Consider the following 231,399-nt stretch of genomic DNA (forward strand, 5'->3'; position numbering starts at 1 on the left):
TAGGCCAATATCTTTAACAAGACATCGATGTACACACACACCCATCAGCCTTGCTGACATCTCCAGGTCCATCATTTGTTGATATTGTTGCAAGCATGTGGTGCAGCGGGTAGAGCTGCTGCCTCACAGCGCCAGAGAGTCGGTATGTCAAAGAGGATTCTCTTGAGCTTGTACAGGTGCACGGTAGAGAGTATACTGACCGGTTGCATCGTGGCCTGGTTTGGCAACTTGAACGCCCAGGAGCGAAAAAGACTACAAAAAGTTGTGACCACTGCCCCGTCCATCACCTGCTCTGACCTCCCCACCATCGAGGGGATCTATCCCAGTCGCTGCCTCAAAAAGGCAGCCAACATCATCAAGGACCCACACACCATCCTGGCCACACACTCATCTCACCACTGCTATCGGGAAGAAGGTACAGGAGCCTGAAAACTGTAACGGCCAGGTTCAGGAACAGACTCTTCCCCACAGCCATCAGATTATTAAACACGACATCCTCATAAGAAATGAACTACAATAGACTATTATTATGGCACTGTTAGGAATGTGTGGGGAAATCCAAAAAATTGGATGTTGATGTTACTTTTATGCAGAGATGGCCTGTTTCCGTGTGTAATTGCTTTTTTTAAAGTTTGGCTGCGATGTACAACACACGAGCCTTTGACATAGAAACATAGAAATTAGGCTGCTGCCTGCAGGAGTAGGCCATTGCGGCCCTTCGAGCCTGCACCGCCATTCAATATGATCATGGCTGATCATCCAACTCAGTATCCCGTACCTGCCTTCTCTTCATACCCCCTGATCCCCCCAGGAGCCACAAGGGCCACATCTAACTCCCTCTTAAATATAGCCAATGAACTGGCCCTCAACTACCCTCTGTGGCAGAGAGTTCCAGAGATTCTCCACTCTCTGTGTGAAAAAAGTTCTTCTCATCTCGGTTTTAAAGGATTTCCCCTTTATCCTTAAGCTGTGACCCCTTGTCCTGGACTTCCCTAACATCGGGAACAATCTTCCTGCATCCATAGCCTGTCCAACCCCTTAAGAATGTTGTAAGTTTCTATAAGATCCCCTCTCAATCTTCTAAATTCTAGAGAGTATAAACCAAGTCTATCTGCAGGTCTTTCGAGTTCACTGTACCTTCATTTGTACACGTGACAACAAACTGAAACCTTTATCCTGTATCTGTCCACTGTCAACGGCTCGATCCGAATCATGTGTTGTGGATTCTGGAAAAAATTCTGGAACGAAATATTTGAAATCTTCACAAAACTATTTAAAATAAAACTGATACCAAAAGCAGAATGGATTATTTTTGGAATAACGGAAGGTAGCCCCGAACTAAACGGGTTTCAAAAGAATTTACTTAATTATGGGCTAATAGTGGGAAAAAAAGCTTATACTCAAAGTCTGGAAAAACGCTCCAATACCAACAATAAAAATGTGGATTTCAAACATGTGCGAAACATTACACCTGGAAGAGATGAGACTCCTCCTAGCAGGCAAAGCAGACCACTTCCAAAAGACGTGGTCTGTATTTCTGGAACTATTACAAGCATAAGGTGCAATAGTCATTTAAAAAATAAATGGTGCCAGGATCTGGTATCGGGGGGTGAAAAATACGGTTAGTATATCCTTTTTTGCGGAATTTTTTTATTTTTTATAATAGAGCGATTGTTACTCTTTCTTTCTTTCTTTCTGGGATCTATTTCTTTACTTCCTTCTCTAACTTCTTCTCTAAGGGGCTTTCTTTTCCCAACACTTTCCTGCACCTTCACAACTCTTGCTCACTTTCCTCACTTCTTTTATTTCTACCTTTTTTAAAAAGTTCAAAAAATGAAGTGGTCCAACAAATGTAATGAGATATATGTGGTGTGTATTACTGCAACTTAATGTACTTCTAATAAAAATAAAAATAAAAAAAATAAATAAAAAAGGAATCATGTGTTGTCTTTCCGCTGACTGGTTAGCACGCAACAAAAAAGCTTTTCACTGTACCTCGGTACACGGGACAATAAACTAGACTGATCTATCTCTCTCTCCCGTCCCCTCACACTGCACAGCCTTATCTTAAAATTGATTACATTGAATTGACGTTAATTAAAAAAACGTCTCCTGCCCGATAAAACCATCTCCAGGGGAGGAGGAGGAATCTTCTCTGCACCCACAACTATCTTTAATAATAGTTTAAAAGCGTGAATGAATTGTGGCGGTGGAGATAGGCCAGGCCTGTTATCTCAGTGTGCGTGCGTTTTATTCCAGGCTGAGCAGACTCAGATAGGACAAGGGCTTCACTCAGAATACTAATGTCCGTGCAGCGTTGAGGTGCAGATCAAGCAGCATCTAAATTGGACAGTAGACAGGCTCCAGCAGCTTCTACTGTAGAGGGTGATAGATATTTACACAGCGTAGCACAGAGCACATGCATAATAATACTAGCACCCTGCCACTGGTTGTCAGAGTCACTTATGTATTTCCGCAGGCAATGGAATGGATACAGTGCAGGAAGTAACTGCAGATGCTGGTTTAAACCGAAGATAGACACAAAAATGCTGGAGCCTTCTTCTTCTTCTTCTTGCAAATGAAACATCAATAAACCAAAGGAATAATTAGATAGTTGAACAGCCAGGTTGTTGCCTCTGTTGGTGTCAATGTCTGCCAGGCCCTGACACAGCTCCATTTGGTGGGTGGTTGAGATGACACAGTTGGCTGTCTGCTGTTCACAGGCTGGGCTCTGGTGGAGGGAGCCCCCATCTCCACACGCTGGCATTGAAACTCCCAACTCCAGTACCAAGTCTGTTGAGCGTCACCCTTGGGGAGGTCAGACCCTGGACAGTTTATATCTGGTGAAGAGCTGTAGCTGTAGCTGTGTAAAGCTGGAGTAACTAACTCAGCGGGACAGGCAGCATCTCTGGAGAGATGGAATGGGTGACGTTTCGGGTCGAGACCCTTCTAGATTAGATTATTCCAGCCTTTGAGATAAAACTGTTCAGAATGGAGAAGTGGTTTATTTGTGTAATAAACTTTAACTGTGAACTAATGGCCCACACACACGATATTCCCACCAGAGAGGGAACTGAGTTTCAGAAGAATCATTCATCGTTAAAAATGAGGAGAAACTTCTTCACCCAGAGAGTTGTGAGTCTGTGGAATTCTCTGCCACAGACGGCAGTGGAGGCCGATTCACTGGATGTTTTCAAGAGAGAGTTAGATTTAGCTCTTGGGGCTAACGGAATCAAGGGATGTGGGGAAAAAGCAGGAACGGGGTACTGATTGTGGATGATCAGCCATGATCACATTGAATGGCGGTGCTGGCTGGAAGGGCCGAATGGCCTCTACTCCTGCACTTATTGTCTATATTTCTAACCTGTACTCCACCTGTACCCATGAAGGGGCTGATCATTCACAGGTCGGCACGGTGATGCAGCGGGTAGAGCTGCTGCCTCACAGCGCCAGAGACCCGGGTTCCATCCTGACCTCGGGTGCTGTCTGTACGGAGTTTGCACGTTCTCCCCGTGACCGCGTGGGTTTTCTCCAGGTGCTCCGGTTTCCTCCCACGCTCCATAGACATGTTGAGACCTCGTACACATTGGATCTGATGCGCTACAATGCTGAGAACTACATTCTGCACTCTGTACCTGGAGGCCAAACTTCAAGGCACTCTCTTATCAATGGTGATAATAAACACTGAAAAAAAGAGAGAGAGAGAGAGGGAGAGACAGAAGTAGGGAGAAAGAGAGGGAGGGAAGGGGAGACAGGGAGAGAGAGAGAGAGAGAGAGCCGGAGGGAGAGAGGGAGGGAGAGACAGAGAGAGGATACTATGTTGAACTTAGCTAATGAGATTATCACTGTGTTTTGCACAGAGTGCCGGTGTAACTGCCATCTGTGAATATCATATTAACCGCTCAGCAATTTGCATCTCCCATTGCAAATCCTTCTTGTCTTACAATAATTGTGTGGAGAAGAATAAAGCAATTTCTACTTGAATGAGCCCCCTGCTGTGTGAAGACACATCATCTCCTTGATGGCAACTCACATTGTCCCTTTGTGTCTCCATCACAAAGCTCAGCACACAGACAGACAGCTCCGCTGGTCTCAACATCAGGCCAGGCATGAAGGAGACCTCGTGTAGGAAGGAATTGCAGGTGCTGGTTTACACCAAAGGTAGACACAAAAAGCTGGAGCTGCCAAGTTATTCACTGGGTACAGTGACATTAATAAACCTCAACCTCAGTGTGAAAGATTTTAAATATTCCTATGAAGATAGTTCAAGTCCAAGTGAGTTTATTGTCATGTGTCCCTGTATAGGACAATAACATTCTTGCTTTGCTTCACCACACAGAACACAGACGGCATTGACCACAGAACAGATCAGTGTGTCCATAGACCATAATATCAATATATACACACATGAATAAATAAACTGGTAAGGTGCAAATAACAGAAAGTGGTTATTAATAATCAGAGTTTTGTCCGAGCCAGGTTTAATAGCCTGATGGCTGTGGGGAAGTAGCTATTCCTGAACCTGGTTGTTGCAGTCTTCAGGCTCCTGTACCTTCTACCTGAAGGTAGCGGGGAGATGAGTGTGTGGCCAGGATGGTGTGGGTCTTTGATGATACTGCCAGACACACAAAGCTGGAGTAACTCAGCAGGACAGGCAGCATCTCTGGAGAGAAGGAATGGGAGATGTTTCGGGTCGAGACCTTTCTTCAGACTGAGAGTCAGGGGAGAGGGAAACGAGAGAGATATGAACAGGTGCATAGAACAAATGAATGAAAGAAATGCAAATAGACAAATCAAAGCCAGCAACGATGACAACGGAACGGTGGAGCCCACAATGGTTTATTGTTGGCTGTGGGGAAGGTGACAATGAGTGATACAAACAGCGAAACCCAGCAGGATGTCAATGAAACGAATAGTCGGAAGAAGGGTCTCGGCCCGAAACGTCACCCATTCCTTCTCTCCAGAGATGCTGCCTGTCCCGCTGAGTTAGTTACTACAGTGTCTATTTTCAGTTTAAACCAGCTTCTGCAGTTCCTTCCTCCACATAAGACTTGTCCCTGTCCCACCCCGATCATTCCTTCTTCTCCCCGCTCCCGTCCGGCAGAAGGTGCAGAAGCTTGAAAGCGCGCACCACCAGACTTAGGAACAGCTTCTTCCCCTCTGTTATCAGGCTTCTGAACGGCCCTTCCACAAGCTAGGGTCCTGTCCGATTCACCTCTACCCCATTGTGGACATTGGACTTTTTTGCATATCTTTCATTCATTTCATCTCAAAGATTTCGGACATTGTTGTAGAAGGATCCCGACCCGAAACGTCACCTATCCATGTTCTCCACAGATGCTGCCTGACCCACTGAGTTACTCCAGCACTCTGTGAAACGTCACCTATCCATGTTCTCCACAGATGCTGCCTGACCCGCTGAGAGTTACTCCAGCACTCTGTGAAACGTCACCTATCCATGTTCTCCACAGATGCTGCCTGACCCGCTGAGTTACTCCAGCACTCTGTGAAACGTCACCTATCCATGTTCTCCACAGATGCTGCCTGACACTCTGAGTTATGGTGCAGCAGCATCTATGGAGCGAAGGAAATAGGCAACGTTTCGGGCCGAAACCCTTCTGGAAATAGGCAATGTTTCGGGCCGAAACCCGGAAGGGTTTCGGCCCGAAACGTTGCCTATTTCCTTAGCTCCATAGATGCTGCTGCACCCGCTGAGTTACTCCAGCACTGTGTGAAACGTCACCTATCCATGTTCTCCACAGATGCTGCCTGACCCGCTGAGTTACTCCAGCACTTTGTATCTTGCTTTGTAAACCAGCACCTGCAGTTCCATGTGTCTATTCTAAGATGGGCACAAAATGCTGGAGTACCTCAGTGGGACAGGCAGCATCTCTGGAGAGAAGGAATGGGTAACGTTTTGGGTGGAGACCCTTCTTCAGATACAATATTGAGTGCAGCTCGGTTCGGCTGGAATCTCAAGCAAGAGGTAAAGTGCTGGAGGAACTCGGCGAGCCAGGCAGCATCCGTTGGGGGATGTGGACAGGTGATGCTCCAGGTCAGGACTGTCGTAAAATGATCTGTTCCTTCTCGATTCTAACCTGCAGTTTCCCTTGTCAACAGCGGGTAGAGCTGCTGCCTCACAGCGCCGGAGACCCGGGTTCCATCCCGACTACGGGCGCTGTCTGTACGGAGTTTGCACGTTCTCCCCGTGACCTGCAAGGGTTTTTCTCCGAGATCTGCAGTTTCCTCCCACACTCCAGAGGCGTACAGTTTCTAGTGGGTGTAGGATAGTGTTAGGGTTACACAGAAAAGCTGGAGAAACTCAGCGGGTGCAGCAGCATCTATGGAGCGAAGGAAATAGGCAACGTTTCGGGCCGAAACCCTTCTTCAGACTGATCAGGGGTGGGGGTGGGTGGGGACAAGAAAGGGAAAAGGAGGAGTAGCCGGAAGGCTGGAGGGTGGGAGGAGACAGCAGGGGAGCTGAGGAAGGGGAGGAGACAGCAAGGACTAACAGAATTGGGAGAAGTCGATGTTCATGCCCCCGGGGTGCAGACTCCCCAAACGGAATATGAGGTGCTGTTCCTCCAATTTCCGGTGCTGCTCGCTGTGGCCATGGAGGAGACCCAGGACAGAGAGGTCAGAGGCGGAGTGGGAGGGGGAGTTGAAGTGCTGAGCCACCGGGAGGTCAGCTAGGTTATTGCGGACCGATAGTGTTAGTGTGCGGGGATCACTGGTCGGTACGGACCCGGTGGGCCGAAGGGCCAGTTTCCATGCTGTATCTCTAAACTAAACTCAACCTGCCCACTTCACCAGTCTGTTTATATCCCGCTGCAAACCTCATTTGTTTCAAACGCCAAATTTAGCAACTGCGTCTTGCCTTCTGGCCTCTGATACAATACCATATAACCATATAACAATTTCAGCACGGAAACAGGCCATCTTGGCCCTTCTAGTCCATGCCCAACATTTACAGTAGAACTTTATTAATCCCAGGAGGGAAAATCGATCTGCCAACAGTCATAGAAACACAACATACATGAACCAAGCAACGAGCTTCATGGAGACACCTATGGGTCAATGAGCAACCATGGTCAACAGCTTCCAGTGGCCACATACTAATGGCCCCGGCTACAACTTTGCTGATATAAGTCTGTAACATGGAACCTTTCCCACATCCCTCTGGAATTCCAAGCCACAGAATTCCAAGCCACAGAATTCCAAGACGCAGAATCAGCATGATTTTATGATTAGGAACTGTTTGGGACTCTTTTGAAATTGCCTCCCTGGAGGCTCAGTGGTTGGGTTTGTTCAGTTGTGGTCGCACTGCTGTGGGACGTGTGCGGAGAAGATTCACGAGGATGTTGCTGGGACTCGAGGGTCTGGGCTACAGGGAGAGGTTGAGTAGACTGGGACTCTACTCCTTGTAGCGCAGGAGACTAATGAACAGGAGGGGAATAGATCGGGCAGACGCACAGAGTCTTTTACCCAGAGTAGGGGAATCAAGAACCAGAGGACACGGGTTTAAGGTGAGAGGGGAAAGATTTAATATGAACCTGAGGGGCAACTTTTTCGCTCAGAGGGTGGTGGGTGTATGGAACGAGCTGAGCTGCCAGAGGAGATAGTTGCGGCAGGGACTTTAACAATGTTTACAAATAATTGAAGATAGACACAAAAAGCTGGAGTACCTCAGCGGGACAGGCAGCATCTCTGGAGAGAAGGAATGGGTGATGTTTCAGGTCGAGACCCTTCTTCAGACAAGGTTGAGGGATAGAAAAGGTTTCATAGAAACATAGAAACATAGAAATTAGGTGCAGGAGTAGGCCATTCGGCCCTTCGAGCCTGCACCGCCATTCAATATGATCATGGCTGATCATCCAACTCAGTATCCTATACCTGCCTTCTCTCCATAACCTCTGATCCCCTTAGGCCACAAGGGCCACATCTAACTCCCTCTTAAATATAGCCAATGAACTGTGGCCTCAACTACCCTCTGTGGCAGAGAGTTCCAGAGATTCACCACTCTCTGTGTGAAAAAAGTTCTTCTCATCTCGGTTTTAAAGGATTTCCCCCTTAACCTTAAGCTGTGACCCCTGGTCCTGGACTTCCCCAACATCGGGAACAATCGAGGGGTTGGGACCAAATGTGGGGAGGTGGGATGGGTCAGCATAGACGCGTTGGGCCGAAGGGCCTGTTCCCGAGCTCTCTGACTGTATGACCAAGGACTGATGGAGACTTGGACATTGAGGGTTGAGGGGGAAAGGTGCAAAGGTGTTAGGCTGCAGGAGAGGTTCTGGAGTCAAGCATATTTCACTGTCTTCACCAGAGACAAAATAATATTGTTTGCCGTAATCTTTGCATCAGACTAGAGGCAATTATCATTATGCTCGCTTCTCCACGCACATTAATGTACATTTGCTCAATGTATCGGACAAATATAATCTTGCATTAATGCTCTTTGCCTGAGGGTGACAGGACTCGGCATTTAATGGAATCACTTTGATTGTTGGCTAATAGATGATGAGGTTTTCACACTCACGGCTGGCTCCATGAGCACGACCTGCAGTGTGACTTTGCCTGAGCATTACAGAGTTATAGGTAGACAAAAATGCTGGAGACACTCAGCGGGCGAGGCAGCATCTATGATCAGTGACGTTTCGGGTCGAGACCACGAAGGATTAGGTGACGTTTCGGGTCGAGACCCGGAAGGGTCTCGACCCGAAACGTCACCTATTCCTTCGCTCCATAGATGCTGCCTCACCCGCTGAGTTTGTCTCTGTACTGTACACTGACAATGACAATTAAAATTGAATCTGAATCTGGTTTCTCCAGCATTTTTGTCATCAGTCTGAAGAAGGGTCTCGACCCGAAATGTCACCTATTCCTTCGCTCCATAGATGCTGCCTGTCCCGCTGAGTTTCTCCAGCATTTTGTGTCTACCATGTACTTGCTGGGGACAATTTACAGAGGCCAATTAACCTACAAAGCTCTTTGGAGTGCGGGAGGAAACCGGAGCACCCGGAGAAAACCCACGCGGTCACTGGGAGAACGTGTAAACTCCGTACAGACAGCACCCGTAATCAGGATCGAACCCGGGTCTCGGGCGCTGTGAGGCAGCAGCTCTACCCGCTGCACCATCTTCAGACTAAATGCTTGTTAGTTTATTAGCATTGGCAGTGAGCACTTCAATTAATTTGTCTTTTCCTCCTTTATATTTATTCCGGGTTGGACAATGTCCATTCTCTGAGTTTTACCCAGGGAGAAACATAGACAATAGGTGCAGTTCCTTGTGTCTACTCAAACTAATACTTGCCGATTGCAATTTTATGTAGAAATCGAAACATAGAAATTAGGTGCAGGATTAGAGGCCATTCGGCCCTTCGAGCCTGCACCATTCGCCATTCAATATGATCATGGCTGATCATCCAACTCAGTATCCCGTACCTGCCTTCTCTCCATACCCCCTGATCCCTTTAGCCACAAGGGCTACATCTAACTCCCTCTTAAATATAGCAAATGAACTGTGTGGCCTCAACTACCTTCTGTGGCAGAGAGTTCCAGAGATTCACCACTCTCTGTGTGTGAGTCAGCGCCTCCAGGAGTCATCATTAGGTGGCAGCAGAGAGCAGTGTTCCATCACCCACACTGACCACTCTGTCCTGAGTCTCCTCCATGGCCAGAGTGAGGCCCAGTGCAAATTGGAGGAGCAGCACCTCATATTCCGCTTGTGCAGCTTACACCCCAGCGGTATGAACATTGACTTCTCTAACTTCAGTTAGCCCTTGCTTTCCCCTCTCTCCATCCCCTCCCCACTTCTCCCACCAGTATTAGTCTCTGTCTACATTCTATATCTGTTTGCATTGCTGTTGTCACCTTCTCCCAGCCGACAATGATCCCCCTTGATCTCCATTCCCTTTGTCCTGTTTTCACACCTTACCCCTCCTCGTCTATCCATCTCATTCTTCCGTGACAACCAAAGATCTTATAGCGATAAGATCTTTGGTGACCACAGTCTGTAGAAGGGTCTCGACATGAAACGTCGCCCATTCCTTCTCTCCAGAGACGCTGCCTGCCCCGCTGAGTTAGTTACTCCAGCACTTTGTGTCTATCTTCGATTTAAACCAGCACCTGCAGTTCCTTCCTCCACTACTCTCTACGCACTGGGGCAGAGAGGGGGCAGGGATGGGGCAGGGATGGGGCAGGGAGAGGGGCAGGGATGGGGCAGAGAGGGGCAGGGATGGGGCAGGGATGGGGCAGAGAGAGGGCAGGGATGGGGCAGAGAGAGAGGGCAGGGATGGGGCAGAGAGAGGGCAGGGATGGGGCAGGGATGGGGGCAGGGATGGGGGCAGGGATGGGGCAGAGAGAGGGCAGGGATGGGGCAGGGATGGGGCAGGGATGGGGCAGGGATGGGGCAGAGAGAGGGCAGGGATGGGGCAGAGAGAGGGCAGGGATGGGGCAGCAGAGAGAGGGCAGGGATGGGGCAGGGATGGGGCAGAGAGGGGCAGGGATGGGGCAGAGAGAGGGCAGGGATGGGGCAGGGATGGGGCAGAGAGAGGGCAGGGATGGGGCAGAGAGGGAGGGCAGGGATGGGGAGAGGAGAGGGGCAGGGATGGGGCAGGATGGGGCAGGGATGGGGCAGGGATGGGGCAGGGATGGGGCAGGGAGGGGGGCAGGGATGGGGCAGGGATGGGGGCAGGGATGGGGCAGGGATGGGGCACAGAGAGGGGCAGGGATGGGGCAGGGATGGGGCAGGGATGGGGCAGGGATGGGGGCAGGGATGGGGGCAGGGATGGGGCAGGGATGGGGCAGAGCAGAGGGCAGGGATGGGGCAGGGATGGGGCAGAGAGAGAACAGGGATGGGCAGAGGGCAGAGAGGGCAGGGATGGGGCAGGGATGGGGAGAGAGGGGCACGGATGGGGCAGGGATGGGGCAAATTGGGCAGGAGCGAGCAAGAGGGATTGGGCAGCTTTTCGAGGGATGGGTTTATGGATGGGGCAGGGACTGGGGTAGGGATGGGGCAGGGATGTACCATTCCTGCAATGGGGCAGGGATGGGGCAGAGATGGGGCAGAGAGACATGGGGCAGAGAGACAGGGATGGGGCAGGGATGGGGCAGGGATGGGGCAGAGAGAGGGCCAGGGATGGGGCAGAGAGAGGGCAGGGATGGGGCAGGGACAGGGATGGGGTAGGGACTATGGGGCAGGGATGGGGTGGGATGGGGCAGGGATGGGGCAGGGATGGGGCAGGGATGGGCAGGGGATGGGGCAGGGATGGGGGCAGGGCCTGGGGGGGGCAGGGATGGGGGCAGGGGATGGGGCAGAGAGAGGGGCAGGGATGGGGGCAGAGAGAGGGCCAGGAGAGGGCAGGGATGGGGCAGGGATGGGGCAGGGATGGGGACACAGAGAGGGCAGGGATGGGGCAGGGATGGGGCAGGGATGGGGCAGGGATGGGGGGCACAGAGAGGGCAGGGATAGGGGCAAGAGAGCAGAAAGACAGCAATCTTCACATCAGTAGCAGACATCTTCAGCCACTATTTCAAGAGCAATAAAGATTTGAATAGTTCACAGACAAACACAATGGAACATTGTTGAAAATGTTGGGCAGAAACGATGTTTTGGTTTTGTTGATTTGGGAACGATGCCAGGGTCAAATTGACAGGAGCGAGCAAGCCGATTTGGGCAGCTTTTCGATTCAAGGTTTATGTAATTCCAATACTATTCAACTAACCCTTTCTTTGTACCATTCCTGTAAGCTGCACATGATATGGTACGAGTTAACATCAAACACAGACAGTTCAGCACAGGAACAGGCCCTTCGGCCCACAAGGTCCGTGCTGGACATGATGTCAAACTAATCCCCTCTGCCTGCACGTGACCCCTATCCCTCCATTCCCTGCATATCCATGTGCCTGTCTAAAAGCCTCTTAAACACCACGATCGTATCTGCCTCCACCCCCACCCCTGGCAGCGCGTTCCAGGCACCCACCACCCTCTGTGTAAAAAAAACCTGCTCCACACATCTCCTTTAAACCTTGCCCCTCTCACCTTAAAGCTGCGCCCTCTAGTCTTGGACACTCCCACCCTGGGGAAAGGTTCTGACTGTCTACCCCCTCTACGCCTCTCATCGTTTTATCAACCTGTAGGGTTATGCAAGGAATGGAGGGATATGGATCAGAGGAGAATAGCATCATTGTTCAGCATGGACATTGTGGGCCGAATGGCCTGTTCCTGTGCGGTACTCTTCTATATTCTAATCTTTGATAAACCTGCCTGAACACATTTGCATGGACTGGTTTTGCCCGGTTTTAATGGAATTGCACCTTAACAGATTAATTCCACTTAACAACTAGCAGGGTGAACAAATGCAGAGACATTGAAGCATTCATGAACTAATAAGCCCACAGTGAAGTTTCAAGCACTCTGTTGCAGAGTTAAATTAATAGCTAAGGATAGGATGACGGATGCATTGAACTGCAATGATCTTTTCCATTTTGCCGTACGTCAATGTTCCACAGTGTTGGCACGGTAACTCTGCTCAATGTATCTTCACGGCCATCCCCATTGTTTAAACAAAGATGTTTCAGAAGGAACTGCAGATGCTGGTTTGAACCGAAGTTAGACACAAAAAGCTGGAGTTATGGGGCTGTCCCACATGGGCTATTGTTTAGCGACTGTCAGCGACTGTAATAGTCGTAGCAGCTCGCCGTGAAACCGGCCCCTGGGCCCCCCCTGCAAACCGGCCACTGGGCCCCCCCTGCAAACCGGCCACTGGGCCCCCCCTGCAAACCGGCCACTGGGCCCCCCCTGCAAACCGGCCACTGGGTCCCCCTGCAACTTCAAATTAGAAATAGAATCATTACTTTAACAACAAAAAAAAACGGTCAGAACCGGCCACAACAACCAACGTCACCTGGTGACAACCAACGACACCTGGTGACAACCAACGTCACCTGGCCACAACCAACAACACCTGGCCACAACCAACAACACCTGGCCACAACCAACGACACCTGGCCACAACCAACGTCACCTGGTGACAAGCTACATTAACCTGGGTACAACCCACGACAGCACCTACATCAGGTGACGTCAAGCTACGCTCATTGGCGTCAAGCCAACCATCGCCGACTGTTGCTGAAAGGTTTTGAACATTTCAAAATCCAGCGGCGACCAGACAAACGCTACGATTCTTTGGGCGACGGAGGAGACGACTCACGACCGTACGGGCGACAGACACCCCGGCAACCGTGTGGCAACAGTCTAGTCGCCTGTAGTCACCTAAGTGGGACAGGGGCATAACTCAGCGGGACAGGCAGCATCTCTGGAGAGAAGGAATGGGTGACGTTTTGGGTCAAGACCCGACTTCAACATGCTGCCTGGGTTAGAGGGTATGATCTACAGGGAGAGTTCAAGTTATTGGAGCAGAATTAGGCCATTCGGCCCATCGTCCTCTCCATCATTCAATCATTGGTGATCTATCTCCGTAACCCCTGTCACCCGCACTAATCAAGAATCTATTTATCTCTGCCTTGAATATATCCACTGACTTGGCCTCCACCACCAGGTTGGGCAAACATGGATTGTTTTCTCTGGAACATTGGAGGTTGCGGGAGGACTTGTTAGAAGTATATCACATTTTGAGAGGCGTAGATAGGGTAGACAGTCTGAACCTTTTACCCCAGGGTGTTTTTTTTGTTTTTTTCAGTTTTAGAGATATAGCGCATCTGGAAGAGAACACCAGGAGGAATAGGTGACGTTTCGGGTCAGTCTGAGGAAGGGTCTCGAGCCGAAACGTCACCCATTCCTAGTGTGCAGAGATGCTGCCTGTCCCGCTGAGTTACTCCAGCGTTCTGTGTCTATCTGTGATGATGGTGTTTTTTTCTCGGTGTAGATGGAGTTTTCACAGCCATTCCATTGAGAGCTGACCCACACCTGCAGCAGTAGATCTGAGGCAACACTGACCCTGCCCATTGCCCTCATGAATACAATGTGACTGTGTGGGAAATCCGCTGGTGTTATTGCGAGGGCGATTATACAGTGTGTCTCTGGAGTGAAAGCAAATGAATTCTCTTGCCCGTGTAGTCACAAACACTTCATTTTCCCATCTGTGTTGTATTCAGCGCCACTTCCTTACACTACATTGTACTGCACGACGCATGTTTACCTTCAACCCTACACTCGTTTCTGAGTCACATTTTGCAGTCTTTATTCTGCTATTTATAACTGCTGCTGTATTTAGGATTACCTCGCGATTAAAACGAACATTTGCACAGGTATCAAAACCTTGTTACAATTGAAACCAATCACCATTCAAAAAATAACGTGTAACATAGAACAAGCACAGTGATGGAAGGAACTGCAGGTGTTGGTTGAAACCGAAAATGCTGGAGTAACTCAGCGGGACAGGCAGCATCTGTGGAGAGAAGCAATGGGTGATGTTTTGGGTCGAGACCCATCTTCAGACGGAAGATTGAAGATTGAAGAAGGGTCTCGACCCGAAACGCCACCCATTCCTTCTCTCCACAGATGCTGCCTGACCCGCTGAGTTACTCCAGCACTCTGTGAAACGTCACCTATCCATGTTCTCCACAGATACTGCCTGACCCGCTGAGTTACTCCAGCACTCTGTGAAACGTCACCTATCCATGTTCTCCACAGATGCAGCAGCATCTATGGAGCGAAGGAAATAGGCAACGTTTCGGGCAAAAACCCTTCTGGAAATAGGCAACGTTTCGGCCCGAAACGTTACCTATTTCCTTAGCTCCATAGATGCTGTTGCACCCGCTGAGTTAATCCAGCACTCTGTGAAACGTCACCTATCCATGTTCTCCACAGATGCTGCCTGGCCCGCTGAGTTATGGTGCAGCAGCATCTATGGAGCGAAGGAAATAGGCAACGTTTCGGGCCGAAATCCTTCTGGAAATAGGCAACGTTTCGGGCCGAAACCCAGAAGGGTTTCGACCCGAAACGTTGCCTATTTCCTTAGCTCCATAGATGCTGCTGCACCCGCGCTGAGTTACTCCAGCACTCTGTGAAACGTCACCTATCCATGTTCTCCACAGATGCTGCCTGACCCGCTGAGTTACTCCAGCACTCTGTGAAACGTCACCTATCCATGTTCTCCACAGATGCTGCCTGACCGCTGAGTTACTCCAGCACTCTGTGACACGTCACCTATCCATGTTCTCCACAGATGCTGCCTGACCCGCTGAGTTACTCCAGCACTCTGTGAAACGTCACCTATCCATGTTCTCCACAGATGCTGCCTGACCCACTGAGTTACTCCAGCACTCTGTGAAACGTCACCTATCCATGTTCTCCACAGATGCTGCCTGACCCGCTGAGTTACTCCAGCACTCTGTGAAACGTCACCTATCCATGTTCTCCACAGATGCTGCCTGACCCGCTGAGTTACTCCAGCACTCTGTGAAAACGTCACCTATCCATGTTCTCCACAGATGCTGCCTGACCCACTGAGTTACTCCAGCACTCTGGGTTCTCTTCCTTTAAAGTTTGCCCCGCTCACCTTAAAAGAGAGCAGACATTTCATCTAATTTCACAACCAGGGTGATTTCATCTGGAGAATTACTGAACAGCAATTAGACCTTTTGACATGCGGGAGCTGAGCTTGTAGTGAAAGGCAGAGGAATGAATGCCTTGTGTGTTGTGAGTGCATTTATAAGACAGAGAATCAGCTTGATTATCATGAGCCATGTGTCACAGGAAATCAACTCACAGAAAACAAATGGTTGCCTGCCAGTGTGTGATTCGAGGCATCATCGTGGAGCCCATCAATGTGGTTATAAATGATGCTGGCTTTTAGAAACCAACTAGACTGACACACAGTCCGTATATATCTCCTCTGTCATTGTGGCCCTGCTATTTCTACAGAAGCCGGAATGTTTACATAGGGTTTTATCAGCGCAGACGAGTATAGTAAATTGGTAATGTGGGGAGAAAAATGGCAGCAATTGTAAGACTTTTCCTCGGATAGCAGTTCGGTGCAAAACACAAAGTGCTGGAGGAACTCAGTGGGACAGGCAGCATCTCTGGAAACATAGACAATAGGTGCAGCAGTAGGCCATTCGCCCCTCGAGCCAGCACCGCCATTCAATGTGATCATGGCTGATCATCCACAATCAGTACCCCGATCCTGCTTTCTTCCCATATCCCTTGATTCCGTTAGCCCAAAGAGCTAAATCTAACTCTCTCTTGAAAATGTCTGGAGAGCAGGAATGGGTGAAGCTTCGGCTTCGGCTTGAGACCCTTCTGACTGACCTGAAGATGTGGTCAGAAAAAGGGTCTTGACACGAAACGTCACCCATTCCTTCTCTCCAGAGTTGCTGCCTGTCCCGCTGAGTTACTCCAGCATTTTGTGTCTATCCTTAGTGTAAACCGGCGGCATCTGCAGTTCCTCCCGGCTTCACACGGCATCTGTGGAGGGCCCCACAGTTGGGCAATTCTCCTTTCACACCAGTGCCTCGATGAATGATGTGAGGACAGAAAGTTTATGGGGCAAAGTTAACCACCGCAGCCTTTAGCTAAAGGGACACAGCTGTCCAATATTCACAACTAATTTCACAATTTAAAATGATTCATTTTCCTCGGCCGACAGCCACTTTATCAATTAGGTCTTGTGGGTTGGCAGTAGTTCCACACTCCATCCAAGTAATTACTGTTTAATTTGTTCACTGGATGTGACCAAGGGCAGCATTTGCCTGTCAGCCCTGAGTGCTGGTGTGGGTTGCTTGACCACTTCAGCAGACAGTTAAAGGGGCAAACACCATAACCCCACGCACACAACAACAGCCATTTCAGTTTCGGCTGAGTTTATTGTCACGTGTAGCAGGGTACAGTGGAAAGCTTCTGTTGTGTGTTGACCAGTCAATATCTCAGTCTGAAGAACGGTCCCGACCCGAAATGTCACCCATTCCTTCTCTCCACAGATGCTGCCTGACCCGCTGAGTAATGGTGCAGCAGCATCTATGGAGCGAAGGAAATAGGCAACGTTTCGGGCCGAAACCCCTCTGGAAATAGGCAATGTTTCGGGCCGAAACCCGGAAGGGTTTCGGCCCGAAACTTTACCTATTTCCTTAGCTCCACAGATGCTGCTGCACCCGCTGAGTTGCTCCAACACTCTGTGAAACGTCACCTATCGATGTTCTCCACAGATGCTGCCTGACCCGCTGAGTTACTCCAGCACTGTGTGAAACGTCACCTATCCATGTTCTCCGCAGATGCTGCCTGACCCGCTGAGTTACTGCAGCAATCTGCGTGTTGTATCTTTGCATCTACAGCCCTTTGATTACAATCCCCTGCTTGGCTCCATCTGCCCATCAACCTTCTCGGCTCTCGTCTCCCAGCCTCTACCTTTGACTCCATCATTCCCCCTGGTCAACAGACGCTGACAACACAGGAGGCAGTCCTCCAGCAACTGGGACCTTTGGCTCTACCTTGCATCTTGCCCGCCTGCCGGCCTTTGCCCAACCACAGCTGACTGAGCTACACATTGCCCCGTCAACATTCAGCGTTAGAGAATATAAACATGTAGGCTGCTGTGTCTGGTTACCTGCGGGTAGGACCAGAGGATTTTGTCACAGTTATATCTCTTGCTTCTAAGTATCCCTCGACAGAAAAGACTGCCCTCGTTGTCAGATTTTAAAGAAAGCGAATTTCTTTTGATCTTAGGACGACAAAAATGCTGGAGAAACTCAGCGGGTGAGGCAGCATCTATGGAGCGAAGGAATAGGCGATGTTTCGGGTCGAGACCCTTCCTCAGACTGTCTGGGGAAGGAAGAGTGTTTAAATCCCCCATATCCCCTGACTCCACTATCTATAAGAGCTCTATCTAAAGGGCCTGTCCCACTTTCATGATCTTTTTTACTTGTGGACATTTTTCATCAGACTAGAAAAACGCCCCGACCCATTTAATGCCACGACTAACATCACGACCTATCTACGACCTCCTACGACCTCGTGACGACCATGCTGCGTGTATGAGTCAAGGGCAAACTCAGCAGAGGTCGTGAATTAGGTCGTGAAAGTGGGACAGGCCCTTTTCTCCCTCTTGAAAACATTCAGACAATCGGCCTCCACTGCCTTCCGAGGCAGAGAATTCCACAGATTCACAACTCTCTGTGTGAAACAGAGAACAGGTCGTGGAGCAGAATGACCCAGAGTACCTGTCTCCTGCAGCAGGAAACATTCCCATCTGGGCTAAACACCCGGATTTTCCTTACAACGTGAAGGAATGACTGTCGCAGTGTGTGGTGGGGAGGAAATATCGAAAGAAAGTTCAGTCAAGCATTCAGTTTTAACTTTAGTTAAATTAATGAAAATTTCATTTCAGAATTCAATTTTAATTTGACTTAAGCTAATGAAAACGTTAAATTAACAGGAATAGATCACTTTTTTTCCATAATGAACTATGCAATCCCTGTGCATGCAATTTAAAAAAATTAACAAATAGCAAATTTTGAAAGCCATTCACCATAGAGTGCTTTCAAGTCACGCCCAGCTCGTTACATGATGAAAGGTTGCATCTCTCATGATGAAAGTCTTTCTGTTGATCACTGGGCAAGTTCAGAATGCTGCGATATTGGGTATAGTCCTGTGGATGTAGATACTGCTAAATGTTCTTGGTACTAATAAAAACATACAACAGTACAGGACAGATATCAGCGTTTGACGGCACTGGCACTGTCATAAGATCATAAGTGACAGGAGTAGAATTAGGCCATTCTGCCCATCAAGTCTATTCCACCATTCAATCATGGCTGATCTATCTCTCCCTCCTAACCCCATTCTCCTGCTTCCTCCCCATAACCCCTGACACCCGCACTCGCTGGAGTTTAGATGAGGGGGGAACCTCATTGAAATCTACAGAATAATAAAAGGCCTGGATAGAGTGGATGTGGAGAGGATGTTTCCACTAGTGGGAGGGTCTAGGACTAGAGGTCACAGCCTCAGAATTAAAGGACGTTCTTTTAGGAAGGAGATGAGGAGGAATTTCTTTAGTCAGAGAGTGGCGAATCTGTGGAATTCTTTGCCACAGACGGCTGTGGAGGCCACAAGTCAGTGGGTATATGTAAGGCAGAGATAGTTAGATTCTTGATTAGTGCGGGTGTCAGGGGTTATGGGGAGAAGCAGGAGGATAAGATATAACCATATAACAATTACAGCACGAAAACAGGCCATCTCGGCCCTATAAGTCCGTTTGACGGCAACTGGCACTGTCATAGATCCCACCTGCCTGCACTCATACCATAACCCTCCATTCCCTTCAATCTATTCCGCCATCCAATTTATTTTTAAATGATACCTCTGAACCTAACCCCCATTCTCCTGCTTCCTCCCCATAACCCCTGACACCCGTACTCGCTGGAGTTTAGAAGAATGAGGGGGGAACCTCATTGAAATCTACAGAATAATAAAAGGCCTGGATAGAGTGGATGTGGAGAGGATGTTTCCACTAGTGGGAGAGTCTAGGACTAGAGGTCACAGCCTCAGAATTAGAGGACGTTCTTTTAGGAAGGAGATGAGGAGGAATTTCTTTAGTCAGAGGGTGGTGAATCTGTGGAATTCTTTGCCACAGACGGCTTTAGAGGCCAAGTCAGTGGATATATGTAAGGCAGGGATAGTTAGATTCTTGATTAGTGCGGGTGTCAGGGGTTATGGGGAGAAGCAGGAGGATAAGATAAGATCTGCCATGATTGAACGGCAGAGTAGACTTGATGGGCCGAATGACCTAGTTCTGCTCCTATCATTTATGATCTTATGAAATGGGCCTTTCAGCCCATCATGCCCATGCCAACCACAATGTCCGTCTCACTCTGTTCCCTTGACGGTTCACATGTCAGTCTAAATGTTCCTCAAGCACCTCTATCCTACCTGCTTCTGCCACTTCCCCAGCCAGCACATTCCAGGCACTCACAACCTTCTGTAAATAAAGATTTTAGTTTAGTTCAGAGATACAGCACGGAAACAGGCCCTTCGGCCCACTGAGTCCGTGCCGACCAGTCATCGCCCCACACACTAACACTAACCCTACACACACTAGGCACAATTTACAATTTTACCAAAGCCAATTAACCTACAAACCTGCACGTCTTTGGAGTGTGGGAGGAAACCGGAGCGCCCAGAGAAAACCCACGCAGGTCACGGGGAGAACGTGCAAACTCCGTACAGACAGCGCCCGTGGTCAGGATTGAACCCAGGTCTCTGGCGCTGTGAGGCAGCAGCTCTACCCGCTGCACCACCGTGCCGCCCCACATTTACCCGGCACATCTCCTTTAAACATTCCCACCTCACCTTATACCTATGGTTGTGGTTCATTATAGTCATGTGTATATATACTGGAATATATAATTTCCAGACATAAATACAATCCGTTCCTATACACTCTCATTTCTGACACTGTATAATTGTGTACACTTACATCAGGTCTTTCCTCAAACTCTGACTCTCCAGAGTTTGTACAATTTCTTCAGATAGATAACAGCTACAGTTCTGTCCACCGCATGACCCTGTGAAAGAGATGGGGGAGAGGGTGGAGAATCATTGAAGGAGGAAAGTCTATCCTGGCCTGGATCTCACAGGGAGCCAATGAAGGGAGAGAGAAAAAATAGAGGCCTAATAGGGGCCTTGTGGGCCGAAATGAGTGGTTTCAGGTAGGTCAAAGGTGGGCTGGCTGCTCACTCACTCACGGCTGGTGGGCTGGCAGTTGATTGACTCATGGTTGGTGGGCTGGCAGTTCACTCACAGCTATTCCATTTCAAGCAGAGTGCAGGCCACAAATTCAAATGCAATTTCATACCATTTCAAGCGGTGGTGTTTAAGAGGCTTTTAGACAGGCACATGGATATGCAGGGAATGGAGGGATATGGATCATGTGCAGGCAGAGGGGATTAGTCTAAGTTGACATCATGTCCAGCATTGATTCCCTGGGCTGAAGGGCCTGTTCCCATGCTGTACTGATCTAATACTTACACAGGTAGATCTATAACTGAAGATATACTCCAACTAAACCAGCCACAGACCGACACAACCAGGCAGGTTATTAAAATGTTAACACATTCGATATCTGAAATATACAATCTAAATCCTTTGTCTGGATTTATTAGCTTCAAATCAATTAAAATCAATGCAATTATTTTTCCATTAATTTAATGTACAGGTTGTGCTTTCTTGCAGCCGGGTTTTAATTAACTTATTTTCTGTGTTGTCTGGGGTTTTTTTTTCATCCATGTAAATGTAATACAAATAATAATATTAAATAATATTTGTAATTGTGAATAGTTTCTAACAGATAATCACCATGACAAGTTAATGCAGAAAATAATATTATAGAGTTGATAAACCACATTTATTTTTTGCTGGATTGATGTCAAAGTTCTAATGAAAATGTTCTCTCCTGCTGCCCATTAATTGTCTGAACCAGAGGCTATTGACTCGGTCCTTGAGGAACTTCAAACATTCAGTCAATGTTCATGTTGGAAGCAGCAAGCAATTGTTAAGAACCACAGATTTGCTCCACAAATAACATTCTCACATGCTCCTGACTTCAATATGAATTAGGACATTGACTGTTAAGTACTTGCAAGCGGACCTGTTCAAAAACAGGCTATTAAACCATATAACCATATAACCATATAACAATTACAGCACGGAAACAGGCCATCTCGACCCTTCTAGTCCGTGCCGAACACATATTCTCCCCTAGTCCCATATACCTGCGCTCAGACCATAACCCTCCATTCCTTTCCCATCCATATAACTATCCAATTTATTTTTAAATGATAAAAACGAACCTGCCTCCACCACTTTCACTGGAAGCTCATTCCACACAGCTACCACTCTCTGAGTAAAGAAGTTCCCCCTCATGTTACCCCTAAACTTCAGTCCCTTAATTCTCAAGTCATGTCCCCTTGTTTGAATCTTCCCTACTCTCAGTGGGAAAAGCTTTTCCACGTCAACTCTGTCTATCCCTCTCATCATTTAAAAAAACCTCTATCAAGTCCCCCCTTAACCTTCTGCGCTCCAAAGAATAAAGACCTAACTTGTTCAACCTTTCTCTGTAACTTAGTTCTGATTTAATTTAAAAAGTTGGATCAGGGAATGTTATCACAGACTGCAACTTAAACCGAGACTTAGCACACAAGTGAAGCTTTCACTTTTCAGTTTTGAAACTCTCACTTCTACACTGGTTAGGGTATCTTCCCGCGAGGTTCTGAGTTAGGGGCGCAAGCATCCCTTTACCACCACGGATGCTGCCTGGCCCTCTGGCTTCCACCAGCAGTTTGGGTTTGTTTTTGCACAGATTCCAGCATCTGCAGATTCTTATGTCTCACCATTACCTGCCCTGTCCACTTCACCTTCGAAATATACCACCGGCTATGGGAATGAGATCGTCCCGTCAACGGTGGGCTCGAGGCCCCCGACCACTGGAGAACAAAGAATGGAAGGTATTGAACTCTGAATGTGGAGGAGACACTGTGGTGGATGCTTATGTTAAAACTGTATTATTTTATTAGTTATGACCGTATGGCAAATCAAATTCCTTCTATGTTGCAAAACTTGGCTCATATTTCCTCAGGGTAGTTTACACCCCAGCGGTATAAACATTGACTTCTCCAATTTCAGGTAGTCCCTGCTTTCTCCCTCCTTCCCCTCCCCTTCCCAGCTCTCCCACAGCCCACTGTCTCTGCCTCCTCCTTTCTTCTTCCCCCCAACATCAGTCTGAAGAAACGTCACCTATTTCCTTCGCTCCATAGACGCTGCCTCACCCGCTGAGTTTCTCCAGCATTTTTGTCTACCTTCTATTTTTCCAGCATCTGCAGTTCCTTCAACACTTGGCTAAGAAAGTATGATTAGGATTGTAATTAAGTTGCCAGCCTGTTCTCTGACACCTGACACCTGAGCAGCAGACATTTCACCCAGATGAATATCAGAAGGTCAAAACTAAGCCTTTAAACACGTTCCATGCTCAGTTCCTGGCTAGCCAACCTCACCATCTCCCTGGTAACCATCTGAATGTGAGTTGTTCTCACATCTACAGTAAATCAGTTCTCTTCGAGCCTGCACCGCCATTCAATGTGACCATGGCTGATCATCCCCGATCAGTACCCCGTTCCTGCCTTCTCCCCATATCCCCTGACTCCACTATTTTTAAGAGCCCTATCTAGCTCTCTCTTGAAAGTATCCAGAGAGCTGGCCTCCACCGCCCTCTGAGGCAGAGAATTCCATAGACTCACCACTCTCTGTGAGAAAAAGTGTTTCCTCGTCTCCGTTCTAAATGGCTTACTCCTTATTCTTAAACTGTGGCCCCTGGTTCTGGACTCCCCCAACATCGGGAACATGTTTCCTGCCTCTAACGTGTCCAAACCCTTAACAATCTCATATATGTTTCAATGAGATACCCTCTCATCCTTCTAAACTCCAGAGTGTACAAGCCCAGCCGCTCCATTCTCTCAGCATACGACAGTCCCGCCATCCCAGGAATTAACCTTGTAAACCTACGCTGGGCTCCCTCAATAGCAAGAATGTCCTTCCTCAAATTAGGGGACCAAAACTGCACACAATACTCCAGGTGTGGTCTCTCTAGGGCTCTGTACAACTGCAGAAGGACCTCCTTGCTCCTATATTCGATTCCTCTTGTTATAAAGGCCAACTTTGTACATATTTATTCTCATTGACAGACTGTGTTTGGTTCTGGTATACTGGTATCTGTGCATCATCAGTTGTTCATAAATAAGTGAAATAACATTGTCACGTGCTATTAAAGTTGCCAGGGGTAAACGGGACGAAAAAGGTTGGGGACCCCAGCTGTAGTGTGTGTAGGATTGTGTTAGTGTGCGGGGATCGCTGGTTAGCACGGACCCGGCGGGCCGAAGGGCCTGTTTCCGCGCTGTATCTCTAAACTAGCCTCGAAAGTAAAATTCTCACCCGTTTCCACCCCGTTGCATTGCCCTGTAATCTCCTACAGCCCAGCAACAGAGAGACACAAAACCTGGACTAACTCAGCGGGACAGACAGGCAGCATCTCTGGAGAGAAGGAATGGGTGACGTTTCGGGTCGAGGCCTTTCTTCCTGAAACATCACCCATTCCATCTCTCCAGAGATGCTGCCTGCCTGTCCCGCTGAGTTACTCCAGCATTTTGTATCTATCTTCGATTTAAACCAGCATCTGCAGTTCCTTCTTACACACAACTCTCTGAGCACAGTTAGCTCCTTCAGTTCTGCCTTCTTGGCCACGTGAATCTGCTCATTCCGCCAGTGGCAGCCGTGCCTTTAGCTGTGGGAGCACCCTACAACAGTACCCCTCTCAGAGAATGAGGGTTTAGTTTAGAGATATAGCGCGGAAACAGGCCCTTTGGCCCAGCGGGTCCGTGTGGACCAGCGACCCCCGCATATTAACACTATCCTACACACACCAGGGACAATTTTTACATTTACCAAGCCTACTGTACATACCTGCACGTCTTTGGAGTGTGGGAGGAAACCGAAGATCTCTGAGAAAACCCACGCGGTCACGGAGAGAACGTGCAAACTCCATACAGACAGCGCCCGCAGTCAGGTTCGAACCCGGGTCTCCGGTGCTGCAAGCGCTGTAAGGCAGCAACTCTACCGCTGCGCCACCGTGCCGCCCGTTTGATCCAGTGTTTAGTTGCCTTCTCCAATATCTTTCACATGCCTGAATATTCTGTTTGACAACATGCCTACAAACACAGCTGCTGGCTCTTTCCCCACTTTAGTGCTTATATAGACAGATTTATTTATTGTGGATCTGTTGTTACCACGAAGATCATGCTGTTAAGAGTTTGGCCCTGGCATGTCTGTAGTTAAACAACAGCAACAATATTTCAAAACCGACTGCATTGTGTGAAAAGTGCTTGAGACTTACTGAGGAGATGTACGTCAATATGGATGCATTAGATCACAGCTCCTCAAATCTATCATATCCAGGAATATATTGATCTTAGGTTTGAACACAATCAATAACTGAGTCTCCACAGCCTTCCAATGCAGAGTTACAAAGATTGACTGGTCCCTGAAGAAATCTCTCCCCATCTCAGTCCTAACTAGACTCTCACTTTTACTCAGTGATTAAGAGGGAACTGCAGATGCTGGAAAATCGAAGGTAGACAAAAATGCTGGAGAAACTCAGCGGGTGCAGCAGCATCTATGGAACGAAGGAAATAGGCGACGTTTCGGGTCGAGACCCTTCTTCAGACTCTCAGTGATCTCTGGTTCAGAGGAAGTTTTTTTTTTTTTTAATTATTATTTTTTTAAATTTCAAAGTAGACTTTATTCAGATATACAATACATGAACCGTGCGAAAAATCTATCCAACATTTTTGGAGTCTATACAAATTGTTCAATGCAGTCTATATACATTTCTCAAATTTCACAAATCTGTCCCCCACCCGTGCCACTCATATGGCCCCCTGGCGTGGGATACCTTCCCTTATTTTGAGGGGCGTCTCCGGAAGTGGCGGCGCTGGTGAACGGCTGCGGCTCGCCTGCAGTCCGTTTGTTTTTACTTTTTTGTGTTGTTTTTTTCGTTTTGTTTAGCTAAGTTTTTGTTTTTTAGGTTCTGTTTATGTAGGGGGGGGGTGGGGGGGGGGGGGGTTGAAACGGGGCTTGCTGTCTCTCCCTTCGGGGGAATGCGACTTTTTTGTCGTATCCCCCTTCTCTGCCTCCGTCTGCGCTGAGGCCTAATGGCGGAGCTGGCGGCCTCGAGACTCCGGAGGCAGAGCCAGTCAGGACTTGCCCAGGGCTCGCTCCCGTGAGGGGCTGTGGCGCTCCCGTGGGGGCGGCCTGGCGCGGCGCTGAGACGCTCACGTGAGGGTGCCCCGGCTCGGGGCTGGAACGGTGCTCCGGTGGCTGAGACGGCGTTCTGGTGGCGGCTATGACCTGAGTCCGGGGTTCAGCCGCGGGCCAGTGGACGACATCGTCAATAGCTGTGTCCGCTGGATTGGAGGGCGGCAGCTTCGACCACCCCGGGCCGCGGAGCTTGAACCGGCCCGTTCGCGGGGTTCGGTGAGCCGTGGGACTGATTTACCATCGCCCGATGGGGTATCGCCTCAGCGCAGAGGGAGAAGAGGAGGGAAGAGACTGCAGCCCTAAGATGTTTGCCTCCATCACAGTGAGGAGGTGCTTGGTGGACTCACTGTGGTGGATGTTAATTTGTGTTTACTGTCTGTTCTGTTGTTTATTATTGTATGTATGGCTGCAGGTAACGACATTTACGGTCTGAACGACAAATAAAGGATCGAATCTAATCATACCATGCCCCCCATGTCCAGCAGCGGTAGGACCCTAGACTGTGGCCCTCCCCCACCGAGCCTTGGCGTTGGCTGCGCCGAGCTTCAGTGCGTCCCTCAGCAGTCGTCACGTGAATCTTTGTAGCACTGAGTGTAAGTGTCAGGATGCCATGTTGCAGCTCTGTACAGCTTTGGTCAGGTCGCTTCTGGACTGCTCTGCCGCTGCGCCACCGTGCCACCCTTGTGCAGGTCGATTCAAGAGAGTCAAGAGTCAAAAGTCGAAAGTGTTTTATTGTCATGCCCCGAAACAGAAAGATGAGTTTCTTACTCGTAGCATCACAACAGAACGAACAGTAGCAGTGCAGAGACACAAATAATGGCCACAAGTCTATGTAGTTTGGAGCTTATTTGCAGTTAGTAGTGTTTGATAGCCTAATTGTTGCAGGGATGAAGCTCTTCCTGAACCTGGGCGTTACAGTTTTCAAGCTCCTGTACCTTCTTCCATGGCGTTTGGAGACTGTCTATCTCTGGAGACTCTCTGTTTCTTGTTTTTTAGCGTTGACCTATGACTTTGCGATGTGTCGCAGATTGATCTCTGGAGACTGTCGGTCAAGTTTCTCTCTGCGGCAACAGCTTTGCAGGCATGATCCTTTATCAAGGCTTTCTGCAGCTCAATAAAGGCACCTCAAAACTCATATATTGTCTAGCACCTCTCAATGAATGACCAGCAATCTAGACCTGAAACAATAAGACATATAGTCACGCTAACATTTCACTCAAGAATGCAACATCTGCAGTTCTTTGTGTTTCTTGCTTTTTGATTTAATATAGTCACTGAGTGACACTGCATGGAAACAGGCCCTTTGGCCCAACACCCATGCCAACCAACATGCCCCATCCACACTAGACCCACCTGCCCATGTTTCCCAGCTCTCATCTCCCTATACCCAGACACTCCTTGGCAGGAGTGAGATGGGAACCTTGTGTGGCCAGGGTGAACCTTGAGGTGGGACAGGGTGAACATGGAGGTGGGACAGGGTGAACATGGAGGTGGGACAGGGGGAACATGGAGGTGGAACATGGAGAAACTTGAGGTGGGACATCGGTCGCGAGCCCTATGAAGCTGTGAAGTAGCCCCATCACTTTGTATTCCAGTGCCGTTGGGGTAAAGGTCGTAGCTCCATTTGTTCTTTGTATTATTTTGCACCTGCTTTAAAAGGGCATCAATTATACCGGTGCCCAAGAAGAGTAAGGTGACGTGCCTCAATGACTATCGACCAGTGGCACTAACGCCTGTGGTGATGAAGTGCTTTGAGAGGTTGATCATGGAGCAAATCAACTACCTCGACAAAAACCTGGACCCACTGCAGTTCGCTTACCGCCACAACAGATCAACGGTGGATGTGATCTCGCTGGCCCTCCACTCCACACTGGACCACTTGGACAACAAAAACTCATATGTCAGGCTGTTATTCATCGATTACAGCTCGGCATTCAACACAATCATCCCCTCCAAACTGGTTACCAAACTCGCAGAACTGGGTCTCTGCGCATCCCTCTGCAACTGGATCCTCGACTTCCTCATCCACAGACCACAGTCTGTTCGTATTGGTGGAAATGTGTCGGCCTCAATAACAATCAGCACAGGAGCACCTCAAGGCTGCGTTCTCAGCCCCCTGCTGTACTCACTCTATACCCATGACTGCGTAGAGAACTACAGTGCGAACTCCATCATCAAGTTCGCTGACGACACCACTATTGTGGGACGTATCACTGATGGGGATGAGTCAGAATATAGAAGGGAGATCGAGCAACTGTCCATATGGTGCCAGCGCAATAACCTGGCCCTCAACACCAGCAAAACCAAGGAACTGATTGTGGACTTTGGAAGGAGTAGGAGGGGGACCCACAGCCCCATTTATATCAACGGGTCGATGGTTGAAAGGGTCAAGAACTTCAAATTCCTGGGCGTGCACATCTCTGAAGATCTCTCCTGGTCCGAGAACACTAATGCAATTATCAAAAAAGAGTCGGTTTGTCAAGGAAGACTCTCTCTAACTTCTACAGGTGCACAGTAGAGAGCACACTGAACGGTTGCATCGTGGCTTGGTTCGGCAACTTGAGCACCCTGGAGAGGAAAAAACTACAAAAAAGTAGTAAACACTGCCCAGTCCATCATCGGCTCTGACCTTCCTTCCATCGAGGGGATTTATCGCAGTCGCTGCCTCAAAAAGGCTGGCAGTATCATCAAAGACCCACACCATCCTGGCCACACACTCATCTCCCTGCTACCTTCAGGTAGAAGGTACAGGAGCCTGAAGACTGCAACAACCAGGTTCAGGAATAGCTACTTCCCCACAGCCATCAGGCTATTAAACCTGGCTCGGACAAAACTCGGATTATTAATAACCACTTTCTGTTATTTGCACTTTACCAGTTTATTTATTCATGTGTGTATATATTTATATCATGGTATATGGACACATTTATCTGTTTTGTAGTAAATGCCTACTATTTTCTGTGTGCTGAAGCAAAGCAAGAATGTCATTGTCCTATACAGGGACACATGACAATAAACTCACTTGAACTTGAACTTGGATTGGTTTTCCACGATCTCTGTAGTTGAACTGCGATGATATATGAATATCGGGGCCAATATGAGTGTGACTGCCACTCAAGGATGAGATTGTATAAGACTGACTCCTTGGTTCGTGTCACTGCTGCCTGATGTAGTAAGTGGGTTGAAGTTCCTTCAACCAATAAGAGGCAACACCCTCACAAAACGAATGCTTGATGGTCATCGTGCAACAATCCTTTCGAGAAATGACTGGTGTTACCATTAACCTTCTTGTGTCACCACAATCATTTATGCTGATGGATGTGTGCTAACAACAGTCTAACACTGGAATACAGCGCAATTAATGGGGAATAAACTGTCTGGCAGAAAACGCAATGGGATAAAAGCTCTTCTACACATCTTTGTTCAAAAACCATCAAATATTGTCGGCACACTGCCAGGTTTGAGGATGTGCACTCAGTATTAGGCACTGAATGGGATGTGCGTGATGCCTTTTTATTGTGGGGTCAGTAACACTGAACAGCCCAATATGATTTCAAAAGATAAATGGACTGTAAGCACCGGCTGAACACTCTAAGAGATAGATTGGAATTGAATTGCAGGACAACGTGTGGCATCAGGCTAAAAGCATTTAGGGTGCGGAGTTTGTCAAAATGATCTTGTTCATCACTATCATTCCTTGCTTCACGCACGGTTTAAGCTAAACCTGTGTCTTTGCAGATGGAGCAACAGCGTTAATATTCCAGGTCAATAACCTTCAGGTGAAAAGACACTCTCCTGAAATATTCACTGTGCTTCTCTCTCCGCAGACACTGCCAGACTTACAGAGAGTTTCACACATTTTCTGTTTTATCTCAGAATGTGGCAGAACACAAAATGTTGCTGCACAGGAACAACGATGTCCGTGCCGAACAAGATGCCAAGTGAACTACCTGTGTTAGAATATAGAACAGTACAGCACAGGTACAGGCCATTCGGCCCACAGTATCAATGCTGAACACGATGATCCTCTCTGCCTGCATGCAATCCATATCCCTCCATATCCATGTGCCTGTCTAAAAGCCTCCTACACACCACTATAATATCTGCCTCCACCACCACCCCTGGCAGCGCGTTCCAGGCACCCACCACCCTCTGTGTAAAAAAAATAGCTTGACTCACACCTCTTCTTTAAACTTTGCCCCTCTCACCTTAAATCTATGCCCTCTAGTCCTCGACATTCCCACCCTGGGGGAAAAGGGGTTCTGATTGTCCGTCCTATCCTCTCATCACTTTCAAGTCAAGTCAACTTTAGATGTCAAATACACATACAAGATGTGCAGTGAAATGAACGTGGCGATGCCTGCGGATTGTGCAAAAACTACAGAACAGAACAGAACCAGTGTTTACATTTCAGAAAAAAATAAAGAAGACACAACACAACAGTAAACGAGTCCCTGGTGAGATCTCGACCCAAAACGTCACCTATTCCTTTTCTCCAGAGATGCTGTCTGACTCGCTGACTTACTCCAGCTTTTTTGGTTCGATTGTAATGATGTATAGACTTTCCGCTGACTGGATAGCATGCAACAAAAAAAACTTTTCGCTGTACCTCGGTACACTTGACAATAAGAAAAAACGCAACTAAATAAACTAAAATAAAATAAACAAAATAAAACTAGTGAGAGCAATTAACCTCATATGAAGCGGGTGGAATTCCCAGATACCAGTAGCTTTGATTTCCGGAAAGAGATTATGAATTCAAAAGGACCATTAATATCTGTTTGAGAAAGAGAAATGGAATATTGACTAGGCAGACAACAGATAATAAAAAGATTTACCATCCATTTGTCCACAATCCTTTTGCAATTAATTATGTGTAGATATCAATCTTAGAATTGTCACTGATCTATTTTGCTTCTATTTATTGATGTTTCAGCTTTGATGTTTAGATTTGGCCATTAATTCACCTTCTTAAAAGAAGGAACTTAGTTTTCCTAGCGTCTTTTGTACATCGCAATGTTCTGAAGAACTTTTATAGTCAAGGAGGTGCGATCACAGCTGCACTGTGGCAGGAGCTGGGACAAATCCATGCACAAGAAGCTGCAATCAACATCAAGGACCAAACGCAGGCGGGTGGGACTAGTGTAGCTGGGACATGTTGGCCAGTGTGGGCAATTTGGGCCACAGAAATATAAAAAATAAGTGCAGGAGTAGGCCATTCAGCCGTTCGAGCCAGCACCGTCATTCAACATGATCATGGCTGATCATCCAGAATCAGTACCCAGTTCCTGCTTTCGTCCCATATCCCCTGATTCTGTTAGCCCGAAGAGCTAAATCTAAAGGGCCTGTCCCACTATGGCGACCTTATTGGCGAGTTTAGGAGAGTCTGCGCTCGACACAAGCTCTCAGCTTGGTCGATACGTGGTCGTAGGTGGTCACTGGTAAGTCTCCTTCATGGTGGAGAGGAGTTCCCGCATAGTGGTTACTACTCACGGCCCCAGTTTGGTCAAGGAACATTTTTAAACAAGCTGAACATTTTTCTGCGAATAAAAATTGGTTGGCATGGAGAAAATCGATACTTTTTTACTTGTAGGTTTAGTCGAAGTTGGTCGCAGTAGGTCACCATGTTATCGGAGGTAATCGAGATAGTCGTAGATAGTGTTAGAATAACGCCTCCTCCTTTCAAGTTTCCTCGTTTCAATGGCTCGTTTGAAAAAAAAAGGTAAGTAAACAGCAGCACGTGATGCGCTGTCATTCCAGGGCGCGGTCAATGCGAGAGTTTTCTGTAGGAGCCTCAGACGTGCTTAGACATGGCTCCAAAGAACTTCTGTCTCCCGGCTGTACGAGCAGAAGGGCTGCTGCAAGAAGCAGAGATGGTATTTTTTACTGCGAGCATTTTCCCCACGAGTTCCTCCCTTGCACACATGGCTCCGGATGATGTTAAACCATAAGCCATTTTATAGTGAAATAACATTGGAAACATGACGTCATTTTTCTAGGTGATCATGTGAGCTGTAGCCACTCGTAGCTTGTCGTGGTTTGTTCTCCGTGAAGTCGTCTGAAGTCGAAGGTGGTCATCTTCAGTCTTCACTACTGGGTGCCCAATTTTCCCGACAGCATCGGCGATTAAATCGTAGCTGGTCGAAGCTAGTCTTCCACATAGTCGAAGGAGGTCGAAGCTAGGTCGAAGGAGGTCGAAGCTAGTCCTCCACATAGTCGAAGGAGGTCGAAGCTAGTCTTCCACATAGTCGAAGGAGGTCGAAGCTAGTCTTCCACATAGTCGAAGGAGGTCGAAGCTAGTCTTCCACATAGTCGAAGGAGGTCGAAGCTAGTCTTCCACATAGTCGATGGAGGTCGAAGCTAGTCTTCCACATAGGAAGGAGGTCGAAGCTAGTCTTCCACATAGTCGAAGGAGGTCGAAGCTAGTCTTCCACATAGTCATAGGAGGTTCTCTACATAGTCGAGGGGTGCCAAATTTTCGACGATACAACAAGACCATGACACTCTCCTAAACTCGAAAATAAGATCGCCATAGTGGGACAGGCTCTTAACTCTCTCTAGCAAACATCCAGTGAATTGTCCTCCACTGCCTTCTGTGGCAGAGAATTCCACAGGTTCACAACTCTGGATGAAAATGTTTTTCATCATCTCAGTACTAAATGGCCGACCTCTTATTCTTAAACTGTGACCCCTGGTTCTGGACTCTCCCAACATCGGGAACATGTTTCCTGCCACTAGCGTGTCTAATCTCTTCATAATTTTATATGTTTCTATAAGATATCCTCTCATCCTTCTAAGTTTCAGTGAATATAAGCCCAGTCGACCCATTTGCTTCTCATATGTCAAGGGCCCTTTTCCACACTCTATCACCCTATGATGCTAAGACTCATTTAATTCTTATAGAATTATAGACTCCTTAATTTCTTATAGAAACTTACAAAATCCTTAAGGGGTTGGACAGGCTAGATGCAGGAAGATTGTTCCCGATGTTGGGGAAGTCCAGAACAAGTGGTCACAGTTTAAGGATAGGGGGGAAATCTTTTAGGACCGAGATGAGAAAAATGTTTTCACACAGAGAGTGGTGAATCGAATCTGTGGAATTCTCTGCAACAGAATGTAGTTGAGGCCAGTTCATTGGCTATATTTAAGAGGGAGTTAGATGTGGCTCTTGTGGCTAAAGGGAGAGATGGAGAGAAGGCAGGTACAGGATACCGAGTTGGATGATCAGCCATGATCATATTGAATGGCGAATGGTGCAGGCTCGAAGGGCCAAATGACCTTCTCCTGCACCTATTTTCTATGTTTCTAATTGTACAGGTGTCAGAGATTCTGGAGAAAGTTCCCGACCGGAAATGTCACCTGTCCTTTTTCCTTCAGGGATGCCGCACAACCCCCTGAGTTACTCCAGCATCTTGTGTCTATCTGTTGCACTAAGAGTCTTCACATCCTTGTGAAACTCGGGGCTGGCGAGATAGATCTCAGTTAAGTAGTTGGCAGTCGTTCAGATGGTAGCATCCTCGTTTCGAAGACTTTAGCAAGATTCCGAATGGAAAGCTGCTGAGGAAGGCTAGATTACATGGGGGTTCAGGGAGAGTTAGTCTATTGGACTTTGAATTGACTTCATGCAAGGAAGGTGAGGGTGATAGTGGGCGAGTGGACTGGAAACCTGTGAATAGGATCAGTGCTGGGCCCATCGCTGTTTGTGAGTTATATCAATGATATGGATGAGAATGTACAAAGCAGCATTAGTAAGTTTGCAGATGCAGATAAAATCATCAGGGGGATAGTTTGAGTCTCAGAGAGTCATAGAGCGATACAGGCCTTTCGAGCCAACTTGCCCACACCGGCAAACATGTCCCAGCTACACTAGTCCCACCTGCCCGCATTTGGTCCATATCCCTCCAAACCTGTCCTATCCATGTACCTGTCTAACTGTTTCTTAAACATTGGGAGAGTCCCAGCCTCCTCTGGCAGCTTGTTCCATACACCCACCACCCTGTGTGGAAAAATTACCCCTCAGATTCCTATTAAATCTTTTTCCCTTCACCTTAAACCTATGTCTTCTGGTCCTCGATTCACCTACTCTGGGCAAGAGACTATGTGCATGCGTTAAGTCATTTACCCAGAGTTGGGGAATCAAAAACCAGAGAACATAGGTTTAAAGTGAGGGGGGGGAAAGAGAGGTTCGGAATGTTAGACGACGTTTAAACACAAAGGGTGGTGAGCGTATGGAACGAACTGCCGGAGTTGTGGGTTTGGGAGAGAGGGGGGTATTTGAGCACACGGAGCAGAACTGTTAATTTTATCAACTGACTGCAGTGTGGTTCCCTTGAAACTCAAGTGGCCGTATCCAGGCTCTGAACGTGAAAGCCATCTTTACCAAGCGTGAGACTGATATAAAATAATGAAATCAGGACCAGGGATGTAATTACCACAATCAGCTCAGAACTGGACCACTGGGTAAATGCTATTAACGTCTGTCATCATTAACTGACACAGACCTCAAACAGATTTATCAGCAGCCATTAAAAATAAATTAAAAATTATGTCCATATCAACAATGAACGCAGTTAAAATTAACAACGGGGAGGGGAACAATTTATGATATAAAGGGAAAAATAGGCAGAATATAGTTCTCAGCATTGTCACGCACCTGTTCCAGAGACATTAGACAATAGGTGCAGGAGTAGGCCATTCGGCCCTTCGAGCCAGCACCGCCATTCAATGTGATCATGGCTGATTATCCCCAATCCGTACCCCGTTCCTGCCTTCTCCCCATATCCCCTGACTCCACTATCTTCAAGAGCCCTATCTAGCTCTCTCTTGAAAGTATCCAGAGAACCTGCCTCCACCACCCTCTGCGGCAGAGAATTCCACAGACTCACAACTCTCTGTGAGTAAAAGTGTTTCCTCGTCTCCGTTCTAAATGGCTTACTCCTTATTCTTAAACTGTGGCCCCTGGTTCTGGACTCCCCCAAAACATCGGGAACATGTTTCCTGCCTCTAGCGTGTCCAAACCCCTTCATAATCTTATATATTCCAATAAGATCCCCTCTCATCCTTCTAAACTCCAGAGTGTACAAGCCCAGCTGCTCCATTCTCTCAGCATATGACAGTCCCGCCATCCTGGGAATCAACCTGGTGAACCTACGCTGGGCTCCCTCAATAGCAAGAATGTCCTTCCACAAATTAGGGGACCAAAACTGCACACAATACTCCAGGTGTGGTCTCACTAGGGCCCTGTACAACTGCAGAAGGACCTCTTTGCTCCTATACTCAACTCCTCTTGTTACAAAGGCCAACATGCCATTGGCTTTCTTCACTGCCTGCTGCACCTGCATGCTTACTTTCATAGACTGATGAACAAAGACAAAGTCGAATGTCCGCAACGGACTCGATGGGCCGAATGGTTTAATTCTGCTCCTACGTCATGAAGTTCTGGGTACTGTGCGATTCACCTCTACCCCAATGTGGACATTGGACTTTGTCTGTGGAACTGGTGCGCTACAATGCTGAGAACTACATTCTGCACTCTGTATCTTCCCCTCTGCTCTATTGGTTCTACTTGAGTTTGACCTGATGGTATTCATGTATGTTATTATCTGATCTATTTGGACAACACGCAAAGCAAAACTTTTCACTGTGTCTCGGCACACGTGACAATATTAACCCTAAACCTTAAACTAAAGAGCATGAGCAAACCATATGGACTCATTCTAACAACAACGTGGATATTTCATAGTCACCAAAGCAAATGCCAGATTATCTAACTGTATTTAAATTCCTCACTTGTTTAGATGGCATAAATTCAGTTCAGTTTATTGTCACTGGTCCAGTGAAAAGCTTCTGTTGCCTGCTATCCAGCTGGCAGAAAGACAACACATGATTACAATCGAGCCATTTTACAGTGTATAGATGCATGATAAGGGAATAACGTTTAGTACAAACTAAAGTCTTCAAAGTCCGATCAAGGATAGTCCAAGGGTCACCAACGAGGTAGATTGTAGTTTGTAGATAGCTCTCTGGTTGTGGTAGGATGATTCAGTTGCCTGATAACAGCTGGGAAGAAACTGTCCCTGAATCTGGAGGTGTGCGTTTTCACACTTCTGTACCATATCTACAGTATCTATACATAATGTGTGAGAAGAAATTGCAGATGCTGGTCTCAACCCAAAACGTCACCCATTCCTTCTCTCCCGAGATGCTGCCTGTCCCGCTGAGTTACTCCAGCTTTTAGTGTCTATCTTCGATATAGCGATATAGTGTTTATCTATACATTTCTATCCATTGGGATGATTCATTTAGCTCCTTGGGCATGGGCCGTGTAACCAGGGGGGCTGGAGCCCCCCCCCACTTTTTTGGCGAGACATGCTTCATAACCCGAAATTATCCGGCCCGCAGTCGTATCAAGGCGTCCCGATTCGGCTCGAAGGGCCGAATGGCCTACTCCTGCACCTATTTTCTATGTTTCTATGTATATTTCTCTTCTTCTGAGGACCACTGACATCCAGAATCTCAGAACAAGCGGGCAGTGAGCGCGGCAAAATCATGACCAGCTGTGGCAGAAACCGACTGCCCCCCCCCCCCCGCTGAATCACCGCACGGTTCACAGTCGACATATGGGGCATTGGACGAAGCGCTGTGATTAGCCGCTGAGCGGAAGGGAGAAAGGGTGGGCCCGGAGAGAGGGAGAGAGAGAGTTGGCCCCGAGAGGCAGGGAGGGAGGGAGGGAGAGAGGTGGGGGATGGGGGATATATCCCCCCACTTTTTGAGTTGGGGTACGGCCCGTATTATCCCCCAGTTTTTGGAGGTCGAGCAACAACAAATAATAATAATTGTTCCACCCACTCACACCCTCCCTCCACCCCCGAGGCCGGTGATCAGTGATCGCTCAGCCCCCCCCCCCCCCCCCCCCCCCCCCCCCCCTTTCAAAAACGTTTGTCGGCCCTTGTTGGGTGTAGACTTCTTTACATTGGGTAACTGCCCTGCCCATGGTACCTGGCATTCACTGCCTCCTTCACAAGAGCCAAGAGTCAAGAGTGTTTAATTGTCATGTGTACCGGCAGATTCTGAGATGAAAGGGTTGAGGATAATGCAGGTTTCCACATTTCCTCAGAGCAGGCGGTGAATCTGTCTGCACATTTAAAAGATCTGTCGCCCTTCTTGTTCTTTCAAGTCTTGTCAAATTGATCTAACTTTCTGCTGTATTGTCATCAAACTCGGTCCCATGCTGTTCATTCTGATCTTCTAACGTGTGGAGCTCTTTCTTCCTTGTCCTCCATTATTCCACCTATTTCATGAGGTTTAAGATTCAAATTCAGGTTACTTTATTGTCAAATACACTATGCTGCAACCAACTTTCAGGTTTGCTTGAAGTTCATAATAGTATACATAGTATAGACAATAAACAATAGGTGCAGGAGTAGGCCATTCAGCCCTTCCAGCCAGCACCGCCATTCAATGTGATCATGGCCGATCATCCACAATCAGTACCCCGTTCCTGCCTTCTCCACATATCCCTTGACTCAACTATCTTTAAGAGCCCTATCTAGCTCTCTCTTGAAAGCATCCAGAGAATTTGCCTCCACTGACTTCTGAGGCAGAGAAGTCCACAGATTCACAACTCTCTGGGTGAAAAGGGTTTTCCTCATCTCCGTGCTAAATGGCCTACCCCTTCTTCTTAAACTGTGGCCCCTGGTTCTGGAATCCCCCAACATCGGGAACATGTTTCCTACCTCGAGCGTATCCAATCCCTTAATAATCTTATATGTTTCAATAAGATCCCCCCTCATCCTAAATTCCAGTGTATGCAAGCCCAGCTGCTCCATTCTATCCTCATGCGACAGTCCCACCATTCCGGGAATTAACCTCGTGAACCTACAGTGCACTCCATCAATAGCAAGAATGTCCTTCCTCAAATTTTCAGCTGAGATGCTGCCTGGCCCGCTGAGTTACTCCAGCACTCTGTGAAACATCACCTATCCATGTTCTCCACAGATGCTGTCTGACCCGCTGAGTTACTCCAGCACTCTGTGAAACGTCACCTATCCATGTTCTCCACAGATGCTGCCTGGCACGCTGAGTTACTCCAGCACTCTGTGAAAAGTCACCTATCCATGTTCTCCACAGATGCTGCCTGACCCGCTGAGTTACTCCAGCACTCTGTGAAACGTCACCTATCCATGTTCTCCACAGATGCTGCCTGGCCCGCTGAGTTACTCCAGCACTCTGTGAAACGTCACCTATCCATGTTCTCCACAGATGCTGCCTGACCCACTGAGTTACCCCAGCACTCACATGTGACAACAAATGCTGGTTATAATGGTATTACCCATATCCCAGGAATGAATATGTAAGTAAATCCACAGGCAAAGTAACATCTCATTGTATATAGTTTCAGAAATATTCAGAAGTTGTTCAGGAATAACCAATTGACTATTGAACACTATGAACTGCCTTGGTTCTTCCCAGGAGGATGAGGGGGGAATGTTATAGAGATGTATAAATCATGACAGGGATAGATCGGGTAGACACACAGAGTCTCTTGCCCAGAGTAGGGGAATCGAGGACCAGAGGACATAGGTTCAAGGTGAAGGGGAAAGGTTTCAATAGAAATCTGAGGGGTAACCTTTCCACACAAAGGGTGGTGTGTATATGGAGCAAGCTGCCTGAGGAGGTAGTTGAGGCTGGGACTATCCCAATGTTTAAGAAACAGTTAGACAGGTACATGGATAGGGCAGGTTTGGAGGGATATGGACCAAACGCAGGCAGGTGGGACTAGTGTAGCTGGGACATGTTGGGCTGTTCTATGCTGTATTACTCCATGACGAGGGACTTCAGGCTTTGTTTTGGAATTTTTGCGGTATATTGTTTTTTATTAATTGCTCATTTAAGTTTGTTTATTATATTATCTATGAGTGTTGTGCTGCTGTAAGTAATAATGAACAAAACTGTTCCGTTTTGGTACATACAGTATACAGTTAGCACTCTTGACTTCAAATTGGCTTGTTAAGTAATGTGTTTTTTCCGCTTCTTGTTATAAGGACACAACATTCATTTTTTAACTACCAAACTTTTGTGAGTATTCCAAATAGCTTTATTTTCCACTTGATATATCAGCGAAAGATAATTCTGCCACGTGGGACATCACTGAGCTGAAATCATTCTTGCTTGAGATTACAGTGCATATCTTAATGGTGCATGCATAATATATTTATTATATAAGCAACTATTAAAATCACAGTTCTGTAAAAATCACTGGAATTAATATTTGTATCAAGGGCAGCAGACTAATACTTAACTCATTAAAGATAGCGGAGCAGGGGGCAGGACCGGGGTACTGATTGTGGATAATCAGCCATGATTGGGTGGGAGATTGCAACCTTCACGTGGGTTGCCCTGTTTCGACGAATGCAATCAACCCGGCGTGCATAATCACACAAGATCAAATAGAACAAGTTGTCCTACAACTTTAGGCTGTGCCCGCCATAGGCAAGAAGAAGAAGAACTCAGCCATGATCACATTCAATGGCGCTGCTGGCTCCAAGGGCCGAATGGCCTACTCCTGCCCCTATTGTCTATTGCCTATTTGGCATAAACCGGCATCACAAAGTTGACATGAGTTACCACTCTGTGTTGGTTGAGGAATTAATTATCTGAAATGTGGCTCATCACATATCTACAACAATCTGCTTGCATTGCATTAACATTTACACTGTGAACTTTTCCCATCACAACCCACTTGAGTTGCTGAGTTAATCAATTAACTTTTTTTCTGGGCAAATATCAAAGATATCAAACAGAAACCTTGAACTTACAACCACTTTCCAGGACGATCAGCAGATGTTTAACCTGGAAGTAAGATACGTTTGGGAGAAATTAGCACAGAGGTTGGTTCAAACTGATATGCTGAGTTTAAAGTTAGCTGCCCTGCAACAGATAGACAATGATCAAGCTTTTTGAGGATGTGACAAAGGGAATCGAGGAGGGTCGGGCCTTGGATGTGGTCCACATGGACATTTGGTAGACTGATCCAGCAGATTCCCAGGAGATGGACACAAATGGCTGGAGTAACTCAGCGGAACAGACAGCATCTCTGGAGAGAAGGAATGGGTGACTTTTCAGGTCGAGACCATTCTTCGGTTTAACAGGCATGGGATTCCTGGTGACTTGGTTGTGCGGATTCAGAAGAAAAAGGATGGCGGTCTGTGACCAGCGGACCTCCGCATGGATCTGTTGTTGGTGATAATAATAATAATAATAAATTTTATTTATGGGCGCCTTTCAAGAGTCTCAAGGACACATTACAAAAATGGTGATGTATATAAATGACTTGGACGTGAATGAAGACAGGCTGAGTGAGTAAGTTTGTAATCAATTATCCAGATTGCTGGGGTCACGGATTAGGAGGACGGCAGTCAAAGAATGCAGCGCTATATAAATTAAGGACAGAAATGGGTGGAGAAATGGCAGATGTAGTTTAATCCAAGCAAGTGTGAGATGTCATGTAAGGGGAAGAAATGCAGTTGATGGCAAGACCATAAACAGTATTGGTGTACAGAGGGATCTTGGGATCCAAATCCATAACTCCCTGAAAGTGGCAACACATAGATAGAAGACATGATTGCTCAGCTTGATTGATCAAGGCATTGAGTATTAGAGTTAGGAAGTCATGATCCAGCACTTTAAAACTTTGGGTAGGCTGCATTTACAGTACAGAATGTAGTTTTGGTTGTCTCATTACAGGAACGATGTCAAGTCTTTGAGGAAGATGCACAAGCGGTTTACCAGAACGCTGCCTGGATTAGGAGGTATTAGTTATAAGGAGTTGGACACATTTGGATTATTTTCTCCAGGATGCTGGAGGCTGAGGGGAACCATGAGATAGATGTAAGATTATGAGAGGCAGAGGGGTCAAGGAAAGAGCGTTCACGTCGCGGCCCTGTTTCCACCACCACGCACAAGAAACGCAAGACGCCACTGTATGCAGATGCCGAGAAGTGTGTTCAGCTCCGGCTGAACAATTTCTAATCTTGTGATGTGGACTCGATAAGAAGATGAGAGGCAGAGATGGGGTAAACATTCAGAACCTTATTCTCCAGGGTGTAAATGGCAAAGGCCAGAAGGGCAGAAAGGTGAGAGGGGAAAAGTTTAAAGGAGATGTGCGGGGCAAGTTTTTTACACAGCGGGTGGTGGGGGCTGGGAACGCACTGCCAGGGGTGGGGGTGGAGGCGGATACGATAGTGGTGTTTAGGAGGCCTTTAGACAGGCACATGGAAATGCATGGAATGGTGGGATAGGTAGAGGAGAACAGTTTATCTTGTTCATCACATTCGGCATGGACCTTGTGGGCCGAAGGGCCTGTTCCTGTGCTGAACTGTCTGTGTTTGATGTTAACTCGTACCATATCATGTGCAGCTTACAGGAATGGTACAAAGAAAGGGTTAGTTGAACAGTATTGGAATTACATAAACCTTGAATCGAAAAGCTGCCCAAATCCGCTTGCTCGCTCCTGTCAATTTGACCCTGGCATCGTTCCCAAATCAACAAAACCAAAACATCGTTTCTGCCCAACATTTTCAACAATGTTCCATTGTGTTTGTCTGTGAACTATTCAAATCTTTATTGCTCTTGAAATAGTGGCTGAAGATGTCTGCTACTGATGTGAAGATTGCTGTCTTTCTGCTGAGAGGCAGTGATGTGGTAGACATTCAGAACCTTATTCCCCCAGGGTTGAAGTGTCAAAGACTAGAGGGCGCAGCTTTAAGGTGAGAGGGGCAAAATTTAAGGGAGATGTGCAGGGCAGGTCTTTTTTACACAGAGGGTGGTGGGTGCCTGGAACGCGCTGCCAGGGGTGGTGGTGGAGGCAATTAGGATAGTGGTATTTAAGAAGCTTTTATATAGGCACATGGATATGGATCTAGTGCAGGCGGGGGAGATTAGTTTAACTAGAACAGTGAAAGTCTTGGATAGAGTGGATGTGGAGAGGATGTTTCCACTAGTGGGAGAGTCTAGAATGAGGTCACAGCCTCAGAATTAAAGGATGTTCTTTTAGGAAGGGGATGAGGAGAAATGTATTTCGTCAGAGGGTGGTGAATCTGTGGAATTCAGCCACAGAAGCTGAGGAGGCCAAGTCAGTGGATATTTTTAAGGCATAGATAGATTCTTGATAAATACAAGTTTAGTTTAGTTTAGTTTAGAGATACAGCGCGGAAACAGGCCCTTCGGCCCACCTTGTCCGCGCCGACCAGCGATCCCCGCATATTAACACTATCCAACACACACCAGGGACAATTTTTTTAAACATTTACCAAGCCAATTAACCTACATACCTGTACGTCTTTGGAGTGTGGGAGGAAACTGAAAATCTCGGGGGAAACCCTACGCGGTCACAGGGAGAATGTACAAACTCTAGCGTTGTTACAATTCCTGCCATCAGTGGCGCTCGGGACTCAAGAGGTTGTTCGGGGGGGGGTGAGTAAACTGCAGGTTTTTCAATGTTGTCAGGGAGGCATTTCCTCGTACAACAAGCTAATGACATAGAGGAAATCCCGTTCTGTCACCCGCTCGCGTTTTATTTTCAACACGTTCCTGGTTTATTGAATCGCTGGATTTGAAAGTCAGGGCTCAAATGCAAGGCCTTTAAAATCAGGGATCACGTTCTCGCTATAACAAAAGGTATATAGGACGTTTATTTAACATCTGATCTAGTTTTTAGTGTAATTTAATTTTAATCTGATGATGCGAAATAAGTTAATTAGGCCCCGATATTGGCAACATGATCATTATCCGTATTGTGTAATTGTCTATTCATGATCACTATTTTTATGCTATATATCTGACTAAAAACTTCCGCTGTACATACAGATCGGATTGTGGCTGCCCCTATGGTGGTAACACATACAGACATCTGTATGTGTGTCTGTGTAAAACGCCCCTTGTGACAAGGCTTGTCCTTGATCACAGCTTTTGAGTTAAGTCAATAGAAAAACTATAGGGAACAAGATGCTAATTTCTTGGTATGAAAATAACCATACCTTTATTAATACTGAAGATATGAAAGTGAATTAGGTAAATAATAAAGGTTTATTTTATGCTCCATCTGATGGGATAAATTACAGGTTTGATTTTTTAAATCTCAAAATTTTGTAACATTCCTACAAACTCCGCACAGACAGCACCTGCAGTCGGGATCGAACCTGGGTCTGCAGCGCTGTGAGGCAGTGATTTTCCCCCCGCACCATCCATATGTCAGAGGTTATGGGGAGAAGGCAGGAGAATGGGGTTATGAGGGGAGAGATAGATCAGCCATGATTGAATGGCGGAATAGACTCAATGGGCTGAATGGCCTAATTCTACTCCGATTTCTATGACCTTATAACGGCATCATGTTCAGCATGGACATTGTGGGCCGAACGGCCTGTCCCTGTTCTATCCTATGTCCCAACCACCCTGGAGGTGCTGCCATGTACTCTCTTGCTGAACTCTACCTCACCTGGTTGTTCAGTTCTTTAGTCAGAGGCCGGTGAATCTGTGTGGAATTCTTTGCTACAGAGGCCAATGTCAGTGGATATATTTGTTTAAGGCCGAGACTGATGGACAGTGAATGATGCAACTCTCTTCTGCTCGGCCGCTCTGCCCGTCGGACGCCTGCTGGCCCGCTCCCGCCCGCAGATTCGTCAGTCTGTGTGTGAAGGCGGGAGGCGCGAATGAGAGACGGGAATGAGAATGTTTTAAAATAGTGCGTGTAATAAAATGTGATGAAACGAGCCGTGTGTGAGGGTGTGTGTGTGTGGGTCTGTGTGAGGGTGTGTGTCTGTCTGTGGTGGGTCTGTGTGGAAAGTGCGGTGCGGGGTGAGCGCGGGAGGGAGGGAGGGAGGGTGGCGCCGCCGCCATTTTGTCGGCCGCGGGCCTACGGGAGGAGGAGGAGCGGCGGCGGCACCGGACAACAGGGCGGGCGGGCAGGCAGGCCCACAGCACAGGCCCAGGCTCCGGTCCACAGCACAGGCCCAGCGGCGGCACGGTCCACAGCACAGGCCCAGCGGCGGCACCAGACAACAGGGCGGGCGGGCCCACAGCACAGGCCCAGGCTCCGGTCCACAGCACAGGCCCAGCGCGGCACCGGCTCAGGCCCGGGAGGAGAAGGAGCGGCAGTGGTCCCGCCTCACACACAGCACCGGACTAGGCCCAGGCCCAGGCCCAGCGGGGCCGGGAGTAGTAGCGGACAGTCCAAGGAGCTCAGGCCCAGGCTCCGACACTGGCTCAGGTGGAGCCGCGGCACCGGCACCGGACAACAGGGCGGGCCCACAGCACAGACTCAGGCCCAGGCGGGGCCGGGAGTAGCGGCGGACAGTCCAAGGAGCTCAGGCCCAGGCGGAGCGGCGGCACCGGCGGCACCGGCGGCAGCAGCGGACCATGGCCCAGGCCCGGGCCTACCCGAGTCACCGGCAGCGGAAGCAGGAGGACGGGGCAGCGACGGCGGCGGCGGCGGGGGGTCCCGGGGCCGGCGCGGAGCTGCTGGTTTTCGGCTACGCCTGCAAGCTGTTCCGTGAGGACGAGCGGGCGCGCTTCATGGAGCAGGGCCGCCATCTCATCCCCTGGATGGGAGACCAGGAGCTGCTAATCGACAGGTCGGTGCCCACCCGCCGCACCGCGCCGCTCCCTCCCTCCCTTCCTCACTCCCTACCCGGCCTCAGTCAGCCCGGCAGCCGGCCACCCCCGCACTACCGCGGCCCCGGGTCAGGCCCCACTCCAGCCCGCACACAGTCCACGCTGAGTGAGGGGGAGAACTCCACGCTGAGTGAGGGGGAGAACTCCACGCTGAGTGAGGAGGAGAACTCCACTCTGAGTGAGGGAACTCTCCACGCTGAGTGAGGGAACTCCACGCTGAGTGAACTCCACTCTGAGTGAGGGAGAGAACTCCACGCTGAGTGAGGGGGAGAACTCCACGCTGAGGGGGAACTATCCACGCTGAGTGAGGAGGAGAACTCCACTCTGAGTGAGGGAGAGAACTCCACGCTGAGGGGGAACTATCCACGCTGAGTGAGGAGGAGAACTCCACTCTGATTGAGGGAGAGAACTCCACTCTGAGTGAAGGAACTCCACGCTGAGTGAGGGAGCTCTCCACGCTGAGTGAGGGGGAGAACTCCACGCTGAGTGAGGGAGCTCTCCACGCAGAGAGAGGGAGTTCTCCCCGCAGAGTGAGGGGGAGAACTCCACGCTGAGTGAGGGAGAGAACTCCACTCTGAGTGAGGGAGAGAACTCCACTCTGAGGGAGGGAGAGACCTCCACTCTGAAGGAACTCCACGCAGAGTGAGGGGGAGAACTCCACTCTGAGTGAGGGAGAGAACTCCACTCTGAGTGAAGGAACTCCACGCAGAGTGAGGGGGAGAACTCCACTCTGAGTGAGGGAGAGAACTCCACTCTGAGTGAAGGAACTCCACGCTGAGTGAGGGGGAGCTCTCCACGCTGAGTGAGGGGGAGAACTCCACGCTGAGTGAGGGAGAGAACTCCACGCTGAGAGGGAACTATCCACGCTGAGTGAGGAGGAGAACTCTCCTCTGAGTGAGGGAACTCTCCACGCTGAGTGAGGGAACTCTCCACGCTGAGTGAGGGAGGGAACTCCACGCTGAGTGAGGGAGAGAACTCCACGCTGAGTGAGGGAGAGAACTCCACGCTGAGTGAGGGAGAGAACTCCACGCCGAGTGAGGGAACTCCACGCTGAGAACTCCACGTTGAGTGAGGGAGAGAACTCCACGTTGAGTGAGGGAGAGAACTCCACGTTGAGTGAGGGAGCACCATAGAGTTGAGGGACATTGCCTTGTAGCGTTGAGACAGCACTGCAGTGCTGAGGGCATAGCTTGGAGGGAACGCCATGCTCTCTGAGGGAGCATGTAGGAAGGAACTGCAGATGCTGCTTTAAAACAAAGATAGACACAGAATGCTGGAGTAACTCAGCAGGCGGGACAGGCAGCATCTCTGGGTAGAATGGGTGATATTCCGGGATCAGGGTCTGAAGAAGGGTCTTGACCCGAAACATCACCCATTCCTTCTATCCAGAGATGCTGCCTGTCCCGCTGAGTTACTCCAGCATTTTGTGTGTGTGTGTCTCTCTCTCTCTCTCTCTCTCTGAGGGAGAGTGGGGAGGGGTGCTGAACACACCATGTTGTTACTGGATGGAGTGTGGACCCTTCTCCCAATCAGATGGACACGGAGTAGATGCCCACCACCCTTGGTTGAGCTAGGCTGATAGTTCGGGGTTGCTCATATGGACCTTCATTGGATTGTGGAAGTCCTGAACTTCCAGAGAACATCTTTGCCACTGTCACACATCACAACACTGGGCTCCAGGTCTAGTGTTGACCTGAAACTATCTGGAGTCTACCAGGTGAACATCGGAAGATGTTGCCACTGAATGTGTTCCTGGTAATTCCAGGGGTCGTTCAGTGAGTCCATTCATTTCAGTGGCAAGGAACACCTGAAAGGGGGCATGTGTACCTTCCAGGTATCTTACTTTAAAAAAAAATAATAATAATCGAATTCATTGAATTACCCATAAAATGTTCAACTGTGAATTTAAATCCGTTTAATTCTTTGTCCAAAAGTCTTAATTACTTTTATATAATTCATTTAATATTCAACACTTCTTGCAATTATTTTTTTAAACTTTATAAATATCAGACTTTCACAGACTTAATAATAGTATAATAAAAGGAAATGTATATATAGGGTGATTTCACCAAAGGTCAAATGAGCGTAGATCCCCCCTCACGTGACCGAAAATTTTAACTGGAGGACATCTCTCAGTTTGGTACATGTAAGTGAATGGGGAAACACGCACTTTCCCACCCGTTAAAAACATGGAAAACGGCCGATTTTTGAGCTGAAATTTCTGTGCTAGTCGGGGTGACCGTGAAGCACAGCGACCTAAATTTTCAGGCAAAAAAAAAGATAGAAAGTGAGGTAATTACAAGAGGGAACTGAAGGTAGAAAGCGGCGGAAGTGAACAGCTGACATTTGCCGTGGTGATTTTAAGATCCAAAATATCGGGAATTATCGCGTTTGCTCGCTGAATTTCATCAAAAGTAAGGCATTATTAACTTACTTTTGATGAAATTCAGCGAGCAAACGCGATAATTCCCGATATTTTGGATCTTAAAATCACCACGGCAAATGTCAGCTGTTCACTTCTGCCGCTTTCTACCTTCAGTTCCCTCTTGTAATTACCTCACTTTCTATCTTTTTTTTTGCCTGAAAATTTAGGTCGCTGTGCTTCACGGTCACCCTGACTAGCACAGAAATTTTCAGTTCAGAAATCGGCCGTTTTCCATGTTTTTAACGGGTGAGAAAGTGCGTGTTTCCCCATTCACTTACATGTACCAAACTGAGAGATGTCCTCCAGTTAAAATTTCCGGTCACGTGAGGGGGGATCTATGCTCATTTGACCTTTGGTGAAATCACCCTATAGGTTTACACCAAAAACAGAGACAAAATGCTGGAGTAACTCAGCAGGTCAGGCAGAATCTCTGGAGAAATTGGATAGGTGACTTTTCAGTCTGAAGAAGGGTCCCGATCTGAAAAGTCACCTATTCATTTTCTTCAGAGATGTTTACCTATGTTGCTGAGTTACTCCAGCATTTTGGTTCCTTCTTTCACAGTTTTTTGAATATCGTGACATTGGGAACATGGCTTAACTTGCCACCTGAGCTTTTGTAGGAATAGGCCTTGAATTTTCATGCAGGTAGTGGAATCTGTGAACCAACGGTGTCTTTGTGCTGCTTGTGGAACTGTCCAGGGAGCTGTATGTTGTGCAGGATGTATCCTATAACACTGAAGAAGAGCAGCAAATTTCACCCAACGCGCTGCTTGATATCCCTCAATCCACATCAGTGAAATGACATTCAATGATCTCAATTATTTATGAGTGTTTCTGTGTGCAAATTGTCTGCTGCTTTTGCCATCCTATTACAGTGACTGCACTTCATAGTCCACCAAGGCCTACTGGATCTCCCATTTTAACTCCCTTTCCCATTCCCACATTGATCTTTTTGTATTGGGCCTCCCCCCATTGTCATAGTGAGACCACATGCAAGCTGGAGGTACATCACTTCATATTCTGCTTGGGTAAACATAGAAACATAGAAATTAGGTGCAGGAGTAGGCCATTCGGCCCTTCGAGCCTGCACCGCCATTCAATATGATCATGGCTGATCATCCAACTCAGTATCCCTTACCTGCCTTCTCTCCATACCCTCTGATCCCCTTAGCCACAAGGGCCACATCTAACTCCCTCTTAAATATAGAGGGAGATTATTTATGTCTTCCTTAGTGAAGACGGAACCAAAGTAGTTAGTCAGTCTGCTGAATCTCAACCCAAAATGTCTCAACCCAAAATGTCATCAATCCATTCCCTCCACAGATGGTATTTATCGTCTGCCAAATGGTTTGGGATGACTTTAAATGAAATGACCTGTAGGAGCTCCAAGTATTTTTTTCAGTTTTTTGAATAACTTTCAATGAATCTATGGAGATGAAATAATAGTTCTAAAGTGCCATTTAATTCATTCCATATTTTGTTCTTTTCTCTGTTGTCCATCTTCTGATTTGAAATATAAAACGTCAAACTTGTGTAATATCCCCCATCACCATCCCCAGATGTCTTTCACTGTAGAAAAGGATTAGCATTTCAGGACTGTGTTCTTTAGCCAATGAAGTATTTTTCAAGTTTCAATGTAATGTTGGCAATGTGGCAAGAAGTGTGCACATGGCAAGCTTCCACAAAAGTGATCATTATCGGGCATTCTATTTTATTTACTGAAGATAGACACAAAATGCCAGAGTAACTCAGCGGGACAAGCAGCATCTCTGGAGAGAAGGAATGGGTGACGTTTTGGGTCGAGACCCTTGTTTTGTATATTGTTGTTCGAGGGTTAAATAAAGGCCTAGGCACCGCGGAGAAATATTCTGGTTTGTGTAATAATTCCAAAGGATTGTTTTAGCTACCTGAAAGTGCAGATGAAATATTGGTATATTAGCCCCTTGAGTGTAGCAGCACTGCACCCTCTCAGCACTTTATTGGGTACGTCAGCCTGAACTGTGTGCACAAGTCCCTGGAGTGTGGCATGAACTCGCAGCCTTCCGAAACAAAAACAGAAATGATGTCTCGGGTCAGTGATCTTTCATCAGAACTGGATTTCCGTTCCCTTCTTCTCACCTCCAACTTTATCCAGTTCTTTAGAAAAATCACAGCTCTGGAGTGTATTTCCCTTCTCTGCCAGACCTGCCCTTTTCCAGCATTTTCTGTTTTTATTTCAGATATTTAACTTGCATTTTAAAAACAATGTATTAAATTATTGTGAATGTTCAGTCATTTACCTGCTTGACAAATGTAAACATGCATGCGGTGTTTTATTTATTTATTTCCCCCCATCACTGTATGTATGATATTTGTGTGTGTATGATATATATTTGTGTGTGTGTGTGTGTATATGTGTGTGTGTGTCTTTCTCTGTCACATAATCCAAAGCTTTATTCCCCAGTGAATTTGACAGGTAGTAGAATGGCTAGGATAAAAACAGGCCTAGTCATGATTTTGCCTCCAAAGGACAGACTGTCTTCGGATGAAGAGCCCTCACCTGCTGCTCGTCCTCCAGGAAAACTCGGAGCATTGTGAAGCAAGGACATTTTCGGCCCATTTGGTTCTTGCTGATAGGTATTTATGTCCTCAGGTTTGTGCGTCTGTTAAAACTGGTTTTTGCAGATGAAATGTTTTCAAGCAAGCGTGTCATTGACAGATAGCAGAACGGGTGCTGCTTGACTGAAACGTGAACGGTAAGATTCTTTTTTCTTCAGTGTTGGCAAACGGGCGTTTGTTTACAATTTGTTAACCATGCAGTATTATGGTGAAGATCCCAGTTAACTTTTCTCAAAGTACTTGCTACATATGCAAAGAGAAACGTTTAAATTTTAAATATATACTACGTTAAGATATCTTTCATAATTTTATGTCATTGATAATGTTTACTTTTATAAATATCACTTTCAGGTTGCCTAGTGTGGTAAGTATGCTATTTTTGTAATTGGTTCTATTTCTGTACCATTGACCAGTGTCTTCACCTTGCAGGTACGATTGCCGGGGTCATTTACACGACCTCTCAGAATGTGATGCTGAGTACACCTGGAACAGAGATTACCAGTTGTCAGAAGAAGAAGCGAGGATCGATGCTCTTTGCGATGAAGAGAGGTATTTAGCCTTGCATACGGACTTGCTTGAGGAAGAGGCAAGGCAAGGTACTTTTTGTCAAACAACTTTATCTTTTTAACCAAATTTATGTGAATTTCTGCAAATTTTACAACTGTCTGCAATTTGACCATGCACTCATTTTTTTGATATTCCTTATTTGACAGTACCCTGGGGATTGGAAAAGGAATCCTTCCTTATCAAAAAGGATCTCAGGAGTAGTTAAATTAGCCTGCAAAAGAAAATTGTTCGCAACTTGTAGGGCAGAGTGGAAACTAAGAATTCTTTTTTTTTTTCTCTCTTCAATGGGAAAACTGATATATCTTATAATATATATTGAGGCATTTATCCAAGTTCACATTAAATCTGATTGTAGATGATTTTTCAAATCTCGTCAGTAATTTAGTATGTAAAGCAGGTATTGAATATCAGAATTTAATTATTAGCTTTAAGTTCACGTCCGATTTTTTAAAGTGGTGTTTGGTGCCATATGAGTCTAATGCATTGCTTTCCTCTCCATAATCACCTGCTTTTAAGAGGAGGAATATAGACGTCTGAGTGAGGCACTGGCAGAGGATGGCATCTACAATGCAGTCGGGTTTGCTTACAAAAGTGATTACTATGACCCATCTCAGCCCACAGAGGAAGAGGAGCTTGCTAAATCAGAAGGTAAGTTTTGAATGAATTAGAAGATAGGCACAAAATGCTGGAGTAACTCAGCGGGACAGGCAGCATCTCGGGAGAGAAGGAATGAGGGACGTTTCAGGTCGAGACCCTTCTTCAGACTGAGAGTCGAGAGGGGGAGATACAGAGATAAGGAAATGTAAGGTGTGAGACCGAGACATTTGGAGATGAAGGAAAATGTAGAATAGATTATAGTTACCTTCTTCTAGCTAACAATGATCTATTCTACACTTTCCTTCATCTCCACCCCCTTTGATGTCTCGTTTTCACACCTTACACTTCCTTATCTCTGCATCTTCCACTCCCAACTCTTTCTGAAGAAGGGTCTCGACCCGAAACGTCGCCCATTCCTTCTCTCCAGAGATGCTGCCTGTCCCGCTGAGTTACTCCAGCGTTTTGTCTATCTTCTGCAGTTCCTTCCTACAATTATTGAATTACTTACTTTGCTTATTTTTCATAGATATTCTACATTCATAGTAATTAACCCACACATTTTAAACACACACTTGATTTGCAAAATACACGTCCAAAATTAAACCATTTAATGTTAAAATATAGAATATTCAGTACATGAATTACAAAAAAACGAAAGTGTTTGTAATGCTAAATTCATCAAGCAACATCTGCTCAGAGATACCGATTTAACAAATATTTCAACATTTTAAAAAACATTTCTAGTAACCAGGCTGACTGCTTGTTTAACTAAAATGTCGACTATTGATTAGTCACAGGCGATTTTTACTTAATGTTACATTTTGGTTATATACATATTGATTTATGTCAATGACAGTATATTCTTTTGATCTTCTTTGTAGCAGCTGCGATGGAAGACAATGCGGAAGAGAATGAGGAGCCATACACTGCTCCCAGTGGGCTGCTTGTGCCTTCTGATGTCGAAGTTGTAAGTGTCTAAAGTTTCCTTCAATTATGTCATGTAGCGTGACATTGATCATAGTACAGAAATGTGTTTAATTCTCACCTGAAAATGTGATCTGAAGTTGAATCTATCAATTTAAAGAGTCCTGTCACATGATTATGGTGTACATTTTGCTGTAATTTTTAGACAAATGATAAAATCATGGAATGATAATGAAGAGAGTTTATTTCATGTAAAAGCAATGCAGCTCACTCCCCATGCTCTGTGAATCCTTTACTTCACATCCTTGAGTGCTACAATGAATCTGGCTGAATGAGCCCTGCAGCAGCACATTCTAGATCCCAATCACAGGCTGTGTGTGTGTGTGTGAGGAAAATCCTGGGTCTTCTACCAACAACTGGTTCTCCTCTGGTTACAGTGATGATTCATTCCTGTCAACAATTAATAACCTGGATAGTTTGCACGCTGGAAATGCGGCTGCAAACTTGAGTTCCCAGACAGCGGGGGATGGCTGCAGTCAGCAAATCCAACCCACTGGCCTTCCAAATGCTTGTTTGTGTGTACGAGCTGCACACAAGTTGGGTATTTGTAAACTGGGGGGACTGCCTCTTCATTCTATATCAGCTAAATAAAATATTTTGTTCACATCTTTTAATTATTCTTTCATCTTGCTCAATGTTAGTAAGTATTTTCTCATCTTGTATTGAATGTTGCTGGATAACAGGTGGGCTGCTAGCTAGTAGAAACTGTCATTTTCATTGTCCTTTATATGAGATCCACTTGGTGGCACAGTGGTGCAGCTAGTAGAGCAGGTGCTTCACAGAGCTAGAGATCCAAGTTGGATCCTGACCTCGGGTGCCGTCTGTAGAGTTTGCACGTTCTCCTTGTGATTGACTGGGTTTCCTCCCACATCCCAAGGATGGGTGGATTCATAGTTTAATTGGCTTCCGTAAATTGCTCCTGGTGTGTAGGGAAATGGATGAGAAAGTGGGATATCATAGAACTAGTGAATGGGTGGTCGAAGTGGGCTGAAGGGCCTGTATCTTTATACATACACATTACCCATCATTGAGGAAGTTGAAACCTGTGCATATCACTAATGTTGTCAACTCTTGTGCCAGGTCGACTGGGCTTGCATTCACTGGAATTTAGAAGGATGGGAGGGCATCTTATAGAAGCATATACAATTCCTAAAGGCTAGATGCAGGAAAAATGTTCTGGCTAGATGCAGGAAAAATGTTCCCCATGTTGGGAGAATCCAGAACCAGAGGTCACAGTTTAAGAATATGGGGTAGACCATTTAGGACTGAGATGAGGAAAAACTTCTTCAGCCAGAATTGTGAATCTGTGGAATTCAGGTCGAGACTCTACTTCAGACAGGGTTCAAACCACTGGGTTGTAAGCTGCCCAAGTGAAATATGAGTTGGAGTGGATCTGGGAAAGTGTTTTTGTTAGAGCATGAAGTCAGGCTGTGTGTCTGTTCCCCTTGTGAATGAATGTTCTCTATTGGTCTCGGCTACATATTACTCTGTTTATCCCAATTTATGAATGCAACATGTTTTTATGCCTTGCCACAGGATTGATTATAAGAATGTAAGATTTAGGGGTAGGAGTGACTCTTTGGCCTCTCGAGCTTGTTTAACCATTTGTCAAAATCATTGCTGGTGGATCTCAATTCCGTTGCCTTGCGCTATCCCTATTCCATTAATATCCGTCAATTATCAATCTATGTTTTGAATGAACGATGACTGAACCTCCACAAGCCTACGGGATAGAGAATTACGAAGATTCTCTAACTTCTTGAAGACAAACTTTCCTTATCACAGTGTAGCTGGTATTTGCAATCAGTTGCCAGTGGAGGCGATGGAGGCACATGGACAATATGTGAATGAGCAAGGCATAGAGGGATATGGTATTAATGCACGAGACATGATTGTTGCCATAGACACCGTGGGCTGAAGGTCCTGATCCTATGCTGTACAACTCCTGCCCTTTATACTGAGTTCTAAACTCCTCAACCAGGAGATCAATCCATGCAAATGCCCTGAATTGCCCTCTGTTAAGTCATCTGGCAGTGTTGGCCAAACTGATGTGATGATAGATCTTTAAGAAGGAACTGCAGATATTGGAAAATCAAAGGTAGACAAAAATTCTGGAGAAATTCAGCGGGTGAGGCAGCGTCTATAGAGCGAAGGCAATAGGCGACGTTTCGGGTCGAGAACCTTCCGGGTCTTGGCCCGAAACGTCACCTATTCCTTCAGGGTTGAGACCCGAAACGTCACCTATTCTTTCGGGGTCGAGACCCGAAATGTCACAACTTCCTTCGCTCCATAGATGCTGCCTCACCTGATGATAGATATTGACCTGTGGCAGCAACAAGGGACAGGGGATTGACCAGGAGATGGGGGGTACTCAGCGCGTACATTAGTGAAACGTGAAACTATAGAGCTGCAGCAGACAACTACTGATGATGTAATTATTTTTCATTTGGTCTCTGACAGAGAGCTCTTGCAGATGTGTACTGAATAATTCATTTTTTTGTAAAATCTGTTTCCCTGTGAGGGCAAGTGATAAAAGCATCCAATAAATAATTTTTAGCAGTGGTTTCTTTTCATGTTGAAAAAAAAAACATTGTATTTTACATTTTACTACAGGATACTACACAAATGTCAAGTGAAAAAGCAAGTGAAACTTTTACCATGGGAGTGTATTTTTGGCCTATTGTGCATACAATATTTCTTGATTTTAAAACAAAACTGAAGGCTGGTAATATCCTTCCATGACTAAACCATAATTGTCTACACAACTAATAGACAATAGGTGCAGGAGTAGGCCATTCGGCCCTTTGAGCCAGCACCGCCATTCAATGTGATCATGGCTGATCATCCCCAATCAGTAACCCGTTCCTGCCTTCTCCCCATACCCCCTGACTCTGCTATCTTTTAAGAGCCCTATCTAGCTCTCTCTTGAAAGTATCCAGAGAACTGGCCTCCACCGCCCTCTGAGGCAGAGAATTCCACAGACTCACAATTCTCTGTGTGCAAAAGTGTTTCATCACCTCTGTTCTAAATGGCTTTACCCTTATTCTTAATCAGTGACCCCTGGTTCTGGACTCCCCCAACATCTGGGAACATGTTTCCTGCCTCTGGCGTGTACAAGCCCTTAATAATCTGATGTGTTTCAATAAGATATCCTCTCATCCTTCTAAACTTCAGAGTACACAAGCCCAGCCACTGTTTTCTCTCAGCAATGGACACTATCCTCATTTAAAAGCTACTTTATATATTGTCAAAATAAAGGAATTGCAGAATGAGGAAAACTCTGGCCAAATACAGAAAAACTGCAGATGGACCGTACACCCATTGGAAAATTTGCTTGAAAATTAGGTTGCCTTTCACGCTCATCACTATCACAGTAATCTGTGCACATACGCCATCTGCAAACCAGCAGATATTTCATTGTTTATCAATCTCCAAGTATTGATTGTAATGTGTGAATTAAATCTCAAATGAACCAATTACATTATAATGCAACTTTATATTGGGTGGGCATGGTGGCGCAGCGGTAGAGTGGCTGTCTTACAGCGGTTGCAGCACCAGAGACCTGGGTTTGACCCCGACTACAGGTGCTGTCGGTACAGAGTTTGTACATCGTACCAAGGCATTGGTGAGGCCAAATCTGGAGTATGGTGTACAATTTTGGTCGCCAAATTATAGGAAGGATGTCAACAAAATAGAGAGAGTACAGAGGAGATTTACTAGAATGTTGCCTGGGTTTCAGCAACTAAGTTACAGAGAAAGGTTGAACAAGTTAGGGCTTTATTCTTTGGAGCGCAGAAGGTTAAGGGGGGACTGATAGAGGTCTTTAAAATGATGAGAGGGATAGACAGAGTTGATGTGGACAAGCTTTTCCCTTTGAGTATAGGGAAGATTCAAACAAGAGGACATGACTTCAGAATTAAGGGACAGAAGTTTAGGGGTAATATGAGGGGGAAACTTCTTTACGCAGAGAGTGGTCCTCCCAATGACTCCAGTGGAAGTGGTGGAGGCAGGTTCATTGGTATCATTTAAAAATAAATTGGATAGGCATATGGATGAGAAGGGAATGGAGGGTTTATGGTACGAGTGCAGGCAGGTTGACTAAGGGTAAAAAAGTTGTTCGGCATGGACCAAATTGTCCCGTGTCCCCGTGACCGTGTAGGTATTCTCCGTGTGTTGTTTGGGATAATGTTCATGTTCGGAGATCGCTGGTCGGTGCGGACCCGCTGGGCGGAAGAGCCTGTTTTTGCATTGTATCTCCAAACGAAACTCACCTAAACTCTAGACTGCTGTGGATAGAATATTTAACTCAACACAATCAGTTTTGAGGCTGCTATTCCATGATGCAAGTTGTTGTGACGTTGCCACAACTTTTATGTTCTCATTTTCTCTCTACAGCCCGCAACATCCAAAATGCACGCCATCATTGAACGCACAGCAAAATTTGTCTGTAAGCAGGGAACACCATTTGAGATCATGCTTAAGGCTAAGCAAGCCCGGAATTCTCAATTTGACTTTCTGTGCTTTGATCACTACCTGAATCCATATTATAAGCACATTCTCAAGACCATGAAAGAAGGAAAATATATCGCTCAAACGGAAAAGAAAATAGATGAGAAAAGGAGTAAGTTATTTCTGACTGATTTCCATTACAGAATCTATTGTGATCCTGCGTTTTGATAAATGCTGCTTTCTGTGAAGTTGCAAAATGTTGGTGTGTAGTTTTCAGTAGCAAAGTTGAAGAGGGAAGTGATATGCCATTTACAGGGCCTGTCCCACTAGGCGCTTTTTATTTCGGCGATTGTCGGCATCATTGACTGACGTATAAGGTCACAGAAAAAGTCGTGGAGCGGCGTGACGACGTATTGATGCCCGGTGTCTCCTCAAGTGTCGCAACATTTTTTTTGTTGCCGCTGGATTTTGAAATGTTCAAAATCTTTCGGCGACCCTGACACGTTAGTCAATGACGCCGGCAGTCGCCGAAAAAATCGCCAAGTGGGACAGGCTCTTATGTTTGTGAACTAGAGAACCAAATGAGACTGAAAGGTAGAGGGACACTAGGAAGTGTAGATGCTGGAATCTTGAATAAAACACACAAGAGTGCTGGAGTAACTCAGCGGGTCAGGCAACATCTGTGGAGGAGATGGACAGGTGATATTTTGGGTTGGAACTCTGGAGTGACTGGAAACTCACTGGTTTGCTCACCAAATTGCACCTCTGGAAAACTAATATGGGATATAAAGCATTATTTCTAATATTATTTTACAAAATTGATTTTCTTCAACAAATCGGTCAATGTTATGTCTTTCATTTTAAACAAAAGTGAGGAAGATAAACAGCTAAGATAGACAGAAATGCTGGAGAAACTCAGCGGGTGAGATAGCATCTATGGAGCGAAGGCATAGGTGACATTTCGGGTCGAGACCCTTCTTCAGACTCTTCTTCAGCCTCACCCGCTGAGTTTCTCCAGCATTTTTGTCTACCTTCGATTTTCCAGCATCTGCAGTTCTTTCTTAAAGAGAAACAGCTAGATGAGTTTCCTTCCTGCTGATAAAGACTGAGAGGCAACATCCTTACTTGGAGGATAGTGTAAGGGTATATTTAGAAAGGCTTGGCAGAATTAGACTTGGATAGCAAGGATTGCTGAAGGGCAGGCTGCACTTGCCTGTAGAAGAGTAAAGTAATAACGTTGGCCTGCAATATTTGCGTAAAAAATGTTTTCACTAAATCCCACATAACATTTAGTTAAAAGAAAACATGGTAGTGATTGTCATGACTACTCAATGGTTGAAGAATAGTAAACATAAAATTTAAAAAAAAAGATTCTTGGACTGCCAGGGTGTATGGGATTGTTGATGCCCTAGGTTTCTTTGTATCTACATGACTTGGGCTTTCGGTTAGTGTTAATAATCCCTGCCAGTGTTTGTAGGGCAGGACACAACTTATTACCGATGGCACACACAAAGTTAGAAAGTAATGTCACAACATGGGGAGTAGAGTATTTGTCTCTTCATGCCTATTCTGCCTGGTAAAATCATAGCTGATCTTTTATGTTCCTGCATTCATTGTGTGTCCTCTAATTTGCAACATTGAAAATGTTTGATCTTTATTTTAAATTGATTATCTGAGCCTCTCCAGACACTTGAACAGAGAATTCCAAAGATTCAGTTGCCTCTGGGTGAAATAATTTTTTCCCCATCCCATACGTGCATAGTGCGCCCTTTATTTTGAGATTGTTACCCCCCGTTTCTAGATACTCCTGCGCAGAGAAACACCATTCCTGCATTTACCCCATGAGCATGATATAGTATCACTACTCTCATGTACAGGCCCAGCCAACAAAATCTTGCCTTGTCCAAACCAGGAATGGGATATCAAGGTGGATTTTTACAGAGCATTAATTTTTCAAAGCTCACAGGTGAAGTGGAAGAGCTGATGTTAGAAACAGTGAAAGTTATGAAAGAAGAATGAATGATATTCAGTGGCTGCCTCCACAGATGCTGCCCGACCCACTGAGTTCCCCCAGCAGTTTGTTTGTTTTTGCTCCAAATCCATAGGATTCAAGACCGAGAAAGAAAGATAGACAATACGTGCAGGAGGAGGCCATTCGGCCCTTCGAGCCAGCCTCGCCATTCAATGTGATCATGGCTGATCATCCCCAATCAGTACCGTGTTCCTGCCTTCTCCCCATATCCCCTGACTCCGTTATCTTTAAGAGCCCTATCTAGCTCTCCCTTGAAAATATCCAGAGAACCGGCCTCCACTGCCCTCTGAGGCAGAGAGTTCCACAGACTCACCACTATCTGTGTGAAAGATTTTTGGACCAAGGCAGTTGATGGTGATGGGAATATACAGGAAAGTTGAGTTGCAGTCAAAATCAGATCAGCCATAATCTTGTATTAATGGAGCAGGCTCAACAGATTATATGGCATCCTCCTGCTATTGCATTCTTAGTATCTGTGCTGAAGCTTCATTTAATCACTACATTCATCAAGATGTTAACCACTGTCTGGGGATTTGAGTTATGAGATTACATAAAGGGGACTTGTTTCTCCTCAGAATAAATAAGGAGTAATTTAAGAGATTTTTGGAAGCGGCAGGGGATTTTGCCCAGGGGTGCCGTCCAGTTCCCCTCGAGGAACGTTCACTGGATAGCTCAATTACTGACCATATTTGTTATTAAATCAAAGGATATATCGTTAAACTGGGTCTTTGGAGCTGAGGTCGAATCTACAGGGCCTCGTTGAATAGAAGAAGGGCATAAAGGGATGAATAGCTTTGAGCTGTGGCTCCATTCCATTTTTCATCAAACATATTAAGAAACAAGTGGGATAATAAAACCACCAAGTGGTGGGAGAACTCAATGGGTCATGCTGCACCTGTGGTGGGAATGGGCTGATGATGTTTCGGGTCAGGACCCTTCTTCAGACTAAATATTGTAGGAAGGAACAGTTGATGCTGGTTTAAACCGAAGATAGACACAAAGTGCTGGAGTAACTCAGTGGGACAGGCAGCATCTCTGGAGCGAAGGAATCGGTGACATTTCGGGTCAAGACCCTTCAGACTGACGGAGTAGGGAGGCAAAGCTGGAAACTAGAATTGGCGTTACGGCACAGCCTACCTATCACTTGCCAGGCTTTGTCCCATCACCACCGCCTCTTTTCCTGCTATCTCCCCCTGCTCCATCTATAGACAATAGACATTAGGTGCAGGAGTAGGCCATTTGGCCCTTCGAGCCAGCACCGCCATTCAATGTGATTATGGCTGATCATCCCCAATCATCACCCCGTTCCTGCCTTCTCCCCATATCCCCCGTCTCCGCTATTTTTAAGAGCCCTATCTAGCTCTCTCTTGAAAGCATCCAGAGAACCTGCCTCCACCGCCCTCTGAGGCAGATAATTCCACAGACTCTCTGTGAGAAAAAGTGTTTCCTCGTCTCTGTTCGAAATGGCTTACTCCTTATTCTTAAACTGTGGCCCCTCGTTCTGGACTCCCCCAACATTGGGAACATGTTTCCTGCCTCTAGTGTGTCCAAGTCCTTAATAATCTTATATGTTTCAATGAGATGCCCTCTCATCCTTCTAAACTCCAGAGTGTACAAGCCCTGCTGCTCCATTCTCTCAGCATATGACAGTCCCGCCATCCCGGGAATTAACCTTGTAAACCTGCGCTGCACTCCCTCAATAACAAGAATGTCCTTCCTCAAATTAGGGGAGCAAAACTGCACACAATACTCCAGGTGTGGTCTCACTAGGGCTCTGTACAACTGCAGAAGGACCTCTTTGCTCCCATTTTCGATTCCCCTTGTTATAAAGGCCAACATGCCATTCGCTTTCTTCACTGTAAGCTGTACCTGCATGCTTTCTTTCATGGACTGATGTGCAAGGACCCCCCAGATCCCGTTGTACTTTTCCTTTTCCCAACTTGATGCCATTTAGATAGTAACATCAGTCTAAAGAAGGATCCCAACCCAAAACGTCGCCTATCCATTGCCTCCACAGATGCTGGCTGAACCACTAAGTTGTGGCAGCACTTTGCAGAAGCTGTGATCTTGAGCAGAACACAATCTCCTATCTCCAAGAAATATGTGGAGCTAATCTATGATGTCATGGAATTGTCCAGTGCAGAAGTCCTTTAACCCTGGTCGACACAGCAGGTAGACTCACTGCCACCTGGCACCAGAGAACCACGTTTGATCCTGACCTCTGTGCTGTGGTTTGCACGTAGTCCCTGTGACCGCATGTGTTTCCCCCCTCATCCCAAAAATGTGTGGATCTGTAGGTTAATTGGCCTCTGTAAATTGCCCCAAGTATGTTGGGAGTGGACAAAATATGCAGAAAGATATGGTGTACACCAAAGATAGACAAAAAATGCTGGAGTAACTCGGTGTGCCAGGCAGCATCTCTGGAGAGAAAGATAATACAATAACATAGAACTAATGTGATGGAATGATTGATGGACAACATGAACTTGGTGGGCCGAAGAGCTGTATCTTTGAATCAATCAACTCGCTATTCATTTGAGAATTAGCAATTGTCGCTCTTGTGGATCATTAAGATTGATTACTCCAGCAAAATATTGTATCAATGTTGCCTACCTTGTCTATCTGGGGAATAATAATTGTCTTGGCTCGGTGATTACTGTTTACTGAAACATTTTATAATTTTAACAGAATCCGTAACCGAGTCTGGTGAAGAAGATGATGATGACAACGATGGTTCTTACCTCCATCCGAGTCTTTTTGCTACTAAAAGTAACTCCAGATTGGAAGAGCTAACAAGGGTGAGTCCCCGAAGATCAGATTTTACAGTTTCAAATCCTTCCAGATTAAACCAACTACAAATCTGTTTCCTGGAGTGACAGTACTCCATCTCGAGTTTCTCCCAAGTTTTGATTTCGAGTATAATTCTAGATAATTATCAGATAATGCAAGTGAGGCTTGGACTTGAGTTTGTTCTACGACAAGGGTTCCCAGCCTGGGATAAATTTGCCCCCAGGGGGTAAACGTCACCTACGCAGAGGGTAAATTGTTGATTCTGGATTTGTACATATTTGTTCTCATTGACTGACACTGTATGGTTCTGGTATACCGGTATCTGTTCATTAGTTGTCCGTAAATAAGTGAAATAACATTGTTATGTGCTATTGAAGTTGCCATAGGTAAACAGGATGAAAAAGGTTGGGAACCCCTGTTCTGTGAAATAGCCAATACCTCTAATAACAACTCGCAAATTAAATAGGTGTAACTTTAGCGTCGCTGGTTAGCAGGAGAATCGGGATTACTGAAAGATGTAATTGTGTGTTTAGCCTCTGAAAGTGATGGATCCAGACCATCCGCTCGCTGCTTTATGTCGGAAGGTACAAGCAGAAGCCAAAAAGGAGCAAATGCTGCGAGAAGCCAACAACGCGGAAGCTGTAGTAACAACAACAACAACAGCAGCAGCAACAACAGCAGCAACAGCAGCAGCAGCAGCAGCAGCAGCAGCAACAGCAGCAGCAGCAGCAGCAGCAGCAACAGCAGCAGCAGCAGCAGCAGCAGCAACAACTGGAGAATGCACTGCAGATTGTAAGTATGCAGACCTACGCTTGCTGCTCAACTCAATATGTGCCTACTACACTTGATGTGGCCTTCAAGGCATGTCATGCATTAGCTCGATCCTCGTGTGATGCTTGGTGATTTTGTTTTTCTTTAAGAATGTTAATTCTCAGATGTATGGTTGTTGCTGTGCTCATAAGTGGTAGGAGCAGAATTAGGCCATTCGGCCCATCAAATCAACTCCACCATTCAATCATGGCTAATCTATCTCTCCCTCCTAACCCCATTCTCCTGCCTTCTCCCCATAGTCTCTGGCACCTGTACTAATCAAGAATCTATCCATCTCTGCCTTAAAAATATCCACTGACTTGGCCTCCACAGCCGTCTGTGGCAAAGAATTCCACAGATTCACCACCCTCTGACTAAAGAAATTGCTCATCTCCTCCCTTAAAAAAACGTCCTTTAATTCTGAGGCTGTGACCTCTAGTCCTAGTCTCTCCCACCCTGCTGTGCTCTAATGTTTGTTACTCTGTAAGCAGCAGGTGTTGTACAATCTTTCTTTGTGATGTGAAGTGAAGGAACCATTCACATTTTCTATTGGAACAGGAAGCCACTTGTGCCTGTTCCTTTGTTAAATAAGATCGTATATCCAGACACGGGGAATTGCAGATGCTGCTTTACAAAATAAACACAGCGCTGAATTAAATGATAGGGTCAGGCAGCGTCTCCCTCCGAAAGACATGGATGGGTGACATTTCAGTTCAGGACTATTCTTTAGATTGCTTGAATAGGGGGAAGAAAGCTGGAAAAGTGGCAGGAGAAGGCTTGGCAAGAGAAAAGTGGATACATGTGAGGGGAGTTTTGCTTGGCAGATATGTAGACAATGGTGAGAGATGAAAAGAAGACAAAAAGCCTGGGGGAGAAGAGGAGTGAAATGTGAAGCCAGAGGAAGCAATGTAGATTGATGGGATGGGGGGGGGGGGGGGAGGGGGTAGCGTGAGAAATGGTTAAGTATCCTGTATGCTACGCTGATGGTGGTAGATGTGGATATTTCACTGAGTGGATGGGGCAGAGATGCACTCGAGTGCATGGCAGCTGCACTCATTCAGGCAAGCGGTGAAGAGGCTGTGGCTAGTTGGATAAGCCACTCAAAGCAGAACATCCAGCTTTTGAAATGGCTGGGTAAACACTCGCTTGATCCAGTTGAGCTTTAATATAGAAACAGGACATCAACGAGGATTCTTCAATGCTATTGCTGTGAAGGGTCATTGCCTTGCACTTGTGTGGCATAATTGTCTGCTTAATGGTTCATCCCTTTTGATCATGTTTTGCTCGCTCAGATGGTGGAATGAGCTGCCAGAGAAAGCTATCGAAGCAGATAAACAATGATTTTTAAAGGATATTTGGATAGGATGGGTTTAAAGAGACATGGGCCAAATGCAGGCAAATGGGTCTAGCCCAGTATTCCAACTTGACCGGCAGAGACAAGGTGGGATGAAATGGCTGTTTCTGTGCTGTATAGTTCCACGCCTCTAAATGGAGTGAAGGGCCTTTATCACCCAGACTGTGCATTGTGAAGAGGTGCATATTAAAACTTGCAGAGTGTATGATCCATAAAGAAGTTGCAAGCAGTTTCTTTGTGATCATAAATTGCATTGTCAAGTGGCATTTGGCCATCTCCAACATATCTGAGAACAAGCACAGGTCTACTCACACGTAGATTTCTTGCATTGTTCCTGAATTCGGCTTTCAATTGCTTCAAAAGGGGCATATTAAGGGCATGCCCCATATTAAGGGCATGCCCCACTTACGTGATTTTTTTGGTGACTTGCCGGCACACGTCCATAGTCGCAGCAGGTCTCCGAACATTTTCAACATGATGAAAATCCAGCGGCGACCAGAAAAAGGTACGACTTTGGGCGACAACTCATGACCATACAGGCGTCACGTGTCGACATGTCGCGGGGTGACGTTGAAAATTTTCGGAGACCTACTGCGACTACGGCGGGTGCTGGCAAGTCGCTGAAAAAATAGCGTAAGTGGGACAGGCCCTTAAGTATTTCTGTTAGCTGAGAGGACATTCCTCTTATCTGAAGAAAAGATCAGATGTTTGGAAGAGGGCATTAATAACATGTAGTTAAGATTTTGATCAGTGACGAGCAGACATGATGAATATCAGCCATCTTTTTATCGTGTATATCATGTGTATTGATTGATCTGACGAGACGGTTCAGAAACCACAGTAGATATTGTACTATATATGATTAATCAAGCAGGTAAGTCTAAACATATATTCTCAATATTGTTGCCTATGTTTGATCTGTGATTTGTAATAAAGATTATTATGGGCTGACATCTTGGATCAATATTTAATGTGTGAATTATTGTTGAATAACTGCTTTATCTTGTGTGAAAGCAAACATGGCAACATCAAGGCATGGTTTTCAAGGGTTATACACATTGTATTTGTGGAGAAGGGAGACAGTGAAGTCTTGAAAATCAAAAAAAAAATGCAGTTTTTGTAAAATTAAATAAATGCTGAAATATTCGAGTCAGGTCACATCTAAGTGAAGGGAAACAGTGTAATGTGTCAGGTCAAAGACTGTCCTCTTAAGTCTTGATAGGTAACGAACAAGAGTGAATGAGAAACACGAGAAACATGGTGAAAGTGATGCTGTGTCAAGTGGGAGAATAATAACTATATTGTACAATATTGTCTACCTACTATATTGTACAAAGTATTTTTGTAATGTACGAGATGTACGCTCCAACACGATCAGTAAGCACACAAAAAAAAAACGGGAATCTTGAACAATAAACAAAGTGCTGAAGGAACTCAGCAGATCAGTCGGCATCTGGAGAGGGAATGGACGGGCGATATTTGGAGTTGAGACCCTTCTTCTGACTTGTGGAGTGGGGGAGCAAGCTGGAAAAGAGAGGCGCGGGCGGGACAAAGCCCTGACAAGTGATAGGTGGATACAGGTGAGAGGGGTGACTGGTAGATGTATGTGACGAGTGATGGGTGGATACAGGCGAGGGGGTGACTGGTAGATGTGAGGAGTATGAGACAAGGCTGGAGGTGAAAAGGAGACAAAAGAGTGTTGGGTAATCAGTGAAGAGGAGCAGTCAAAGTTGGGTTTATGAGGGAGAGATAGATCACATGATTGAATGGCGGAGTAGACTTGATGGACAGTTGGCCTAATTCTACTCCTATTCCTTGACCATATGACTGTAAATGTAAAACTGGAGGAAGGGATGTTTGGGGAGGGGAGAGAAAAGAGAAATAGAAATCCATGACCCCCACTGACCCCTGGCAAGGTTTGCCAAGTGACGAATTGAAAAAGGAAATGTTATCTGAGTTTAGTTTAGTTAAGAGATATAGCGTGGAAACAGACCCTTCAGCCCATCAAGTCCGCGCCGTCCTGCGATCCCCATACCCTAACACCATATTACGTACTAAGGACAATTTATAGTCTTTACCGAAGCCAATTAATTAACCTACATCTTTGGAGTGTGGGAGGAAATAGGAACACCCAGGGAAAACCCACGCGGTCATGGGGAGAACGTACAAACTCCACACAGACAGCACCCGTAGTCTGGATCAAACCTGGGTGCCCCCCCCACCTCTCCGAATTGTTTCTTGGAAGCATAGTTTAGATAGACGGTGGGTTTAAAGTAACTCTTCAAGCTGTTAAAAGGTTGCATTTGTGTATGTACGAACAATGGGAGTGGAGAAAGCTGTGCTGAGATTTTAAATGTTCAGGCCATTTATGCTGCGATATGCAGAATGAAATCTGATCTATACAGCTCAGCAAATTAAGTTTCCCTTCCTTAGCAATGACCTGCTTTCGACCTCTTCCAATTAGCGATGCTTCAAATAGAATGATAGGACCTGTACTCAGTTTTGGATATTTTCCCATTTTTAAATTGGCTGTATAATAATTTACAGCTTTAATCCTGAGGACATACATTTAGTGCACAAGTTTATGTTGTAGAGATACAGTGTGGAAACAGGCCGTTTGGCCCACCCACTCCACGCTGACCAACATTCACCAGTACATGAGATCTATGCTATCCCACTTCCACATCCTACATACTTGGGGCAATTTAGAGAAACTAATTAACCTGCAAACCTACGCATCTTTAGAGTGTGGGAGGAAACTGGAGTTAACCCACGCGGTCAAATGGCATAGAGACGCCAGCCGCAGTCCAGATCGAATCTGGGTCTCTGGCACTGCTCTACCGCTGCTCCACTGTGCTGTCCACTAGGACAAAGGAATACTCTATTTAGTGTATGTTTGCCCAGAATACTGTTTTAGATACTGTTGTGGGGAATGAAGTAGCAATCAGAACAGTGACACAATGTCTGGCTCTGTTGTATAGTGGGATGGGGCAAAGTCTAGTCAAGCAGTAGTGAGTGGTAGGGGAGTCTTTAGACAAATGTTCCAGTGGCCGCATACTAGACTACTGGATGGTGTGTTGCCTACCAGGGGCCAGGGTCAAGGATGTCTAAGCAAACACTGGTCATTCAGAATTGGGGAGGGTTAGCAGCCAGCGTTCATATTGTGGTCCATATTGGTACCAATGACACAGGAAGGGAGAGAGAATTCAGGGAATTAGGTTGCGGGTTAAAAAACAAGAGCTCCACGGTGATAATCTCAGCATTACTGCCCGTGCCGTGCTGGCGAGGCAAGAACTAGAAAGATAGTGCAACTATCATAGCGAAGGAGCCGGTCGGTGCAGGAAGCAGATACGTGGATCATTGGGCCTCCAAGGCAGGTGGGAACTGTACTAAAGGGAGGGGTTGCATCTGAACCAACTTTCTTGCAGGGAGGTTCACTAGTGCTGTTTGGAAGGGTTTCAATTGGAGTGGTGGGGGGGGGAGGTGGGAACCAGAGCAGCTGGTCGGTGAGGGGAGGGACATCATGGGAAGGTAGTGGTTAGTCTGACCGGCAGGATGGACATGGTGAAACCGATAGGCCATGTGTTATTGGAGTCGGGGTCAGTGCATATCATAATGGCGCTGTGGTCATTACATGCACTTGGTTACAAGAGGGACAGGGCTGGCCTTTGCCGCTTACTTCCCCCCCCCATCTGCCAATCCCTATCAACTGGTCTCAACTACCTTCTGGAATTCTCTGCCACAGAAGGTAGTTGTGGCCAGTTCATTAGCTATATTTAAGAGGGAGTTAGATGTGGCCCTTGTGGCTAAAGGGATACTGAGTTGGATGATCAACCATGATCATATTGAATGGCGGTGCAGGCTTGAAGGGCTGAATGGCCTACTCCTGCACCTAGTTTCTATGTTTCTATCTGCATCCACCTATCATTAGCAGGCTTTGCCCCGCTCCCACGGCTCTCCCTCCTCCAGCTCCACCCGTCATGACTCGGAGCGTCCCCTGCCCATCCCCTCCACAGATGCTGCTTGACCCACGGAGTTCCTCATGAACTTTGTTGTTGGTGTTTTTTGCCCAGTATAATTGAATGGTACTTAAAAATGGAAGTGACAGAAATCCATGAACAAACAGGTTGTCTTATTACAGGGAACTGTGTGCGATTCATTTAAAACCAAAAAGACTAGTTGAATGAAGGTGCAATCAAGCGTTTTAGTATTTGTGGTTAATCAACATCAGATAATTAGCACCAATTGTTTCAAAAGCTATGTTGAATACTAATACATGCATACGTAGTTTGTCAAGTGCTTAGTAAGGGGTAGGAATTTTTATTTTATAAAGTTTGATGAGAATGACTCTAATAGAATATGCTGTCATTTAGCATTGCAATTTGAATAAACATGAAACCCATTTTCTACAAGAGTAGTTACATTTTTCAAGGTGTACTTTGCAGCTGTTCCAATGGGGGCTGGTATAAACAAACGTGAAAATTGACAGTTTTATTATAGCGGTTTTGAACGATTCTGTGAGCGTGATAGAAATAATAAGGCTTGATCTTAATTACATTCCTTCTCCATTACAGCATCGGTGACAACTATGTATTATGGATATTACATGATGCCTGATGGTACATACTGCCTCACGCCACCTCCTCCTGGGATGGAGGTTGCTGGTTATTACGGTAACGTGCCCTCAGAGGCAGCAACATCAACTACGACAGGGACTGTGGCCACGGCAGCATCTGACACCACACCTCCACCACCCCCGGAAGGGGACGGCAGCAATAGCCAGGGAGCCTCTACCACAACCACAGTCAGGTAAGGGACATGTTACACTCAACAATTAGCTTCCCCTAGATTTAAAAGTGCACGTATGAAAGGTATTACTTGCTTAAAACTATCTCGACACTTTTGGGAGGAATTGGGTATTGTAATAAAAGAAGCTACCTCGAAATGATCTCCCTTCTTTCAGTTTGGCAGCCCAGTGGCACAGCTGGTAGAGCCGCAGTTTGCATGTTTTCCTTGTGACCGTGTGGGTTTCTCCAGGTGCTCCAGTTTCCTCCCGCATTCCAAAAATGTGTAGGTTTGTTGGGCAATTGGCCTCTGTAAATTGCCCCAAGTGTATAGGGAGTGAATGTGTGCTAGAACTAGTGATTGATGGTTTGTGCAGAATGGGTGGGCTGACCAGCCTGTTTCCATTGTGTATCTTTCAATTCAATTCAATTAAAAAATATATTATTACTCCAAAAGTATAGCTCAGGGGGTATGGATATGACTGACAAGGCCGGCGGTTATTGCCCATCTCTTCATTTCCCCTGAACTGAGGGTCAACCACTTTATGACGTTTATCTGCAGGGCTTGGGGAAGCAGATGGAGTTTTAATGGTATTCTGAAGGTGGCTGAGTGGTGACACAGGTGAGATAGAAACATAGAAAATAGGTGCAGGAGTAGAGGCCATTCAGCCCTTCGAGTCTGCACCGCCATTCGATATGATCATGGCTGATCATCCAACTCCGTATCCTGTACCTGCCTTCCCTCCATACCCCCTGATCCCTTTAGCCACAAGGGCCACATCTAACTCCCTCTTAAATCTGATAGTTTATCTGTGGAGAACATGGATAGGTGACGTTTCACAGAGTGCTGGAGTGACTCAGCGGGTCACACAGCATCTGTGGAGAACATGGATAGGTGACGTTTCACAGAGTGCTGGAGTAACTCAGCGGGTCAGGCTGCATCTGTGGAGAACATGGATAGGTGGCGTTTCACAGAGTGCTGGAGTAACTCAGCAGGTCTGGCAGCATCTGTGGAGAACATGGATAGGTGATGTTTCGGTTTTAGACCTTACCTATCCGAGTTCTCTATGAGGGACATGTGTAAGGTAGGTAGTCGGAAATTTTTCCCCAAAGCAGAAATCTCTCAAATTGAAGGCAGTAGGTTTAAGATAAGAGGTTGGAGGAGATCTAAGGAAGAACCTTTTCACCCAGAGGGTGGTTGGGATCTGATGGCCTGCATGGGTGGTGGATGCACAACATTTAACAAGTAGCTCGGTGACCACTTGAATCACCATACATGGGAAGCTGCTGGGCAAGTGCTGGTAAATGGGATTGATGTTGGATGGTCAGCTTGTCCACAGTGGACTGAACGGCCTGTTTCTCTACTGTTTGACATGGACTATGGTACTGCTATCACTACTTCTCACACTTCTTTAAATCCACGTTTATTTAAATACATGGACTTACATTGCTGAATGCATGGTGGTATTCCAACTCGTGTGTCCCTTAAAAAATGGTGTGGATGCCTGGTACACTGAACCGCTACACTGCCATGGTCCATTATGCATCATCTACTTGGAGAGCATCCTTTCAATTCATGAAGGAACAATGACATTTTAAGATTTTAAATAAAAGCAGCCAGATCACAATATTAATCAAAATGAAGGTACTGGATGATGGCTAATGTTGTGCCTTTCTTTGGGTGTGCTCTGAGGATAAGTCAAGGAGCTTTATATCAATGGTGGGGTAAGTTACTGTAAGAGATTCTGAGAGACAAGATATATTTGCAATTGGATAGGCTTGGTCTAGTTGGAGAGAGTCAGCATGACTTTATCCATGGGAGATCATGTCTCACAAAAGTGATTGAGTTTTTTGAGGAGATGAGCAAGAGTACTGTCAGGGGCAGGGTGGTGGATGTTGTCTACATGTTTAGCTAGGGCCTTGGCAAGCTCCCGCACGATAGGCTGGTCCGAGGGCCAGAATACATGGGATTCAAACTAAAAGTGTGAATTCATTTAAGTCTGAGTAAAAGCCCAAACTATTTTATGGTAATCAGGTAATCTTAATTTATTGCTGATCCTGTTTGCACTCTCCTTCATCCCTTGCAAAAAGCATGAAGAGTTTGCAGACTGTGCTCTGACCTTTTCATGTGGCCCCAAAGCATATCTGATCCCCAGAATAGCCAACACATCCTCTGCCTGATGCCTCCAGCCCCATGTCCCACTCACTGAATGGGGAGCAAGAGGTGAAAACTAAGCTTCACAGTTTTTAACTTTTTTTTTGCTAGAGATAGGGGGTTAAAAGTGCCCCAAAGTAAAAGAATGATGGAGGGATAAAATGCATTGCTAGTTTAATCTCGGAAAGCTGCATATAAATGTTGACATTATGTTTACAGGCCGACTAAGCTGCAGCAAGTAAACGTCATTCTATTGTTGTCGGTACATACGACAATGAAACACTCTTGAATCTTCAGCTTAGCATTCATAACATCCCATTGCATTTTGTATTGCCTTGAAGAATGCCAAACACGTCACTCAGTCATTGCAAGCAATGCATTTGTTACAGCCATCCGTGATGTGCTGTCATTGGGCATTGACTTTGAAGCTTGCCCTTTATCAATGTGAAGGAAATACCAAATTTATTGGAGCAAAGCGTGATGTATTTTTGTTTTTTTAGGATGGCTTGAGGAGAGATTTGTAGCGTGCTGTACTGTCACTATTTTTTACACGTTTGTACAACTTAATTATCTTGTATTTTTCAGTGCTACAACTGTGGTTCCTGTTATCATTCCTCCTCCTCCCGATATCCAACCAGTTATTGACAAGCTGGCAGAATATGTAGCCAGAAATGGAACCAAATTTGAAACCAGTGTGAGAGACAAGAATGATACACGGTAAGAAAGTGAAATAATTAGTCAATTTGTTATCAGGTCATAGTTCTGAACCACATTCTTCTGAAAGGTACATGGCTTCTCATTGATGTATTCTTCTATGGCACACAGACATTTCTGGCAAGGCCAGCCCTTTATTGCCTATTGCTATGATTGTCATTGAGACGGTGTAATTAATTTTTCTGAACTGCTACAGTCCCTGTGATTGTAGATACTTATGGATAAGGAGTCTCAGGATTTTGACCCAATGGCAATGAAGGATAACAATTTGATTTCCAAGTCTGGATGGTGTAAGATGTTGGGGAGGTAGTGACATTCCTAGATGCTTGCTGTTTGTTGTGTTTCTCAGTGGCAGTAGTTGTGCTGTGGCAGGTGCTATTCATGAAGATTAAATATGCTTCAACTGCAATGCTTCTCTGATGGAGTGAGTGGGAATTCCTGATGGCTTTGAGTGTAAGGTGGCATTCATTCCTGTAACTGCACCATTGCCAATTGCTTTGATAGGTGGTGAAATGATTCTGGGGTGATGGCAGACATGCACCTGCAGAGTAGCCAGTCTCTGACATTCATTGTTCTTTATCTCTCGTTTCCCAAACCAGTCTGAAGAAGGGTCTCAACCTGAAACGTCATCCATTCCTTCTCTCCAGACCCACTGAGTTACTCCAGCATTTTTGTGTCTATCTTCACTCTGTGTGAATGGTCCAATGAAGTTATTGGTCAGTGATGTTCCTCAGAATGTTGACGGGAGAAGGGGGGGGCGTGAACTAGCGTTAGGGGTTGATCATTGTCCAAACAGCAAACAACATAAAATCTGTTAGCTTTTTGAAAGTTCATTGAAAATATTCCCTGAATATGAATGAATTGTTTGAGTTGAATCATGTGCTGGGATCAATCCCTGGGACATTTTGATTTCAAATCCATCCTTTAGAGGATGGATGAGATTTTGCCGAGCATTATTCTGGAGATGAGATGTGAAATGCTATGGCACCTTTACAGCCGCATATTAATAATGGATAAAACAAGTCTGTGACTTTTACCTGAATTGTGGGGATAGTCGCTGGAGGAAAGAGAAAAGGTCACGGTATTAGCTAAAGGAATGTTATTTGATTTAATGAGGTGTGGGATGTGGGCTAAGAGTGAAAGTAGGCTTTCAAACCTGGGGTGAATGTGAGGTGAGTCAGCAGATGCTCACATCAAGTATAATCTTAATGAGTTGTGTGCAAAACAAACAATTCACTGTGTCTAGATACAGGTGATGATAAAGTACCATTGAGGTAGTTGTGGGAGGTTAAAGATGGATTTAAACTTCCATCAGATTTGGTTCCAATGCACTATACTTGTGTTTCAAGGTCTGTTTATTGTCACGTTACCAATGAAGGTACAGTGAAATTCGAATTACCATACAGCCATACTTAAAAAAGCAACAAGACACACAACTACATAAAAGCTAACATAAACATCCAGCACAGCAGATTCCCCATGTTCCTCACTGTGATGGAAGGCAATAAAGTCCAATCATCTTCCTCGTTGCGCAGAATGATTATGTAGAAATAAATGACATTGTAAAACAGAGAGAATAAGTTTAGACCCAAATGATGAAACGAGAAAAAGTTATGGTATGTTCTATATCTAATCTTGATTCCTTGAGTGTGTTTTGGATGGAACTTGATCAAGATCGCCATTATTCATCGTATTTTTGTGTGGCCTTGCCCGTTATCTGGTTTGACTATCGTGAGTCAATCACAGGTTCCCCAGCAATGGCTAATTGTAATCCTTTGTAAGTCTTTGTTCAAGATGGCTGCCGTGAAGAGAGAGTGGCGCTTTGGCTGCCACTGCTCTCTCGTCACATTGTGTTTTTGATTTTCTGTTTTTGGACTGAATTCTGTTTTTAATTTGTGTATCTGATGTCTTTATTACTTATTTTATTACGATTATATGTTGTATTCCGATTAATCTATGTAAGGTGTCCTTGAGATGTCTGAAAGGCGCCCATTAAATAACATTTATTATTATTATTAAGCTCTTGCGATAAAGAAAGAAGTGAGTTTGATTCTCTTCTTGAATACAGACTAGTGACTACTGCCACATCATGCCTATTTAAGGCTGTAAAGTTAAGGCAGAATATGGGCACTTTGCAAGACCACAGATCAAAACTAAACACTGTAATGTTACTGTCATGTAGACACTGGTCTACAAAAACAAAGTAACTCAGTGGGTCAGGCAGCATCTCTGGAAAAAGTAGATAGGCCACGTTTTGGGGCAGGACCCTTCTTCAGTCTGCATGTTTCCATAATACAAATTGGATATAATGCAAGTGATGTCAGAGGTTATGGGGAGAAGGCAGGAGAATGGGGTGAGGAGGGAGAGATAGATCAGTCATGATTGAATGGTGGAGTAGACTTGATGGGCCGAATGGCCTAATCCTGCTCCTATCACCTATCACCTAATCACTTATGATGAATTGGGGGAACAGTATGTGTATAATTGAGGATGACTTGGTTATAATGCAATTGGACCGGGAATTAGAAAAGCATTTAAAAGTTACTTTGGAAAATGACAAGCATGAATAAAAGCTCATGCTGTTATTCATGTACCTTCCCTGCAGGAATCAGACATCATTGTCTCCCAAGAACACAGCAGCTACTTTAACAACAGGTGCTCACTGAAGCAATCGCTTCTATTGACACGTGTAATGATAACCAATAAACAATGTCGTATAAAGTCTTTAGTATTTTTAGCTGCAGTAATAAAAATAACCCTATTGCTATTTTTGAAAATGCTACAGGAATAATAACTTTGTTATTGCAAGTCTGATACTTGCTAGCCCCTAACATCTTATCGCCAATTAACACATTTGATTTTACAGTGCGATTATCTATAATGTGAGTTTTTTTAAGGAACACAACTATCGCATTATAGCAGAACTACCTGCATTTGAAAAGACCATAGCGGCAGTTCAAGTAATTAAGTTATCTGATCCCCGTATGATGCAATACCCTCAGGATGGAAGCGTAGGAAGGTTAGCAGTATGGAAACGATACAGTATAACCTTCACTGCCATCAGTATGCACAGCAGCTAGGCAGTTATTTGTAGTGCTTTAGATGATGGGATTTTGTAGAACATTATATATAAATTGGATTTGTATGAATTCTCTCAGTATTTGTAAGTTTCGGGTATTTGAAATGTACCAGAGAGAATTGTTAAAAGAAGCAGTGTTCACCACATGCATATACAAGCTTAGTATAAACCCACATGAATATTTTTAAAACTGTACAATCTCTCTGTTTCTCAAATTTATAATTTGCTCTTAATCGGAAGATAATTTTAGTCCTTGAAGATTACTTGTTGCAGAAAACTAATTTGTTATAGACTGACATGTTGTACGCGTATTAGTAATAAACACTAAACTGTCCATGGATTTATTCCAGATTGTCAAATATTGTATTCATTGGGCAGATATTTTGTAAGGGGAGAGATGACAAAATAAGGAACATGGAATAGGCTTTCCATAATTCTTGATTTCCTCAAAAAGAAAAGTTTAATTTTATTTCATGACATTCTAAGAGCACAATCTTGCTCGCGCCCCAGTGTAATGAGGGAAGGGGAGGGGGGCATTGAACACGAGAAAGTGATCGGGTTACAGGGGAGCAAGTGTACAGGAATACCACCGGAGCCTCCATGGGGTGCTGAATGGCCTCGTACGATGTAAGGAAATATGGGGAAAAAATGAAAGTGAAAATAATTGAGAAAAACAACGGTGAATTTAGACCGCCTCCTGTCTCTTTTCACTGCTTTTGGATCCATTTTTCAACAATTACCCCTGCTCCAGCAAACTGTGTTCCTGAAGAATGAGTGGACCTTTTTTAATACTTATTATTAACCTTGCATTCATTAAGATGTAGTTGAAGAATTAATTTCAACTGGCAAGTTCTGTTGGAAGTATCTACCACATACTGGAGGGGGGGGGGGGAAGAGAGGCTTCTGATTTATAGTTTTATGTAACCGTAAACCCATATCCTCTACTTCTATAAAATAAATTAATGGTGCAAATCTGTAATGAACACAGGAAATACTGGAAATAATGCTCAGCACTGGCAGCATGTGTGAAAGGAGAACCAGCCTTAATGTGTCGGTTGAAGGTTCCTCCAGAACAGTTTGGCTGTGGGATCTTTATTGACGTGAAAGATTAGCTCTGTTCCTCCTTCCACCTTTGCTGAGAGACCTCGGTGTTTCTGGCATTTTCTCTTTCTCTAACATTGTTCAATAAATATGCTCTGTCTACTCACTCTAAATAATGGCATTTCACCTTCATGGAGTAAGTCTATAATAGTTTTATTTTAGAGATACAACATGGAAACAGGCCCTTTAGTTCTATGATGCCCCACTTTCTCATCCTTGCCTTCCACGCTAGGGACAACGTACACCGCTACTATGCCGCTTGCAGTAGGCTAGCTCAGGTTAAAAAATAAATAAAAAAATCACTGAACGTATTTGACGATTTCCACACCTGCAATCATGCTCCCTCTCATTTTCCTGAAAGATTCTTTCCTCTTGCACACCCATCTAACTGCTTTTTGACTGCCACATTCCAAAACCTAACCACCTAATGTGTTTTTGAAAATCTTTTTACCATTAGTTCTTTGCCAATCATGCGTTGGAATTGGTTCATGTTTTACACCACTGCCCCCAACCTCTGACAGGTTTTGAAGTTATGATAAGAGTTAAAACCATCATTTCTCCCAACTTTAACTAAAATCTTGCATCAGCGATGGCAGAACAGCGGCATTTTCACTCCTGAAAAGAGGAGAAATATAAAATAATATGTTTTCTTTTGTTAAAATGTTTCCTTTAGTCAAATTTAGGATATTCCTTACATGAGTTAAAATGATTACAAAACTAAATTTGAAGTCATTTACAATTATATGTAGGATTAAATTAGTTGATCATATTCAAAATCATTTGAAGGAAGTTAGCTGAACTATTATTTAACTTGAACACATTTCATTTGAAAAAAAAAGATAATTAATGCAATTTGATTTGTGTACACAATCCTTTTTTAAATAATTGTGTGTGTGTGTGACATAGTAGTTAGAATCAACAAAAATGGTGCAGAAATATTAAACTTCACTCGGCAGGCTAGCACTGACCAAGCCTGATATCACAGGCAGTGATTATGGAGATTTTTGGAAATGAAGCTGAGCTGCTGCAAAGGACATTTTGATGCTAATGATCAATTGATTTACTTCTGAAAAGAGACAAAGGTAGAGTAAAAGCTCTCAATTGGGGTGAGATAATCTGGCAGAATTGTTTCAGGAGCAGCTACTTGAAGGTACATGACATTCATGCAAAACTACAAACGCTGGAAATGTGGTGAAAAAACAGCAAATGCTGGAACTCTTGGCAGGTCAGGCAACATCTACAGAGGGAGGGTCTGTTGAAGGGTCTCTGACCCGGTATATTGCTGCAGGAACCGACCCTTCGGCCCATTGAACCCGTGCTAGCCCTGAAACGCTCAATTACTATCTAAGCCATTTCTCAAGTCCTGCAGCTGACGATAGCGTAGATGTGACGCCGCCAGAGCTGTTATGAAAGAGATTAGTTCTGGAGAACTTTAGTTATGAGGAAAGATTAGCTAGGTTATGTTATTTATTGGAGCAGAGACAGCAGGCGAATGATTAATAGAGCTGTAAAATGCAATAGAAGTTGAATATAGGATGGCTTAATTCCTGTCACTAAATATGTTCATAATGAATGGGTTGCCTCCGGGTGGGGTTATGCAAGTGTGAGTGTGGGAGTTCTCCATTTCATTTTATACCAGAGTTATCATACCTTGCTATTTTGATACCTTGCTACCTGAGAGTCCAACGAAAGCTGAAAATGCTGATCAAATTGTAAATAGCAAGATATTGTATTCTGCAGTGCTGAGCAGTTTGATGTAGAAAGTGGTTTCTAACAGGATAGCTCCTGGGCTGGCATGGACACGATGGGCCGAAAGGTGGTTGTCTCTGCAGAGGTATTTGTCATGCTGCAGGTATGAAATAAGCATCAGTGTGTTACTGGATGGCATATTCGAAGTATAACTTGTTAGAGACAATACATTGAATTCTGGCTAATATAACGCCTCTGAAACTCGTAACTGACTGATACAAAGAAGAACCATGGAATTAACCATGGCTCTCCTCCAATCCCAAATGGAATTATATTTTGTCAGATGTAATTTATACGTCAATTTGAAGGATAAGCAAATACAAATGTTGTGATTCTAATATAATATTAAAATGCATGAGATAGCCCGGCTGTTGGCAGTTGTGCAGTAGCAAACTGAAGCAGAAAAATAAATCTTCATCTTTAATGAGGAGGAAATGTTAAAACCACAGGGTCTTGAAGACATATTAGGAATGTTGTGAGATGCAGCTTTAGTTATTTTCTGGAATTAGTAGCCAGCGGGTTCTTCAACCTGCAATAATAGCTCTTGATGTGTAGGAAGGAACTGCAGATGCTGGTTTAAACTGAAGATGGACACAAAGTGCTGGACTAACTCAGCAGGAAAGGCAGCATCTCTGGAGCGAAGGAATGGGTGACGTTTCGGGTGGAGACCCTACTTCATCTTATCTTTTCATTACTCTTGGTTATCTTTTCATTGCTACTCGTATGTTTCCAGTAGACTCTATTTTTATTTCAAATTGCCATTGTCTGTGGTTTTTATTTCCAGGCCTGGTTAATAATTCAGAGACGAGAATTAAAACCTCACTATGCATTTGCCAGCTAATAAAAAGCTGGTATTAATTTAAAAAAATGATTATGAAACTGTTGGTTCTCATACAAATCCTTGATTCATCCAAGTTCTCTCAGCAAATGATTTGCCTAATTTGATCTCTGATACTCCAATCCGACAGCACTGTGGTTGACTTTACACTGACCAGTGTATTAGGGCTGGACAATAAATACCAGTCTTACCAGGGTCTGTTGGGCTGCATCCCAGGGTACTTAAGGAAGTGGTTCTAGAAATCGTGGATGCATTGGTGATCATTTTCCAATGTTCTATAGATTCAGATTCAGTTCCTGTGGATTGGAGGGTAGCTAATGTTATCTCACTTTTTAAGAAAGGTGGGAGAGAGAAAACGGGAATTATAGACCAGTTAGCCTGACATCGGTGGTGGGGAAGATGCTGGAGTTAATCATAAAAGATGAAATAGCGGCACATTTGGATAGCAGTAACAGGATTGGTCCGAGTCAGCATGGATTTACGAAGGAGAAATTACGAAGCTTGACTATTCTGCTGCAATTTTTTGAGGATGTAACTAGGAAAATGGACAAGGGAGAGCCAGTGGATGTAGTGTACCTGGACTTTCAGAAAGCTTTTGATAAGATCCCACATAAAAGATTAGTGGGCAAAGTTAGGCCACATGGTATCGGGGGTAGAGTGCTGACTTGGGTAGAAAATTGGTTGGCAGACAGGAAACAAAGAGGAGGGATTAACGGGTCCCTTTCAGAATGGCAGGCAGTGACTAGTGGGGTACCGCAAGGCTCGGTGCTGGGACCGCAGCTATTTACAATATACATCAATGATTTGGATGAAGGGATTCAAAGTAACATTAGCAACTTTGCAGATGACACAAAGCTTGGTGGCAGTGTGAACTGTGAGGAGGATGCTATGAGAATGCAGGGTGACTTGGACAGGTTGGGTGAGTGGGCAAATGCAGGTTAATGTGGATAAATGTGAGGTTATCACTTTGGTAGCAAAAACAGGAAGGCAGATTATTATCTGAATGGCGTCAAGTTGGGAAAAGGGGAAGTACAGCGGGATCTGGGGGTTCTTGTTCATCAGTCAATGAAAGTAAGCATGCAGGTACAGCAGGTAGTGAAGAAAGCGAATGGCATGTTGGCCTTCATAACAAGAGGAGTTGAGTATAGGAGCAAAGAGGTCCTTATGCAGTTGTACAGAGCCCTAGTGAGACCACACCTGGAGTATTGTGTGCAGTTTTGGTCCCCTAATTTGAGGAAGGACATTCTTGCTATTGAGGGAGTGTGGCGTTGGTTTACAAGATTAATTCCCAGAATGGCGGGACTGTCATATGCTGAGAGAATGGAGCGGCTGGGCTTGTATACTCTGGAGTTTAGGAGGATGAGAGGAGATCTTATTGAAACATATAAGATTATTAAGGGTTTGGACACGCTAGAGGCAGGAAACATGTTTCCGATGTTGGGGGAGTCCAGAACCAGGGGCCATAGTTTAAGAATAAGGGGCAAGCCATTTAGAACGGAGATGAGAATACTTTTGTGTAAAAAACACTTTTGTGAAAAGGTTGTTAGGCCGGTCTGTGGAACTTTCTCTGCTCTTAAAGATAGGGAGTCAGGGTATAGGGAGAGGATCTCTGGATCATACTTTCACAGAGAGACTGCTAGATTTGGCTCCTGCCAAGTATCGCGCACAAACCCCCAACCTGGACACACTGCAGCAGAGCCACTGCTGTGCCGCTGCCGGTCGGAACGCCTGTTGAATGTTTAGTAGAGTGTTAAATTTGTTCATGATACATGTATTTTTTATTTCTATTTATTTTTCAGCCATGATGGACATTGGATGGAAACGTGCTTTTTTGACTCGTAGGCGAATACGAATGGATATACAAAACAATACTACAATACAACGATAATGGATGGCGGTGCTGATTGTCCGAATGGCCTACTCCTGCACCTATTGTCTATTATCAGCAATCCATGAATCCTGAGAATATTTAAAATTCTTCTACTAACTATTAAATAATTTTAGTACATATAGGTTTCTAACAATCCAACACTTCAAAAGGATTGATCTGAGAACGTTTTTAGAAAGCTTGAATGTGCTTCAGTTCACAATTTAAACTATTCAGATTGGTTTGGACTTTAAATTTTTCTCCATTAATAATTTAAACTTTTCATAATTAAAATGATATCCTTTGCAGGCAACGAGTACATTTTAACATCTTTGTTTGATTGTGGATTGTACACTGTGACAGATAGTTGAAATCTTTTCACTGTAGTTTAGTTTTTTATTGTCACGTGTACCGAGGTACAGTGAAATGCTTTTGTTTGCTTGCTCTCCAGTCAAAGAAAAGACTGCATGATTACAATCAAGCCCTGCCTAATGCACAGCTAAGGGGCACAGTTTGTTCACAACTACAGTTTCATGGACAAATATACAATCATTGACAAACTGCAGAAGTACATTTTTATGGTTTTGATCTTGTTTAGTTTTGAATACTTTATTAGGCGTTTAATTTTGTGTGTACATATATAGTTTGAAATGCATTTTTATATACTGTCTGAAGTTTGAATCTGTTACCTATCTTCTAGGTTTGAGTTTCTGCAGCCTTGGCACCAATACAATGCGTATTATGAGTTCAAGAAACAATACTTCTCTCAAAAAGAAGGTTACAGTATTCAACAGGTATGGAAAAAGGGGGAAAGTAATTGCATGCTCTGTGAAGCTGAAAATAAATAATGTTTGAATACAAACGGAAGAGAGCTTGGGGGTCAGACATTGATCAGTTCCATTATTGAAATCTGGAATTATATACGTACTGTACCATGGTGGTTAAATTAAATCAAAAAATATCTGCTGATCTGGTCATGGGTTTGGATCCCAGCGCAGGAATTCAGAAATATTCATTCAGATGATTAGATAAATATGGAATCAAAATGTTAGTTTCCGTAATGCTGAGCATGTAACTTCTGAATTGTCCTGAAAAAGCTTTCTCATTCACTAACTTCCTGATTAGAACGGGTGTCAAGGGTTATGGGGAGAAGGCAGGAAAATGGGATTAGGAGGCAGAGATCAGCCATGATTGAATGACGGAGTAGACTCGATGGGCTGAACGGCCTAATTCTACTCCTACAACTTGTGAACTTTGTAATGCCATTCAGGGAAGGGAATTGGGGAAAATAAGGTTATCTTTTAACTGTCCTCAGAAGCAGCCTTGTGAGCCATGTTGTTCAGAGTGAATACATTGATTGAAAGATGCAACATGGAAACAGGCCTACACTGGTCCACACTGAGCATTGATCACCCATTCACACTAGTTCTATGTTGTTACACTTTCTCATCCACTCCCTACCCACTCGGGACAGTTTATACAGGACAATTAACCTACAAACCTGCACATCTTTGGGATGTGGGCGAAAACTGGAGCATCCGGAGGAAACCCACGCAGTTGCAGGGAGAACGTACAAATGTTGGTTTTGTAAATAAATGAATAAATTAATGATAAGTTCATAAGTGATGGGAGAAAAATGAGGCCATTTGGCCCATCAAGTCTACTCCGTCACTCAATCATGGCCGATCTATCTCTACCTCTTTACTCCATTCACCTGCCCATAGCCCCTGACACCCGTACAAATCAACAATCTATCTATCTCTGCCTCAAATGTGCGGTCTTTTAAGTATCAAGTAATAACTAAATAGTTTTCAGTAGTCTGTAAATTCAAGATTCTGGGTTAAAGAAATGAATTATTAATGGTATGTGTAGTGGAATTTTTTTGAATAGAGTCAGAGTGATACAGTGTGGAAACAGGTTCTTCGGCCCAACTTGCCCACGCCGACCTACATGTCCCAGCTACACTAGTCCCACCTGCCTGTGTTTGGTCCATATCCAAACTTGTCCTATCCATGTACCTGTCTAATTGTTTCTTAAACGTTGGGATAGTCCCAGCTTCAACTACCTCCTCTGGCAGCTCGTTCCATACACCCATCACTCTTTGTGTGAAAACGTTACCCCTCAGATCCCTATTAAATCTTTTCCCCTTCACCTTGAACCTATGTCCTCTGGTCCTCAATTTACCTACTCTGGGCAAGAGATTCTGTGCATCTACCCGATCTATTCCTCTCATGATTTTATATATCTCTATAAGATCCCCCTCATCCTCCTGTGCTCAAAGGAATAGAGACCCAGCCTTCTCAACCACTCTCTATAGCTCACACCCTCTATTCCTGACAACATCCTCGTAAATCTCTGAACCCTTTCTAGCATGACAATATCTTTCCTATCACATGGTGCCCAGAACTGAACACAATACTCTAAAAGCGGTCTCATCAACGTGCGACTCGACCTTCAAGGAACCATGCACCTGCAATCCTAGATCCCTCTGCTCTACAACACTCCCCAGAGCCCTACCATTCACTGTGTAGGTCCTGCCATTGTTCGACGTCTCAAAATGCAACACCTCACATTTCTCTGTATTAAATTCCATCAACCATTCTTCAGCCCAACTGGCCAATCGATCAAGATCCTGCTGCAATCTTTCACAACCATCTTCACTACCTGCAAAACCACTCACTTTTGTATCATCAGCAAACTTGCTAATACTTTGATTCCTGAGAGGTCCCACTCTCTCTATAGTTACCCTTTTCCCCCTTATGTATTTGTAACATCTTTTGAGAATGTCCTTAATGCTACCCGCCAGAGCTATCTCCTGGCCCCTTTTTGCCCTTCTGAATTCCTTTTTTAGTTTACCCCTTGGTTCACAAAACTCCTCCAGGGATGCACTTGATTCCAGCTGCCTATACCTGTCCCATGCATCCTTCTTGTTTTTGACCAATGCCTCAATTTCCTTACGTTTGCCTGCTTTGCCCATCACTCTATAAGGAATGTACATATCCTGAGCTTTTGTCGGCACATAATTAAAAACATCCCACTTGGCTGATGTTCTTTTCGCCTCAAATAATCTGCTCCAGTCAACTTGAACGCAACCTTCTCTCATACCCTCAAACCATGACCTTACCCCAGTTGAGCATTTTAACACGTGGGCCCTATCCATAACTATCTTAAACCTACTCAAACTGTAGTCAGTGGTCCCAGAAGGCTCTATCCATAAACACTTCATTAACTTGCCCGTGCCAATTTCCCAATACGAGATCCAGTGTTGCCCTCTCACATGTGGGGGTCTCTACATACTGCTTGAGAAAACTCTCCGTTGCACCCCAATTAAACCCTTCACACTATGATTTTCCCAGTCTATATTGAGCAAGTTAAAATCCCCAACTACAACAACCTTATTTGACCTGCAGCTGTCTGCAATCTCCTGGCCTATTTGTTCTGCATCTTACAACTGTAAATTGAATCTTAAAATTGTAAAAACATCCCCAAGGAAACCGCAATATTTTGTGCAAACAGCACAGAACACAGATCATTTGCTTGTGGGGAAAATTCGAAACAAGTTTAAAAGCTGTGTGCTTACTGATTTTCAATTTCTTGCACAAGTTTAACTTGCACTTGGCTGCTCCTTATAGCAATTTGTTCCTTTTTACTGATTGAATTCATTAGATTTAGTTTAGTTTAGTGGAGTCAATCCAGAAATTTTCTGTGGTGTACCATAAATTAAAATTTAGATAGAAAACGGATTTTTAAAAGTACTATGTAATTGAAGAAAAAAAAAGACAAGGTGCTGGAGGATTTGGGTGGGTCAGGCAGCATTCCTGGAGAACATGTATAGGCAGAAGAACAGTCCCAACCCGAAACGTCGTTTACCCATGTTCTCCAGCGATGCTGCCTGACCCGCTGAGTTACTTTCTTCTTAAACCAGCACTTGCAGTTCCTTGTGTCTACATTTATTTAATTGAGAAGGCTTGTGAGATCTGTGGAAGTCTGGCTTTAAAATGGAGAGCAAGTTAGTCCTGTTTGGTTATGAATAGTGAGCTGAACATTTCTGATGATCAATTTGAGTTTGTGTTGCGATATACTCAGTAGGTTTAAGCTGCATGAATAATTAGATGTGCTGCCTATAATTTGTTTTTATAGTCAAACGGGAATCTAATTTGTGTGATATATATTAGCTCCCTAAATCAGATATGCATAAAGGATAGAAGTAATTACATTGTGCTGGTCGTTTATTTCAAATTTGCTTTTTAAATATGTTGTTACTATATCAGAACACTCTGCTTACCTTCATACCAGGAAGTATCTGTGCAAATAAACTATTGAAATTGTTATGTTGAAAAGGGCATAGAAGCAGTGGATATAAGATAGTTGCATGGATGGCCATGCCTTTAATTTCATGCTTGTTGACTATGAAACTTAGTTGACACAATAGAATATGATTTTGTTAGTACTGAGAGTTTTTCACAGATCGGTATGATTTCTAAGGTTGCAAATTACACTGACAGAAATATTTATAGCCTTGACATAATTTCACATTGATGACAAGAGTAATGATGTTGTAAATCCACTATTAGATGGGTATATATCCCTTGGATTAAATATGCAGCCATGTTTGTTAAGAATTTACATAGTATTACAGAAACCTCAGATTGTTGTAAATTTCTGATATGCTTTTCTTAATTGTTTCTGTGAGAGGTGATAAAATATTTGGTTTGCTGCATTTTTTAAATTGAAAATGTGCTTCTGGACCTTGGTAGAAATATTTTACAATGGAAAGGGAAGGATATTGTAACGCCTCCGATCAAAAGGAGCTGCCAAACCTATTCCTGTGCTGGGGCCCTGGTACTGCAGGTCACAGCTGGTCAAGTACACATCCAAGTGAGGTGCTGAAAGACCTTTCAGATGGGGCCTGTTCCGCTCAGTGTTTCAGGCATTTTCTGTTTATATATTAACGAGATTTGCAACTACAATAATAATTTTGTACGTAGTTGAGAGTAAATAGAAAGGTTTTTGATTGTGGGAAGATGTGAATGATGTGGTTGTTGGGTGAAAAGACATCAAATGAGAGGTCAATGAGTCGTACAGCAGGGAAACAGGCCCTTCAGCTTAACTTGCCCATGCTGACCAAGACGCCACATCCACACTAGTCCCATCTGTCCACGTTTGGCCCATATCCCTCTAAACCGCACGAAGGATCCAGAGTCTACGTGAAATTGGTCCTGACCTGAAATTCATCTATCCATGTTCTCTAGAGATGCTGCCTGGCCCCGCTGAGTTACTCCAGCATTTTGTTTCTCCATAAACCTTTCCTATACATGTATATGTCCAAATGTGTATTAAATGTTGTTATAGCGCCAATGGTAAAGGTAATCCAGAGAAATGTAGGGTCTTGCATTTGGGGACAGTAAAAAGGCAAGGCAACATACATTAGATTTTGCTGACTCTCCCTCGCCTTAACAAAACCCTTTCATATGCTCTGCCTCGTCTCTCCCACTCATTATTTTAAATCTGTGGCATCTATTAAGGGAAACAGTTTATCCTTGTTTTCTCCAGGCTTTCTCACAATTTGATCCTCCTCAGTTACGTGTGGGGGGGGGGGGGGAGAGGGGGGGGGGAGAGAGAGGGGAGAGAGTGGGAAGGGAGGGGTAGGGGGAGAGGTGGACGAGGGACAGAGGGTTAGGGGGCGGAGGGAGAGAGGGAAGAGGGTAGGGGGAGAGGGAGGGGTGGGAGGGGGAGGAGAGGGAGAGTGGGAGGAGAGGGGGGGAGAGAGGAGGGGGTGGGGGAGAGGAGGGGGAGGGGTGGGGGGAGAGGGGGAGAGGTGGGAAGGGGAGGGGTAGGGGGAGAGGTGGACGAGGGACAGAGGGTTAGGGGGAAGGGGGGGGAGGGAGAGAGAGGAAGAGGGGTGGGGGGAGGAGGGATGGGGTGGGGGGGAGGAGGGGGGAGAGAGGGAGAGTGGTGAGGAGAGGGGGAAGAGAGAGAGGGTGGGGGAGAGGGGGGGGAGAGGGGGACGAGAAGGGCAGAGAGGGTTAGAGGGAAGAGGGCGGAGGGAGAGAGAGGGGGGTGCGGGTGGGGGGGGGGAGAGGGAGAGGAGAGGGAGAGTGGTGAGGAGAGGGGGAGGGAAGGAGGGGGAGAGGAGGGGGAGGGGGGGGGGGAGGGGGGGAAGATGGGGTACCACCATGAGGTACCACCAGTTTAAATTCCATTTGGAATATTTTGGAGGACCAAGAAACCAAGAACTAAGACTGCCTTTCACATCCTCCTCCTCAAAGTGACACTAACTTATCCAATCTTTCCTTGTAGCTTCAATGTTCCACTCTTTAGTTCTCTGCACCCTTTGCTATGTGGCCCATCAATTCTACTCCAATTAATGTGCACAATTCTAGCATGATATCCTTGTTTTTTTATCTCTGAGACTCGGCTAATAAAGGAAAACATCCTCTATGTGTTTTTAATCACCTTGGTAATCTCTCCTACTGCTGCTAAGGGTCTGTAGATGTATACTCCAAATCCCTCTGTTCATCCACATCACTCAATATCCTCCAATTTATTGTACATTCCCCAAATGCATTACCTTGCACGCCTCCGAATTAAATCCCATTTGCCATTTTTCTACCCAACGGACCAGACCATTGATTCCCACAATCTAAAACTTTCCTAACTTTCCTTTTCTATATAGGTAATTATTGACATAGTTGTAGCTTTCCTTAATAAAAACTGCAAATGCCGGAAATATTAAGCAAGACAGACCACAAGGATGAGAGGATATCTTATAGAAACATATAAAATTATTAAGAGATGGACAAGCCAGATGCAGGAAACATGTACCCGATGTTGGGGGAGTCCAGAACCAGGGGCCACAGTTTAAGAATAAGGGGTAGGCCATTTAGAACTGGGATGAGGAAACACTTTTTCACATAGTGAGTTGTGAATTTGTGGAATTCTCTGCCTCAGAAGGCAGTTGAGGCTGATTCACTGGATTGATTCAAAATATTGTTAGATTTAACCCTTGGCTAGCGGAATCAAGGGATATGCGGAGAAAGCAGGAACATGGTACTGATTGGGGATAATCAGCCATGATCACATTGAATGACGGTGCTGGCTCGAAGGGCCAAATGGCCTACTACTGCACCTATTGTCTCTATATCTATGTATCTGAAGGGGCCTCTAGCTGAAATATTAACTGTTTCTGACCTGCTCTAAGTGTTTCCGGCATTTCCTGCGTTTAGTTTAGATTTCCTGTCATTTTTCTGCATGCTTCCTAATTTTATTTTCTGCACAATTCCAAATTATTAATACACACATTGCAAACAGGCAGGGACAGAGGAGTGAGCTGTGTGGAACCCTAATATTAATTACTTTCCAGTCACCAAATCCCTGTCAACTGTTGATCGATATATGCCTTCTGAAATTTGGTATCCAATTTGCTACCATTGGATTCTAACTCCTTTCAAGTCTTTGACTGATCTAACATGAACCCTAGACATCAAGAAATCATTAGTGTTAACTCATTAGTATAAATGAATCTGTTCAGGCAACTTCAATGTTTGAAAAAAACTTTTGCTCAGACTTACCCAAACCTTATGAGAAACATTGTCTGATGTTAAACTCAATGTTAAGCCAGTTGGTGGGAAGCTTATTTTTTCATCAGGAAGAGCTACAATTGCATTGGGAGAAACATTTCTGTTCATATGACCAGAAATTGAACAACTTGGTTTGCAGGAAATGTCTTTATATTGAGGGAAATGTCTTCACAAATTGTTAATAAATGGTGGTCTTTGCACTGAATGAATTAGTAATTTGCATTGTTGCTGGAGTTCTGCGGAAAGCCGACAGGGGAGGAGATGGGAAGATGTGGTCAGTGGTGGGATCCCGTTGGTAGACAAAATAGCTGGAGAAAATCGGCGTGTGAGGCAGCATCTATGAAGCGAAGGAATAGGTGACATTTCGGGTCGAGACCCTTCTTCAGACTGATGTCGGGGGGGGGGCGGGAAAAAGAAAGGAAGAGGCGGAGACAGTAGGCTGTGGGAGAGCTGGGAATGGGAGGGGAAGGAGGGAGAAAGCAAGGACTACCTGAAATTGGAGAAGTCAATGTTCATACCGCTGGGGTGTAAACTGCCCAAGCGAAATGTGAGGTGCTGTTCCTCCCATTTGCAGTGGGCCTCACTCTGGCCATGGAGAAGGTCCAGGACAGAAAGGTCAGATTCGGAATGGGAGGGGGAGTTGAAGTGCTGAGCCACCGGGAGATCAGGTTGGTTATTGCGAACTAAGTGGAGGTGTTGTGCGAAGCGATCGCCAAGCCTGCGCTTGGTCTCACCGAGGTTGATCATACGCTGAATAATCCAAACACATTTTTGTTTGGATGTGGAAAGAAATAATAGAAATTGCAACGTGTAAAAAGTTGAGATACTGAATTATAATTTCGCTGCATGTCATTGTGGTATATATCATGTCTTGATTGGTGAATATGTTTAGTTTATTACTTTATTTGAAGCAGAAATAATATGTGAATGCCTCATTGAGCATAATTCCGACTGGTAACTATGCACTTTGTCCGAGCACATTATCGCACACGTCATGCAAGCCGTCTTAAATGACCACTTAAACTGTCATTTGGCAACCTAAAAAGCTGCCAAGGTTGCCCAGCTGGAAACAGCTCTGCTTTATACTAATGAGTTGCCACTAATGATTGCATGGTGTCTTATGTTCATGATAGGTTAGTCAGAAGCCGACAAAGTGTTTAGATGCAATGGTGCCAAATTAGATACGAAGGTCAATAGTTGATGTGTATTCAACAGTATCCATGTGTTACAGGTGATTGAAAAGCAAGCAGGGTGAGATTTTGGACCATTCCATAGCTGTGTAAGCTTCTATTGGGACTTCAGTTGTCATAATTTATAGTGGTGTTGAGGATTTACTCGGCGGGCCCCACCCAGTACACTGTTCTCGGCTGCTCAAGCTGCACCTGTAGTGGGAGAAATTCAGTTCATTTTCTGATCAATTGCCTTTCTTCAGAAATGCGAAGAAGGGTCTCGACCTGAAACGTCACCCATTCCTTGTCTCCAGCGATGCTGCCTGTTCTGACTTAGTTACTCCAGCATTTTGTGCCTTTCTTCAGAATTTGGTTTCATAGCTGTGCCTTCAGCCAGCAAGGTCCCAAACTGTAATCCCTTTGAATGGTGTAGCAGAGGGGGCTACTAAATATTTGTGAGTGTGTTATAGAGTTGGAGGAGAGTACACATAAGTATTCAACAAAGATGAGGACTTCTGAGTTAGTATCTGAGTTAATGTTAAGATATCTGAGCAGGAAGCTGTGCTTTTGGGATGCAGGCAGCAGAAATATTGAAGCTATATAGATCTGGGAAGGTGGGTAGGATTTCCGCTTGGAAAGCTTTTGAATAGTCGAGTAACTGTTGCTGAATGATGAATGGGGTTTCTGCAGCAAATTACTTGAGTTTTTGGCGTGTGTGTGTCCGTGCCTGCGTGCGTCTGTCCGTTTATAAGCGCAAGGAACAACAACCTCTGCTTGGCGTTAACGTTTTTCATTTGTGAAAAGCTCCAAAGGCACATTGAAATCCTGAAGTTATACATGTGCATTTTTTTTCTTTAATTAAAGTATCTAGATTTTGGATGCATTTCCCAATCATTCAATTAAGAACGTGACTTGCACTTCCTGCCTTAAATTGCCACACTTTTTAAGGTTTCTTTTGTATCTTAATCAAATAACTCCATTTCAAATTGCTGAGCCAGGGATTGGGAAGTAATTATTTTTCACCCATTTCCAGCTCTGCCTATAGTCGGGGTAGACACAATATGCTGGACAGTGGGGACAGGCAGCGTCTGGAGAGAAGAAATGGGTCTGCCTATAATCATCTTGATTCTTTCCTTGCCATTATTTCAGCTTGTTGTATCACACATACAAAATCATCAAACATCGTCCTGCTTGAGAAAATTGATTTTCTTTTCCTCACTTTGCTATTTTACTTGCGAACGTTTTGTTGTTTGAAGCATTGGACAGGATTTTACTTATCGTCTGTTTGACATTTTCAACATTAATATCAGGTGTTAACAGGTTTTGAATTTTGAAAACCAGATCTTAGATTGTCCACACACCCAACATTTTGAATTGAACTGCATCATTATTTGCTCTCCTATTCCTTTGTTTTCAGGTTTCTTTGAGAGTAAACTGATAGAAATGTAAAAAATTACGTGTTGCATAGAAAGAGTAAATAGAACCCCCCCCTCTCCCCCTGGGTGAAAATATCAAAGACTAGAGGGCATAGCATTTAAGATCAGAGGGGGAAAGTTTGAAGGAAATTCAATGCTTTTTTTTCCACAGCATGTGGAGCTTGCAGCCTGGGGTGGTTGTGGAAGCAGATAAAATAGTGGCATTAGATAGGCACATGGTTATGTAGAGAATGGAAGGATATGGATCACATGCAGGTAGAGGAGATTGCTTTAACTTGGCGTAATGTTCAACACACACACACACACACACACACACACACACACACACACACACACACACACACACACACACACACACACACACACACACACACACACACACACACACACTGTACACACACACACACACACACACACACACACACACTATATCCTATCCCTATGCACTGTTCTTAGTACAGTCGTGGTAGTATATAATTTATTTCCAACATGTAAAACAAAAAAAGGTTAAAAACAAAGCAAAATGGCAATAAAATGAAATGAACAATAAACCTAGACACAACTCATTGAATAACCTAATAAGCGTCACAAATTAAATCTTACATGTTCGAAAAGGAGTAGGAGAAAGTTTACACTTATTTATTCCTACCCCTTCTCTGTTACTCATCAATTAATTCACAAACTTTATCGCGCGCGCGCGCACACACACACACACACGTGCGCGCGCGTGTGTGTGTGTGTGTATAAACAATGTACAGCATTATTGTCTACCTTCTGTGAACACATGTCTGTGAGCCGGCCATCTGCTCACAGACATGTGTCCCGGCCCCTATACAGAACAAGGTGTCCCACCCCTGACCTACATGGTATAGTAATGTTCTGTGTAACCACTCACAGTTGCTCTGTGAACCACTGATATATGAACGAGTTGAATAATCCTTTGCTGTCTTCCTATTTCCCAAGATTTTAGCAGCGGTTGTGAATACCTATTAATGTAATGTACCTTCTTTAATAGGACATGGCAGCATCAAGTACTGTCACTGTTTGTTCCGACACCAATACTTCAGATGCAATGCAATTTGAAGTACAGCAGGAGGTGACGAGCACAAGTTTATCCAATGCCATGATAACGCAAACAGACTGTGTCAGTTCTATAGATAAAGCCATGAACGATGGAAAACTTATAAAAGGTAAGTGTGGAAATATGTCGACATGTCTTGCAGAATGATATTTTGCAACAGATATTTCAAGGGAATGAGATCCTGGTGTAGGGTATTAGCGGGGCCCCCCCACCCCAACAGATGTTGCTCGACTTACTGAGTTCCTCCAAGCAATGCTGATTATTTGTTGCTCAAGTTGTAGAAAGTCTGAGGGCTGGCCAAATGATGTACACACAGTGTATCTGTTAGAATGTGTAAGGAAAAGTTCAGGCTAAATGCTGGCGTCTCCAAGCGAGACATTAATTTGTCTGCATTGGAGCACTGATGGATGTGCTGTACGTAACCAGCCTTTCCTATATTGCTCCATCAAGTCACGTTTATCACACCACACTCATAAGATGCTGAATGACAATGAATGAGTACATTGCCTAGAAATGGAATCCATCTGCATTTTATTCTAGCACGTGTACATTAAAACTGTTTCGCACGTTAGATCCTGCCAGCACAGTTTTCATGTACGTTGGGAAATGGATCTGGGAGAGATTCAGTGAAGCACGTCGGCATTTGCCTGGCTTCAGATACAATCATAGAGTGATTCAGCATGGAAACAGGCCCTTCAGCCCAACTTGCCCACACTGGCCAACACGTCCCAACTACACTAGTCCCACTTGCCAGCATTTGGTCCGTATCCCTCCAAACCTGTCCCTTCCATGTACCTGTCTAACTGCTTCTTAAATGTTGGGATAGTCCCGGCCTCAACTACCTCCTCTGGCAGCTTGTTCCATACACCCGCCAGCCTTGGCGTGAAAATCACCACCCTTGGTGTGATGTGGATCTTGTGGTGGCCATTGCCCATCTTTACCCTCATTATTTGTCTTTGAAGTTTTTTTTGTGTGGTATTCTGTTCATGGTTTAAAGGGGTGGTTTTATTTTCTATCGTCGGGTTGAAAGTCTTGGAACCCTCCACTTCCAAAGTTGAGTCTTTGACTATTTTTAAGGCAGAGGTGGATATATTCTTGATGACCAAGCAGGGTCTGGTAGGGGAGACCACACTTGAGGGTCGGCAAGAATGAGGAGTTGCATTTGGATCAGCCATGATCTTCCTGGGCGGTGAAGCAGACTCGAGGGGCATGATGACCTGCCACTATTCTTAATTCATAAATAGCTCATCTGATGCACTGGTAATTTGATTAGAGCGGTACAGTAGCTGGTAGAGCTGCTGCCTCACAGCGTCAGAGACCCGACCTTGATTGCACGCAGTCTGTAAGACGTTTGCACGTTCTCCCTGTGACCACGTGGGTTACCTCCGGGTGCTTCCATTTTCTCCGCCATCCCAAAGACATGTGGGTTTGTCGTACAATTGGCCTCCGTAAATTGTCCTCTACTGTTTAGGGAGTGGATGAAAAAGTGGGATAACATAGAACTAGTGTGCACGGACGATCAGTGATCAGGATGGACTCAGTGGGCTGAAGGGCCTCTATCTATGCTGTATCTCCAAACTAAGCTAAACACTGCATGTTATACCGAATATCCTGGATACTAAAGCAACACTCTTCTTAGAGTTGCATAGAACAGTAGATGATTAATAATGTATGCTCCATTTTAAAAGCTAATTTGTTTTGATTAAATGAAGAATTTTATGTTAAATATATGACTATGGAGAATTTTCATACATTCTGAACATTTCTTTCACAGCATCTTTTGCACCAATAAGCTTTGCAATTAAGGCGAAAGAAAACGACATGCTCCCTCTGGAGAAAAAGCGAGTAAAACTGGATGATGACAGTGATGAGGAGCAAGATGCACAGGACCCCACCAGCAGTGAAGCAAACAAAGACCCACCTACCCCCCTTCCTCCAGAGGAGAAGAAACCTCAGCTGACAGCAGAGGAAATTGAGGCTAAACACGGTATGCTAACAAGTGTGGCATTTGGAGAAAATATTCCAATAGTTTCACTGAGTGTATAACTCATTATCACCAACCTGACAGCCAACAATGGCCCATTGTGTGCTTCACCTCTCCTTGATCATCGTTGCTTGTTGCATAATATTTCATTCACTTGTTCTATTTAGCTTCTATATCTCTCGTTTCCCTTTCCCCTGACTCTCAGTCTGAAGAAGGGTCTCTTACTGAAGCGTCACCAATTCCTTTTCTCCAGAGATGCTACCTGACTCACTGAGTTACTCCAGATTTTTATGTCTATTAGCAGATGCTGCACTTTATTCTTGAAATGTTATGCCAAACTTAGATTTTGCAGCCTTATTTATTTATATATATAGGGAATTATACTTTTGGTTCATATTGTTGGTTTATTGACATGACAAAGAGCTTTAATTGCCTTTTATTGTTTTGTTCCAAATGTTAATGATAGTCGCTTGATCACATGCAGAAACATATTTTATCTTCATGGACTGCTGGGTATCTGCAGTTAAATCTGTTGGTCATCATAATAAATGTAAATTATGTTTTGTTAGTTTGTGTAAGCTTCAACACATCACGCCATCCTGACTCGGGAGTTAGCAACAATCAGGTGATAGTACTAATGCAGGCACCAGGAACTGTAGATGCTGGAATATTGCACAGTGTACAAAATGCTGGAGGAACATGGATGGGCGTCTTGAAGGGTCCAGACCCAAAACATTTCCTATCCATGACCTCCAGGGATGTTGCCTGACATGCTGAGTTTCTCTTGCACTTTGTGTGAGTGCTACGATTGTCCAAAATACTATAACTGGTGCAATGACGATATTTAAAAGACATTTGGAGAGGTCCATGGATAGGAAAGGTTGAGAGGAATATGAGACGAACGTGGGCAGGTTATTAAACCGGACTAAGGGAAAAAAAGTTGTTCGGCACGGACTTGTAGGGCCGAGATGGCCTGTTTCCGTGCTGTAATTGTTATATGGTTATTTCATTAGTCATAACTTACTTTTCTCTTGTGTTAATCTTATTCAACAACGGATAGTTAATACAAGTCAAACAGAATACAAGGGCATCTTGACATTATTCTATCTCACCTTTTAGGTGGACCATGCCACCATCCCCTCTCCGAGCCAATTATAAGCCCCCCACCTACAGTAACATTTCTATGCTATTAGTGGTCTACTGTACCTTTCCACAAAGGAAAACAAGCTTCCTTATCTCTTTCTACTATTTCATGTTTACGTTTACCATCCACCCTCCAACACATTCCCAGATGAGCTATTGCGTCTGATTCTTCTTTTGCCGATTCCCACGAACCTCTTCTGCACCTGGTTAGCGAGAGATCCACACATCCTTTCATTACCTTGTTCAATTCCAATCAAAATGTAGTAAGAAAGGATTGTAATATTTTCTTCCACACTTGGTGAAGGTTTAGTTAGTCACAAACAATACAAGAGGTCACTAACATAGAGCCATCCGTTCAGCACAAATTGTTAGTGCCACAATCTGTCATCTTTAGGGGGGAGATAATTACTGTCAGTTCTACCTATCCTGTACCTCAACTAATTTCCCTTGATCCTGTCCAATCTAGTTTTGTAAGCTGACAACGTTTCTGCCTCGGTCGCTCATTCTGATAGAAACAATTGTGCAGGCTCTCACCACTGTGTGACGAAGTCTCTCCTGCCCTCTGACATTTAATTTGGATCCAGGCTTTTTACTTTTGTAAGATGGGGAACCTGTCAGCATCTGGCATCATCACACAGTGGAGCTGACAGAAAGTACTGGAGCTCAGGCATGTGCTATTAAATGTGAAATTCCAGAAATTGTTCGTGATTCTCTGTTCATCCATAGGTTGCATCTGTGGCAACTTCCACTGTCTAGAACTATGTGAATTGGCATTTCAGCTGTTTTGTTACATAGAAGATATTGAAAATGTTGCAAATTGCATGAGATGCGAGCTTTTTTAATGATATACCAAGCCACTATTACTACTTAATAACCTCCCGTGGGTTTAATAAAACTATGTGAGATGAGTTTATTATCATATGCACACTACGATGAAGTACAGGTGCAATGAAAATCTTGCTAGCAGCTTTATCACAGGCACATTGACTTAGACAACTTACGAGATGTAAATTATACAAGGCAGTGAAGAAATAAACCATGCAGAAGCAGGACCTTGTTGCAAAAAGACAATTAGAAACCAAGTTGATAGTGTAAGAGCTGCTCTGTATTGCTCCTTAACCGAGGTTGGATTGTGGTTGTGCAAGCTAGTTCAAGAGTCTGATAGTATGGTAGTTGTTTCTGGGCCATGTGTGTGGCACTTCAGGTTTCTGTACCTCTAGTCTGATGGTAGCAGCAAGAAAATGCGCTCCGTCCAGATGGTGGGGATCCTTGATGGTAGATGCCGTCACCTTGAGGCAGAGCCTCATGTAGATGCTTTTGATGATGGACCAAGCTGAGTCCACCATTCTCTGCATTCGCACCAGAAATTGGAGGAACAGCACCTCATATTCCGTTTGGGGAGTCTGCATCCCGGGGGCATGAACATCGAATTCTCCCAATTTTGTTAGTCCTTGCTGTCTCCTCCCCCTCCTCAGCCCCCCTGCTGTCTCCTCCCATCCCCCAGCCTTCGGGCTCCTCCTCCTTTTCCCTTTCTTGTCCCCGCCCACCCCAGTCCCCGATCAGTCTGAAGAAGGGTTTCGGCCCGAAACGTTGCCTATTTCCTTCGCTCCATAGATGCTGCTGCACCCGCTGAGTTTCTCCAGCTTTTTTGTGTAACATTCTCTGCAGCCTCTTGTCTTGGACTAAACCAGGCCACGATGCAACTAGTCTAAATATTCCTACAGTGCATCTATTTTGTTTATGGATTTTGATTGATCAGATAAATACATCAGATTCTAAAATAGTATTTTTAATCATTTTTATCGTCACCCTTATTTGGCATTCTGTAGAATGTTTAAAATATTGGTTAAAGGCAAGGTTTTTACATTGTGAATTGATGCTCCTGCTCAATCACGTTGATTGTTGTCATTTAAATCATTCAAAGCTGCCCCCTGAATAGCAACCAACATTAAAATGGGGGAAGTGCTTCCAATCTAAGTTTACACCCCAAATCATTGATCAGCACTGATTGCAGAATACTGGACCTTGTCATTCAGCACTTTCATTGGTTTCCTATTAAATGAAGGCCAGAAATCTTTGGAAATGAATGATTTCCGACATGGGTATAGGAACGGGCCTGGTGGTTCCATGAACCTGTTTGATCATTCAATTACACCCATGTTGATATGAACCACAGTTTTGTTTACCCACCCTTGCTTGTTCCATGTGCCTTGAAAACCTTTTGCAAAAAAAAAACCGTTGACGCATCAGTTTACGCGTTTCCAATGTTCCCTACCTCTGCCTTTGGTCAGTGCATTGTTTGGTACTGTGCACTGGGGCAACTGATCTTTCCATCATGCTCCACCTTTTATTACAAGTAAGAATCCACTTGTTCCAGGCTATATTGAAGGTTGTTATCTACACAGTTCCATCATCATTTCCCCAGATGAGTCCGCAGCCAAGAACCACTGCATTACATAAATAAGAGTTCTATACCCTCTGGAAATTGGCCTCACGGCTAAGTGTTGAAAACATTTTTATTGGAGGTGACATGTAATTTAGTCTCTGCTTTTAAATCAGGTGTTACACTATTAATATTTGTAATAGTATTTTGAGAATTTAAGCATGTGTAGTTTTCTCCAAGTTTTACACCTTGAGCAGTATTGAGTGCAGTGCAGAAGTGGAACACTACATTGGCCCACCATGATGCCAATTTAACTAAATTCATTTGCCTGCATGTGGTCCCTATTTCTTTCCTGTTCATGTGTGCGTCTGAATGTCTCTTAAACTATTCTATGCGCATCTATCATCTCCCTCAGCACGAGTTCCATGCAACTACCGCTCTCTCTGTAAAGAAAAAAATTCATGTTGTGCTTTGCACATATCTTTTAAAAATTTCCCCCCCCCCCCCCCCCCCCCCCCCCCCCCCCGGGTGGAAATGTCAATTCTCTCCCTCTCTCTCTCTAGACTTCAATCTGGTCACCCCCTGATGCTCAAGAGAACTACTAACCAATTTGTTTTTATAGCCATTCCCTCAACCAGCAAACTTACTGACTTCCCAACCAATAGACCTCTATCCTCCTATAGATGAACCTAAGGAAGGCAACCAATGCATACTGTGTACCTTCTTTACTACCTATCCACCTGCCAATTTCAGGGAGTTACGAACCTGCACCCTATAAATACAGGTGTGCCAAGCTTGTAGCGTCATACCCAAGAAGACTTGAGGCTGTAATCGCTGCCAAAGGTGCCTCAACAAAGTACTGAGTAAAGGGTCTGAATACTTATGTAAATGTGATATTTCAGTTTGCAAAAATGTCTAGACCTGTTTTTGCTTTTTTATTATGGGGTATTGTGTGTCGATTGATGATAAAAAAAATGAAGTAAATCCATTTTAGAATAAGGCTATAACGTGACAGAATGTGGAAAAAGTGAAGGGGTGGAATACTTTCTGAATGCTCTGTACATTAAACTCCATCTGCAATTCCCTATGCTAATTTCTAACTCATCTCTACCCTGCTGTATCTTTTAACAACCTTCCTCACTATCCAAAACTCCATGAGTGTTATGCTATCAAAGATTTTCCAGTATTTTAGTTTATGTATCTCTGTGTAGCAGGCTGGAAGTTGCAACACAATTGTACTGAATCTTGATGTTTAGCTGTACTGATGTATTTTTGTTATGCCATCTGCTATAATCCTAAACATGTTTTGATAAGATGGAATTGCTTTTTTTTTTTCAGTTGCTCTATTCATCATGAGTTGAATAGTGGGACTGCCTTTTGACTAAGACCGGTGATTTATGACTTCCGCAGACAATTAATAGAATCATGGAACGTGGTCCCCAAAGCACAGCAGCTCTGTAATAATAATTGTCTTTGACTCTTTCACTAGAAAACCAGAGGGCCTCGTTCTTCCCTGGTGAAATTGTAGAATACAATCTGTAAAAGTGCTAGTAAAAATGTAAAGGAATCTTGCAAAGTAAAAAAGTGGTGGATTTATTAGTAAGATGTCAGGCTGGTAATGTATTAATTAAATCAACAGTGCAGTTTAGACTTCACATGATGGAACTGCTGTCGTGTGAATTGATTGAGTGTGTGCTTGTGGCAAAAGTGACTGACGTTTTAAGTAATGCCCTAAAACCACTATCTTTGAAATTTAAGTAATGACTGGGGTTCAGTTGAGTTATATGAATCCACAAAAATTGCAGTATTTGAATGTCTGCTTGTCATTTATACTCGAGGGGTTTGAAAGGACAACTTGAGGTGTATTTTCAAACCCAATATATTGGGCCAGAAAAGGGTTTTACGTTTGAACCTGTAAAGGGGATGTTAGTGATTGATTTCACATGTAATAAAAGGTGATTCTCGGCAAAATATATTTTAGTATCCCTCTGGCCCCCGTGCTCCCCAAGGTCCCTGGACTGCTCAAATTCTGTGCATCTCTGGTTTTCTTTATTCCACAATTGGTAGCAGTACTCTCTGACTGTGTTCTAAACTCTTCTATTCTTGCCCGAAGCCTTTTTTCTCTGTTATCATTTTAACGTGTGTAATACTATTCTCTTTGAAAGACCTATCTTACTAGTCTTGTGTGGTTCAGTCTGAAGTATTGTTCAAGCATGTTATTTATGCTAAAGGTGATGTGCAAAGGTAAATGTTGAAGTATTGCCTGGGTGCTAGATATACAGTGAAGGTAGAGAAGTCTATTATACTGGAACCTTCCCTCTGGATCAAAGACAACCATCCACTCCTGTCTGGGTTTGCCATGCCTAATGAGCAGCATAGACGGGCAGCAAGTGGCTGCTGGGGCAGGTAGGCAGGCAGGTGGGTGGGTGGGTGGTGCACTCCTTTTGTCCTTCTGTACTAAAGCAGTGCTAGCTTGCGCTCATACATGTGCTCCCATTGTACAGCTTCAAGATTCTTAGTTTAGTTTAGAGATGCAGCGTGGAAACGGTCCTTCAGCCCACTGAGTCTAGGCTGACCATCGATCACCTGTCCCCACTTGTTCTGTGTGAAACCACTTTCTCATCCACTCCCTACACACTAGGGTTGATTTACAAGGCGTGTACAATCTGATGCCAACTGGCATTGTGACGAGGAGTTGCTTGGGTTCTTATACTTGCAGTGGCTGATCATTGACCCCCCCCGTTCAATATGTAGATAGCAGATGAAAGATCATAGCATATAGAAAATGGCAGTACAGCAACAGGCCCTTCAGCCCACATTGTCCATGCTGAACATGTGATGCCAAGACAAACTAATCTCATCTGCCTGAGCATGATCCATGTCCCTCCATATCCCGCTATTCCCTGCACTTCCACCTCAGTCTGAAGAAGGGTTTCGGCCCGAAACGTTGCCTATTTCCTTCGCTCCATAGATGCTGCTGCACCCGCTGAGTTTCTCCAGCTTTTTTGTTTTACACATTTGCAGAGCTCGTGTCTGTTAAACTCCCCCCCCCCCCTAATGCTATTCCCCCTAGCCTTTGACATTTTCACCCTGGGGGGAAGAAATGTTCTGACTGTGTTCCCGATCTATGCCTCAACAAATTTCATAGACCTTTATCAGGACTAGATTCTAGTGTTCTAGAGAAAAAAAATTTGAAGTTTGTCCAGCCTCTCCTTGCAGCTAATCCCTTCTAAACTAGGCAGGATTAATTCAACGATGATGACTCAAAAGGTTCACTCCTAAATACTGGCCACTGGAGGGGGCCCACAGCCTGTAGAGGTGAATGGCTTTACCAAAGGTGGGCAGAGGACCAAGCTGGCTTCGGCTTTATGTAAAAGCATTGAAATACTACTTTGCCCTGAGAGTGGCTCACTAGAACAGGTAGCAGGCAAATGCATTATAATGCTGACATTGAAAACAAACCTTTAAAACTATCTGAATTTCTAAATATCGACCATGGTGAGCTTCATTTGTGAGTGCTGATGACTTGGATTTATATTGCACCTCTCCTAATTTCAGAGCAATCCAAAGTACTTCAGTGGTGAAGCAGTGATCCACTGTTATAATAAAATACCCATTTGTGCACAGCGAATCACACAGGGACGCAGAAATTTGTTTCTGCCATGCTGCTTTCTGAATAAGTCTAGGCCTGACTATAAACATTGGTCAGATTATCCCCCTCCTCTTCCCCCCCCCCCCCCCCCTCCCCCCCGCCACTTCATTTCTTTGAAGTAGTAGAGAGCAAGGAGTCTAGGAACACTCCAGAATGTTTCAGAATTCCATAGAAAAGTTCCCACAGATCAGAATTTGCAACAAGATAATTCCATTATGTTTAAAAAATAAAAATGTAGGGCGAGAGTAAATGTTAGCTCGAAACCAATTAGCGTGACAGCAGTAAAAAAAAAATGCTCCAGTCTGTCATTATGGAGATGGCAACGGAACGTTTAGGAAATAATAATAGGATTGTGCAGAGGTATTGTAGATTTATGAAAGGGAAATCACAAAACTGCATGAGCTTTTTGATGTTGTAACCAGCAGACTAGAAGTGGATGTGATGCATTTTTGGACCTTGAGAAAGCCTTTGATATAATGACTTAATTATTACACCACAGAGGCCATTCCATCCTCTGGTCCGTATAGAACAGCCAGTTAGGTGCCCCCACACACTTATTTTCCCTTTGATCCTGTAATTTATGCCTCCTCTTGTTCATCCACTTCCCTTTGATTCTTTGTGCTACTTTATACGCTCCCACCACAATCTTGGGATGTGAAAGTAAGACAGAGCACCCAGGGGAAACGCACACAATCCCAGGGACCAGAGTCACGATCCAGCCCTGGGAAAAGCAACAGCAGTATCTGGTGCATTGTGGTGCTGACCAGAAGCATTATCAAACAAAATTAGAGTACAGGTACTTGGAACTGGGAGAAAAATACATGTGAATTCAGGTTTGGTAAATGGACAGAAAACAGAATAGGAATAAATGGATTATCTTCAGGTGGTGAGGCTGTTCCAGGGAGGCTGCACAATGGCACAGCGGTAGAGTTGCTGCCTCACAGCACCCGAGACCCGGGTTTGATCATTACCACAGATGCTGTCTATACGGAGTTTGTACATTCTCCCGGTGAACATGTGGGTTTTCTCCAGTTTTCGTTTCCTCCCACACTACATAGGGTAAAATTGTCCCCGGTGTGTAGGATAGTGCTAGTGTACGGGGTGAGTGCTGGTCGGCACGGACCAAAGGGCCTGTTTCTGCTCTGTATCTCTACAGTCCAGAGAGAAGAGATTATGCAAGAGACTGCAGGTGCTGGATTTTGTGTAAAACACAAGGTGCTGGAGACAGTTTGTTGGTCAGGCAGCATCTAGTCAGTCTGAAGAAGAGTCCGGACCTGAAACATCACCTGTCCATACCCTCCACAGATGCTGCCTGACCAGCTGAGTTCCTCTAGCACCTTGTGCTTTAGGAGAGAGAGCTCGGGGCAGACTGGCCCTATTTATTCTCTCTTGGTTTTTGAAAACCTGTTGAAATAGAGTTGACTGAGGTAAATGCCAAGATGATGTTCTCCCAGCTAGGGTGCCTAGTACCAGGAGTCGTGGTCATAATACAGAGGTGGCCATTCAGCAAATGGCAGGGATAGTCCATGTTTTGGGTCGAGACCTTGCATCAGGACTTGGGCCTGAATAAGGGGAATCTTCCTCGAATCTTTAAATATTCTCTACCCAAGAGGTCTATGGAGACTCAGGGGCTGTTTATGAGACAGATTAATGGATTTTAAAGGAATCGAGGGTTTGAGTGATCTCCGCTTCATTACAAAAAGACACCAGATGACACAAGTTTATGGTGAAAGGAGAAAGATTTAATAGGAACCCGAGGGGCAACATTTTCACATCGGGTAAATGGAATGACTTGCCAGAGGATACAGTTGAAGCAGGTTTAGTTTAGTTTAAAGATACAGCGTGGAAACAAACCCTTCGGCCCACCGAGTCCATGCTGACCAGCGATCCCCATACACCAGCACCATCCTACACACTCGTTACAATTATACAGAAGCCAATTAACCAACAAACCTGTACGTCTCTGGAGTGTGGGAGGAAACCGGAGCACCCGGAGAAAACCCTCAGTCACGGGAGAACGTACAAACTCTGTAAAGACAGCACCCGTAGTCGGGATCGAACCCGGGTCTCTGGCGCTGTGAGGCAGCAACTCTACCGCTGTGCCGCCGGGTAGTGTTATATAAAAGACATTTTTTGCAGTGCTGTTAGTGAGGGCTGCTATGCACGCTGACTTTTCCAAACCAGTACAAGTTTTTCCTCGAGGATTTTGCACATTGAGGGGCGATGCACTGCAATGAGAACCATTGCATCACTAGCATGGGGTAAGTGTACTTATCTTATCAAGATGGCTGTGCTGTTATGCTGCAATTTCTGCAGACTCTGCTTCTGCATGGTATATATTTAAGTTTCAGGCTCGATGTTGGGAATCTAGTTCTTTGCTGAGAAATAATTGGCAATGCTCGAATTTTTTTCAATGATTTTGCCCAATTTGAAACTGTAATTGTCAGTAAACTCTGCAAATCGCTGCAGCTTTTTCCTGGAGTTTTCTAGCTTGCTATTTATAAGATTAATTGGACTGTTTTGTCCCAGTATGAATTTTACAATTCCTGAAGCAGAGGCAAGTTGATTGGTGCAGGATTGTAGATTTGGCATTCCATCTGTTCTCTCTGGGGCTTTTATGCTTTCCATTGGTTCTGAATTGCAGTAATCAGGGACAATTGTTACATGCAGCAGGCATTAACCTGTGCTATTCTCACAAGCCATGCAGAAAGTGACGATATTTTTGTTTTTGAGTCTGGTGAACTTTATCTATTTGATAGTCTAACCATGCTGAATAATCCAACCTTACCCTGTGGATGCAGTGAAGTGATTTTTCTTTCTCCCCCAGGATAATGTCAAGAACTGATTGCAATTCTTCAAAGTGACATTATTTGAAAAGTCTATGTTGCTTCTTTCCCCCCCCCCCCCCAGTTTTATTTTGCACTGTTTTCTTCAGTTTCCACAGATGCTCAGCATTACCTTATTGAATAAAATAAATTGCACGTTTAAAATATGAGATGGCATCGAGAACATAGAATTACACAGGAACGGGCCCCTTTGGCCAATGATGTCTGCGCTAAATAAGATGCCAAATTAAACTAATCCCCTCTGCCCGGACGTGATCCATATCCCTCCATTCCCTGCATATTCATGTGCCTGTCTAAAAGCCTCTTAAACGTCACTGTCACATCTGCTTCCACCACCACCCCTGCCTCCAGGCTCCCACTACTCTGTGCAAAAAAACACACAAACTTGTCCTGCACATCTCCTTTAATCTTTTCTCCTCTCATTAATGCTACGCGCTTTATTCCTTTACAGTTCCATCCTGTAGTAAAGGTTCTGTCTGGCCTATCTGTGGCTGGCATAAATTAACAAACTTTCATCAAGTCTCCACTCGACCTCTGATGCTACGGTGACAACAGTCTATCTAACTACTCTTCCCCAAAGTGGATCTACAATGCCTTATTTTGTACCGGAAATAGGAACATACATATAACAATTACCTATTTTTACCAATAGGTTCATTTTATGTGAATACATTTATGCATTAATTAAAACATTACAAAGATGGGCAGGATCATTACATTTTGAAATTAATTTCTATTGATATAAAAGCTCGTTGATTTCCTTGTATTCATATATTGCCGATGTTGGGGAAGTCCAGGACAAGGGGTCACAGCTCAAGGATAGGGGGGAAATCCTTTTAAGACCGAGATGAGAAAAACATTTTTCACACAGAGAGTGGTGAATCTCTGGAACTCTCTGCCACAGAGGGTAGTTGAGGCCAGTTCATTGGCTATATTTAAGAGGGAGTTAGATGTGGCCCTTGTGGCTAAAGGGTTCAGGGGGTATGGAGAGAAGGCAGGTACGGGATACTGAGTTGGATGATCAGCCACGATCATATTGAATGGCGGTGCAGGCTCGAAGGGCCGAATGGTCTACTCCTGCACCTATTTTCTATGTTTCTATGTATATTCCCCAGTGATTGTCTTCATAAGCAGACTACGTCCCTCATGGTTCCACATTCTTGTCCTCGGCTCCCTGCTTCACACTGATAGTGAAACACAACTTTTCCAAGTAATTTTGATTGATATGTGTTGTGCCCTGGTATTTACATAATATTGTTAGGGTGTCCCTGCAACATCTCACAGGGAAACCCTTAAACTGGTCACATCACTGGAGTAATATTTAACAATTTGGATCATATTCTCAATTCCAGCAAGTAAGGAGGGCTCGACTAAAACATCTGCTTCTCTAAACTCTTAATTATTTGAAGATAGGGCATTATTTGAACAAAGGAATAGTACAGCCTTGACATATTAATTGTACAAATTCTAACGATTTTTTTGCGTAACAGACTGCAATCTCCCAAAGTGATCCTCCCAGAGAATGTTAATAAAGTCAACCTGAAATCTTAATTGGATTTAGTTCTCTTATGGTCTGCAGCAGGGATTTCCGACACCTGCTAACAAATCCATAACTAATTCACAATAATTCAAATGTAGACAACCAAATTGCTATGTTGCGAATTCTGAAAAAAAGATATTGGAAATCTGAACAAATATAAAACCTACTAGATAATTGCTGCTTGTCGGCTTTGAATTCAATATTCAAATTAACGTACTTTTTTTCCATAAAAAAGATCTGGCAGTCTGTTTCCTTTATCTGGTGTAAGAAATACCTACTGATGTTCCCAACATGTTTGGACACAGAGTGCTGGAGTAACTCAGCGGGTCAGGCAGCATCTGTGGAGAACATGGATAGGTGACGTTTCACAGAGTGCTGGAGTAACTCAGTGGGTCAGGCAGTATCTGTAGAGAACATGGATAGGTGACATTTCACAGAGTGCTGGAGTAACTCAGCGGGTCAGGCAGCATCTGTGGAGAACATGGATAGGTGATGTTTCACAGAGTGCTGGAGTAACTCAGCGGGTCAGGCAGCATCTGTGGAGAACATGGATAGGGGACGTTTCACAGAGTGCTGGAGTAACTCAGCGGGTCAGGCAGCATCTGTGGAGAACATGGATAGGGGACGTTTCACAGAGTGCTGGAGTAACTCAGTGGGTCAGGCAGCATCTGTGGAGAACACATAGGAGCCTTTTCTGTCAGATGTGAAGAAGGATCCCGACCTAAAAGGTCACCTATTCATGTTCTCCAGAGATGCTCCAGCACTTTGTGTCCTTTGATGTAAACTAGCTTCTGAAGTTCCTCGTTTCTGCTCCCATACGTTTGCTACATTTCAGGAGATGTGATTTCTCGCAACAATAGATGTGGATTCGAAAACAACCCTTTCCTTTTTGCATGAATGGGCAACATTATTTCTGGTGCCAGCTACAATAGATTGGTTCTGAACTGAATATGGCACCATTGACCATAAAATAGACCAGCTCAAGAGTTTTATCCGTCTTGAACACTCCAGAGTTTTATTGTGTTTTGTGAAATGATCAGACCTGAGAAATGAGCAAAATATTTTTTTGCTTTCAATGTCAGGGCTGACGATGATGTCCATGGCAATTGGTCTATGCAAGCTCATCCACCCCCCACCCCCCTGTTTGTGGTAACGGCAAGTCGTCTTTACAGAATTCACAGAAAACTATGCAGAATAAAATTCACTCGGTGAATATTTGGCAAATAAAGTAAATGAACATAGCGTATTTTTTTCAAGGCACGCAGATATTTCCCCCACTTGCCTACTTCTAATGTCGTCATCTGCATTTGGTATCGTTACTTACATTTCAGATTCAAGTTGTGAAGAATGTTGGTAAATGATGGATATATTCGCACATCATTTATTAAATTGTAATGCTAAACAAGAGTAGTCTGTGAATATTGCTTTAAAGGTTACTCGTCTGTAGTTGAACAGCTGCCATCGTATGTGTGTGTATTTGTCCTGCTTTGGGAAGTAAGTGATAACGCAATCAAACTATGCTTGCAAAGCCAGATGGAAAGCCCAAAGCATGCTTTGTTCCATTGAGAATATATTCTGGCAATCTAATTGTCCCGTACAAATGTATGTAAATGTCTACAGCCACTGATGTAAATGAAAACAGTTTGAATTGCAAACTTGGATCAACCCGAAACCTGATTTATTTTTGTGATGTTTTATACCCCAAGAGTTCCGAATTTGAATGCTTTAGCTTCAGCTAAATGTAAAATGCTTGCAGGTCAGCACTTATCTAATAACAGAGTGAGAAGTGAAAGTATGTTTGCTGATGATATATTTATGGATAACATGATACATTCAATAAGTTGTGTTTTGATCGACTGATCTTGTCCTCTTGATGCCAGCAACTCAAGCGTTGAAGGTTTTGTACTTTCAGTTTCAGGAATAGCAGCCATTTGACCGTGCTCACATAAGCAATTGAATCCATGTTTCATTGGACTGGTATTCTTATTCAGCTAATGCAGAATCGACAGGCAAAATCTTGTTCCCTGAGGCTCTGATCAACCTGCTCAACTGTTGAGGAGGCTTTAGTTCTTGTAAAAAAGAACGCAGAGGCATGTTTTGTTGGATTAATGCCAAATACACAGCTAGTCACGTCAAGAGTGTTTTATTGTCATATGTCCTGGATGGGACAATGAAATTCTTACTTGCAGCACCACAGAATATGTGAATATGTAAACATAGTACATAACAGTGGAAGGGAAATAAAAGAAGAAAAAGTTCAATAAGTAACAAGTATAGTGCAATAATAATAGTATTTTGCAGTTCAGAGCTTATTAATTGGTGTGTTTAATAGCCTGATGGCTGTAGGGAAGAAGGTATCACTTAAGGCAGCCACAAAATGCTGGAGTAACTCAGCGGGACAGGCAGCAACTGTGGAGAGAAGGAATGGGTGACGTTTCTGGCCTCGATCCTTCTTCAGACTGATGTCGGGGGTGGGGGCGGAACTGAGATAGAATGTAGTCAGAGACAGTGGGACTAGTGGGAGAACTGGGAAGAGGGAGGGGATGGAGAGAGAAAGCAAGAGCTATCTGAAGTTAGAGAAGACAATGTTCATACATCACTTAAGGCATCTCCATTTGGAAGCCAGTGACTGCAGGCTCGAATGCTCTCCCATGGTTTATGGTCCGGCTGCTCTTTTAATTTACTTATGCCTTCCGTGCAGTAGAACATAAATTGCAGTTTTTACCAGCTTTGCGTGAACATACTCAACCCTATTGTGTTGTCGAATTATGGAGGAGCTGCATTAGTTTTCTGCAGCAAATTAGATTTTTATGCACTCAAATGATTATACTGATTGATCTGTGATGTTTACAAATTGAAAAATGAAATTTTCGAGACTAATTGTTTGAAAACATCAGCGTCCATTTAAGTTATTGAGCTGTAACCATTTCTCCCGTTGAACACAATTTATATTGTGAATTGGTACTAAGTGGTGCAGAAAGTAAAGATGGATATGGCAATCATTAATGATTTATTTTGCTGTAATATTCCTATATTCAATTTTAGAGAAGTTGCAAAAAAGATTTACCTGAATGCTTCCGAGGAAGGGTGATATTTGGCTGAAAGATTAAATTGGAAAAGCTGACGTTATTCTGTTTGGAACAGAAGGATGGGTGGACCTATCCATGTTCTCCACAGATGCTGCCTGACCTGCTGAGTTACTCCAGCACTCTGTGAAACGTCACCTATCCATGTTCTCCACAGATGCTGCATGCCCCGCTGAGTTACTCCAGCACTCTGTGAAACGTCACCTATCCATGTTCTCCACAGATGCTGCCTGACCTGCTGAGTTACTCCAGCCCTATGTGAAACGTCACCTATCCATGTTCTCCACAGATGCTGCCTGACCCGCTGAGTTACTCCAGCACTCTGTGAAACGTCACCTATCCATGTTCTCCACAGATGCTGCCTGACCCGCTGAGTTACTCCAGCACTCTGTGAAACGTCACCTATCCATGCTCTCCACAGATGCTGCCTGACCCGCTGAGTTACTCCAGCACTCTGTCATTTTTATGAAACGGCTCAACTGTGACATTAAGGTTGAGTGGACATTTGATAGGGGTATGCAAACTCATGACTACTTTACATAAGATAAATAGACTTACAGACACGTTAAGGATTAGTGTTTACAGAGGTGAAGCTTGGCACATGCGTACAAAGGAGATTTAAAGTGAAGAATGTTTCACTCATTGATCCGATGTGATTGATGACATGTAAGGATGATGAAAACATTTAAACAAGTTGCTCAAAAAGAGTTGGTCAGCTACTTGGGGGGGGGGACTGTTGAGACAGATTTGGGGAATAGAATATGGGACTGGTCTACGAGAAACCAGACCAGACCAGACAGGCTGAATATCAGCTCCCTGTGGATCATTGATAAGCTTTAATTCGTTTGGAAATGTATGTTCAATGGGTTTCTACAGATTTCAAGGTAATTGTCTATCGTCTGTACATTGCACCAGCAGGGATGAAAGAAAGCAGCCAATTTTGTATCTTGACCTCGAGAAATTGCTTTCACATTCATGCACTTAATGAGATAGGAGAATGCGAGTGCACAACAACTATTTATCAAACGTTTCTTGTTGTGTGTGGTGCATTAATTTATAATTAAAATAAATCTGTTGCTATTGAAAATGTGAAGTATTCCAAACACTGAATGGTAGACCTGTTCTGGTCACCACACTATAGAAAGAATGGGAATAAACTAGGGAGGGTACAGAAAAGATTTGCAAGGCTGTCCTCGAGGATTGTTATTAGCAGAGACTAGTTGGCTGGAACTGTTTCCCCTGGGGTGAAGGCGACTGAGGTTGACAAAATGATGAGGGATGTGGGTGGTGGTCATGATCCCAAGGATGAGGAGCGTTAACATGAGGAGCGTTTGATGGCTTTGAGCCTGTACTCGCTGGTGTTTAGAAGAATTGTGGGGAGGGGGGGAAGGGGCATCATTGAGTCTTACAGAACAATGAGGGCTGAGGGAGAGTGGGTGTGGAGAGGATGTTTCCAGTAGTAGGAGACTCCTGGACTGGAAGGGACAGCCTCAGAATACAAGTTTGTGCCTTTAGAATTGTGATGAGGAGGAATTTCTTTAGCCAGAGGGTGATGTAGCTGTGGAATTCATAGCCACAGACGGCTGTGGAGGCCAAGTCAATATGTATTTTTAAAGCAAAGATTGACAGGGTCCTTATTAATAAGAGCAACAAAGGTTACGGGGAGACGGTATGAGAATGGGTCTGTGAGCGAAAAATAGATCAGCCCGTGTACGTTTGGAATAAGGACCCAACAAAAGTACAGGCATAGCTGGGGCCTATGTGAGTGCCCATGTCTACACGAGGGGCATGTTTTTCACACGTCAAGTGGTTTATTGTCATATGTCCCAGATAGGACAATGAAATTCTCACTTGCTGCAGCACAACAGAATATGTAAACATAGTACATAACGGGAGAGAAAATGTCAGTGTGTGTGTATATACACATGCACACATACTCAATAAATAAACAAATATAGTGCAATAATATTCATTGTTTGTTGTAGTTCAGAGCTTATTTGTTGTCGTGTTTAATAGCCTGATGGCTGCAGGGTAGAAGCTGTTCCTGAACCTGGACGTTACAGTTTTCAGGCTCATTTACCTTCTTCCCGATGGCAATGGTGAAAATGAGTGTGTGGCCAGGATGGGGTGGATCTTTGATGATGTTGGCTGCCTTTTTGAGGCAGCGACTACGATAGATCCCTTCGATCAAAGGGTATATGGAGCCAACTGCCAGAAGAAGTATATTTGCATACAATTACAGCATTAAAAGACATTTGGGCAGGGAAGGTTTAGAAGGACATGATGTAAATGGCAGCGAATGGGATTAACTCAGATAGGCATCATTGTCAGCATGAATGAGTTGGGCCGAAGGACCAGTTTCTATGCTGTATATCTCTATGAATCAATGAATAGCTACGATTTATTTCATGCCTCTTATACAGCAATGTGCTGCAAGCCACTATCAAATAACAAAAGTGTCCTGATCTAATCTGGATTTCTCCTTGGTTGTAATTAATATTTATAGTTTTAGAAAATGCTGCTTGCTCGTAAACCCTATGTTTGTAACCTCTCTATAATTGGTAACAAGCCACTGCCTTGAACCTCTGCTACTTGAGTTCCTCTCTTGCCTGTGGGTGGGATCTTCCAGGCTTTTGACTCGGCCGTCTGAAGGAACAGTGATTTGTTTCCAAGTCAGAATAAGCTGAAGCCTGGAGCCAACTATGTGTGTTGGAATCCAACACGCCCATTTCCCAGGGGAGGGGAATGAAGAACTAGAGGGCGCAGATGATGGATGACAGATCTACAAGGAACCTGAGGGGCAAATATTTCCACACAGTGGGTGGTGGATGTATGGAACGAGCTGCTGGGGGAGGTAGCTGTGGCAGGTAGAATAACAACCTTTAAAAGTCATTTGGACAGGTAGACAACAGGTGCAGGAGTAGGCCATTTGGCCCTTCAAGCCAGCACCGCCATTCAATATGATCATGGCTGATCATCCACAATCAGTACCCCGTTCCTGCCTTCTCCCCATATCTCTTGACTCTGCTATCTTTAAGAGCCCTATCTAGCTCTCACTTGAAAGCATCCAGAGAATTGGCCTCCACTGCCTTCTGAGGCAGAGAATTCTACAGATTCACAACTCTCTGGGTAAAAAAGCTTTTCCTCATCTCCGTTCTAAATGGCCTACCCCTTATTCTTAAACTGTGGCCCCTGGTTCTGGACTCCTGCAACATCGGGAACACGTTTCCTGCCTCTAGCGTCCAATCCCTTAATAATTTTATATGTTACATGGATAGGAAAGATTTATGGGCTAAATGCTGGCAAATGGGAGTACCTTAGATGGGACATCTTGGGCCAGCGTGGACCATCTGGGCTGAAGGGCCAGTTTGACTCCATGATCATTGGGCAGCCAGTCCAGCAAATGTTGTTCTGGAGGAAGACATCTTTAGCGAATAGATTAATGAGATTAAATTGGTTTATTCCTCATTAATTCTCTCATCACTTGTCTCGGGATCATTCAGGCATCTTTCTCCATCTCTTCCTAGCCAGCTCAGTCAATTGTGTATTGCCACAATTTAATAGGAATTAAATTATCCCATCCAAAGTATCTTTAGTGACAGTGCTGCTCTACTGCTTCTGATTATTGCTTAACATGGGGAGCATTGCATCATGTACTGAGGGAGAACAATAGGTGATCATCAGGGGAAGGTTCCTTATCTGTGTTTGACCTGAACCCAAGGGCTCTGATATTAATGATGAAGACTTCCTTCTCTGTAAATATAATTATGCCAGCACTTCCGGTGGATCTGCTCTCCTAATGTTCCCAATCGTTGTAGTTGGTGAATGGGCCATAGTATCTTTATAACTACTATTGATACATCATTGTTTGATTACTTGATGGGACATCTTTTCAAATTCAGACATCAGTATCACAGCATTCATGTGGAGTGCTTTGTCTATCATTAGGGCTTGGCAACATTTTGGGCAAGATTGAATCCATTGCCTAAATCAATGCTGGGTAATCTGTTTCATTTCATTCTTGCTGTGTTGCATCAATATTGTTTTCATAGATCTGACTTGCTTGGTCATTTTGGATGCCAGTTGAGAGTCCAGCATGATAGTGTTTGCAGTCCCTCAGCCTGAGCTGGGCACAACATTGGACGTTCCAATCCGATCCGGGGACAAAATCAATAAAAGGAATATGTGAGACAACTGGACAATTTTGCCCAATGTCATTTTACTGTAGATCCTTGAATATTTAGTTTCTGGAACAGCTCTTGACAAAGCTCGGTCTTAAGTGGACACTTAACGTAGTGGTGAGGCACACTTGTGAGATGACCATGGGCTGAGTGCCGGAAAATGGAGATGGATGCCCAATGACAGGCATCAGATGGGTAGGCTGAAAGGCTGTTTCTCTGAAAAGGGTCCCGACCTGAAATATGAAAAAAAACCTCTCACCTGTAACCAGGCTTTATCCTGCCCCTTGTCTCTTCCAGCTTTCCTCTTCCCCTACCCGTTAAATGATCTGAAGACCAGAAATGTCTCCTATCCATATTCTCCACAGATACTGCCTGATCCACTGAGTTACTCCAGCACTTTGTATGTTTTTTGTAAACCAGCATCTGCAGTTCCTTATTTCTCCTGTTTCCCCACTATATGTGTAACACACGGGGGTTGGAAGGTTGACATTATTTATTTTAACTAGTTTGCACTGACCAAGAACCTGAGCAGTCTCATCAAATATGGATCTTCAAACTTGCAGATAAACAATATTCTCCATCACAGCATTGGAGATTGGTTTAAACCAGTGGTTCCCAACGTGGGGCGTACGCCCCACAGGGGGGCAATTTGATTTTTAAGGGGGGCAATTTCCACCTAATGTTTTTTTCTTTTTTTTTTTACAATTTTTTAGTAATTTCTTGCTCAGAACTTTAACTGTCTTTTGTTTATTTCATTTTTCTATTTCATGGATGCCGTGTTCTTTTGAAGCTTGTTTAAACCAAGGTATTGGCGTTTTAAGCTTCTTCAGCTGAAACGGAGTTCACTTTTTAAATGATAAGAATTATATATCACCACATTCTTTTCATGGAAACGGAGTTCACTTTTTTTTGAAGCTTGTTTATTATCAATGTATTGGCGTTTAGTTCAAAGCTTTTCAGCATGTGAAACGGAGTTCACTTTGCTTTTAAGCTGATAAGCTGAAACGGAGTTCACTTTTAAATGATAAGAATTATATATCACCACATGGGTGGGGGGGGGGCATCAGGATTTTAGAGGTGATTAGGTGGGGCATTGCCAAAAAAAGGTTGGGAACCACTGGTTTAAACCAAGCTCCCTGAAGTAATGGGGTATATTTCACAATGTTGTCTACTGGATAAGCTAACAAACATCCAGAATGAGTATTTTGTTTGTAGGTTTAAGGCTTGTGGAGACTGCTACTGGAGGACTACCCAATTGTCTTGCTGAGGGTTGTGTAGATTCTACCAAATTCCTCACTGTGACTAACTTGTTATTGCCTCATCTTCTCATTCATTCATCAGTTTCATGGCATTAATCCATCATGTTTTTTCCCCTGTAAACCAGCGCTTGCAGTTCCTTGTGTCTACTCAAACTAATACTTGCCAATTGCAATTTTATGTAGAAATAGAAATTAGAAATTAGGTGCAGGAGTAGGCCATTCGGCCCTTCGAGCCTGCACCGCCATTCAATATGATCATGGCTGATCATCCAACTCAGTATCCCCGTACCTGCCTTCGCTCCCTACCCTCTCATCCCCTTAGCCACAAGGGCCACCTCTACATCCCTCTTAAATATAGCCAATGGACTGGGCTCAACTACCCTCTGTGGCAGAGAGTTCCAGAGATTCACCATTGTGTGAAAAAAGTTTTTCTCATCTCGGTTTTAAAGGATTTCCCCCTTATCCTTAAGCTGTGACCCCTTGTCCTGGACTTCCCCAACATCGGGAACAATCTTCCTGCATCTAGCCTGTCCAACCCCTTAAGAATTTTGTAAGTTTCTATAAGATCCCCTCTCAATCTCCTAAATTCTAGAGAGTATAAACCAAGTCTATCCAGTCTTTCTTCATAAGACAGTCCTGACATCCCAGAAATCAGTCTGGTAAACCTTCTCAACACTCCCTCAATGGCAATAATGTCCTTCCTCAGATTTGGAGACCAAAACTGTACGCAATACTCCAGGTGTGGTCTCACCAAGACGATGTACAACTGCAGTAGAACCTCCCTGCTCCTATACTCAAATCCTTTTGCTATGAATGCTCACATACCATTCGCTTTCTTCACTGCCTGCTGCACCTGCATGCCTACTTTCAATGACTGGTGTACCATGACACCCAGGTCTCGCTGCATCTCCCCTTTTTCTAATCGGCCACCATTTAGATAATAGTCTGCTTTCCTGTTTTTGCCACCAAAATGGATAACCTCACATTTATCCACATTATACTGCATCTGCCACACATTTGCCCACTCACCCAGCCTATGTAGAAATCTGTTCTCTGGCAATAAGCCTGTTAATCAAATGATTACTAAAATGTTAGTAGTCTGTCTGTAATGAAATGCAAATGTACATAACTAGTTTAAGATACATATATTTGGCATGTAAAATTATGTTGATTAAGCTGCTGGCATACATAAATATTTGCTTTAAATTTAATTATAGTCCTATTATGTGGCAAAGAAGTTAAACTATACTAATATTTTGAACCTATAGCCAGCAATGCCAGTTCTTCTATTCAAAGTGGAGCCATGTATGCAAACTATGCTCAAGTGTTATATCAATATGTATTCTAATGAAGCCTAATGAATTCTTGGCTTCCTGCTAAATGTTCGAGTCGTCTACCTTTGTATGAGTGTGTGTAACATAATTAGTGTTTTGTGTTGCTCTCTGCAGCCAAGCAGAGGCTGGAGGACAGGCTGGCAGCAGCTGCACGGGAGAAGCTTGCACAGGCTTCAAAAGAATGCAAAGAAAGGCAACTGCAGGCAGAACGCAAGAAGAGAGCTGCCCTTTTCCTGCAGACCCTAAAAACTCCCATGCCTTGTGGAGAACTGGAAACTACAGTCACTGACGATACCTCCCACAACATGCAGGTCGGTGAAGATCAGAAAATACTACATGTATACAGAAAGAATTATTTTCAAGGGAAAAATTCCCACTTCATTGAAGCCTGTTGGTCCATCTCTCTAAAATGTTCTCAAGTCTTGGACCTGACTTGGCTTTTATGTCTTCACTAATGCAAACCAATAACGTGAGGTTTTCAACCTGTTCTCCATGAAATGCCTAAAACTATTATTGAATCATTGATAATTTTCTTAGTACAGGACTAGCTTTTGACTGCACAAGAATATTAATGACATAATATTTATAGTGTTACATAGGAATTCATAAGCACATGATGAGAACATAATATTTAGCCCAAGAAGCTTGTCATTCCAAAGGGCAGCTTGTCTCAACTGCATTTAATTTATGCGGGAGTATGTACACAGAAGTATTCTTGTCCCTAAAGTAATTAACCAGCACTCCAGGGCAATCTTCGATCTCCACATCACACTCCTCAACTGAAATTCTCTGCCTTTGGTTTTTCTCCAGTGATGCCCCTTTTCACGAAGAACAATCGCAGCCTAGAAAACAATTTCCACCTCTCAAAACTGATTCATTTTAAACTGGCGTTCCATGCATAATTTGATACTGTTTGACACCTTTTGCACAAGAATGTGATTTCCAAGATGTATGTGTTATTATCCTTGCAACCAGAAAAAAATGCATTAACTGGAAAAACTACCAGAGATGCTTGAAATCGGAAATAAAACTAGAGAAATAATAGATTCTGTGAGTATATCAGGACAATGCTTTTAGTTTTAGAGATACAGCACGGAAACAGGCCCTTCGGCCCACCGGGTCCGCGCCGACCAGCGATCCCCGCATATTAACACTATCCTACACACACTAGGGACAATTTTTACATTTACCAAGCCAATTAAGCTACAAACCTGCACGTATTTGGAGTGTGGGAGGAAACCAAAGATCTCGGAGATAACCCACGCAGGTCACGGGGAGAACGTGCAAACTCCGTACAGACAGCACCCGTAGTGGGGATGGAACCCGGGTCACCGGTGTTGCTAGTGCTGTAAAGCAGCAACTCTACTGCTGCGCCACCGTGCTGCCCCAATGCTGTGGGAAGAGAAATGGTGTTAAGGTTTTGGTTTGCTGTGCTTGCATCAAAACTGGGGATAGAATTACAGCTGAAATACACTTCAAAATGCCGAGACAGATAGGGATAAAATGAGAATATAGAACAGTACAGCTTCTGTGCAGATCAAGACAAGATCAACTAATCTCATCTGCTTTGCTCAGTTTAGCTGGGAAGTCTCTGCTTTTATTATATGTAATTCTACCTGAAGAATGTTTAATGTTTGACCCCTTCACAGCCTAGACTCAACATGAATGCATCCACCATCTTCACCATTTATCCTGTTGAAATTATAGCATGGTATAACTAATCCTCAGACCTGAATGTCTTGCCTCAATTATTCAGGAGATTGCTACCTTGTCTTCTCGGAAAAGACTGAGTTCTTAACTACAGTAAAACAGCTAATTTTGGACTCTTGTGGGTGGCTTCAAATAAAAGTGGGATCTTAAAAATGGAATTGATGGCACTATCAGTTAGTGACGTTGTTTTACTGCACAGCTTGGATAATAAGCTTGTGCTATCAAACTGAATGTGGAAGCTGTCCCAGAAACGTTACTGGGAGCCACCTGACTGACTGCTCCTCTCACGACAACACCTACAAGAGACCCAGGTTAGAACCTGACTACAGGTGCTGTCCTTATTCTGTGTATGATAGTGTGGTGTCAGAAGGAACCGCAGATGCTGGTTTAAAACGAAGATAGACCCAAAATGCTGGAGTAACTCAGCGGGACAGGCAGCATCCCTGGAGAAAAGGAATGTGTGATGTTTCTGGTTGAAGCCCTTCTTCAGACTGATAGTGTTAGTGTGCAGGGATCGCTTGTCAGTGGGCCAAAGGGCCTGTTTCCGTGCTGTATATCTAAACTAAACAAAAACTTAAAAGTTTGCACTCACGCTGCAGCTTTCTTGCAGAAAAGCATCCAGAGCCGTGCCCATGAAAACTAAATACCAAACCAAAAACTGCGAGATTGATGAATTACCAGAAACGTGGAGGATTTTTGTTGAGTAATGAGCAGTTCACACACACATAATCGCAGGTCTTAAATAATTTAGTACTTGGAAGAAAACTATCAACTGCTTCAATGGCACAGTAATATTTTTTTAAACTTCCGATCTTTGATTGTTCACGGAACATTGAAAAGTACAGAAGAGGAACAGGCCCATCAGCCCACATTGTCTGAGCTCAGCACGGTGCCAAAGGCTTTGGGTATAAAGTGAAATTCAGCCTGCTTCGGCATTAAATAGAAAGATTATACACACAAACTAATCTTCTCTTTTTCCATGTGATCCACATCCTTCCATTCCCCCTCTATCCTGGTGTCTATCTAAAAGCCTCTTAAATGCCACTATCGTATCTGTCTCCTAGTGTGACTTTTTTTTGCCAGAGATGGAACATTCACACTAAAAATGTTAACCCTGCTGATTAGCTTAGTGTGTGGACAAAAATGCTGGAGAAACTCAGCGGGTGAGGCAGCATCTATGGAGCGAAGGAATAGGTGACGTTTCGGGTCGAGGCCCCGAAGGAATAGGTGGCGTTTCGGGTCGAGACCCGGAAGGGTCTCGACCGAAACGTCACCTATTCCTTCGCTCCATAGATGCTGCCTCACCCGCTGAGTTTCTCCAGCATTTTTGTCATCAGTCTGAAGAAGGGTCTCGACCCGAAAAGTCACCTATTCCTTCGCTCCATAGATGCCACCTCACCCGCTGAGTTTCTCCAGCATTTTTGTCTACCTTTGATTTTTTTTTTCCACCATCTGCAGTTCTTTCTTAAAGCTTAGTGTGTGATTCTGTTTCCCGTCTTTCAGTATTCCTTCCTTTCATCGGCAGTTAGCACATTTGCATTTTTGCAGCAAACTTCCACAACAGATTTAGCATGTGGTCTGGAGAAGACAGGTTCTCATTATTTTAGAAACGAGCAGAGGACTGAATAGACCCTTTATTTTGCCTCAGACTGTGGTGCATTATTTAGCAGTTTTCTCCTCTTTAGAACTCTGTTCAAAAATCTGTTCAACCATTAAACCACCTCCCGCTTGACGGCCACTATTCTATTGTCTTTTTCCTATTGCTTTTTTCCTCCCACTGTTCTTTGCTTGTTTCTCCCCATTAGACTTTAAAAAAAATTATATGGCCTTTCCATTCAATGACGGAACAGGCCGAATTTCATTTGATACCCAAAACCTTTGGTTCCCTTTGTCCAAAATATCTTCACATCTTTGCATAAATTTACTTTTCAAAATAACTTTTAGCTCTTTCCTTGGCAGATAAAATTGTGCTTAACAATTCCTGTTTTACTTGCTATCTATGGCTTTAACTAATGAATGAATGTATGAATAAGTTTATGAATGAATAAGTTTATTGGCCAAGTATTCACATACAAGGAATTTGCCTTGGTGCTCCGCCCACAAGTGACCAGGTTTCATCGTTAGTCATAAAATCATATAGCTCCGAAGCAGACCCTTCAACAAAACTTGTCATGCCGACTAAGTTACACGAGATAGTGCCATTTGCTTGTGTTTGGTCCTTATCTCACTAAACCATTCCTAACCATACACTGTCCAACCAATGCATTAAACATTGCATTTATAGAAACATAGGTGCAGGAATAGACCATTCGGCCCTTCGAGCCAGCAACGTCATTCAATGTGATCATGGCTGATCATCTAAAATCATTACCCCGTTCCTGCTTTTTCCCCATATCCCTTGATTCCTTTAAACCTAAGAGCTAAATCTAACTCTTGAAAACATCCAGTGAATTGGCCTCCACTGCCTTCTGTGGCAGAGAATTCCACAGATTCACAACTGAATCTGAAGAGGTTTTTCCTCATCTCAGTCCTAAATGGCCTATCCCATATTCTTAAACTGTGACCCCTGGTTCTGGACTCCCCCAACAACGGGAACATTTTTCCTCCATCTAGCCTGTCCAATCCTTTAAGAACTTTATATGTTTCTATAAGATCCCCTCGCATCCTTCTAAATTCAAGTGAATTTCAAATATTCCAAATTCCAAGTGTTGTCTTTTGCCAGGTTCTCCGACGGCCCATTCCATATACCCACCATCCTCTGTGGATGAAGTTGCTCCTCTGGTTCCCTCTCATCTTAAACCTACGCCCTCCAGTTTTAGTTCTCCCTACCATGGGAGAAAGACTGTGACTGATTCCCATTATTTACAAAAAAACCTTAACAGATGCTTTGCATGAAAGCGCAGAATATTTTCCATAATTGTTGATATTGAAGGATTTGTGGTAAATTGCATCAAAGACTCGGCAGAGAGACGTACAGATGCCCATCGACCTTGTTATTTCTCGTAGAGCAGCTCCAGAGTTTAGGGTTGGGGAGAACTTACAAAGTCCGTACAGATAGTCAGGATTAGTGCTGTAAGCGCTGTAAGGCCTACCTTACCACTGCACCACCATGCAGGTGGGTAATCAAAGGTGATAAGCTGTTGAATTCTAATTAGCCTGCCTATATCCCTGTCAATTTGTAAAGTCTGGTTCACAGATATGTTCCATTGGACATAGTGCATTATGTCTTTGCCTACACTGGACACAAATTGCTGGAGTAACTCAGCGGGTGAGGCAGCATCTATGGAGAGAAGGAATGGGAGACCCTTCTTCAGACCGATGCGTAGTCTTTGCCTACGCTCTTCTCCTTGCCTCTGGTTTATTTACCGTTACATTGCCTCCTGGGGCCAGCAGGGATCATGCCCTGGGCGTTTTGACTTGTTCATCTATAAAACAAGCAGGCGCGTTGTATTAGTTAAGCAAAGCCCGTGACTGCTTTGGTTCCCTTGTGTTAATGAAAATGAGTTGATGCCATGGTTAATGGGTTGTACACTTAACAGAACTGAAGTCATCAACCTTCCATTTGGGACCCATTATCATGAAAGTAAATGGATCAAAGCTATACTCTCATTGCCTAACAATGTCTTATGTTGATTAATACTATAGATACCAATAAAAGCACACTGTGAGATAATTGACTTTGAAATAATATGTGAATTATATTAGTGATCATCACTTATAGGCTGGCACATTGCAAGCGAGTGTGTATGTCCCTGATGCTAAATGCCCATAGTTTAACTGATGAAGCTTGAGGCTGAACATTGACAGCTGTTGGAAGGTATTTAGTGGAGATGAGGCGTGGATGCATGACCACTCAGGGTTCAGTGCCTAACATTGGGCCAGATTGGACTGCAACCCCGAGAGGCAACTACAGCATAAACTCTTCACCCCTGACTTAAAGACTCGCATTTCCAAAATGTCTTTTCATAAATACAAATGTCCCAGAGCGCTTGAGAGCTGAGAGCTGATGGAAGCCAGTGCAACAGGCATTTTATGATAATAGAAACATAGAAAATAGGTGCAGGAGTAGAGGCCATTCGGCCCTTCGAGCCTGCACCGCCATTCAATATGATCATGGCTGATCATCCAGCTCAGTATCCTGTACCTGCCTTCTCTCCATACCCCCTGATCCCTTTAGCCACAAGGGCCACATCTAACTCCCTTTTAAGTATAGCCAATGAACTGGCCTCAACTACCTTCTGTGGCAGAGAATTCCAGAGATTCACCGCTCTCTGTGTGAAAAATGTTTTCCTCATCTCGGTCCTAAAAGATTTCCCCCTTATCCTTAAACTGGGACCCCTTGTTCTGGACTTCCCCAACATCGGGAACAATCTTCCTGCATCTAGCCTGTCCAACCCCTTAAGAATTTTGTAAGTTTCTATAAGATCCCCCCTCAATCTTCTAAATTCTAGCGAGTACAAACCGAGTCTATCCAGTCTTTCTTCATATGAAAGTCCTGCCATCCCAGGAATCAGTCTGGTGGACCTTCTCTGTACTCCCTGGTGATGGGAGAATATTCTGTTGACTTTGGAGGAAGGCTAAATATTAGATGGCATGCCAATGAAAGATTATGTTTGTTCCTCCTCGGAAGAATAAGCAGCGGCACAAACACGTTTGCGAGCGATGGTATTAGCAGCATACCCTTCAGGTTGCCTTTCTGCACAAAGAGGCAAGCGCCGGAAGGGCCAACAAGCATTAGCCTTTATTATTCAACTTGTGTTTTTCTTTAGCGAGACTCAATGCTTTGCACAGGAGTCGGACTTCTCTCGCAGTCGACCTTCATCAGACTGAAGTAAACGTGGTGAAATGTTTCTGCATTGTACCGTTAGCTAATCCAGCTTATTGCAACTGTCTCTGCAAAAATATATCTGTCAGTGAAGGAACTATCGTATCTTTTGTTGTAATATAGCTTTTATATTTGACTGCTTTAATATTGGTAAATTATTTACAGACTGCGTGGGTATTTTTGAAGCAAATCTCAACGGTTACATTTCAAATGCTGTTTCTATTCTTGTCAGTACAGTAGGCAGTAGTCCACTGGGCCAGATCTTATGCTGAGAAGGTGCTATCAAATGCAGGTTTTGAGCACGCAGAAATTCTGGAGTTATCAATGATTTATTCCTCATCTACGGGCTGTCCTGTCCTCATCCACACATAAGGGAAATCAGTAATCCAATAAACATTCCGGGTTTACATGCTAGCCTGCTGAAATACCGTGAAAAGCATAAGATGTGTGGCAAGAATTTTGTAATACCCTTGGATAAATATTTCTTTATTAATGTTATTGTTTTTATATTCAGCTTTGTTTGTGATTTCATATCTATCTTATTCTCATATATGTTCCAATATTAGTTTGTGCTCTGTGGGATGCTTATACGTTTTGCTAACATTTGCTCTCTGGGAAACCTTCAAAGTGGCTACACGACCACCCTTTGGTGAAATCACAGTTGGAGGCCACCAGTGATTAGTAACTGTGCTTCTTAAGCTGAGACCGAGGTCCCTGCCACACACACACATTCGCTCGCTAGCTCTAGTACACTGCAGTTCAGTGATGAGTGACTGCACTTTGCGGCTGACTGCAGCACCAGGCTCCCAATCCCAACTGAGTGGCAACAATTGCTTGTACGTTAATTATAATGATCCTGCAAAGAGCGTTATATACGTAAGAAGCCGTAGATTTTCTTGCTGTGGTTTGCCCAGATCGAAAGTACTACAGCAGTTGTTTCACAACGCCAGACACCCGGGTTTAATCCTGACCTCGGGTGCTGCCTGTGTGGAGTTTGCATGTTCTCCTGGTGCTCCGTTTTCCTCTCACATCCCAAAGACCTGCAGGTTTGCAGTTTAAAATGCATTTCGTTGTCTCTGTACTGTACACTGACAATGACAATTAAAATTGAATCTGAAAATTGAATCTGAATCTGAATTAATTTACCTCCCTAAATATCCCCCTAATATATATAAAGCGGGTGGGGAAGTGGGAGAACTTAAATCTAGTGTGAACGATGGTCGGCATAGACTTACCTAGTGGGCCAAAGGGCCTAATTGGGGGGGAAAAAACAATTCCTTGTCTTTGAAAAGCATGATAAAGTTCTTCCGTTTCTCTCCTTTAGGTCACTAGTGAGATTTCATACAACGTTCCAGCTATGGAAGTGAAGAAATTCCGTCGTGTCTCAATAAAAAATGCAAGGATTTCAAAAGAGAAAGAGAGGAAGGAAAAGGAAAAGGAGAAAGAGAAGGAAAAGGAGAAGGAGAAGGAGAAAGAGAAGGAAAAGGAGAAAGAGAAGGAGAAGGAGAAGGAGAAAGAAAAGGAGAAGGAAAGGGAGAAGGAGAAGGAGAAAGAAAAGAAGAAAGAGAAGAAGCACAGGAAGAAATCGCGGTCAAGGTCCCAGTCGCGGCCCAGATATCGCCTGAGGTCCAGATCCAGGTCGAGGTCACGGTCAAAAGCAAAACATTCTCTGCCGAGTGCCTACAGAAGCGTCAGACATTCAAGGTGTGTTCTTAAAGTTAATATGTGGTCTTCTCTCCAGAGATGCTGTCTGTCCCGCTGAGTTACTATAGAATTTTGTATCTATCTTCGGTGTAAACTAGTATCTGCAGTTCCTTCCTACACATTCCTGTACTAAACCCTGAAATCCTTGATTACTGGGTCATTCTTAAAGCTAACAATCCCAGACTGAGAATCCACAATATTTGCTACTCCCTCTGTTAAGACATTTCTTCTTGTCTATACTATATGGTGATCCTTATTTTGTGACTATGGACCCCCCCCCCCCCCCCCCCCCCCCCCCCCCCCCCCCCCCCCCCCCCCCCCCCCCCCCCCCCGTTCTAATCAGTACCTCCATATCTATGTGTAGGAAAGAACTGCAGATGCTGATTTATATCATAGGTTGACACAAAATGCTGGAGTGACTCAGCGGGACAGGCAGCATCAGACTGAAATGTCACCCATTCCTTCTCTCCAGAGATGCTGCCTGTACTGCTGAGTTACTCCAGCATCTTGTGTCTAATCAGTACCTCCATATCTACTCTGTCAAGCACCATAGGAATGTTATATGTTTCAAGCCGATGCCCGGATTATTTATTTGTTTATTTATTGTGCATCGGGTGGCTGGCTGTGTCACCTACTGTATGATTGGGCACTGCCTACTATGCCTTCAAACACACATGAGCTGTGATAGTTAAATGAAAATCTTCTGCTCTGTCTGGCCAGCTTGTCCTGGTGCAGTAGGCATGATATATATGCATTCAAGAAGGAACTGCAGATGCTGGAAAATCGAAGGTACACAAAAATGCTGGAGAAACTCAGCGGGTGCAGCAGCATCTATGGAGCGAAGGAAATAGGCAACGTTTCGGGGCGAAACCCAAAGGAAATAGGCAACGTTTCGGGTCGAAACCCAAAGGGTTTCGGGCCGAAACGTTGCCTATTTCCTTCGCTCCATAGATGCTGCTGCACCCGCCGAGTTTCTCCAGCATTTTTGTGTACCTATGATATAAATGCAACCTCTCTCCCACTCAGAATAGTGAGACCTACTTGGTTCAGTCAAATAGATAAAACTGCCTGTTTTGGAGTTATAAGAAATTTGTCATCTTCGTCTCTAATTGATCTGGAAGATAATTCTGACCTTGATAATTCTGTACAGTTCCGATCTACTCAACCAGAACTACTTTGCTCAAATTAAATTCTGCAGGGAGATGAGGTTATTCTAGACGTTCTGCAGTTCCGTGTGTGGTTGTCTTGAAGTTACCTACAGCCTCAGCATTGTAGTCAGAGTTACTCAGTGCAGAAAGCAAACCCATCATGCCTATGCTGTACATTGTACTTGCCTAAATTAACCCACTTACCCATCTTTTATTCATAGCTTTCTGTGGTTTGGTAATCCAATTACTTATTTGCTTGCTTCTTGAATGTTGCCTCGATACCTGCTTCCACCACCGTTCCAGGCCCCAGCGCATCCCAGATTCCAACCATGTTAGATGAAGTTTCATGGACTTCAAACGCCGGAGGTCCATAAATTTGTGTCTGTGACTGTAGCATAATTGCATTTTGTTTCAGCTCTTCCAAGTAAACCATGGGGATATGCACCACTAATTAAATTGTCATTATTTTCTCCTCCTGTGTTTGTTTAATCTCAAGTAGCTATTATTTTCTTCTGCGTTTGTTTAATACTTTTCTAGACACTTCATCAATTTTTACCTATTGCTTGGTTTTTTTGGATAGATATCGAGCATGCCATCAGACACAGTCATTTAGACAAATTATGTGGTGTGCTGTGCAGGCATTCATTTTTATTTGTACTTCAGCCATAGTATATTAAAAGTCTATTAGCTGTAGGCACATACAGGGATATAGAAAGGCCATTCAGCTCCTCAAGCCTTTCCCACCATTCAATTAGAACATTATTGATTTGCCTGCTTCACTTGTTCCTAGAGGCAACTGTAACCTTTACTGTACGTTCATATCAATGCCGCATTGATCTCAATTTAAATGTTTTCTATTTGATTTCTGGTTTCAACAGTTTATTGACGGAGAGCTTCCCAGGTTTCCTCAGTCTTTTGTGTGAAAGAAAGTCTGCTCGCTGAGGCCCCATTCTCGCTTTTTGCCCAATGTTAAAAGCTGCCAGGGCTCTTGTTTTGGCTGCTTAGATTGGGTGCTTTTTGTGTTGTTAATGTGTTGTGTAGTTATCTGAATCTTTGGCACTGTTACAGCTCGGATGGAGACTGCTCAGCTCATGGTGTTTCAGGATATGAATTCCACTTTATAATGACTTGCTGTCTGACAGACCTTTTCATTGGATCACGTTCAGTTCCTCACCAATTGTTTTTTTGAATCTGTGACCTCTGGTCCTCCTGTGAAAGCAGATCCTTTTATTCATTTCTGGTTAGACCTCTAACACGTTGAGCTCTTCTTGTACATCTCCTTTTCCCCCCCACCTTACAGTCACAAAACAGAAAACGGGCCCTTTGGCCCATCTCATCCATGCTGACCCAAGATGCCCCATCTAAACTACGTTTGGCCCATGTCCCTCTAACCCTTCCTGATGCTGCAAATGTTTTCACATTTTTATCCAGGTGCCACAAGTGAATCTGCTTCCATCATTCCCCACTCACTACTTGATACCTGATACTTTCAGCCCTTTTGCCTGTTATTGTTATTATATTTCTCTGGTTTCTTCCTCTTCTATCCTGGGGACACACGCACTCTCTATCCCAGCTAGACGCCTCATGATTTCAAAGCTGTGAATAAAGGCATCAATCCAGGCAGGTGCAGTGGTCAGGGAGGACATGATGGGCTTGCCTTCTGTGCTGAGCAACTCTGACTACAATGCTGAGGCTCCCTTTCTACCCTCAGTGTTGCAATGAAAAACAACAGCAGCTTCTCCAGTCTGTCCCCGGAGAGGGCTCAGAAAGCTGCAAGCCAAAGACGGAGATGCCATTAACTAAGCACCGCTTTACTGAATAAATCTTTGTTTTCTTTGGATGTAGATCAAGATCGCCTCATGGGCGAAGAGTTCAGTCATCAGAGAGGCGACGCGAGGAGAGGGACAGAGACCGAAACGTCCCTACAGCTTATCGAGTCGGTAACAGCTCAGATATAGGTGCCAGAAAGCGATCAAGGTACGTTTCCCACATGGCAGATCCGTCCATACTGTAATACTGCTGAGAATGTAAAGAGAACAATCTTGGAAGTTCTCTGTGGATCAGGCAGCATTCACGTTTGGGGAAGCAATTAACATTTCAGTTCAATGAAACGTCTTTCTGTTCTGATGAAGGGAAATGTATTGATGTTCTCTACATTGCTGGCCATGTCAGTATTTATGGCCTGTCCTTATTCCCCTGAGAGGGTGTTGTCTAGAGAGACCACTTTATCATTTTATCTGAGAGCATGTCTATTAATAGCATTAGTTGTATCGCCACAATTATGGCAATGCACTCCATTAAGCTACTTGCAAAAGCTTCTAATCTCATTCCCTTCAGATGAGTAAGCCTGCTGGTTGTGTTAGCAAGGCACGTTTGAATTTAGCTTGCAAGTGGGGCATGGTGGCACGCTGTATAGATGACTGAGTTGGCAGTTCCAAGCTCTGGTGATCAGAGATGCTGGTTTCAATCCAACCAGAGAAGCTGCGGAGATTCAATTTAATATCAGCGATGGCAACCATAAACTTGCAGGATTGTGTGAACTTGTGGGATTGTGTAGAGCTGAGGCTCTATAAGGCGCTGGTCAGGCTGCATTTGGAGTGCTGTGAGCAAACTTGGGCCCCATATCTGAGGAAGGATGTGCTGGCTTTGGAGAGGGTCCAGAGGAGGTTTACAAGAATGATCCCATGGAATGAGTGAGTTAACCTATGATGAGGGTTTGACAGCACTGGGCCTGTACTCACTGGAGTTTAGAAGGTTGAGGGGGGACTTCATTGAAACTTATAAAATAATGAAAGGCTTGGATAGAGTGGATGTGGAAAGGATGTTTACATTGGTGGGAGTCTTGGACCAGAGGTCACAGCCTCAGATTTAAATGGAGCTCTTTTAGAAAGGAGGTGAGGAGGAACTTTAGTCAGAGGATTAATTAATCTGTGGAACTCATTGCCACAGAGGGCTGTGGAAGCCAAGTCAGTGGATATTTTGATAGACACATTCTTGATTAGAACGTGTGTCAATGGTTATGATGAGAAGGCAGAAAAATGGGATTAGGAGGCAGCGATCAGCCATGATTGAATGGCAGCGTAGACTCAATGGGCCGAATGGCCGATTTCTACTCCTACAATTTGAGAACTTGTGAAACCAATTCACTAATATCCTTTGGAGATGGGGACCTGCCAGCCTTGCTCATCCTTGTATTTTGTGGGCCTCTTGATGTACAGTAACAGGGTGGGCTCAGAAATGGCCCTGCAAGCCACAGATCAATAACAGTTTGAGATTGACAATACATGATGGCCTTGCCAGTGACACCCACACTAATCAACATGTAATACAACGATAACCTTTGCTTTTTGCCTTTTAACAACACAGAATTTTTGGAATTAAATTGCAAGGTTTAGCTTAAAAAGCTGAACTTTGTTATAATTGGAGGCGAATAGGCATAATCAGAACTTAAAAGGGGTATTTGTATGCAGCTGGTTTATTGGAACGATAATCATTTACAGCTCAGTTGAATGCATAATACCCATATTTGTGGACATGACCTCTACAGCAACATAATTTAGTTTATTGTCACGTTTTTTTGTTTCATGCTTGTTTGTTGCCTGCTGGGCAGTGAGCAGAAAGACCACATGATTACAATCAAGCCGTCCACAGTGTTCAGATACAGGATAAAGGGAATAATGATTAGTGCAACACTGAAGATAAACACAAAACGCTGGAGTAACTCAGCGGGGCAGGCAGCATCTCTGGAGAGAAGGAATGGGTGACCTTTCGGGTCGAGACCCTTCTACAGACTGAAGAAGTGCAACTATGGAATCTGAGTGGGTACGGACCCGAAACGTCATCTGTTTATTTTCTCCACAGATGCTGCCTGACCCGCTGAGTTACTCCAGCATTTTGTGTCTATCATCATAATGAACCAGCATCGTATTGGGCCGAAACTCTTCTGGAAATAGGCAACGTTTCGGGCCGAAACCCGGAAGGGTTTCGGCCCGAAACGTTGCCTATTTCCTTAGCTCCATAGATGCTGCTGCACCCGCTGAGTTACTCCAGCACTCTGTGAAACGTAACCTATCCATGTTCTCCACAGATGCTGCCTGACCGGCTGAGTTACTCTAGCACTCTGTGAAACGTCACCTATCCATGTTCTCCACAGATGCTGCCTGACCCGCTGAGTTACTCCAGCACTCTGTGTTTGTGTAGAACCTGTCACATCTCCCTGGACTAACCTGTTCTATTGGGGTGGGAGATTGCAACCTTCATGTGGTCCGCCCTGTTTCGACGAATGCAATCAACCTGGCGTGCACAATCAAATCGGATCAAATAAAACAAGTTGTCCTACAACTTTAGGCTGTGCACACCATACGCAAGAAGAAGAAGACCAGTTCTATTCTTAAATCCTAATAGCCCACGCAATTATAGATAGACAATAAAGGCTGTTAATGCATGGTTTGTATGCCAACAAGCGAAAGGATATCGTTTCTTAGAGTTCTGCATGTGGCAATAAAACAGGCAACATAATTTTCCTGAAATGGAGTTGAAGCATCAATTTGGATGTTGACTTCAGTAAGGTGAATGAGAAATATAATGGAATTTTCGAGTCAGTACATGACTTGTACAGTGATCTGGTCAGGTAAAAACCTGTTAAATGTGAAACTTCTAAATCACAGAGACATTGACAAAAGTTGCCAGATTTAGTATATATTCAGCTTTGTGGAAAGAAAGTTGGCTGTGTTTTAATTTAATTTGTTTTAATTGGTAAATTGTGCAGTTATATCTGAACCATGTTTCCAACCAAAGACATCAGGCACAGAAAAATTGTGGGGAGATTAACAACCTGGTCATAGCTTGGAATGAGGCAGTGTGGTCGTGGGAAGAGTGGAAGAGTTCAGGAAACATTGGAGATGGGGGCTTCCTATTGGGAGTGATTCAGTTGCTCCTCTCTATAACACTGCATCTCCCGTGAAGGATGGCTTTACATGTTATTGATGTAGTAGCCCTCACTGACAAGACTACAGGGCTATGTTGCCTCCCTTCTTCAAGCCCATTGCCATTGTCTGCAATAAGTTCTAATTGTAACCACATATATTCATGTTATACATTTCATTGATACTGTTAATGACCCTGTCCCACTGTACGAGGTAATTCAAGAGCTCTCCCGAGTTTAAAAAAAAAAATCAAACTCGTGGTAAGCAAGTAGAATGTACGTAGCGGGTACGTCTGAGCTCAGGGACATCTCTTAGTGGCTCCTAACGCTAACGGCAGGTACTCGGGAAATGCGGTATGCTCGGGAAGACTTGTGAAGATTTTTCAACATGTTGAAAAATGTCCACGAGAGCGGCCATTACGGTAATTCTCCGAGTTCGAATCAGGGCAAACTCAGGAGAACTCTTGGAATGAACTCATACAGTGGGACAGGGCTTTAAGTTTATTCTTTAGTTCCCAAAGTAAAGCATTTCCTTGTGGAGTTTAACAACATGAATATCTGAATAATGCCTTTGCAACGATCATGTTTGATTCAGGAGATTATATAAATGATGGAGTATGAAACATAAAAACATAGACAATAGGTGCAGGAGGAGGCCATTCTGCCCTTCAAGCCAGCACTGCCATTCAATAGGATCATGGCTGATCATCCACAATTAGTACCCCATTCCTGCCTTCTCCCCATATTCTTTGTGCCAATGAAGCCAAATGTGGTTGTTCTATGAGATAATTAAGATATATCAGACCTCTTGAAATTTAAATGTAATATATTTTTCCTATTCTTCATGAGCTAATCTGCTTCGTGTATGAAAAGCCATTTTATTCATCATTTGTGTAAGAGCATAACATTTGTTGTTAAGCTGTCGAATATGGATACAAGTACAACTGCTGATCATCCATATAATCACTTTTCCACCTTGCCTATAATGAAGGCTTTGAAGGGATATCTGTAGTTATTTTGCTTTTATCAATTTAAATTCACATTTGTACTTCCATCACATTCTTTCCAGTTGCCCTCAGATTTATTTTGGAAAGAACTTTATATCTAACTGTCTCTCAATCGTTTCAGCTTAGTGCTTTATACCAGCAGTCTAAAAGAAAATCCTTGAACTACTTAGAGTAGCATTATCTTCGGTGCTCTGAATTGCAAAATCCGAATAGCAAATAATGTGACATTTAACACTTCAAAAAAACCTGACCACAAATATTTGTACAAAAGAACTGAGAAAAAAGCTGCACGGATATATTTATACACCAATGTTGTATTGAAACACAACACTGCTCACATTAAGCACTAAGTTGAGATCTGTATTTAAATGGCCCCTTGTAAATCATTTCACAGTTAACATGAGTTCATATGATTGAGATGGCCTTGATGCATTCAGCACTTTTAATCATTTTGGTTTAGAATTAATTCTGCATAAGGTGAGTGTGTTTGGTTATTCCAAAAGGAATGTTGCAGGGAATGAGCTGTGGAGAAAGAAAAGATTTTTAGTTTAGCTTAGAGTTACAGTGCAGAAACAGACTCTTCAAATCACCTGGAGCCATCCTATACACACACACACACACACACTAAGGACAATTTACATTTATACCAGACCAATTGGTCTACAAACCTGCACGTCTTTGGAGTGTGGGAGGAAACCGCAGCACCTGGAGAAAACCCACGCAGGTCACGGGAGAATGTACAAACTCCGTACAGACAGCGCCCGTAGTCAGGATCGAACCCGGGTCACTGGCGCTGGGAGGCAGCAACTCTACCCGCTGTGCCACCCTATGTAAAAATAGTGAAGTTTCAGGTTGAAGACCTCTCAAGAGAGTGGTAATTAATTAAAGATTCATGGGTGCAAATACTGAGACATGGAAGGAGGGAAGGAGGAGGAGCTAATGGCAGGAAGACCCGGCTTAAGGAGCGTGGTCTGTGAAAAGCATAGTTGGTAGAAATTAAATGGGGAAGAAAGTCCAATGATTGGTTGCTCTTCTGGATGGGTCATGGGCTCTTCTCTATTGCCCTGCTTGTTGATTTTCATGTTTCCACTGGGTCAGACGGTCACAGCTCAACTCCACTGTAAACATGTGGGTTAGTGGCTGGTGCTTTGTTGACTGCAGCCAGTGGGGTTTTAGATATGTTCTCTGGCACTTGCAAAACTCGGTGACACTGGCCAGGAATCTTCATTTAATGTGACTGGGACCATGAGAAAGAACAAGTGGCCAGGTGCTTCCAACAGCTATCGTACAAACAACCAGTCAAAGTGTGTAGGAAAGAACTGCAGATGCTGGTTTAAATCGAAGATAGACACAAACTGCTGGAGAAACTCAGCAGGACAAGCAGCATATCTGGAGAAAAGGAATGGGTGACGTTTTGGGTCGAGACCCTTCTTCAGACTGATGTCAGGGGAGTGGGCAGGACAGAGACAGTAAGACTGGGATAGAGAGGGAGAGCAAGGGCTACTTGAAGTTAGAGAAGTCAATATTCATACCACTGGGGTGTAAACTGCCCAAGCGAAATATGAGGCGCTGTTCCTCCAATTTGCGCTGGGCCTCACTCTGACAATGGAGGAGGCCCCGGACAGAAAGATCAGTGTGGGAATGGGAGGGGGAGTTAGTGTTGAGCAACCGGGAGATCAGGTCGGTTTAGGCGGACTTTGCGGAGGTGTTCAGCGAAACGATCGCCGAGCCTGCGCTTGGTCTCGCCGATATACAGGAGTGCACTGGGACCAGTCTGTGTGATTTTTGATTTTGCTGCACAAGTAACTATGCTCACATCCTCTTTAAGCAGCAAAATGATGTCTACCCAGGAGACACTGGAGCCTCAGTTATACCTCAAAAGTGGCACAGTGGGGAAGGTACCCATGATGAAGCTCTCTGCGCTGGGTCACAAACCCACAACTTGAACCATGGTTCACATCTAAATACCACTCGCTTCCTTCAAGCTAGAGAGCGCTGATACTAATTTAGTACTCTTCTTCATTACTAACATGATTCCTTGTAACAAACGTGGATGTGTAGAATATTAATGTAGTCTCCCAACAATGGCCTTTTGACAAGTATTCACTGAAACAGAGAAAGAAACTTTAGAATACAAAGCACTCTCTGAACATATTTTAACGATGGTGTGGAAAGTTTGAATGTTCGGGATAAACTTACCAATTAATTCAAAATTATAACTTTTTTATAAACTGTGCAGAAGACTTTATTTCAAAGATGCCTTACTCATGAATTTCTTTCCTAAAATATATCTTGAAAGGTCTCCATATGAGAAGAAGAAGAAAAAGAGTTCAAAATCTCATCCGAAGTTAAAAGAAAAACCTTTACGTTCGCGTTCGAGGTCTTTATCACCAAAAAAATCCAGCATGAAGTCTTCAACAAGAAGTTCTGCACATTCGACTAGTTTGTCACCAGCAGAAAGCAGAGATTCCAGTCAGGATCATTCAAGGTAATGTCCTTTCATAGTCTTGTTATGCATAAGCTACATATTCATTTCGCCATATTACTTAAGATATGTTTGTAAGTATCGCAGCTGATGAATGACAAACAATGTACAAAGTAAGCAGGCCTGATGTTGTTTCTGTCACTTGTTAAAGCTCCTGAGGTGGACAGGTAGACCTGTCAGCGCTTCACAGATGGGCTCCTCCTCGTGTTACACTGAAAGCTGACCCTATTCTTCCATCTGCTTGATTAGGATGAAAACTAATTCAGAATTGATTCCCCAATTAATCACGTCCACCATTTTAATCATTTCCATGAGATGGGTTTAAATTTTTTTTAATACTTTGAATATTCCTGAGTGATAACTCTCTGGGTGTAAAATAATAAATTATTTATTTAAAAAAAAGCAAAGGAAGAAAGCACAAGAATATGGGCCCTTGGAGTCTGGTACCATACGGGAGTCCTATTAATGATGTGGTCCATGTCTCTGTTGTACCTGGAGCCTTGCCGTGAAATTGTCTTTTTATCAGGCTGGAAATAGTTTCTATCTTTTTCTGACAAGCTAACATTTAATCTCCATTGTTTATTTAGTATTCTAGCCCTGCATGATTACAAAGTTAATAAAACTGGTGAAAGTTTAGAGGATTTTATAGTCAGATACTAAAACATGGTTATTCTGGTGTTTATGTGAATTTGGCATCCATTATCACAGTGCTTGGTTTATCCTTTGTTGGCAGTGTCGGCATCTGGTCTTGAATTATCTTGTTCGTGAGTCCTTCAAGGACTAATTCTTTGTAATATTATTTGTCTTGTATTATTGGAATGTTTCTAGCAATGCACAGACTGCTTCAAGGTTAAAGAACATGAGTTTTATTGAATCCAGAACCAGAGGCGGGGGGGTCACAGTTTAAGAATAAGGGTTAAGCCATTTAGATATTGATATGATATGCCATTTATTGTCACTATACATGTACAGTGAAATTGAAAGCTGCTCGTACTCAGTGCATACATATAATTTAGTACAAAAAACAAGAAACAGAAAAACAAAAAACAGAAGGGAGAAGGGGGGGGGGGGGGGGGGGGGGGGGGGGGGGGGGGGGGGGGGGGGGGGGGTGGGGGGGGGGGGGGGGGGGGGGGGGGGGGGGGTAGGTGCACAATTCTGCGGCGCTATATACATATATACAGATGGAAGTCCGGGTGTTGGGCTGTGAAGTCAGTGCATGTGTGAATTTGAATTAGGAGCAGTTATAATTTTCGGAAAGCAACTATTCCTGAGTCTATTTGTCCTGGATTTGATGCACCTATAGCGCCTTCCAGAGGGCAGCAGGTCGAACAGTCCAAACGCAGGATGGGAGCTGTCTTTGATGATATTCTTCATTTAGAACGATATGAGGAAAAGCTTTTTCACCCAGAGAGTTGTGAATCTGTGGAATTCTTTGCAGTGGGGGCCAATTCTCTGGATGCTTTCAAGAGAGATTTAGAGATAGCTCTTAAAGATAAAGGAGTCGAGGGATATGGGGAGAAGGTAGGAATGGGGTACTGATTGTAGATGATCACCGTGAATGGCAGTGCAGGCCCGAAGGGCCGAATGTCCAACTTCTGCACCTATTGTCTATTATACAAAAATAGTAAGCTCTCGAAATGTTGTTTTTCTCCACATGCCACACCTGGTGAGGGGGGGAAAGAAGATTAAAAAGGATGTGAGGGGCAACTTTTTCCACACAGGATGGTGGTGTGTGGATGAAGCTGCCAGAGGAGGTAGTTGAGTCAGGTACTGTAACAAGACATTTGGACAAGTACATGGATAGGAAAGGATTGGTGGGAAAAGCAATTGGGAGTAGCTTGTTGGGCAGGGAAGAGTTGGGCCGTTTCCATGCTGTTCTAACACTGATCTGATTGCACATTCCCATTCTACTCATCCCTCCAACTTTCTAAGTTTCCTTCTTTCTAGAATCTGCCAAATTTTAAATTAAAACAAACTCTATTTCAAAAAACATGTACTACCTGAGGAATGACTTTGGCTACTTCACTTGCCAACATTGTTCCTGTCTGGTGTTGTGGCCATTGTGCTAATGAATGATGTGTGAGATGTCGGAGCTTGCCAGGGATCAGCCATTGGACTGCTCTTTCACGCTCCCAGCTGCCATCCTTCCACCGCAGGTTGGCTCCCGTCTGATCCGAGGGGCCAGTGCATGTCCTTTCTGAGCCAGGTTAACATGTCCTACTTGCAAAATAGTTTGAAAGACCCTGCTCTGTGCTCCCTTCACTTAAAACAATGTTTTAAATTGGACATTTTCGAAAGTCACAGAGCCTGATGGATGGCCCTTTAGCTTGAGCCCACCAAGTCCATACCCCCAGTCAGGGGCGTATCTGTACTAATGCCAGTTCCTATCATATAGTCTGCAGCTTCAGTTCCATGGCACCTCAAGTGGTGGTCTGGGTAGTTCATGAATATTCTGTGAGTCCCTGCTTCCATCAGCCACTTACACAGTGAGTTCTGAAGCAGTCTGAAGAAGGATGTCGACCCGAAACATCCTCCAAACATGCTGTCAGACCTGCTGAGTTACTTCAGCTTTTTGTGTCTATGTCATTGTGTCTCCAGATCAAATCACCTGGGTGAAAGTAATCTTCAAATCCCTTTATCCCTCCCTGACCCGAAACCTATGCCCTCTGGTTTTGGATACTTCTGTTATCGAGAAAGGTTTCTTATTGTCTCCCCTAACAATGCTGCACTTAATTTCTGACCTTTCTCCAGTGTAATCAAGTCCTCCCTTTAGTGCAGTATAAAGACTACTGTGTACAATACTCTAGCAGTGAGCCAAACTCATTTATGTTTGAAGTTGCACCATAATCATTCCTCCTGCTCGTATATGCTGTGCTCTGACTAATGAAAGCGGCAGGTAAACTGTATGCTACTTACACCACCTTATCTACCTATTCCACCACTTGATCTACCTGTTCCACTACCTTATTTAGAGTTTAGAGACACAGCTCAGTAACAGGCCCTTCGGCCCACCGAGTCCACACTGACCAGCGATCCCTGCACATTAACACTATCCTACACTAGAGATAGTTTTAACATTGACTCCAAGCCAATTAACCTACAAACTTGTACGTCTTTGGGGTGTGGGAGGAAACCAAGGTTCTCGGAGAAAACCTACGCAGGTTACGGGGAGAATGTAAAAACTCCGTATAGCCACGCAGCAGTAGCCAGGGTGGGACCCAGGTCTCTGGCGCTGTAAGCAGCAGCGTCAGGCAGCAACTCTACCGCTGCACCACCGTGCAGCCCCATCTACCTGTTCTGCCAGCTAGAGAGAACCTTGGACTTGTTCAGCAAGATCCTCAACTCCCCGCGGCCATTAATTGGGTATGTGTCAGTGCTTCCAAACTGATCACCTGGCAGTTATTACAATTAAATTCAACCTGCCATTGCTCTGCCCATCTCATCATTTGATCGATCACAAAGCCTGTTAAAACAAAATTTGAAAAAAGGGCTTTTCGGGGCTAAAATATAAATCTAAGCACTTGGAAAAAAAATGTATACAATTCAGAACAATTCACTGTATTTGAATCGACTGAATGAATCAAATAAAGGAGAAAGTGACCCCAATTTACTGTGTGTGTTGAATGTTTCTTCCCATTGATTTGTTGGGCTCCTGAGAATTGTTCTTGGTGCTCCCCTATTAACAGAGTCCAGTGCAGGCATCCACTGACAGACATTTAACTGGAGTGGATGCAACCCATGCTCAGGAGACTCATGTTTCCACCCAGTTAATTGGGTTAAAGCTGGCACAGCTGAGCAGCTCTGCCTGTTCTGAAATAGCAGATTGGGTCCATAAAATACAAGTTGAATCTGCTGCTTTGTACTGTCAGAATCTTCATTCTTTGGTTCTCCCCAATCGGGTTCAGCTCTGTGTCATGCAGTGTGGCCCAGACAGTTCTTGTAAAGCCTCGAAATTTAGTTAAAATAGACGCACAATGTTGGGGTAACTCAGCGAGTCGGGAAGCTGCTGTGGGAAATGTGGATAGTGGCGTTCTGGGCTGGGACATATTGGGAAGGGTCGCCTATCCATAGAAACATAGAAACATAGAAATTAGGTGCAGGAGTAGGCCATTCGGCCCTTCGAGCCTGCACCGCCATTCAATATGATCATGGCTGATCATCCAACTCAGTATCCCGTACCTGCCTTCTCTCCATACCCTCTGATCCCCTTGGCCACAAGGGCCACATCTAACTCCCTCTTAAGACTGTATCTCTGCAGAAGATCTGAAGAAGGGTCACGACCAGAGATTCACCACTCCATGTTCTCCAGAGATGCTGTCTGACCTACTAAGTTACTCCAGCACTTTGTGTCTTTTATTTTTGTAAACCAGCATATTCAGTTCCTTGCCTCTATATTTTGGAATCAAGTTATTCTTTTTCCACTCACTGAAGTACATATTTGCTCCAAATGCTTGACTGCTTCATCAAATTTGTCCAACCTTGTTCAGTGTTGACTGTAAATGTGACCAACATGTAGTGCACACCCAAATTTAGGTTGCTTATGTAGATTAGAATTTCATAGAACGCCCATAATTCATGTTCAATACTTTGCTAAACGCATCCGTCCATCCTGGCAGAAAACTGAATTTAAAACACAAAAAGCCACTACACTCAGTGGGTTGGGCAAACTGTGCAGTGAGAAATGGAGTTAGCATTTCATATGGATTACCTTTCATCAAGACATTTTACTCTCCCAACTTGTACATATCCATCTCTAACATACTCCCACATCATCATTTGACCAGAATCATGAGTCAGGATGTTCATTGAAGAATATATGACATGTTTTCAGAAACACTGGGATCAAGGGGATTGGATAGACATCATCTCCTTTGTTGCCTGACATTCTCAGGCATACTTTATTTTTACAAAATATGTGGGCTTGTTTCCAGGTCATTGCAACTCCAACTATCAACTAAATTACAATGCGTGTATTTGATTCCTGATCTCACTCAGAGCTTGTGTACAGACATTTCTTGTAATTGAGTTTAACTGTAGAATAAGAGGCACTTTCACAGAGTGCTGGAGTAACTCAGCGGGTCAGGCAGCATCTGTGGAGAACATGGATAGGTGACGTTTCACAGAGTGCTGGAGTAACTCAGCGGGTCAGGCAGCATCTGTGGAGAACATGGATAGATGACGTTTCACAGAGTGCTGGAGTAACTCAGCAGGTCAGGCACAATCTATGGAGCTAAGGAAATAGGCAACGTTTCGGGCCGAAACCCGGAAGGGTTTCGTCCCGAAACGTTGCCTATTTCCAGAAGGATTTCGGCCCGAAACGTTGCCTATTTCCTTCACTCCATAGATGCTGCTGCAGCATAACTTAGCGGGTCAGGCAGCATCTGTGGAAAACATGGATAGGTGACGTTTCACAGAGTGCTGGAGTAACTCAGCGGGTCAGACAGCATCTGTGGAGAACATAGATAGGTGATGTTTCACAGAGTGCTGGAGTAACTCAGCGGGTCAGGCAGCATCTGGAAAACATGGATAGGACCCTTCTTTAGTCTGCTTAGCTGTGTGCCTTGAATAAACCATATAACAATTACAGCACTGAAACGGGCCATCTCGGCCCTTCTAGTCCGTGCCGAACACTTATTCTCCCCAAGTCCCATGTACCTGCACTCAGACCATAACCCTCCATTCTTTTCCTGTCCATATACCTTTCCAATTTATTTTTAAATGATAAAATCCAACCTGCCTCCACCACTTCCACTGGAAGCTCATTTCACACAGCTACCACTCTCTGAGTAAAGAAGTTCCCCCTCATGTTACCCCTAAACTTCTGTCCCTTAATTCTCAAATCAATGTGACCAACCTGTGTCTATTCCATTCTCACTTTCTGCCTGAGTACATCCTTAAACATTCTCAGTTTTCTCTCATACATACTTGCATTTTTTTTCCCAGTTGTTAATTTCAATATTAAATGTAACACTTTTAAGGCTACACTTAATTGGTCTTGGAATTGATTTTGCAGGAACATATTAACCAAGATCAAGTGGAATGTAATTATATTATTGCTGTTGCTCACAAGTGCCCTCATTTCCATGCCCAATCTGCTTTGTGAATAATTTACCAACACCAAGTCAAGTTAGCCTCACCTCAACGGATTTAAAGCCGTTTTGGGGTGTTTAAAAGCTACAAACTGAAGCTGGTGGAGTGGCTACAAATGACAACCATACAAGGCAGTGGTTCTTAACCTTTGTGGCATACCTACGCGCATACGTCAACAACATACAGTATGTGGATATGTTTTTCATGAGTCCCGGTAAAACCCCAAACAATTCCCTGATCCCCAGGTTAAGAACCATTGATATAAGGGATATATCTTTTTTAATACGATTAGATTGTTGAATCCTAATTTGTCACCAGAAGGATCCATGATCTACCAGTGATTGCTTTTTGTATTTGCGTGTGGAGTGGCCAATTTCACAACCAAAATTTTAACTTGCTCTTAAAATCATTCTGTGAATTTGATTTATCTGAAGAAATTGTAATGTCATTTTAACCAACTACAAGGTTCCTTGAGGAATAAAAAGGATTAATTTGATGCATTGCATAGCCAATGACATGTAGATAAAATCATATCTCCCAATCCATGTGGCTAATTTGCTTTTTGATAAAATAGTTTTTTGTGTTTCAAGTTACTCGCCAAATGCATTAAACCAGTCTAAAAGGACTAGTCATCATGCTTTGAACGGGAGCTGCTGTTGTAGCTGGATGGCCTTGCTTCAGAATTGTGACATGTTCGAGATGAGCAGATTGTAAGATTTGGGGGTGAGAGCACTAACGTATCTAAAGTGGAAACCAGAAGTGCTCAAAATTACCCCAAAACCCCCACGCACGGGCAAAATAGGAAGTCATGGAATGAATGAAGGAGAGGTACACATGCAGAGGCAGAACAGGAGATGGGGGAAAGAGCTGTGAACTTCAGTTGTTGACTGTACTGGGCCCAGTCAGAAGATAAGGTGGTGTGTGTGTGTGTGTGTTCCTAGTGATTGCATTCAGCTGTAGTAAAGGGACGGACGTTGGAAACTTGGGGCCGGCCTTGAGTCTGTCTCCTCAGCATTGTGTGTCCAGCTCTGTGTGCTGTGGTGTGGTCTCTCAGTTGGCTGAGTTTATCTGTATTCTCTACCACTATTGCATGGTTTGGTTTGGGTGTTGAGACTGTACAAACATGATATATCCAATATGGCTCCTGTATGGTACGTTATTAAAAGGAGAGCGGGCCAGCAGCGTGCTTCTTATTGTTGCCTTCGTTCCTCCCAACAGCAGACACCTAGCTGTTCCTCTCTGAAGTGGCATTGCTTCATCTGCTGCTGGGAAATGGGGGCTAATGTAGCATTATCTGTGTCAGCAGCATTTAGCTTTTAAAATCCCAAGCTTGCCACCAACCAGTGTTAAACATCAGAGCTCTTGCTTTCCACATGATGAAACATTGTCCCAGGGGTAAACAGCTTTACAGTGGGTACTACAAGATAACTGACACACAATATGTGTTGTTGGCAAGGCTGCTTTCCTGAATTAAAATATAAACATTGATAGCCCATATTGTCAAAAGTGTTTTACACTGGGAAATGAGAATAACTGAATAATAATAATAAGTTTATTTATTTTTAAATTGTATTTACACCACACAGGTTTTTTTAGAATTTTCATTACAAAAGAAAAAAAGCTGGAACGTATAGACATAATGTGAAAATCTTTGGGTGTTGGTTAATAGTTCTGACCGGTGGTCCTTGTTTCGTTTAGTTATGCAACATAGAGACGGGCCCTTCTGCCCATTGAGTCCCTGCTATCCATGAATCACCTATTCACGCTAGTTCTATGTTATCCTCCTCCTTCATACTAACCTGCAAACCCACACATCTTTGGGATGTGGGAGGAAACCAGAGCACCCACAGGATACCCACGCTGTCACAGGGAGAACATGCAAGACTGGATGCACATAGCTCTACTAGCTGTGTCACTGTGTGTATTGTGTACACTGTGCCGCCCCTAATGTGTATTGACATTGCTGTTGTAGTCCTACCCCTACCCATGACCAGGATCTCATACATCTCACGCTTGTGTTGGGAATGGGTGCGGTTTTACTGCCTCAGTTCACTTTGAGGTGTCCAACCCTTTGACACGAGTTTGTTCACTTGCTGGCTCCTGCATGATCGCTTGGAGCTGGACATCCCATATGGTAAAGTCGTTAACTGTGCCTTGCTGTTTAAATGTATGATGTACTTCTTGCTCTTGAGCTGCTGTCTGCAGATACAGGTTATGTCAGTGTCTGAGCACAGGAACAGTATTGTAAGAATAGGGAACTTTTATATTACAAAGATTGGAGCTTCTTTACTTCAACTGTTCAGTGTGATACAACTGTTTAAAAATAATAATATTCATGTGTGAAGTGTTTCCAAAAGTTGCACAGTCCAATAAAGAGGTTGTATCATTCTAAAACTGATGGGAAAGCAAGAAATGGCAAAATTCTACACAAGCCAAATTCACTGAGCCAGTCTCAGTACCACATTGGACATAGCCGGTATCCAGTCCGCCTCTACTGCTCACCTGGTGTCAACCAGTCCACTAGTATAACCATTGGATCTGGTGGCATCAAGACATTTTACACAGGGATTGAGCAATTGTAATTTCCTATGTAATGTTGTGACAATAGCCGTTATGTACATGTAGTGGGGACAAAGTGCGGCAGGGGGGCAGAAGATGTCTGTGATGTTCCGGTGACACACTACCCTTTATTCTCTTTATGTGGGAGTGCCATTGTTACAGTAGTTGACCTCTCGGTCATGACTGACCATGGGTGCTGCATCCTGGCAACACAGTAGTTGACCACATGTTCTATTATCCTTGGATACATAGATCAGTAGATCCATTGATTTTGGGGTCTTCCCTCTGCACCCTGATCTATTGCAAGACACTCAAGTCAGCTTGATGTGACTTAATGTGCTGTACGTGTCACTGGACCTTCCTGATTTCTGGCCACTATGACCGCTGTCCCGTCTGCTTTCTCACCGGACTCAACTTATCATCCTGTACCCACTGCCAACTTTTTAGGGGGGACCTAGAAAGAAAGACTGAGAACTTGGAAAGAAAATGTAGAAGATTGGATGTCAGACATCGACACAGAGATATTGAGGAATGCCAGCCTGTTCAGCACCAAACATAACATGCCATGAGTGAGCCCAGGGAGACCTCATCATTGTGGGACAAATATCTCGAAAAGCTCAAGAAGCACTCCCAGAAGTTTGACCGTGATGGGTCTTGGGAACAAAGCAGGTCTAGGGCTTGAGAAGTCCCCTGCGCCATTTCTGCCAACTACTATGGTACAGTGGACTGACTCTAAACCTACTGGTCCAACATCAACTATTTGGGCTCATCTTTCCCACACTGGTTGGTGAAGGAGCAGACTGCAGCCAATTTATGTTCACGTCGATTTTAATCAGCAGAGCCAAACCTGTGGTCAAATGAAGCATTTTTGGCATGGTGTAGCATCAAGATCTATTATCCCCCCCGCCCCCACAGTGAACATGGATGTGCATCATTACTAAACTGCCTTTTATATTATTTGCCTTGCACGGACAAAAAAAAAAGTTGTGTTAGCTGCAAATTTGCCCCTCGATGTTTTACTAGCCCTGGTAGTCCGACTGAAGGGAATTTTCCAAATAACTCCAATACCCACTAAATTAGGGTCTAAGGTCATGTAGCAATCTCTCTGAATGGCCGATATTAAAAATCCCAGCTCCACTGGCAAGTTTCAATGAAACCTGCCAGGTGAATTTAATTTTTTTTTCATGTTACAGACCAGTCTGGTCTAAAATACAATGTACAAGACTTGTTCATTTGTGTTATACTTTTGACCCCAGAGATTTGGAAAGGGATATTTGTGGTCTGTTCCTTCACAGTTTCAGCAGCATGTGTGAGATGTTTGCACTAGTGAGAGTGTAGTTTTGAGCTTAATGTGCTTGGGCAGCTTGCTACTCACAGAAGTGGTTCTCATTGCCAGCTTGGAGCATTCCCGTCTTAGGTTGGAAAATGTGAAGCAAATTAATGACACTGGGTTGTCTGTTTATACCACTAATTACATAGAGAAGTAATTCAGTCTAATTACTTATACTGTCTGCAATCCTTGGCACATTTCCAGGTATAGTGAAGTTGACAAAAGCAGCAAGACATAAAGAGAGCAAAACACAAAGCGCTGGCGGTACTCAGCGGGTCAAGCAGCTTCTGTGGAGGGGATAGTCACGTCTGAAGAAAGGACCCAACACAAAATGTCTGTCCCTCTCCCTCCACAGAAGCTGTCTGACCCGCTGGGTTTTGCTCAAGATTCCAACATTTGCAGTTCCTTGTGTCCACACAGAAGAAGAACCATGTTGCTTAGGTGCAGGGCAAGGTTTGACCAGATGGAAGAATGCAGTGTCTTCCCACAAGCTGAAGATAGACACAAAGCTGGAGTAACTCAGCGGGTCAGACTGCATCTCTGGAGACAAGGAATAGGTGCCCTCCCCACAGGCTCTTTGGTTAAGAATAGTTGGACACCATACATTACCTTAGTGTCAAAGTGATAGACACTTGATCAGAATGACACCCTGGAAGAATTCAGTTTATATAGTTGTGGAGTGTGAGGAATGGCGTTGTCTGAGCCAGCATGCACAGTTCCCAGTTGATAGTGGCGATGATGTGTTTTGGTGTCCTTCATCCACCCTGGTTCTTTCAGATATTTCACTGTATCATACCGTGATATTAACAGCAGCATTGTGTAGGAAAGTCACAGCAGATGTTGGTTTAAACCGAAGATAGACACTAAAAGCTGGAGTAACTCAGCGGGACAGGCAGCATCTCTGGAGAGAAGGAATGGGTGACGTTTTTGGGGACGAGATCCTTCTTACCCGAAACGTCACCCATTCCTTCTCTCCAGTGTCCCGCTGAGTTGATAGCGGCATTGTTTGATGTGCAATCCTGAAGCTAAATTTCAAGCTTGCTTTGCTCCTCAGATGATGCGTGCCTAGTAGCATTGAGCCTGGTGCTGCGGGTGACTAGTGTTTCCCAGTGCAGGCAGACTGTCACTGACAGCCAGGTGACTAGCACATGTTGCTGATTGGTGGTGGGCAACGGTGGAGAAGCTAATTGACCGTTTCCATATAGGCCTTTCTGTTAGAACACTTTTATTGGGTTGGGCTACCTTTCCCCATTTACCTTGGGCCAACGGAATCAAGGGATATGGGGAGAAAGCAGGAACGGGTAATGATTCTGGATAATCAACCATGATCATATCGAATGACAGTGCTGGCTCGAAGGGCAGAATGGCCTACTCCACCTATTTTCCATGTTTACCCGCCAATATCATCAAAAGATTGTGCAGAACTTAGTTTTCTCCAGCATTAATACAGTACTTGATTTGCATTAATACAGTATTTGTATTAATTAACAAGTATTGCTAATTAATACTTAGTTCAGCATGACTCCTGTTCAGCAACAATTCCCAAGTCTTCCCTTCCCTTTGAAGGAGAATGTTTTAAGAGCTTTGTTTACCCCGTACTATCCTTTACCAGCCGCCTGCCCCCACACTAGAAGGTGAGGGAAGAGAAAGCTGTATTGATTTCCCACCCATCACAAGGGTCAGATTCTAACTCTAGTTCAGTCCAAGAACAATGCTTGCATTTTACTTTCCCAATGACAAAGATCAGTTCCCTGAATTGAGATGACTTCTGCGTCCATTGCTGATGGTACATATATTAGAAAAGAGCAGCACAAAGCACCTCTCTTGACGTGGTGGAAGTTACAATGCCCTTCAGCTGAAAACGGTGACCCTCCACATACAATATTCCCATTATTCAGGGATGTTTGACTTTGCAGAATCAAAGCTGCCTCCATACCAGCGTAAACAGCTGCAGTGGAAAATTCTTTTTATCTTTCACCCATTCATTGAGTGACTATTCATTTAATTTACATTTTATGAAAAGATAATTAGTAGCCAGGCCACCTCACAGATCTATGTTTGTAGCTAGAGTCCCGGTTTGAGACTGGAAACTTTGTCGCACTCATGTTTTGAATCATCGAATTCATTACACTTGAGGAATGGCGATGTAGAACTCTAGTGAGGTTGACGGAGACCAGACCTTTCCTGAACTCTCTTCATGCTGCCCAAATGATTCAAGTTTATCCATTCCCTCATCCCAAATGAAGGGCAGCCTTTTACAGTCATTATCTATTCTGAGCGCTGCTGGATATTGTGCAAAAGCACTTTAAGTGTTGCTGCCTCAGTAATGGTGGGGAGTTTTGAAGAGATAAAGTGCACCTACCTACCAGATCTCAAGCCCAAAATCAAGCGTTGAAGATGGCACATTCAGCACCACATGGGACTCGCTTTGAAAGGTCACAATTTGTTTGTTCATGGAGGATAATGAATTAAATGAATAAGTTAGCCTACCTCTGGTAGAGTCTCAATTATTTTGTTAATTGCTTATCCTCTGGCTACACCTCGCCCCCTTCCTCCTTTGTCCCCCTGATCTGGGAGTATGGGCTTGTGCTTTTTCAAAATCAAAATTAAAACCAGTAATTAATGAGCTGATTTCAGCTGCATTGCCACCAGATCCTTAGTTTGCAAACAACTAAGGAATGTTGCAGGGCAGAATTGGGATGTAAAGGATGGGAGGGCCAGTTGGCCGTGATATCTGATTGTAAGGGGACATTGTCCCTGTGCTTTTGCTTCCCCCTCTATCCGACTGGGCTTGTTCATTGGTATGTGAAGGATAACTTCATTTGAAGAATGGAGAAGACCTTGCCAAAGGTACGTCACTAACTTTCCTGATAACAGATGTGATTAGTAATTAGTCGACTCAAAGTTAGTGGGGCTTGGAAAAAGCTGAGAGGGTGTCACGCAGGGTGTGCAGCAGCAGCAGCAGCAGAACTTTACCCTACAACAGCCTTGGATAATAAACGGTTCAAATGAAATAGTGTTGATTTAAAATTTAAACAGGCTTGACCAGCTAAATATGTGTGCTGTCCTTAATCCAAGTTGCATTCAAAAATAGATTGAATTATAATTGTCTCACAGTAAGATGAATATATTTAAAAATATTTTCACCATACTGAAAGAATGTTAGGCCACATGTTATGTGTTTTCCCCCATGTAGTAATGTAACTGTTTTTCTGTTACATCTTTTAGGCTGCTCAAACCTATCATTGCCTCTTATCATTGTGTTTCCGTATAGCAATTTAGTTTAGTTATGCAGCTAATGAATAGTTTAATTTTAGAGGTTTTGGTTCCATTTAGTTTTTTTCAATTAATGAACTAAAGAATTGATTCTAAAGTGGTTTTTTTTTTTTTGTTTTTTTTTTGTAATCAACTAATTACTTTACCCAAAGCTAGCAACATATAACTACCCAATTTGTCTTTTACTCCAGGCCAAGTAGTTTCAATTACAAGTATATAATCAGGCAAAGCCGCCATGCTTGGCTGGCACGTTAAAGTTGCCGATGTTCTAAAAGTGGTTTTGCTGACACTATCACAGCAGTACACTGTATAAGTGTGAATAGCAAGTAGCCAGCAAAATGACCCGTTGTAACAGCATGAGAACAATGCACAGATTGTCAACTCAACTCAAATTGACCTGTTCCCAACAGCTTTTATCTGTGATGCATTCCTGTGCTGCTTGTAACATTGATATTTTTAGTTTCCCTGCCATTACTTGGCTAACATGGGAGAGTTTATAGTTCATAGATATGTAAGAAATAACAAGATGGGATTAAAGATATCGAACAATGTTTGGATGTAACGGCAATGCAGAATTTATGTTGTAGATTCTTGCTCCAAATGCATTAAACATATTGCATGTAAGTGATAATAGTGCCAATAGACCATAATTTTGTCTCATCTGTAGGGGTGGCTCACAGGAAAAGGATGAAACAGTAGCGGCAGAACTTCTATCAACAGTGCAGAGTAAAATAACTCAGGTATGAAATGTAATAGTAACTATTGTGGCAGATATTTTTGGTATGAATTACTGCGAGCAAGCCTGCCCGGTATTGCTGATCTGTCACTGGTGTTGTGGACTGCACTCCTTATCCTCACCTTTGTCTAGGTTTGGGTGGATTACTCTCAGTGAAAGGCTTTCCAATCAGATCAGATATACTGCACAAAAATAAAATCAGTTCCAACTCCAGTACAATCCAGCAGAGCAAAGGGGAAGATACAGAGTATAGTTCTCGGCAGTCTTTATAAGGACTATTTATTTATATCTGGAAGTGTAAAGGTTAAAGGTGAGGTGTAGATTTAGTGGGAAGCACTGCAGTCCTTGCCTGATGATTATGATCACATTATGATACAAGTATCAGAAATATACAAGAAGGGATATTGAAATTCTGTTGAGCATTGTACCTGCAAACTACATTGTGGCTCCATCAGCCATGGAAGGATTGCATTTCCTACATGGCCACAGTGTCACTACCTCAAAAGTATTTCAATGTCTTTGGACGGTTTGCTTTAGGTATAGCTGCATTATTCTCACCTTTACCAAGGTCCAGTGAAAAGCTTTGTTTTACTTGTTATCCAGACAGATCAGACATAGATACAATCAGGTCAACTAGAACTGATTTCAAAGGCTAGAGCAAAGGGGAAGATACAGAGTGCAGAATATAGTTCTCAGCATTGTAGCGCATCAGTTCCACAGACAAAGTCCAATGTCTGCAATGGGTTAGAGGTGAATCGGACAGGACCCTAGCTTATAGAAGGATCGTTCAGAAGCCTGAAATCAGAGGAGTCTCTCAAGCTTCTGTACCTTCTGCCGGACAGGAGCAGGGAGAAGAAGGAATGACCGGGTGGGACAAGTCTTTGACTGAGGAAGTGTGAAGTGTAGATGGAGTCAATGATGGGGAGTGTGGTCAGTGTAATGAACTGGGCTACATCCACAAGTCTCTGTAATTTCTTGTGGTCTTGGGTAGAGCTGCTGCCAAGCCAAGCTGCGATGCATCGTGACACTATGGGCAATAAAGCAATGCACAACATTAATTGTTCTTCTTTCCCTGTCATGTAGGATCTCATGGCCAAAGTGAGAGCAATGTTGGCTGCGTCAAAAGATGTATAAATTGAAAAAGTTTGGAGGAAAAAAGTACCAGTGGGCACAGCATCAGCGCGAGGATCCTCAATGGCTTCACAAGAAACGCGAGCTGCCTTGTTGCAAGAACTAATTTATTTAGACAATTTGGGCAGCATTCCACTTTGGCATAAAGTTTTGTACAGCTCCTTTTGATAAGTACAGTTTGAACCAAGATCTTAAGTCTGTTCTGTTGGTGTTTTGCAATTTCCTCTCCTGTTCTTGAACACAACAAAATATGCTTCTAGGGTATCTGAGTACCACCACGTCTCTGAAAATTTGGGGCTGCCCTTTGAGCATTAAATCTCGCTGCCTATAATCACTTGTGACAACCAGACAGGAGCTTGGATTATCCTTCTGTGAAGGAGTTCTACTATTTGATTTCTCAAAGATGAGGTAACATCCCATTTTGTAAATTTAAGGAGTTCTCTTGACGGCGGTCTTGGATAACGGCTGGTTGGTTAGTGGGGTTTATCCTTGGAGCGCTGTGTGCATACGAGTCTAGGAAGATGCGTGGTTGTGCAGCAAAACACACCCTCAGCGTTGCACACCATGTCCTGCGTACCGCCCACTTGCAGAAGTGTTTGCATTGATTTAAATCGCTACTAACAAATTTACTTTGATTTCATACCCAGAAAAACTATGTGAGTGGACTGTGGTAACACTTTAAACTACAGATGCAAACTATTGAAATATTAAAGATAATTTATTTGTTTAGAATGGTTAAAGACTTTTGTTTGTGGGGAAAAATGGAGTGAAAATACTTGGGTATTTCATCAACTCTGGAGGTTCATTTACAAGTCGCGGTTCAGTTCATTCCCTGTGTTTGGGATTGGCTTTCCTGACAAATTCACACTTTATCTCATGGTCCTGCCATTTTGATGTCCCTGCAATGCGTGCGGTTGCAATGATGTCAGCTGACACTGTGGGTTTGGGGAGAACATTACGATTTCTGACTAACTGTGGTTAAAATGGTCGCTTATCTAAACAAGCCAAAGTAGGCTACTCACTCTCACTCTCACACAGAACCAATTATCACTCCAATAATACCAATAACCAGTCTGAAGAAGGGTGTCAACCCGAAATCACCCATTCCTTCTCTCCAGAGATCCTACCTGTCCCGCTGAGTTACTCCAGCATTTTGTGTCTATCTTCAATTATTACTCCAGCTTATTTTAACACTGCTGACTATTAGCGATTGTTTTAATACAAGTGTGGAGTAACTCTGTGTATCAGGCAGCATCTCTGTGGACGTGGATAGGTAGTGTTTCAGGTTGGTTCCCTTCTTCAACCTACTCTTAAATCCCAACCCGAAAAGTCCATGCCCATGTTCTCCACAGATGCTGCCTGACCCACTGAGTTATGGTGCAGCAGCATCTATGGAGCGAAGGAAATAGGCAACATTTCAGGCCGAAACCCTTCTGGAAATAGGCAATGTTTCGGGCCGAAACCCGGAAGGGTTTCGGCCCGAAACGTTGCCTATTTCCTTAGCTCCATAGATGCTGCCTGCACCCGCTGAGTTACTCCAGCACTCTGTGAAACGTCACCTATCCATGTTCCCCACAGATACTGCCTGACCCGCTGAGTTAGAACATGGATAGGTGACGTTTCACAGAGTGCTGGAGTAACTCAGCGGGTCAGGCAGCATGAGTGGAGAACATGGATAGGTGACGTTTCACAGAGTGCTGGAGTAACTGAGCGGGTCAGGCAGCATCTGTGGAGAACATGGATAGGTGACGTTTCACAGAGTGCTGGAGTAACTCAGCGGGTCAGGCAGCATCTGTGGAGCACATGGATAGGTGACGTTTCACACAGTGCTGGAGTAACTCAGCGGGTCAGGCAGCATCTGTGGAGAACATGGATAGGTGACGTTTCACACAGTGCTGGAGTAACTCAGCGGGTCAGGCAGCATCTGGAGAACATGGATAGGTGACGTTTTGGTTCGGGACCCTTCTTCATACTATGGCTTGGATTGTTGTGAGCCATGTCATTTAGCTGGAACTGGTTTAACATTCAACCAACCTCCACAAGAACACCTGATTGATCCAAGCTGGGTTTCTTTCCTCCTAATTCTAACAGCATTTACATAATGCTATTCAAATCTGGGAGGATAAATCTAGATTTTGTGAAACTTCTTTCTAATCTACTGTCATTAATCTGATTCTTACTCTAATCAAATTCATTGTTTAAAATCTCCCCAGGTTTCAGAAGTGCCTCTGCTATTACTAGCTACTTTCTAGAAATGGCTAGATGATTGCTATGTTGATGTTATGTTTTTGACAACTTGTCTGTGGAGCATTAGAGGACAAATTCCCATTTCAGTTGCAGCAGGTGATCAGGGACATGTGAAACCCAGAGGTAAGAGAAACTAACTTTTTATGCCTTTTTATACTTGTGTGTGGAAACCGTGACAAGAGCAGATCTTCAGTTGTTTTTGCTGCCAGTATTCCCTAGACAACCCTCTAGCGCATTATTAAACAAGCATCTCAAAGCAATGTTCTGACTGGCATCTCCACACATTGGTCTATGAGGTCCATGAGTAGACTACAGGCAGGCAGGTCCCCGCAGCAATACACTGACTGGTAGCTGGTCTAGTCGAGTTTTCATCCCCTTACCATGATGTAAATGAGTCGATCCCATTACAGTTTGATCACCACTCCTGCAGACGTCATGGTCGTGACAATTTGGGGAGGGGGGGGGAACCAGCTGTCCAAAGTAGGACATGTACTTCAAACAACAACCCTTTTCTGACTTGAGACTGTGCTAACTTACGCCTGTAGTCCACGAGTCCTGTTTGTTGAACGGTGGAGCAAGGCGAGCAGGGGCTGATTTGTCAGTAACTTGATAAATCGTTTACCGATGTTAGATTCCACACAGGTCCCATTGCTATATTTCAGTCTAATTTTTGTTGGGGTTATAATTCTGAATAAAGGGCATTTCATTATTCAGGAGAGAGGAGAACAAACCCGTTCAAGGTGATGACCTGGATTCAGGTGTTCCTGCTGCCCCGGCACAGTGACACAGCAATTCAGGCTGTTGTATCAACACTCAGGTGCTGTGGATTCAATCCTGACCCTGGAGTTCTCTGCGACCATGCCAACTTCCACCGGGTGCTCCAGTTTCCAAAGACCCAGCAGGTCAAGCAGTGTCCGTAAAGGAGACCGAATGGTTGACGTGAGAGGTTGAGGCACTGCGTGCGGCCTTTTGTCTCCACAGACCTGCAGAACTGATTTTTGTTTTGTACCTAATTCCAGCATCTGCAGTCTCAAAGTCTCCACAGAAATGCTGGTAGGGTAACTGGCAACTATAGATGACCCCTAGTGTAGTTGAAGGGCAGAGGGAGAAATTAATGGGCATGTGTGAGAGAGGCTAAAGGCCCTGTCCCACTTAGGAAACCTGAATGGAAACCTCTGGAGACTTTGCGCCCCACCCAAGGTTTCCGTGCGGTTCCCGGAGGTTTTTGTCAGTCTCCCTACCTGCTTCCACCACCTGCAACCTCCGGGAACTGCACGGAAACCTTGGGTGGGGCGCAAAGTCTCCAGAGGTTTCCGTTCAGGTTTCCTAAGTGGGACAGGGGCATAAAAAGGGCCTGTCCCATGTGGCGATCTTTTTCGGCGACTGCTGGCGTCATATCGGTATCCCCAAAAGATTTTGAACATTTCAAAATCCAGCGGCGACAAAAAAATGTTGCAACATTTGGAAAAACGCCCTGCGTCAATATGTCATCATGCCGCGAATGTTTTGGGGACCTGATACGTCAGTCAATGATGCTGGCAGTCGCCGAAAATATCGCCAAGTGGGACAGGCCCTTAAGTTTCAGGAAAACATGGAAGTGAGAACAAGACTTGCGGGATTGGTCTCTGGAGCTGGCGTGGACCCGATGGGCTGAACAGACTTCTTGTGCCATTGTAACATTTCAGCTAAATGTCAGGTATTGAATAAGGTTCCAAAGCAGAATCACTCTGCCAGGAACGCAGACAGCACACAAATGATCACAGTCTCTGGCTTTTTTAACTTGAGATAAAAGTGCCTTCCAATGATGAAGACTTGTACAAGAGGTGAGTTAACCAATCTTCAGTTCAAATTTCAATGCAATTTGAGCAAATACCAAGGCAATTCAATCTGCATGGGTGACAGCAATGGAAATGAGTTTCAGTAACAGATGAATCATCTTAAAAAGTAAAGGATTTAGTTTCTAAATCTGCAACCCAAGATGTGTACATTCATTTACATGATTGTTCCAGTAAAATTACATTTATGGTTATTAATTACTGAAATATTTCAATGCTATTTGTAGAAGTATATTGTTTGCTGCATCTACACTAGTATTGGGAACCAATACCTGTTGTCCATCATCATTAAACTCATGCAACCAGTGAAGTATAATTCCCTTCATCTGCTTCTATTTCTTATTTGAAAATAAAGTTCCTGTAAGTGAACATGTCTCTGTGGGGATGCTTATTCTTTCAGCCAGTTTAAGGTTCATGTACATTTCTTTTATATTGTGTAAGGAAAAATAGATAGCTATTTCCTATTAATGAGATACATTGTTTAGTTTAGAGATACAGGGAGGAAACAGGCCCTATGCCCACCAAAACCACACTGACCAGCTGACTACAGATGCCGTCTGTACGGAGTTTGTATGTTCTCCCTGTGACCGCGTGACGTGCAGCTTTTGTAGGTTAATTGGCTTCTGAAAAGGGCCTGTTTCCGGGCTGTATCTCTAAACTAAACTAAATGCCACACCTCTATTCCCGGACTGAAAGAGAGAAGATGGCATCTCTATTTAGTTTTTGGAAAATGCTGGAATTCTTTATTCAGGAAATGAAAGCATAGTTCCTAAAAAAGCATTAACATTGCAGGTCGAGTCAGAAGATAGACACAAAATGCTGGAGTAACTCAGCGGGACAGGCAGTGTCTCTGGAGAGAAGGAATGGGTGACGTTTCAGGTTGAGATCCTTCTTCAGTCTGAATCATAATCATATTTTATTAGCCAAGTATGTTTTGCAACATACGAGGAATTTGATTTGCCATCCAGTCACCCATTCCTTCTCCCCAGAGATGCAGCCCGGCCCGCTGAGTTACTCCAGCATTTTGTGTCTTCCTTCGATTTAAACCAGTATCTGCAGTTCTTTCCTATGCAGGCAGAGACAGCATTATTTAACAAAGTGGTGTTCAGCACACATTTGGAGTTCTTTAAGGACACCACAGGCAGAATGGGTAAGGGATGTTGTGTGCTTTGTTGGGTTATGGCTCATGATGAAGGTAAACAAAATGCTGGAGAAACTCAGCGGGTGAGGCAGCATCTATGGAGCAAAGGAATAGGTGACGTTCCGGGTCGAGACCCTTCTTCTTTATCTCCTTGATGTCTGTTGTGGGTCACTGTGCCTTCACGGTTTGTGTCACCAATGGTTTTGATGCCATTTTCGCCATAAAGGCCTCAGTCTGGACGGTCCCGCGAACTGTCCCCTCTCCACGCTGTCGTGAATCTACATCAGATGAAGGGACCTAGCTGAAATAAGTTGAAAGGTTATGAGGGATGTAATCTGCAAATGGATTTGAGCGGCTGAAACAAAATGCGCAGAAAGTTGGCAGGTGACAGCAAATAGGTCGACCACTGTGCTGGAACAGTAGAAAACATGGCATTCAACATGTGTGAAATGATAATATCCTGGTGTTTGGGAGATCTAGGTGTCCATGCAGTCAGAGTATGGAGTAGGTCAAGAAAATAGAAAGCTAGATCTCATAGCATGGAGACTAGAGTAGATGTGATCATGCTCTGGTGAGGGCACTCCTGGAGTCCAGGCCACAAGTTAAGGTCATAAACTCAGGTCGTTATTTAAAGATATCAGGCAGTGAAGTTTCACTCTTGTTTCTGAGCTGATATATTAGTGGATTTACACTTTCGAGATACAGCATGTTAACAGGCCCTTCGGCCCATTGAGTCCACGCTGACCAGCGTACGCCCCGTACACCAACACTATCACACACACACACACACACACACACTCACACACACACACACACACACACACACACACACACACACACACACACACACACACACACACACACACACACACACACACACACACACACACACACACACTAGGAACAATTTACAGAAGCCAATTAACCTTCAAAAGTTGCACGTCTGGAATGTGGGAGGAAACCCAAGTGGTCCCGGTGAGAACATACAAACTCCGTGCAGACAGCATCTGTAGTCAGGATTGAAACGAGTCTCTGGCGCTGTAAGGCAGCAACTACCACTGTGCATCATCTGAGGTCGTAAACTTACAGGCTTTGTTCTATTCGCTTGCTTTCAGATTTTGTCGAGCAAAAGATAAAAGTAGGAGTGAACGGCAGATGCTGGTTTATAGCGAAGTGCTGGAGCAACTCAGCAAGTCAGGCAGCATCTGTGGAGAGCAGGAACAGGTGAACCCTTCTGGTAGTTGGTAGTTTACACCTAGCAGTGGCAGGCTCCTTGGCTCACCGCAGAAGATTTACTTCAACTGAATTTAATCGAGTACCTGTTTAACTGCCTAAATATCATGGTTTTGTAGCTGCTAATCTGTAGATGTGTGTGTCTAGCTGAGCTGTTCTTGCAGGTTGATGCTGCTTCACTGACTAGTCTGAACCATGTGAGGTGGAAGGCAGCAGAGGGACTAACAAAGCTGAAACTCTATAAATTACTTCATCTTGTTGAACTGTGAATGTTGTTGAGGTCAGTGAATAAACTGGGTTATTAGATTTTGAAATGGTTTTTATTAATGGCTCAGTGCTTTGGTTTCTTTCCACTGATATATCAGATTAATGCCTCTAATCAAGTGGAGACATATTAGTGTCGAGGCAGGAAGTGCAGGCTCACCAGTGTGTAGAAGGGTCTCGACCCAAAATGTCACCCATTCCTTCTCTCCAGAGATGCTGCCTGTCCCGCTGAGTTACTCCAGCACTTTGTGTCTATCTTCAAAGACACACAAGCTCTGGTCATTGGTCAGTGGTCCTTGTGGAACAGGAGTTACCAGATTCTCCAACTTGCCTGCAGTAAGCAGGGAACCTGTCTTTAATAAAACAGAAGATGGACACAAGGTTTAAGAGGGAACTGGATGCTGGAGAATCGAGTCACAAAAAAGGGTCAGGCAGCATCTGTGGAGCACATCTATGGATAGGTGACGTTTCAACAGAGTGCTGGAGTAACTCAGACTGATCAGGGGCAGCATCTGGGTGGGGACAAGAAAGGATAGGTGACGTTTCACAGAGTGCTGGGGGATGGGACCCAGCAGCGGGGGCTGAGGCAGCATCATGGGATTCGATGATTCATGCCCCCGGGGTGCAGACTAAGGAAATACTGGGTCAACGTTTCGGCAGCCTGAAACCCATGGATAGGTGTTTCGGCCCGAAAGCGTTGCCTATTTCCAGATAGGATTTCGGTGCCAGCATCTGTGGAAACGTTGCCTATTTTCACAGAGTGCTGGAGCTCCATCTGTGGAGATGCTGCTGCACCATAACTCAGTGGGTCAGGCAGCATCTGTGGAGAACATGGATAGGTGACGTTTCAGAGAGTGCTGGAGTAACTCAGCGGGTCAGGCAGCATCTGTGGAGAACATGGATAGGCGACATCTTCAGACTGATCCGGTGAAGTCCACAAGTTATAGGGGCAGAATTAGGCCATTCGGCCCATTGAGTCTACTCTGCCATTCGATCATGGCTGATCTATCTCTCCCTCCTAGCCCCATTCTCCTGCCTTCTCCCCACAACCCTTGGCACTCGTTCTAATCAAGAATTTGTCTATCTCTGCCGTAGAAATATCCGGTGAGTTGGCTTGTTGTACAAAGCCATTTTAGACGCAGGACTGTATTCTTCTTCCATGTCATTAACCACAGTGTGGAATGGCTTCATTCCCATGTTATTTTACAGCATATTATAGCTGGGTGGATTAATGTTTTCTGAATTGCTACTTTTGTCCTTCAGATTGGTAGTAAATTTCCATCTTCTCCACAATGAGTAATTGACCTTGTATCAGCAGGAACTAGAACACTGTATAATCAAGCTGTCTTGCACAGCATTTCCATCTCTTAAAAACTGATACGGCTCTGCGATTACCTTCTGTGGTCCTCAGTCACCCAGCCCAGCGGCTGCCTGCAATACCGTACACTACTACAGTCACGGGCCAAGAGAGGACGGGCCAGCGGAGAAGCAGATGTTGGCAGTCACAGCTGGATGTTGGCATCAAAACTCCCAAGTCCCGACATTGGAATCTGTAGTTCTCCCACCACACAAGGGATGCTTGAGGCTCTTCATTCAATTCAACTTTAATGTCATTGCACAGATACAAGTATGGGTACAACGAAATGCAGTTCAGCGTCAGTCCGTGGTAATAGTGCAATATAGAAATAAAAATACAGAATAAGCAAACAATGTGGACGGAGAGACTGGAGAAATCTATCGGCGGGACTCCGAGTTCAGCAATGTGATAGTGTTGTTGTAGAAGCTGTTCCTCATCCTACTTGTACGAGACCTGAGGCTCCTGTACTGCCTCCCTGATGGGAGGAGGGCAAACAGTCCATGGTTCGGGTGGGAGGGGTCTTTAATGTTCTTCCCGGCCCGTCTCAGACACCGTTTTCGGTGGAGGGCATCCATGGCAGGGAGCGGGGCACCGATGATGTACTGCGCGGTTTTCACCACCCGTTGTAGTGCCTTCCTGTCCGCTACGGTGCAACTGCTGTACCATACCGTGAAGCAGGTGGTCAGGATGCTTTCGATGGTACAGCGGTAAAAGTTGGTCAGGATCTGGGGGGACAGGTGAGCTTTCTTGAGCCTCCTCAGGAAGTAAAGGCGCTGCTGCGCCTTTTTGATCAGTTTGGAGGTGTTGAGGGACCAGGACAGATCCTCCGAGATGTGTACCCCGAGGAATTTGTAGTTGGAGACGCGCTCCACCTCAGTCCCGTTTATATGGATGGGGGTATGTCTGCCCCCTCTGTTCTTCCTGAAGTCAACAATAAATTCCTTCGTCTTCTTGGAGTTGAGGACGAGGTTATTGTTGGCACACCAGGCTGCCAGGTGCTGGACCTCCTCCCTGTAGGCTGACTCGTCGTTGTCACTGATCAGCCCTACCACCGTGGTGTCGTCAGCAAATTTAATGATGGCGTTGGAGCCATTCTTAGGGATGCAGTCATGGGTGAAGAGGGAGTAGAGGAGAGGGCTGAGCACACAGCCCTGTGGCATGCCGGTGTTCAGTGTTATAGTGGAGGAGGTGAGGTTGTTGACCCTAACAGACTGCGGTCTGTTGGTGAGGAAATCCAGTGTCCAATTGTCCAGTGTCCATCTCCATGTATATCCCAGTGGAGCCCTGGAGCAAGTGGGCACTTGTTGACTTTGCCCCGACTGAGGTTGCAGTTGGGGCACCAATGCTGACAAGAGCCCAGTTTGGCTCTAGGCCACGTTAGTTTGAAGATCCCATTTGGTCAGGCTGGAGTCCTAATTTGCTTGATTATACAGTGTTCTAGTTGCTACTGATACAAGGTCAATTACTCATTGTGGAGAAGATGGAAATTTACTACCAATCTGAAGGACAAAAGTAGCAATTCAGAAAGCATTAATCCACCCAGCTATAATATGCTGTAAAATAACATGGGAATGAAGCCATTCCCCACTGTGGTTAATGACATGGAAGAAGCATACAGTCCAGCGTCTAAAATGGCTTTGTACAACAAGCCAACTCACTGGATATTTCTACGGCAGAGATAGACAAATTCCTGATTAGAAAGAGTGCGGGAGAGATAGATCAGCCATGATTGAATGGCGGAGTAGACTCAATGGGCCGAATGGCCTAATTCTGCTCCTATAACTTGTGGACTTCACCAAATCAGTCTGAAGATGTCGCCTATCCATGTTCTCCACAGATGCTGCCTGACCCGCTGAGTTACTCCAGCACTCTGTATATTTTTGTAAACCAGCATCTGCAATTCTTTGTATCCAATGAATGAAAACAAATTCATTTACCATCCTTATGCCAGCTTTCTGCAGATTAATTGATGGACCTCTGGGAAACGGTTAATTATTTGCGTTTAAACCTTTGTAATCAACTGTGGATGAAAGATCAAAAGCAGCGGAATTCTGTACGTGTGGAATTTCTGCCCTCAATATCCCAGGGTAGCTTTCAAACCCATTAGAAACAATTATTCTTGGGCTGCATAATAGCGAATGCCTAATGTCGATATCAGCTTTGTTGAGGTCACGTTGCAAAATCCCAACACAATCGTGTCAGGACCTCTAATTGAAAAGGCGTTGTGGTCTGTTTATAAACTGTGGCAATCCCTCTGCACTTAATATTTAAGAAGGAACTGCAGATGCTGGAAAATCGAAAGTAGACAAAAACGCTGGAGAAACTCAGCGGGTGAGGCAGCATCTGTGGAGTGATGGAAATAGGCGACGTTTCCTTCGGGCTCCATAGATGCTGCCTCGCCCGCTGAGTTTCTCCAGCGTTTTTGTCTACCTCTGTACTTAATAGTGTGATTGTTAGTAACCAGGGCCCAGACAGTGTGTGTACACACACAGCAGTAATTGATCCAATGGATAAAAATAGATTTAGCTGCACTTAATTTATCTGTCCCTACAAAATACTTTCCTCTGTGTACGACAACCATCACTTTAAAATAAATGGGGGGAGAAATGTTGATCTTTCTGTTCTTAAGAACGTGAAGAAAAATGTTCACAGCAGGAGTGAACATTTGTGAACAATAACAATTTGCTACAATAAAAGAGACAGGGACATCGTTCTATCAATGATATATCCTTGTTTGCTTCACTGAAAAACACTGCAATGCAAGGCTGGGAACCAAGACTTACTGCAGCACCTTTAGTAGTTTGTGTAAGAAGCAACTGCAGATGCTGGTTTAAACCGAAGATAGACACAAAAAGCTGGAGTAACTCAGCGGGACAGGCAGCGTCTCCGGAGAGAAGGAATGGGTGACGTTTCGGGTCGAGACCCTTCTTCATACCCACCACCCCAAACGCCACCATTCCTTCTCTCCACAGATGCTGCCTGTCCCGCTGAGTTACTACAGCTTCTTGTGCCTGTCTTTGGCAGTTTATTTTCTTATGAATGACTATGGTGAGACACAGCTTCAATGGGGGAAAAATCTTACCTGTGCTTAAAGGTGCATGGACTCAAATCAACACAAAATAAAATTATACATGAATTCTAAAAGATAATACAAAGAAGCAAGATATTAGTGCAAAAATATAATTGGAAAAATAACCAAGTTGCACAGTTGACAAGGCTACAGAGTATTAGGGTCACATTCCCTTAATTGAAGAAGTAACCAAATAGGGCAAAGCCATGGACATAGTCTATATCATCAGTAAGGCATTTGATAAGGTTCCACATGGTACGCTGCTCTGGAAGGTGGGATAACTGACTGGAATGAGAATTGGCTTCATGGAAGGAGGCAAAGGTGATGGTGGATGGAAGGTTATGTTTTCAGACTGGAGGCCTGTGACTAGCGGTGTGTCTTGCAGATTGGAGCCGGGCCCATCGCATATCAATGGTTCATATCAATGATTTGAATGAGTATATAGAGAGCATGATTAGTAAGTTTGCAGATGACCATGAAGCAGGGGACCCCAACCTTGTTCGTCCCGTTTACCCCTGGCAACTTTAATAGCACGTGACAATGTTATTTCACATTGACGTACAACTAATGATGAACAGTTACCGGTGTACCAGAACCAAACACTGTCAGTCAATGAGAACTAGTATGTACAAATCCACAATCTACAAATTGACCCCCTGGGGATAAATTCACCCCCGGTTGGGAATCCTTGATCTAAAGTATCACGGGTAGGGAAGATGGTTGTGGATAATTGCAGCAGAATCTTGGGTCAGTTGGGCAAGTGGTTAATAGGGTTTAAATGCAGGTCCTGCAAGTGTGAGGTGTTGCATTTTGGAAGACACACTAGGGCAGGACCTTAAGTGAATGGCAGGGCCCTGGGGAGTGTTGTAGAGCAGAGGGATTTAGGAGTGCTGGTGCATAGTTCCTTGAAAGTGGCATCACAGGTTGGGTAGGTTGGTCACAATGGCCTTCATCTGGCGGGCTACAGAGTATATGGTGTGTTACAGTCGTACAATACATTGGTGAGACCACATGTGGAGTTTAGTTTTGTTCACCCTGCTCTAGGAAGGATGAGAAGATTTACAAGGATGTCGCCAGGACTGGAGGGCCTGAGCTACAGGGTGGTCAGCTGTTTCTGTGAGTTGTGTCAATATGACAATGACCAATCAAGATTGTAGATATATTGGAAATCATTAGCTGTGGACGCCGTGTCAGTGGATATTTTAAACGTAGAGATATGCACCGATGAATTGTTGTCTGGTGTCCCTGTCCCACTTAGGAAACCTGAACAGAAACCTCTGGAGACTTTGCGCCCCACCCAAGGTTTCCATGAGGTTCCCGGAGGTTTTTGTCAGTCTCCCTATCTGCTTCCACTACCTGCAACCTCCGGGAACCGCACGGAAACCTTGGGTGGAGCGCAAAGTCTCCAGAGGTTTCCTAAGTGGGACAGGGGCATAAGGTTGCTCATTATCAATGCTTGTGTGGACGTTGACTTGCGAGTAGTGTGCAGCTGATGTATTGTCCAGAACAGTTTTGTGAAGAGCTCAATCTGGTAACCATATTCTAAAGTGAAAAACATTATCCACAGAGAGCCAGGTACTTGGGTTTTGCACCAGGCCAAGCTGGAGCTAATAATCTGCAGGAACTAGGAGTTCTTGGGCCCGTAAAACACCATCAGGACTCAACGTGGAAAATAGCAGCTCCACGGGCAACTGACAGGTGATCCACAGGAAGAGCAGTTGGAATCGTATCCAACGCCCACTGTCAACTCTTCAATGAAGATCGCCCAGCTAGTTCACAACAAATATGACCAGAGATGTAACACTCAGGCTCTATAAGCTTCTGGTAAGGCTGACATTTGGAGTATTCAAGGATCCTGACCTGAACGTCACCTCTTCTCTCCTGACCAAGCATTTCGTGTCTGTCTTCGGTGTAAACCAGTGACTGAAGATCCTTCCTACCAATCTAGTTCAGGTCAACTTAGTGATACAGTGTGGAGAGGGGCCCTTCGGCCCACTGAGTCCGTGCCAATCAGCCATCAATCACCCTGTACACTAGCTCTATCCCACACACACTAGGGACAATTTACAGAAGCCAATTAACCTGCAAACCGGCACGACATTGGAGTGTGGGCGGAAACCGGAGCACCCGGAGAAAACCCACGCAGGTCACGGGGAGAACGTGCCAACTCCACATAGACAGCACCCGAGTCGAGATCAAACCTGGGTCTCTGGCGCTGTGAGGTAACGGACCTACCTGTTCACCAATGTCGCCACAAAGGTGAGGGAGGAAAGATTTAATAGGAACCTGAGGGGTAACTGTTTTACACAGAGGGTGGTGGGTGTATGGAACGAGCTGCTGGAGGAGGTAGTTGAGGAAGGGACTGTCATAACGTTCAAGAGATAATTGGACTGGTAATATGGAGTATTATTAATGTTTTATGTGTCATTCCTAACTGTCACTTGTCATGTCACATGCGGGCGGAGCACCAAGGCAAATTCCTTGTATGTGAATACTTGGCCAATAAACGATTTAATTCATTCATAGGACAGGTTTAGAGGGATATGGCCAAGTGTGAGCAGGTGGGACTAGTGTGGATGAGGCATGTTGGTCAGTGTGGACAAGTTGGGCTGAAGGGCCTGTTTCCACGCTGTATGACTACCTATGACCAATTAATTTCCCTGCACAGATGCTGCCTGACCCGCTGTGCATTGTGCTTTGTTCAAGTCCAGTAACATGTCTATTGCAGCAGATAGCTTGTTGGTTCCATCTGAAGCATCAGAGTGCAAGAACTAGTCGTCAATGTCCAGGAAAGGATCCTCTCTCTTCACTCCAATCCTTCAACTGTTCCACATTTTTCTTGCTGCAAGAGGCATTGACAAGTTCATCATCTCAACCAACATTTTGCCCAATTCTCAACTTTCCTTCTCAAATCAAACGTGTGATATTGAGCCTTTTTGAGGTTGACAGATGGAGTCTGTTAGTCACACGTGGGCCCAGCTCCCTGTTGTGTGTTTACCAAACCTGCCTTCACAGCTGAGAGATCGCTCCCATCCTCCATCACAAACTGTGAGTGAAGCCTACAGTGGGATATTACTCAATCTCAACAATTCAGTACCAATGTAGAGAAATGTTGATCTGTGTACACGCACACACATACACACACGCATGCACGCACACGCATACACACACACGCATGCACGCACACACACACTCAAACACACACACTCCAACACACACACTAACACACATACACATACGTAATGCATTTCGTTGTCTCTGTACTGCACACTGACGATGACAATTAAAATTGAATCTGAATCTGATACACACACACGTTCACACACATACACACACATGTTCACACACACACACACATACACACACACACATACACACACACACGTACACACACACACACACGTACACACACACGCGTACACACACATACACACACACTGGTTAATAATGGTAAATTTGATTCCAGTCTACAGACAGATTGTAATTGCATTGAAGTGAAATTAAATTCTGCAGAAACTGATTCAGCAAAAGGGCCGGGCTGGGCTGGGCTTCATGTAGCGGTGTTCCCTAGCTGAAGCCTTGATGAATGATATTGGGCTGGTCTATAATCATAACTAGCGGTGTTCCCCACCTGGGCTGGGCTGGGCCGTGCCTGCTTGTATTCATGTAGCGGTGTTCCCCAGCTGGGCTGGGCCTGCTTGTATTCATGTGTGTGAACAGCCTACTCTCCTCACACCTAACGTCAGCCGTTGTGGATATTTCTAGTTACATAGACGCTGGGACAGTGACAAGTTGTCAGCCTGAACCTGTGGATGATGTTGCTTTGCCCCAGTCGACATCACTCACTTGCCATCCCATTGAGAATGCAAATTGAAAGATGTGATGCCCGTTCTGTATCTGTGGCAGCTGTGACTGTGCTAACGTCCCTGTCATTTGAAACACAGCCATGTGAATTCTACAACTTAATTTTACTCTAAACTTCGCTGACTTGATCTAAGTCTGGTAAATATCTGCATTCCATCCAACCTTGCCCCAATACTGATCTCTCGGGCAGTTTACACCCCAGCGGTATGAACATTGACTTCTCTAACTTCAGATAGCCCTTGCTTTCCCACTCTCTCCATTCCTTCCCAGTTCTCCCACCAGTCTGACTGCCTCCGACCACATTGTATCTGTTTGTTTGTTGTCAACTTCTCCCAACTATCAACTATCTACTCTACACTTTCCTTGAACCTCGTCTCTTTTGATGTCTCGTTTTCACACCTTACTTATCTCTGTGTCTTCCCCTGCCCTGACTCTCAGTCTGAAGAAGGGTCTCGACCTGAAACACCACCCATTTCTTCTCTCCAGAGATGCTGCCTGTCCCGCTGAGTTACTCCAGCACTCTGTGAAACGTCACCTATCCATGTTCTCCACAGATGCTGCCTGACCCACTCAGTTACGGTGCAGCAGCATCTATGGAGCTAAGGAAAGAGGCAACTTTTCGGGCCGAAATCCTTCTGGAAATAAGCAACGTTTCGGGCCGAAACCCTTACGGGTTTCGGCCCGAAACGTTGCCTATTTCCTTAGCTCCATAGATGCTGCCTGACCCGCTGAGTTACTCCAGCACTCTGTGAAACGTCACCTATCCATGTTCTCCACAGATGCTGCCTGACCCACTGAGTTACTCCAGCACTCTGTGAAACGTCACCTATCCATGTTCTCCACAGATGCTGCCTGACCCGCTAACTAACCCAGTACCTTGTGTCCATCTTCTGTTTTATTAAAGACAGGTTCCCTGCTTACTGCAGGCAAGTTGGAGAATCTGGTAGCTCCTGTTCCTGAGTTACTCCGGCACTCTGTGTCTTTATTTGGAAACCAGCGTCTGCAGTTCCCTGTGTCTGCTACTTAAATGTATTACCGTTTACAATGAATGTCTCTACTTATTCTAATGCGGTATTCTGAACAAATGTTATTTGCATTTGAATGAGTCAAAGTGCGAGCCACTTTAACCCGCTCCCCAGCGAGTTTGTCTCATGCCTTTTACAATTCACAGTGGAACACTAAGCTGCTGAACCCATAGAGGTGGGAATAGAATGCGAGCACTGGGAGAGGCCGTTTGCCCTATTGTGCTGCTGACAGCTCTTTGTACGAGCTCTTCCATCTCTCCTCTCCTCTCTTCTCGTTACGCCGAGGTCTGTTTTGTTTTCAAGTATTCATCAATTCTCTCTGCATTTACATCAGAGCTTTCACTGCCTAGTTACGTGGACGTGCCTGACCTGGCCTCTGGTCCTTTTACTGAATATTATAAATCCACGTCCTCTGGTCGTTCAGCTCCCTGCCTGGAAATAGGCAACGTTTCGGGCCGAAACCCGGAAGGGTTTCGGCCCGAAACGTTACCTATTTCCTTAGCTCCATGGATGCTGCTGCACCCGCTGAGTTACTCCAGCACTCTGTGAAACGTCACCTATCCATGTTCTCCATAGATGCTGCCTGACCCGCTGAGTTACATCCAGCACTCTGTGAAACGTCACCTATCCATGTTCTCCACAGATGCTGCCTGACCCGCTGAGTTACTCCAGCACTCTGTGAAACATCACCTATCCATGTTCTCCACAGATGCTGCCTGTCCAATTTATTCACTGCAATTTCGAAGGATGAGAGGGTATCTTATTGAAACATATAAAATTCTTAAGGATTGCACAGGCTAAAAGCAGGGTGAAATGGCCCTATCCATGAAATGGCCCCCATGTTGGGGGAGTCCAGAACCAGGGGTCACAGTTTATGAATAAGGGGTCGGCCATTTAGGACTGAGATGAGGAAAAATGCTTTTTCACTCAGCCAGAGAGTTAGGTGCATCTGTGGAATTCTCTGCCCTTCGCCCAGAAGGCCAGTGGAGGCCAATTCAAATGGATGTTTTGCAAGTCTCTCTTATCCCTTGATTCAAGTCTTAGAGCTGAATCAGACTTGAATCTTAGAGGACTAACGTGAATCAAGGGCCTTCATGGGGAGAATTCCACAGCAGGAACAGGGTACTGAATTTTTTCCTGATCAGTCCTAAATGATCATACCCCTGATTGGCTGTGTGCTGGGTTCTGAAGGGCCCCAACATGGCCTCCTGCTTTTAGCCTGCACCTATTTTTTATATGATCCCTCTGATCCTTAAATCCAGCGAATTTGTAGTCTATCTGTGGAGAACTTGGATGGTGTAACATCTGCAAACACCTGACAGCAGCATCTTTGGATCTTAAATAGGTAACGTTTCGGGCCGAAACTCAGAAGGGTCAGGCCCGAAACGTTGCCTATTTCCAGAAGGTTTTTCTGGATAGGTGACGTTTCAGCAGAGATGCTGCTGCAGTAACTCAGCGGGTCCGGCAGCATCACTGTGGAGAACATGGATAGGTGACGTTTCACAGAGTGCTGGAGTAACTCAGCGGGTCAGGCAGCATCTGTGGAGAACATGGATAGGTGACGTTTTGGGTCTAAAGAAGGCTCCTGACTTTTCGATGATGCTGCCTGACCCGCTGAGTTACTCCAGCACTCTGTATCAGTTCATTACGCTGGTCACTATTGTACAGTCGGGTTGTTTATCGAGTTGCTACAGTAAAGCTACAGCAGGCATGATTGTAATAGTTCTGATCCCAGTACAGATGACAATGGAACACACTTGACTCGTGCATCAATCTCCCCACATCCTCTCCTAACCTCTCTCCCTCCCACCCACAGTTTACTGTGTATCCGAGTGGTGTATCATCGTCAAAGTCCACTGCAATCCGGGTCGGCAAATATTGATCGGGATGTCCAGAGTTCCTGATGTCTCATCCCTGGGGATCCCTCAAACCAGTCACTTCTCCATTCATTTAATTATCTTCCAACTCCTGTGAGGCTTCCTGCATTGGCTCCGATATATTTGTAGTATGATGGACTATGGCCACTAGCAGAATCATTGCTGTTGTGATGTTGTGCTGGCTCTCTAATTGTTCCTGCAATCTTCCTGTCTCCAGTCCTTGCACACAAATATAAAGACAGTGTCATTCTACAGCCAACATGTATACTCTCACATACAGAGCCACTTGTGTCTGCCCTACATGGGAACTAAATAAATGCAGTTCCTCCGACTGTTAATCTATTTATGGCACTTAACAAAATCTTCTTTAATTGGGGGCATCAGGTCATAAGGGATAGGAGCAGAGTTAGGCCATTCGGCCCATCAAGTCTACTCCACCATTCAATCATGGTTGATCTATCTCTCCCTCTTAACCCCATTCTCCTGCCTTCTCCCCATAACCCCTGACACCCGCACTAATCAAGAATCTATCCATCTCTGCCTTACATATATCCACTGACTTGTGGCCTCCACAGCCGTCTGTGGAAGTATTTGGGAACAGTAGGAATGAGATATTATTTAATAAATGCAATTTCAAAAGGAAATGCTGGTGTCTGTGTGAGCTTGCAGCTCTGAGTGTGATTAGAGTTAAGGGTTTTTAGTTTAGTTTAGAGATACAGTAGGCCCTTCGGCCCACCCAGTCTGTGCCGACCAGCGATCCCGGCACATTAACACTATCCTACACACACGAAGGATATTTTTTACATTTACACCAAGCCAATTAACAATTACAAACCTGCACGTCTTTGGAGTGCGGGATGAACCCCACATCTGGGAGAAAACCCATGCAGGTCACGGGGAGAACGTGCAAACTCCGTACAGACAGCGCCCGTAGTCGGGATCGAACCCGGGTCTCCGGCGCTGTGAGGCAGCAGCTCTACCCGCTGCGCCACCGTGATGGGTCAAAGTTAATCATCTCTGCTTCTTCTTATCGAGTCCACACATTAGACTAGAAGTTTTTAAGAAGGAACTGCAGATGCTGGAAAATCGAAGGTAGACAAAAATGCTGGAGTAACTCAGCGGGTGCAGCAGCATCTCTGGAGCGAAGGAAATAGGCAACGTTTCGGGCCGAAACCCTTCCGGGTTTCGGCCCGAAACGTTGCCTATTTCCAGAAGGTTTTCGGCCTGAAACGTTGCCTATTTCCTTAGCTCCATAGATGCTGCTGCACCATAACTCAGTGGGTCAGGCAGCATCTGTGGAGAACATGGATAGGTGACGTTTCACAGAGTGCTGGAGTAACTCAGCGGGTCAGGCAGCATCTGTGGAGCTAAGGAAATAGGCAACGTTTTGGGCCGAAACCCTTCTTCAGACTTTTCTTAGACTAGAAGTTGTTCAGACAGAGCTGAGCACAAGTCTCGACATCTGCACACAATGTTGTCTGTCTTGTCGCTTCTTGTGTGTGGTGGTGGTAGAAAGATGTGTGGAAACACAAACTGGGCCTCGATCAACGTGAACACTCTTTCCCTGACCCCAGCATCTGTGCTGAGACTAGACTCATCAGGGGCGGGAATCTGTGTCTGCTCCCTGTGTCATGAACCCTTCATGCTCTTGCAGAGTGCCATTGTATTGATGAATGTGCATTGGGTAAATGGAGAGGCTGTGTGTGTTGTCTTGTGCTTCTCTGCACCACATGTGAATCTATTTGGGAATACAGATGGGTCCTCATGCTGCCTCTGCCTTGTGATCAGGTATTCTGCTGTCAGGCTGCACGTGTGTGTGTGTGTGTGGGTGTGTGTGTGTGCGTGTGCGTGTGTGTGTGTGCGTGTGCGTGTGTGGTAAAACAGTTTAAAGTGGGGGCGGCACGGTGGTGCAGCGGGTAGAGCTGCTGCCTCACAGCGCCAGAGACCCAGGTTCGATCCTGACCACGGGTGCTGTCTGTACAGAGTTTGCACGTTCTCCCCGTGACCTGCGTGTGTTTTCTCCGGGTGCTCCGGTTTCCTCCCACACTCCAAAGACGTGCAGGTTTGTAGGTTAATAGGCTTCTGTAAATTGTAAATTATCCCTAGTGTGTGTAGGTTAGTGTTAGTGTGCGGGGGTCGCTGGTCAGCACGGACTCGATGGGCCGAAGAGCCTCTTACCACTCTAATTTTTAAAGTCTAAAGATAAATATTCTAATGTTTTCATTTCAGCGCGCAAACAGGCCCTTTGTCTCTCCAAATCCACACCGACTGACCAGCCATCACCCCGTGCTGTATACTAGTACCCGCGCACCCAGTGGATACCCAACCGGGGAGAACAGGCAAACTCCACACAGACAGCAGCCAAGGTCAGGATCGAACCCGGGTCTCTGGCACCGTGAGGCAGCAGCTCTACCCGCTGCGCCACTGTGCCGCCCCTAGTGTGCAGGGAGTGAATGGGGAAAAGGATTAAGTTAGATTTCGCTCTTCGGGCCAAGAACCAAGAGATCTGGGGAGAAAGCAGGAACAGGGTACTGATTCTGGATGATCATATTGAATGGCGGGGCTGGCTCAGAGGGCCGAATGGCCTCTACTCCTGCACCTATTGTCTATGTTTCTATAACATATTGTCTGTCCATTCCCTCCACAGATGCTGGCTGACCCCCTGAGTTCCTCCAGAGGTCAAGGTGGCAAATATCACATTCACCCCCCCCCTATATCGGCGAGGCCAAGTGCAGACTCGGCGACTGTATCGCTGAACACCTCCACTCCTAAACCTCCCTGATCTCCCGGTTGCTCAACACTTCAACTCCCCCTCCCATTCCCACACCGGAAATTGGAGGAACAGCACCTCATATTCCGCCTGGGCTGCTTGCATCCGGATGGCATGAACATTGAATTCTCCCAGTTTTGCTAGCCCTTGCTGTCTCCTCCCCTTCCTCCCAGTTTACACCCCAGCGGTATGAACATTGACTTCTCTAACATCAAGTAGCCCTTGCTCTCCCTCTCTCTCCCCATTCCCAGTTCTCCCACCAATCTGACCGTCCCCTGATTACATTCTATCTTTGTCCCCTGACATCAGTCTGAAATGTCACCCATTCCTTCTCCCCAGAGATGCTGCCTGTCTCGCTGAGTTACTCCAGCATCTTGTGTCTACCTATGTATAACGTGTTGGCTTGCCTCTAATGAGGAACTTGTGCAGAACCACGTTGCATTTACATCGCAGTCGCTGATAAATGAATTGCATTAAGATGCAAGGTACCTGACAGCAACAAATGATCCAGATGAAGTCATTTAATCAATGTTTACCACCGGCACGGAAGTGGTTGAATAAGCAAGGTAAACGGAGTCAAAGTTGCAACAGATGGAATAAAAACAGATATAAGAGGTCCACCTAGCATAGAGGAAGGAACTGCAGATGCTGGTTTAGCCTGAAGATAGACGCAAAGTGCTGGAGTAAGTCAGCGGGACGGGCAGCATCTCTGGAGAGGTGGGGTGGGTGACGTTTCGGGTCGAGACACTTCTTCAGTCTCTCGTTTTGGGTCGATTCAAATCGTTCCCCGTTCCTTCTCTCCAGAGATGCTGCCGGTCCCGCTGAGTTACTCCAGCATGTTGTATCTACCTTCACCTAACATTGGAGGTGCCCGACCAATACACAGGAGCTTGGAGCAGAGTCAATGGCAAGTGTGGACAGCACTTGGAATCTGGACAAAATGGGAGAGTCTAGGACTAGAGGGCACAGCCTCAGAATTAAAGGACGTTCCTTTAGGAAGGAGATGAGGAGGAATTTCTTTAGCCAGAGGGTGGTGAATCTGTGGAATTCTTTGCCACAGACGGCTGTGGAGGCCACAAGTCAGTGAATATGTTTAAGGCAGAGATAGATAGGTTCTTGATTAGTGCGGGTGTCAGGGGTTATGGGGAGAAGGCAGGAACGGGGTACTGATTGGGGATGATCAGCCATGATCACATTCAATGGCGGTGCTGACTCGAAGGGCCAAATGGCCTACTCCTGCACCTATTGTCTAAGGCAGGAGAATGGGGTTAGGAGGGAGAGATAGATCAGCCATGATTGAATGGCGGAGTAGACTCGATGGGCCAAATGGCCTAATTCTGCTCCTATCTCTTAGGACCTTAAAATATCCTTAAAAACGGGAAAGAAACCGCGAATCTTGGCCCCGGCTCCACTCTGTGTTTTGTTTTAGAATCTGTAGGAAGAACAGCCACAACGCGGCCAACATTACTGGCCAGCGGTGGGACATGAGTTGGGACTTCCACAGACCACTGGAGATGCCAATACTTGTAGTTCCGCTCCAACATCCAGTGGCGACTGACACAGGAGTGTAATGACTCGGTACACAGGCAAAGCTGGATGCCTTGTGTCTCCATGGATGTGTCGAATGGCATCTGCTTTTTCACTTGATGCCTTGGACGGGAACCTTCCAGTACAGCATCAAATAACCGCAGAGTTCCAGCGCTTCCTGCTCCGTTCCACACGTCCTGCAGATGTAGCAAGCATCTTGTGTTATTGTTCATTTAGAGTCACACAGTGTGGAAACAGGCCCTTCAGCCCAACACCTCCATACTGCCCCATCTGGCCAACTGCAGCAATGTTGGTTTACACCAAAGATAGACAAAAATGTTGTGAGAACGGAGAGGTTGAGAAGGAGTTTCTTCCCTAGGCCAGTCGGACTGTAAACTCCCATCTCACCAGGGACTAACTTTACTCAACCACTCTACTGCTTTTTATAAAAATTGCTGTTTTTTTTCCCTTTTTCCTTCCGCCCACAATATTTAATATGTTAAAGAATTATGTGAATCTGTTCCATCCTGTTTGTAGTTTGGTTGTTTGTTTGTTTGTCTTTTTGCACAAAGTCCGCGAGCATTGACACTTTTCATTTCACTGCACATCTCGTATGTGTTTGTGACCAATTGACTTGACTTGAGATAGAAGCAGTGGGTCATGTCTCGGGTCGAGACCCTTCTTCAGGGGAAGAACTGCAGATGCTGGAATCTTGAGCAAAACACAAAGTGTTGGAGGAACTCAATGGGTCAGGCAGCATCTGTGGAGGGAAAGGGCAGATGACGTTTCGAGTCTGGGCCTTCTTCAGTCTGGGAGCGGGGAGATATTTGTGTATCCATGTCGGCCCGAAACGTTGCCTATTTCACTTAGCTCCACAGATGCTGCCTGACCCGCTGAGTTACTCCTGAACTCTGTGAAATTACACCTATCCATGTTCTCCACAGATGCTGCCTGACCCACTGAGTTACTCCAGCAGCATCTATGTGAAACGTCAAATCCTATCCCGAAACCCTGTTTCTCCCCAGATGCTGCCTGACCTGATCTGCTGAGTTACTCCAGAAGGGAGACATGTTTGTGGCCCAGTGCAGTTTCATGCATTAACTGCAGTGTTGCAGGGGCTGCAACTGCCTGAGCTGTGTCCAGTGTGATACCTCTCCAAATCATTGAATATCAATTTTGGAATACCTAGTTCTCCATGACACCAGGAAAAAAAATACAGTTACAAATCCAGCAACTTGTGGTCCGGCGCTTCCTTTAAACCTAACCAAATTACGAGAGCGCACTTGAAATCCTTCACAACTTTGCTGCCTCGGCGGATCGTTCCGGTAACCTTGTATTGTACTCTCTAGAATTTAGAAGATTGAGAGGGGATCTTATAGAAACTTACAAAATTCTTGGGGGGTTGGACAGGCTAGATGCAGGAAGATTGTTCCCGATGTTGGGGAAGTCCAGAACAAGGGGTCACAGTTTAAGGATAAGGGGGAAATCCTTTAGGACTGAGATGAGGAAAACTTTTTTTACACAGAGAGTGGTGAATCTGTGGAATTCTCTGCCGCAGAAGGTAGTTGAGGCCACACAGTTCATTGGCTATATTTAAGAGGGAGTTAGATGTGGCCCTTGTGGCTAAATGGATCAGGGGGTATGGAGAGAAGGCAGGTACGGGATACTGAGTTGGATGATCAGCCATGATCATATTGAATGGCGAATGGTGCAGGCTCGAAGGGCCGAATGGCCTCCTCCTGCACCTATTTTCTATGTTTCTATGTGTAAAACTCACTGGCCGGCTCCAGATGTGCTGAGGTCAGGCCAAGCATCACGGACTGAGGTCTTATGATCTTATCATCTCATTCCAGCTGCAAGGAACAACCAGATGTTACTCACGTTGCCGGTCACAAGTCCATAAGGTCATGGGGGCAGAATTAGGCCATTCGGCCCATCAAGTCTACTCCACCATTCAATCATGGCTGATCTATCTCTCCCTCCTAACCCAATTCTCCTGCCCTCTCCCCATAACCCCTGACACCCGCACTAATCAAGATCTTGACAATCTCCGCTTGAAGATGTTTATCACGGGGGAACAAGGACAACTTTCTGCGGCAGCAAATGAAAAACTGGGTCAAATCAAATGCTGGAAATCGGAAATAAAACTGAAAATGCCGGGAATTCAGCAGCTTGTGACGGGATCTGTACCTGTGGGGTCTGGATGGTGATTCGCTGTTTAAATGCAGAATTTGTCAGGAGACTGGGAACAATGTTGTCCATTTATACCGAACCTACAAACCTGCACGTCTTTGGAGTGTGGGAGGAAACCGGAGCACCCGGAGAAAACCCACGCAGGTCACGGGGAGAACGTGCAAACTCCTTACAGACAGCGCCCGTAGTCAGGATCGAACCCGGGTCCCTGGCGCTGCGCCACCGTGCTGGCCATGATCGCGTGCAGTGTTCAGCCTGGTTGATAGTCTGTGAGTCTGAAGAAGGGCCTCGACCTGAAATGTCACCCATTCCTTCTCTCCAGAGACGCTGCCTGTCCCGCTGAGTTACTCCAGCACTTTGTGTCTACCTTCGGTTTAAACCAGCGCCTGCAGTTCCTTCCTGCACTAGTCGACAGTTTGTTGGCCCTGAAGCTTTTGCAGATTAAATGAGGATGTCTCTCACACATCTTCAGAGCCCGGAGGCTGGGAACAAGGTTGGAATAACCAGCAGGTACACGGTTAAATGAAGGAGGAATGTTGCTGGGATTCAACAATTAAAACATCATTAGGCTAAATAAACTGTTGCAGATGTGCTGGCGATGAATGCGTTGTTCAGCTGCTGCCAAACCAGATTGGCTCAGTGTAGGGCCTCTGCAGCTCACGGTCTCCACAGACACAGAGTCACACAGAACAAAAACTGGCCATTCGGCCCCATTTATCTATGCTGACCAACATGCCCCATCTACACTACATAGATAATAGGCCAGTCGGCCCTTTGAGCCAGCACCGCCATTCAATATGACCTGCCTCGGCCAGCTCGTTCCATATGCTCACCACCCTCTGTGTGAAAAAGTTGCCCCTCAAGTTCCTATTGAATCTTCCCCCCCTCACCTTAAACACCTGTGTCTGTGTGGAAGAGCTGCCAGAGGAGGTCGTTGAGGCAGGAACATGGATAGGAAAGGTGTGGAGGAATATGGGCCAGACCCACGCAGGTGGGACAAGCTTGTATTCACTGGGATTTAGAAGGATGAGACCGGAACATATAGAAGCATTTAAAATTCTTCTGGAATTGGGCAGGCTAGATGCAGGAAAACTGTTCCCCATGTTGGGGGAGTCCAGAACCAGGGGTCACACAGTTTAAGAATAAGGGGTCGACCATTTAGAACTGAGATGAGGGAAAACTTTTTCACCCAGAGAGTTGTGAGTCTGTGGAATTCTCTGCCACAGAGGGCAGTGGAGGCCAATTCACTGGATGTTTTCAAGAGAGAGTTGGATTTAGCTCCTAGGGCTAACGGAATCAAGGGATGTGGGGAGAAGGCAGGAACAGGGTACTGATTGGGGATGATCAGCCATGATCGCATTGAATAGCGGGGCTGGCTCGAAGGGCTGAATGGCCTCCTCCTGCACCTATTGCCTATGTTTCAAACTACTCACGCAGACAGCACCGGAGCTCAGGATCGAACCCGGGTCTCTGGCGCCGCGAGTAGCGGCTCTACCCACTGCAGACCCCGCTGTATGAGTATGAGCAGGTTTGTTTGTTCAGGAGGTGACTCCACCGTGGCTGAGGGGTGGGGTGGGGGTGGGGGGGGGGGGGGGGGGGGGGGGGTCTCTGTTCCCTCCTCCACACCTGAGACCTGGTCCGCCAGGTAATCCTCGCTCACCTCCACAGCACGGATGGAAGAGGCTCATTGATGGGAAGTGTTTGACCTCCAGCTGGTTGTGTGAGATTTCCAATTTCCAGCTGTTTGCGGGGAAGTCGCGTTTGTACAGGAGTGCGTTAGAGAGAGGGAGAGGGAGAGCGAGAGAGAGAGAGAGGGAGAGAGAGAGACAGAGGGAGAGAGAGAGAGAGAGACAGAGAGAGAGAGAGAGAGAGAGAGAGAGAGAGAGAGAGAGAGAGAGAGAGAGAGAGAGAGAGAGAGAGAGAGAGAGAGAGAGAGAGAGAGAGAGAGACAGAGAGAGAGAGAGAGAGAGAGAGAGAGAGAGAGAGAGAGAGAGGGAGAGAGAGAGAGAGAGAGAGAGGGAGAGAGAGAGAGAGAGAGGTTCCGTGAATCAGATCGAAAATATCACCATCATGTCCCAGAGACATCCATCAATAAACGGCAGCAGGTGCTGGTGTGAAACACCGCTCGGCATGAATGCTGATACAGAGGGGAGGGGGAGGCCGGGGAGAGGGGGTTAGTTACTGAGACAGCTCCGGGCTGCATGGGCAGTTTTATTGCCAGTTCAACGGAGCAGGCGATTTCAATTGGAGAGGAAAGCGTGCAGGAGGGAACTGCAGATGCTGGCTGTAGCCGAAGAGGCACAGAGTGCTGGAGTAACTCAGCGGGACAGGCAGCAGCTTCTCTGTAGTCAGAGGGTGGTGAATCTGTGGAATTCTTTGCCACAGAAGCCTGTGGAGGCCACAAGTCGTGGATATTTTTAAAGTCGAGATAGATAGATTGTATCATCGGCCGCCTCGCCAACAGTCTGTCTTGTCCTTTGTTGTTTTACTGGATGTGTTAAATGTATGTTTTAGTGTTGGGGGGTGGGGGTGGGGGGGGAAGGAGGATTGGGGGAGACTTTTTTTAATCTCTTACCTCGACGGAGATGCAATATTTTTTCTGTATCGTATCTCCGTCCGCACTGCGGCCTAACATCGTGGAGCTGGCGGCCTCTTGCTGGAGATCAACTTCGGGAGCTCCAACCGCGGGTGCCTGCAGACTTAACATCGTGGAGATGGCGGTCCCTGGTTAGCGAACGACTTCGGGAGCTCCAGGCCGCCCGCAGGAGCTTCTACCGCCCCGATCACGGGAGCTTCGATCGTTCCGACTACGGATGGTTCGACTGCCCCGAAAGCAGGAGAATAAAGAGGAAGTTAAAACTTTATTGCCTTCCATCACTGTGGGGAATGTGGGCAATCCACTGTGGTGGATACTTATGTTAACTTTTATGTAGTTGTGTGTCTTGTTCCTATTTTTTAGTATGGCTGCATGGTAAATCGAGTTTCACTGTACCTTAATTGGGATGTCTGTTTATTGTGACAATAAACAGACATTTGAACCTTTCACACAGAGAGTGGTGAATCTGTGGAACTCTCTGCCACAGAGGGTAGTTGAGGCCACACAGTTCATTGGCTATATTTAAGAGGGAGTTAAATGTGGCCCTTGTGGCTAAAGGGATCAGGGGGTATGGAGAGAAGGCAGGTACAGGATACTGAGTTGGATGATCAGCCATGATCATATTGAATGGCAGTGCAGGCTCGAAGGGCCGAATGGCCTCTACTCCTGCACCTATTTTCTATGACAGGTGTTATGGGGAGACGGCAGGAGTATGGGGTGAGGAGTGAGATAGAATGTCAGAGTATACTTGATGGGCCGAATGGCCTAATTCTACTATTACACGACCTTATGAAAGGAACAGATGACATTTTCAGGTCTGAAGAAGAATCTTGACCCAAAACGTCACCTATTACAAAAATAAACCAAGTACTTAGTGTTAAGCTGCTTCTAAATCTCTGCTCAATTGTGTAATAAATGTCACCAAGACATCTGCCACCGCCCAGCTGAGAATGTATGAAGATGCTACAACAGGCCTCTGCTCCTATAACAGATCCTTCCAAATCTCTAGTTTCCCTGCCCCCTGACCCTCAGTCTAAAGATGGATCTGGAGCCAAAACGTCACCTATCCATGTTCTCCACAGATGCTGCCTGACCCGCTGAGTTATGGTGCAGCAGCATCTATGGAGCTAAGGAAATAGGCAACGTTTCGGGCCAAAATCCTTCTGGAAATAGGCAACGTTTCGGGCCGAAACCCAGAAGGGTTTCGGCCCAAAACGTTGCCTATTTCCTTAGCTCCATAGATGCTGCTGCACCCGCTGAGTTACTTCAGCACTCTGTGAAACGTCACCTATCCATGTTCTCCACAGATGCTGCCTGAGGTGTGAGGTGTTGCATTTTGAGGAAGTCTAACAAGGGCAGGACCTACACAGTGAATGGTCGACCTCTGGGGAGTGTTGTGGAGCAGAGGGATCTAGGACTACAGGTGCATGGTTCCTTGAAGTTTGAGTCGCAGGTAGATAAGGTGGTCAAAAAGACATTCGGCACATTGGCCTTCATCAGAGTATTGAGTATAGAAGTTGGGAGGTCATGTTGCAGTTGTATAAGACGTTGGTGAGACCGCATTTAGAATATTGTGTTTAGTTCTGGGCACCGTGTTATAGGAAAGATGTTGTCAAGCTTGAAAGGGTCAGAGAAGATTTACAAGGATGTTGCCAGGACTAGAGGGTGTGAGCTACAGGGAGAGGTTGACTCGGCTGGGTCTTTATTCCTTGGAGCGCAGGAGGATGAGGGGAGATCTTATAGAGGTGTACAACACCATGAGAGGAATAGATCGGGTAGATGCACAGAATCTCTTGCCCAGAGTAGGGGAATCATGGGTTTAAGGTGAAGGGGAAAAGATTTAATAGGAATCCGAGGGGTCACTTTTTCACACAGTGGGTGGTGGGTGTATGGAACGAGCTGCCACAGGAGGTAGTTGAGGCTGGGACTATCCCAACGCTTAAGAAACAGTTAGACAAGTACATGGATAGGACAGGTTTGGAGGGATATGGACCAAACACAGGCAGGTGGGACATGTTGGTGGGTGACAATAGACAATAGGTGCAGGAGTAGGCCATTCGGCCCTTCGAGCCAGCGCTGCCATTCAATGTGATCATGGCTGCTCATACACAATCAGTACCCCGTTCCTACCTTCTCCCCATATCCCCTGACTCCACTATCTTTAAGAGCCCTATCTAGCTCTCTCTCAAAAGCATCCAGAGAACCTGCCTCCACCGCCCTCTGAGGCAGAGAATTCCACAGACTTACAACTCTCTGTGAGAAAAAGTGTTTCCTCGTCTCTGTTCTAAATGGCTTACCCCTTATTCTTAAACTGTGGCCCCTGGTTCTGGACTCCCCCAACATCGGGAACATGTTTCCTGCCTCTAGCGTGTCCAAACCCTTAATAATCTTATATGTTTCAATAAGATGCCCTCTCATCCTTCTAAACTTCAGAGTGTACAAGCCCAGTTGCTCCATTCTCTCAGCATGTGACAATCCCGCCATCCCGGGAATTAACCTTGTAAACCTACGCTGCACTCCCTCAATAACAAGAATGTCCTTCCTCAAATTAGGGGACCAAAACTGCACACAATACTCCAGGTGTGGTCTCACTAGGGCTCTGTACAACTGCAGAAGGACCTCTTTGCTCCTATATTCGATTCCTCTTGTTATAAAGGCCAGCATGCCATTTGCTTTCTTCACTGCCTGCTGTACCTGCATGCTTACTTTCATAGACTGATGAATAAGGACCCCCAGATCCCGTTGTACTTCCCCTTTTCCCAACTTGACGCCATTTAGATAGTAATCTGCCTTCATGTTTTTGCTACCAAAGTGGATAACCTCACATTTATCCACATTAAACTGCATCTGCCATGCATCTGCCCACTCCCACAACCTGTCCAAGTCACCCTGCATTCTCATAGCATCCTCCTCACAGTTCACACTGCCACCCACCTTTGTGTCATCTGCAAATTTGCTAATGTTACTTTGAATCCCTTCATCCAAATCATTGATGTATATTGTAAGTAGCTGCGGTCCCTGCGCCGAGCCTTGCGGTACCCCACTAGTCACTGCCTGCCATTCTGAAAGGAACGCGTTAATCTCTACTCTTTGTTTCCTGTCTGCCAACCACTTCTCTATCCATGTCAACACTCTATCCCCAATACCATGTGCCCTAATTTTGCCCACTAATCTCCTATGTGGGACCTTATCAAATGCTTTCTGAAAGTCCGGGTACACTACATCCACTGGCTCTCCCTTGTCCATTTTCCTCGTTACATCTTCAAAAAATTCCAGAAGATTAGTCAAGCATAATCTCCCCTTCGTAAATCCATGCTGACTCGGGCCGATCCTGTTACTGCTATCCAAATGTGCTGCTATCTCATCTTTTATAATTGACTCCAGCATCTTCCCCACCACCGATGTCAGGCTAACTGGTCTATAATTCCCTGTTTTCTCTCTCCCCCCTTTCTTTAAAAAGTGGGATAACATTAGCTACCGTCCAATCCACAGGAACTGATCCTGAATCTATAGAACATTGGAAAATTATCACCAATGCATCCACGATTTGTAGAGCCACTTCCTTAAGTACCCTGGGATGCAGACCATCAGGCCCTGAGGATTCATCAGCCTTCAGTCCCATCAGTCTATCCAACACCATTTCCTGCCTAATGTGGATTTCCTTCAGTTCCCTCCATCACCCCAGATCCTCTGGCCACTACTAGCCTGGGTGTGGGCAAGTTGGGCTGAAGGGCCTGTTTCCACACTCTATCACTCATACATTTATATATTTAGAAACATAGAAATTAGGTGCAGGAATAGAGGCCATTCGGCCCTTCGAGCCTGCACCGCCATTCAATATGATCATGGCTGATCATCCAACTCAGTATCCTGTACCTGCCTTCTCTCCATACCCCCTGATCCCCTTTAGCCACAAGGGCCACATCTAACTCCCTCTTAAATATAGCCAATGAACTGGCCTCAACTACCCTCTGTGGCAGAGAGTTCCAGATTTATTGTATCACACGTTCACATGTTATAAGAGTAGAATCGGGCCATTCGGCCCATCTAGTCGACTGCACCATTCAGTCATAGCTGATCTCTGCCTCCTAATCCCATTCTCCTGCCTTCTCCCCGTCACCCTCCACCCTCAAACCTCTGCTGCTCCACAGTCAATCAGTTCAATGTGTCCTCATTAGCGAATTCCCTCTCTCTAATGCAGGCAGCATCTGTGGAGAACATGGATAGGTGACGTTTCACAGAGTGCTGGAGTAACTCAGCGGGTCAGGCAGCATCTGTGGAGAACATGGATAGGTGACGTTTCGGGTCGGGACTGTTCTTCAGACTCTACCAGACGGTAACAGACAGAACCTTTCCCCAGGGTGGGAGTGTCCAAGACTAGAGGGCGCAGCTTTAAGGTGAGAGGGGCAAAGTTTAAAGGAGATGTGTGGGGCAGGTTTTTTTTACACAGAGGGTGGTGGGTGCCTGGAACGCGCTGCCAGGGGTGGGGGTGGAGGCAGATACGATCGTGGTGTTTAAGAGGCTTTTAGACAGGCACATGGATATGCAGGGAATGGAGGGATAGGGGTCACGTGCAGGCAGAGGGGATTAGTTTAACTTGGTGTCGTGTCCAGCACGGACCTTGTGGGCCGAAGGGCCTGTTCCTGTGCTGGACTGTCTGCGTGACCCCCTCACCGCCCCCCCCCCCCCCACTCTCTCTCCCCCGCTCTCTCTCCTCCCCCCCCCCCCCCCTTCTCTCTCTCTCTCTCTCTCTCTCCCTCCCCCCCTCCCCCCCCCCCCCTCCCCCTCTCCCCCCCCCTCTCTCTCTCTCTCTCTCTCTCTCTCTCTCTCTCTCTCTCCCTCTCCCTCCCTCTCTCTCTATCTCTATCCCAGTGTCCGGTTGCCGGGGGGTGTGTGTGTGTGTGGGGTGGTGGGCGTGTGTCCCGGGGGGAGGGCCGGGCTGGGCGGGGCCGGGGCTACTCGGGGCGGGCGGGCGGGGATGTGACGGGCGGGAGCGGGACCTGTTGTGGACGATGTTGCTGCTGATCTTGTTGCCGCTTCTCTCCCGGTCTGGAGCCGCCGCACCGCCGGCCTGGGACCCCCACAAGCCCGCGGCCACGGTGAGTCCTCCTCACCCCCCCCCCCCATCCCAAACCCACCCCCCCCCCCCCCCCCACCCGGCGCGCCGTGGTGCAGGGACCCAGGGGGTGGGGGTGTTGTGTGTGTGGGGGGGATATTGTGTGTGTTTGCGGCGCCAGGACTCGCAACCTGTAGCAGCGCCGGCCCCCGACTCACAGCGGCCCGTCTCCCCCCTCCTATCCCCCCCCCCCCCCCTGCTCCCCCCCCCCCCCCCCTCTACCCACCCCCCTCCCCCCCCCCCCCCCCCCCCCCCCCCCCCCATCAGTTCAGTGCAGGGTGCGGGCTGTGACTGGGATCTTGTGTCCGAACTACCAAACGCATCGCTCTGTCTGTGGGCAGTTTGTGTCACTGGGTGAGGTGACTGTGGACACACTCGCTCATTCCTTGTCCGACCCGTCGCTGAGTGTGAGTGTGAGAGAGAGAGAGAGAGTGCGTGTGCAAGGGGAGAATGGTGGAGTGCATGTGAGGGTGAGAGGGAGAGTGTGTGAAAGTGTGTGTGTCTGCGTGTGGACATGTCTGTGTGAGTGTGTGTATGAGTGTGTGAAAATGTGTGCGTGAGTGTGAGTGAGTGTGAGTGTGTGTGAGTGTGTGCGTGTGTGAGTGTGTGTGAGTGTGTGAGTGTGCGTGCGTGTGCGTGTGGATGTGTGTGTGAGTGTGTGTGAGTGTGTGTGATGTGGCGAGAGGCTGCACACTGCCTGAACCCAGCAGTTATTCACCGTCCGTCCGAGATGATTGTGTAACCGTGTCTCTGATCAAGAAATATGCACGAAGGGAGGAACTGCAGGTGCTGGTTTAAACCGAAGATAGACACAAAATGCTGGAGTAACTCAGCACGCGGGACAGGCAGCATCTCCGGAGAGAAGGAATGGGTGACGTTTTGGGCCGAGACCCTTCTTCAGACTCGACCCTTCTCTCCCCAGATGCTGCCAGTCCCATGCGCTGAGTTACTTTAGCATTCTGTGTCTGTCTCAGAACAAGAGCCTGGATTATTGAATTAATTATTATGTAGAAATTACTGACTTGCAACCAGAGTAGATATATTTACATGTGAATCTGAATGAGCTTTCCCCTGATTAATGCTCAGGCTCTGTGTTACATGGTTTCAATTCCCAGTTTAAATTGTTGTCAAGTCAGTCTCACCCGATCTACTTGGTAAATGGAGTAGCGGGAACTAGCCAACAATGTTTCTCCAGAGTTGCTGCCTGACCCGCTGAGTTCCTCCAGCAACCTTGCGCTTTTTGCTCAAGATCCCAGCACTTGCGACTCCTTGTGTCTGTGACACCGACAGGATACACGACACTTGAACAAGAAGGAACTGCAGATGCTGGAAAAATCGAAGGTAGACAAAAATGCTGGAGGAACTCAGCGGGTGAGGCAGCATCTGTGGAGCGAAGGAAATAGGTGACGTTTCGGGTCGAGACCCTCTAACACTTGCTGCTTTGGAAGAGGGAGAGAGACAAGGAACTGGCTCTGGAGAGGGTCCAGAGAAGGTTGACAAGAATGATCCCAGGAATGAGTGGGTTAACCTATGATGAGCGTTTGTCGGCACTGGGCCTGTACTCGCTGGAGTTTAGAAGAATGAGGGGGGAACCTCATTGAAACGTACAGAATAGTGAAAGGCCCGGATAGAGTGGATGTGGAGAGGATATTTCCACTAGTGGGAGAGTCTAGGACCAGAGGGCACAGCCTCAGAATTAAAGGACGTTCCTTTAGGAAGGAGATGAGGAGGAATTTCTTTAGCCAGAGGGCGGTGAATCTGTGGAATTCTTTGCCACAGGCGGCTGTGGAGGCCACAAGTCAGTGGATATTTTTAAGGCAGAGATAGATAGATTGTTGATTAGTGCGGGTGTCAGGGGTTATGGGGAGAAGGCAGGAGAATGGGGTTAGGAGGGAGAGATAGATCAGCCATGATTGAATGGCCGAGTAGACAATGGGCCGAATGGCCTAATTCTGCTCCTATCCCCTATGACCTTATGAACTGCAGATGCTGGATTCTTGAGCAGAACAAAGTGCAGGAGGAACTCGGGGTCAGGCAGCGTCTGGTGAGGTGGCGATTTGTGCCGGGATTCCTCTACAGAGGGATGTGTTCAGGATGATTTGTTACGCCCTGGCCAGGTGTCGGGTGGATGTGAAGATCCCTCCACAGTATTTGGCCTGAGGGCGGAGAGTTGTGTTTGCAGTTGTGGCCAATGTGGGACAAGCCCGAACAGCGAATGGACATTCATCTCATTTGTCACACCTTGCTCTGCATACATTGGTGGTTTGTTCTTTATAGTCTGCAGCGCAGTCTGCGCCAAGGTGAGCCCCCCATACAGGTGAGCCACTCCGTACAGGTGAGCCCCCCCGTACAGGTGAGCCCCCCGTACAGGTGAGCCCCCCGTACAGGTGAGCCCCCGTACAGGTGAGCCCCCCCGTACAGGTGAGCCCCCGTACAGGTGAGCCCCCCCGTACAGGTGAGCCACTCCGTACAGGTGAGGCGTCCCCTACAGGTGAGCCCCGTACAGGTGAGCCCCTCGTACAGGTGAGCCCCCCGTACAGGTGAGCCCCCCGTACAGGTGAGCCACTCCGTACACAGGTGAGGCGTCCCCCTACAGGTGAGCCCCCCCGTACAGGTGAGCCCCCCCCCGTACAGGTGAGCACTCCATTCAGGTGTGCCACTCCGTGCAGGTGATGGCCCCCCGTACAGGTGAGCCCCCCCCCACAGGTGAGCCCCCCCCGTACAGGTGAGCCCCCCCCCGTACAGGTGAGCCCCCCCATACAGGTGAGCCCCCCCCCCGTACAGGTGAGCCCCCCCCGTACAGGTGAGCCCCCCCATACAGGTGAGCCCCCCCCGTACAGGTGAGCCCCCCCCATACAGGTGAGCCCCCCCCGTACAGGTGAGCCCCCCCATACAGGTGAGCCCCCCCGTACAGGTGAGCCCCCCCCCGTACAGGTGAGCCCCCCCCCGTACAAGTGAGCCCCCCCCGTACAGGTGAGGCGTTCCCTACAAGTGAGCCCCCCCCCCGTACAGGTGTTGCACTCCGTATAGGTGTTCCGCTCCATACAGGTGTGCCACTCCGTACAGGTGAGCCCCCCGTACAGATGAGATGCACCATATGCTGCGCAGTTCCTGCATGTGTGTTGTGCAGAGAATTGTGGACACAGCCCAGACCATCACACACACAAACCAACCTCCCTTCCATCGACTCCATCTACACCTCACGCTGCCTCGGCAAGGCCAGCAGCATCATCAAGGACCAGTCTCACCCCGGCCACTCCCCGTTTCCCCCCTCTCTCTAAGGCAAGATGTACAGAAGTGTGAAAACACACGCACACCTCCAGATTGGGTAGGTGACGTTTTGGGTCAGGATTCTTCTTCAGCGAACGTCACCTATCCATGTTCTCCACAGATGCTGCCTGACCCGCTGAGTTACTCTGAGTGCCTTTTTTTTAAACAAATTCCAGCTCCGTTTCAACTTTGTGATTCAATTGCGCCGTCTAGTGGCCTCTGTCTGAACAGATAAATGATGTTGGGACATTCCCTCTGGTCCATTAATGCCAACCCTGTCCTGAACTCCAGCATTGAGTCTGTCCCCTGCACCACTCCACGTCCAGAGACAGCATTGACCACTATAAACTGCAGAGGATAGACACAAAAAGCTGGAGGAACTCAGCGGGTCTGGCAGTGTCTCTGGGGAGAAGGAATGGGTGACGTTTTGGGTCGAGATCCTTCTTCAGACCCGAAGATGTAGTCTTGACACTAAATATCACCCATTCCTTCTCTCCACAGATGCTGCCTGACCCGCTGAGTTACACCAGCTTTTTGTGTCTATCTTATAGAAACTTACAAAATTCTTAAGGGGGTGGACAGGCTAGATGCAGGAAGATTGTTCCCGATGTTGGGGAAGTCCAGAACAAGGGGTCACACAGTTTAAGGATAAGGGGGAAATCCTTTAGGACCGAGATGAGAAGAACATTTTTCACACAGAGAGTGGTGAATCTCTGGAATTCTCTGCCACAGAAGGTAGTTGAGGCCACACAGTTCATTGGCTATATTTAAGAGGGAGTTAGATGTGGCCCTTGTGGTTAAAGGGATCAGGGGGTATGGAGAGAAGGCAGGTACAGGATACTGAGTTGGATGATCAGCCATGATCATATTGAATGGCGGTGCTGGCTCGAAGGGCCGAATGGCCTACTGCTGCATCTATTGTCTATGTTTACCTGTTGTACTCCAGTTTATACGTGAATGTATCTCTGTCTAGTGTGATCTGATTTGAACATGAAAAACAAAACCTACCACTGTACACGTGGCAACAACAGACATGAACTGGAGTCCAGGTTCAATGTGAGATACTTACTGTTTGCCTTCAACCAATGTGGTGCGTGCAGGAAGGAACTGCAGGCACTGGTTTAAACCCAAGATAGACACAGAGTGCTGGAGTAACTCAGCAGGACAGGCAGCATCTCTGGAGAGAAGGAATGGGTGACGTTTCGGGTCAAGGCCTTCTGCAGACTGGTGTTGGTGTTGGTGTATTGAGATGTCACGTGAAACTGTTTATTCTATGTGTCACCCTGGCAACGTTCGGTGTTTTATGGTGACGTGTACATAGGTACAGAAGGGTTTCGGCCTGAAACGTTGCCTATTTCCTTCGCTCCATAGATGCTGCTGCACCCGCTGAGTTACTCCAGCACTCTGTGAAACGTCACCTATCCATGTTCTCCACAGATGCTGCCTGACCCACTGAGTTATGGTGCAGCAGCATCTATGGAGCTAAGGAAATAGGCAACGTTTAGGGCCAAAACCTTTCTGGAAATAGGCAACGTTTCGGGCCGAAACCCGGAAGGGTTTCGGCCCGAAACGTTGCCTATTTCCTTCGCTCCATAGATGCTGCTGCACCCGCTGAGTTCCTCCAGCAATTTTGTCTACCTTAGGTACAGGACAAGCTTGGTTTGATCGTCATATTACGGTATACGTGTGTACAATCAGGCCGTTCTCAAGTACAACAGGTAGAGCTAAGAGTGTTGTAGTGCAGAGCTCAGTTTAGTATAGAGACACAGCACGGAAACAGCCCTTCGGCACACTGAGTCCACGCCGACCAGCGATCACCCCGTACGCTAACACTATCCTACACACACTAGGGACAACTTTTTACCGAAGCCAATTAACCTACAAACCTGTACCTCTGTGGAGTGTGGGAGGAAACCAGAGCACCCGGAGAAAACCCACGCAGGTCACGGGGAGAACGTACAAACTCTGTGCTGGAGTAACTCAGCGGGTCAGGCAGCATCTGTGGAGAACATGGATAGGTGACGTTTCACAGAGTGCTGGAGTAACTCAGCGGGTGCAGCAGCATTTATGGAGCTAAGGAAATAGGTAACGTTTCGGGCCGAAACCCTTCCGGGTTTCGGCCCGAAACGTTGCCTATTTCCAGAAGGGTTTTTGCCCGAAACTTTGCCTATTTCCTTCGCTCCATAGATGCTGCTGCACCATAACTCAGCGAGTCAGGCAGCATCTGTGGAGAACATGGATAGGTGACGTTTCAGGTTGAGACCCTTGTTCAGACTGGTGGTGGTGGTGGTGGGGGGGGGGGGGGGGGCAGGAGACAGGACAGGACAGAGCGTGCCAGGTACCAGGTGCACACAGACGTGCAGGTTTGCAGGTTACCCGGCCGTCTGTAAATTGCCCCCTAGTGTGTATGGAGTGGATGAGAAAATGGCATAGGGTGAATGGATGATGGAGAGTCAGTGTGGACTTGATGGGCCGAAAGGTCTGTTTCCATGATGTATTTCCAAACTAAACTGGGTGGGGGGGGGTTAACGTTGGTGGGTGCAGGGTCACATTCACGGCACCAGGGGGGGGGGGGGGGGGTGCAGGTATCCTGTGCTGAAGAACATTCACATTCTGGACGGGAGTGGAAGGTGAAGTTGAGCTGATGCGATGATTGATGGCCTTGCCTGAGTTCAGAATAACTCATCATCTATTTCCCATCTTTCAACTGTTACCGACTGCTCTGGCATTTATTTACACAGTGGGTTAGTTGAGTTTATTATCCCAGGTACGGTCCAACACCTTGTGCTGCGTGCGATCCAGCCGGCAGGAAGACTATCCACCATTACGGTTAAGGCAGAGATAGATAGATTGTTGATTAGTGCGGGTGTCAGGGGCTACAGGGAGAAGGCAGGAGAATGGGGTTAGGAGGGAGAGATAGATCAGCCATGATCAAATGTCGGAGTGGACTTGATGGGCCGAACGGCCTAATTCTGCTCCTATCACCAGACTGTTTCCTGGGATGTCAGGACTTTCATATAAAGAAAGACTGGATAGACTCGGCTTGTACTCGCTAGAATTTAGAAGATTGAGGGGGGATCTTATAGAAACTTACAAAATTCTTAAGGGGTTGGACAGGCTAGATGCAGGAAGATTGTTCCCGATGTTGGGGAAGTCCAGAACAAGGGGCACGCACACAGTTTAAGGATAAGGGGGAATCTTTTAGGACCGAGATGAGAAAAACATTTTTTTTCACACACAGAGAGTGGTGAATCTCTGGAACTCGCTGCCACAGAAGGTAGTTGAGGCCAGTTCATTGGCTATATTTAAGAGGGAGTTAGATGTGGCCCTTGTGGCTAAAGGGATCAGGGGGTATGGTGAGAAGGCAGGGATGGGATACTGAGTTGGATGATCAGCCATGATCATATTGAATGGCGGTGCTGGTTCAAAGGGCCGAATGGCCTCCTCCTGCACCTATTGTCTATGTTTCTATCACTTATGACCTTATGAACTAATCAAGTCATCCACAGGATAAAGGGAATAACGTTTAGTGCCAGGTCAGGCCCTGATTAAAGATAGTCCAAGGTGTTTGAAGGAGTTAGATGGGAGATCAGATCTGATCTCTCGTTGGTGAGTGGGCGGTTCAGTTGCCTGGTAACCACTGTTACACAAAACTAGGATGAAACTTGAAAGTAAAAGGTTCTGAACTGTGTGAATAAATGAAGGTTTACCAGAATGATGGCGGGACTCGAGGGTTTCAGCTACAAGGGGAGACTTGGATCATTTACTCGGGAGCCTCAGAGGCTGAGGGGAGACCTGATACAGGTTTATTAAATGATGGGAGACGTAGAGAGGGTAGACAGTCACAACCTTTTACCCCAGGGTGGGAATGTCAAAGACTGGAGCAGTTGTGAGTCTGTGGAATTCTCTGCCACAGAAGGCAGTGGAGGCCGATTCACTGGATGTTTTCAAGAGAGAGTTGGATTTAGTTCTTGGGGCTAACGGAATCAAGGGATATGGGGAGAAAGCCCATGGGGAGAACTTTTTTCACACAGATAGTGGTGAATCTCTGGAACTCTCTGCCACAGAGGGTAGTTGAGGCCACAGTTCATTGGCTATATTTAAGAGGGAGTTAGATGTGGCCCTTGTGGCTAAAGGGATCAGAGGGTATGGAGAGAAGGCAGGGATGGGATACTGAGTTGGATGATCAGCCATGATTATATTGAATGGCAGTGCTGTGTGGAAGGGCCGAATGGCCTACTCCAGCACCTATTTTCCATGTTACTTTAATCTAGTGACTGCCCAGCGGGTCAGGCAGACATATCTGTAATATGGGGACCATCTGGCCTGATGATTGAAGCTCAGAATCCTCCCCTTGCCATTCCGACCATTACACCCTCTCCCTTGGAAAGTCCGGAGTGATCTGTGAGGAGAATGTGTATGGGGGCCAGCAACAGCAAGCAGGGTTCGGAGAGAAGATCGACACAAGATGCTGCAGTAACTCAGCCGGGACAGGCAGCATCTCTGGAGAGAAGGAACGGGTGACCCTTCTTCAGAGGAGAGGGGCAGACACAGAGATAAGGAAGTGTAAGGTGTGAGAAGGAGACATCAACGGGGATGGATATCAAGGAAAATGTCGTTGTTAGCTGGGAGAATGTAACAGGTCAAATGTCATCAGGGGACAGTCAGACTGGTGGGAGAACTGGGAAGGGGGAGGAGATGGAGAGAGAGGGAAAGCATGGATTTACTTGAAGTTAGAGAAGTCAATGTTCATACCACTGGGGTGTAAGCTGCTCAAGTGAAATATCAGGTGCTGTTCCTCCAATTTGTGCTGGGCCTCACTCTGACAATGGAGGGGATATGGATCACCTGCAGCCAGGGATCAGTTTAACGCAACATTGAGTCTGACATGGACATTGTGGCCGAAGGGCCTGTTCCAATAGTTCGATCATTCCTTCTCTCCCCTCCCCTCCCCCCCTACTATCCCCTCCCATCCCCCCTTACTATCCCCTCCACTCGCGTATCGGGGTCTGTGGCTCTGTGAGGCAGCAACTGGAGTAACTCAGCGGGTGCAGCAGCATCTGTGGAGCTAAGGAAATAGGCAACGTTTCGGGCCGAAACCCGGAAGGGTTTCGGCCCGAAACGTTGCCTATTTCCAGAAGGGTTTCGGCCCTAAACGTTGCCTATTTCCTTAGCTCCATAGATGCTGCTGCACCATAACTCAGTGGGTCAGGCAGCATCTGTGGAGAACATGGATAGGTGACGTTTCACAGAGTGCTGGAGTAACTCAGCGGGTCAGGCAGCATCTGTGGAGAACATGGATAGGTGACGTGTCGGGTGGGGCCCGTTCTTCAGACAGGTCTGTACGAGGCAGGACGGTGCAGCGGGTGGAGCCGCTGCCTCACCACGCCAGACACCGGGTTCGATCCTGACCTCGGGTGCTGTCGTCAGTCCGATAGTATTTTGCCCGCTCTCTCCGTGACCGCGTTGGTTTCCTCCCACTCCCCAACGTCCTGCAGAACAGCGGGTCCTGGCGTGTGGGGGAGGGGGGGGGTAGTATATGGGGGAGGTGGGTGAGGGGTGGTATCTGGGGGGGGGGGGGTGAGGGGTGGTATCTGGGGGGGAGGGGTGGTATCTGGGGGGGAGGTGGGTGAGGGGTGTATCTGGGGGGGGGGGGGGGTGAGATCCTCACAGCCGTGACATTCCCTCATCTACCCCGCGCTCTCTCTCACTGACTGACGTGTCAATGCCACAAGTTATTTTTCTTTACAATAATTCCAAGCCGTCACTAGACCATAATCTCCCATCGTGGGGATTAAAGGGCTTTGTTTATTCATCTCCCAGTGTGTTTTAATCTGTAAACACATCAAACTGATTAACGACAGTCGTTTTTAGATCATTTTGAACAGATCCTCTCATTCTGGCAGTTTAATGTTTGTGTACGTGTGTGGGTGTGTACGTGTGTGTGTGTGTGTGTGTGTGTGTATGTGTGTACGTGTGTGTGTGTATGTGTGTACGTGTGTGTGTGTGTGTATGTGTGTGTATGTGTGTACGTGTGTGTATGTGTGTACGTGTGTGTATGTGTGTATGTGTGTACGTGTGTGCGCGTGTGTGTGTGTGCAGATTATGCAGGAGGAATTTCTTTAGCCAGAGGGTGGTGAATCTGTGGAATTCTTTGCCACAGACGGCTGTGGAGGCCACAAGTCAGTGGATATTTTTAAGGCAGAGATAGATAGATTCTTGATGGGCCGAATGGCCTAATTCTACTCCTATAACTTGTGAACTAGCTCTGGGTCGTGCACCAGTCGCGTTGATCTGGACTGAGATAACAACGATGAAATCCAGGATATTTTAAAATCCATTTTAGAGGTTCTTTGAATGACGACTTGTTTTCACTGTCAGAATGTAAGAGGGCGGTGCAGCGGGTAGAGCTGCTGCCTCCCAGCGCCGGAGACCCAGGTTCGATCCTGACCTCTGGAGCTGCCTGTGTGGAGTTTGCACGTTCTCCCCGTGACCTGCGTGGGTTTTCCACGGTGCTCCGGTTTCCTCCCACACTCCAAAGACGTGCGGGTTTGTGGGTTAATTGGTTTGGTGTAAGTGTAAATTATCTCTTGTGTGTGTGTGTGTGTGTGTGTATGATAGTGTTAGTGTGCGGGGATCGCTGGTCGGCACGGACTCGCTGGGCCGAAGGGCCTGTTTCCACGCTGTATCTCTAAACTGAACCTGCGGTAAACTGTCCTCTGTAAATTATCCCCAGTGCATGGGGAGCGGATGAGACTGCGGAACAACATAGAACTAGTGTGTGTGCGGGGATCGCTGGCCGGCACGGACTCAATGGGCCGAAGGGCCAGTTTCTGTGCTGGATCTTTCACTGTAAACCTCAAGGGGAATGATCAGCGGGAGTGTGTGGCTTACTGAGGGTCCCGTGGGCTGCTCAGCTCTGAGTCAGCGGTTGTGAGTTGGACGCTGTCTACCTGATATTACCCTGGTAATTACTGAGTACATTATCCCGCTGACAGTTCAAATATTCTGAAACGTAATTACCCACTTAACTTAATTAACAACTCTTGGTAATTGGGCAAATTGCAGAGTTCACTCCTGGCTTCTCTCCTTCACTCACTTAGATTCTCAGTCACACGGCACAGAAACAGGCCCTTCGGCCCAACTTGTCCATTCTGACCAATCTACACGAGTCCCACCTGCCCCTATCCTACACACACACTAGGGACAATTTTACAATTATACCAAGCCAATTAAGCTACAAAGCTGTACGTCTGTAGTGTGGGATTGGGGGTTTCAGTGAGGTGCCTGCTGCCCCTAGTAAGGTGATGTTAGTCTTGAAGGAGTAGACCTTTGGCCGACTATGTGTGTTCATGTCGGCTTGCAGGTTTTATCAAGTGAGTTTACTGGACAGTAAAGCTGTTCCTCCCTCAAACTCTGCCTCCATCACAGTGTCTTGCCCGCCCACACATGACTGGGGTCACAACTGTGAGTTTATTCCCCAAACCTGGCAGTGCATCTGATGTATCACTGGTTATAACAGTCTGAAGAAGGGTTTCGGCCCGAAACGTCACCGATTTCCTTAGCTCCATAGATGCTGCTGCACCCGCTGAGTTTCTCCAGCATTTTTGTCTATCACTGGTTATAATAGGATTTGCCTTTTCAATGCAAGTTTAAATTAATCCATTTGTTCCCAAGAATAAAGTTCACAGGCGCGCCTTAACGCCTTCATTATGGGGGCTCACAAGACGTTTAGTTTAGGGATACAGCGAGGAAGCAGGCCCTTCGGCCCACCGAGTCCATGCTGACCAGCGATCATCCCGTACACCAGCACTATCCTACACACACACACACGGGACAAATTCCCAATTAACTTGCAAACACGCATGTCTTTGGAGTGTGGGAGGAAACCGGAGCACCCGGAGAAAACCCATGCGATCACGGGGAGAACGTGCAAACTCCACACGGACAGCACCCATAGTCAGGATGGAACCCGGGCCTCTGGCGCTGTGAGGTGGCAGCTCTACCCGCTGCGCCCGCCGCTGCCCGCGTGTGTATTCGCTCGTGTTCCTGCTCGAATAACCTCGTTCCATCTGCGATTTTGTTGGTATCTAATTCTGGTTTCATCGCACCTTTACAGTTGATTGGAGGATGTGTCTGTCTTCCTGTGACGTTGACCAGAGCTGGGTTTATCAATCCATTAATCACACATCTGTTATCCCAGTTCCCTGAAGCCAACTGATCTTGCGATCGCATCCGGTTTACAATGTACCCTTCAGGAGGGGACGAGAATTGAGTTATAACCTGTATCCTGTAGCATTGGATCCTGAATCAGTTCCAGACCAGTGCTCTCCTGCACGCTAACATCAGTCATAGACGCCGTTGCAACAGGGGTGGAGATAGGTGGACAGTACTGGCTTATAATGGTTCCATTAATGAATAATAACTCTGCTCTAATGTCCCACAAGGCGGTTCTGAAGTGTCCATGCGATGCATCTATCAAATAATGAAAGGCTTGGATACAGTGGATGTGGAGAGGATGTTTTCACTAGTGGGAGAGTCTAGGACCAGAGGGCACAGCCTCAGAATTAAAGGATGTTCCTTTAGGAAGGGGATGAGGAGGAATTTCTTTAGCCAGAGGGTGGTGAATCTGTGGAATTCTTTGCCACAGACGGCTGTGGAGGCCACAAGTCAGTGGATATATTTACTAGGGAGGTTGATGGGCTGATGATTAGTGTGGGTGTCAGGGGTAATGGGGAGAAGGCAGGAGAATGGGATTAGAGATATACAGCATGGAAACTGGCAATTCGGTCCAACTTGCCCACACAGACCAACGTGCCCCATCTACATGAGTCCCACCTGCCTGAGTTTGGCCCGTGTCTCTCTAAACCTGTCCCATCCATGAGACTGACAAGTAGAACTGCCATGATTGAATGGCGGGGTAGACTTGATGGGCTGAATGGCCTAATTACGCTCCTGTATCTTATGAACGTTTGCCAGTGTTAATCTCAGCTGGCCTTCCCATGTTCCCAATGTTGGGGGAGTCCAGAACCAGGGGCCACACAGTTTAAGAATAAGGGATCGGCCATTTAAGACTGAGACGAGGAAAGATCTTTTCATCCAGTTGTGGAATTCTCTGCCACAGAAGGCAGTGGAGGCCGATTCACTGGATGTTTTCAATAGAAAGTTAGATTTAGCTGTTAGGGCTAACGGAATCAAGGGATACGGGGAGAAAGCAGGAACGGGGTACTGATTGTGGATGATCATATTGAATGGCGGTGCAGGCTCGAAGGGCCGAATGGCCTACTACTCCTGCACCTATTGTCGATGTTTCTACGTTTCACTGTGTAATACGTTGTGGTTTTAGGGTGACCGGAGCCTGTGGGCAGGAATAGTAGACACTCACTGCGATCTGTCGACAGTCTGAGTAGCGGCCAGCCTCTCGCTCGCCCCAGTGTCCCTGTCCGTCGCCCGGCTGTCTGGCTCTCCCCCCCCCGTCTGCCGTTGTGCTCTTAAGGAGATCAATAATTTAATAACTGAACCTGGAAATAAATCACTTTCATATCTGGCCTCAAAATCCCTTTAGCTGAATGATTTAAAAGGGGTAATGATTGAATTAATTTCAGCAGAATAATATTGTAACGAGCAGACCTTTCCCCTGGTGAATTTTATCCGCAGCATTTGTGCAAGTGAGCTGTCTGGAGCTGGAGATGTGTCGACCTACCTCAGCACCCATTCCTCTCTCTCTCTCACCAACCCGACTACCTTGCCGCAGATAGACCTCCAACCTGTGTAGGAAACAACTACAGATGCTGGTTTAACTCGAAGGTAGATGGAATAACTCAGCGGGACAGGCAGCATCTGTGGAGAGAAGGAATGGGTGACGTTTCGGGTCGAGACCCTTCATCAGACTGGTTAGGGAAAGGGCAGAACTCTCATCGGAGAGAGGAGGAGAGCTTCTCCAACGATAGATACATAGATGAGTGAATGAATAAGTTTATTGGCCAAGTATTCACATACAAGGAATTTGCCTTGGTGCTCCACCCGCAAGTGACAACATGACATAGTGGCAGTTAGGAATGACTCATAAAACATAAAACATTAATAATAAAACATTATCGATTAAACATGTGAATTAAATAAAATACCAGAGCAAACGGAGGCTACAGATATTTGGTTATTGAGTAGAGCTACTACTCGTGGAACAAAGCTGTTTATGTCTGGCTGTGGCAGCTTTGACAGTCCGGAGTCGCCTTCCAGAGGGAAGTGATTCAAAGAGTTTGTGGCCAGTGGGGGTGTGGGTGTGGACATGGGTGTAGATGTGGGTGGGGGTCTGGGTGGGGTGGGGGTGAGGATGTGGTGAGGGTGTGGGTGGTGGTGTAGATGTGGGTGGGGGTCTGTGTGGGTGGGTGGGTGTAGGTGTGTGTGTGTGGTGTGGGGGTAAAGATGTGGGTGGGGGGTCTGGGTGGGTGTAGATGTGTAGATGTGTGTGTCGGTGTGGGTGGGGGTCTGGGTGTGGGTGGGTGTGTGTAGGTGTGTGTGTGTGTCTGGGTGTAGATGTGTGTGTCGGTGTGTGTGTCGGTGTGTGTGTGTGGGTGTCTGTGTGGGGGTGAGTGTGGGTGGGTCTAGGTGTGTCTGTGGGGGTGTAGATGTGGGTGGGGGTGGGGTCTGGGTGGGGGTGGGTGTAGATGTGTGTGTGTGTGGACGTGTTACTGTGGGGGGGCTTGTCGTGTCTGGGGCGGCCAGTCCCTGCCGTGTTACAATAACGTCCTGTAACACACACCGCACACATCTACACCCCCACACACACACACCGACACCCACATCTACACCCACACCCCCACCCCACCCACAATAACGTCCTGGTTTCTTCCCACAGGACTGGCTGACCAGGTTTGGCTACCTGCCGCCCCCCGATGCCGCCAGCGGCCAGCTCCAGGTGCAAGAGGCTTTAACTGAGGCCATCAAAGCCATGCAGAGATTTGCAGGACTCGAGATCAACGGCCTGATAGGTAGGGAGGGGCCTGGAACACAAACTCCCACTGGGGGTCATTGATTGATTCAGCCCATCAAGTCTACTCCCGCCATTCAATCATGGCTGATCTATCTCTCCCTCCTAACCCCATTCTCCTGCCTTCTCCCCGTAACCCCTGACACCCGCACTAATCAACAATCTATCTATCTCTGCCTTAAAAATATCCACTGACTTGTGGCCTCCACAGCCGTCTGCGGCAAAGAATTCCACAGATTCACCACCCTCTGACCAAAGAAATTCCTCCTCATCTCCTTCCTAAAGGAACGTCCTTTAATTCTGAGGCTGTGCCCTCTAGTCCTAGACTCTCCCATCCTCTCCACATCCACTCTATCCAGGCCTTTCACTAATTCGCTGGTCAGGCAGCAACTATGGAGAGGGAGTGACTGGAAGCTGCAGACTGCCCGTGGAACTGACTAGAGATTATTTTTCATACACAGGGACAAATGTTATGAGCAAACTATTTTACAAAGATCCCAACATCACATTCACTTGTGTACACTCACAGGTCAAATATCCGTTGTCATTCTACAGCAAGAGAGTTGAACTGTACGGCAACAGGCCCTTCAGCCCACAAGGCCCATGCTGAACATACCAAGTTAAACTGATCTCCGCAGATAGACACAAAAAGCTTCTTCAGATTGAAGAAGGGTCTTGACCCGAAACGGCACCTATCCATGTTGTGGGGGGCGTGTGGGGGGGGGGTGAGGGTGTGTTGGTGGGGGTGAGGGTGAGGGTGGGAGTGAGGGTGAGGGTGAGTGTGGGGGGGGGGGTGGGGGTGAGGGTGGGGGTGAGGGGTTAGGCTGTGGGTGGGGGTGGGGGTGGGGGCGAGGGTGGGGGTGAGGGTGAGGGTGAGGGTGAGGGGGTGGGGGTGGGGGGGTGAGGGGGGGGGTGAGGGTGGGGGGGGGGGGGTGGGGGTGGGTGGGGGGGGGGGGGGGGGTGTGGGTGGGGGGGGGGGGGGGGGTGGGGGTGGGGTGAGGGGGGGGTGGGGGTGGGTGGGGGGTGTGTGGTTGGGTGAGGGTGAGGGTGGGGGTGGGGTGTGGGGTGTTAGGGGTGGGGGGTGGGTGGGGGGGGGTGGGGTGTGGGGGTGGGGTGGGGGTGAGGGGGTGAGTGTGGGGTGGGGGTGGGGGTGGGGTGGGGGTGAGGGGGGGTGGGGGGGGGGGGGAGGGGGGGGGTGGGGGTGGGGGTGGGGGGACACAGAAGGTGACCCTGTGTGAGGGACCCAGCCACTATTGACCTGTCCCCACCCCTGCACCCGTTGACATTGGAGTGAAGCTGCTGACCTGTTTGAGTTCTAGATGAGGCAACGCTATCATTGATGAAGACCCCGCGCTGCTCTCTGCCCGACGTGGCCGACTCTGACACGGGCAGCCGCAAGAGAGAGGTCCATCCCGGCACTAAGTGGAACAAGAGGAACCTGTCATGGAGGTAAATGTCCAGCCCTGTGTGTGTGTGGGTGTGTGTGTGAGTGTGTGTGTGTGTGTGTGTGTGTGTGTGTGTGTGTGTGTGTGTGTGTGTGTGGGTGTGTGTGTGTGTGCCTGTGTGTGTGTGTGTGTGTGGGTGTCTGTGTGTGCGTGATCTTTGATTCCACCCTCTCCCTTGAGCCTCACATCCGCCATGTCATTAAAACCTCTTCTTTCATCTCCGCAACATCGCCAAACTCAGACCCTCTCTCACACCTCCCGCTGCTGAAAGACTCATCCATGCCTTCATCTCCTCCCGACTGGACTATTGCAACTCACTTCTCCTTGGCATCAGCTCCACCTACATCACCCGACTCCAACTGGTCCAGAACGCAGCCGCCCGACTCATCACCCACACCAAATCCTGGCATCACATCACTCCAGTCCTCAAACAACTTCACTGGCTTCCCATCTCCCACCGGATCACCTACAAAATCCTGGTCCTCACCTACAAAGCCCTCCACCATCTGGCCCCCCCATATCTCACTGACCTCCTCTCCCCCTACCAACCCTCATGGTCCCTCAGATCCACATCAGCCGGTCTCCTCTCCATCCACAAGTCCAACCTCCGCAGTTTTGGGGGACAGAGCCTTCTCCAGGGCAGCTCCCAGGCTCTGGAACTCCCTCCCCCAACTGATCCACAATTCCGTGTCCCTCACCATCTTCCAGTCCCGCCTCAAGACCCATCTCTTCACCTCTGCCTATCCTTAGCCCCACATCCCCCTCCCTTTTCATCTGTGCTTGAATTGCCTCATATTGTGTTTTGTATTGAATTCTGTCTTTACTTTGTGTACTAGTCATGTCTCTATTATTTATTTCATTCCCTACATGTTTTTCCTCTACTTGCTAAATTTTTGTAAGGTGTCCTTGAGACTCTTGAAAGGCGCCGATAAATAAAATGTTTTATTGTTATTATTATTATTGTCATGTGTACCTTGAGCCCTGGTCTCAGCTTACAGTACAAAACAATACAATACAATAAATATTTATTGTGATTTCAGCTTCAGTGAGGCTCAAACGAAGTTCCGTTTTGCCTTGCGGTAAAGGCAAACGTTGCATTTGTATCACTAATTATCTGCAGCACCTGCAAGCTGTGATTCATGGTCAAGGATAAACAGCACCATGTGTACAGCGCACTGCTCTCCTCTGTCCAATTAAACTATGTTCTACTTCCCTCTTCCCTTTGCCAAAGTGAATCATATTCCATATCGTTCCCCCATCTGTCTCTGGAACTAATAAGCTGCGTTGCCTAGAACTCACAGTCACGCTGCAGAAATCCTCCTTCAATCTGGGCCACGGAACATCTTCAAACGGGTGTATAAAATCATGAGAGGAATAGATCGGGTAGATGCACAGAGTCTCTTGCCCAGAGTAGGGGAATCGAGGACCAGAGGACAAGGTTCAAGGTGAAGGGAGAAGATCTGAGGGGCAACTTTTTCACACAGTATGGGTGTATGGACAGAGCTGCTGGAGGAGGTAGTTGAGGCTGGGACTATCCCAATGTTTCAGAAACAGTTAGACAGGTACATGGATAGGACAGGTTTGGAGGGATATGGACCAAACGCTGGCAGGTGGGACTGATGTACATGTTGTGTACTGTACCTGTGGTATACCTATGATGTACCTGTGATGTACCTGTGATGTACCTGTGATGTACCTGTGGTGTACCTGTGATGTACCTGTGATGTACCTGTGATGTACCTGTGGTGTACCTGTGCTGTGGTGTACCTGGGATGTACCTGGGATGTACCTGTGGTGTACCTGTGATGTACCTGTGGTGTACCTGTGCCATACCTGTGCTGTGCTCTCTGTGCAGGGTGCGTACGTTCCCGCGGGACCCCCACCTTGGGCACGACACTATCCGGGCCCTCATGTACTACGGGCTGAAGGTGTGGAGCGACGTGGCACCGCTCAACTTCCACGAGGTTGCCGGGGACAACGCGGACATCCTGATCGACTTCTCCACGGCCCAGCACCAGGACGCGTACCCCTTCGACGGGCCCGGGGGCGCTGTAGCTCACGCCTTCTTCCCCGGAGACGGCCCAGCCGCGGGGAAGGTGCACTTTGATGACGATGAGGCCTGGTCATTCAGGTCCGCAGGTGAGGGGTCAAGGTCACGGGTACGACCGGGTCAGGGGTCAGAGGGCGAGGGAGGCACTCAATGTCCAGCGGGGGGTGGGAGACACCAGGAACTAACTGCAGATGCCAGAATCTAGAGCAGAAAATATAAAGTGCTGGAGGAACTCAGCAGGTTTTAAAGTTTCGAGTTACAGTGCAGGAACAGGCCCTTCGGCCCACCGATCAACAATCACCCGTTCACACATGCTATCCCATTTTCTCATCCACTCCACACACACACACACACACACACACACACTAGGGGAGCAATTTACAGAAGCCAATTAACCTACAAACCTGCACGAGATTGGAGTGTGGGAGTGAAACCGGAGCGCCCGGAGAAAACCCACGCAGGTCACGGGGAGAACGTGCAAACTCCGTACAGACAGCACCCGTGGTCAGGATGTAATGGGGGTCTCTGGCGCTGTGAGGCAGCAGCTCTACCCGCTGCGCCACCGTGCCAACACCAAGCCCAGGAACCACTCACACTAACTCCCTAGAGAGAGGTTCTCCTCACCTCAGTGCTGAGTTAGAACGAAGAACTGGTTTTGGATCCATTATTCACGCAGTTCTTCACGTTGAACCTTTAGCCGTTTGTAATTTCCTGCAACACATCGATGTCAGAAACAGATTGATGTCTTTGTTCCGAAACCTTCAGCTGAACTTCAGTGGAGTTCTGCACAAACCGCATCTCTCTCCTTGGAAGGATGTTGCTCGCAAGATAATAAAATAACGTTATAGGCAGATAAAACCTTTCATTAAAAACTGAGAATATAGACAATAGGTGCAGGAGGAGGCCATTCGGCCCTTCGAGCCAGCACCGCCATTCAATATGATCATGGCTGATCATCCACAGTCAGTACCCCGTTCCTGCCTTCTCCCCATATCCCCTGACTCCACTATCTTCAAGAGCCCTATCTAGCTCTCTCTTGAAAGCATCCAGAGAACCGGCCTCCACCGCCCTCTGAGGCAGAGAATTACATCGGGAACAATCTTCCTGCATCTAGCCTGTCCAACCCCTTAAGAATTTTGTAAGTTTCTATAAGATCCCCCCTCAATCTTCTAAATTCTAGCGAGTACAAGCCGAGTCTATCTAGTCTTTCTTCATAAGACAGTCCTGCCATCCCAGACAGTTGTGACATGAGGGTTGTGGGTTTAAACCATGGTCTGTGACTACAGTGTGGATCTTCCTTTACAGATATTCAGGTGATGGACCTGTTTGCGGTGGGGGTCCATGAGTTTGGCCACGCCATTGGACTTCCACACTCTTCATCCAATGTGTCTATAATGAGACCCTACTACCAGGGCCCAGTGGGAGACCCCCTGCAGTATCGACTGCCCCGTCACGACCAGCTGAGCGTCTGGCAAATGTACGGTACGTACACGTAACCTCCCCACCGCTCCACACGTACAACGCACGGGACGGGCCGGGACGGGACGGGACGGGACGCAGCTTCAGTTCCAGTCTACTTTTCACACCTCGCCCTTCCCTATCTCTACATTCCCTCTCCCCCGACTCTCAGTGTGAAGAAGGGTCTCGACCAGTTCCATCTCCCCAGAGACGGGGCCCCAACCCTGGCGATTATGTTGCGTGCTGGCCACAGAAGCAGAACTACAAACGCACATCACAATGGTCCCACACTCTGACACATCTACTCCTACAGCAACAGGCCCTTCGGCCCATCGAGCCCTTGCCGACCATCGATCACACTCTCCACTAGCTCTCTCCTACACACTAGGGACAATTTACAGAAGCCAATTAACCTACAAACCCGCACATCTTAGTCAGTGGGAAACTATTTCCCCAGGGTGGGAGTGTCAAAGACTAGAGGGCGCAGCTTTATGGTGAGAGGGGCAAAGTTTCAAGGAGATGTGTGGGGCAGGGTTTTCTCACACACAGGGTGGTGGGTGCCTGGAACGCGCTGCCAGGGGTGGGGGTGGAGGCAGATACGATCGTGGTGTTTTGATCAGCATGGAAAATAAGTTAAAATGAAATAGGGGCATTTAAGAGACTATTGCCCCGTGTACCGAGGTACAGTGAAAAGCTTCTGTTGCGTGCTAACCAGTCAGCGGGAAGACAACACATGATCACAATCGAGCCGTCCACAGTGTACAGATACAGGGTAAGGGACTGCGAGGAGCTTAAGAAGATCGTAGTTGAAGTCAGAGACGTTCCTGTCTTTGGAGGAGAGATGTTGGAGTGTGGGGCCGGTCGTGATGTGAGTTTGTAGATCTAATTCCGTGGCCAGCACGCACACAGTCGCACACAGTCGCACATAGCCGGAAACATTTTCTTCGTCACCTTAAACCGATGTTTTGTTCATTCACGGTGACTCTGAGATTCTTGTGTTGTCGGCTTGGTCTTTGGCCAAGTCTTTAGCCCGAGGACGTATGCGCTGCGTCTGCTGATCAGTCACTGCGAGGGTTTTATAATAATCAATCTGTCTGCAGGGATGTGTTTGACTTGCAGCAACACTGCAGGTCACCAGCGCCTACATTCACATGTGTCTAATAGCAATATATTACCCTGACTACCCAGGATATTACAATGTTAGATTTAGAGCACTCTTTATCATCTGCTTGCCAGGGTAGGACAGGCAGCAATGTGTAATGGGATTAGTGTGTGCGTGTGTGTGCGTGTGTGCGTGCGTGCGTGTGTGTGTGTGCGTGTGTGTGTGTGTGCGTGCGTGTGTGCGTGTGTGCGTGCGTGCGTGTGTGTGTGTGTGTGCGGGTGTGGGTGGGTGTGTGTGTGTGTGCGAGTGTGTGTGTGTGCATGTGCGTGTGTGTGTGCGTGTGTGTGCGTGTGTGTGCGTGTGTGTCTGCGTGTGTGTGTGCGTGCGTGTGCATGTGTGTGTGCGTGTCTGTGTGTGTGCATGTGCGTGTGTGTGTATGTGACTGTGTGCGTGTGCGCGTGAGTGTATGTGCAAGTGTGTGTGCGTGAGTGTGTGTGTGCATGTGTGTGAACATGTGTCTGTATGAGCGTGTGTGCATGTGTATGCGTGTATGTGCTGCCGTACATATATGTGCATGCTGTGTACATACGTGTGCGTGTTTTCACAGCTGTGTTTCTCTCTCCACACACAGGGGTCAGGGAGCTGCTGTTCCCCACCAGCCAGCCGCAGACAGAGAGCTCCTCGGACCACCCTGTACTACCCGCTGCCTCGCCAGGACCACGGCCTACCGCCCCGTGAGTGTGGCCCCCCCCCCCCACAGTGCAGCTCTGTACAACCATGGTCAGGTCACACGGACATTACAGGACGTTCCTTTAGGAAGGAGATGAGGAGGAATTTCTTTAGCCAGAGGGTGGTGAATCTGTGGAATTCTTTGCCACAGACGGCTGTGGAGGCCACAAGTCAGTGGATATTTTTAAGGCAGAGATAGATAGATTCTTGATTAGTGCGGGTGTCGGGGGTTATGGGGAGAAGGCAGGAGAATGGGGTTGGGAGGGAGAGATAGATCAGCCATGATTGAATGGCAGAGTAGACTATGTGGGCCGAATGGCCTAATTCTACTATCACGTGTGACCTTCTGACCCGGGTGGGGCACAGAGTGGGGTACACACTGGGGTACAGAGTGGGGTACAGAGTGGGGTACAGAGTGGGGGTACAGAGTGGGGGTACAGTGGGGTACACACTGGGGTACAGAGTGGGGGTACAGTGGGGTACAGAGTGGGGTACAGAGTGGGGTACAGAGTGGGGTACAGAGTGGGGGTACAGAGGGGGGTACAGTGGGGGTACACAGACTGGGGGTACAGAGTGGGGTACAGTGGGGTACACAGTGGGGTACAGAGTGGGGTACAGGCAGTGGGGGTACAGAGTGGGGTACAGAGTGGGGTACAGAGTGGGGGTACAGAGTGGGGTACACACTGGGGTACAGAGTGGGGGTACAGAGGGTACAGAGGGGGTACAGAGGTGGGGGTACAGAGTGGGGGTACAGAGTGGGGTACAGAGTGGGGTACAGAGTGGGGTACAGAGTGGGGGTACAGAGTGGGGTACAGAGTGGGGTACAGAGTGGGGGTACAGAGTGGGGTACAGAGTGGGGGTACAGAGTGGGGTACAGAGTGGGGTACAGAGTGGGGGTACAGAGTGGGGGTACAGAGTGGGGTACAGAGTGGGGGGTACAGAGTGGGGGTACAGAGTGGGGTACAGAGTGGGGTACAGAGTGGGGGTACAGAGTGGGGGTACAGTGGGGTACAGAGTGGGGTACAGAGTGGGGTACAGAGTGGGGTACAGAGTGGGGGTACAGAGTGGGGGTACAGAGTGGGGGTACAGAGTGGGGGTACAGAGTGGGGGGTACAGAGTGGGGGTACAGAGTGGGGTACAGAGTGGGGGTACAGAGTGGGGGTACAGAGTGGGGGTACAGAGTGGGGTACAGAGTGGGGTACAGAGTGGGGGGTGGGGTACAGAGGGGGGTACAGAGTGGGGGTACAGTGGGGTACAGAGTGGGGGTACAGAGTGGGGGTACAGTGGGGTACAGAGTGGGTACAGAGTGGGGGTACAGAGTGGGGGTACAGAGTGGGGGTACAGAGTGGGGGTACAGAGTGGGGTACAGTGGGGTACAGAGTGGGGTACAGAGTGGGGTACAGAGTGGGGTACAGAGTGGGGTACAGAGTGGGGGTACAGAGTGGGGGCACAGAGTGGGGGTACAGTGGGGTACAGAGTGGGGGTACAGTGGGGTACAGAGTGGGGTACAGAGTGGGGTACAGAGTGGGGTACAGACTGGGGCACGTGTGTGAACACATGAACTGTTTCTCCTGCAGGGTGAGGGGGGGTCTCCCGGACAGATGTAACACCGACTTTGATGCCGTGGCTCAGATCCGTGGCGAGGCGTTCTTCTTCAAAGGTACGCACGGTAATCCCACACGCGTGTACAGAGACTGCCTTCCCGCACACGCGTGTGGCCTGTTCGAGGCCACCTTCCCCCACACGCGTGTGACCTGTTCGAGGCCACCTTCCCCCACACACAGGTCCGGCTGCACTGCCCTTCCACACGCATGTGTGCGCCAACACGCGTGCGTCTCCGATCTTTCGTCCAAACGGCCAGGACGCCTGGCGGACACTCGGTGACCGTTTGCGCTGGGACCGCCAGGACCCGCTGCATCTCCCGGTTGCTTCAACTCCCCCTCCCCTCCCACACTGACCGCTCTGTCCTGGGCCCCCCCCCCCACTGTCAGAGTGAGGACCAGCGCACATTGGAGGAACAGCCCCTCATATATCACTTGTGCAGCTTACACCCCAGCGGTATGAAGAGTGGTCTCGACCCGAAACGTCACCTATCCATGTTCTCCACAGATGCTGCCTGACCCGCTGAGTTACTCCAGCACTCTGTGAAACGTCACCTATCCACGTTCTCCACAGATGCTGCCTGACCCACTGAGTTATGGTGCAGCAGCATCTATGGAGCGAAGGAAATAGGCAACGTTTCGGGCCGAAACCCTTCTGGAAATAGGCAACGTTTCGGGCCGAAACCCGGAAGGGTTTCGGCCTGAAACGTTACCTATTTCCTTAGCTCCATAGATGCTGCTGCACCTGCTGAGTTACTCCAGCACTCTGTGAAACGTCACCTATCCATGTTCTCCACAGATGCTGCCTGACCCGCTGAGTTACTCCAGCACTCTGTGAAACGTCACCTATCCATGTTCTCCACAGATGCTGCCTGACCCGCTGAGTTATGGTGCAGCAGCATCTATGGAGCGAAGGAAATAGGCAACGTTTCGGGCCGAAACCCTTCTGGAAATATGGACTTGAAGTTTAGGGGTAACATGAGGGGGAACTTCTTTACTCAGAGAGTGGTAGCTGTGTGGAATGAGCTTCCAGTGAAGGTGGTGGAGGCAGGTTCGTTTTTATCATTTAAAAATAAATTGGATAGTTATATGGATGGGAAGGGAATGGAGGGTTATGGTCTAGCGCAGGTATATACAACTACAAGATTATGTGTCATTTGAGCCCTAGTGAGGCTCGAACGATGGCCTGTTTCCGTGCTGTAAAACAAAGTTTTCCTAGTTATACACACAATAGGCAACCATCCATCCATCTGCAGTTCCTTCCAAGGTTCTCCATGTCTCCCACTAGAGTGGTGCGAATAAGCTCCACCATCACAGGGGGTGCGCAGGAATGCAGGACCCGTTTGTGTCTAGACACACAAAGTTGGGTAGAGGCTGGAATGCCTCACAGCGCCACGAAGCCGTGCCCGGGCGATGTCCCGACCTCGCTCCTCGATTCAACCCCATGACTCCGGCAAGAGACGCGTGCGGGAGCTCCGGGACCCGGTCTCTTCCTCTCATGATTTTTATACCGCTAAGATCCCGATATATAAGATTTTACCAGACCTGTGGCTGCGTTGTGGAGCCTCCATTTTGGTGGCAAAAACGTTGAAAGCAGACTATTATCTAAACCGCTGGCCGATTGGGGCCAGCCCCACGGAGATGCAGCGAGACCTGGGTGTCATGGTGCCCCGGTCGTTGAGGGAGGCCGCTGCAGGTGCAGCAGGCAACGAAAGAAGACCCGACGGGAAAAGGTATGTTCCCGGACAGGCAAGAGGATTTTAAACGGTATAGGAGCTCCCCCCCGTTCTACTGCAGTTGTACACATTTAAAACTGGTGAAAAAACACATCTGGAGTATTGCGTACAGTTTTGGTCTCCAAGACAGAGACAGGCTGCAGGGGCCGCTGCATAGAACTGGGAGTGCGCCGACGGTTTGGTCCAGACTGAGGTCCTGGGATGTCAGGACTGTCTTCGGAAGGAAGAGGGTGGATAGACTGTTTCCGTGCTGTAATTGTTATATCTCTATGGAAATAGGAACGTTTGAAAGGGGATCTTTTCGAAACGTTACCTATTTCTTAGCTCCATAGTGCTGCCTGACAGGCTAGTTACTGCAGGAAACGATTGTTATCCGATGTTAGGGAGATGCCAGCCAAGGGAGTTACAGCTTAAGGATAAAACGGAAAATCCTTGTACAACACAGATGAGAAGAACTTTTTTTACTCCACAGAGAGTGGTTTATCTCGGTGGAACTCTCTGCCACAGTTCCTTCCAAGTTGAGGCCAGTTCATTGGCTATATTTAACAGCTCCACTTAGATGGGGCCCTTGAACTGCTAAGGGGATCAGAGGGTATGCCAGAAGGCAGGTACGGGTAGAGCTGAGTTGGATGATCAGCCATGATCATATTTCAATCCCGACCTGGTCCAGGCTTCCCCTACTCGGGAAAGAGGACTCTGTGCCTCTACTCAACCTAATTTCTCATGTTTCTATGTACCTCTTACAAAGATCTCCCCTCATCCTCCTCCGCTCCATGGAATAGAGACCCAGCCTGGTCAACCTCTCCCTATAGCTCACACCCACTAGTCCTGGCAACATCCTCGTAAATGTTCTGTGAACTCTTTCAAGCTTGACAATATCTTTCCTGTAACACGGTGCCCAGAACTGAACACAAAACTCTAAATGCCAGTCTCACCAACGCCTTATACAACTGCAACAGGACCTCCCAACTTCTCTACTCAATACTCTGACTGATGAAGGCCAAAGTGCCAAAAGCCTTGTTGACCACCTTGTCCACCTGCGACTCGATCTTCAAGGAACCATGCACCTGTACTCCTAGATCCCTCTGCTCCACAACACTCCTCAGAGGTCGACCATTCACTGTGTAGGTCCTGCCCATGTTAGACTTCCTCAAAACGCAACACCTCGCCCTTCTCTGCATTAAATTCCATCAACCATTCCTCCGCCCAACTGGCCAATCGATCCAGATCCTGCTGCAATCTTTCACGACCATCTTCACTATCGACAATACCACTCACTTTTGTATCATCAGCAAACTTGCTAATCTTGCCCTGTATGTTCTCATCCAAATCATTGATGTAGATCTCAGTCTCAGTCCCGAATGGACAACCCCTTATTCTTAAACTGTGACCCCTGGTTCTGGACTCCCTCAACATGGGGAATATTTTTCCTGCATCTCGCCTGTTTGATATGTTGATGTGAATGTTCTAAGTTGCGTTGTGTTTGCGCCAACAGGGAAGTACTTTTGGCGACTGACCCGAGACCGGCACCTGGTGTCCTTGCAGCCGGCAGAGATCCAGCGGTTCTGGCGAGGACTGCCGGCCAACATGGGGGGCGTGGACTCGGCATACGAGAGAACCACTGACCACAAAATAGTCTTCTTCAAAGGTAACGGCTCCACCTGCGGCCAACCGCCCGTCCACCAGGGCTTGGACTACACAACTCAGGAAGTCATAGAGTGATACAGTGCGGACACAGGCCCTTTGGTCCATCTTGCCCATACCGCCCAACATGTCCCAGCTACAAAGATAGACACAAAATGCTGGAGTAACTCAGCGGGACGGGCAGCATCTCTGGGTTTATTTTCTTTGTCTCAGATCCCAGCCTTTCATCCAGATCCCCCCAAACCTGTCCTAGCCATGTACCCGTCTAACTGTTTCTTAAACATTGGGGTAGTCCCAGCATCAACTACCTCCTCTGGCAGCTCGTTCCATACACCCACCACCCTCTGTGTGGAAAAAGTTACCCCTCAGATTCCTATTAAATCTTCTCCCCTTCACCTTGAACCCATGTCCTCTGGTCCTCGATTCCCCTACTCTGGGCAAGAGACTCTGTGCATCTACCCGATCTATTCCTCTCATTATTTTATACCCCACTATAAGATCAACCCCTCATCCTCCTGCGCTCCAGGGAATAGAGACCCAGCCTACTCAACCTCTCCCTATAGCTCACACCCTCTAGTCCTGGCAACATCCTTGTGAATCTTCACTGAACCCTCTCCAGTTTGACAATATCTTTTCTATAACATGGTGCCCAGAACTGAACACAATTCTCTGCTGCACCACCTTGTGTTTCATTACATGAAGTTTCATTGGGGTCCACTTGACAATTAAACACTCGTGTGGCACGCTGGTGCAGCGGGTAGAGCTGCTGCCTCACAGCGCCAGAGACCCGGGTTCAATCCCGACTACGGGTGCTGTCTGTACGGAGTTTGCACGTTCTCCCCGTGACCTGCGTGGGTTTACCCCGGGATCTTCGGTTTCCTCCGACACTCCACAGACGTGTAGGTTTGTAGGTTAATCGTGTAAGTGTAGATTGTCCCCAGTGTGTGTAGGATAGTGTTAGTGTGCGGGGATCGCTGGCCGGCACGGACTCGGTGGGCCGAAGGGCCTGTTTGGTTGCTGTATCTCTGCAGTAAACCCTTGACTGTTGGCTGTTAACTCTTTATCTCAGGAGAACGCTACTGGGTTTTCAAAGACAACAATGTAGAGGAGGGCTACCCGCGATTCATCGCTGACTTTGGCCTCACGGTGAAGAGCGTAGACGTGGCCTTTGTCTCGCCCCACAACGACACCACCTACCTGTTCAAGGGCAATCAGTACTGGAGGTACGATGACCATTGGAGGAAGATGGACCCAGCTTACCCAAAGCCAACAACACTGTGGAAGGGTTTGCCCAGTGGAGTAGATGATGCCATGCGTTGGTCTGATGGTACGTATGTGGCACTGGTGGACAACCCTGGTCGCTCTGCAATTGGAAATATGTCGTTAAGCACGAGGGCGGCACGCTGGTGCAGCGGGTAGAGCTGCTGCCTCACAGCACCAGAGACCCCAGTTCCATCCTGACTACGGGTGCTGTCTGTACGGAGTTTGCACGTTCTCCCCGTGACCTGCGTGGGTTTTCTCTGGGTGCTCCAGTTTCCTCCCACACTCCAAAGACGTGCCGGTTTGTAGGTTAATTGGCTCGGTCTAATTCTAAATTTTCCCCAGTGTGTGTAGGATAGTGATAATGTGCGTGGATCGCTTGTTGGCGCCGACTCGGTGGGCCGAAGGGCCTGTTTCCGTGGGCCGTATCTCTAAACTAAACTGTTGCCGTGCTGAGGTGGGGGGATATCTCTTCAGGTAAACAGCTTAGATGGGAGATGAGAGGCTGGGGGGGGTCAGGCTCTGGAGTTTTCACAGAGTGGGAGTAACTCAGTTAGGTCATGCATCTGGGAGAACATGATAGACGTTTCACAGAGTGCTGGAGTAACTCAGTGGGTCAGGCAGCATCTGTGGAGAACATGGATAGGTGACGTTTCGTGTTGGGATGATTTTTTTTTGTGTGTGTGGACCGTTTTTCAGAGTGACCTATCCATGTTCTCCACAGATGCTGCCTGACCCACTGAGTTACTCCAGCACTCTGTGAAACGTCACCTATCCATGTTCTCCACAGATGCTGCCTGACCCACTGAGTTACTCCAGCACTCTGTGAAACGTCACCTATCCATGTTCTCCACAGATGCTGCCTGACCCACTGAGTTACTCTAGCACTCTGTGCAACGTCACCTAGCCATGTTCTACCCCGATGCTGCCTGACCCGCTGAGTTATGGTGCAGCAGCATCTATGGTGCGAAGGAAATAGGCAACGTTTCGGGCTGAAACCCTTCCGGGTTTCGGCCCGAAACGTTACCTATTTCCTTAGCTCCATAGATGCTGCTGCACCCGCTGAGTTACTCCAGAACTCTGTGTACAGTTAGGAGGTATTAGCTATCAGGAGAGGTTGTATAAACATGGAATGTTTTCTCTGGAAGCTGGGAGATTGTGGAGGGATAAAGGTGTACAAGATACAAGATACAAGATACATTTAATTGTCATTGTGTGTAGAATGATGCTGTGGTTATTTGCTTTGTGCCTCCAGGAGCAACGTACTTCTTCAAGGGCAAGCAGTACTGGAAGGTGTCGGGCAACAACATGGAGGTTGACCGATCGTCACCACAGCCAGTGGGCAGGGACTGGCTGTCGTGCAGTGGGATGCAAGCGGACTCGTCTATAGGGGAGCGGGCCGAGTCGCGCCCGCGGTCAGCCCCGCAACCCGGGCACGAGACGGGCGGCGAGAGAAGGAACTGCACGTGTGGGTCGGGGGCGGTGACCCCACGACCTGCCATCCCACTGAGACACGAGGCGTTCCTCCCTCTCCTCCTTGCCCTGCCCCTCTGCCTGGGCACCGTGTAACGGGCAACGCCGGGGTTACGCCAACACCAGCGGCTGCTCCACCGGCCCGGTGACAGTTCACCGCCCGCCAGCCCACACGCCCGCCGTGGGTCAGTCTCGCCGACAAGTCCAGGGAGCATCAGAGGAAGGAGCGAAGACGCCAACACTGGCTCCATGTGGCACTGTATCCCCGACACTGTCTCTCCAACACAACTACCCACTGCAAGACAGCCCGACCTCTCGCCTGCCCCGCCACAGAAACACTGGGGCTTCATATCCCTACGGGCAAGGCTGGAACAGAGTCCAAGATCCCATGGTGGCGACCAACACATGTTCTCAGCTCCTGGCCACAGATTATTTATATATATATATATATATTATTATTGTTTTTCACTCAGTGGCCAGCGGGAAACTTGTTCATTAGTTCCCTGGCTGGGTTTGGTGTCGGTCCTGATGCTGGGACAGCTACCTCCAGTGGTAGATACCTCTAGATGGAGAGATACCAACATTGGGAGAGAGGTGGGGAGTCTTCTGTGTAGGGGAGGGGGGTGGAGGGGAGTGGGGTATCTTTGCAGGGGGTAATATCTGTAGAGGGAGAGATACTTCCAGAGGGAGGAAGGTCTCTGGAGAGGGAGATATCTCCGGGAAGTCCCATGGTCAGACAGATGCGGAGAGGTTTGGAACTCTTGGTGATTGTTTTGTGTGCCCGTGGCCTCTGGTTCTCTCAGTTTCCCCCCCCCCCCCCCCCCCCCCCCCCCCCCCCCCCCCCCCCTCCCCCCCCGGAAATCTTAGCATTGATCCACATAATGTAATCGGTTAATTTATTTATTCCTGGTCACTGCTGTTAATTGCTGATCTGGGTGAAAAACTGTATATTTAACAGGGGGACGTCAGGCAGTGAATATATTTCTGTTTAAATCAGTTTTCAGCTGGGATCTGACATTTCCTGTTCATTCAGCAGGTCGGGCAGCATCTGTGGAGGCATTGGTTTAGCATCTTGAACCTTCACCAAGGCAGGAGGCGAGGGTGAATGAGTTAGTTTGAAGTGGCTTGGATCGAGTGGATGTGGAGAGGATGTTTCCACTAGTGGGAGAGTCTAGGACTAGAGGGCACAGCCTCAGAATTAAAGGACATTCCTTTAGGAAGGAGATGAGGAGGAATTTCTTTAGCCAGAGGGTGGTGAATCTGTGGGATTCTTTGCCACACAGACGGCTGTGGAGGCCACAAGTCAGTGGATATATTTTAGGCAGAGATAGATAGATTGTTGATTAGTGCGGGGGTCAGGGGTTATGGGGAGAAGGCAGGAGAATAGGGTTAGGAGGGAGAGATAGATCAGCCACGATTGAATGGCGGAGTAGACTAGATGGGCCGAATGGTCTAATTCTGCTCCTATCACTAATGCATCATGGATCCCTGCATCCTGGGCTCCACAACCACCATTGAGTGACTTGTTGTGTGAAGTTCTCAGGAGATGAAATTAAAGTGTTAGAGGATTGCAGAGTTGTATTTCGAGTGTCTCTTCTCGTGACTTCATTCTCCAAACCACCCAATCACCCCGCCTGCGGCCACGAGTGTCCAGGGACAAGGAACTGCAGATGCTAGTTTATACCAAAGATAGACACAAAGTGCTGGAGTAACTTAGTGTGATGAAGAGCCCTGGCCCAAAACCTTATGGGCGGCATGATGGTGCAGCGGGTAGAGCTGCTGCCTCACAGCGCCAGAGACCCGGGTTCGATCCCGACTACAGGTGCTGTCTTTACGGAGTTTGCACGTTCTCCCTGTGACCTGCGTGGGTCATTTCCTGTGGCTCCAGTTTCCTCCCACACACCAAAGACGTACAGGTTGTGTAGGTTAATTGGCTTGATATAAGTGTAAATTGTCCCCTAGTGTGTGTAGGGATAGTGCTAGTGTGCTGGGCTCGCTGGTCGGCACGGACTCGGTGGGCCGAAGGGCCTGTTTCTGTGTTGTATCTCTAAACTAAACGAAACGTCACCTATCCATGTTCTCCACAGATGCTGCCTGACCCGCTGAGTTATGGTGCAGCAGCATCTATGGGGCGAAGGAAATAGGCAGCGTTTCGGGCCGAAACCCTTCTGGAAATAGGCAATGTTGCCTATTTCCTTAGCTCCATAAATGCTGCTATGGGTTTCGGCCCGAAACGTTGCCTAATTCCTTAGCTCCATAGATGCTGCTGCACCTGCTGAGTTACTCCAGCACTCTGTGAAACGTCACCTATCCATGTTCTCCACAGATGCTGCCTGACCCGCTGAGTTACTCCAGCACTCTGTGAAACGTCACCTATCCATGTTCTCCACAGATGCTGCCTGACCCGCTGAGTTACTCCAGCACTCTGTGAAACGTCACCTATCCATGTTCTCCACAGATGCTGCCTGACCCACTGAGTTACTCCAACACAGCAGGTTTCTTACTGGACCTTGCGGGGGGTGGGAGATTGCAACCTTTACCAGAGCCAGAGGGACAGGGACACGGGGGGATAGGGACCATGTACAGGCAGAGGGGGGGAGGAGGATAGCCTATTTGTCTACAAATAACTGTACATGCCCCCTCACACAGGGTCTTGCTTTGTGACACATTTAGAGACAGCGCTGGGCATGGAAGTTGGAAGCTCATGTTGCAGCTGTATAAGTCATTAGTGAAGCCACATTCAGAGTATTGTGTTCACTATTGGTCAGCATGTTATAGGAACAGATCATGCCAAGCTGGAAATGGTTGAGAGGAGATTTACGAGGATGTTGCCAGGACACGAGGGCCTGAGCTACAGGGAGCGGTTGGGCAGGCTAGGACTCTACTCCCTGGAGCGCAGGAGGATGAGGAATGATCTTATAGAGGTGTATAAAATCATGAGAGGAATAGATCGGGTAGATGCCCAGAGTCTCTTGCCCAGAGTAGGGGAATCGAGGACCAGAGGACACAGGTTGAAGTTGAGGGGGGAAAATTTAACAGGAACATGAGGGGTACGTTTTCCACACAGAGGGTGGTGGGTGTATGGAACGAGCTGCCAGAGGAGGTAGTTGAGGCTGGGACTATCCCAACGTTTAAGAAACAGTTAGACAGGTTCATGGATAGGACAGGTTTGGAGGGATATGGGCCGGTGGGACTAGTGTAGATGGGGCATGTTGGCCAGTGTGGGCAAGATGGGCATAAGGGCCTGTTTCCATGCTGTATCACTCTATGATACTATCTCACTTTATGTCTCTATGGCACATAGTTTTGAGTGATACAGCACGGAAACAGGCCCTTCGGCCCACCTAGTCTGCACCAACCAGCGATCCCTGCACAATAACACGACCCTACACACACACACTGGGGACAATTTACATTTACACCAAGCCAATTAATCTACAAACCTGCACGTCTTTGGAGTGCGGGAGGAAACCGAAGATCTCGGAGAAAACCCACGCAGGTCACGGGGAGAACGTGCAAACTCCGTACAGACAGCGCCCGTAGTCGGGATAGAACCCGAGTCTCTGGCGCTGTGAGGCAGCAGCTCTACCCGCTGCGCCACCGTGCTGATATCAAATATGTTTAATATCGCCCCCATGGGGCACTTTGGGGAATTTAATGCATTAAATGCGAGTTCTAGTCTCACCAATGAAACATTGAATAAATGATTCCATAACACCTCTGACCAGACAACCGTGGGGAGAGGGGGTGTCGTGTGTGTGTGAGTGTGTGTGGTGATACATGTGTGCGTGTGCGTGTGTGTGTGTGTGTGTGTGTGTTTGGGTGTGTATATGTGTGTGTGCGTGTGTGTGTGTGTGTGTATGTACGTGTGTGTGTGTGTGTGTGTGTGTGTGTGTGTGTGTATGTGTGTGTGCGTGCGTGTGTGCGTGTGTGTGTACGTGTGTGTGTGTGCGTGTGTGTGTGTGTGGGTGTGTGTGTGTGTGTGTCAATATATGTGTGTGCGTGTGTGTGTGCGTGTGTGTGTGTGTGTGTGTGTGTGTGTGTGTGTGTGTGTGTGTGTGTGTGTGTGTGTGTGTGTGTGTGTGTGCGTGTGTGTGTGTGTGGTCAATATATATGTGTGCGTGTGGTCAATATATATGTGTGCGTGCGTGTGCGTGTGTGCGTGTGCGTGTGTGCATGTGTGTGTGCGTGTATGTGCGTTAGTGTTACAGGAGTTAATCTCCAGCCTGGAGTGAACTGCTGGACTGACAAATATAGTGATATGTGTAGGAAGGAACTGCAGGTGCTGGTTTAAACCGAAGATAGACACAAAGTGCTGGAGTAACTCAACGGGACAGGCAGCATCTCTGGAGAAAAGAAATGGGTGACGTTTCGGGTCGAGGCTGAAGAATCACCTTGATCTGATCTTTCTACCCATTCATAGAAACATAGAAATTAGGTGCAGGAGTAGGCCATTTGGCCCTTCGAGCCAGCACCGCCATTCAATGTGATCACGGCTGATCATCCACAATCAGTGCCCCGTTCCTGCTTTCTCCCCATATCCCCTGATTCCGTTAGCCCTAAGAGCTAAATCTAACTCTTTTTGAAAACATCCAGTGAATCAGCCTCCACTGCCTTCTGTGGCAGAGAATTCCACAGATTCACAACTCTCTGGGTGAAAAAGTTTTTTATCACCTCAGTCCTAAATGGCCGACCCCTTATTCTCAAAGTGTGACCCCTGGTTCTGGACTCCCCATATTCCTACTTTCCAGAGATGCCATAGAGGGAGTGCAGAGAAGGTTCACCAGACTGATTCCTGGGATGGCAGGACTGTCTTATGAAGAAAGACTGGATAGACTTGGTTTATACTCTCTAGAATTTAGGAGACTGAGAGGGGGATCTTATAGAAACTTACAAAATTCTTAAGGGGTTGGACAGGCTAGATGCAGGAAGATTGCTCCTGATGTTGGGGAAGTCCAGGACAAGGGGTCACAGCTTAAGGATAAGGGGGAAATCCTTTAAAACTGAGATGAGAAGAACTTTTTTTTTCACACAGAGAGTGGTGAATCTCTGGAACTCTCTGCCACAGAGGGTAGTTGAGGCCAGTTCATTGGCTATATTTAAGAGGGAGTTAGATGTGGCCCTTGTGGCTAAGGGGATCAGAGGGTATGGAGAGAAGGCAGGTACAGGATACTGAGTTGGATGATCAGCCATGATCATATTGAATGGCGGTGCAGGCTCGAAGGGCCGAATGGCCTCTACTCCTGCACCTATTGTCTATGTTTTCTATGCTGCCTGTCTCGCTGAGTTACTCCAGCTTCTCGTATCTATTTACAGTGAAAGGGGTCCTGTATGCGTGGGGAGGGAGGGAGGGTGCAGGCAGGGTCAGCGCCTCTACGCTGTACGTCCAGCTAACTCCGGCTGTGGCCACGCACACAGCACTGGCCGGGGTCCGGTGTAACTGCAGCAGAATAAATAACGCTGAGTAGGACTGGCAGCCAACAAACACAAACTCTGGCACAGAAACTGCTGACATCGACACTGCTGGTCTCAGACACAGTATCTGTGTGCAGCTCACACCAGGGTCATTAGGTCAGAAGTGATAGAAGCAGCATTAGGCCATTCGGCCCATCAAGACTACTACACCATTCAATCATGGCTGATCTATCTCTCAGTCCTAACCCCATTCTCCTGCCTTCTCCCCATAACCCCTGACACCCGCACTAATCAAGAATCTATCTATCTCTGCCCTAAAAATATCCACTGACTTGTGGCCTCCACAGCCGTCTGTGTGGCAAAGAATTCCACAGATTCACCACCCTCTGGCTAAAGAAATTCCTCCTCATCTCCTTCCTAAAGGAACGTCCTTTAATTGTGTGTGTGTTTCTGTGTGTGGGTGTGTGTTTCTGTGTGTGTGTTTCTGTGTGCGGGTGTGTGTGTGTGTGTGTGTGTGTGTGTGTGTGTGTGTTTCTGTGTGTGTGGTGTGTGTTTCTGTGTGTGTGTGGCTGTGTGATGGGGGGTGGGTGTGTGTGTGTGTGTGTGTGGGTGTGTGTGTGTGTTTCTGTGTGTGTGTGTGTGTGTGTGTGTGTTTCTGTGTGTGTGTGTGTGTGTGTGTGTGTGTGTGTGTGTGTGTGTGTGTGTCCTGTGTGTGGGTGTGTGTGTGTGTGTTTCTGTGTGTGTGTGTGTGTGTGTTTCTGTGTGCGTGTGTGTGTGTGTGTGTGTTGAGTGTATGTTTTTGATGTGCGTGTGTGTGTGGGTCATGTATGTGTATTTGTGTGTATGTCTGTGTGTATATGGGCATGTGTTGTGTGCGTGTGCACATGTGCGTGTGCGCCTTCATGCGTGTATGGATTGGGGTCATCAATGATGGAGTGTGTAGGAAGGAACTGCAGATGCTGGTTTAAGATAAGACACAAAATGCTGGAGTAACTCAGCGGGACAGGCAGCATCTCTGGAGAGAAGGAATGGGTGACGTTTCGGGTCAAGAAGGGTCTGAAGAAGGGCTTGACCTGAAACATCACCCATTCCTTCTCTCCAGAGACGTTGCATGTCCCGCTGAGTTACTCCAGCTTTTTGTACCTTCATGTATCTGTACACTGTGGACGGCTCGATTGTAATCATGTGTTGTCTTTCCGTTGACTGGATAGCACGCAACAGAAGCTTTTCACTGTACCTCGGTACACGGGACAATAAACTAGACTGAACTGTTGCACCAGAGTGCTCCTGGTCACCGTGACCTGCCAGTGTACACAGTCTCAGTACTGGGCAAACACCAGCCAGGATTTGCCGAGCTCAGCAACAACTCAGCTCCGACACAAATCAGATGTGACTTCACTTTAGTTTAGTTTAGAGATACAGCACGAAAACAGGCCCTTCGGCCCACCGAGTCCACACCCACCAGCGATCCCCACACACTAACACGACCCTACACACACACTAGGGGACAATTTACACTTACACCACAAACCTGTACGTCTTTGGGGTGTGGGAGGAAACCGATGATCTCGGAGAAAACCCATGCAGGTCACGGGGAGAGCGTGCAAACTCCGTACAGACAGCACCCGTAGCCAGGATGGAACCCGGGTCTGTGGCGCTGTGAGGCAGCAGCTCTACCCGCTGCACCACCGTGCTGCCCAACTTAATCTTCAGCATAACGTGAAGACCAGTCTAGGTTGAGGGGGAACCTCATTGAAACTTACCGAATAGTGAAAGGCCCGGATAGAGTGGATGTGGAGAGGATGTCTCCACTAGTGGGAGAGTCTAGGACTGGAGGTCACAGCCTCGGAATTAAAGGACATTCCTTTAGCCAGATGAATCTGTGGAGGCCATGAGTCAGCCTACAGGGAGGAGGTCCAGCACCTGGCAGCCTGGTGTGCCAACAATAACCTCGTCCTCAACTCCAAGAAGACTAAGGAAATTATTGTTGACTTCAGGAAGAACAGAGGGGACAGACATACCCCCATCCATATAAACGGGACTGAGGTGGAGCGCGTCTCCAACTACAAATTCCTCGGGGTACACATCTCGGAGGATCTGTCCTGGTCCCTCAATACCTCCAAACTGATCAAATACCAGCAGCGCCTTTACTTCCTGAGGACGCTCAAGAAAGCCCACCTGTCCCCCCCAGATCCTGACCAACTTTTACCGCTGTACCATCGAAAGCATCCTGACCACCTGCTTCACGGTATGGTACAGCAGTTGCACCATAGCGGACAGGAAGGCACTACAACGGGTGGTGAAAACCGCGCAGCACATCATCGGTGCCCCACTCCCTGCCATGGATGCCCTCCACCGAAAACGGTGTCTGAGACGGGCCGGGAAGATCATCAAGGACCCTTCCCACCCCAACCATGGACTGTTTGCCCTCCTCCCATCAGGGAGGCGGTACAGGAGCCTCAGGTCTCGTACAAGTAGGATGAGGTCTCGTAAAACTCGGAGTCCCGCCGATAGATTTGTCCAGTCTCTCCGTCCACATTGTTTGCTTATTCTGTATTTTTATTTCTATATTGCACTATTACTATGGACTGACTCTAAACTGCATTTTGTTGTACCCATACTTGTATCTGTGCAATGACAATAAAGTTGAATTGAATATTTTTAAGGCAGAGAGAGATAGATTGTTGATTAGTGCGGGTGTCAGGGGTTATGGGGAGAAGGCAGGAGAATGGGGTTAGGAGGAAGAGATAGATCAGCCATGATTGAATGGCAGAGTAGACTTGATGGGCCGAATGGCCTCATTCTGCTCCTATCACTTACGAAAAGGCTGACAAGCAAACTAGAGGAACAGGTTCAGATTCAGATTTATTGTCACCTGCAACATGAAGGTACAATGATATTTGAGTCACCGTGAGGCCCATACAATTAAAATAACACAACACAATTAAAAGAAGGATAGAAGGTGACATAAACATCCCCCACAGTGATGGAAGGTGATAGGTTCAGCCAATCTCCCTCCTTTGTCCACCCGTGTTTGGGGCCGTGACTGTCCGGAGTGGTCACTACAGGCCCTCTCGCCGGGCTCGAAGCTCCGACATTGGGATGGCAGCTTGTAGTTCCCCCGAAATGGCCACTTTCTTACCGGAGACTTACCGGGGCTTCTCGATGTTACAGGCCCCAAGGAGGCCGGCTGTCAGAGCTCTTCTCCGGCGATCCCCGACAAGGGACCCGTGGCTCCAGGATGGTAAAGTCCACTCCAAGCCCGCTGCTAGAAGCTCCACAGACCACTGCTACACGATGTTAAAGTCAGCAGGCCAGTGTCCGGAGCATTCCTTCTGGCCCAGCGCCCGCTGCTCAAGCGCTGCGCCGTGTCCGGGAAAGGCCGCACCAATCCAAATTGGTCGAGGCGAAAATGCAACTAGGGGAAAAGTTGCATCTACGCTGAGGTACGTGACTGGAAACGGTGTCCCCTCTCCTCCACCCCCCCCACATACAAACGTCTTTGGAGTGTGGGAGGAAACTGGAGCCCCTGGAGAAAACCCACGCGGTCACGGGGAGAACGTGCAAACTCCGTACAGACAGCACCTGTGGTCAGGATCGATCCCGGGTCTCTGGCGCTGTGAGGCAGCAACTCTACCACTGCGCCACCGTGCCGCCCCAGTGATAAAAGGTTAAAGGTTTCTCTCTCCACAGATGCTGCCTGACCTACTGAGTGTTTGAAATTTGTAAACACATGTTTATATTTAGCAGTCATCGTTTCATTGGCCATATGGGTCAATAACTCTTAAAGATGTTTCATGGGCCTGTGCCTGAAGGCGTGCACAGTTGTACAAACACATTGTGTCAAGGAATAACAGTGTGGGCACTCTGTATGTTCCCCTCGCACACCCCATCCTTGTCTAGACAGCCACATGTGGGGCCACATCTGCCTGCTGGTATCCACACATTCAGCAATCTACATCAATAAATGATTCTCCGTCCGTGTGTGTGTGTCTGTCTGTCTGTCAGTCTGTCTCTTTCTCCCCCTGTCTGTCTGTCTGTGTGTGTGTCTGTGTCTATCTCTTTCTCTCTCTGTCTCTCTGTCTGTCTGTCTCTCTCTGTCTCTCTCTCTGTCTCTGTCTGTCTGTCTGCCTCCCTCTGTCTCTCTCTCTCTCTCTGTCTGTCTGTCTCATCTCTCTGTCTCTCTCTCTCTGTCTCTCTGTCTGTCTGTCTGTCTCTCTCTGTCTGTCTGCCTGTCTGTCTGTCTCTCTCTCTGTCTGTCTTCTCTGTCTGTCTGTCTGTGTTATTAGCTGCAGTTTACGCTTCTCAGCACAAACTCGGCGCTTGCGTGATTTCAGCAGAGAGAGAGAGAGAGAAAGAGAGAGAGAGAGAGAAGGGGGAGGAGGAGAGAAGAGAGGGGAGGAGGGAGATAGAAAATAAACAAACAGGGAGAGAGACAGAGAGAGACAGACAGACAGCAGCAGCAGCAAGAGCCGCATCCTTTGTGTAGCCGCTGTGACCGGTCACTGTGTCTCTGGGCTAGAGCGCGGCTACATTGTAGCAACTGTCCGCTACTGTAACGTTATTGTGTCGCTACTGTATCCAGCGCCGGGAGATCGCTGCGGCTGCGGCCCCCTGTCCCACATACACGCACACACACACAGTGGCAGCCGGCGGCTGGGCCATGGCAGCCGGGCCGTGTGTGAGGGGACCATGAGCCGGGCGCACAGGCCCGGGGTGATGGCGAGAGGCGAGTGCAGCTGCAGCGGCCCCGACACCGGCACCGGCCGCCCGTGACACAGCAGCGGGGACCGGGGGAGCCGAGGCCGAGGCTGAGGCCGGGGCCCGGGGATGGAGACTCTGGGCAGGTTCGAGTTCAACAGGAAGGATCTGATCGGACACGGGGCGTTCGCCGTCGTCTTCAGAGGCCGCTGCACCGAGGTAGGTAGTGGCTGGGCACGGGCTGGCACTGCGGCATGGCGGGGCTGGGGCTGGGGCTGGGGCTGGGCAGGACGGCCCCTGCACCAGGGCAGGACGGCCCCCCCCGCTCATCTCCCCCCCCCCCCCCCCCTCTCCTCCCCCCTCCCCTTCCCTCCTCCCCCCCCCTCCTCCCCCCCCCCCCCCCCCCCCCTCCCCCCCCCCCCCCCCCCCCCCCCCCCCCCCCCCCCCCCCCCCCCCCCCCCCTCTCCCTCTCTCCCTCTCCCCCCCCCCTCTTCCCCCCTCCCTCCCCCTCCCCCCCCCCCCCCCCCAGTGAGACAAGTTGGGACATGTCTACCCGTGGTTTCCTGGTCCTCTAGTAATATTGCAAATGGAACTTGAGCTGGAGGTGGAACTTCATCCCCACTTCCAACACATCCCAATTATCATTGACAAATTCAAGCGAGAGAACCAGGTCAGGTCAGGGTGCTTCACTAAACACCCAGGAATCTAATATGTGCAGGAAGGAACTGCAGGTGCTGCTTTACACTGAATATAAGACACAGAGTGCTGGAGTAACTCAGCGGGTCAGGCAGCATCTCTGGAGAGAAGGAATGGGTGACGTTTCGGGTCGAGACCCTTCTTCAGACAGGTATATTAGAAAAATTAGTTATGTTAATATAATATGGTGTAAAAGCAAGAAAAATATGTTAGAAAACTGTTTATTTGGCCAGAAATATGTTTTCTTGCAAATAGAAGCTCAAGCAGTGATTACTCACCAGTGATTTCCCAAAGTAGACATTTATAATGTGACGTCTATAACGTCTGAAGAAGGGTTTCAGCCCGAAACGTTGCCTATTTCCTTCGCTCCATAGATGTTGCCTGCTGCACCCGCTGAGTTTCTCCAGCTTTTTTGTCTACCTTCGATTTTCCAGCATCTGCAGTTCCTTCTTAAATAGACATTTATAGAAACATAGAAACATAGAAATTAGGTGCAGGTGTAGGCCATTCGGCCCTTCGAGCCTGTACCGCCATTCAATATGATCATGGCTGATCATCCAACTCAGTATCCTGTACCTGCCTTCTCTCCATACCCTCTGATCCCTTTAGCCACAAGGGCCACATCTAACTCCCTTTTAAATATAGCCAATGAACTGGCCTCAACTACCCTCTGTGGCAGAGAGTTCCAGAGATTCACCACTCTCTGTGTGAAAAAAGTTCTTCTCATCTCGGTTTTAAAGGATTTCCCCCTTATCCTTAAGCTGTGACCCCTTGTCCTGGACTTCCCCAACATCGGGAACAATCTTCCTGCATCTAGACATTATAATGTTGTTTTAAGATATTGCAGAAGGTGTACGATCACCAGGGGAATAGACAGGGTGAATAGAAAGATGTAGGAAGAATGTCATCATTGTGTATAGATATACACGCTTATACAGGAGCTTGATACCTGGAACATCCAGGTTCAGGAACAGCTACTTCCCCACAGCCATCAGACTATTAAACACATCAAACAAACTCTGAACAATAACAGCCTATTGCACTTGATCTGTTTATTTATTGTGTGTATATATGGTCTATGGTATATAGACACAATGAACTTTGATCTCCTGTTCTGTATTGTGTCTACATACTGTGTTGTGCTGCAGCAAGCAAGAATGTCATTGTCTCTGATAAAACTCTTTCTTGACTATATGACTATTAAATACTTTTGAGTGCACAGCCTTTTACCCAGAGGGAGAGGACTTAACTTACTGGTGCCTTTCCCCACGGTGGAAAGTTTTGATTCTGCTGTGGGGGGACATTTGTGTTGAACTCTATAATGTCTTGTGTCCATTTTATTCATTTATTTTTAACCTTTTTTCTATGGTTTTGTAATGGAACTTATTATTTATTTTATGTAAAGCACTTTGGTGTCAATGCGAGTTGACTTAAAACGTGCTATATAAATATACAGAGTAGGGGAATCGAGAACCAGAGGACATAGGTTTATGGTGAGAGGGGGAGGATTTAATTAGGGACCCGAGGGGCAACGTTTTCACACAGTGGGTGGGTGCACGGAACGAGCTGCTGGACGGAGGAGGTAGTTGAGGCTGGGACGATCGCAACATTTAAAAGACATGTGGATAGGACAGGTTAGGAGGGATATATGGGCCAAATGGGACTAGTTTAGATGGGGCGAGTCGGTTAGCATGGACATGTTGGGCCGAAGGGCTTGTTTCCGTGCTCTGTGGCTCTAAGTATATGAAATATAATTGGGGTTTTTTTTTTTCCAGAAACATGACTGTGAAGTTGCCATTAAATGTATTAACAAGAAAAACTTAATCAAATCTCAAACCCTTCTGGGAAAGGAAATAAAGATATTGAAGGTAAGGTTGTGGCCAAGGGTTTGGATCTGTGGGATGTTGGGGCTTTGTTTTAAACCTGTGGTTTCACCAACAAGAGTTATTATTTGCTATTTTTTCAGGAACTGAAGCACGATAATATTGTGGCACTCTATGACTTCCAGGTAACCGCATGTTTACATTGGTTGAAAGGTTGGAGGCTTTAGATTTTACTTTCCGGGATAAGTGCAGAAGCAGGCCCTTCGGCCCATCGAGTCCTGTCTTATGAAGAAAGACTGGATAGACTTGGTTTATACTCTCTAGAATTTAGGAGATTGAGAGGGGATCTTATAGAAACTTACAAAATTCTTAAGGGGTTGGACAGGCTAGATGCAGGAAGATTGTTCCCGATGTTGGGGAAGTCCAGGACAAGGGGTCACAGCTTAAGGATAAGGGGGAAATCCTTTAAAAACCGAGATGAGAGGAACTTTTTTCACACACAGAGAGTGGTGAATCTCTGGAACTCTCTGCCACAGAGGGTAGTTGAGGTTAGTTCATTGGCTATATTTAAGAGGGAGTTAGATGTGGCCCTTGTGGCTAAGGGGATCAGGGGGTATGGAGAGAAGGCAGGTACGGGATACTGAGTTGGATGATCAGCCATGATCATATTGAATGGCGGTGCAGGCTCGAAGGGCCGAATGGCCTACTGCTGCACCTAATTTCCATGTTTCTATGTTTGTGACGGCCAGCGATCACACTAGCACAGTGGTTGTTAACCTGGGTGTGGTGACCACCTATGGGGGTCGTATGGGGCTTTGCCAGGGGTCACGAAGGGGACACAAATAACAATAGACAATAGGTACAGGAGTAGGCCATTTGGCCCTTCGAGCCAGCACTGCCATCCAATCCCCAATCTGTACCCTGTTCCTGCCTTCTCCCCATATCCCCTGACTGTGCTATTTTTAACATATCATTTGTTGAGCTCATGTTTGGGAACCTAACAAAGGTACATCCCATACACAGTATTTTGCTCATATATGTGCATACTGGTGCCAACAGCACTAGCACCATCCTACACACACTAGGGGACAATTTACAATTTCACCGAAGCCAATTAACCTACAAACCCGCACGTCTTTGGAATGTGGGGGGAAACCGGAGTGCCCGGAGAAAACCCACGCAGGTCACGGGGAGATCGTGCAAACTCCGTACAGACGGCACCCGTCGTCAGGATCGAACCAGGGTCTCTGGGGCTGTGAGGCAGCAGCTCTACCCGCTGCGCCACCGTGCCACACCGCAACTGTAAATCTGAAATAAAACAGAAAATGGGATATTTAGTGTGCTGAGACAGCCTCTGTGGGGAAACATTTGTCAGGTTTCAAATTTCACCAGAACCAGCTTTTTTGATTAGTGCAGGAGTCAGGGGTTACGGGGAGAAGGCAGGAGAATGGGGATGAGAGGGAGAGATAGACCAGCCATGATTGAATGGCGGAGTAGACTTGATGGGCCGAATGGCCTAATTCTGTTCCTAGAAGTTATGAATTAATTAAATTATTTCATGGTTTTAATCTGATATTGGTGTTGTCATCAACTTTGTGTGTGTTCCCTGGTTTAGTTTAAAGATTCAACGGCCTAGTCATTTAATCTGAAGAAGGGTTTCGGTCCGAAACGTTGCCTATTTCCTTCGCTCCATAGATGCTGCTGCACCCGCTGAGTTTCTCCAGCATTTTTGTGTACCATTGAATCAGCCTTGCTTGTTCATTATTGCTGGTGATTTAAACAATATTTTTAAACTGTATTATTAAAAGATATTTTATGTTTTGACTAGTGTAGCTGAGACAGTGTGGGCAAGTTGGGCCAAAGGGCCTGTTTCCACACTGTCACTCTGACAACCTAAGTCCCCCATATCTTGTAATATAGATTTGAAGTTATTCAGCAGAATGTTTTAACTATGTTGAGAAGTTAATGTATAAGGTGTGGTGTATTGTAACCTTTGAAGATTGGTGTCGGAAGGAACTGCAGGCTGGAGTAACTCAGCGGGACAGGCAGCATCTCTGGAGAGAAGGAATGGGTCGGGTTTCAAGCCGAGACCAGACTGAATCTCAGTCTGAAGAAGGGTCTCATACTGTATCATCACCTAGAGATGCTGCCTGTCCCGCTGAGTTACTCCAGCATTTTAACTATATAACTATATAACAATTACAGCACGGAAACAGGCCATCTCGACCCTTCTAGTCCGTGCCGAACACACAATCTCCCCTAGTCCCATACACCTGCGCTCAGACCATAACCCTCCATTCCCTTCCCATCCATATGCCTATCCAATTTATTTTTAAATGATAAAAACGAACCTGCCTCCACCACCTTCACTGGAAGCTCATTCCACACAGCTACCACTCTCTGAGTAAAGAAGTTCCCCCTCATGTTACCCCTAAACTTCTGTCCCTTAATTCTCATGTCATGTCCCCTTGTTTGAATCTTCCCTACTCTCAGTGGGAAAAGCTTTTCCACGTCAACTCTGTCTATCCCTCTCATCATTTTAAAAACCTCTATCAAGTCCCCCCTTAACCTTCTGCGCTCCAAAGAATAAAGACCTAACTTGTTCAACCTTTCTCTGTAACTTAGTTGCTGAAACCCAGGCAACATTCTAGTAAATCTCCTCTGTACTCTCTCTATTTTGTTGAGTCTTATCTTTTTATACCTGTCCTGTTGAACCTTCTTCAGGCTGGTGGGTGGAGACAGGTGTCGGGGGGGGGGGGGGGGGGGGGGGGGGGGGGGGGACTGCACTCTCTGACCAGGCTGAGTGGGAAGTAACGGGCCTGCTAGATGCTCCTAGTGTGTCTGGTGTCTTCACCAGTGTGTGGGGCCCAGGAACTGGCATCTTATGCAGGGATTTAATCCAATGTCACCTCCTAATCTCTGCACCTCTTTCTCTGTCTTTCACAGGAAATGGCAAATTCCGTCTACCTGGTGATGGAGGTGAGTTGCACCACACAGCAGGCCCTTCGGCCCGACTCGTCCGTGCCGACTAACATGTCCCATTCACACCAGTCCCACAAGCCAGCATTCCATCCCTCTCCGTCCAAACCTTGTCCTATCCATGTACCTGCTTCTTAAATGTTGGGATAGTCCCAGCCTCAACTACGTCCTCCGGCAGCTCGTTCCACACACTGTGTGAAAAAGCTGCCCCTCAGATTCCAATTAAATCTTTCCCCTCTCACCTTAAACTCATGTCCTCTGGTTTTAGATTCCCCAACCCTGGGGGGAAAACAAATGTGTGGCCTTCCACCTTGTATGTGTCCATTATGGGTTTATAAAACCCTACATGGTTCCCTCACAGCCTACCACACTCCAGAATAAACTAACCACCCAATCCTGCCTTACAGTTCAATCCCACCAACTCCAAAACTTCACACAGCCTTCCCACAGTTTGGTGCCCAGCCCTGTCCAAGTGTAACATGACATCACAACCTCTGTACTTAATGTGAACCAAGAAACTGCAGATGCTGGTTTACAAAAGAAGATACAGAGTGCTGGAGTAACTCAGCGGGTCAGGCAGCATCTGTGGAGAACATGGATAGGTGACGTTTCACAGAGTGCTGGAGTAACTCAGCGGGTCAGGCAGCATCTGTGGAGAACATGGATAGGTGACGTTTCACAGAGTGCTGGAGTAACTCAGCGGGTCAGGCAGCATCTGTGGAGAACATGGATAGGTGACGTTTCACAGAGTGCTGGAGTAACTCAGCGGGTGCAGCAGCATCTATGGAGCTAAGGAAATAGGCAACGTTTCGGGCCGAAACCCAGAAGGGTTTCGGCCCGAAACGTTGCCTATTTCCAGAAGGGTTTCGGCCCGAAATGTTGCCTATTTCCTTAGCTCCATAGATGCTGCTGCACCATAACTCAGCGGGTCAGGCAGCATCTGTGGAGAACATGGATAGGTGACGTTTTGGGTTTGGGGACCCTTCTTCAGACTGGTCCTAAGAAATTCCAAGAATCACCTATCCATGTTCTCCACAGATGCTGCCTGACCCGCTGAGTTACTCCAGCACTCTGTGAAACGTCACCTATCCATGTTCTCCACAGATGCTGCCTGACCCGCTGAGTTACTCCAGCACTCTGTGAAACGTCACCTATCCATGTTCTCCACAGATGCTGCCTGACCCACTGAGTTACTCCAGCACTCTGTGAAACGTCACCTATCCATGTTCTCCACAGATGCTGCCTGACCCACTGAGTTACTCCAGCACTCTGTGAAACGTCACCTATCCATGTTCTCCACAGATGCTGCCTGACCCACTGAGTTACTCCAGCACTCTGTGAAACGTCACCTATCCATGTTCTCCATAGATGCTGCCTGACCCACTGAGTTACTCCAGCACTCTGTGAAACGTCACCTATCCATGTTCTCCAGACCTCCACGAGTAATAAATGGAGGACATGTCACCCTGACCTCCACTTCCCCTGCCGAGGTCATAAAGTCATAAGGAATAGGGGTAGAATTAGGCCATTCGGCCCATCAAGTCTACTCCACCATTCAATCATGGCTGATCTATCTCTCCCTCCTAACCCCAATCTCCTGCCTTCTCCCCATAACCCCTGACACCCGCACTCATCAAGAATCTATCTATCTCTGCCTTAAAAATATCCACTGACTTGTGGCCTCCACAGCCGTCTGTGGCAAATAATTCCACAGATTCACCACCCTCTGGCTAAAGAAATTCATAGAAACATAGAAACATAGAAATTAGGTGCAGGAGTAGGCCATTCGGCCCTTTGAGCCTGCACCGCCATTCAATATGATCATGGCTGATCATCCAACTCAGTATCCCGTATCCCAGTATCATATGCCTTCTCTCCATACCCCCTGATCCCCTTTAGCCACAAGGGCCACATCTAACTCCCTCTTAAATATAGCCAATGAACTGGCCTCAACTACCCTCTGTGGCAGAGAGTTCCAGAGATTCACCACTCTCTGTGTGAAAAAAGGTCTTCTCATCTCGGTTTTAAAGGATTTCCCCCTTATCCTTAAGGTGTGACCCCTTGTCCTGGACTTCCCCAACATCGGGAACAATCTTCCTGCATCTAGCCTGTCCAACCCCTTAAGAATTTTGTAAGTTTCTATATTCCTCCTCATCTCCTTCCTAATCGAAAGTCTTTTAATTCTGAGGCTGTGCCCTCTAGTCCTAGACTCTCCCACTAGTGGAAACATCCTCTCCACATCCACTCTATCCAGGCCTTTCACTATTCTGTACGTTTCTGCTCCACAGGGTGAAGCTCCTGAGGGTGGGGTTTGTTGTCACCCTGCCTGCCATGCTGGCCAGCGGGTCTACGAGATTCCACCTCCTCTCTGGGTGTCACCTTTAGAAGGATGAGAGGGGATCTCATTGAAACATATAAGATTATTAAGGGCTTGGACACGCTAGAGGCAGGAACCATGTTCCCGATGTTGGGGGAGTCCAGAACCGGGGGCTACAGTTTAAGAATAAGGGGTAAGCCACTTAGAACGGAGACGAGGAAACACTTTTTCTCACAGAGAGTGGTGAGTCTGTGGAATTCTCTGCCTCAGAGGGCGGTGGAGGCCTGTTCTCTGGATACTTTCAAGAGAGAGCTAGATGGGGCTCTTAAAAATAGCGGAGTCAGGGGATATGGGGAGAAGGCAGGAATGGGGTACTGATTGGGGATGATCAGCCATGATCACATTGAATGGCGGTGCTGGCTCGTAGGGCCGAATGGCCTCTAATCCTGCACCTATTGTCTATTGTCTGGGACCGGGGGGGGGGTCTCTCTGCTCCCGTTGACGGGTTGAGTCTCGTGATGTTGGGGTACACTCACTGAACCGGCTGTGATTTGTTTTTCAGTATTGCAACGGGGGAGACCTAGCCGATTACCTGCAACGTAAGTCCACTCTTGTGATCCCAGCCAGACTGTCCATCCTGGGGTTAAAGGCTGCGACTGTCTACCCTATCTACCAGGCACGTGCCGTCAAGGTAGGCAAGGTAGGCAGTGCCCACCCTGACTAAAATTATTAAATGGCCATTATTTTATATACATAAAACATATATAAAATGGTCATAAATAGTAAAGTGGGAGAATTACGCTTCCCCAAGAGATCGTTCTCTGAGGGAGGCATAATTCTCTGGTGCCTTTCATCCTCAGTATATTTAAAACGTGGACGTATGTGCTACTCACGTGCCGGTGACGCTACTTCAAGCCGTCAGTAGCAACCGTCCGTAAAGCAGCTGAAATCCTGCCTTTACACCGTGGACCGCGTGCATGAGTTGCGCTGCTCGCTGTACATGGCCACCAGCCGACTGCGCAGGTTTGTTGGCGGGTTTTTCAAAGCTGGACAGTGACTACCTGGAGAGTTTCTCGAAGCAAACTTACGAGGGAAAAAAAACAAAATAATTTAACATGGTGGACCAACGCCGGAACTTAAAGAACGTGAGAGAGGAGATTTACTAGAATGAGATACAGAGGAGATTTACTAGAATGTTGCCTGGGTTTCAACAACTAAGTTACAGAGAAAGGTTGAATAAGTTAGGTCTTTATTCTTTGGAGCGCAGAAGGTTAAGGGGGGACTTGATAGAGGTTTTTAAAATGATGAGAGGGATAGACAGAGTTGATGTGGACAAGCTTTTTCCTTTGAGAATAGGGAAGATTCAAACAAGAGGACATGACTTCAGAATTAAGGGACAGAAGATTAGGGGGAATATGAGGGGGAACTTCTTTACTCAGAGAGTGGTAGCGGTGTGGAATGAGCTTCCAGTGGAAGTGGTGGAGGCAGGTTCGTTGGTATAATTTAAAAATAAATTGGATAGGCATATGGATGAGAAGGGAATGGAGGGTTATGGTATGAGTGCAGGCAGGTGGGACTAAGGGGGGAAAGAAAAATTGTTCGGCACGGACTTGTAGGGCCGAGATGGCCTGTTTCCGTGCTGTAATTGTTATATGGTTACATGGTTAACGTCAACAGCGCAAAGGAACAAAAATGATGAGAACATTTAAAACAGCTTGGTACAACAGGAAACACAGAGAGAAGAATGGGTTTTGTGTACAAATAATATGGGAAGGACATTTCTTTCAGCTGTATGTTTGTAAATACTTTATTAAGAGATAGGACCAATTGCTTGATAAAAGTCGAGAGAACATTCTGCGCATGCGCGGTTTCCAAGATTTTTAAAAGCCACTGCCCACCCAGACTAATTACTGAAGGCACGTGCCTGCCATCTACACCTCTCGTCAGTGGATATACTTCCATCAGCTCTCCGCCACACATGAAAAACAATCCCCCCCGTAGCCTTGCCACCCACCCACCTCACAGTCATCCAGCACAGCAAGAGGCCCTTCGGCCCTACTTGCCCATGCCGACCAAGATGCCGAAACGTCACCTATTCCTTCGCTCCATAGACGCTGCCTCACCCGCTGAGTTTCTCCAGCATGTTTGTCCACCTAGTACAGTACATGTTGGGTGGTGTGGGCAAGTCGGGCCAAGGGGCCGAGCTTCCTCCGTGGCTCTGTGACATGAGGGAGTCTTGCTGCGTCTGGGTAAAGGGCAGCGTGGGTGTGGGTGGGGGCGCTGATGGTCTGTTTGTGTTCTAGTGAAGGGGACTCTGAGTGGCTATCCATGTTCTCTCACTAGATGCTGCCTGCACCGCTGAGTTACTCGCAGCACTCTGTGAAACTTCCACCTATCCATGCTTCTCCACAGATGCTCGCCTGACCCGCATGATAGTTACTCCAGCACTCTGTGAAACGTCATCTATCCATGTTCTCCAGAGATGCTGCCTGACCCGCTGAGTTACTCCAGCACTCTGTGAAACGTCACCTATCCATGTTCTACAGAGATGCTGCCTGACCCGCTGAGTTACTCCAGCACTCTGTGAAACGTCACCTATTCCATGTTCTCCACAGATGCATGCCCTTAACCCGCTGAGTTACTCCTCACATACCTCTGTGAAACGTCACCATTCCATGTTCTTCTCCACGGTTGCCTTTGACTTGAGGCCGACCTCGTTGAGGTTAACCCCAGCACTCTGTTTCTCTCTTATTGTGATTTGGGGCATGGCTTTATGGAGGTGCCATGGTGACGGTTGTGTGTTGCGGGTGCAGTGCAGTATCTCTGGTTGAGCGCAAGTGGGTGGCTCCAGGGACGGACTGGATTTAGGCCACGGGAGTTTGGACCACGCGTTGCCTGGTCTTGTGGGGTGGCCGCGCTGTCCAGCTGACAGACTGGCTGTGGGCCTCTAACCTTGAGAGCGGCCTGCTGGTGTATCGACAGCTGTGATCTTTGGGTTTGCACCTCTACCTCCAGTCGCAAGCATCTGGCTTGCGGCGACATTGTGCGGATCGCCATTGTACATGGTGAGTGTCCTGCGATGCGTGTCACGGGGAGAACGTGCAAACTCCACACAGACAGCACCGCCGAGGCACAGGATCAGAATCGGTCGGTCTCTGGCCGCGGTGAGGGGCAGGCAGCTCTCGCCGTGCTGCGCGGCCGTGGCCGCCTGGTTCTGGTAGTACATCCGTACTAAATCATTATCCCCCCTATTCAGCAGGTTGGGTACGGCACGGTGGCTGCTGCGGGTAGTAGCTGGCTGCAGTCACTGCGCCATTAGACCTCAGGATCCATCCTGGCTACGTGCAGATGGGGCGCAAGCGGTTGGATGCTTTCTGCCTGTTGGGGCGCCAGAGACCCGGTGGGACTCCTGAGGGACGGTGCTGTCCTGTGTGAGTTTGCACGTGGTCTCCCCGTGACCTGCGTGGGTTTTCTTCTCAGTGCTGCTCCGGTTTCCTCCCACCCACACTTCCCACGGCTTCCACACCACACCACCACACACACACCACACGCGCACACAACCACACCACACCACGCACGGCACGAAAACAGGTCACCGCACACACACACGGTCACACACACACACCACAGCTCACACCGCCACACACACACACACACACACCGCAACGCAGCACGCGCACACACGTGCAACACACACGCACACCACGACACGCCACCGCTTCCGCGCTCACACACACTCACGCACGCTGCACGTCACACACACACACACCGCACACACACGCACACACACGCACGCACACACACACCACTCACGTGCACACACATACACACACGCTACCTTGCACCACACACACCCACTCACTTGCGCACACACACACACACTGCACACACACACACGCACAACGTGCACCTCACGCACGTCTTCACACGCATCTTTAATCATACTCACAACACACACACCACACACACTACACCACCCACGTGCCACACAAACGCTGCACGGCACACACACACACACACAACTCACGTGCACACACCACTGCATCATGTTTATAAACCACTATCAGGTCTCCCCCTCAACCTCTGTTGCTCCAGAGATTTGGCCGAAACTTGGCCTATTTCCATGTAGAGTTCGGACCTGATACAAAAAACGATGCTGGTTCTTATGATGATAGACAGCACAATGCTGCTGCCATTAACTCCGCGTGTCAGGCACATCTGTGGAGAACATGGATAGTGTGACGTTTCCACAAAGTATAAACCAGCATCTGCAGTTCCTTCCTACACACCAAGTCTATCGTTAGGGCTGGCTACGGTGGCACAGCGGGTAGAGTTGGCTGCCTCACAGCGGGCCAAGAGACCCGGGTTTCGATCCCTCCTGACACACTAGGTGCTGTCTGTATGTTCCACGTGAGTCCTTGTAGCTGAGTCGTTGGGGTGTTGAGTCTGGCTGTTGGTTGGACTGTGACCTCGTGTCTCTGTGTGTCTCCGCCAGGCACCAGAGGTGATCATGTCCCAGAACTATGATGCCAAGGCAGACTTGTGGAGTATCGGGACAATTGTGTACCAGTGCTTGACTGGCAAAGCCCCCTTCCAGGTAAGTGTCACCGTGGCCCGCGCGCCCCTCCTCAACGCAATGACATCACGGCGGTGAAGTTGCTGCCTCACAGCGAGCGCCAGAAACACGGGTTCGTTCCCGACCACGGGCGCTGTTTGCACGTTCTCCCCGTGACTTGCGTGGGTTTTCTCCGAGATCTTTGGTTTCCTCCCACACTCCAAAGACGTACAGGTTTGTGGGTTAATTAGCTCGGTGTAAGTGTAAATTGTCCCTAGTGTGTGTGTAAGATAGTGTTAGTATGCGGGGATCGCCGGCCAGTTCAGACTAGGAGGGCTGAAGGGCCTGTTTCTGCGCTGTATCTCCAAAGAGCACCGGTGCTGGTGAGGGGGGGCATTGGGGCAACTGTTGTTTGAGGGGCTGTGATGGTTCTGGGTGACGGTGGAATGATTGAAAGTTTCCCATTCTCTCTCAGGCCAACAGTCCACAGAACCTCCGCCTATTCTACGAGAAAAACAAGACCTTGATCCCAAAGTAAGTCCAACGACACTTCCCTGATGTTGTGAGGCTGGGTGTTAGACACGGCCCCTGGCCACAGATTGTCTCCTGACCAGAGGCTATATGGTGTGGCTTTTGGGACTTCGAACACGGGGCTAGGACAGTGAATGTTCGACCCTCTGGGGAGTGTTGTGTAGAGCAAAGGAGGGATCTAGCAGTACAGGTGGTACCCATTGGTGCCTTGAAGGTGGAGGTCTCAGGTATATAAGGTGTTCGAACTAAGGCTCTTGGTAGCTTTGGCCTTTCATCAGTCAAGAAGTATTGAGGAGAGGATTTAGGGAGTGGCGCAATGGTAGGGGTAGGGGGGGTGTGGGAATAGGTAAGGAGGGGGAATAGGGGTATGGTGGGGAGGGGAGGGGTGGGAGGGGATGGTTGAGTGGAGGGGGGGTATGGGTCGGGGTGGCGTTGGGGGGGTAAGTAGTTCATGGGTGTGTTGCTGACAACTCGTCTGTGTGCTGCCTGCAGGTCTTCCCGAGAGGAGAACATCCGACTCCATCAGTCT

The 231,399-nt window shown here is 46.4% G+C and overlaps 4 protein-coding genes across 8 annotated transcripts in view; all 4 read left to right on the forward strand.

Annotated features, from left to right (window-relative positions):
- Window positions 1–17,492, forward strand: part of ran (RAN, member RAS oncogene family) — a 117,288-nt gene extending 99,796 nt beyond the window's left edge. The window contains exon 7 of the mRNA XM_055655537.1: window positions 17,359–17,492. Within this exon, the coding sequence (XP_055511512.1) occupies window positions 17,359–17,492 (134 nt within the window). The remainder of the gene's footprint in view (window positions 1–17,358) is intronic.
- Window positions 17,493–43,856: 26,364 nt separating this feature from the next.
- Window positions 43,857–147,706, forward strand: sfswap (splicing factor SWAP). Of its 5 annotated transcripts, XR_008725483.1 has the most exons (19): window positions 43,857–44,448; window positions 49,941–50,107; window positions 50,595–50,726; window positions 51,557–51,642; window positions 56,055–56,280; window positions 60,829–60,938; window positions 61,464–61,722; window positions 67,669–67,903; window positions 70,619–70,750; window positions 80,082–80,175; window positions 90,582–90,756; window positions 92,422–92,634; window positions 114,170–114,366; window positions 121,915–122,294; window positions 125,288–125,419; window positions 131,673–131,861; window positions 140,955–144,687; window positions 145,781–145,853; window positions 146,933–147,706. XR_008725483.1 is itself a non-coding variant. In XM_055655502.1 (18 exons), exons 1-18 carry the CDS (start codon window positions 44,234–44,236, stop codon window positions 146,981–146,983), a joined length of 3,066 nt encoding a protein of 1,021 aa, XP_055511477.1. In that variant the 5' UTR covers window positions 43,859–44,233; the 3' UTR covers window positions 146,984–147,706. The 5 variants fall into 5 exon arrangements, 4 of the variants coding, with proteins under 4 accessions (XP_055511477.1, XP_055511479.1, XP_055511478.1 ...); XM_055655502.1 differs by lacking the exon at window positions 140,955–144,687 and having other exon boundaries at window positions 43,859–44,448; XM_055655504.1 differs by lacking the exon at window positions 140,955–144,687 and having other exon boundaries at window positions 44,310–44,448; window positions 49,941–50,060.
- Window positions 147,707–178,958: 31,252 nt separating this feature from the next.
- Window positions 178,959–208,681, forward strand: mmp17a (matrix metallopeptidase 17a). The gene is made up of 10 exons (XM_055655506.1): window positions 178,959–179,078; window positions 193,224–193,356; window positions 194,675–194,804; window positions 196,656–196,939; window positions 198,156–198,332; window positions 200,042–200,144; window positions 201,717–201,799; window positions 204,972–205,124; window positions 206,190–206,447; window positions 207,636–208,681. The coding sequence occupies exons 1-10, from the start codon at window positions 178,992–178,994 to the stop codon at window positions 207,947–207,949; spliced, it is 1,722 nt and encodes a 573-aa protein (XP_055511481.1). The 5' UTR covers window positions 178,959–178,991; the 3' UTR covers window positions 207,950–208,681.
- A 9,010-nt stretch (window positions 208,682–217,691) lies between these two features.
- On the forward strand, window positions 217,692–230,877 carry LOC129709272 (serine/threonine-protein kinase ULK1-like). The gene is made up of 9 exons (XM_055655538.1): window positions 217,692–218,188; window positions 220,441–220,533; window positions 220,632–220,673; window positions 223,435–223,467; window positions 226,347–226,493; window positions 226,728–226,807; window positions 228,800–229,001; window positions 230,280–230,381; window positions 230,815–230,877. Exons 1-9 carry the CDS (start codon window positions 218,099–218,101, stop codon window positions 230,875–230,877), a joined length of 852 nt encoding a protein of 283 aa, XP_055511513.1. The 5' UTR covers window positions 217,692–218,098.
- The last annotated feature ends 522 nt before the right edge of the window (window positions 230,878–231,399 follow it).

Source organism: Leucoraja erinacea, chromosome 25 (genome assembly GCF_028641065.1).
Source record: "Leucoraja erinacea ecotype New England chromosome 25, Leri_hhj_1, whole genome shotgun sequence".
In the NCBI taxonomy this organism is placed as follows: Eukaryota; Metazoa; Chordata; class Chondrichthyes; order Rajiformes; family Rajidae; genus Leucoraja; species Leucoraja erinaceus.

Coding starts and splice junctions, on each gene's coding strand:
- sfswap (XM_055655502.1), top strand. CDS start 44,234: ATGGCCCAGGCCCGGGCCTACCCGAGTCACCGGCAGCGGAAGCAGGAG. Junction 56,281..60,828: donor GAAAATAGATGAGAAAAGGA/GTAAGTTATTTC, acceptor TAATTTTAACAG/AATCCGTAACCGAGTCTGGT. Junction 125,420..131,672: donor GGTGCCAGAAAGCGATCAAG/GTACGTTTCCCA, acceptor ATATCTTGAAAG/GTCTCCATATGAGAAGAAGA.
- mmp17a (XM_055655506.1), top strand. CDS start 178,992: ATGTTGCTGCTGATCTTGTTGCCGCTTCTCTCCCGGTCTGGAGCCGCC. Junction 193,357..194,674: donor CGAGATCAACGGCCTGATAG/GTAGGGAGGGGC, acceptor TTTGAGTTCTAG/ATGAGGCAACGCTATCATTG. Junction 194,805..196,655: donor AAGAGGAACCTGTCATGGAG/GTAAATGTCCAG, acceptor CTCTCTGTGCAG/GGTGCGTACGTTCCCGCGGG.
- LOC129709272 (XM_055655538.1), top strand. CDS start 218,099: ATGGAGACTCTGGGCAGGTTCGAGTTCAACAGGAAGGATCTGATCGGA. Junction 220,674..223,434: donor TGGCACTCTATGACTTCCAG/GTAACCGCATGT, acceptor TGTCTTTCACAG/GAAATGGCAAATTCCGTCTA. Junction 230,382..230,814: donor CTGGCAAAGCCCCCTTCCAG/GTAAGTGTCACC, acceptor ATTCTCTCTCAG/GCCAACAGTCCACAGAACCT.